Source organism: Falco biarmicus, chromosome 7, assembly GCF_023638135.1.
Source record: "Falco biarmicus isolate bFalBia1 chromosome 7, bFalBia1.pri, whole genome shotgun sequence".
Taxonomy (NCBI): domain Eukaryota; kingdom Metazoa; phylum Chordata; class Aves; order Falconiformes; family Falconidae; genus Falco; species Falco biarmicus.
The window spans coordinates 66126393-66350018 of NC_079294.1; the positions used below are offsets into that span (position 1 = coordinate 66126393).

At 40.6% G+C, this 223626-nt stretch overlaps 3 protein-coding genes and 2 long non-coding RNA genes across 20 annotated transcripts; 3 read left to right on the forward strand and 2 right to left on the reverse strand.

The window, feature by feature from the left end:
* The first annotated feature begins 264 nt into the window (after nt 1–264).
* LRRC28 (leucine rich repeat containing 28) lies at nt 265–54733 on the forward strand. 3 transcript variants are annotated; one of them, XM_056345889.1, is made up of 10 exons: nt 265–381; nt 3083–3311; nt 7854–7894; nt 10411–10448; nt 11206–11343; nt 34111–34317; nt 40717–40819; nt 44495–44670; nt 47292–47451; nt 50303–54733. In XM_056345889.1, the coding sequence occupies exons 2-10, from the start codon at nt 3144–3146 to the stop codon at nt 50373–50375; spliced, it is 1104 nt and encodes a 367-aa protein (XP_056201864.1). In that variant the 5' UTR covers nt 265–381; nt 3083–3143; the 3' UTR covers nt 50376–54733. The 3 variants fall into 3 exon arrangements, with proteins under 3 accessions (XP_056201864.1, XP_056201863.1, XP_056201862.1); XM_056345887.1 differs by lacking the exon at nt 50303–54733 and adding an exon at nt 49825–50002 and having other exon boundaries at nt 272–381; XM_056345888.1 differs by lacking the exons at nt 44495–44670; nt 50303–54733 and adding an exon at nt 49825–50293.
* A 13423-nt stretch (nt 54734–68156) lies between these two features.
* LOC130153035 (uncharacterized) lies at nt 68157–100286 on the forward strand. 2 transcript variants are annotated; one of them, XR_008823188.1, is made up of 6 exons: nt 68157–74302; nt 79707–79843; nt 83646–83735; nt 83816–83945; nt 87770–88128; nt 97492–100286. It is a non-coding gene; the product is annotated as an uncharacterized LOC130153035 (long non-coding RNA). The 2 variants fall into 2 exon arrangements; XR_008823189.1 differs by lacking the exon at nt 79707–79843.
* Nucleotides 100287–101605: 1319 nt separating this feature from the next.
* Nucleotides 101606–194501, forward strand: MEF2A (myocyte enhancer factor 2A). Of its 9 annotated transcripts, XM_056344908.1 has the most exons (12): nt 101606–102011; nt 138641–138839; nt 144502–144705; nt 165074–165205; nt 165271–165420; nt 168333–168552; nt 168758–168817; nt 178869–179059; nt 180780–180803; nt 184400–184526; nt 189794–189920; nt 190400–194501. In XM_056344908.1, exons 2-12 carry the CDS (start codon nt 138786–138788, stop codon nt 190761–190763), a joined length of 1653 nt encoding a protein of 550 aa, XP_056200883.1. In that variant the 5' UTR covers nt 101606–102011; nt 138641–138785; the 3' UTR covers nt 190764–194501. The 9 variants fall into 9 exon arrangements, with proteins under 9 accessions (XP_056200883.1, XP_056200875.1, XP_056200877.1 ...); XM_056344900.1 differs by lacking the exon at nt 165074–165205 and having other exon boundaries at nt 101607–102011; XM_056344902.1 differs by lacking the exon at nt 165074–165205 and having other exon boundaries at nt 101609–102011; nt 165271–165408.
* Nucleotides 194502–194589: 88 nt separating this feature from the next.
* Nucleotides 194590–203812, reverse strand: LYSMD4 (LysM domain containing 4). 4 transcript variants are annotated; one of them, XM_056344911.1, is made up of 4 exons: nt 203757–203812; nt 201893–202177; nt 197455–197803; nt 194590–195134 (listed from the first exon to the last, which is right to left on the reverse strand). In XM_056344911.1, the coding sequence occupies exons 2-4, from the start codon at nt 202160–202162 to the stop codon at nt 194923–194925; spliced, it is 831 nt and encodes a 276-aa protein (XP_056200886.1). In that variant the 5' UTR covers nt 202163–202177; nt 203757–203812; the 3' UTR covers nt 194590–194922. The 4 variants fall into 4 exon arrangements, with proteins under 4 accessions (XP_056200886.1, XP_056200887.1, XP_056200885.1 ...); XM_056344912.1 differs by having other exon boundaries at nt 203788–203811; XM_056344910.1 differs by lacking the exon at nt 203757–203812 and adding an exon at nt 202992–203684.
* A 5727-nt stretch (nt 203813–209539) lies between these two features.
* Nucleotides 209540–221699, reverse strand: LOC130153154 (uncharacterized). Of its 2 annotated transcripts, XR_008823242.1 has the most exons (6): nt 221368–221699; nt 221078–221188; nt 220471–220662; nt 219610–219867; nt 214970–219368; nt 209540–214018 (listed from the first exon to the last, which is right to left on the reverse strand). It is a non-coding gene; the product is annotated as an uncharacterized LOC130153154 (long non-coding RNA). The 2 variants fall into 2 exon arrangements; XR_008823241.1 differs by having other exon boundaries at nt 219610–220662.
* Between the last annotated feature and the right edge of the window lie 1927 nt (nt 221700–223626).

Genomic DNA, 223626 nt, shown 5'->3' on the forward strand with positions numbered 1-223626 from the left:
AAGATGAACCGCGCCTACGCGCCGCCCCAAGCCCGCCCGAGAAGGAAAGACCCGCCCGCCCCCAGAGCCGGTCAGGCCCTCACAGCCGGCCCCGGGCCGCAGCGGGAGGCAGGCGAGGCGCTGAGGTGGGGCGCCCTCCCATTGGCTGATAGAGTGCGATAGGTGAGGGAGGAACTTGTGATTGGGTGGTGGGCGGTGGGGTGCCTTGTGATTGGCTGAGAGGCGGGGGGGGGCGGTGTTGTGGCGGGGCGCGAGGAGGGGTGGTGTCTCGCGAGAGTCGTGTGGCGGCCGCGGTCTCGCGCGGCTGCGGCCCGCTCCGCCCCCGGGTGCTTGTGCTGGCGGCGGTGCCCAGCAGAGCCTCTCCCTGCTCCGGCGGCACCGGTGAGTGGCTCGTTCTGCGCCTGGGAGAGGGACAGCGACAGCCCGGGTCGGGTTCTGGGGTGGGTGGGCGTGGGTGCCTCCGCCGCTCTGCCCTCTGCGGGCACGGAGCCTTCCCGCCGCCGGGCCGAGGCGCTTTCCTCCTTGCCCCTCTCCGGCGCCCCGCAGCCCTGGGGGCGGCCTCCCGCCGCCTCCTCAGCCCTCACAGGCCACTGCCTGTGGCGGCCGCCCTCACACATCGGCACAGCCGGGGCAGGCCGGTTCCCCTGCACCCACTCGTGACAAACTGGTCTCCCCCAGTTCCCGGGCCCAAGGAGCACGGCCACGGCGGCCCCGTGCACCCCCCCGCAGCTTGGTTCTCTTGTGCCCTGCGGCTCCTCCAAAGTTTTCGTCCGGCTGCCTTCGCGCTTTCCCCCCGCTCGGCTGGCAGAGGCCCGCAGGTTCGGCGGGGTCTCCTCAGCCTCCCGCTGTCACCCCTTGGCCAGTCTGCCCATCGCCCCCGCTCCCTGTGTTGTGCTCAGCGCCGGCTTCTGTCTCCGCCATCCTCTGCGAAACGCCGGGGTCCTCCGAGTGCCCTGGCTCTTCACAGGCCATCATCACTGGGTGTTATCTGTCCTCATCCTCCCTTTCTGCCTTCCTTCAAGACCACGATTGTGTGTCTTCGTTTTTGGGAGTGCTGTGTCTTATCGCTGGAAAAAAAGATGATTTAGAGAGAAAAAGTTTGGCTGCTGGTGGAAGGGAGTGGGAGGTTTTTCCTTTGAAGTAAGAGCCAAAATAGAGTACGTTACGGAATTTGCATGTGTGGGCTTGCATGTCTGTGTATTCATGAATGCCATGGCTAAATGTGGTCCACTTGGTAAATGGAGGCACAACACTGAAGAGAAGTCCGCAAGTGCAGAGCACCTAAAAAGCACCTCTGGACAAATGGAAAGGCGATTGGATGTTTACGCATGTGTCTTGTGACTTTGTAGCTTTTCATTTGGAAAAAATACCTTAGGGAAAGATGAGCTTTCCTTTACTGTTTCTTACATTGCAGCAGTTAAAGCTCAAATACTCTCAGACTGTGCATGTTAAAAATTCTAATGCTTTTCCTTGAATTATTTTAATGTTATAGATGTGGAGTTTGTAATTGTAGGAGCTTAATTTCCTTTATCTGTTCAGCTAAAGTAGCTTTAATGTTGCTAGTGCCAAGGGTCAGTAGCATGTGCACCCTGTCTCCTTAAGATAGCTGATGAAGGCATCTGTTACAGCCACGGTTCTTCTCATACCAATACTGTTTGACCAAAGTTGGACTGATACTTAGTAATCTTATAAGGGATTCTCATAATCATTTGCTTACAGCACTGATCATACCATGGCTTGAATTGGGCATAACTCAAGACTAGAAAAGGTGTGCAGGGTATTATACCTAAGTGTGATTGGTAATGCTTATGGGACTCTCAAGAAAATAAATGCTGTATCCTTCAAGAAGGACATGGGTCACTGGTAAAAGCTGCTTATCTGCATATCAAGGGAATTACTGAAACTGATGAAGTCGCTTGATTTACATGTATAGTCCGATTGTCAGTCTTCAACTGGGTAAGGAGTTTTGTTTACGACTACCATATAGTCAGACAGGGTTCTTGACTGTAACTCAGTACCTTCACTTCCAATATCTGTTATGATTCAAATCTGTCCTTCAGTGAAGGAGTGAACTAAAATAGGAAAAGTTATTGGTGGAAAGCAGTTAACACCTTGTCTTTCATTAATGGCAGTAGATTTATACAGATAAATCTGAAGCAAAAACTGTTAGCTTCACATTATAAATGGTCTGGATTTATTGTGTTCTCCTGACTTCTGAGACAGTTGAGAAGATACAGCATTGCTGCTGTTATCTAAATCTAGACAACATAATAATGACTAGAATTTTGGCTAGACATAAAAACAAGCTAAATAAAGTCTTGTTTCAGGTATGAGTTAATTTTTATGTCTTCATATGTATGTTCAAAAGTATGCCTTCATACTTTTGGTTTTTTTTGAAATTATGACTTGAAGCTTGACATTTAGTTCTTTCTGGTATTTTTAGTAAAGAGTGCTGAAAATCTGCTGTCACATCTAGTGCTCTATAAATTACTGCAAGTTTCGGATTTCTCACATATTAATTTATTATTTTAAAATGGCCTTACTGACTGACCATCCCCAATAACTTTTCCAACTGATAAATTGTTCTGGTAGTCTTATATGGGAAAGCTTAACAGACTTTCGTTGCCTTTTGTCATTCAGGTTTAAAAGCTACATAAAGGCATTTTAGTCACCTGCGTTCTAAGTCCTCTAATAAATTGTGCATTTTTCTTATCTGTGGGTTCTTCTTTTTAGCGTACTTCACAGAATAGATGTAGGACGTAGGTAATGTTTTTTAGGGAGAGGTTTCTTCCTTCCGCCCTGCCACTTCTTGTGGTGGCAACTTTAACAAAATTATCTGAAAGGTCCTTTGAAGATGGATGAAGAAGAGCATTATACCTTAAAATCTTTGTATTGACAGTCCAATAACATGCTAAAACTTAATCCAGAAAATATTGTGTGGATGTTCTGGATACTTTATGTATTAACTGAAACAAGTGTCTTTAGGGAAATTATCAGATAATACGTAATAACTAATTCTGCAAAAGAATGCATGGCATACACCTTGATAATGGTGGGGTCTTTTTCTCTTTTTGTTTCTTAGAAATGGGTCTGCTTTCAGAAGACGCAATGCACTAGATGTGGTGCTTGGAACAGGATTAGTCATGGCGTCAGAACTATGTAAAACAATCTCTGAGGCAAAACTGGAAAAGCACAAGAACTTGTTCTTAAATTACCGAAATCTCCATCACTTCCCTTTGGAGTTACTGAAAGATGAGGGGCTGCAGTACTTGGAGAGACTTTATATGAAAAGAAATTCCCTGACCACATTGGTACGACAACCTCTTTATTGTAATGTTTACTGTCTGTATGTTTTAGGAATTCTGATATTTTGGAACAGAAAAACCAAGATAATTTTTAAAAAAGTAATGATAATCTTACAGCGAATCTGATCTTGAATGATGTCATCCTTTGTGAAATATGAGTATTTGCTTGTATTATGTTTGAACTTGCATAGGTAATGTAGAGAATAATAAATGAAACTTTGACATTTTATGGTTACCCTTTTGAAGCTCTGTGAAGATCTGCTGGGGGTTTTCTTGTGAAGTTTGTTGTTTTTTCGTTTATGTTTTTGGTTTTTTTTAACTGCCATAAATTTTGCTCATGTAAATCATCAGGCCTTTCTACTCTTAGGTGATGCTATTCAGTCTAGTCTACATTCCTTCATTAGGCTAAACAGCCTTTACTTTGGTGCGTGCCTGATTTGAAAGGCATCATCAGTCCTACTGATTTAATTAATCTTATTGGCTGTAATTTGAAGCTTACTGTTAAGGTGCCAATGAAAATTTATGTCTGTGGGCTGCTGCTGATAGAACAAACAGTCATGGTTGTGGGATTTTCTGTGGTGGTGTCTTCTTGTTTTGTTGTTTTTCCTTGAACTGAAGAAATTCTCACCCTGAATGAATGTTGTGACCTCAGAATTCAGTGTGGCATAGTTAAATAGCTGTGTAACACATCCTGAGCTGGTAAGACTATAGAGAGTCAAAACTTGCCACTGTCAACAGGCTCAAGTCTCCAAGTAATTCATGGGCTTTTTTGTTTGATTGTTCTTTGGGGGGTGTGTGTGTGGTTTTTTGTTTTTTTTTTTTTTTTTCCTTGGGCTCTTCCATGGCATGATTGGTAAAATAATAGCCAGGGCAGAAGTGCTGGAGGGCCTGACTAGTTAAAATTCACCAAAATTAGATGGTTTTCAGTGCTTCCTAGAAAGAGTCCAGTGTTCTAGTTTAAGGAAGAGTATCACTGTCAAACCTTTACACACATTGGAAATCTTCAATAAAGGTTTCACTTCATGGGCCAGAGCTGAAAGGATTCTGAAGATTTTATGCCTTTTCGTCATCTTGAATGGGTCACTTCAGTTTGCATGTACTGTAGAGAATTATTTTGGCACTCGCCATTTTCTGGGCAAGTCCTTTGCTTAATAATTTATAGGATTCATGGTTACAAATTAAAGCTGCCTTAATAATTAAACAAAGACTGTAAACAGTTTTGTTCTGACACATTGTGAAATTCAGTTATTATTGGGACTTGTAAGGTTCATGAACTGCACTGCTCAAAAGATGAAACAACAATAATGAGGAGAGTTTTGCATATCACTTTCTTTATGTATGTGTTAAGACCCTGGTTTTGTTTTCCTCAATGCAAAACAGAAACCAAAACAAAGTCTTGCAAGTAACGGTTTAGTTCCCTTTTCCTCTTAATGTCTGTTAATAGTACCAGCCAACAGATGTGTATAATGGCATAAGAGTAATTACCCATGGTTACTGTCAACAGAAGATCTAGCAAATATGGAAGGCAGCTCTTGCCCAATACTGTTAAGTACGGTAATTGAGGCCTGGGATAAAGGAACTGAAACAATACTTAAAATGTAGATCATACCTAGGCAAAGTGACTTGCAAATAGTGTGAAGTAGAGCATTAGGATTCGGAATGATCAGGATAACTTGCTCATAATAGACTTGGTGGAATATCATTCAAATGCATAGCACTGTGGCTAGGAACTAGGCAAACAAAACAGGTTCTCATTCACTGAGCAGCAGAATAGATGTTGGAAGTTGCAGTGGACCAAAACAGATGAAACATGTTATTAAGAAAGGCAGATGTCTTTGTGAAATTTTCTGTGTTCCAAAATCTCCGTTGAACGCAGAAGGAAATAATTATTGGATACTGTTAAAGCATAAGCTGGGGCAAGGAGTCTCGAGTTTCGTACCTGGGAACAACCTAGGTAAATTGGAAAGAACCTAGAAAGCAGCAACAAGGGATCTTTAGAGAACGTGCTGCAGGAGAGAAGGTTGAGAGATTTGGGTTAATTCCTCTTGCAAAAAGAGAAGATGGAGAGGGGAAAAAATAGGAGGAATGGAGGACAGCAGCGATTGTCAGTATTTCTACAAAGCAGTATTTTCATAATGAATTTTTTTTTACATTCATTGCTGGTAGGACAAGTAATACTCTCATTTTCAGTAAAGAAGTAATGTTACACTGTGGGAGGGGGAGAGCTTATCTTATCTGAACAGTTGAAAACAAATGGGTTATTGAAGGAAGAAGTTTCTTTTGGTCTTGTACTCTTGATTGATTGCAAGATGATGAGTATTAGCTCATCAGGAAATACTTTAAGCTGTGTATGCGTTATGAGCAATCATTGCAACTAAATCTGCACCATATTTTTTAAAATTTAGATGGTGTTTTTGTAGCATCAGTTCATCCTTCAGCGTTCTGAAAAATGTTTACTAAATCAGCTTTTGTTCTTTGCTCTACCAAAATGACTAGTCCTTGACAGATGGCTCCTGTGAAAACATCTGGAATAGTTATGCTGACAGAATTTACATATACTTTCCCTAAGAATAATTTCATTTTTGTCTTCATCGGCAAGATGGAAATGATAGAGGGCTATGACATAATGGATTGAAAAGCTTATATAGCACACCTGTATCCCAGCATCAAGTCTTCTAGCTTCTCATTTAATGTTTGACTGATAACATTAGCCCTCCAGTAATCCTATTTCCCCATTTATTAAATGGAAATATGAATTTGGCTTGATGGCTCTGTCAGAATCACGATCTACCCATATCAAAGAACAATTGTTCTTAATTTACTAACTCAGAATATGCAGTGCTGTCCTGTTCAAACTGATCAGGTTTACTTTTTGAATTATGTCCACTGGGTGTGAGGGCAAGACAGGCTTCACTAAACTGGTGGCAGAATGATGAATCCTTTATCATCCTTGTTTGTTGTCATGTTGGCAGTAGAGAACAGAGTTTGTTTAACCTCTCAATTGATGAATAATGCATAGCGTTTTCTAATCTTAATTTCATTGTGGGATGTTATATTGAACAATTTTTACTCAGACCCATTGTTTTTGTGGTACTCAAGAAGATAAGCAGGACTTCTAGTATAGAATTGCTAAACTGTAGTCTCATGAGTTTAGCTGGCTTACAGTAAGAAGCAGTTAAAACAAGAATAAAAGTATAACCTTCGTGTATAGTGTGAAAATAGTTTGCGATTCAGGTCAGCATCCTTATTCTAAAGGGTGTAGGATGAAAGTGCTTTTGTTTTTTCACATTCCCTCTTCATTTTTTTAAATTAAAACTTGAGCTTTTTTTCTGTGCTTGAGCGTGTTGCAGCCTTTGCGTATTTTCCCAGCCTAGGCGTTTCCCGTTGACCAAATAAAATTCTGTGCCGAGAAGATGACTGTCCTGTGACAAACCTGCCAGTAGGTGGCAACAACTGATTAGTTATAGCCTGTTTCTTGAGTCTTGACGTCAACGGTTTCATTTATTGAGCCATCGTTTGCTGCTCCATAGTTAAAAGCAGACTATTTTTTGTACTGAGATCTGGGATGTGGCATGTATGCTACAAAAGAATATTTTGATATTACTTTTTCAGGTTAGTGAATTCAGTCATAATAAATTTATACACACAAAGTATTTTAGATAATAATATACCTTAAGTTTACATGACAGTGAAAATTGCTAGGGTTTTTTTGGACAGGAAATTGACTATGTGATCAAGCTGCTCTTAAAATTTGTTTGGTTTTGCATATATGTGTGTTGTAAAAACTTTTTTCAATAAAACATATCTATGTTTAAAATAGATCTCTTAAGCAATAAAACTGTCTTAACTTTGAATAATTTTGAGTACATACAGTTCCCGACATGACATGTGAAACTTGTGAAGCTGATTTTGTGATACATGTTCATGGTTATTAATGCCATCAAGGAAAAGAATTGCAGGTAGGGATCACTCAGCAGTTAGAAAATTATATGCATGTTAATATGTAAATATGGAAATCTAGTTTGATGGATTCAGCACTTCTGGCTTGGTGATAATTGATTAAGCTACACAAAAGTTTGTAGGTCATTTACCATTTAGCAGCATTATGAAGTAAAACACATTGTGGTTAGACATCTTGCATAATTCTTTTTCTGCTTTAAGTCTGTAAAGGCTGCAGCTTCTTAGCAGTCTCTTGGCTTCACCGAACAGTTATTTGAATTATTTTCAAAAGTAAGGTTTTGGTAATCCATCTTTTTAGCCTCAGAATTCTGACTACTGTTTGATTGAGGACATGTTAATGTCACTTCTGGGCTGTAGTTCCATTTCAGTAGTAGAAATTGCTCACCCTTGATATATCCCAGATTGCACTGATGGAGAGTGTGCGGGGGTGTGGAAATAGGGTATTGTATGCAAACTCCTTGCTGCCCTTTTTTCTGTGATTGGCTGTTGACATGTTTTAGTATGGTTATTAAAATGAGTTGGGTACACAATATGTGTGTGTCTGTTTTTTGTTTTGAAACCTAAAAAAAATCTCTAACTCTTTTTCAGCCAGAAAACCTTGCACAGAAGCTTCCAAACCTCGTGGAATTGTGAGTTTCTGTAGGAGTTCTAATGTTTTTATTATGCTGATCCATCTTACCTAAAAAAAATTCTAGAATGTATTGCTTGCATATAACCTATCTCTTTAAGTGTGAAAGGTTTTCTTGGAGGGCAGGAAAGGGTTATTTTTTTGTTGTTTTTTTTTGTTTTGTTTTTTTAAGGCAGTATATCCAGATGTATTCCTTTGCGTGATAATATTTTGTATAATTTCTTGTTTATTTTATAACAAGAACTGTTACGCAAATGTCTGTGCTGCTGAGGGAAAAAACAATTAGCCCCCAACTCCTGTGTAGATTGTTGTCACCCTGATACAGCACTAGAACCTCCAGATTTAATGGTCAGATGGTTGTGACAGAGCCAGAGGAACAGGTTACTGCCTCCAGCCCAGCCCTAGTTGCTCATTTCCACCCCAGCTACCAGGGGTATTATGATTTCAGTTTTGGTGATTGCAGTAATAAGTTTTTTTGGAACCAAGTCACAGATTGTCAAATAGGAGCAGGAATGAGCAAGCAGGGGTAGTAACTATTGATGATTGCTGTAGGCAGAGTAGTTTATCCAATCTTGTCCAAAGAGTAGATGTCACATGAACTGTATAATTTTGGCAATTAATTTTAAGCTTTAAGCCCCTGAGTCAAGGTTTTCTTCCCTCCCCTTTTCTTGTAAGGTTATGATTTCCTTGTGTCGTAGCATGGGAGGGGGATGGGGAGGTGGGGTTGGTGGGTAAAAGGGACATCCTCTTTTTCCCTTTTAACTCATTTGACTCACTTTAAGTTGAGTAACTGATGAACCATTGATTCTGTTTATTTAATGAAAAGCTCCAAACAGGAGGAGGTGTGTATCTGAGTAGTTTTAATGTATTCAGCTGTCTGATCTTGTCATCTTAATTTGGCTCTTGAAACCACACCTTTCTGGTACACGCGACCGCAGTATAATTGAGCTGTTTTGTAGGTCACTGCAGTCTCCTACTTGCTTAAGAGACAGTCGTGTCTCATCATGCCTTGGTCTTGAGAGTAAGTTTATGCTCTGAAGCAGTAAAATAAACATTTCTGTATTTGATATACTCTAGTACGTAGTTATTTGCCATGGGGTATCAGGAAATCTCCTTGTTATCTGATGGTGCCTTTCGGAAAACCTGGATAAATTACAGCTTAAAAGAATCTCTTACAGACGCTGAATTGTAGGAGTCAAATCTGATTAATTGGTGTTCAGTAAGCTTAGTTGTACCACCATTATCCCACACATTCTGGTGGTCTAGGGAGGACTGTGGTAGGCCTGTAGTTTGTGTAGCTGTGATAATACGTCAGTTTTTAATCAGACGGTAAGAGATGTTTTGTTGACAGAGACCACAAAATACAAAGATTTATTTAAAGAATTATTTGTTACAGTAGCTTTACATTTTTAAAGACAAGCTTAACTAAGTTTCATTTTCCTGAAAGTTAACATTCTTGGTGATTTCACTTTTCAAAACTTTCACTGTTGTCTTTGTTTCTTTATATATCATGTCCCTCATGCTGGGAATACTAGATGTAGATCCTCATATTTATTTTTTCGTGCTTGAGTGAAACAGGTCACAAGTATTTATGTCTTTTTCCTTGTTCTGCCTGTATCTCCCCCAAAAGACAGGCTTCTGCTTTAGGAAGTGGTGTTTGAATATAGTGGAAAAAATAATGCTGTGCAAATAATTCCCATGTGTGTCTAAGCAATTGGACATTGAGTACGCAGTATTCCTTTACAATTAGAGATCAATATTTGAAAATTTTGCTACCGTTATTTTCTAAAAGACGCATTTGTTCATTTGAAGCAACATTGATTGAAAACTAAAATGTGTAAAATCTAAGAAGAGTTTTGATGTTACTGGTAGTACTAGAAGTGCTTCAGCAGAGGGTGCTGAATATTCTTAGTGAGAGATCTGGTCACCTTCAGTATCTACCTAAATGACCATGGGCAAGATCAGGTTTTTCTTTTGAAAAGTGTACTCTAGGTTTGAAAAACCCACTTGCAGTGAGTAGATCATGTGCTTGTTTCTTCAGTCAGTAGAGTTGTAACAGTTTATGTGTAGGGGAAAGTGTTTGTAATCTTATAACTTGTGTGGGTTTGGGTTTTTTTCATTTCTTGCCCAGCATTTAGTATGGAATAACCGGGTGATCAAATATGGTTCACTCTGGTTATTCCATCTGCTTTATTCTTTTTACTTTTTTTTTTTTTTCTCCCTCTTAGGACTCTCAAAACTAAAGCCCTTTATTACTATAACTGTGAATGCTTTGTTTTAAATAATTATATGTAATTCTCTTTTAATTTTGTATTAATCATTTAATAGTCTAAGTGAAGCTTAAGTACCTGTCCATTGCTGGTTTATACAGTTTCCACAGCTTTTGTGGTCATAGAGAGGAATGGCTTTTGAGGGTGCTCTTTCAGTCTGAAATTGGATATTTTGCAAACTGATTATGTAGCAGAAGTCCTTGAGGGTAACAGGTGGTGTCCTCTGCTTTTTTTCTCCTCCCCCCAGGTACCTTCATTCAAATAACATAGTTGTTGTACCTGAAGGTAAGTAATCTACCAGCTCACAATAAGTGGCAGGAATCATAAAATATTCATTTTTCTTCTTTGAAGAGGCCTATTTTTCCTTTATTTTCCCATAAAACAGAAAAGATTTTCATACAAAATATGCCAGTGTGGCCCTTTGTCAATAATATCCTTGTTTATACTATGTTAAATTATTTTAATGAATTCTCAAATGCACCTTAATGCTCTTTGCTTCAGTTATAATTGCAGAAAGTGAAAAAGCTAAATGGTACTCATTGACAGAAGCAAAAATGGGGAGTGTTTTCTGCTTTCAGCCAGTTACCACACAGAATACTCTGCTGGTTTAGCGCATGACAGATTAAAAACCTAAAGTATCAAGAACTTGTACTAGTTTCCCTTTCTTGTCTTAATTATAGAGTTATGTGCTCGAGTTCGGGGAAGTACTTCCGGCGCGCTCTGAATATATAAATTGGATAGGCTCAGAGCAAAGGAGTGGGAGAAGTGACTTCAGAGCAGAATCGTTTGAGGATAATCTAGAAATGAGAGTATTCTGTACATCACTTTTTTTCTTCCCTGTCTCACTGCCAGCAGTACTGTTTGTTAGATAGATAAGCATTTTCACAAATGATGTCAATCAGTTGTGAGACTGGCTTTAATATGTCAAAATCTCCTCAGATACAGTTGTTAGGTACTGTGGCTTTTTATCCTCTCATAGTCCTATTAAGATTTTAATGTTAATGTTGGGTCACATTCATGTTTTAATCTGTTCTCTCACAAGCCATTGGCTCCCTCGTTAAACTGCAGTTTCTGGATCTAAGTGATAATGCCCTTGAAATTGTGTGTCCAGAGATTGGCCGCCTGAGATCTTTACGTCATCTTCGCTTAGCTAACAACCAGCTGAAATATTTACCTGCAGGTGAGTACAAATGGGTGCGGGATTACAGTAATGACAAATTCCATTTGAACTTAATATGCATGGTGATCTGCTCTGTGTTTATTCGTATCTTACAGTTGAAGCATGGTAAAACTTATACTTAAAGACTAGGCATGGATTGCCATTATTTATGTATTGTATTAAATATACTCTGTAGTTAGAAAAAAGTCATGCTGTATGTACTTGAGGTAAAGTCCTGAAAAACGCTTCTCAAGTGGGGAAAAAATGTAACTGTTGAACAGTCTTTGTCGTTGTATCAAGAAAATATTGAACTGCCTTGAGAAGAACCAAAATGCCAGTGACAACTGTCATTACGATAAAATGACATGATATTTCTCCCAGTTTTCCGGACTATAAAGGATTCCAGGCCTTCCTTTCTTTCTATTTGCCCAACAGCACCGTTCTTGTATTTTCTATGAAGACACATGTCTAGTAGGTTTGCCTATGGCAGTTATATTTTACTATGACAGTAAATAACAAATGTTAGTCTTGCTAGTTTATTATAAAAAAGCAAAATTTCTTCAAATTAAATGTGATACAAGGCCAGAAAAAGTTGGCCATAGGCAGATTTTGAATAAATTTTTTTTGCTATTTAAATACTTTGATAAGCAGACATAACTTCTTCCATTGCCCTTATATCTTTCCAGATAAGGTGATGGTGATTTTAAAATATTTTAAAATTATATTATTTTTTAATCTTTCTCTGGCATATTTGCATTTTCTGATCTGCAGAGATGATAAAAATCCAAAGCCAGCTTTTAAAAAAACTTGTCTAACTTAACAGGATTATCTTTTGGCCCTAGTTTTAACTAACTTCTCAATGTGACCTTTGTATGTTTGTAAGTTCGTATTATTCTCAAGAAATGTATTGCAATTGCTCCTTGAAGTTTTGGGTACAGAAATCTAGCTGTCCTTTCCTTGTACTTTTCTAGGTATAATAAGCTTAAGAACATGTCAAAGGATGGTTATGATTAGAAAGAAGAAAATTTATATGACTATGTAAATGCTCTGGAATGAAATTAGATAAACCTGTTAAACATTATGACCCAAGGCCAATAAAATTTCCATCAATTCTCAGATGTCCTACATTCAAAAGGAAGGGGTGATTGGAGTGCTTTATGTTCCTGAAAGATAATTTACCTTATGGTGCTGTACCATGAAAGAAAGACTTGTTCAAAGAAAAAGTGACACATTTTCTGCAAAACTTCACACATAACTTAAAAAGGTTCCAAAAAAGACTTTCAAAAGGATAATTTACATTACTGAAGAGTTGATTTCGAGTCTACCACATTTGATTAGGAACTGGTATCAGCTGCATAGGCACGCTGCATTTAACTTCTCCTGAAGCTCACAAAATTTGGTATGGATCATTGTTGCTAAGTGCGTTTTAGTTTTGTGTGCATGGAAATTTCGCATGCTTAGTAATAATACTACTATTGCCTACTTTTGAATCGGAGAATCCAGTGGTGACTGGTTTTGCTTTTCTTGCTGGTAGTGTACCGTCAGTTTATATATATGCCATTACTGCTGTCTTTACTAATCCTGTCTTTCAAATGCTGTCGCTATCAACATGACTGGATGTCATACAGCTTGAGTGTTACCAGTCTGAGCAAGATTAGTCGTTCACTTATACTGGAGAGTTTGCCCACTGGAGAGTTTGCCCACTGGAGAGTTTGCCCACTGGAGAGTTTGCCCACTGGAGAGTTTGCCCACTGGAGAGTTTGCCCACTGGAGAGTTTGCCCACTGGAGAGTTTGCCCACTGGAGAGTTTGCCCACTGGAGAGTTTGCCCACTGGAGAGTTTGCCCACTGGAGAGTTAATCTGCTGCACTGAGAGTTTTCCGAAACACAACACTTCCTGAATAGGGCTTCCAAGCATATTTTCATAGTTTATTCTTTGTAAAATTGCGAAGATTTCAAAGGTGATTTTATAACAAAATCTTCTGAAAAGAACACTTACATTCAACAGCTGAAAAAATAGAGCAAAATAGTAAGTTTTGATGCATTTTTTTATCCTTAATTATATTGGTAACAGAATCTTCATAGTAGTGTTAAGTATCATTCTGTCAGAAAACCTAGGAAAGTTAATCAAATAAACTAGCATGGGACGTGATTTTACTGCAGTACATCATTTTACTGTGTGTTAACTGCTGTCTTTACAGCAGATACTGCATTGTAATGCATTGTTAAGGAAAGACAGCACTTAATTACTCTTTATAATGAGTAACCATTTAAGATATAATTTAGCTCCTACTAGTGCAGCTTGTGCAGAATTTAAACATCTGCATTAAAAAATAGCTTTCAGCTATAAGTGATGGTCATTTACAGAAGTAACTTTTCAAAACTTGTGGCCATCATTTTCTTCCAGACTTAGTTCTGCACTTATCACACAAATGGCAGTGAACGGTTTATCACAGCAGAGGACCCAGTTAAGGAAGGCTGATCAGTATTCACCTTGTATAACTACATAGGCCAACTTGCAGCATAATGATGTCATCGCATAAAAAGCTTACTTCAGAGTTGTTGCTGTCATTCCTCTTGTGTCTCTTTTCCCAGTGTCTGGTGTTCTAAGTACCCTCAGTTTTTGTTGAAACTACAATGGATATCTAGGAGGATCATCTTAGTAGTATCCTTAATTGTTAAAAAAATTATCTCCCTTAAAACTGCTGAACAGTGAGGTGGTAAATGTTTGCCATTAAGAGCCTGAACACCCATGCTTTTCTATTGCATTTTATATTTTAAGAATTTTTCTCTGTTGTGTTTTCCTCGCGAATAAGAACTGAAAGGAACAGTTCAATTAATAGTATATGTTGATTCATTATCCATTTTTAATGGTTTTGTTCCACAAATGTGCTCTTAATATTCATTTTTAGTATTTAAGATATGCCTAGCGTAACTCTAATTTTAAAACAACTGAAATGATATGCATAATGAAGGACTATAAAGATTTATGTCTTCAGTCTGATCGTAGACATTTTTCAGGCTCTAATAGAGGTTGAGCCCGTGGTGTGGTTTACCTTCAATGTGATGAGCAAGATTTCAGTCTCCAGGTATAAATTTTCATAAAACTTGTGAGAGTTTAGTAATGAAGGCCTCACTTCTTTTTTCAGGTTTGGTCATGATTGTCCAACTAGTTTTATAAAGTTACTTCTAAGGGAGGAGGTTGGGGAGAGTGATGAAAATATATGCATACAGCATGATTATGTAAGCCTTAGTTTGCTGAAGAAATTGGGCAATACAGGACTGATGAGGGGGAAAAAGGGCATTGGGTGAAGCATGGAAATTGTGTTCCTTGGAGATCAGAAAGCACATTCTATGCTGTGGCACTCTTGTAGTGCAAATAATAATCCTACCTTTGTGCTAAGCAAACACTAACAAATCCGTGTCACTCATGGATAAGATCATGTACTTCGGCCTCAAGGCACTTGGTTTAATTGTGCACTGCCACTGAAACAATGGGACTTCCATCATGCATCATTAAATTTTTGTGAGGATTTTTTGAAAGGTCCCTAAGCTAAACCTGATGAGAAGTAAAGGGAAAAATTTGGTCAGAATAACCATGTTGAAATGGAAATATAATATAAAATGGCTGGAAGAAAATGCTTTGAAACTCTTGAAGTCATGTTTTGAATATACTTTGGGTAAGGTTAATAATTGGACCTGCTTCTGCTAATGCAGTCATCAGTATCTAGGTTCTATTGTAATCAGAATCACTAAGAGACTCTGAGAGGAGAGCTGATCAGAAGGATTGCAGATAGGTAAGAAGATGAGATTTAATATTAAAAAGTTCATGGAGTACTTTCCGTTGTTGAATTGCGCAGCATTTTTTTGTTCTGCAAAATGAAAATCTTGTAGCTTCTGTCTAACAATTTCTTGGTTCTTTTATTTGGCTCTGGTATATGTAGTTTTTGAACACAAAATTTTCTGTTATTTAACTGTAGCACCAGTAATCTAAATTGTGATTTGGCCATCTGGAAATATGTAATCATGGATCTTGTTTGAAAAAATCTTAAAGAGTTGCAGCATGAAAAAAGGTGGTTATTATTTCATGTTATTATATTTATGTATAAGCTTGACTTAGTTTTGAGATTGTTTTCATAGTAACTTACCTTTTTTGTAGAGATTTCTTTTTATTCAAAGAATTGAGCTAATTTTAATTTAGAACTGTAGAATTAGTTCTATACAAATGTGCTGTCAGAAGTAAATTTTCTAATCTTCTCGCTTATGATTGAATAATTTGAAAGTTCCCCTTTGTTTCTGATGTTTGTAATGCATATGATAATTCAACTCCTGTTTTTTCTTTCTGTAAGAATTACTGCATTATTTGAGGGGAAAAAAAAACCCACAGTGAGCTGTACTGTAAAATTATATTTACAGCATCCCAAAGCCAAGGTCATCTCTCAGTTTTGCTTGCTGCCATTTATATTTGAGTTCACTTCAGCCTTGGAAACTTTTTTTGTGAAGTGATGGCTCTTCAGGTTTACATTTTGGTCTTGTAGTTGGTGAATGCATGTTTGGACAACAGATGACTTGAAAGAGGGTGGGTTGTACTCAAAGTTGGACTTCAGTTTCACATCTGACAAGGATTAGATTTTTTTATTGCACATTACTTAGGAGATACTTCTCCTTAGAAATGGCAAGTTGTATTATCTTGTTCTAAGATTTAATTAAAAATGAGGTTATGTTTACTCAGCACATGTTGGAGTTAATTATAGATTTACTAAAATGAAAAGGTTAATGTTTTGCCAAGTCAGGAGCAAAAGCTAAGTAACTGAACAAAGAATAGGGTATGGTTTATGATCCCAGCCCATCTTTTGGCAAAGTTCCCTTTAAGAAAGGGAGGAGGGAAAAAATAAAAATCGGCAGTTGTCTTTACATGGCCTAGACCAACTTTCCCTTTGTGTTTGTTTAACAGGAACTTTAAAAACCAAAAGTTGAGTATGTTGATCAGGCCAACCCCCCCAAAAAAAAGCAAAATGCCATTAAGTAATACCAAACTTCATGTAAACTCTGCAGTGCTATTTCTTCAATCCGTAAAGTGAAAGTGCAGGGAGCACCAGCGGCTGCTGTTGCTGAAGGGGGATATAGATCTCTGCAAGAGTCAAAGGCAGGGTTAGCAAATGCCTGTTCTTCCCCACATGAGGAAATGTGTGGCTTCCATTTCAAATTGACATTTCTGTGTTGTCTCTTGAGACTTCTGCATATTGCATCCACTTGTTGCTGTTTTGCTTCATTTAGGTAGAATCCGAAGGAAAATTTATTCATCTGCCTTTGGTGTTTTTTAAAGTACAAACTGCAACAATATTCAGGGAGGTTAATAGCACATATACTCTTCCTTTCATTTCTGTTCAAATCTTTTGCCTTTCTAAGGCAAATTGTTTTAGAAATATAGTCAGTTTAAGCCTCATTAAAATACATTTGTAGGCTTATAAAACTTCATCTTCAAAGCACTTGAGAAAGATCCTGTGAAGCTGATAAGGGAGTGTTATCCTCCCTCATTTTACAGAATGGAAAAAAGTGTTTTTAACAGAAGTGATTTGCTCCAGGCCACAGCAGGAGTCAGTGTTAGCCAGAAATAGAACTTGGGTGTTCCCATTCCATTTGTTAAGACCACACCTTTTTGAGGTTGATCATATTTAATATTGGGGAGGATTGAGTCTTTCCACCCATTATTAGGAAATTAATAATTATCTCTCCTTAATAAATAACCCTCTAAGTTAATAGGAAATTAATAGTGGTAAGGTCAGTGAGATTTTGTAATTGAAACAACTTGTACTTCTGGAAGACTCGAAGAGGTCATGCAGAGGAATTTTGAAAAATATAGCTTACAGATAAATATTAATTTTTTTTCCCCTTGTGTAGGTAACTTCAATGGTAGTGACAAGAAGGGTTCAGTCGTTATTAAAACTAGACATCAAACTATAATTGTTGATTACTGCTTTGTCTATTTATAAAGTAATCCTCCAAACGTTAACTGATTGTTGCCAAGCCTTTTGCTTAGGGATTTGCTTTGCAAATTGGGGGCAAGAGAAACCTTAAGACATGAAAACTGCATATTCATTTCTCTCACTTTTTTAAAGTTGTTATAAAGTACAATATCTGTATTTACTATTCATACTGGTATTTCACTGGTAAAGACTTCTTGAATACTCAACGTAGTGATTCTGAATAGAGCTTAATATAAGGTATTTCAGTAAGTCTTAATTAAAGGCATATAAACACAACTTCTTACTTAACCTCCTTTTCACAGTAGATTTCCACTGATCGTAGGTACAGCATGCCAGTTATTCTGTTCTGGCATTAAAATATGTAGTCCAAAGTAATTTTTTAAACTTGTTTACCGTATTTGCATTTAGAGCCTTCAAGGGGGGGTGGGGTGGGATATAAATTTGTCTCTTCCCCCCCCCCCCCCCCCCCAAGTATTTCCCTTTTGCTTTTATTACCGTCTCTGATTAGAGTAGATTGCTTTGATACTTAGGTTCAGTTTTTGTAGTAATGAGTGTGACTTTAAAAGTAGAGGCACAAACTGACGCAGACCCTGTTCTTTTTTCAGAGTTGGCATAACCTTAGTCCACTCTGCTTTCCTAACTTAGTAACATGTATAAAAATATGCACGACAGGACAGGTTTGGTACACCAGGCACCCATCCAGGAGTGTGGTGTTTTTAAGTAAATCGACTTGTGGGGATTTGAGAAAAACATTGACTAGGTTACATGAGCTTTGTACTTTATGAGTATGTGACTATTTAAAGGAGCATGGACTCCTAAATAAAAATATCTTTTAATTATTATCATGATACATTGTTTTCCTTGAGGTAGGTTGGTGTCTGATTATTAAAAATAGGTTTCTTTGCACAGATCTGAAAAATACATGCTCTGTTTTATAATTCATTTCTAGATTCAGTCTACTGTGTAAAACTGAGTCAGTGTCCTCAGGATTATGTTAGCTCTTAGGTTCAACAACAATAATATTTTTGTCTTCCCCCCCTTCCCCTTAAATCGATGCCTGTTAACTGCATTGTGTTTTTCACATCAGGATTAGTAAGGCTTTGGTAATTATGCTGTAGTAATGTAGAAGCACAATGATAATACCTGATAGTATCTTGAAGACATTCTTTGCATTTCCAGGAGGAAAAGATATTTTACATGTTTTGATCTTACGTAAATTTCAATAAGGAGTAAGGACTTTGAAATTATAGCAGTCATTTATTCAGAGCTAGGAAGAAAATGGCAATGTGGATGGTTACTGATTGTCATTGGACTTTGTGACCTAATGGGAGGTGACCCAAGCACAGGTAGTATATTGTACCAGTGGTATCCTTACAGATTAGCTTTCACGAATGTCCGAGCACAGTGGTACCTATTTAATTAAAGGATGTTGGTTGTGTGAGATTTTATAACAGTCTGCCTTGCTCAAACATTTGGTTTGGGTTAAATTGTCAGGAGGTCTACTAGTGCTTCTGAGAGCTTTAAACTTAGGTGGAGGGAAGTGAAGACAAAGAATAAAAAAAAAATCCATTAAATTCCTGGAAATTTTCACTAGCAGAAGTTTTTCCTTTATACTCTCACCTGTATAGTGTGTCAGACTGAGTCACCTGTGTATAGAGAGCTGCACACTATTCTGTGTTTGTCTGCTTGCCTGTTCTTACAGTTGTGTTGTGGGTTGTTTCCCCCCCTCCCCCATCGAGGGGCTTTTAAAAGCCTCTTTGTTCATATCATACAACTTTCTAGTATACCACAGAAGATTTGTAATGTCACTGGATGCTGGTAGCAAAAACCATATAAACATATAGTCAGAAAAATCCTAGAGCTATTTTTTAAGCTTAAAATGTTTTTCTAATGTATGCTTTTGTCCCAACACTTCTTGCAGATATGCTTCTATTGGGTGTACTGGAACTGAAATATTTCCCGTAACTGTAGCAGAAATGACGTTAAGAAACAAAAAAACCCAACAAAACTATCTCTTTCAACAATGGTTTGTGGTATTCCTCATTATGGTGTTGCACAGCAGGTTTTCAAAAATGCATGTGCTAAGTATGTATGTGTTGTAATTCATTAATCTGAAAACTAATAGGAAACAGTTGGAAGAAGCCATCAATGTCTTTCATTGTAACATTTAAATTATGTATTCAAATATTGCTTTGTGTACTAGGCTTATTGGACTAGAAAATTCCATCTTCAAATTTGCTATTCTAATTTAGTGCAATCACTGGAAAAATATTTGGAAATTAAGCTGTTTTAATGAGCATGGTTTTAGTTAAGAAATCATGATACAGCTCAGTGCATCATATTTCCAAGTACCTGCAGATTTAGAAAACACGGATCTTAAAACAGCTTCTGTGGTGATTACGTATCTAGAAAAGTGATCAGGGGCAAACTGAAACTGGCATTGAGGTTTCATGTCAATAAATTGAAAGCTAAAATCCTGTTGTAGCAAAAGGCAAATGACCAAGCTTTTGAGTTTTCTAATGTTAGTTCTTACAATATTGAAAAGTCGCTCGAAGTTGTAACATAACTACTGATTCCAGGTTTTTTCTTCTTACGTATTTCAGAAAGATAATGATTTTGGATCAATGACACTTTTTCTTAAGTCCATACTTTAGGTTTCGTGATGCCTTAACTTGGAAGAAACTGCCTGCTTGAGTTTTGACTGTATTTAAAACACAGTGTGCTCATGTAATTACTGAGCTCAAGAACAGATCCAAAAGTGTCCGAAAGCTGAGTGCTGTGCATCAGTGTTTCAGACCATGTTAATTTAATTTGAGTTCTTCATGTGATCTGGGCAGAGACTGACCTGTAAAGGTTCCCTTTTTATGTGGCAATTCTTACTGGCCACAGAATCTTAGTGAAAGTTATGGTGGCATCACGTGTCTGGAAAGAGACACCTCTTGGAATGACACCACGTGAGTTCTGATCACTAAAATACTTCTTTATTATATTAATGGATTTGATTTTAGAGGGTAAGACTATGTCAGTGCAAGGCTGCCGGTGATCTGCTGTTGCCCAGTTATTTATTTTCAGTCTTTTATTTCCTCTAAGCATCCAGATGCCTCTTTTCAGTGCTTTGATACTACTTTCGGAGAATGGGCCAATGTTGCTGTTTGTTCCTTACTAGTCCATGTGGTATCCTTGTGAAAGATACTATGCACCAAACTTGCAGCATCTGGCTCCACCAGCCCCATAATTACACCCCCAGCCTCTGCACTGTTCCTTTCCTTCTCTGAAAAGGAGTTAGTAAGAAACCTGGTGAAGTATAGGTAAAATAAGGATGGAGCAGAGAAGAGCCAACCTAATTATTTATTACCAGTGGTTCTCTCAAGCTTGTTGTGCTTCTGGCTTTGCAGTACTCGTGAAATGTAAAATCTTTGCAGGAACACATATTTTCTAAGCTCTGGGCCATGGGCTTTTCCCCTGGTAGCTGTCCCCCTCAAGGGCTTTTAGGTAGGAGATGAAGGAGTTGTGCCAATATAAAGGAGTTTGAGTGCTGCTTCTAATGGTGAGGTATTTGGATGATTTGTGCATTCCTGAGAGTATGGGAGCAGATTTAACTGGATTCTCTATTATGAGATTTGGTACTGCCTCTTGAATACTGGCTCATGCTTCTCTTCAGCAGTCCTTGATTTCTCAAGTCACTGTAAGTGTTGTTTCTCCAGAGGTTTTCCTTTTGTGTGGGAGAGGGGGTGGACAGGAATTTTGAAAATTTTTTTAGAGTCCTTTAAGTAATTGTGACAAGCATTCTATGGAGTGGTTGGAGATAGTACATGTAACTGTGGAAGCATGGTAGTTACGTCGCTTGTTCTTATGCCTTTTTATTAAATAGGGGGTCTTAAGCAGAACTCATTTCAACAGTTCATTAAACATAAAATTGCATAATGTTTTTCTAGTAAACTCAATTTGATATTTCTCAGTAAATTGTTAAAATACAGATTTTTAAAAAGTTTTGCATGTCCAAGTATCTTCACAACTTTGCTTTGAAAAGTCAGCCAGTCACATGGGATATGCAAAATAATTAATTGAAAGGAATTTATAATGAAGTACTGATTTCAGTACTAGAGTGAGAAAAGGTCTTTAGATGACAATAAAATCAGTAATAGGGTAACATGGAAATGCTGCTACCACATACAAATAGTTCATACAGTAATGTACAAAGTAATCTTTCAAACATCTGACAGAAGAAATTACAACCTGAAGTTTCTAGGGTATATGACAACAGAGCCCTGATGGAATTATCTACCCTGCTCTACTCTCCATTCCTGCAGTCATTAGAACTGCCACTTGGGAATGGAGGGCTTCTGAAAGAAAGTCTCTTGACCTTTGAATATACTCCCAATGACATGCTGAGCCGGAGGCCACAAGGCAAAAGTGGGAAGTTTATGCTTCAATATATAACTTTAAAGAACATTAAGTTGTCATTGCTGCTTTGATCAGTGATAGAGTATACTTTGATAAAACTCAGTTAAAGGGCTTCAGGCTGTAGCATCAAAACAATGCATTCTGTTCCTTTTAGTTTGAAAAATGTATTTCTACAGTCTGTTTTTAAAAAGTGGATTGTGCATGTGAGAACTGATTAAACCTGGCACAGAGACCCAAATAATGAAGGTCAAATAGAATTACTTGTTTTTTCATGTTGTGATTGTTTGAGATTTATGGAGAGGACTCATAGTGACACAGTTATATACCACAGAAAAAAATAATTCTGGAAGTGGCCACATTTGTGTTTGAATTCAGTAATTATTCCATTTGTGGTGTTTGTTTTATGTGAGTTTATTGACTGCATAGCAGAGGAGAGGAAGGAAAAGTGGACCATCTTTAGCTGCTTTTGTTCAGTCTTACTCCTGTGGGGTTGAATCTAGGATGTAGTAAAGCAGACTAGCAGGAATTTAATTTTGTAGGTATGTAGTTGTGCATTGTATTCTTGTTCTGAGTGCTTGAAGGTGTAAGTTACAGAAATGTATCTAAAAAATGAACATTCCTAGTTGCTTTAATTTTACGTATTACCTGTGTGGGCTCTAAAGCTCTACAGATTGATTCATAGCTATGGCAAATCTTTTCCTGCCCCTCAAATTCTTGGTTGCATCTCTATAATCTTCATAACTGAGAAAGTGTGATACTTCATTGCTTGTCCAGCTGATTTGCTGTACAGCTGTTTTCAGTACTGCTGAAAATGAATGCAGTCACTGTTGTGTTAATTGTAAGAGAAGGCTTGGATCTATGTTAAGATATGGGGGAGGAGGTGTTTGCTTTTGTGCGTAAAAAAAACCACCCTGAAACGGAATCTTTAGCATTTTTCAACTTTATCCTACATAAGAAAAAGCTACATTAAAATAAAATTCACACAAGTTACTGTAACTTTTTTTTAAGGTGTCAGTCCCCTCCTTTTGGAAGTTCCCTCAACATGCTGAATCTTCTACTGAGAGCACAGCAAAGCCTCTTCTTTGGAATTTGATACAAGGGGTTTTCCATGTTATGGCTGGGAACAGTCATGTTCTGAGTAACATACCTTGGGGCTGTCATGAGGTGGATTCTCCTTCTTGCACAACGCGTGTATTAGCCTGTCTTTACATTGTGCGAGGAAGAATGTGGGACTTCTAGTAAGTCTTTTCCCTTTGACTGTTCTTAAAAAAAGCATCGCTTATTGACAGTTAACGTATTTCAAGAAATTAACCTGAACTTGAGTGGTCATACAGAGGCTAATATCAGACTAGCTTCGTAAGTAAAGGAATTCCATTAAAAGTTGGTTTGTAACTCGTCTGCCAGCACTGAATTCTTCTGATGATGATTCTGATAGTAAAGATACGACTTTACTGATTGCCTGGTTCAGGACACGTGTGATATATATGAAGTTCACTTCTGAAGCTTCAGAACAGATGTTCTTTAAAATATTTCTAAGTGTCTTTGTTTTAGAACTGGTTCTGAACGTAAAACTGTACTTAGAGTTTTAAGATGCTCAGGGCCTCTCTCATAAACATTTTCCAATAGCTGTTCACATGGGTGAAGACAGATGTGTATTGACAGGGCTGAGACTAAACCACAGAGATGGAAAGTTGGATGTGTGCTGAGAAAGATGTGTTTCATATACAAATGGTGTTTGTGTTTTTGTATTATGAAAACTTCTTTAATACAGACAATCTGTTCAATAGTGTTTAGTCAGGCTTTCAAAGAACCTCAGCTTTGAACAGATATTAAACTCAAGGTCTTTTTTTCTCTGAAATTTTTCATCGGTTTGTAAATGTGTGAAAAAGGAAATGGCAGTAGTAACTGCTTTGCAAATGCCAGTTTACAGTAGAAATGCTTTACTGATTTCAGTCTGCTGTACTGCCAAAGGTCTCTAACTTTGTTTTGCTGCACTGACTTAATTCAGGAGGGTCCTAAGCAAAGGCAAAGTAAGCCATACAAGCAAAATCAGCTTTTCAAGAAGATTATGTCCATGCTTACTGCCTTTACCACCGTTGTTTTAAAGGCAAAAAAAAAAAACAAACCAGTGGTCAACAGCACAGTTCATTGTAGCTATCACCACTGTAACAAGGCTGGTAAAAGTTAAGAGTGTATATCCGCTATGGCAGCGCATGGTTGCAAACTTGATCATGAAATTCAGTAGATGTTAGTTGATAGAACATATTCAGCTATTTAGTTCTCAGAAGAAAATTATCTGTTAACTAAAATAATCGGCTACTAATTTTTTTCATGTAAAACCTCTTAATAATTTGAAGTTGTCAAGATTCTTTTCTGTTGCACCAAATTAACATTTGTGACAGAAAAAGTTAGCTCTTGAAGCTTAGTTTTTGTAGTTTTTAGGGTTGGGTGCTAAAAGTTAACTTGTTTTCCCCTTAAACTCTGAAGTCTTTATAAATAGTTATCTATGAATGTACTTTTGTCTCTTTGGTTCCCTTGTTTGATTGGGTTTTTTTTGTTCCCTAAGCTCTCTGTAACTTATGTGCAGTGATTAGGTATATTAACGGGTAGTTAATTTTACTTGTGCATTAAGCAAATGCAATTTACTAGTAGTACTTGAGTGTTCAGGGAAGATTGGAGAACAAAGTCATTCAGTCTTAGAAAGTGAACAAACACAGATTGTTAGTGCTGTGCAATAGAGGAATTTTATAATGTATTGATTTCCATTTTGACCTTGCTGGCCAAATACAATTTTCTTTTATACTTACTGTTGTGAGAATGTTAAAGTGCTACTTATCGACATCCTTGTTTTTACTCAGGTAGTCTATTAAATAAACTGAGGCAAAATAAAATGCGTCATTTACTGACACTAGATCTAAATGGAAAAAGCCTTTAAAGAGAATGTGTAGAACTGGAGGTGTTATGTGAGATTAACTTTCCTGTGGTTCATGTCACACACACAGAGTTTGATACCTGTATTTCAGTTATCTTAATTTTATTGCAGTAGTATTTAAAATAAAGACCTGTTTACACCTTAGTGTTGTCCAAATCAGCATTAAATTGTCATTCTTTGTGGAAGGCTTTGATACCAAGCAACTGCAAGTAGACTCCAGTTGGTAATTATTTGATGTTTGAGAGCTTTATGAACTAAGACTACTTATTGGTGTAGCTAAAGGTATGTAGTTCGTAATGACAGAGTGAGGGGTTTGGGGTATAATTGCAAGCCTTACTTGTCTACTTGGTGCTGATTTGAAACACTGAACAGCAGTATCTTCCACTGATTAAGATAAGGCTTGTAGTTCTCTCAGCTTTTTGAAAATCAGGACATTGCTGGTAGAGTTTGAAGTCAAATGTCATCTTTTTTGGTGATAATGTTAGTTAGAAGCTGTTAGTAGTTGGTACATATCATTTTCTCAGTAACCACATCATTATAGTAGTAGCTCCTGCCTACCCTTTTCAGCTGGTGAATTAGCTAGTTTGCTAGGTGACTGCAAAGACACTGCTCAGCACAAACAGTCTGGGCAAGTGAGGAGGAGCAAGAGAAGCTACTGCTGCTAGAAAAGGTCATTTGGATCCATAGTCCATATTTGAGAAGGATGCGCCTCTATTATAGTGGGCCTATTTGCTGTGAATGTTTAGTTAGTCCCTTCTCTGTAATTACTGTTGCAATTTGTAGTAACTTCCAGTGGCGTGGTAGAACGCTTTGTATTTTTTTAATAGGACTTTCAGTTAAGACAATCCCATCCATTAGTATTCCTTCGAAAAACAAATACGGTGGCTCCACTGCCATAGGTGTTGTTCCAAACTTAAGTTCTTGCTTTGAGTCTTTTCCTTTCCCTCACCCTACTCAAATTTGTAGCTGCTTTTTTTGTTGGGGTTTTTTTTGTTTTGTTTTTTGTTTTTTTTTTTTGTTATAGAGGCAGAGGTTACCTTCAGGGAAGAGGGTTCTTTGATATCTTCCAGTATTAAGATTGAGCATAACTTGGCTTGATATAGCATAATACTTCCACTGAAAGATGAAAGTCTAACCTGGGCCTATTGCTTTTGTTATGCATTTAGGTACTTCTTGGAGAGGAGGGGGGGGGGGGGGGGCGGGGAGAAGAACCTCACTAACCTCAAGAAAAGGAAAGAAAGATGTGCCTGTTTTGACTTGGTTGGAAACAATTGATATTAACAGTCACAACAGCTAGGTCTTTGCTTGGGTTATTTAGATACCAGTGTAGTAATGGGTTAGGAGCTACTAATCTGCGTTTGTCAGAGACCAGTCCATTGTGTTCATCTGAAGTTTTTCCTTTGAAGAAGAAGAAAGGAAAAAGCTGTCCTATAATTTATAGCCAGGACTGGCCCTGTCTCTGTGGCTTCCTGAGCTATCCTTAATCTCTCTTTAGTATGCTTATTTTGTTTGCCTTAGTTTTAAGTGATTACTGGTTTGTTGTACTTAATCAAAACAGGCACTTAAGTAGCCATCTCTAGCTGGCCAGCATCTTGAGTTCAAATCATTTATCTCTTTATTTTTATGCACAGAGTTTTTCTGGAGGGCTTTTTTCCCCTTTCTATACACTGATATTAGTGCATAGTGAATTGTAGACAATGTGCAGCAGTGAAGATGGCAAGACATAAACAAGAGAAACATAACAGGTCTCATGCTTTATTCATGTCACATTTGTTTATGTTCGTACCACCCAGGAGCACCTAGAAAAAGGAAAGCAGCTGCTCCTCAAAGGAAACACAAAAGCAAAAATACATCACTGCCTAAATAAGAGACTTTTCTGTAAGGTGTAAGCAGAATTTTTCATGCAATGTACTATTCTATCTCTTCACACTTCATTTTGACTCCTTTATAAAAAATTTGGGATATCAATTAGTAAAGCCATAGAATAATATTTATATATTAATTTCACATCTATTATTTATTTGCATAGCAATAGTACCTTGCGGTGGGGCAGTAAAGTGCTAGGCAGAGTACACTAGAACAAAACAAAAGGATAAGTTGTTGTCTTACAGGAAAAAAAAACCAACAAAAAACCAACCAAACCCTTAAACAAACAAAATCTAAAACCAAACAAAAAACCCAGCAAACCTGATGGTTTCATGGCCTTGAGTTACCTTTGTGCATAAACAATTTGTTCCCTCCCCTACCCCTCTTGCCCTTCCACCCACCTTTTCCACTTTTCTCATGCATGTTAATTTCTGGTATTTTTATCATCTGATTTGTTCTGAGTGTTCTCATTGAGACCATCAAATTATGGAAGAAAATGGAATTCCAAACCTGCACTGAGGGGAAATACAGAGCACAACCTAATAAGCACTCTGGATCTGTTCGGTGGTGCTTCAGTGCTGATGGGCTGATGTTGAGGAAAGCACAGACTGCTGGACCCGTAAAATACAGAAGGCTGCCAGTTTTGTTAATTGAAGTTTAATTGTGGTAAAAGATGGGGTACCACTGACCTTTGGAAGAGTTTGACTTAATGAGACCCTCATGCTTGTTGTCTGTTTTCAGCTGGTTTTAGCTGAACTAAAATTACTGATTTGATTTAGAGAGCCACTTCTCTCACCTTTGCCTGTGAATGATGGTACGAAATAAATAGGGCTTGGTACTGAATTTGCATGTGACATTTAGCAAGGCTGAGAAAAAAAAAAGATTCTGTTTGGGTGTGTTCAGAAGTATGTATCTTTCACTTGGGTTTTGTTTGCTGCTTTGGTGTTTTGGAGAAGAGACAATACAGTTTATGGTTGAAGTAGGTGGAACTGAGAATTGGGTTACATGGCTATGTTTATTCACAAGACAATCCTGCCCCAGAAAAATCTTTTGCCCTATTCTTTCCAGCTAGGATATTTATGTGAAGAGCAGCCATGAGTATTGCCTTAAAAGTAATAGATTAAAGTTTGATCAGCTGGGATAGAGGTACTTTTTTTTAATAGATTTATTTTATGGGTTTGAACTCATACTCAGGACCTTACTTAAAAACAGATTATTTGTAAAATAGTTGCTGCAGTATCACAACATCTCTTCCAGTTCCTCTTCTTTGTTAAAATATTGAGCAAATATTAGGCTACATGGGAAAAATACAAAAGAAAAAAAACATCTTCAGGTCTCTTAGGCTTGAGAAACAGAACAGAACAGAAACTCTCTCACTAACAATACAGTAAAAGATCTGCATACAGTAGTGTCAAAATGTAAATGTGATTCAGTTTGCCTCCCCCTTTCTTTGTCCTTAAATCTAATGATACCGGTTTTCAGTTACTGTCAAACTTCCTTGTTTGAGGATGGCACAAGTCTATCATAAGTGCCAATTTGTGCTAGAAAATTTAATTTTTATAGGCTATGAAATGTGAGCTGTGTGGTAGGACAGTAAATGTAATGTAATATATAATAGGCTATTTAATTTGTTTTAACCATCTTAAAATCTATTTAAGTCCTCCTGAGACTTCCCAGAACAGATCTGAAGGAGATCTTTTCCATCAAGCTCTTAGTGATTTAAACATGTATTTCCTGTCCATTACAGTCTTAAACTGATAATAGTATCACAATTCAAATTCACAGGCATGTACAGACTTGCGTTTTTTGTTTCTAATGGGACAGGTAATAAGCTTTGTAAGTATTAAAGACTTCTAACACCTTTTACTCACCATTGCATGGTTTTACAGGTCTAATAGGGAAGTGCAACTTGTACTTGGGTTCGTGGAAGTTGATTAATACATTATTTCAAGGGTGAAGTACAGTAGTCACTTTTAGCACTTCTTTTCCCAAAGCCACCAACTTTCTTCTTGGGTCCCAGGACAGGAAAGGATCACTGGTGCGTGAAGTCCAGTGCTTCACAATTGCAGCAGTCATTACAGTGCCTGATTCTGTAAGGGTGCGTAAGAGTACGTCCCTTCAGGTACCACAAGTGGGGAAAACATTACTCGGTGGTATACAGCAGAGATTTTTAGTATAGAGTGCTGCAGCCTTGGAATGGCGACATGCTGCTGGCGTTGCAGAGTGGATGGCAGGCAAGAGAGAGGATCACCCCCGTGTTAGAACCCTTTGGTAGCGGAGTGTTACATGTGAATGTTCGTATGATAACAGCAAAACTATCATTGTTGCCTTCAATACAAAGGTATATTAACATACTTCATTGCTCCTAATAAGATGCTGTCTATAAATAGAAATTCCTTATTTTCACTGGTGGCTTATTTCCATTCAATAGTGAACAGGTAAGCCCAGTCTCTGCCTTGATTGTTTCAGAGGCCTGACTTGAGGCACCTTCTTACCATGCTTAGTTTGTTATTCTTCATTCCATTTCAGTCACTTAAGTCTAAAAGTTCTTGCTCTTTTTCCTGTATGATACTTCAGTTCTCTACCACGTTACCCGTAATTTAAATGCTTGTGTTGACAGCAAACCAAAACCTAGTGGTTTTTTGTTTTTTTTTTTTTTTTTTACCAAGGTACAAAATGGAAATTATAAACAAAGTAGACCCTTGAGGAACAGCACCACGAGTAATTTTTTTCCATCTGAGTAATTTGCCATGAGATGTGATACTTAGGTGTTACCATTAACCAGGAAATTGTATCACAGAAAGATAAGCAAGTACAATATGATCTACACTCAGAAAGATCCAGGTTGCACTTACATTCTGCTTTCTATGTTCCAATCATTGGTTACTCTGGGTTGCTCTTTCCCCTTAGCACAGTTGTTATGCTGAAGAGTGCCAAGTTCAGGCTTCTTTGAACACAGGTTCTACATTTCTTCTCCAACCCTAGGCTGTCACCCCAGAAAATTCATTGAGAATCCTCATGCCTGAGTTTGCAATTTTGATATATAACCCATTTTTTTCAGTATTCTTGGATGAAAATTTTTAAGCAGCCTCATTTCATTTTCATAATGGATGTGGTAATTTCCAGTGCTTTGTCCTTGTTCCTGTGAGGTACTCTGTCTCTGTCCTCTTATGCAGCATTATTATTACAGGAAAAATGATGCAAAAAGCTGATTTAATATTTGGTCTGTCCTCCAAATTTCTACCCCTTATTGACACCAGTTCTTCATTCCTTGGTCTTTATTTCTTGTTGAGAAACCTTTTGTTTGTGAGTTCCCATTTTCTTGGCCTCCTGGCAGTTTTCATTAAATGCCTGCAGCCTGACCGCTAAGTGCCAGCTCCCTTTGCTGATCAGTCCCTTTTTCCATTCCTTGTAGGTTGTCTGCTTACTCTTAATATCCTGCTTTGAGGTGCATTCTCATGCAGGTAGGTCTGTAGCCCTTTCCTCTCCCCCTTTTTTCCTTTGCTTAGATGGAAAGACTTAGATACCATTTGATTTAAAGTAAATCTATGCCTTCCATGCACTCAAATCCAATTGTGTATGTGTTTCATATATCTTTGGATGAAATTTTGGGTTATGGCCCATCAGGGAAAGGTGGGATTGCTCTTGAAATGTGAAGAAAACTGTTAGTTATTTTTGAGTCATGCAGCTGGTGAGGCCTGTGCCCCCAGAAGGTTAAGGAAGTTTGAATTGCCTTTGGCAATTACTGTATGTTGCATAGGCTGCTTACTTCCAGATGTGTTTTTTTTCCTTCACATAAGCCCGTGAGAATTAATTTTAAAAAGTGGTGCCTAAACCCCCTGAATCAGAAATAGATTATTTTTTTTTTTCCCTGATGCGATGCTCGGTATGTTTATACAAATGCATTTAGTTTTGTTGGAAGGCCAATACTTTTGGAAATTTTCTGAAATTCGAGGTTTCACTTTATTTTGTTTTTTAAAGGCAATTTTTCTTTTTTCTTTGAGTTGAGAGACAGATCTATTTGGCAGTTATCTTTTGAAGACCCAAACACATAAGATGACAGTTCACTTGTCCCTTTCTCCAAGTGGTTGGGAAAGCTGTTACAATGAATGCAAAGGCTGCTTTTTGGAGCCACGGTAATTGGTTCTGAATGTTCATGTTACTGAGGATGAAAAAGATAGAATTAATTACGCAAGCACTGGCAGTTTTAGAATACAGCTTGAAGTATTTATATGTATGTCTGTGTCACTGAAACTACCTTCAGAAGGCTGTAGGAGGACTCTCACTATAAGCCTGTATTTAAGTTTCTATGAGGTAAGGTAGTGTGTGGATTTACAGTCTGTCAGCCACTTTGTGTGTACTACGCCATGAACACATTTGTACCATATGGCCAAGCCACAGAGTTGCCCAGCTATATGTGAAGGCAGTAATCCGTGCAGATGGACACAGCTGAAATAGTTGAGTCCAAGAACCAGCACAGGAATTTCACATTTGGACTCTGTGTGCCTCCACAAATCTGGATCACGCTGAGTTGGGGGTTTAGCAAAGCTACTGAGGACTTTTTTTTTTTTTTTTTTTTTTTTTTTTTTTTTCTGGGCTTCTGGTACCAAAATGGGGCTGAGTGCTCTGCCATGTTGATTTTGATAGTGTTAATCCTAGAGCTAATAGAAGTTTAAAATTACACATATATGAATTTCATTGAAATGTAATTGGAACTCCTCAGTGTGTTTTAATGGTGATGTATAATGATTGTCTCTTTCTTATCCTTTTGGGGTGGTGGTGGTGTAGGAATCTGAATAAAAGCCCCTTTGTCAGTTCTTTTTGTCTGGGAATAGCTGTTCTCTTTTCTGGGTATGTCTGAAACTTCCAAAGTCCACCTCTCATGTGTCTTGGTGCTTGATGAGGTGATAGCAGGAGAGGGATTTGTTAGTCTGTGTTTGTTAGCTAAGGCATTCTTCAGTGTTTATGTTGCAAGATTTTTAAAGCATGGATAATAGTATTTATTAACTAAAAGCTTGGAAAACTTATTAATGGGCTATTTAGATTTTGTGTTATTCCTCTTTATGGTTTTCCTTTGCTTTAATGAGATTGATATCAATCTATTTTCATTAGTGAATGTCTGAGCATGTTCTTCAAAATGAGCTTTCAACACCATGGTGGGGAGTCTGGGGGTTATATCTTTAATCTGATGGCACTTGAAGTTGTTCAGTTTACTTTTTAACTTCATTATGGGTCGGTGGGTGTTTCTGTAACATATGGTGCTGTATGTTGAAAGTAGATGTTTACATCTGGTACACATTGGAAGATTAAGGTAGAGAGGATGAAGTTTTGGGCAAGTATGTGTTTTTTGGATGAAGGATAAAGCGAGAATACTTTTATTTCCGCTTAGATTTGAAACATATCATTCTAGCAATGCCTTTGAAACTCTGCCAGCTTTGCCAACCATAACATTTATGGGCTTTTGGACCTAAACTGAACTAGAAAACTGTTTTTAGTGGCAGAGAAAAAGATTAGTGCATGAAAATAGCTAGGTCTATTATTGACTGCATGTGGTCAGTGGTTTGGCTGAATGTAGGTGGCTCTCTTCCTGTCACTGTTTTCAAGCATATGGCTTTGTGATGAATATAAAACTCTTTAAAAATGAGCTCTACTGCAGTTCTTTTGCACAGTAGTCTTTCGCTATTTAGTAGTGATTATTTTGTTTTGCCATTCATTTTCAAACTTGTAGTTAAAAACCCACACACAACAAACTTTTAAAATCTTATGATACCTCTGACATCAAAACTAAGGTTTGAACAATATGATTGTCTGTGTATAGCAGCTGCTTCTGTCAGTAATGTTTTATAAAAGGATGCGTATACTATGTTGATTCTTTGTTGTAGTTAATGCTGGGATTGTGGTGGGTAGAAACTCCTTTTAAAATGTGCACACACATTTTGTTTAATTAGTAGTTCGAAAATCTCTAATACTGAATTAAAACTTTCATTTTTTTCCTTTTTGTGTTTTCAGTCTTGAAAGTAAAGTTTATAGCTGCCTTTCCCAAGGTCAACTTCAGATCGGCCATTTCTTTTTCCTGTTGTGTAGAAGACAGCTTGCAGTGAACCTAGTGTTTTGTTTTCTTCTTTGGGTGTAGTATACAAGGTGCTACCTCAGAGCTCAGGGAATAGCAAATTTTCTAGCTCCTGCTGCAGAGAAAGCTTAAGGGCACAACAGGTTCTATTTAGTTTTAACTTGAACAGTGTTACCCTATTTATATCTTTTTTAAAAAATTCTGGATGATAGGTTGTAAATTGTGCAGATTGTCTGGTGTTTTCAGTGTACAACATTCTAGTGAGTCTTGTTTTAGTAGCTATCAGATGCAAGATGCAAGAACTGGTTTCATTCAGACAAGAGCCAAGTACGTTTGGCTCTGCGAGATGCTGAAAACTGTAGTAGGACTTGGGGGCACCAAGCACTTAATGAGTTGCTTCCATTGCTGTAGAATATTTAAAAAGAAAGCAAAACTGTTTACAGTTTCCCCATGTTTGGGGAAAATAATTTATAGAATTACCCGATTTTTAGAGGAACTGTTAAAGAATAACTAAATCCACTGAGAGTTTCATGTTCTGATCACCCCATGCCTACTTCCAAGAAGGCTTTTGGGGTTTTTGGTGGTGTTTTTTTTGGTGTGAAGGAGATAGCCTGTAAAGCTGCTTAATATATTTGTCAGTCAGTCCTTGAAGAAGTGCATCCTGGTCCCAACAGGCCAGACACAGGGAAAATCACTCTGTTGTACAAGTGAGGCTACTTGTGTAATCACATCTTGCAGACTTAAAAACTTGTTACCTACATAAAAAAACCCTATACAATACTACTTAAAATACAAAATCTACTTTTAAAATTCTCAAAATGTTAAAAAAGAAAATCTTTGTAAGCTGTAATTATTGCAACTATAGGTTAGAACTTACTGTAGTATCTTCCTACAAATATAACAATATAACTTACAGGTTATTAAGAATTCTTTTTCCTAATTTAAACTAGCCTTTTGAATTGTATTATGAATAGAGAGCTGTTGTTTCGAAGTGTGCTTGGGTGAAAGACTGTCACTAAGCAAGAAATACTATGCATGTGTTTGTAAGTCTCATTGCAAGAGAATCTTAAGTAAGATGGATATGAGCAGTGCATCCTCAAATGTTTTTTAAAAAAAATTAGAATTTGCATGAGTTTGGGGTCGTGCAAAACACCATCAATAACAGCAAGCTATGTATTATGTTTTGTTTCGGATTGTTTTTTCCAGTTCTGATTTAGGACCAGGAAATTGCTTGATATTTTTGACAGTAGTAATTGTCACAATTCAGGAATGCTCTGTCTTGAGAGATGTCATATTTAAACCTACAGCCTAACTGTTCTTTGTCAAAAAGATTTTAAATATGAAGATGATGGAGATAATTAGTTTCGGTTCTCAACAGGGATTGATAGAACAGTATCTTAAGAAAAAACCACAACAGCTAGGTGATGAACTTCTGATTTTGATCTATGTGAGTGTTGGTTTTTTTTTTGCAGTCATGTTTGTGAGAACAGTTACGTGAATAATTCTGAATGCCTTCTGTTTGGATTGTAGAGGTTGGAGACCTGAGGGAGCTGCAAACATTGGACATCTCGACCAACCGTTTGATAACATTACCTGAAAGGCTGCATATGTGCCTTTCGCTGCAGTACTTGACTGCAGACAGAAACCACCTGTGGTATGTTCCCCGCCACCTGTGCCAACTACCAAGCCTCAATGAGCTCTCCATGGCTGGAAACCGCCTTGCATTTTTGCCACTTGGTGAGTCACCACTGTTGCTGGGCTGGAGAGTGGGTTAGAGAAGAGACAGGAAAACAAACTTTCCATCACACCCCACACACTCCCCCCACCCCACCCCCCTCAAAAAAAAATAAAAAAAAAGGGGAGTACCAAGTGATTTTCTTCGGCAGTCTCTGCAAACTGTTTATGGAGTTGTCACAGTGATCATATTGTTGGAAAATATGTTAATTCAAAAAAAATTCAGGTTGAGGTTTCATGTCTGTTTTAAAGCAATAGGTCAGCAATCAAATTTGCTTTATTTTTAACTAACTGAGGGGAAAAAAGCTTAAACAATGTTGTGTTTAAATATAGTACTATGTAATCTGAATTGTACCACTTTGGGTAATGATCTGTTTCTGTTTGCTGGATCTGATGATTTAACTTAAGATTCTTCATCTCTAGTTTAAAACTTGTTGTGGAAGTCCAGTAATACCACATAAATTATTTTTCATCATTAGGAATGTCAGTAGTGAAAGTTTAGTTTGTGCTGTGTGTAGGCATCCATCAAAATTTCCATGGTAGTAGTGCAGGAGAGAATTTATCTGCCATTCCTCAATCCTTTCGAAGTTCGGAAGTGTTGAAGCAGGTCTTCATGAGTAGGAGGTGCAGTCAGTGTGTGGTGGTTTATTGTGGGAAATAGCTGTGTTGTCACTAAGTGTGGATTGTATATTCTGCTTGTGAAAAGCAAGTTCTCTTCAGTTTTTGTTACTTTTTAGCCCTGCCATGGGCTAATCTCTGCTGAAATATAGACATGCATACAGATCTGACATGTCGTTTGAATAGACATTAATAATTTTTCTGAGAATATAATCAGAGTTTGGTGTTAATTAGGTGCAGATGAAATTATGATAATGATGTTGAAAAGAAGCTGGAAATTGAGGTGGCTAAAACTGAGATAATTTCTAATTTAATTACATTGTGTGGGTTTAACTTAATTTTTTTAGTACTTGCAGTTTAGTCTTCAAAGAAGTCGATGAACTTCTTAATTTTTTTTTTAAAATGTTTTTTTAGCACCTTAGTTTATATTACTGGAGAGTAAGTGCAAATAATACCTCCAGACATTGTGTTTTAGTGATGTCCCAACATATATCATTCTATAAATGAGAAAACGAGTTCCAGGATGCATCATCCAGCTTCCACAGTACTAACTAAAACAACCGAAGTAACTTCTGCTATGTTGGCAAATATTTCTAGCTCCCTTTCATGAGACAGGAAGTTGAATCTTTTTAATTTTGCAAAAATGAGATGCTGTTCAGTAAGACGAGATATGAAATATTAAAGGGTAAAAGTTTTTGCTACTTCTGCTCTAGTAGCTTATCTGTGAGTGAGCTATGACCTGGATGAGCCATAGATCTGCTGAAGTGTTTTAAGTTCAAAAGGAGGAAATAAATCTCTAATATAATGACACACCTTCTTTTTTCTTTATTTTTAGACTCAAATTCAAAACATTCAAAAGGAACTTTTAAAATAACGGGAAACATCAAAGACTGTCAATTGACCTTGTTCAGTAGTTCTTAATAGTGACTCACTGGTGAACATTTGGAGATAATTTGCTATCTGTGGATATGAAACTGAATCATAAATCCTAGAGTTCAGAGGAAAAGCAGCACAGTATAAATGTAAATGTTTAATCCTTCCTCTGAAGAATCAGGCAGCTTCAGAGTGGTCAAGATGTGATGAAATAAAGTAGAAGAGAAAGTTAGTGCATTGAAAAGCAAAAAGATTAAATCTGTCTTCTGTTGTATGGGAAAATATTTTTCTTGGAGTATTACTGAAGTTAAGGCATAATTGTAGCATTTTTTCTGCTAGCTGCACATGTTGTTGAAGTTTTTTGTGTGTGTGTGTATTCTTACATCCAACTTCACTTTACTAGTTAATGACTGAGTAAGGACATAAAATAATAGTGAAGGATACTGTAGAAATATCTATGATATCTATAAGTGATATTCAAGCCAGGGTTGTCAATTTTTTTGATGAGGGAGTTGATTTCAGAAGCAGACATCTTATTCATCTGACAGAATATGGGTTTTTTTCTCTTTCTCATCTCCACGTTAGAAGAAATAAGTTTGTTACATACTGCTTAATGTTTCTTAAAGTGTGTTTTATTTCATATAGTGGTTGACGTCTAGTATGCCAAGGAATCCATTCTTCCTCATCTAAGTATGTCCCTTGTAGCTGCTAGTAGAACTTGTTAAGTGTAATGGAAATCTGTGTTTTCCTGTTCCTAGATTGATAGGTGTAAGATTTATTTCAGCAGTACACACTCACGGCACTGCGGGATAAGGTGCTCTTGTAGCATTTTGTCCTGTATGTTCTTCTAAGGTTGCAGGCACATGTGTCACAGGAAAAAAAACAACTGTAACACCATTAGCCAATTTTACAAAATACAATAAAAATACCTGATCCCATACTCTGACTTTCAGAACTGGTATAGAGACAAGGAGATGGGTAAACAATAATGAATTAGTGATTTATTCTGCAGAAAACACTTAATTCTTGGATATGCCAGTATTTTTTTAAAAAAAATATTATTTTTCTGCTGTTGACTATTCCACTCCAGTTTCAAAGAAACAAGACTGTGTGGATCTGAGCCTTTGGACCTTCCTAATAAATTTATTTTTTTTTAAAAAAGTAATTTCTATGTGTAAGTTGAACTGGAAACTGCATCCTGGACAATCCTGTTATTGTTAGGATAGCTTTCATGCTGCCCTAATATATGGTCTTAGGAATTCTGTTCTTGAATGGCAGATGGAACTCCTGGTTATTTTATATCGATCTACTTAAATTTCTGTCAAGGGATAATTTATATTTTAACTTTAAAATTTTACTGTTAGCAAATGCTTCAATGCCTGAAAACAAATTCCATTGCAAGCAGAAATGTGAATCTAATGACATTGCAGAAATAAAAATGATTTATGTAATAAAGTACAAATATAATTAAAATAGGCCATAAATTCTCAAGTGTACTGGCAGCACAGGGGATGTTATGACAGCAAATATTCAGTGTTATATCACTTTATTGAGGGTTTATGTGCACTTTTTGTTTAGAAAATGGGTCTAGTAATTATCAGTGCACAGTAAACAATGGTCTTATTCTACCTCAGTATATGCTGCTTTTGTGTCCTTGCCCTCACATTATGGTTAAAAGAGCATCAGTACAGACACACAAGAGCTTTTGTTCCATCTTCAGCCATGTGGAATGCATATGCCAGGCCCCCGAGGTTAAAAAAAAAAAAAAAAAAAAAAAAAAAGGAGAAAAAGAAAAAAAAATAGAATTGGGGTTTGTTCAGGACTCATGGCATTTGGTCATTTCTGGGAGAAAGGTCTTTGATCTGGGAGCCTGGAAGGAGGAAAGTGGAAATGTTTTAGACACAGTACAGTGCTTGCAAAAGCCACATGAAAACCTTCTTTGTAGCTTTAGCCTTTTCATAGATGGACAGCTTCCTTATTTTACCAAGTTCTTCAGAAGCGTGTTTCTTAGAGAACTTCTAACAATATTTGTTGACTGATACAAGACATAAAAATCAATGTGGATGTGATACAAAGAACTTCTTAAAAAGTGATTTATTTAAATTTCAACTTCATGGATAGTGTTTGAAACTGGAAAAAAATCTTTTGGGGACTGGAAGATGCTTGGTTATTTAATGCAAAGAAACTATATCAAAGGAACATTTATAGTTACAGGCTATTTGGCTTTGGGAATTGAATTTTTCCTACAGAGATATTTTGTCTAACATCCAAAAATTTGCTTTAATTACCTAGGAAATGCAGTCAGCTCAGAACTTAGAATAAAACTTAGCATAAGATAAAGACAGAGGGAAGAGATGAGATGCAGCCTAACTCCCCCCCTCAATGTATATGAAAAGAACAGCTTTAGGGCTTTTTTTGACTTGCCTGATTTTCAGCCCATTTGCATACATCTGTGTAGACATTAGCAAGATGAGCCTCTTTTAAAAATTTTCTTCCATTCTCTAAATTATTAAGTTAAACAGTAGCATATGCAAGCTACCCCAGCAACCCATAGTTTTCTGCTCCTTTTGGTGTAATTGGCTTCTGCAACATGAGGAAATATTCTCTTAAGTGTTAGGTGTGCCATGCACATGCTATCTGCTTCAGATTTTATTGCCTGACCCTTTTCCAGCCTTACAATGTTTTATGGTGTTATAGCACTTCAGTATTGCAATATTTCTATTCATTGTAGGATAACAATGATTTTGTTTCATCTAAAAATATCCCAGAACTTTACTAAACTATTTTCAGCCTGCAGCACTGAGCCAAAATAAATCATCTTTTTGAGGTGTTAGCTCATAATGATGCACAGCAGCATCTCACAGCAGCGCCCATCAGTCAGCAGAGATATTTGTACTTGTTGGGGCAGGACCGTTGATGGATGCAGCATGTTTTTGGGACAGGGTCAAAGAAGGATGTGATGGTTAAATGTGTCCCATGATGTCCAGTGAATCTGGTTGGAACAAAGCCCAGATTATGGTCCCTGAAACCTCCATAGATGGTTGCAGGGTAAGGGCCTGTATTAAAAGAAAACCCCCAAAACTCAGTTTTTCTATGTTAACATTTTTATTTCAGAAAAGGAATCTATTCGTTTTCTGTTGGTATCATCATTTGTTCTTTGTATCAAAGATTTGATAATGTGACACCCTCTGAAGCTCCTCCTCGGCGTGAGCTTTTAAGGTTTCTGGTGCTTATGGCTGCCATTCAAGTGAGTGACAGCTGAAGACATTCTGTATATTCTAAGATGGTCAAACGTTTTTTTGGGGGGGATCACTCAAAATATCATTTGCTTTATCTGAGCTAAGTGATTTCCAGAGCTTTTGTGTACAATAAAACTGTTCAATTATAAAGAAGGGATTGTATTACCTATTGTCATAGTAGGGAATGATAAGAGCTCATTATTCAGAATAGAATTTCTGAATAGAAATATCATGGAAATTGTTTTAATTTTTATTCTCTTCTTGGCCAAGATTACAAAAGGGACAGAACCTATGCTAATTTCTTTGTTTATCCTTAACTTTATGTCAACCAAGGTAATTGACAGTTGATAAAGATAGGAAGTCAGCATTAGTTGATATTAGTATTGTCTTGCAATGTGACTGATGCAGCCAAATGCTTGATTATCTTGCCTAGTTTCTATAGCATACTCATAAAAGTTTTCAGAAGTTGAGAGGCATACAGATTAATTTATACTTTTTTCATAATGCAGTTGGTCTGGCTTGCAGCTATCCCCTCCCAGGCAGAAGGCTTTCAAACGTTGTTCGCTTGATTTGTGCTTTGTATTAAACACGTATGTCTTTCCCTAATCCGGCATCTTGAACAGTGTAGGAGCTGCAGATGAAATGGCCTGCCCAGATGATTCTACATATCAGCTTTCTTGCCAGTTCAAAACTCTTTTAGACTATTCTTTTTAGTTCACAATTTGCTTTGGTTTTTTTTTTTTTTTTTAAATGTCTCGAGCATGTTTTTCACTACTTCTCGTAGCAGGCAGTTTTACCACTGACTAGATCTTGCTGATAAGCATCATTCTTATTTCTGAGAATTCTTCCTAAAAGCCTACATTTTCCCTTTTATTTTTTCTCCATTTCCCCACTTTAATTTTCTAAACAAAATAAAATTATTCCATACCTATATGCTCTATGTGGAGGTATTTTAATGTGTTTCTAGTCTATGAAGGTATTGCTTAAACATGCTGTACTTGCTGCTTTTGACTGCCAGCCATGAATATTTTAATAGAAATAATGTAAGAATCACACCTTCAGATGTATCGATTGTTTACTTGTACCAGAACTTGTAGTATAATATTCTGCACTTTATTGTATATATTCCTGTGTTTTGTAGTTTACTGCACACAGAGACTTGTTTCTGAGTGATATCTGGTTGGGTTTGGTTATGGCTAATTGAATTGAACAAGTATCTTTTCTTGGAGAGTGGTACAGGCTAGATTCTTGTTTGTGTCTTTACCACGTTAGCAAAGATAGTGAAGCTGCGATTTCATTGACATGAGGCCAGTTAATGAAAGCAGGTTTGACCTTATGAACTTGGAAGTATGCACTGTAGACTTGAAATCAGTTGTCCCTTTGCTTCTTCAGACTGACTTCAGAGTTTGTCACTGTTAAAATTTAATTATTTATAATGGGATTTTCAGGAATACTGAAAAGGGGTTTGGTTTTGTTTTAGTGGTATTTGCTAAACATCTTTTCAGCTCATCCATAATAAAACCACTGGCTGAAATTTTACAACTGAGAAGCACTAATTTGTTTGCTTACATTTAAGTCTGATTAGCTTATTTATAATTAAAGAGAATTGCTTTGCTTATAATTGTCACTGTCATCCCTTCTCGCCCTGACTTTTCTTGTTTTCTAAACCCAGATTTAGGTCGTTCTCGGGAGCTACAGTATGTTTATGTGGATAACAATATTCATCTGAAAGGCCTCCCATCTTATCTGTATAATAAAGTCATTGGTTGCAGTGGGTAGGTATGAATTAATTCAGATGTCTAGCATACCTGTTCCTTGTAAAATTTCTCATAAATATCTTCCTGTATGATACAACTGATTATTTTTGTGTGTGACTGATACAGAACTGATGTTACTTTGAGGGGATTACTGGAGCTCCTAGTTCTGTTTTATTTTTGTAATAAATCTTTTGTGTTAATTGCTGACATGGAATATTTTAGTATTAAGTTGTAACAGTCAGTGCAGTTATTCTGAGGGAATTTGTAATGATAATGTAAGGCCTAAAGCTGAATCCTAGCTGCATTTAAAGGTTCTCCAAAAACGTAGCCTTAATAGAATTTTCAGGACTAGAGAATTAAAAAAATGTGTTTTTTAATGTGTTGCAGCATCTGTCTAGTTCATAAGTTCTCAAGTTTCTGTAAGTGATGGGCCATATCTTGGAATGTCACATGCAGCTGCTTCACTCATTTTACATCCCAGTATCAGCTTCTTGTAGGTCTTGGTACCTACTAACTAAAATAAGTAACTTTTTTTAGGAGTTACGGATTGACAGGTATATTTTTACATGTGGATTTTAAAAATATCCTAGGCTGTCTCATGTTTGTGGTTAGGATGTGAGAAAAAAGTGGTCTGTCTAGGACACTGGCTTAATTCTTTTTCTACTGACACTAGCATAAATTAGGATCAGCACCACTGATGAATGGAGCCTTACTGATGTAAAACTGATCAGAAGAGGATTGTCCCCGTTACCATCTAATTATAAATTTCTGGTACGCTCACTCTCAGCAAATCTTGCATTAAATATAAATTCCCTCTCTACAGCCTGCACTCTACTGCAATATGCGAGATGCTGAGTCTTGGCATTTTAAGGTTTTGCTGATATTCCCATGTCAGCTGGTTGTGTGATATTTAAATACTTGCAGTTGGATTATAGTTCTGATGAACCGTGTGCAGTCAGTCTCAAGATTCTACTAATTTTATTTTTCAGAAAAGAAAATCTAGTCTTTGTTCCTTCAGAACTGATTGTAAATTGTAAGACAGATATTAAATTGACCCTAAAGGTAATAACTGTATTGATTGCGACCAAAAACATTAGTGACAAGGCAGGAAATGTTCCAACCATTTGGTCCAATTGTCCTGCCTATTTCAGGTGGTTTTAAACAACCATGTCTTATTTTTTTTTAATGTTTTAAGTCCTTATTTTATACTTGGTTGAAAAAAAATTTATCTTTGCACTGACCTTTTGAGAAGATGTTACCAGTTCTTTTTGCTGTGATTACACGTACGCTGCTGGTGAGGCTAGCTGCTAGTATCTCTGATGGAGAGTATTAAAAATCTAGTACAGAAGAAACCAAAAAAGTTGGAAGTGTTGCAATGAAACTGATTCTTGTAATGCTTCTGTGGTATAAAAAAATGATCATTTCTTTTCCTTAATAAAGTATATAAAAAAATCTGTTATTAGTAAGCGAAATAGTACTTGTGTTTGTCTACCAAGCAGGTATTTGTCTTTATGATGTGAAACCATCCTGAAACATCATAGATTATAAAGAAAATTTTCAACATAGGAAGGGCACTATTTAAGTTATTATGTTATTAAGAAACCAAAGGTTTTATTTTATAATGTGCTGAGTGATGTTACAATCGTGGACTAATGGTTATGTGAAGAATTTCTGTGTTCTTTCCAAGAAAGCATTAATAACCAATGCAAGGTTTTCGTGGGTCAGGCAAGAGTTGACAATCCAGCCTTCAGTGCTCTGTCTGGTCATCCACTGGAGAATAAAATCTGACATGCTGCTGTTACTAACATAAAGCTAGATTTCTGAAAATAGAATATAAATTGCATTGTGTAAGTAATGAATCTCTGTCTGGGAATCCTGCAGTCAGACGGACTGAAAAAGTCTTTTATGTAAGAGGTGATGATCTCAGCACTCAAAATAAATTTTGATCTTATTTTTTGCAGATTGGATTTCATAGTCTCCAGCTAGGTATCTGTCAGTCTTGTTGAAGGCAGCAAATAGGTGTCATGGATTTCCCCCACCCCACCCCCCGGTTACTTATTCACCAGAGTTCTTCTGCGGCTCCATTTTTTTCCAGCTAGTTAGACCATCCTCTATTCCACCCATTAACTTCAATGGATTTTTGAGTGGGTTTTCTTTTTAATTCTTTGCTCTTTTGCACCAAGTGTTACTTGTACGTTGAGATGCCTTCCCTAATCCATCCTGATTTAAGACGGTATATGTCTTGCATTATTCCTCTTGGTGGTGTGTTTTGCTCGTTTACTCTATTTTTCAGCCTTGTGATCTGGTGTTAGTAGCCTCACCCTTTACGTAAAATAGACCAAATGGCCCAGCTCTGAACTGCAGAAACTGTAGTGAGTTTATGGATGTGTCTTCTAGTTCGGTTGGTAAGGGGTTAATCAGCTTGAAAATACAACATTATAGATCTATTTGTTGATAGCTGATTCATTGGGAAGGGATTGTTGGAATATTGGATCTCTGAATTTCCAATTATATATTAAACTTGTTAATGGTTTGTAGGAAAGTATTAAGTATTTAAGAAGAGGCTTATTGACTTGCTGTTTGATGCAGCCCTTTTTTTGTTTTTCCAGGGAAAAACTCTAGGCTGTTTTTTCCTTTAATCAGAAGAGAAGAGATTGTTTGTTATCAGAGGAGTGCTATGAGATTTCTTTAATATCTGATAAGGTTGAGTGTAGTTACCTCAGTTTTAGGTCCAATATCTGGGAAGGCTGACAAATTTGGGTTTCTGTTCCAGTTATTAAGACTGGCCCTAACAAGTTGCTCTTGGCTTCAAATTTAAGTTGTCATAAACAATTCCGATTCCCCTGTTGACTTCCCCAACCTCTTAGTAGAATTTTCCTATGCGTGTCTCTTTGGTATGATAGCTTGCAACAGGGATCATCTAAAGAGTTGTTATTTTTACTACAAGCTAAGTTTCTCTTCTTGGATCCAAATAACCTTCCTTTTCCTTGTATGATTTGGAAAGGACAAGGCTAGTAGACTTATTAGAGTATTTTCTCACTACAGCTTAGTTTGTTGTTCTTATTTTCCCTTCACCCGTCCCCCTGCGCCCACCAAGGGGAGTCTGTGGATGGGGAAAGGTGTATTACAGAATCACCCAGTGGCACTTTAAATGATATTTTTTGGTGGTCGTATTTTGCCTCATGTATTACACTTGAGAAAACTTTTACCATTCTCAGCTGCTTGATCCAAGACACAAGAAGCTAACTGTTAGGTATGAAATGCTCCCCTATGTAAAAAATTTAGTAATAATGGTATTCAGAGGCTAAAAGAGATGAATATATTGGCAAAGCAAGGGACACATAGTGCACTTGGTTCACCTCCTTGAGATTGCGTCCTCATTTCTCCAGCTTTTGAATGTTGTTTGATAAGTAAAGATCTCCAGATGTCCCATGATTAACCTGTCACAGAAGATGGGAATCCATAGAAAATGTGTGTCAGCACAGAACTACAGAGCAGTTTGGGTTGGAAAGGACCTTTAAAGGTCATCTAGTCCAACCCCAGCACGTATTGCACTCTGCAAAGGCTCCCTGAATGGTGCTGCACTGAAAAACAGTATCAGGCTTAGTTTGGGTTGGTCATCTAGGTTCCCCTGTAAAGCTGCTTTTACTATTTTTTTTCTAACCACTTTCTAAATGTCTTGTGTCCTTCTAGTTGTGGTTCTCCAATTCAAGTTTCAGAGGTGAAACTGCTCTCTTTTTCATCAGGCCAGTTAACTGTGTTCCTGCCAGCAGAGGTGAAATCTATAGGGACAGAAACAGATCATGTGCTGCCTTTGCAAGAACTGGCCATGAGGACCCTCTATAACACCTACTACAGGATTTTAAAAGGTATGAAATTTATGCATTCTTCAGATTACAGAAGGAGTGGAAGTGATTTTCTGGCAGTGATAATAGGAACATTACAAATAGCCCTTCAAAGAGCTTGGCAAGGATTAGTATTTTAAAAGACTTATTTAATCAAATTGTTAGAAATGCTGTATTAGAACAAAAATGTCCAATATCAAAATACAGAGATCCAAAGACTATTTCTAAGGTCGAGTGGTGCTTACAGATGGTTTCTTCTTCAGGACTGTATAAAGAAGGATGTTTTTTGCAGGAGAAGCTCTTTAATAGAAATATGAGATGAGAAATACAGTTCCTGAGGCGAGATTAGATGCATTGGCCAACAAGGCAACTTCTTGCCAGGCAGCACGGCTCCCAAACTGGCAGACTTGTTACACATAAGGCAAAAAAAATGCTAGCAGCCCTTGGCCATTTCAGTACAGCGTGACAGCTGAGCTGTTTTAGTTCTGCCCCAGTTCAGACTCTTTGCTGTTAAGAGGCCCTTGGCTCATCTGGTTATGCATCATGCAGTCACGTGAGTTAGCAATACCTGATGATAACCTGCAGATTTGGATTTTGTCAGATTTAGTTGTGTTGTGACTCCCCCCTATTCACAGCACCTTGGGAATTCATCCGCTTTAGAGGTGGAAGTAGAAAGCAGAAGGGTGAAGAGTTACAATGGAAAGATTAGAGGGTTTGTGCTAAGGAGTGACTGGTGCCTTGGCTGCTAGAGTAAATCCTAACTGCTGAACCATTGCTTTGCCAGGAAAAGGTACAAGGAGCAAACATGCTGTAGGGAAGAAGCTTCATGTTGAGGGATGGGACAACCATACAAGGCTGTTTCCATAGGAAATGGCACTGCTTCATGGAGAATGTATTTGGTGACGTAGAGAACGTATTCATTGACCAGTTTGTGGTTGTGTAGTTTTTCTATTTCTGCACATGGTGAGGAGAGGGTTTTAGTTGTTTATTATCTGGATATCAGCTGCACCAAAATTACACGGTGCCAAATGCTGTTTTGTTTTGATTTGCAAAACTGTAGTCTTTGAAAAGGACTTTGAGAGCATCAGGTATGGAATCTTTTAAATGATCAGTAACTACTTTTCTCACCAGTTATAACTTGCACATTAATTTCTGGAATATGACTCTATGAATGTGGTTCCTGAAGATACTGATGAAGTTTGGCTTGGGAACAGCAAGATAGTATTGCAAGATCAGTTTAAGAAATGGTTTGTAGATGGTTTATACAAGGCTGTGAGGGTTATAACCAGTTGCAGCCAAGGTGCAGAACCTGAAAAAGATGGTGATTTTTTTTTTTTTAAATGTCTTGCCTATTTCTAGTTTGCTACGCTGGACTATGTAGTCTTTCTTTATATTTAGATATACATACACACACATACATATCTATATGTAGATCTTATTCTGAGTGACATTATTAAACACTATGTGCATGACCACTGGTGACGCCCACATTTCAGTGAGGCAGGAGTAATGCATAGTTCAGACAGGTGTAAGACAATGTTGTGCTGGGGAAGCAGGTGGCACATTTCATTACAGTAGCAGATTTGATCTATCACTGCCTAAATTTGCAGTTTGAAGGGTGCTGTTAAATACCTGGTGGCTACTAGGTATGACAGAAGTGACTGGACTACTTTTCCTCAGTCTTCGCTTGGTTATAGAATGTGACCTTTTCTTTCTGACGCAAATGTACTATTCATCATGCTTGTCATCTCAATTGAGGCTGTTGTGGTACATTGTGTATGGGGTTAAACCTTACAGTGTTTGAAAGCTGAAACTAGTGTGACATTGGAAAGCTGATTTATCAGGTACTGCATCTTGTCTTGATTACTCAGCACCTAAACTCATTCACCTGTCTTGGCTGTCTCAGTTTCTAGATGGAGATTAGCATGTTGGTTTTAATGTATAAAACACTATGTGGCTTGGGCCAAGCCTGAGAAAATGATTGCTCTTCCCCATGAAGTGACCCTGGAGTCTCTTTTGGTGAAAATGATGGCATCTTGTAAACTGTGGGGGCACACTTAAGAGATTATGAATGTATTGATCTTTTTAGAGTGGTCTCTTTGGACCTATGAGACTTATGCTGGGCTGGATTGTATTTCAAGTAATTTTAAGTATTTCCGATCCCTTTTTGCTGATGGTAGAGTTTGGGCTTTTTAGTGAGCTTAGCCAGCCTGCTGGATTGGGTGCTGAAAGATTTTAGTAAAATACTACTGATGGCCTTTTCAGATTATTGTATTGGTTTTAATTACTAAACACCTTTCTAGATCATCTTTGTGTCTAAAAATGCTTTATGATATATTGCTGGATTTTATTATTTGCTTGAGCTGCAATATTTTCACCTGGGTATTGGGGCTCAGTTCATCTTATGCCCACAGATGGTAAACTTACGCATTTAATTTTAACTTTTTTGAACTTAAGCATGGAAAGCACCATGTGGTTCACCCTAATTGTGGTAATTTGTATTACCTTGCTGTTTTTTTGACAAAGTCTTAAGAATGTAAGACAGCTGATTTTCTGAGTTGTTCATGGATCATACTTGTGCTTGACTTTATCATGCTATTGCAATTGTTCTGTTACAAGCCTTTTTTGTTTCTTTTCTTCTTTAGATTTGAACTTTTTGACTCCAGTCTCGCTACCCAAAAGCCTCTTGGAGTTGCTGCACTGTCCTTTGGGACACTGCCACCGTTGCAGCCAGCCTATGTTTACCATCGTCTACCCAAAGCTCTTTCCCTTGAGGGAAACTCCAATGGCAGGATTGCATCAAGGGTAATTATACAGGAAATTACACTGGGGTTTCATTTAGGAAGAAAAACACCTTATGATACAGAGCATATTCTTAAGTTGTTTTTTTTTTTTTAACTTAGCAGCCTTTCAGTTGTAAAGCCCCTGTCTTATGATTGCATGTAAAAGTCGACAAATCTTTTATTTTACAATACAACCAGAATACTGCTGTTAGATAACAAGGGCTACCACGCTTGCCTGTACTAGGCAGCTGTAAGATAGTGAAGGGTTTTGATATGATGGGACTGACTTGTTTGTGGTAGTGTAGCACCCTGACTTCAGGAGAATGTCACCACCAAACAAAAGTGCTGTAGGACTAAAGATGGAGGAAAGCTCTAAAGCCACAGCTTAGTTAAAATATTCTGCGGTAAAATTCTCTTGTTTTTCTTTCCACAGTAATTAACTTGAGATACACTGTGGAAGCCTTCTGCATTGTTACACACATTTTGTAGCAATACATCTTTCTAAAAGTGTCTGGGTTTGTGGTTGTAACAGTCGTGGATGTGTCTGCAGGATTCACAAGTCAAGTAGACAAGCCTACACAGGCTTCCTGACCTGCTGGACAGTAGTGTCATACAAGGGACTCAAAACTGGGATAGGGTTCAGGGACTATTGCCCTCATGTAGATAAAGATTTAAAATATCTTTAAGGTGAGCACTGATTGCTTTGCAGCTCTAACCCTTATTAGTCTGAGTTGATACTGTAGTGTGCCATGAGCCATAATAGCAATAAATCCATTTTCTGCAATGGAAAAGCATCAGCAGAGAAATTTCATCTGGCTCTACCTGGACAAAAGTACACTACTGTTAGAAACATAATAAGGTTTAAAGAAGAGTCAGTTGGAGTTAAGCAAGCACATGTGATGTGTAGGTTCTTTTTGGAGGATTCAAGTCAAGCCATTAGTTACGAAGCATAAGCCTAAAGGTGGGGAGCGTAAAAGAAAGGTGCTTAAAAAAGGAATGTTACTGAAATTACTTGTCAGTATATATAATGCACAGGAATTCCACTTAGTTCTTGTCCTGCTGAAATCTATTTATTTGATAGTTATCTTCCATAAAAATAAGAAACTGCTTTTCAAGAGGAAGATCTTTAAGAAAAAAGACGAGACTAATTGGTGTTTCAGGTTGATGGTGCCTATTTTTCACTGCTGTATCGCAGGTTATTTTGCTCTGAATTCATGGCATAAAGGGTATCTGATTTGTAAGCAATTCAGCTTTATGAAATGAGAACAACTTAGGTATGCCAGATCTGGACAGCAGCCAGAAGGCTGCATAAATGCTATTTTGGAAAAGTCATCTTTCTTAGAAAGATGTGATTGTAGAGATAGCATACTTCAACTTGCCATTCCGTTACACTTTAGTCTTACGTTGAAATGCAATGGATTATATGTTGAGTAAAATAAATTGCTTCCACATTACAGTCTTAATATTCAGAATGGCATAAGATGTTATAATCGTGCTGTAAAGAATTTCAAGCATTGGACAGTATAATTTTCTAAGAGAGTGATGGGAAACTACTTGCTGGTCATAAATCCTTATATTATCTCAAATAATCCAACAACAGGAGAGTCTGGACTAGAGAGTTCAACTTAATATTTGCTAAGCATTACTCATTGTAGAACCTAGTTACGAGATGATAGACATGTCTGTAGACAACTTTAAGAACTATTAAAGTTACGGCTCAGCAGAAACACACTTCAGGGCTATTTTGGAAGAGCACTATATTAATATTCTAAAATATATTAATTGAAAATACATATTTCTGCATGGTTTTCACTTATTTAAGTAATGGTTATCATTTCTTCCTTTAGGCAATAATGTACTGTTCTGCAAAATGCTTTAATGAATACAGTGTTAAGTAGCTGACATTTGATGCAAATCCACAAAAAATGAGATGTAAACAGGGTAGCCTGTCATCCTTATCTCTGTAGCTTGTGCACTTGACATGGTAAGATTATATGCAATTGTGGAGGTGTGATAGCTGGTTTAGAAAGACATGAAGGACGGGGTTTCTGTTCTAAAGAGCTTACAGTGACCATGAAAACACACACAGTAGGGATCCAGAACGTTTGAACAGCACTGATTAGCACATGCCACATCCATGCCAGTAACTTCTGTCTGGATTTCCATATCACACTCTGTATCCTCTTATAGGAAAGGATAGTTAAGTGTTGAAATGGATTTCTGTATCTGAAAAAGCACAGATGACATGAGCAATGGGTAAACTGCGCTTTCTGGGTTAGTAAAAAACAGATGTTAACTTTTTTAAAGCGGGTATCTAGGTCCCTGCCAGGATGGGGGCAGGAGGAGGGTCACAGGGAGCTAGTATCATGCTTTCATGTTGCCACCCCTGCTGCAGTACCTGGCACAATGCAACAGCGCTGCCCGTCGATCGTCCTTTCTGAAGATCTGGGCCCTGTTTGTTCACTTGGCTGTATCAAAGGAGGACACCGGACTTCAGTTATTTCATGCCTACAAGCAGTCATTTAAGAAACACATGAGCAAAGCTGAAGCAAAGAATTACCCAGCTATTTTCCTTTTAGCTGTTAAACCTACTGGCTGTAACACTCAGCCACACCCTCCACAGAAAGAAAAACCACATGCTGCTTCGTTAAACTGAATACAAGAAACCAGGAAGGTTTTTGAGAACCCCTGCAGCGTTTCCCTGCCTTTTTATCAGGCACTCATATAGAGCAAATGAACCTTCTTTTTCTGAAGTGGTGAGATCTGCTAATCCTGTACTTTACAAACCAGCATATTGTCTGCTGTGGAACGGGGCCAGGAGCTTTAATCTTTACTGACAACTGTTCCCCCCCCCCCCCTTTCTTTTTTTCTAGGAGGACAACTGTTAGTTTTGTGGCATACTGCTGCTCCACCCAGTGTCTGCAGACTTTTGACCTACTGAGTTGATAAACATTTAAAACTGCTCAGGAGTGCTGCCAGTGTAAAGCTGCATTAGATGTCGTATCCCATTGGTACTGGAATACTGTGTGTGTGCGCGTGTGTGCCAAAGCAGCAGAAGTGCCCAGTCGGGAACACTAAGAGGCACTTAAATCATGTCCTATCAAATTTGGATGAACTGCAGAAACTTTTTGGAAGTGTAAATACCAAGCTTTTAAAAGTATTAACTTCTCCTCTACGACAGCATACAAACCAAACAAATTCACAAGCTCTGACTTCAGGATTTCCAGTATTTTTCAAATGTGGCTGTCTTCAGGTTGACTTACGGCATCATTTGAGGCAGTTTTCATTCCTCTAACAGGAAAACAAAAAAAAAAGGGGGATTCAGATATGACAAAGGAGTTTTTGCTTACCTCCCCACCATCCTCTTCATCCTTTCAGCTGGATTCAGGTGTATAGATCTAAGCCTACAGAAATCTTTGGTGGATCCCAGTGACTTTTCCATAGAATTTAGCCTTATTTTTCTCTCTCTCATCTTCATACTTTCTCCAGCAGAGTTAATCCTAGTTGTATACCAAGTCTTTGACAGTTAAATGTAGTATTTAAATCCACATATTAAAAGCAAATCTATCTTTATGGTATCATTGGAAGCCGCACTGATTTATTTGGAGTAACAAGGATATGTCTGGAGACTAAAGATCCTGTTTCAGTGAGGAAGGCTGGAACTGATGCCTGCACCGAGTGGTCTTGCTCCAGCATGTTTGAGGGTGTGTTTTCTTTATTTTCATTGCCTGAGTTTTTTTTTTTTTAAAAACACTTCCCGTCTTGCTTCTTTGAGTTTTTCAGGAAGAAGATGACTTTGTGTCAATTTCACTTGAAAAGAATAGTAATATGGTAGTAAATGTTTATCTATATTTATTATATTTTTACAGTTGCAGGCTGTAGATCTGCAAAGAGTTGGTCATCTTTTTCTAAGTTCAGCATTTGGCTGACTTGAGGAGATCTTATCAGTGGAGCGTCTGCCTCAGAGAAGGCTGGCAATACCAGGGGAGGTATATATAGCTCCATGCATAGGTATAGATGCATACATAGATCTTCACAGAAGAGCTGTAACATACATTTTTGTATACGATTGGCAGATTTAGCGCAAATTTCCACTCACTGTCATATTTGTGGAAATACTTTTTTCTTAGATCTTGTTCATTTCAAATGAAGGACTAAGGATGGAAAAAAGGCCCAAAATGCCTGCATGACTTAAAATTTTAATTTTACAGTGAAACAGTTAATAGAAAATTAGCCTCTCTTGACTTGTTTTGGAATATATAACTATTTTCCTGTAATATAATGTGTTCTTTTTTTTACTTTCTATTTCTTAGCTATAAGCTACTTGTTTAGCACAGTGTGCTACTCTGCGCAGTAGGTAGTTACAAGCTGAAATAGATATGAATGAAACAGTTTGTTATAAAAATGGCAAGATAAAGAGACTTATTTGGTAGTATATTAGCATATGTTGTGGTGAGGTGTGCATAGTTTGAAGGGAGGAGGCATTAAAATGTTTTCCTTTTGCCAAAGAAGCATTTGTTCCCGCTGCAGGCTTCCTGGCATCTCTTCAATAAATAGAGTATCTTAAGAGCTTAGAAGAGTACCAAAAAGGCAGTTTTGAGGGTGGAATTTTTAGGTTGTGCATGTTACTTGTAAAAGCTCTGCTGGTTTTATTGGGTTGGTTTTAGAGAGTTGAATTAGCATTAAGAAATGTAGAACTTAATCCTTCAGGAATGCAAGTATCATCTGCTGTTTAAGAATTGTGAAACTTTCTAAAATAAATCCCATTTATTAGAACTGCTTTGCAGTAGGGGAAAGAGCCATGTCCAAGCAGGCTTTGTACTATTGGATTTCTGACTCTGTCATTTCACTAACTTGTTTCAATGTTGTATCCCCAACAGGCCTTCCCACCCAGCGGGGTTTACTGCTGAAGCAGCAAAATGAATCTTCAGCTTTTTTCTTTTCCTTCAGTAGCTTGCCCCTGTACAATTATGCCTATATCAGAAATGTACAAGTATAGTACAGAATCCATTTTTTCAAAATGGTTGATGAAAGAGCTGTGGTAGCGTTACAAACACTAGGTTTTGATAGAATACTCTGATCAGGAATTTTCAGTATTGTTTTTACTTCTTTGAAGGAGATGTTTTGGTGGCAGTTTATTTGTCCTCTTTTTATAGCAGTTTACAGACTTTAGAACAGTTTCTTGAATTCAGTCTGTAAATATTATTTTGGAGTTAAAACTTTTTATTACCTAAAAGGCATTAGCATTTGTTTTATTAGGAGTCAGATAGTAAGAGTTGAGCTTGATTATTTTTTATTTTTTATTTTCTTTATTCTTCCCATAATCATTATTTTTTATTGATTTCATATCAGTCTATTATTGTCTCAAGTGCAGTTCAGAAGAAATTCAGTCTGTTCTATAAGCAGGATGAATCTTAACGAACACTTTAATAGATGATATTTCAAGAATGGAATGTTCAATGAATAAATGACTTAAACATGCAGTTAAAGCTGAAATGTCATACCCTATTTTTATAAAACAAGGAAGAGGAAAGCAAATATATAGACTGGAAATGCAGCTTAAATTCATGTTTCTCTGATTTATTTTTTTTAATACAAACAGTGTTTGTATTCATCTGTATCTTTGGGTGATACTGTTCTAGATTAAAATAACTCCATTCTCACTTGTCCACATTTTTGTAAAGTTGTTCTACTATAAGAGTATTTCATAAACAGCTGACATGAAAGCGGGCTATGCAAGTTGCAGAGGGGAGATGGAGCTTGTTGCTGATGGAACTGCATCATTTTTTTTTCAATACAAGATGTCACAGTACTTGGACTTTTTTTAATGCATTTACTGCTAGGTAATTTTTGATTGCTTGCTCTTGTCAGGTTAGTTCACACTGAAATAAATCTTCCCTTATACTGCAAACAGGTTCAAGCCGTTGAAAAAAAATGACCATTTTTGAACGTTTTTTGCCATAAAAGTATGTCTTAACTGTTCGCTTGGGGTGATAGCAGGAGAAGTTTCTGGAGTTTTTTTCTAGGTGTTATAAAGAGGTGCAGATAGAAATGAGAGGGGAAAAAAGGTCTTTAACCCATTTATATTGGTATAAATTTTTCTGAGTAAAGATGAATGATGTGATTAGGGAGCATAGGCATAATTTTAATGTGATAACAAGTAACGTGTTCATAACATTGGGACCCTACTGCTTATAGAGATAACTTTTTGTTCTGCCACAAAGGAATCTGGAATCTCTGGCTTTGTTTAAAAAAACCTACTTGAGCAGTTTTACCATGAACACTGCTACATTTGGGAACCTTCCTGTTACTCCCCCAGAGGATCAGAAATACAAATGTCCTTTCCTGTGTGAAGAACAAGGTCTAATATCAAGATGTATTTTTCTGTTTTGGCGTGATGTTTCTCTTGGGCTTTTACTGAAGTTCATTACAAACCACCTATTTTCTTCGTTGCGGTGAGGTTAAGATCTTACACTGAGCAGAGTGGAGCTGTTGATTGCCAAGTTGGCTTCAATTGTTATATATCGAATTCTGCTGAATCCCGTTTTCTGGCATGAAGGGAGGATGAGACTGTTCCAACACCCGTGTGGTAACAGCGTGTCAGGTTTTACTGACATCAAAGCCAAACTGAAGCTTGGAGAGTGACAAACCTTGCACTAGGGGATGACTTTTTTTTTTTTTTTTAAGGCCATTGTGGCCTCATCAGAGTACCACTGATAACAGAAGTTTTGCCGGGATGTCAGTGGAGGATGGGTCAAGTTTTAATCGATGAGAGAGAAGAATATGGTTTACCATGTTTCTATTTCTTCAAAAAACTGGGACAATGACACTGAAGCCCATGCTGCTTGCTGCTAGGCAGCCTCTCGATCTGCAGCTGAACTTAAAGACGTAGCTATCTTTGCCTCTTGCCTCCCTGTTAATACAGCTCATGTTGCTGCAAAATGTTACAGTTAACTTGTGATGGAAGAGGCTGAGTAAATTGAATCCAGAGTTTTTATTACTTTTTGTATTACAGACCTATTTTGTAAGAGACCAAAGGTCTGGTGGAAAGAAATGGCAAGGTTCCTGTGAAGTCGTCTTTGCTTTTGCTTTTGTGTGCCCTTCTTTGGATTACAGCTTGAACTTGGATTGCAACTGAATTCATTCTGTGTCTGTTGAAAGCACGTATATATATTGCTTTTTTGCTCTGTATTAACCAAATGTCACTTAGTGTGAAGGTGAGCTTGCTAGATGTTTTCTTTAAAGTTAGTGGTGCAATTTATTGTATGTGTATGCTTGTTAATAAACTATATTTTTGGATAGAATTGCAGTCCATTAAGGTTAACTAAATTCTTGCTCCTGGAGCTATTAAGCTATGTTAGGATATAGTATTTAATTTACATTTTAGTTCATTTGCATAGTAATTAGCTTATAATAATCTCTTGTCCCAGGGCTGAAGAGGTGGGGTGGAGACACCTCTTAAAAGACTACCAAACCCAAGGCACTACTTTAATTCACTTAATCCCTTTGTCTCAGACAATGTAGTTCACCAGACCTTGCATAATAGGAACAAAACTCATATAGAAACATTACTTTAGACCCTTCTGTGGATTGCTGAAAAGAAAAATAACTTTCAATAGGCCTGTATGAAGTGCCACCCTGATAATCCATAGATGTGGCTGTGGTTCATCTATTATTGACTAAGCAGCATTCAGCAGCTTTTTTTCCCTCATCTAGCAGATATCATAGGAACAAGGCTGCCAAAAATAAGTAGAAATCAAGCATCTGGTTTTCCAGTTATTTCACTGCTTGTGGTGCAGCATTTTGCTTCAGTCGGAGCTGCTACTCTGTATGTGTTCTGATGAGTTCTTTTGAGTTGCATGCAGTCTGAATTGTTGTATGTGTATTGGGTGAACGCTAGCATAGTCATTCTTAAAGGATGCGTATGTTGGTCACGGTGACTCTGAACATCAGTTATAATGCATTATCTCGAAGGGTTTAGGTATCATTCAGACTCCTCTGATGCTTGTTTGCTACTGAATTTACAATGATTTGCCTTTTTAGTATTTTACGGATGGCAACGTAAATTCTCCTACCCCTGCAGTATCGGTAACCTCTGTTTGTGAGGCAGCAGGAGGAGGATGCAAGTCTGTTATTAAGCGAGATGGGGGGGAGAACAGCCCTTAACCTATAACTTTTACCAGCCACTGCTGTGTCCCTTATGAATTAGAAAGAAAAAAATGGGAGAGCTTAACATCCTTTTCCTTTGCAATTAAAAGTACTTGGCATAAATGCAAGCTAAGTGGAAACTTCAGTGGCTGAATAATGCCATTGTATGCAGGAAATGAGAGGAGCCGAGATCTCACTTGGAAAGGCACTGGATGTTTTGTGACTTCTAAGCCAAGATTCAGGGCTGTTCAGTGTGGTGACATTTTGGGAACTTGAGAGCTGAATTGAACGACTGCATCTGCATCCCCCAGCTTCAGTGATCACTGGCTACTACAGTAGAGCCCTCTCTCTTCTGCAGTGAAGAGCCCTACCGCTGTTCCCTGTAGCTGGCTCAGGAGCCTAGTAGTGGCCGTTTAGAACTATCAGATTTCTGTCTGCTTTTTCAGTAAGAAAGAGAGCAAGAGCTGACCAAATTCTTTCTTCATCTTTTGACGTTTTAAATAATAAAACCCTTATAGCATGCTTTTTCAGCACCCGTTATGCCCTTCAGACATCTCCCACTTCCAGGCAAAAGACCTTGACACATCTGTGAGAGTTCTTGAGTCTCAAGAATGAAAGCAGTTCTGTTGTTGGAGGTGCTGAAGTGATTTGACTTTCTGATGATGCCTTCCGAGTGGCAATCAAGGGCTAATTTCTCAAGTACCCTGATGCTCTTTTGTATGTTCATGAGGAATGTAAATATTGACTGGCGCTTTCTGTCAAATAAAGCTGTCAGTCATGGATGCCTGTTCTGTTGCTAAATATGACTACAACCGCAGTATGAGAACCAGTGCCTTGAAGGTGTTCTGCTGTCATTATCTGTGAACCTCATGAAGTTATGAGGTTTATGGTTGGGTTGTTTTGTTGGGTTGGTTTTTTTTCAGATGAGTTGAGAAAGCTTTCTTGTAATGAAAAATGCAATACTAAGTTTGTTTATTGATTGGTACTATGAATGGTCTCTAAGTGCACTATTGTAACAGCAAATCAAGCTATTCTAGTAAGAAAGCAAAAACCGCGTTGTTAAATTCCATTTTGGTGCAGGTAATGTCCACTGGCAAGCTAACATTTTAAGAATGATGAACAGCTGGGGCACATAATTCATGATAAAATAGAGATACAGTCTGGAGATGCTGATGACATTGCCTAGATCTTATGAAAACAAATGTTTCAAAAGATAACCAGTGTTCCTTTTAGGGGTAAGTATTAATTAATGGTGGTATCAGATATGCCCTATTCTGGTTTTGTTGATCCACCTTCTAGCTCCTATAATTCTGCACTTGTAGTTACTATATCAATCTTAGTAGGTTTCTTGTATACTTTAGAGTTCTAACCATTGATTTTTATTGTTAAAGCAATTAGAAAAATCAAGCTGAATATTGTTAAAGCAATTAGAAAAATCAAGCTGAATATTTTTGGGTCAGTTTGTGATAACTGTGATTGCTTGGCTGGCACTGAAGTTTTAGAACAGTCTGAGCAGGGACTTGAATTTGGCTGCCTTTGCTTTTGCCTTGTCTCTCTGTCGGTGCTCTGATTTCATTTTGCAAAAAGCCAGATCAATGTAGGTAATACATGAAGATTAGAATTACTAAGAAAAACAGCTTTAACTTTATTCAGAAGGCCTAGCTTGGAGGGCTGGCAGAGTCCCTGACATGAATTTGAGGTAAGTGCTCCTTTTAAAGTAGGATGAAAAACAGTGAGCTGTCTAGGCAGTAGAGAGCCCCATGTCTAAAAGTACAAGGATTAAATGTTTTGTGTATTCACACCTCACCGTTCTGTATCTTTTTGTCCTAAAAAAACCCTAACTGCCACAATAGGGAGTTAGTTTGTATCTTGTATCTTTGTAGAATTAAGGTTGACTTTATACTTCTGCTGATGCACTCATTACTCTTCCAGTGTAATACCTGTCTCTGTTTCTTTTCCTCTGTAGTTGCAAATAACAGCCCTTCTTTCTCAGTCTCCACTCCTGACTAGAAAATGATGCTCTGTTCTCTAGTCAGTACAAACTTTTGCTGTGGTCCCGTTTTCACTAACATTAAAACAGTGTGTTAACCTGCACAGTGACATGGGTTTGTTCTTCTTCAGGCAAAAGCACTTAATCACATTTCTGTAAAATTGCCTAGATCACAAATATGCATTCTATTCTGGCTGCAGATGAATAGAGGGTATCTAACTTAAATTAATGGATTCATTTATATTAAATCACTATTTCCTATCGTTTTTTTAGATCTAGCATTATCTAATCCTGGCTCTAAAGCCTGCATTATGAAACATGGGGGCCTGAATTTCTCTAGTAGCTCTGTCTAAACTGCAGCCAAACTCATTTCTGATTCCTGTAAGAATAGTTGGGAGAAGGTTTGAACTGAAACCCTCTATTTAATTACCTCCTTTCTCCCTCCTCCGTCAAGGAAGACAAGTGGTGCAGGAACCGATACCTACTAGCTAGAAGTTTCTTTCCAGGTCAGTGCTGAGCCAGTTCCCCTCCCTGCTGTGTCAGGTGGCACGCTGTCTGACATCGCTGCCCAACTTGCTGTTCTCTGGCCCCAAGCTGCAAAGATGAAAAACTCTGATTCCAGTCCATCTCATTGAAGTATTATCATGAGGTGTTCATAGATGTGCTGGGACTAGTTTTTTACTTACAGGAACATTTATCCAGGGGATCTAGTGTATTCCGTAGCAAGAAGCTGCAAGAGGGAGAATGATTTTAATGTTTTCATTTACAGTCAGTAGCCTGAGACTTTACTGTGGCTTTAGCTATTGTTGATTAATTTCATATGTGGATGCTCCTATTCCAGAATAGAAGTGCCTTGTTGCGAAAGAATTTAATTCCTTTAATTTCATTTGGGAATAAGCATATCCACACACCTGGTATTTAAGTCTGAGATAACTATTTCTTTATGAATTTACATGCTGCTCTGTTCTGGATCAGATCTCGTGTGTAGCTAAATCCTTGTATTCATTTTAACAGGACCTGATTTCTTGTTTAAAATACATTCTTCTGGGAAGTACCTGGTTACCTGGTTGGAAAATAAAAATTCTGCTTGCAAGGATAAGACTGGGAGCAGGGGAAAATATGAAAATTCTAAGAACAATTGGTTTGGAAGCACTGCACTGGAAAACATTGTTACATGTTAGATCTTATGTTACTGCTTCATTCTGAAACATCTGTCTTTTGACATTTCAAAAATATTTACTTCGATATATTTCAAATTGAGAAATACAGCTTTAAAACAGGGCTTGGAATATTTAAGTGTTCTGCCATGAAAATGTCTTTTATGTCTCCACCACCACATTTTCTGATGAAAACACAACTGGCAGGAAGGGTTTGGAGTGACTTTGCTCTGCCCAGATGGCAAGGTAAGAAGCTGCATTCAGAACGTGTTCTCTTATGCAGCCCGCCTTGCTGGATGTGGTTTGAGTTCCCTTGGCACAACCCAAGGCTGCTGCGGGGTCTCAGCAACTGCTGTTAGCTCTGTGTCCCTTGTGAGGTTGGTAAGGGAGGAACTGATCAGGGGATGTTTTCCTCCCTGACCTGCCTTCCTCCTCTGGCTCTGAGTAGCAGTGTCCTCAGGCCTGTTTGAGGAGCGTGGTGGTGCTGGTGATGTGTTTCCCTCTTGCCCAATGTGGCTTGCTGCGCTGGTGCAATGCTTTAGTTTAAAGCTTACTGCTTTTGAGCTGCATGGATCCGGTTCAGCTGCCGGAGGGGTCTTGCTGTCAGAGGAAGGATGTGCATTTCCATAGTGCAGCATGTGCACCGTGAATGCGTAAGCACAGGGGAGAGCTTTCCTGAAGATGTATTGCTAAGCTCTTTAAGATTTAATACTGTCTTGAAGTTCAAACCAGTGTAAGGGAAGGCTTAAGCAGCTTAATGGGTTAAAATGATCCATGACTGTGTCTTTCAGATAGTTTAAAGACCCTGCAGCAACCCAAGCGGGCCACCTGTTCCTCTCCCAGACAAACAGGTTACCCTCCTGACCTTTATTCTGCCACCCTTCAGTTTTGCCTGGCCTGGCTCCATGTGTGGAGTGATTGTTCTGAGGTTTGTCATTGTTTAAAATGCCACTTGCCAGAGTTTAATGTGCACAGCTGCAACCTGAGCCGTTGCCGTGTGTTAATAAGACTAAAACCATTGGGCTGACACCAAAAGATCTGCTTGCACTTGGCATGTCATAAATTAACATCATTCTTACCTGCCAGGGATGATTCAGTGCTGGCTCAAAGCGTATTTAAACTTTAGAGGATGCCAACAAACTGGGCGGTGGTTTGACCTGCCACGTGGCCCTAGACTGCTGCTTTTCTCTCTGCCTCCGCCTTCCCTCCCTTGCAGTGTGTTGGGAAACAGAAGCTCTTTATAGCATTATGAGAGCTTGTGTTTGTGTGCTGCCCTGGCCCTCCTGCCCCCATCTGCCAAAGGGCCGGCTGGTTTGTGGGAAGATCCTCACTGGCTTTCAAATCCTAACTGGATTGTTACCACTGGTTTTGGGAGTGGTCCTGGGGGTTAATGCTCGACTAGACTGTAGCCTGCTGTTGCAGCAGCTTCTGAAGGCTGTCTACCCACACATCCCGTCTACCCTAGGCAGGCAGGGTTGTGATGGCCGCTTAGCATCCCAGAAACTGCGTATAAATTTCATGTTAGAGGAGCACAGTTGACCAGCTAACAGCTCACAGCAGGTGGGTGAAGCTGGTGCCCAGGCTGGGTAGCTTAGGAGGCGGAAAGGGATGCCCCACGTGGAAACGGTGGAGATCGTATTGCAGGGTTATATGCCAGAGGTTGAACGTGCTCCTTGGAGCCCAGACTCCTGGGCTCCAGTGTCACGGTGACTGCCCAGCAGTGGGGTGCTGGTCTGTCCCGAGGGACTTGCTGAGAGCGGAGCGTTGCTGCTCACACGTTGATTCACTTGCTTCCCTCCGGCACCCAGGCAGCTGCAGTGCCGCCCTGGGAGCGGGAACAGGTCCCCTGGGATGTTGCAGGGCAGAGAGAAATAGGAGATACCAAAGGGACGGGAGACACATAAACAGGGTTTTGCCCTTCCTCACTGAAGTCCATGGCTTAGGGGAGGAGGTGGGTGTCTCTGGTGGACGCAGGAGGTATTTGTCTCCTAATAGAGACCAGGTCTTTTTACAATGAGATTTATCTCTTCACACTTCTCCCTCAGGGCTAATGTGTTCCTCATAAAATAATGTGAAGGCATAATGTGCTCCTTCAGTTAAAAGTGCTCCTTAGTTTTCCGATGGTGTCTGCATTGCCTATTTACCTTGTCTCATCCAAATCATTTGTTAAATACCAAGTTTGCATAAGCAGCCCTGTGTGGACTTTGGACCCTTGAAGTCTCGCAGTAGACATCAGGAGGGATAGAAACAGGCCTCGTATCTGTCTGAGATGTGTTTGAATCTGGAAATCTTAAGTGTTGTATGGAACAGGGTGTAACCGTGAGTTGGTTAGGGGTAATTATGGTAGGCAATGCCAACAGCAGCCTGCAGTCCTTCTCATGTTCCCCACCACAACTGCACACAGGCTGGCAATTTAACCCTGATGTAACTATTTCAATTATAGTCATCACTTCATCCACTACCTTTTGGGTTTTTTTCCAGCAGGAGAGGAAAAAAAAAAAATAAATCACAAATGGTCCACTATGTATAGGTAAGAAATGAAGAATCCTGGAAATGGGTCATCCTATTCAGCAGGATGGACTGGAGACCTGAGCCTGCAGCCCCAGCTGACCTAATGACACGATTCGGACTGCGGCGCGTTCACCTCCTGCATCAGCACAGCTGAAGCACACTCAGAGCAGGAGCAGAGGTTAGACAGTGTCTAGGACAAGGACTGCATCTCTCTGCTCAGCTTGCAGACACATGGTGTTTGTTGCCTTAGCTGCATAAAGGCTTATGCTGTCTATATTTTATTTTGTGTGTAGTGCGGGTTGTTGGGTTTTATTATTTTCTCTTTATGCAAGGCTAACATGGAGCGCAGAGCTGGTTGCTGGGCAGTGGGGATTGCAGTTGGTAATAAAGGTCTGTTTTCTCACTTCCTCTATTTTTGTCTCTGGGCAGGATGAGGCACATCAGGGGAAAATCTGACTTGAAACAGAAGCTCAATTTTAAGTTGGAGTTAGACAGTCCTGCTGGGAGAGGTTTTCTTACACCACAGCTGTCTGTCATCTCAGGACACACTGCTGTGACTACTCACGAAATGGTCACCCCTGGGGCTGGGTGCCACTTCTGTCCTGGACAAAAGGTCTAAAGTAGGATACAGTATTACAGCAAACCCTCATCCCCTCATTAGTGTGCGAAGGGGTGTTTTGACTCCTGGGTAAGGATGCCTGCCTGGTTGTCCCCCAGCTCCCGCAGGTCTTGTGAGCATGCTGGAAAGGTAACATATATCCTCCTGTAATGAGGGGGTGGTCTTTATCAGGCATTGGAGTCAGGGCTCCTGGGTTGTACACCTTTTCATCCTGTTTCAGGCATCTACAGAAATTCTGTGTATCCTGTCGGCACTGAGATGCCTCTCTGTCTGTGAGACCCTGCTGGTGGTCTGTTATTTGCAGAAGCATTTTTTGCTTGCAAGGAGAATTTTGCAACCACCAAGTGAAAACTGCTCGTGGGAAGAACTCTGGTTTTGGTACAAGCCTCTGAATCTCTTCAGGTGAGTCTGTTTTCAAAAAGGTCACTGGATATCCTCTCATCTGCTCAGATGAGGAGATGAGTAAATCCAGCTGAGCTGCGTTTTCACTGTGCCCTCTCTAAAATGAACTGCAGAGCTGATAAATTCTTTACCCCTCACCCCTGCCAGCTCTGCGAATTGCAGCTTCTTTCAAAGCTCAAGTGAAAAGTGCCAGACTGCTGCAGCACCATTGCAAGTGTCAGCTGAGAGACAGGCTGCAACAAGCCTAGACACATACTGGAGTCACAGCTGGGTCTGGGGGGGAGATGCCAGCCATGCTGCTCCATGGACAGCGCTGGGATGTTTTCTTGGAGCTTCAGTTTGAGGCAAGGGAGTGTCGGTGCCCAGCACTGGTGGAGGTGGAGAAAGGGCTTGACCCCTCTGAATTGCTGGTCAGTAGGTGTTGCAGCAAGAGTCTGGGGCTGATATTACTGGATTTTGGTTTTTTGCTGGTATAAAGAAGATCAGAATCTGGCCTAGGGTGAGGGTGTTTGTGCTTTGGCAGAGGGTGTGAAAGGAGAAACTCCAGAGGGTTGGGCGGCAACATGCTAGTTCTGTTCTCTTCCGTAGATGGCCTTCCGGAGACATGCTGGGTGAGTGGAAAATGTAATGAAATTCCCAGAGCCTCCTGGTGCAGTACCAAGGTATTCCTGCCAGCTTTCCAGCCCGAGATGTTGGTGCAGCTGTAGGGGCCCGCTCTGCAGATAGAGCTGATTGCAGATTAACCCCCCACCATAGCAGGAGGATTACTGGGAGAGAGGTTTTCCTCACCTGAGAAACAGCACACACTATAGCCATGGTTGCCTTTGGGGTAAAATGAGCTGTTTAAAGGGCTCACAGTAGATCGAGCTCTTTTCAAGCTGCCTTTCTTTTTTGAACGCTCGTTTGTTTGTTCTGGTTCACAAACTGAGCAGTACAAACAGCAGTAAAAATGTGATGCATCCCAAATTCTAGCTGTGAGGATGGGTTTCATGACCACTGCAGTCTGCACAAGGTCTTTTAGATCTAAACCATCTGTGGGGCTCAGACTGTGCAAACTATTCATGTTGTCTTAAAGATTTAGCAGCGAACAGGGCCTTAATGTGCCAGAATCTGTAAGAAAACAGAGACCTGCACCACTGACAGTGCTGAGGGTCTTGTTTTAAGCTTCTATTGAATAGATTGATCATTGTCCTGCAGCATTTAGTGATGGAGAAAAAAGCAGAAAGGGGGTTTAACAAGTGTCTCATATGGTTTGTGTTGCCTCCGCTATGCTGAACCTTTCTTTCTGCTCACACAGCAGGGTTTTTCTTTGCCTCTATTTCCTTTGTGCAGATGGTTGCAATAGGTTTCGTTCCCCCCCGGCCCCCCAGCTGTCAAATTAATGGCCTTGGCGAGCTTTCATTTGCTGGCTGGTTTTGGGTGGTGCTGGAGGATTGCTCCACTCAGTACATTTCCAAGACTGGCTTTTTAACCCAAGCTCTATGAAAACAAACTTGTTTGTTTGTTTGTTTGAGAGAAGGGACCTTGGGAAAGCAGATACGAAGTCTTCTCCGACTGTATTTTGTCTGCTGAAGGAGTTGGCTTTGAGCTGCATTAGAATAGCAGATTGGTTTGTTGCACAAATCTGCCACAAGCGATGGGCTGAATTGGGAAAAGCTGGTGGGCAGAGAGGTACTGGAAACAATCTTCTGCAGTGTTAAAGCACCCGCAGGAGAGGCTAATGAAAACTCCAGCCTGGTATCTCCAAACTCCACAGTAAAGCTTTCCAGTCCACAGTTGCACTGATCTGCTGTAAAATATTCAGATATTCATAAAATATCTTGAGCTTGTAAATTTGCAATGGGATTTTCTTTTCTTTCCCCCAGTCACAATCATCCAGTACGATATCAAAGAGCAATTGCAGAATGGCAGCCCCTCAGCGTTCTCCAGTGGTGCTAGCAGCAGTGTTTAGCTTGCAGAGAAATTAGTGGTCAGAACTGCTCCATTGATACACATGCTGATGCAAGTGGATCCTAACTAGGAACAGGTGAAGAATTTTTTGTTGTTTATAAATGTAACAACCTAACCCAAAGGAAGTCAGGGGAAGTAGGTTTCCTAAACCTTTATGGAAGGCCTATGGGAGCGACATAAACTAAGCTAAGTGCTCCCAAGTCCCTTGTGTCTTTACTATATATAAATAAATTGTGTGTCTGTGTATACTTATAGTATGCATGGTTTATATGCTAAGGAAATCTAGCACAAATCTAAAGTTCTTTTCATTGCCTGCCTGCGTGCCTTTCTGTCTTAAAAAGCTCTGCTCTTGGCATCTGTCTGTAGTACAGCAGCATGTGTGGGCACATCTATATTGGCAGCTTTGTGCATATTTGGTGCGTCTTCACCTTTTGGGGTTTACTTTGTGGCAGAGGCCTGTAACATGCCAGAGACTGCAGGACCCAGGCTTTTGGCTATCTCCTCTATCTTGAGGATGTACTTGGAAATATTCACTCATCAGGTGTTTCATTTAAACTTGGTTCTACTTGAAAAAGAACCTATATATCCAGCATACTGCCATGCCAGGAACAACAAAAGGTACAGAGCCACTGCTCAGCCTTGCATTTGTTCCTCACATGTGTTCCAGGACTGCTCTCCTCAAACCTCCTCACTGGTTGTTTTCATCTGTTGGTAGCGCCGTATGTCTCCAAAGGAAGGACCAGCTCTGCCATTTGAACAATCCTCCTCCATCTGCTGCTACTGCTCCTATTACTGTAGCTCTGTGTGAAGTGGCAACTCAGTGACACCAGGCTTGCAGACACTTCATCAGTCTATCTGTCATTGCTTGTGTGTTTCCAATAAACCGTGCTAGGTGAGGTCATCACAGACTTGTATTTTAGTGCTAAGCTTCAATGGTTTAAGTTTGTTCGGAATAAGACCCCTGCCATCGGCGATTAGGCTAGCTAGGATAAAAATTCACTGGGTGTTCAGACCTGCTGTTGTTGGGGAAACAGCAAAGTGCTGTTGCTGTGAGTTAGCTCCCAAGTGTGATCTTTATAAGCCTGTCCTCAGTGTGAGGCATAAGACCGTGGTCAAAAATTAGTCAGATCTATTCCATAGTTTGAGTTCTTTGTAGGCTAAACCTATGCTCTAGGTTTAATTCCCACCTTCAGCTAGACTTCTACGTCGGTGGAAATGGTCTGCACAGCTGGCCTCAGATTTCACGGGAGGGTATGTAAAAAGGAGTCAAAGATGCTTCTGAACATTTCTGTCCTTATCAATGTGCAATACTAAGAGTAAACCAAGGGATCTCTTAGAGCGTCAGAGAGGCCAGAAGGTCTCCTTTGCTCTGTGTGGGGTTTTATTGAGATGGATGTGGGCAGCGCAGCCTGGAATGCAAGTTGTTTTTAATTTACAAATTAAAAATAAAACTGTGTTTATTTGCATCAGTTGAGGGGTCTTTTTCTCACAGCTGCTTGAAAAGTGAGCTCTAGCTGCCAAGTAAAATAAGGTTTAATGTTACAGTGTGCGTTGGGAAGGGCAGAGCTGGTAATTACTCTGCAAGCAGCAGGCTATTAGTAGGTACAATATATAGGAATCCATGTGAAATGCAGAACTCTTGCTGTTGCTTGTGGCATACACGGGACTGAGGTGCAGGAAGGTGTTGTAAAATGGCAGCTTACCTACAGCGAGTAACCCCTGTGGCTGTGTAGGTGGGGAAGCTGCGTCCTTGGGGAGGCTCTTGGGAGCAGTTGTCTCTTGCCACACACTAGCTGCCAACCTGTGTCTGGCATTCCCGTTAGGAAAGCCAGTCGGGAGGGGACTGGAATCCCTGGTTTCCTTTTAGTCCTCTCTTGTCACGCTTTGTTCTCTGGCGAACGCTGGAAAACATGCCTGTTATGTTGGGCAGTGGCTTGCTCCTAAACATTGATGAGGAGAAAGCTCATCTTCCCAGGTCTGCTTTCTCCTTTTGCTGTGTGGACGTGTGCAGTCTCTGTGAGGTCTGCGTGGGCTTGGCGTTGGGGACATCGCTTTGCCTGCGAGATGCCCACAAGCCTGCAGGGAGGGCAGTTGTCAGACAGGGATCTGGGTTTTTTTCCATCTCTGTTCGATGCCGATGAAGCGGTTTGTGGGGCAGTGATGGCTGGTGTGGTCTCAGCTGTATTTCATCTGACTCATCTGGTACAGTGGAATAAATGACCAGGATCTAAATGTTGTTCTACTGTGGCTGAATCTGAAAGCCCGAATATCAGTACGCAGTGTGGTGCTAGGTACTGTATTTATTTACAGACAGAGACTTCCCCTGCCTTTAGGGGATAAATGCAGGAAAAAGGGAGTAGGCAAGTCAGACGTGGCCCAGAGAGGCTGGACTGCTTGACAGCTACATGTAGGAGGCAGAAGTTCAAGCCAGATCTTTTGACACCTACCAGGAACACTGTCGTTTCTCTTGTCAATGACAAGGAAACATGGAAGAGTCTGATGGATAGCCCAGAGTACATGGAGATGCTGTTCTCTCAAACTGGCCAGAGGGTCTCAGACTGGTTGTATTGACTGGACTGAATGAGGAGAGTTGTCTGCAGAGCAGCATACAGTTTTATTACCTGCATCTTGTAGCACAAGGCTTATGCCTGTTCTGTCTTGGTGCAGCCAAAACTCTTCTGTTGCTGGCTCTCCTCGGCTCTGGATTGCTTTGTGACCAGAATTTAGCAAGGCAGTTTACAGTGGCTTTGACACCATTTGGCTAGATGAAGCTGGCTCAAAATGCATCCACCCACTTGCTAAACAATGCCTCAGGCTCTGAATGCATTAACCTGTTGCTCTGCTGCCTACATGCAGCCTTCCAGGTGGAGTTTGGTTTTGATGTTATCCATCCCCCCGTGATGGCTTGTGAGCCGGCTAACTCTGACTCCACCTCCCATCTCTCCTGTCTGTAATTTGTATTAAAATTTTTGGGAGCTTCCTTGTTGTGAATTCTTGTGCAGACAAAGAACAGTCTTTGTTTCAGAAAATGTCTCCGTCCTTTCAACTGGTCAGTGAGTGAAAAACCAGGAGCCAAGACTAATAAAAAAACTAAAGGACGCTGTACGTATTTGTTAGAAAACCCTGTGCGTCTGGTTAAGCGCTCATCTCATAGGGATGCTAAGATGGCCAGCATTACTGCAAATTCTATCCCTATTTTGTTTAAGAATTGGTGACTTGGTGCTGGATTTGAGTTACTGGAATTGCAGAGACATGACATTTTGCAGAAACCTTGATTTAAGTTCGGTTTGATGTGACAGAGATTCCAATTCTGAGTAAAGCTTTTTTTTTTTTTAAAAAAAAAACAAAACACAAACAAACAACCCAACAATCATCCTACCAACAACTACTTTCTTTTTTTAACCAGAAGCATATAATCTTCCTTGGAACTTCTCTTAAGCACCAGAAGGATGAAGAGGTAGATATTGTGCGCTAGCAAAACTGGTGACAAGGATCATGCTTTTTTTAGACTTTACTAATGTAGATCAACGTGTATATATGTTGAAACTTACAGTGAATAAAGAACAAACAGCTGTCTGCCATATTGCCAGAGTTGGCTGGGAAATGGCCCAAACACAGAAAAGTGTTGGGTTTTTTTTTTTAAATAAAGAGAGAGAAAAGTAGCAGTCTTCAAGTATGTTTGAAATAAGGAAAAGAACTGATGTGCAAAGCGATTAAGAGATCTTTGAGGATCAAAAGCCTTGATTCAGTTTTGCCAATGGAACGAAACTTTTCATCTGTTCTTATGTGGACCTTAAAGTAGGGCAGAAGGGTTTAGTTTTTAAATTATTTCATTTCAAAATTTACTTTGGGCAGGGGGAAAGGGTTCTTTCTGTTTGTTCTTGCTCTTGTTATTCAGTGTCCTTAACACAAAAGGCCAGCCTGGCTCTGAAATGAAGAGCAGGGTCGTTCTATGAACTGGTGGTTCATTAGTCTCCTTTTGATATGTCAGAACAGTAAGGGACCCTTTTATTTTTTTCCCCTTTCTAGTAATGCCTGTGTTCTTAAATCAAGACATCTTCCCTCATCATGCTGCAGTGGCTGAATCTTTTTCAGAGCTTTCCTAAGTGGGTTGTAGCAATAACGCTAATCGTGTGCAGACAGACCATAGAGTCAAAAGTGGGATGCATAAGGAAGTCAAAACCAAAGGTTTTCAGTGCTCCGGGCAGTGAATCCTACTTCACAGCTTCATGTTTATTTGGAGCTGGCTGCCCCCCACCAGGTTAGCTCTTGTGTTTGTTTTCCCTAGTAGCTTCTTGCCAGCAGGACCATAGAGCAAGCATAGCCTTGGGAAGGCGCGATAAGGGAGGCTCAGAAGTGCAAATTGCTGGATTCTAGCACTTCGAGCTGATGAGCAATGTGTCCTTTCTTTGGGAAGGGGTGATGGAAGTAGCAACAAAAGAAGGTTGAGGGATGCGGGGCTGTGAGAGCAAAGACAAGAGATTGGGAAGGAGAGGACAAAACTCAGGAATGTCCTTGTCTTTGTGTTTCTGCAGGGGACAGTGGAAGAGCTCCCTCTTCCTGCTTCAGCCTGCTCTAACCGTTGCAGAAAAAGCCTTCCTTGCAGGCTGGAGTGTCTCAGTGGTCCCCGCATCCATGAGGCACTGTATTTCTTGCAGCATGGATTTGCATACTGAAGGATCCACAGGACAGTGTGGATTTGCTCTGTAGGTTCACCAGACCAGCTCTGCTGCATCACACACTGCCACCAAAGGGTTAGTTCTCAGCGCATTCGTGGCTGAACCCAACAAACCTGCAACTCGGTGACAGAAATCATCTTGATGGTGGAAGCTGTGCGTTGATCTTCTCTCCTTGCAAAAGAACTGGTGACAGCAGAGGGGTTATGTGGTTTTGTTTCCATTGCAGATACTTTATTAAGTGGGCATCTGGCGCCACAGCAGCACACGTGCTTCCTGAGACCTGGAGGTAATGTACTTCTGCTGCGTGGTTTCCTGATCTGTCCTAACTCGGGTCAGGCAGTAGGTGTGCTCTAACCTGTTCAGTGGGGCTTCTGTGATAAACTGGTTTAAAGCCTGTTCTCTCCTCTAAAACTTTCATTAATACAAGTCATATTTTGTTGCCACATGTGCAACAGAGATGGCAGCTCCCATTTAGGCTGCTACGGGAACCACATCCATATGCTACACAGACTCTGTCATGCTCTAGCGACATACCAATAGCAATAGGCGGAAACCTGAAGACAGCATCAGCAAAAGCTGAGAACTCTGTATTCCCATGGCAGAGCAACGTTGTCAGTTGCGGGCTGGAAATGTTTTGCTCATGAAAATTTCTAGCAAGGTGTGGAGTGCAGAATGAATTAACCTGCTTTCTTCTTTGACCTGTTTTTTAGACTGGCTCTTTCTGGCTGTTCCTAGTACTCCTATGCCCGTATCAGTGGCAGGAATGCAATGTCACCATTGATACAAGCCTGGTGTAAAAGTTTGTAATTACAAGCCATTTTGTGAGCAATATGATGGGTGAAAAAACGACCTCCAGTGGTCTGGTGATCCCCACCCTCTTGCACTTCAAAGCAGGCATATGTTAAATCGCTGCATACATAAATTTGCTGCGTAATTTTTGTACTGCTGTAACATCATTGGAAGCATGCGTCATTTCAGCATATTATCAATACTAGTACAGCTGTGAGCATCAAAAGAGAGTAAAGAGAGTCTTCGTGCCTGCCTTTGGGGTTGAGGGGTGGAGATTAGATTGTCCGTGTATTATGTTTTGACAGTAGCTTCTCTCCTGGTATTCACGTAAATAGTTATTTTTAGGAACATCATATATTTCCCTGTAATTGTTTTAAATGCATCAAAGAGCTCACTGATACAAAGCCTGTGATTTATGGGTTCCCGCTACTTTTTAATAGCTGAATTTAAATCCTGGATTCACTGAAGCCATTTGGAAAATTGGGATTATTCCAAGCTGGAGCAAAGGGAGGGAGACTGGTGTTTTGCCAAGATCAGCAGTGATTCATTCCTACATTCATGCTCAGCATCCAGTGAAGGGCAGAAGCTGGGAATGCTGTAAGGAGAGCTAGCAAGAGATTATCGTGTTGAAGGTGAATCTGCCCTACTCACTCCCTCTGCTGCTAGATAAGGTCTTTTGAATGAGAAGGACCAAATTCTGTCATGGTTTTTCTTTCATCCTCTCCAAAAGCTGATTTATTCATAGAAGCCCCAAGCCAACTAACTTGCCTCCTGTCTGTAAGGCAGAGACAGAACGGAGTGCTTGCTGTCCTGAAGAATGTCCCCATAGGGGTGAAGGACTGGAGGAGCACCTTAGGATAAAATATACTTTGGAAATCCCTCACAAAGAGATGTTTTAGTGACTGCTTGGAATGAAGCAATGCCCCTATCGGGTTAGCCCAGCAGTCTCTGGCAGTGTGAGCAGGAGCCCTGAGGGGACCTGTAAAGGGACAGGGTGGACCCAGGACTCACTGCTGGCACATTCTGTCACGCTCCAGTGATATTTGGCCCCTGGACACCCTGAGTGAGAGGCGATCAGAGAAGAAACTAGGTTGGTGATAGTATAATTAAAATTAGGGGGTAAATCTTGAAGTAATACAAAAAGTGGAAACTTGCTGTGGTGTAAGATTTACTAGGTTTTGTTTAGCCTGAGGATGTTTATGCTCTCAGTGCCTGCACCAGGGTTCAGATTCCATCTCCTAGGGCATACAGCTAGACAAATAGTCATTAATACATGGGTGTGAGGAATGAAAGGGGCTGTTGGTCCATCCAGGAGCCTGTCCTTGCTCTTTCCCTCCCTTGTCTGCGCAGCTTTCAGGGGCTGTGCTCCTGCTGCGTGTCCAGTAGCCATAGCTGTGCTTATGGGGAGAGCGAGGCTTTTACAGCAGCGCAGCTGAAATACTTCTCAGTTGTGAGCCCCTTGGGAACTGTCTTTCCTCAGAGAGATCTGTCCTCCTTGTCCTCAGGCCAGCTGACAGTGGAGTAAAATTTCTCATCGTGTTTTAGTTCTCCTAGCCCTGGGAGAGAAGCTCGGGGAGATGGTAGTGTTAATGGAGCCAAGTATCCCAGCATGGTTCAGTCCCAGCAAAAAGGAAAGGACTTCTTTTTTTTTCCCTCTCTTGCAGAGCAGGGGCACAGCCAAAAGAAGTGTTTTCTTCTTTTCCTGATGTGATCATCCCTGTTGTGTATGTTTGAAATACAGTAATTCTGAGAGCACTGCTGTCGTGATCAGGAGGCAAAAATAAGCACATTTATATTTGTGGATAAGAGGCAGTAATAAACCCCTGAATTTCCAAAGACATAAAGGAGCATTGACATCTAAATACCAGAAATTCTAAGCCCTTACCTTGCTAATTCATGTGGCATTTGGAGGGGCTGTGGATTTTTATTTCATCCTGGTATTTGAGGTATTTCCTGCTATTAGTATAGGAAAACCCTTGTGTGGTAAATGCTGGCTTTTTCCTCCGTTGGTAGCCACTGAGACTTGGGTTCATGAAAGGCAAACCATCCTTGTCAATACTGAAGGATCTCAGAGGTACCTGGGAAGGAGAAATCTCACTGGGGTTGAATAAGGGTGTTGGTACTGTGAGTGGCTGCTAGCTGAATGGCTGTGAGCAACATGAAATCTTGTCTCGAGGTCCAGGAGTCAGGGGCTTAAAGTTCGTTGAGTGGTTTCAAAAGCTATAGTTTGTAAAAACTGTTGATAGTCATTTTATCGCAGCCTCTTAAAAGTGATCTGCTTATAAAGGTTTCAGGTACAAGCGTTGGCCCGGGTCAGTAACCCAGGCCTTCAGAAATTGCTGGTTTTATTGCAGATTAAGCTGTAGATTGGGCCATTTAGATCTGTAATGGAAAAATATTAGCCAACGTACTTTCCTCCCCTCCACCCTCTATCATCAGGGCATATATCAAATTGCACTATCTGGCAGGGAGTTCCAAATGTTATTTGAGAAGAGAGAGGAATGCAAGCGATGTCAGCAGAAAACAGCTGAGTAGCGGTTAAATTTCTTTGGCCTGAACCTGCTCCACAGGGAAAAAGAAACGCAACAACTGGACCGGTTTCATTTCACCCCAGCACAAACCATCCTTTGGAAACAGATGATGTTTGTGAGCAACTTCTCTACAGAAGCTGGAGTTTTGGGATGCTGCTAGGTGGACAAATCCTGCTCTGCTGTGGACGTGGCAGGTTGAGCTCCACAGGGCCAGCACTGGCTACGGTCCCTCAGGGAAAGCACCGGCCCTTGCGGGGCACCGGCTATTACTGTTCCTTTGTCCAGCTGGAGCCTGTTACTTTAGAGGGGCAGCTTTAGGTTGCATCTCCATGGCCTGTTAAAACTTTTTATCTATGCTGGCTTCAAAGATAAAAGCTTTTAAGAGCTGGCTCAAGTGAACTTGCCCGATGCTGCGAAAGAGCAGTGGAGGTGCGTGCAAGGAGACTGTTAGCTGAGAAGTTGGACTGAGTTAAATGGTACCCTTAATCCCCTCGATACTGGCAGAGTCAAGTTAAAAGGTCTTCCCCACTTGGGGTGAAGGCTTTGCACGTGTAGGTGCTGGTTCACTTCAGGGCAACGCTGTCTCCACGGTGGAAGAGCCCTCTACCCTGCTGGCATTTGCTTTACTGCTGAGGGGAGAAGTCCCTTCCGCAGTGTCTCGTGTCAAAGGCTGGGGATGTGTGTTGAATTTTTGGTCCGTGGAAGCTTTTTAAATAAACAACAATGGAGCCAGCAAATGGCTAGAAGCAGAATAGCTGAACAGGAGGAGAAAACAAAAGTAAATACAGCCCTTGGTTCTTTTCTACCAGTCAGTCTACAGTGTTATCTGACTTCTTTGTCTTGCACTCCCTGTTTTAGCTGGATTCTGCCTGGTTAGTCACATAGCAAAGATCCACATTTTTCTTCTGATGCTCACAGCTGTTGCAAGCAACAGGAGGTTGCAGTCCCCTGACATGGTCCTTCTGGGGATCTTTCTTGTCTGACTGGCGTTTAGGGTCCCTTCCCTTGCTGTCTTCTTCAGTTTGCCCCATTTCCTGCCTCTGGATGCTCTGATGGAACAGCGTGGTGGTCTCTAGGATGAAAACCCAGGTGAGCAAGGGAACAGGAGACGGCTTTTCTCCGATTCCTTCCCAGCTCTGTTACAGCTCCCAGAGAGAGATTTTCAGCAACAGCTACCCAGCAGTCCTACTTAGATACCAGAGTCTGTTGTTTTGGTTTTTTTAAACTTGTTCCTGATCTTTAGGGTTGTCTCTAGTGTAAACCTGTGTCTGTGCTTCACAAATGTTTCCTACTGAAATATTTTCCAGGTGTGGTGCCCAAAATGCATCAGGTACCTTGGCCTAATTCCCATTGACTTCAGTAGGAGTTAGGCAGCTGTCATTGCAGAAAGTGTGGACAGGTGTTAAGGGCAGGTTTGGGAGATTTTGTAACTCGATGCAAGAGGAGCAAAACAGACCGAAGGAAGCCATGGTTTCTGTGATTCTAATTCTATTGCAGTCAGAGGAAGTTCCTCCATTAATTTTAATAAAAAGAGAAATAAAGTACAAATTGGGAAATCAGAGGGAAGTCAGAGAATTTGCCAACGAGTTTACTTTTCTTAAGGGTATGGAATAATTTTCATAAACCAAGGGAATATTCCTGATTGTTGAGATCTTCATTCTACATTAGAAATAGTGTGGCTAAGTATTTTTGTATGTGAAATTAAATTCTTCAAAAAAACCTGTTTGAATAATTTTTCACAAGCAACTGCAGGAATAATACTGACATACTGGAATGATATAGTCAAGATCCTAAACTAAATCCTACTTAGTACTCTGAATCTTTTGTGTTTGAATGTATTTTCTCTCTTCCTCAACCCCGTTGCTGGTGCACCGGTTATATTGCCTAGTATGGCCTTCTGAAACAGACACATTTTTATTTGCATGCAAATTGGTAGGAGGCAGCTTGCCTCTAAATACTGTGCTAATCATTACAGGTTCCTTGGTTCATCAGGACTCTGATGCCTAATTGGCTGCAGGATTGCCTGTAACTCTCGACAGCCTGATTCCGAGCAATAGGAATTGTTGAATCTACATAATAAAGCAAGTGTGATGAAAGGTGAGTGCACACCTACTTTTTATGTGCGTTATCATTCTCGTCAAGGTCAAATAATTTTTTTCATTCCAGATATACATATTCATAGAGCCTGTGCACAACTAATGAGTTGGAAGATTAAATGGTTGTGGATTAAGAACAAACCCTACTGTTCTCCTAATTAGACTAAAAGTTACTTAGTTCATCTGATTAGAATTCGGAATTCAAACCAGCTAACGCACCAGCACAGTGCACCAGCACAGTGCTCCTCGGCTCCTTGCAAAACCTGAGTGTAGGAGTCACTGGAGCAGATGAACAGTCGATTTCATCCAGTGCCCCCACATGTCAGAGAGCCCAGTGCCACCTCTGAAGGATCACTGGAATCCCCCCCAAATTTCTACAGGAGAAAATTGACCCGGGGCAGAGGGGCCGTGCTGACAGCGTTAGCTGACACACAAGATCTCCAGCCAGGATCAATTTCATGTCAGGCTTTGATATTGTAGCAGGGACATTACTTCTTCTAGTTCCTGGTAATGGACATATTACCCAAGATACCAAGATAAGTCCTTGCTCTTGCTACTGCCATACATTAAAATGTGTCTTTTCGATACGTACTAAGTTATATAATTACCAACTGTCATTCCAAGGAGTCCTTGCCCTAAGCTTTAAGTGTCACACTTTTCCCCTAAGCTTGGAAGCAGTTGTACTGGTCCCAGGGCTGGGAAGGGGCATCCTCGGGCTTAGAAAACCTTGGGAGACAAATAGCCAGGTCTAACAATAGGCGTGAGTCAGTCATTTTGCAGCTAGGTGATTTGATTTCCTGTTGCTCTGCATGTTTTGGGGAACAAAGCTTTATTAATGCTTTATCTGCAACATCCTCACTTCCACCAAAAGGATCCCTCTGTGCATTATTTTCCTGACGTGTGCCGTGTATCACTTCCTCCCGCTCCCCAGCCGCGCAGCTGCTCCTGCTCCAGCTGCCTGCGCAAGGAGTTTTGGCAGAGCTCCTTAATGAATGCGGCTCCAAGATGCTTGGCTCAACTTCATGGCACCCATGGACATTTGTCCTTTGCCTCTAATCTTCTGAACTGCAGGAGTGTTCAGTTTTTGGGCTTCAGATGCTTCCTGGTTTTATTCAGGTGTAGGAAAGGGGAGAAGGGAGGGTAATAGAGGGTCTGTTTAAATGTAAAGGAAAAAGATAATGGTTTGGGGCTAGGTTGTCCTAGTTCTTTCTTTTTTTTTTTTTTTTTTTTTTTTTTTTTTTTTTTTTATCTCGTGTGTGTGTGCGCATGCATTTATTTCAACTTCTCTGTTTGAAGGGGGGAGCAGACCACAGGGTCTGACCTGTGTATTTAACGAAAGGAGAGCACTGAATGAGAGAATTTCAAGAAGTTTTCACAGGTGTATTAAAATAGCATAAGCTTTGTGTTTCCTTAATGAAAATGGGAGCAATGTGTGTCTTTCCACAACAGATATGAAACAAAGAGAACTAAGAAATGTGTTGGCATTCACAAGAGCAGGAAAGTAACGCTGTTCCTGTCGCTGTTAGAAGGTTAAAATCCTGCCTGGCAGCCTATAAACTATTTAAACGATCCTACAGAAATTTCACTTACTGAATCATCTTTGGGATTTATAGCTAAATCCTTCACCCCAATTGAAGACCCAATGTACTCACAGTCCTGCCGGAAAATGCACCTTAATGAGGGGAAATTGTAACACTGGACTGAAGAAAAAAAAAAAAAAAAAAAAAAAAAAAAAAAGCCCTCTTCAGCAGAGGTCCTTGCTGCAGTCCTCACTTCACATGGCCATTGAGATGATGGCAGCTGTGCTGCTGTGATCATATGTGACCTAGATTTTCCTCACAGTAGTCCTGTGCTCTCCCTGATCTTGTGTAGACCTGAATGAATTGAATAGAAACATTTCTGGATGCTTTCAGAGAGCAATGATCTCTTTTTCTTCTTCTCTCTCTCTTTGTCTTCAAACCACAGCATCTGTTCCCCTTGTGGTTTTGTCTCTTTGCTCTCACGCGGTGGTGGTGAAAGAGGACAGGGCTGGCGGAGCTTTAATTTGGGTAATGGTGGATGGGGAAATCGGGGCAGGTGCAATTCCTCCTCAGTGTATGGCGGTAAGACTCGAGCCTGTGGATTTTAGCACGGAATGTGTACAGAGGAGGATAGGAGGGCTGTTGGGAAGGTATCTTGGAGGGGTGAGACTTACAGCGTGAGGAAGCCCTGAGTTTCTGCACTGACCGTGGGGCTGAGCCTGGTCAGGAGTGCTTTTGGATGCTATTCATAAACTCTCCTGCCCAGACTCAGAGATTACCCTGATTCTCTGTGGGAGAAAGCCTGGAGAGGCTCAGCTCCTCGCTCATGGCCAGGCTCTTGTTTGTGCTGTTTGGCTGGATGAGGCGTGGGCAGGAATAAGCTGTTGCGTTACAGCTCCCAGCAGAGAGTCCGAGGCCATCCCCGGCTGGTGGTACGGGGGCTGCTGGTCCTCAGACCCGTGGTTCTCCTGAACATAGCTTTTTGACTCCTCACTCCCCAGCTCAGACACCAGTACCATCTGTGTACGTGAACAGAAATCACTCCATTTGGCGGGGCAAGGGGGGTCTTGGTTAAGGTACTTGGAGGAAACGAGACAGATCTGGTTTGATTTCCCTAGGGGGGACAACAAGGCCTTGCAGCAAAAAAGGCTGCAGCAATCTGTAGGGCAGACTGCTAGTATTTCCTTCCTTCCTTCCTTCCATGCAGATCCTGCTGAGTCTGTTGAAATTTCAAGTTTCTAGGATTGGATGCAAGTTTTTTTTAAACTTAAATCAAGCAACTAGCACTTAACAGTCAGAGTCCGGTGGAGACTTTTAGACAGCATTCTGATAGGAACAAAAATAAACACTTCTTCTCTGCTTGGGCTCATATGTAAAATAAATTGTAATGATCCCATCATTTGCTTTGCAGAGAGCTGTGAGGACGACTTCTCTTTAGTGCTGTCTTCAGTTACAGAGCTGTTCTGACAGTGGCGAGTCAGTGTTACAGGTGGTGGGTGGGGGTTCCTTCCGAAATTTTATATAACTCCAATATTATCTGTTTCTGTGATTGACTTGACACATGAATTCAAAACAGTTGGAGCTTCTCTCCCACTCTGGTGTAGCAAACTGGATGTGAAAATGACACTTCCCCCTGGGAGCTGATAGTTTGCCATGCGGTGCATGGTGTTGGGTTCCTTTGTTCGCTGAATGTGGCACTTGGCAAGTGTTTTTTGCCACTTCAGGATTGTCAGTTCTGTCTGCTGAAGGCCAAGATAAAGCTTCGCAAAAAGCCTTTCTCTCCAAACAAATCTTCTCCGTAATGTACTGACTCAATGACAAAGGAACCAGGGGCTTAGAGGTGGTTTGGATATATTTCCACCTCAAAGTGTGCACTCTTCCCTTGTCATGCTTTTATTTTAATGTGGTATTTCCTACCCTGCTGTAAACACCAGGGTGGTGTTTTTTGTCTTGTGACTCGGCAGCGTTTTGCCATGACATTCCTTTCATAACGTGTTGCTGATAGCACTAGATGTGCTGCTGGCTGCTTCCAAGGCTTATCAGAGGGTTTGTACCGAGAGCACTTAGATAATCCCATGGGGGGATGCATTAGCAATAAGAAACCTGTATGAAGCACTGTTGTGATACATTTGCGACAGAGGGGTATAAAATAGATGGGAACAAATCTGTGGTCCTCTAGAAAGTTGTGATTTCAATACAGCATGGTGAAGCAACCTGCATAAAGTGTCTTGGTCCGTAATGGTGCTGGTTCATCTCTAAAGTGACCTCGGTTACTTACTGACAGCGTAGTGCCAGGGGTGTAAGGCTGGGCAGCAGCATCTGTTCTTCGGAAGCCCAGTGTGAAAGGCACGTTGGTCATTATAAATGTAAGTAACAGAAATGTGAGAAGTATTCTTACCAATGAAACTTGCTCGGCTCTTGGTTTTGGTCGAAGAAAACAGATCAGATTTGTCGTAGGGTTCACAAAGGTGTCTGAATACTTCAGTGATCCTCAGCAGCTGTGACTTGATCCACCTTAGTGGAATTTTTCACCTCAGCAGCTTTGCCTGTTGAGGTGAAGCCTCACCATTTTTTCATTGGGTTTTATTCTGTTGTATTATTCCTTACGCATCAACAGCTTGAGGCATCAGACATGCATTCAGAATTACTGTGCTTTCAAATCATATGCAAATGTTCCAACCGAAGTCATAAATTGGTGTTTTGGCTTGGTTTTACTGGCTCCTATAACACAGAATACAAATCACAAGCCACCCGAAGATACTGAATCCTATTTTGTGCACCATGTTTTTCCCTGCAATTTGGAATTTGTATGCTCAGCTCCTAATGGGGGAGCGAGGGTGATATGTGTATAGGGACAAGGCAAAAGCCATAATTCATGGTCAAACAGGAGTGAAAGGAAACACTTGTACTGAAGGGGACCTCTCCTGTGTGTCGTCAGGACTGCCACAACCTCCAGCTGCCAGAACAACCTCTAGGGCAGTGGGATAAATGTCTAAATGTAGGAAGACTGCAGCAGTGGGCAACAAATCTGCAAAAGTGGAGGTAAAATACATGCAGTCCAACTGCAGATCCAATTATAATCAATGTAGGTTGTTTTAGGGACTTTGCAGAAACCAGGATTTGACTTCACAAGATAAAATGAGAAATTTAACAGGGATGAAGAAAGGCGTTACCACGCTATTCATAACACTCCTTGTTAGAAGCTGCCAGCTTCTTCCTGCATAAAATGAAGGAAGCTACAGGTGATGGAAAAATAAATTGGTCCCTGTGGGCACAGTGCTTTTGACTATACATGTGTATTAGGGATGAGGTTGGTGTGCTCCGAACTGCAGGTGAAATGGCAGCAGTGGTGCATGGAAACCTGGTGTGCCTCAGTGATGCTGGAGAGCTGCTCAGAAATGGTCAGGGTAATGCCACATTTTATTCAGGCTGAGGCTAAAATAAACCTTTCCAAGAACACAGAAGTTGCTTGTTGCCAGAGTAAGTGGCAGATTGTGTGAATGCTGCTGAATTTTCTGCTCCCTTCTCACAGTTGTGCCTTGCAGTGTGGGGCTTGCCGAAGCTGTAGGAGAACATTGTGGTACAATGAGGAATTGGATGTAGCTTCCCGTGGGTCAACCCAGCTCCTCATTGCTGGCTCATCTCCTTGGGTGCACTTTTGAAGCACTGAGTTGTACATGCTGCTGAAAAATGTCTGCAGCTTTTAATACACGCACACACACACCCCATACAGCTTTGGCTTCAGTGTGAGGCACAGTTACGTGGGCAGGGAGAAAATGTTCTCTGAATTAATCCATCATAAACATAGCGCCTGTCCTGTAATAGTTGGGATTGGAGAATAACAAACTAATAAACCAAAGTCTTCCATTTCATCCCTTCTTGTAGATCGCATGCTGAAGGCTTCTGAAAAGTGCCTCTGTCTCAGCCACAAGCTAGTAGCAGAGACGACCTTACAGCTTGCATTAGTCAGATGTGCTGAAGAAGAAATATTTGCTGGCTTTGCCTGGAAGCTCGCAGCTGGGGTAGGTTTTAAATTTAATTGTGCTGGGCCAAAGTTTTACAGTAGCTTTCTCTTGTCTAGAACAGCAATATTTAGAGCAGGACGCTTCTGATCACCCCACTGAGGCTCTCTAGTCTCATGAAGGCTTTCTGGCCTGTAGTTATCCCTGGATATTTCACGCTGTGTAATACCACGGAGCTACTGCCATGCTCCTGTGGCCATACAGAGCAGCTGTAACTGGGCTATGGGTACTGGACTGGCGTGGTTTTGTCTGGACTGGTATGAGGTGAGCGAATGGTGACAGAAAGGGAGCAGGCTTGTCTGGAGGACCTGGATTTGCTTTCCAAGATGTTGAAGTCCCAGCAAAATGTGAGATATTTGAAAGCTGCTTTCATGTCTGTCTGTGCTGCCCAGAAAGAGCTGAGTGTGGCCAGATCTCGTCCGCACTGCAGGTTTCCCAGTGAGCTGAAGGTGAAAAATAGCTTTCCTTAATCCTGTTCCACCAGGAGTGTGTGTGATAAGCCCAGTCCTGGAAAACACAAATGCTTGGCTGGTTATATGTGTGAAATATATATATATACACATGCATGCATGCACACACATGTGTGTGTGTGTATATATCAATATATAATGGTCCTGCTATCTAAGAGAACTTAGCACCTCTGTTCTCTACCCTTTCAGATGGTGTCTTTTTATCTTTCCTGTGGCCAGTTTTGAGTTGACAGCTTTTTTTTTTTTTTTTTTTTTTGGTCCATGGAGTCTTGTGAAGCTTCTCTCAGCTGTGTTACAAACATGAAGGTTCTCTCATACGATTCAGGTGCACAAAGCTAATAACTAAATGGCAGAGGAGAACTGGCCTTAGGGGTTAATTTAGTGCCTTCTTTCAAGCTACAGCTGTGATACTCTTCTTTAGTAACAGGGCTCTAAGCTCACCTAGGGTAGTCTGTGGGCCTTCTGATGATAGTCTGTAGGCTTAAACCAGTTTAAGGAGTACAATGTCCCCTTCCGAGGGAGCTCAACATATATAGGCGGTGCTCGAAATCATCTGGATGCCAAAGCAGTGCTTGTATTATAACAAGAAAGACTGGAAATTTTAATCTGGGTATCCAGGTTCATATCAAATTCAAACAGGTTCTACTTCAGCTATGGAAAATAAGACTTTCCATGGCAGCCTGAAGGCCAATGAAATCACAAGAATTACTGTCCTTTTCTCCAGGATGATTTCATATTGTGGTTTATTGCATTAATCATGTGCTCTGCACCCCAAATCAATGGGAAATTGACTTTGCAGTGAATTGCTGTTCATTCACAAGATAAGATCCGTGGTTGTGTTGGCTTTTGGCAGTACCAGTCTCCTCTTCTGTGGCCTCTGAACTCCTGCCTGGCTTGTCCCAGTTTTTTATAAAATCATCCACTTGTCCTGTTGGCCACATCCATCAGCTTATTCAATCCCTAAGGAGCTGATACATTCCCTTCAAGTTCCACAGCTCTCCCATCTGTTCTATTGTCCTTCTGTTTTCTTCCTCACTATCTTTCCTCTGCAAAAATTGTACCCAGAATGGGGCAGTAGATTTTGCATAGAGGAGAAATCACACAGGGTGTATCTACCAAGTTGTTGCTTCTCCCTCAAGTTATTTCTTTCACTGTCACTTTTCACCCCAAGCTCTTGCTGGCCTCCATAGACTAAGGACAGAGATATCAGGAAAATGCAGCCTCAGATGAGTTTTTTCTCTCCAGTCCTCCTCCTGTATCTCCACGTTTTCTCTGTCTGGTTTCTTGCATGTGGGGACAAAAATTTTTTGATTCTGTGTGGATAATATGATGGTGAAATACAACATTTGCTAAGTGGACCACCTGTAATCTTGTCTTCACAGCTCCTCTTCTTATGCTTACATCTTGAATGTGAGATGCAGATTTGTACTTTTTCCTTCCCCTGCAGCAGAGCCACCCTGGAACAAAGCACTGGCTTTATTGTATGTAACAGGTCCTAGAAAGTTGCTTAGATCTTTATTTCTGAGCTTGGCACAAATAATGTGGCGTGAGCATTTTCAATGGTGTTCTCATTATGAAGGTAGAACTTTTCCCTGGAACTGTACAATCATTTTTAGAAAAGAATTGGGAGCAATAAAATGAGGATGGAAGCTCTTCCCTCAAACCTTTTCTGTTAACTGACAAGAAAGGATGCCATTTGCTTCCTTTGCAAATAAAATGGATAAAATGGTACTAGTGATACCTGAAAATATCACATAAAATGTGGTAATAAAAGGCAGCCTTGGTATCTGTTGAGAATGGGCATTGTTCTTATTCAGTCTCAGTTGTGATGAGAAACTTGTCTTCCAGACCTGACTGCATAACAGGCTATTTTGAGGAGATTGTCTCTTTACATTGCTTGACTGTGTTTTTACAGGCTTTTAAAAATATATATTTAAAGCAGGCAAAAGGATTATGTTACAAAAAATTGCACATGGAAATGAAAGCTCCTTCAATCTTTGAAAAATCTTTCTTAATATTATATAATAAGAAATACATAACTGTGCCTATTTTTGCCATAATTTGCTTTCATTTGATGATATTCAGTAGTAAGATTTATTGTTACCCGCATGGAAAATATCTTGCCTGGGGGTGGTTGAAATAGATCCTGCAGACAAGTCATCAATCAGCTCGTGTTTATCTCTTCAGAGATCAGTGATATCAGTGACAGGAACAATTTCAGCCAATCCAAGAGTATTTACTGATAATAAAAGGAAATGTTCATGTGGATTTATACTGCATCTCTCACCAGAGGTCACACAACATTTTTGCAGGAGGGCCAATTTATTGAGCTTCATTTAACGATAAGGCATGGGGGGCTTGGAGGTGCCCGAGCCCCCTGCTCAGGCAGGGGCAGCAGCCCTTACCCCGACACGTGCTCTGGCCGTTGCTCTCTTCCTGGGAGAGGGTCTGACTTTGCCTGTGGAGGGTGGCATGCAGAGAGCTTTAGTGGTAGCACTGGTCTCCCTGTCCCTATCGCTAACGAGTTCAAAGGATTTAAGACTAAGGCAGACAAAAAGATCTTTTACGTCAGATGAATAGCATGCAAAATGGTTGCCTTACATTTTGATGAAGTGAATTGTAGCTTCGAACTTAACTCTGCTATAATTTTAAAGCACAAGGTCTTATATTTGTGTCCCTGATAGAGAGGGTTTTCAAAATTTTATGACAACATGCAGAATATTTATAGGTATTGACTGCAGGGTTCAGGACAAAGATCTGTTGTCCTTGAGGCAAAATAACAACCCTGACTTTACCTACTATTTGCCTCGCAGTGTAATCAGCCTGGAACTAAGACTGCAGTTGTTATTTAACCTGTGTATGACAGAAGTTTTCTTTCTCTCACTTCTGCTTTATTTCTTTGTAAAAATCAGTATTTATACTTACTGAAACAAAGAGCACTTTGAATCACAACATGAAGTGTGTGTTCTTTAAAAAGTTATAAAGGAGTCTTTTTTGTTTGATTTTTGTGTTACTGGAACATTCATTTCTGTTTGAGAGGAAACTTGCTCGATGTGGACAATAGAGATGTTAAGATCAGGATGAATGTCTGAGAGATAATAATAGTGAATAAAAAAAATGCAGCAGTTCGGGACTCATATTTTCCAGGGACTGCAAGAACTCAGTTCTGGGCTGTGTTTTAAATCTAAGCCCCATTGTTCCTGACTGGGTTCTGAGTCTGTCCGAAAGACGACTTCTTTGTTGCTTTGAGCAGCTTCAATCTGAAGCACTTGAACTGGTTTCATATTGTAAGCAAAAAATTTTAAGATGTATGTGTATTTTCATTCTTCCAGCTACAGGATGTAAAGCAAAGCATCTTTTCACTGTTTCCTGTTGAACATGAGCGGAGTACGCTGACACCGGCAAAAGTAATTTGACCTACGGTGAGCCTGTGTGTGGGGTGGCCAGCAGTTATCAATGGTACGTGATATGTGCCATTAATATATTGCTCCTCTTATGCCAGGGAACATGCCTTGTGAGGCAACACAGCGCTAGCGAAAACTTCACCTCAGGCATCCCGACAGCCTGGCTTATGTGTTGTGGCGATGCTGGCTGTACAAGCTGACAGGATTTGTTCTCCCGAGAGATACGAGGTAGGCGAGAACATTTTTTTTTTTTCCTCTTGACTGTGTTGCACTTGGTAGCAATAATCATACACTTGCAGTGTCAGGACCAGAATTTAGTTGTGCCCTTTTACAGGTGAATACCCTAGGCTGGCAGTACAGGGTTGTTTTTCTTCTTTTCTTTCTCAGTCAGTATGATTGTGTTTGGGGTTTTTTTACAAAGCAAATGGTACTTCAGCTGTGAAACACTGAGCGTGACCCACCCTTGGATGCTTTGCCATTCACCCTGGCTGTGTGCAGGACCCTGGGAAGCTGCTTCCCGTTCACGGACGGGATTTGTTAGTGGGTAAAGTTATTCTCCTTGTAAGAAGTTATTTGGAAATGCTGTCACCCACCCTTTTAACACTCACCAGTTAAACTTCTTCCCTTTCAAAATGCCCCCACAACATTTCCTGGCCCAGCCCAGCACCTCCCTTTTGCTTCTGTGTCTGTGCCTGTCTCCAGTGTCACATCATGTGTGAAACAGCCTTTCATACCAAGAACTACGAGAGTCCCAGATTCCTGTGTCACACTGCATTTGTAAGCCTAACTCTGCTATTGACAGATTGCTGGTCTGTGAGACGGCTGTGACAATACAACCTGGCAAATATTAGCCTGGAAGATACTCGGGGGGGCTTGTTGCCATCAGCAAACCTGGGGTCCCTAAGAGGTCATTGTCACCATCAGCAGGGGTGAAGCCATCCGGTAGGATCGTGTTAGTGCTAGCACAGAGCATGAACTTCTGAGAGGGGACTTGGCACTGGCTGATGCTCAAGGGCAACTGTTGGAGCAGCTTGTGAACAGGCAGCTTGCCAGCTAGACGGGCATAGCTGTGGACAGCTAATAGACCGTGTGTGTGTGGGGAAGGCAAGATGCACAGCTGGGAAATGGGGAAGAGATTTCTGTAAACTTCTGCTCTGAGGGGTAAGAGTACGTTCAGGCGATGCCAATCCATGGAGGAGTAAAGAAATGATTTCTGGCAGCTAAGACAGGTTCTTGGTCCGGCTGAGTCTGACAGAATGCTGTGGGGGAGAACTGGAGATGTCATGGTTAATGAGTATGGAGATTATATCAGTAGCTTGGCCATCTAGGTTTTAAATGTTGTCAATCTATAACATACAGTACTTCAGTCTAACATTTTCTGGCTGCCTAGTTTAAGGCATAAAAGCAGGCAGCCTCTCTGTAATGAGTCAGTATCTATAGACAGCAAGCTGTTGCTAGCAAAGCAGAAATCTTGGCTTGTCATCTCAACATGTTTAAATTAATCAGAAAAGATGGGGGGGGGGCAGGAGAGGAAGAGGGGTGGGTTTCTTTTGTTTTCAAGTCTTTGACTCACCTGACAAACTGAATTCCCCATGATTTTTATGTCTCCCTGCTAGGCCCGCAGGAGTGTTATCTTAATTCCTCTCTTCTCAGCTGTGTGCACTCCAGCTCATGAGCTATTCGGTGACCCTCTTGCCCAGGTCATCTTTACATTCTGGAGTGGTTTTAGAATCTGTGCCACCAATGCTGGGATAAGGCAAAACCCATTTACTGTAAACACATTGCCACCCAGCATTTCGGTCCTGCAAAGGATAATTACCGAAACTCCAAGGCAAAGGTGTTGTGTATTTTTTCAACTGGTGTATGGAAAGGATCCTCTTCGAGTCTAATGAGTCTGTGGCTCTTGCAGACATCCAAGTGAGCCTTGCTGTCTCCAGAAGAGACAGAAAGTGACTCTGGGAAGGCAGAGTGTGGAATCTGACACTACTGTGTAATTGAGGAAAAAGAGGCCGTATGCATTATTTATGAGCCTAAGGCTGGGCTTAATGTTAACAAGTGAGAAGAAAGCGGCTTCAAAACACTGGCTTTCTGCTCTTCCCTGTAAGAAAGGCTTCTGTTTTAAATGGCTTGCATTTTAGAGCAGGAGGGAGACAGAGCTGTTATTTATACCGTGCCTTATTTCATGTGCGTGGTGGTGTACAGGATTGAGGGAGAGGCAAGGATTGCCCCAAGGAGCGCACTCTGTTCGCTCATGCTGTGGCAAAGATGTGTCACACATGCTGCCCTATAACTAGCTAATCCCAATCAGCTCCAGGCAAAAGATTTCACTGCAAGAGAGAAGCAGGCAGAGTTGCTACCCATTTGGCATTTCCATTGGGCCGGGACAGTTTTAAAAAGCTGAGGCATTTTCTCTGAATCACTCTATCCACCAGATGCCCTCTCCTTGCAATCACTGTCCAACTTTGGAGTTAGATGAGCTGGTCTTGTGGCTTTTGTTCTCTTATGGATCCCCTGTCAGCAGGGTCTATCCTGTCTGGTGTTAGGGTACAGGCTGGAAATGGCATGAGCAGTCCAGCTCAGGCTTTTGCGAAGTCTCACTGCAAAATTCCGCAGATGTGCTGGGGGTTTGGGTTTTTTAGCTGTTGTTTTCTAGAGAAACCAGGCCTGGCTGGCTAATGTGAAGTTTTGCTATCAGTGATGGCAATGTGTGATTATGGGCAGCAAAAGGTATTAGGTACTAAAGAGCATGGGATGCTGAGCTGCCTCTTTTCCTGGGAAAACACGGTGCGGGCAGAGGTGTAGGGCAAGTGTCTCCCTGTGGAGAGTTCACCTTCCTTACTGAGCAAGTGTTGCAGTCGCTGTCTGCATGGCAGTTGCACCTGGAGGCCCCAAGCAGAGCTTGAACTCTTGCTGGACTTCTTTCCAGGTAAGCATATCCATTAAAGACCTCACCACAGCAGGGTGAAGCTCTTCTCTCAGTCCCACCCGGCAGATGTAAGTGACACTGCCTGTTGGTACCCACTGGATGTAGCCCTGCTTGGGTTGGAGCCTGTGGTTGGCATGTTTCTGTTGCAGATCTGACACCCAGCACTAATCCATGGGCTTGTATTTCCAAAAGTTGTATCCTGGTATTTTCTGCAGGCCCTAAAAGGTAAAAATACCCACCAAAACAACCCACTTTCTGCTCTTTGTAAAGGCCACGGGCTTATCTTGTCGCCATTGCTGCATTACAGCCAGCTGTCCTTTCTATGGTACAAAATTTAGGTGCTTTTTTGCTTCCTGGTGTGATCCTGAGCAGCTGGTGCTTTGTTTCTAGGAGGAAAATTAGCCCGGTGGGGTAAGTTGAGAATAACTAGGTTTCTGTAAAAGTCAGGAAGCAAAAAGTGAACACCATTGCGCTGGAACTGATGGGGGGAAAGTACTCTGTGCCTTGATTTCTAATACTGGCTCATTGATTCTTCTCTTGGTTCAATCAGCAGTTACTGCTTCTCCTTAATCCAGGTTTATAACTACTTGGTGGAGTGGGTTCTTAACAGAGATACCCCTGAGAAATCCGAACAGCGGGGTGGCGGGGAAGCTGAAGAACACTGGGATCTCACCTGCGGCCCAGAACCAATGTATTAGGGCAGGGAATTGGTGTTTCTAATGGGCTCCACTTGAAAGCCACTTTGCAGGCAGCTTTGTGGCTGCACAGCTTGCATGATGTCCAGAGGGACCAGAAGGCACACACCTGAGTGGGGAAAACCAATAGCACTTTTTTTCTAATATGAAAACAGGAGTAGTGTGAAGTTTTCCCTGCCCCCGAGCTTATTACAGCAAAGAAGGTAATGGCAGGAAGGACTAAAGAATAAGGATGATTTTTGTAAAGGTGGGGTTGGAATAGGAGAGGCTGGAGGTGAGGCACGGTGGGGGAGGAGGCAGCCTGTGTGGGGACTAGTGAGTCACGCATCCTCCAGCAAGCAGCACTGACTCACTGGGAAGATGATCGTGCTGCTGTTCCCTTTCTGCTGAGGCTGAGGAACAGTCAATTGATTCTCAACTTTACTTTGCAGGCTCCCCAGTTAGAGAGCGAGATGTAAAAGGGAAGAAGCTGGAGATAATGGAAAACTAAAGCGAGAAGCAAAGGTGAAGCCAAGGCAAGTGCAGCCTGAGCGGCTGGCGTTTCTGCAGGGGATCCCTGCCGCAGGGGGAGGGGAGAATCCCCTGGTGCATGGGCTGGATGCCGAACAGTGGTTCAGCTCCTGCAGCCAGGCTATACACCAGGTCTCCAATGCCCGTTTGTGTTCTCTGTGCTGCAGGGTCCAGGCTCGGGTGCTTTCAGCACTGCTGCTCCCAGCAAGGTACTCCTCGGAGCCAGACTTCGTAGCATGCCACCTGGGAGAGGTGCCACCCACCTCCGCTGCAGATTACAGTTAAGTGCGATCAGTGAGGGTGTAATTCTGGTGTTTGTTTTCTCCTGTCCAGCTTGTAATGCTTAATAGCTAAGGAGAGCCATCACTTAATCTGCAGTATCTGCAGATTTCTAGAAGAAAATGTATCTTTTTATTACTTGGGTACACAGGAGACTAATTCTGCGTGGCTGAGGAAGGGGACCAGAAGACCATGTGGTTTCTTCCTCCTCTGCGAAAGGAGGAAAGAAAATGTCTAAAAAGAATCCAAAACGATCCTAAAAGCTGGCTCACACTCAGCTTGTTACAGCTTGAGAGAGATTTCTTATGACCACAGTGTGAAGAGCCCTAATACACAATGTGGTGGTGTAATTATTTTCAAAGCAGCGAATGACTCTGGGTGTGTTTGTGCAGCGAGTGTTGAGGGCAGGGGCTGTAACTGCCCAGTACAGCCAGTCCCCAGCTCTGGGATCAGAAAAAGTGATAGCAATTGCAAGTCGGTGCTGCAATTTTCTTTCGCTTTACAAGTTTTATGTGGGTAATGTGAAGTAATTAATGAAGCAGAGCAGTGCTGCAGAGGGGGAATAATTTTAACGCTCTTTTTAAAGACACTACTAAATCAATGGGGCAGTTTAAAAAGGAATGATAGCCTGGAGATTAGGGAACGTAATACAAGAAATTAGGCAGGGTTTCGAGAGCGATCAGATCTCAAGTAGGCCAGTGCGTTGTGATCTGCCGTGTGGACATTTGTATGTTTGGCACACACCAGCAAAGGCAGAACTTGCTGACTTTTAGGCCTAACTAGTCAGACTTAGTCAGAAGTAAAGATCCCCAGGACTTCGAAAAGGCACTGAGAGATTGCAGAGCACAAGCTACACTCCGGCTTTCTACTGTGCAGGAGCAGTATTTTTCCACTCCTGTCGTAGGTCTTCTGACTACCAGCTACAGAAGCGATGTCTACATGGTCTTTTGAAGGCAGATACGAGCTTACTCTGGCTGCTGTCCAAGAGAACCAGAAGCCATGTAGCTGCAGCTAATGTGCTACATGCCCAAATTATTGTGGCCTGCTGAGAGGCAGGATATTAGCTTGAGCTCAGGTCTCTGGCCGACGCAGACCATGAGTAAAGCAAGTTTTCACGTGCATGCGGAAAAGCATGTAGACAAGGATAGGCAACTTGCATAGGGTTTGGAAAGCCATTTTTATTATCAGTGAGGGCGGGTTAGCTGACCCTGTGAAGATCAGGCAAGCACAGCTCGCTGTGCATCCTGCCCTGAGCACAAAGAGCAACACCATGTGGCTGGCCTCGGAGCCAGCCAGCTTCTCAGGGGCCAAAGAAAACTCCTGCGTGCGCCTGGTCCAAATTCTGTGGGCCTCCAGTTGGCTATCCCTGTTGTAGGCATACCCAGAGTTTCTCTTCTGTTTTGGATAGCAGTGACTCGTTACGGACAGGGAGGGTTTGAATTCAGTCCTCACTGGCTCTGTGAGTTTCTGCAGGAGCTGTATAATGTGGCACCTGATTGTCCGCGTTGAATTCTGAACGGTGAAGGTGTACGTGCGCGTATAATGTGTTTGTGCAGTCCAGCTCTTAGGAAAGACTATCTCCGTTTTGGATGGATGTCTTTGCTGGTTTTTTTCTTCCTAAAATTTTTGATTTTGTTAATTTTGAAGACTGCTTTGCTTAGGAAAGTTCACCATGTATTATTATTTAATGTTAATGAAGGAAGCACTGTGTGCGTACGTATATGTGCGTATGCACACATGTATAATACAAGAAAGCAGGTATGTCTGTGTGTAAGTATGTACGTAAAATTGAGGTTTGCCTATCTTAGAGCGATACATAAAGATATTAAGGATCCACATCAAAAACTAGGAAAGCATTGTACTGTGTACTAGGCAGTGCCATGGTACGGTGAATCAGGGACCTTTTTTACCTTTCACTCAAAACGTGTAGCCCTCATCTCTTGCTCTTACATTTCCCCATCTGCAGCATTTCTGGAAAGCCAGAGCATTTGAAAAGCAGGAATTTGTCTCGGTTAGTGAGGACAGAACCACAATTTGAACAGGAATAATGTTTAATAAAAACAGAGCCATCAGGTGAAATCCTGGACCTATTGGGGTCAAGGGCACAACTCTCATTGTTCCTCCACAGACTCAGGATTTTGCTCATGTCTTGTTAACATTTGCCTTTTCTGAATTTGAGGCATTAGTCCTATAATGGAATAGATAAGCTAAAAATAGAAAACAGTCTGACCTAAAATAGTTTGACATCCATATCATAGTACTTATTGTCTGAGAATACATCTAAATGACATGTTGATTAATCCTGAACCGAGGAAAATGTGATTCATTGGAAAGAACTAGGATTGTACCAATAATTCACTACCAGAAGCTACACAGCCATCGACTCAGTGTGCGCTGTTTCCAGTAAAACTTTTTATTTGCAAGCTGTCAGATTCATCTGCCATTTTCCCAGCTACTTTGGTTCACTTCTGAGTGGCCTGGACAAAATACTCCAATCCAGTTCATGTGGGCTATCAGCTACTTTAGTAAAGCAACTTTTCCCCCTGCCTTTTATTGAAAACAAAACAGTCACATCAAGTCAGGTTGCTGTGAGCAGCTTTTAAGAGAGACGTTGGTTGCACTTAGTGCACAGCTGGGGCCAAAGTGAAGCTGTGTAAGTGCCTGAGCTATTCAGCTGGAAATTACATCTTGTGCAGGAACCGAAATGTCAAGTTCCCCAGTCCCCCTCACAGCCAGAACTCTGACAACTCCCCTTTTCCCATGACTCTTCCTCACTTTCTTACAGATGTAACTGTGCTTTCCTTCAGATACAATAAATCATATATGGGAATGCCACAATCTAAAGCAAAGCGAGCTGTCACCCAGGACTTCGGATGACAGCCACATTAACGAGTAAACAGAGCCCACAGGAAAGATGCCTTTTGAAATGCACTGTTTGTGTCAGCAGCGCTAGAACTAAGAAACCAAGAAAACAATGAGGGGGCAAAAAGGGAATCATCAGATGCACCTAAAGCTATGAGCTATAAAGTCAGATCGGTCAAGAAAAGCTCAAACATGAGCAAATCATTGGGACAACACATAAATTATATTTTCCATAAGCAGTAAGACAGCGTTGTGATGAGAGGAAAGCACTAAAAGAAAGACTAAATGTAACCATGTGAAGAGAAGGGAGCAGGAATGAATGTGTTTCTTATTTTGGAACCTTCTCATGGCAAACAAGCAAGACTTGAGCCAAAAATCTTCAGGACACAGAAGGAAGTTGGAACCGTTACACTGCCGCATGGCTCACGAGCAAGCTGGCATGAAGAAAGGGATCAGCTATACATTGTTTAGAAGGAGCCACGCAGAGCATGCAGTATTACATGCATCCCCAGGGCATTTGGAGGCAATGACTATCAACAGTTAGTGGAACTGGTCCAAATTTATAGCAGTGTAACTGAATGATAATTTCATTCTTGATGGAGAAGCAAAAATGTGCACCAGAACAAAAGAAACAACTGGTGGTAGGGTATAGAAATGGTGCTGGGGAAATGGCTTGGCTTTACTTGCTATTGCAAGTTCCCTCAATTCTGACTCCTGTAGCATATGCTCTGAAACTAGTTACTCTTCCATTGAACCAGTCCTTGAATAATAATTCTCTGAAGGAGCCTTTCAGATCAACATGATGAGAGGCAAACAGTATTAGCTGCAGTTCTCGTATTTGTGGTTACTTCATGTTGATACAAACAAAAGTGCTTGGTCTTGGATTAACAATAGCTGTGGTTTAGGTTTTATTCTTTCAGTGATCCCCAAATTATGCTTGCGTGCATAATTTGGTACTAGAGGCTGAATAAACATCAACTGTAATAGCTGAATTTTTAAGGTTAATATTAAGGCTAAGTACATAACATTCATCTTCTGCTGAAGAAAGCACGTATACTCTGGTTGAGGGGGAACATGAAAACCATGTCTGAGAGAGCAATGGCTGATGGCTTAGTTCTGCATGATAAAATAAATAACTTCGATTAACTTCAAGCTCCAGTACCTCAGATGTTTGTTGTCACAGAGCAGCAGCTTGGCTGATTTGCAGCTCTGGTTTAGTCGACATGTGTTAACAGAAATTGCTCAATTTACATGGAGTACTTCAATCTGCTGTTTTAGAAGTTTGTCTCACATAGGCTAGCATTTCAGCTTTTGAATAAATGGAGGACTTGTAAGGGTCATTACAGAAATTGCTAAAGCTTCTGCAAATGTTATAGGCCAGATTGCTGGCTGAGATGCATAGCATGCACATGTCCCTGCAGATACTTCCCAGGTAATGGTACTGATTGAGATTTTAATCTGGACAAAGTGCTGGAGGCAACTTTCTTTCCGACACTCTATTATCCTGATAATAATATGCTTAATTTTTTCCTGTTCAGAATGTGTGGTCTGCTGCAACTGTGCAGTGTGCACACAGTGCTGTTTGGAGCAGGGGGAGGAACAGCAAACAAAATTCACGCTGCAGCAAAGGGCACTTACAGCACAAGTCCCATCGCATGGAGGACAATGTATTTTTACCTTGGATGGATAAGCCAAGTAACCACCACGGGAAAGGGCTGCGTTTCTTCCCACAGGCTGCAGGGCGACTCCTTGCTGGTTCTCAACAGCCACATAGGAATACATTTGAAGCACAGCCTGCTGCTGGGACTATGTAGTGTGTTGTAAGGGCATATCATTTTATTGTGCATATGCATCTTGCATCCTCCCTAGTGAGATGCTGATCCATAACAGAGTCTTCTAAAATCTCACACTACACAAAGAATTCAGACTAGTTTCCCACGACATTCTCCATAAAAAAATTTCTTAGAAAAGATAACTCAGTCAGGAAGTGGGAACTAGGGGGCTAAATTCCTTCATTCAAGTCAGTCTCCCATTGGTAAAGGATTTAAAAAACTGTCCCTATATGACTACTCCCAACTATGCTTCCCTAACTTCAGTAACAGTTTCTAGAGATGGAGGGTGAAGCTATTTGAGAAAATCAAGCTTTATTTGCTTTTTATTCATTAGAGATTTTTCTGCTAGATTGAATTACTAATAACACTTCATTATTAAAATTTATGAAACCTAGATTTACTTTTCTGTATCTGTATCATCTTCTGATCCTTAGTACTTTTCATCAAGCTCAAGGAATGAAAACAAACTCAGCTGTCCCATGTTTGTTCGCAATTACTTTGACCAGGATCATGTTAGCATTGTTACATACTTGTTATTAAATGATGGCAGAGTGCACGTTTCTGGGACAATGCAGAAAACCCGTTCTTACCTTCAGCAGTTTACAGCTGAAAATGGTGGAGTGTACCAAATCTGCTGGAAGAGCCAGAGAAGGTATTGCTGCTTTTACAGCTACTTCTGTACCTCTCTCTACATTGTCTGCAGAGATAGCTGTGAATTTGGCAAACTTTCTTTCTTTATGTGTCCAGTTGTATCTGTTGCTTGAAGTGAATGCACATACCCTAGGCAATGCACATAAGATTTCTGGGTTTTTTATGGCTAGTTGAAAGTCTTTCAATTTAAGTTAGATTAAGCTGTATTGGATTTAGTTAAGCTAGCGCTGGGTAGCCAGTTCTATTCTGGACTAAGAGTGATTTGTGTCAATTTACCTTAAATCCGTTCCTAATTGACTTGCGCTGAACTGAACTAACACCTGATTTATGCCCTCAATTATCCCATTTTAACCAACAGCTCAGGCACGCTGTCCGGTTCCAGCAGCCTAACGAGTTACCGCACATCGGTTGAGGCATGGTAGCTGCAGCATGCCTTTCTTTAGCCTGCAGCAAACGTGAGGCTCAGTGTGTCAGCTTAACCTCAGGGCCAAGAAAAAGAGAAGTCTAAACTGGTTTCTTCCATCTGAGATCGCCACAGGCTAAGAGCAAACACACATGGTCAATTACTGTGGCTCGGTTGGTGCATGGTAAGTTGTCAAGCATGTCAGTACGTGAATGAGATCACTCATTCATGTATTCAGACTCTGAAAGTATCTTTTTAAACTGGTGTTACATAAACAAGTGTAACTATGGACATGGACACATGGACAAATTAGTGTGGGGATAACAAGTCTTTATGTGTCAGCTTTTTCCATATGCATACCTGCATGAGATGCAGGGTCACTTGAGGTAGCCTCATCCTCTTTTACCCAGGGGGAAGGTATAGCTAAGGCATGGTAAATTCAGAGCCTGGCGTCCATTGCAGTAATGGTTTTAATCTAGTCTAGAACAGTTCAGCTTGGTTAAAGTGTAATAAGACAGATTTAAACCACTTCTACACCAATTAAACTATACCTATTGTGTATTTTACTCTCTGCTTAGGTGGCACAGTTCTGCAGGTCTAATCTCTGAATTAATAGGAGACTTTCCATTGATTTTACAGAGCAGTTTGAAGACCCTTCATTTTAGAGTCTAATTTAAAGATGAACTTGCATCTTTTTTTAAAAACCATTGAAAAAACAAGCTCCAAGGCGAACAAAAGAAACCCAACAATCCCAAACTTTCAGCTTTCCTCCCAGATAACACTAGTTTTCTTACTCCACCCTGTGGGAGAGCTAAGAAGAAATTCGCTTTTTTTCCAGAGGAACACAACAGGATGTGTTAAACTGAAATTAAAGATGCAAAAGTACCAAACCCAGGATGAGTCTGGACCCTTTCAAACTAGGACCGGGGCCAATGAAACACAGGATCAAACAGCAAAATTTTGGATACTTTTCCTTTTTATTCAATAACTTGAACACAATCTCAGTTATCTCTCTCTGCTTTGGTATAATGAAAGATGATTGATTAGGTTGTATGAGATCAGGGGACTGATCCAACACATGGCTGCAGGAGCAGGCATTAATATCTTGGCTAACTTGGACACATTTTAAATGCTGCTTCTCACTCTGCTATCAGCCACCACCACCTCTGCAGTAATGTGACAGCAAGAGAAAAAGGATGGGAAGGCGATAAAGTTTGCCCACGCAAGTAGAAAAGAACTTTCTGTCTAAAGCCAGCTGGCTTGGCTTGGAAATGAAATGGCATTTTAGCACGAGGTGACCTGTTTACATGTGTATTGGAGCTTTGTCTCAAAACACTTGTCCTAGATGCAACAACAGGGTCTGTGAAGTAGTTTATCATCAAGTAACCACAGAAAACAGGTGAGCTGCCTCAGTGCCAGTTTGTCTTCTAAACTGTTTGACAGATAAGAAACCCTCCCCAGAGACTGCAACAAATGTGCTGCCGCATTTCATGGTTAGAACTGAGCATATTTTTAGTAAAGGGTTGAGAAAGTATGCAATATTCCTAAATCACAGCCAAGAAAACCATAAACCCCTTAACAAATGCCTGTTCAGATACAGCACTCAGAAACGCGCACCAGTTGATCCATGTTAATGCTTTGGTTACATCTTTAAGGCTTGTTTTCCAGACCTCCAGCAGAGGATGAATGGCATTTTTGCCTTTTACCTGAAAGGGCCAGAGGGAGCAGGGCAGCTGATGTCTGTTATTTATCCTGCGGGACACAGACCAAACAGCCTATGTGTACCCCCAGAGAAATCAGTGGGAAATACACAAACGACATATTTGTACTGAGGAGTCTGGACACCATTATAAAAGACCCAAAATCCAAAACTGCCCCAATTTCGTAAGTTAGCTGCTTTAAAAGTTTATTTGTTATGCCTTGTATGTTGTAACAGATCATGGAGAGCCATTGTAGGCTCTGTATATGAAGCTTACGAGATCAGGGCAATAAAATATGCCTTTTCATATGTGCAGTTTGGTCAGTGGAGTTTACAGTGAAGCAGATAAAAAAAACCCGAACACTTAAACTTGCATTTTAAGAGCAGCACTAGCTGGTTGCTGTGGGAGAGCTGAGGGCGCTCTGCACAAGTCAGGAGCAACCTATCTGGCTTTTAAGAGTTCCACAAGTCTTTTGTCACTTGAAGAGGCCCCATCATCTTCAAATCTACTTTAAAAAGTAGTTCAAAGGCTTTTCAGGTATTATGGTCTCCTGCATCTATTTCTGTCCCTTTTGTTTCCTAACAGCATGGGATACTGACCACACATACTGCTGTCAAATATAGAAATTAAACTTAGAGGACAAAAGGAGACATTTTCTCTTTAATCTCTGGGAAAATTTTCCAGAATAAAGCAAAGTTCTTAAATTGATAATATCCCTTTAAGAATTTATTTGCCAGGTAATGTTAGAAGAAAAAAGACTTTAAGGTCAGTTTGAACATTAAAAAGACCCCCTTTTAAATCAATTTCTAATCTATATTAGAGATAATGGCAAGCAGTGTTTGAACAGGTCTCCAAATGAAAAAATATATTCTACGCCTTAAAAATGCAAATAACTTTAAAATCCTTTAAAGTGATTTCTAGCTCTTTGGCAAAAAGGCAAGATCTATCCTAAGAAATATTTTGTTGTGTAAAAATAGTTTGGTGTTACAATATATGACAGTCATAATATGTGTTAAGCTACAAAATTGCTAACAGATGAAGGCCTGCAGTTTTTGAATAATGTGGTAAATATGATTGGTTTTTTTAGAGGGATGAAATAATATGATACCATCAAAAGAGAAAAGTACATTTTAATAATGAAAATATTGAACATAACTATTTTTCTTTAGATCTGCTAAGCAATCTGTGTGTTCTCTATAAGATGTCAAACTATACTGTGCATATGTACACTTTGCTCTCTCTATAAATATACATGTGCATGACACATTTCTAAAAGCAGTAAATGAGTGCTGGGGAAATACAGAAACAATGAAGTTCCTAAGAGAGGAGGCTTATTTTTTCAAGTTATTAAAAGAAGGTGGCAAGCATTCATGAGGATATGAAAATTTAAAGCTGTCTGCAGGAAACTCTGAAAACCTCTGGTTAAGGCTGCTGCCAAAAAATCTCAGCTATGTTATGTCAGAATGGTTAATTGCAAGCTGCAATTTTAATGAATGGAAAGATATGGCAAAAGCAGGAAGTTTCTGAGGCAACAAAGAGCAACCATGAAAATAAAATACCAAAGGTTGTAATCTTGAATGCTGTTGGATGCAGGAATTTCCATCCCTGCTCTGACTCCTTTTCCTACTGTGCAGTTTGCCAGCTGTCTGGCTAAGGGAAGAGGTAAGCTGTTCTGGATATCATCTCCTGGGCTCAAGGCAGCACTTGTTATGTCTGCGTGAAGAAGTCAACTTTTTTGCGTTTGTCATCATGGGTGTTTACAGAAATGCAGCTTAGGAATAAGGGGAGGAAAGGCAAATGTCAGAGTGCATTAAATAATGTATTTTCTTTACTTTCCAAGAAGCTTGCTCGCAGCACGATGTTACTATTTATATCAGAACTCTTAAACCCAGCTGTTGGTTCATGTTAACATGCAGGATGGTGAGAAAATCCCAGCAGAAGAGCGTGAATCCCTGAGAGACTTGTGTTCTGTCGTTGTGAGGACCTATAAAATACCACAAGTTTTGCTGAGGTATGGATCAAGCGTGCAGTCGGTGATACATGCAGTGCAAATATTTCCCGTGTTGATCCTCCAGTATTAGAAGGCCAACAGCAAAGGAAAACAAGAAGTGCCAAATGCTGCAGCAGACAACTTCAGATAACTGAGCTTGAACCGGCTGGAAAAGTTTGAAAGAGAACTTTTACCTGTATCTAAAAATGAGCAAATATACTGTACACCCACATTACAGCATTCTTAGACAAGCTGTGTCTGATCTAATCTTATGTACCTTGGCCACAAGTTTTGGAAAAACAAATATTCCCAAGGCAATCAGATTACTGAATGTACTGTATAACGATGTGGAAATATTAGTGGTTTACAGAGAGCAGTTTATGAAATGGATTGAGTGAATTTAATTCATGCATTGTCAGGCAATTTCGACTTAACTAAAATAAGAAAATCCTTATTTGATTGTATCTGTCTTGAGTGGAACATCAGAGCCAAACAGTAGTGTAACAGCAGTGCTCCGAAGCCCAGACAGGGAGGTCAGGGGAGTTTGTTCCAGGCCAGCTTTCTGAGCGCGAGAAGTCTGTGTCTGTACTGAAGTGGTCATTCTGGGGTTAACAGCGTTACCCAAAGCCTTAATGGAAAGAAACCATTATCTGTTCCTCTCTGATTTCCTGCTCCCTAGGTGGGAGTCCCCCCTGCTCCTATCCTTTGTTTCTAACACAAGTTCCCATCCTGAAATGCTGTGAGTACAATTTGGTTTTGTTGCAATAAGTAGTGCTTTACAAAATCTTCATTCATAAGAGTATTTCCACCATTGTAAGTGAAACAATGTTAGGAATTAATCTGGCCTATGATTTTAAGAAACCTTGTTCTTAGACCCTCCTTCCCTGTGAAGGATAACTTAATTATTAGGTAAATACACAAAAGCAAAGTGACATTCCCTATTCCTCTTACCTATAATTTTAAAAGTCCTGCATTTTGTTTTTATACAAAGTTCACCTTTAGAAGCTTGAGGCCAAGAATTTTTCTCCAGGGCATAAGATGAAAAAGCTGATTTCTAGACTATGAGGAACATTTGAAAGGAGGCCTGAGGAACAGCCATGGTACATCTCTGGAGCGTTTTGTAAGAAGGTCCTAAAATGTAAGCTAAAAGTTAGTGGAGATAATGATTTTGGTGGTAGTGCCTCCAAAGTACCTTGAATGAGTGGGTGGAAATGCACTGGAATAGAGATGCAAGGGAAAGCTTTATTGCCATAACAACTGCTGGATGATGCTTCTGACTGTGAGGCTATTTAGTTACAATTAAGAATACTGGTGTCTCTTTCCCCCCCTATATTTTTCTTCATATTTCTGTTGCATATTTCTCCTTGCATATCATGGAAGTCACAGTGTCTATTATTTGGTGGAGGGAAGAGATGTCAGGTGGTTCTTCTTTGTCTCTGGGTTGTACATACGATGGGCAGGAATGTGTTCAGCAGTTATTCTTTTATATCTCAAGAGTGATCCTAGCAGATGCTTGTGATAATTTTTACTCGTCATATTGAAACTCAAGTGTGATGTTCTCTGGGGTTTTGTTATGTTCTAAGGTCTTATAAAGATCGTAACTTTTTTCTCTGTAGTCTGGATTTTTTTCCTAATCCAAGAAGCTTTGGATTATCCAGGTGCGTTTGGCCTTTGCAGTTGTCCTGGAAATCAAACCTACTGCAGAATGTGGCCACCAAGCCATGCAGTGATTTTAGTCATTTCGATACCTAATTTCTTCTACAGTTTTATTTGTGTCACCCTAAGGGGTGGTATTTTTCATTTATGCTGTTGTGACATGTGAGAACATCTGTGACCTCCCCGCCACCCGTTCTTTTTCGCTAGCAGTCCCAAGAGGGGTCTGCAGAAGCAGATGTAGCAGCACATCATCGCATATGGAAAACAACATCTGTACTTTCAATTGGATACCGTATTTTGCACTTCCTTTTCTCAATTGTTACATAGAACAGTGTTTCAATTGAGGGAGGAATGCATTTCAGTGGGAAGGACACTGCTGTGTACCCCTTAACTATTGTTTGCAAGGCGTATATGGAAATCCCTTGAGCAACACATGCTACGCTTATTCTTGTAGTGCCACTGAAAAGGATAGGTTAGAACCAATTATTTATCTCTTTGCTTTCCTCCTTTTTTTTTTTTTTTTTTTTTTGACATCTTAGAATAATGTGGTTATGTACTGAAAATAATTAATGAGTATATCCAGAAGCCCTTGTTCGGGCCTTGCTTCAGTGTCTTGCTCAGTCTCCCACTGACTTTTATAATTTAATTAAAGAGTTCAGGATTTCATCTAACATCTTTTCAGCATATTGCTGTCCGGGAAGATTTCATAGTATTAATTATTAGATTCTAGTAGTGGACCTTACAGATATTATGGATGATAGGTATAGTGATGAAGAAGAGAATAAGCCATATTCATATAAAAATCAATGACATCTGGACTGTTCATGTTGAGAATTGTAAGAAAACTGTATGTATTAAAATATCTTCCTGATTATTATACTTTAGTAACAATCGGCTCGAAAAGAGGATAGTAGATGGCAATATTTGTATTTGATTTTTTCTTTGTCTTCCACACCTCTTACTACCTTTTTCCCAGATCCACAGTGAGAAGTGCATAGATCTACATTTTGCCTTTCAATCGTGTGGCTGTCACACTGCATGTTGGGTGTTCTTGTCATCATTTTTTGCATCCTGTTTTCTAACCATTTGTGGAGCTACTTTTTTTTTTTTTTTTTTTTGTACTCAGTTAATGATAACAGTCTTCCAAATATAAAAAAAAAAAACACACCCTCTGTTTTCAGTTTTCCAGAGAAAGCCCCTTTGGTTCTGATGCCCTGAGGCAGAGACGTGCAGGTGCCACCAGTGATGCAGTGCGCTGCAATGGCTCCCACTGTTTCACTCCGAGACTGCGGGTATCTTTCAGGATAAATCCAGAGAAGCTGTAGAGTGCAGATGATTTTTGGCAAGTATCTTTTGATCATCCGAATTTTATTTTTGGGTCATTCTTCAGCTGCTCCCTTCTGTGAAGGAGAAAGATGCCAGTTTTATGTCTTTTATTATGTATTCCCGACTAGTCTTTTCTACTTAAAGCAAAAATTAACAGGACTTCTAACAAAAGATAATGTGAGCTGGAGATGGATGGAGGAGGAACTAAGGTGGGCCGCCACCATTGCCTGAAAGTGAAGACAAAGCTCATGTGCTTATAAAGCAGTGATTTCCACACGCAGCCCGTCCGCCAAAAAAAAAAAAAAAAAATAAAAAAGAAGAAAATTATAGTGGGGGTGGTGGGTTCTGTGAGGGTGATAGAGGTTGTGGGTGGCAACTGGTGTTGGAGGATGTAGCCAGAGACCTAGTGATCAGGCCTTGGAAGAGGAGCGGGTACCGCTTACTGAGATAGTTTTAATTAACTTTAGGCCGGGCTTTGGCCCCCGGGTGCAAAGCTTTGCCTCGCTGACAGCAGGGGAATCCGCCTTCCCCCTTCAGGCCGCCCCTCCGGGGGGGCCGCGGCCCCCGACGTGTCGGCGGGCGCCGGCCGAGCCTCGGCCCGGCCGCTGCCGTTGCCCCCGGCAACCCCTCAGCACGTCGCTGCGGGGCCCGGCCCGGCCCGGCCCTGCCCTGGGCGGGCGCCTTGGCGCATGCGCCGCTCCCCGCTAGGGCGGGCCTGGCCGCGTGCGTCACTGGCGGCGAGGCGAGGGACGGAGCGGCGCGGAGCGCGGCGGCACCCTTGCACGCATGCGCCGTGCCAAGGTTGGGCAGGAGGGGGCACGGCCAAGGGCTTCCTCGGCGGTAGGCCCGCACACGCTCGGCTTTGATTGGCTGCTGCGTCCCTCTCCGCCTTTCTGGTTGAGCGCTCTGCCGTCACTCAAAGCCCCCACGTTTGGCTGCGCCCCGCCCACCAACTGCTCTCGGGTTGGCCGGCCCCCTTCATTTGCTGGCACCGCGATTGGCGCCTTCGCCCCGTCACTCCGGCGCGCTGCCCTATCGGCTCGCGGCGCCGCGGGATTGGGTCGGCGGTGAAGAATGTAGACCCGGCCGCTCCCCATGGTAAAACAAAATAATCCGGCGATGTTGGGTGTCCAACCCGGGGCGTTGCCAGCCCCGCCGCCGGGCGCAGCCTCCCGCCCCGCTTCCCTACGCTGCTCTCTTCTTCCCGCCCCTGCCTGGCTCGGCTGAGCTCCCGCGGCGACGTACGAGCCGCCCGGAGAAAAGAGCGGAAGGATATTGTTGGGAGACGGCTGCGCCTGAGGAGAGAGTGTGACAGAGGAAGTAGTTCCGGCCCCGATTGGGCCTTGTTTCCCAAAAATAGCGCCCAGCGGGTATCCGTGCGCCGGTGTCAGTGTCTCCTGAGGAGCCTCAGCGGGGAGGAGGCAGGAGCGGCGGCGGCGGCGGGGAGCGAGGGGACGCGGGCGGGTGAGTGAGCGAGGGGGGTCCCTGCTTTTGGGGGCGACCGTGAGGGCGTTCTCCGCGCCCGGCGCCTTGGGCTGGTGGCGAGGAGCGGCGGCGAGCGAGCGAGCGGGGTCGGGGGCTGGGGCAGCGGGTGACGGGCGGGGGCAGTCGCCTCGGGGGGCGGCCCGGGGTTGCGGGGGTGGGGAAGGAGGGTCCCCCCAGCGCCCGTTCCCGCCGAGCCGAGCGGGGCGGGGGGCGCCGGCGGGGAAGTTGGTGCGGGGGGCGGGCGGGGGAGGGGCGCGGGCCGGCGGCGCGGGGGCGGCGGGCGCGGGGTCCCGCGGGTGGGCAGGTTCCCCGCGGCCGGGGCCGCGCCACAGGGTCCTGCAGCGCTGCCGGGGGCAGAGGATGGACATTTATGGGCCAGGCGAGCGGAGCCTGCCTGGGGGCTGGGGCTCCGGGACCGGAGGGTGGGGTGCGGGGCCCTGGCGTGCGGGGAGCACCCAGGCACGATCGCCTTCGCCTGGGTGGCCAACTTCTCCGCGCGGGGTGTGCGTGGCTGCAGAGGCGGGGAGGAAAAGTACCTTTTGTCCTGCTTTTCGGCAGCCACGTTGGGAAAGCGATATCACGTTGAAAAACAAACAAACAAACAAACAAATCCTTCTCCGAGTCGTTCATGTTGTACGCTAGCGATCGGGGGGGAGGGGGGCGGGAGGTGAAGGTAGGGACTGTTAAAGTAGTTGTGCACCGCATAAAGGTGTGCGGCGGATGGGAGGAGAAACTGTTCGCTAATGGATAAACTAGAGGGTGTTTTGTCCAGAGGAAGAAGACTGAAGGTCCAGCAGTGTTGTACTGCAAGTAGGTTTTTGTGTTCGGCAGCTCTGTGCAGAAGTCATGAGGGTAAGAAAAGCAGCTGCTGGGTTTCTGGCTGTAAAGACAGTGCATTTTACGACTTTATGGAGCTGTTTTTTCCAATAAATTTTTACCTGCTTTTGAGATGCTAGGTGGTGAGGAGGGTGGAATTGCTTAGAAAAACTAAGCCGCGGTGACTTGTTTGACAGGTGATTAATTTCAGTGTTGAGAACCTGGAGCTCTACAGGGGAAAAAAGACAATTTAAGAAGGATTTTTTTTGTGCTTAGCATAAAGCTGTTGTGTCCCATAGTCATACAAAGATCAGATTTATTACGAACAGTGGGGGAAGGAGGTTTTGGGAAGTACAAAGGAGTTACAAAAAAGAATAATTTGTAAACAGTAGTAAGGAAAAGAAAAAAAAATGGGTTTGTATGGAAATGGTAATATACACAGTGTTTATATTAAACCTTTTTCAGAGTCTGGTAGATTTTTAGGTAACATACGGGAAGCTCTAAGCTTTCAGACTTCATTATGTTAGCTGTCTACACATGATTATACAAGTCTTTTTTTCATTTTTAGGAGCTAGGTATCTATATTTTGGTAGATATTTATGTTGTCCTGTTACTGCTAGGTAGTGTTCAAACAACGTGTGCAAAAGGTGTCAGAGCAATATTCCTATAATCTATTCTGGTGGTTTTTTTTTTTAAATTATTTAAAATGTTTGGCTCTTACAGTTCAGAGTGTGACATCTGGGTTTTTTTTTGTTTGTGACTTATATTCGGGGGAGAAGCGTGATGTTCCTCTCTTAAACTATGTTTTTTTCATTTAGGTGCTAGAGTATGTGCAAAATGACATGTCTTTCAGTTATGTAATTTGGAAGAATTGCAATAAAGGGTGTAATGTTAACACTTTTGGTCACTAAAAGGCGTAATTATAAAACGGTATTTTAAAATTCTGTACTTGTTTAGCTAGCAAAACCAAAACAAGAGCATGAAACAATTTGCATTGATAGTAGGGGATTATAGTAGTGCTGGACAGATGAAGATGAGCCGTTTTTTGATTGAGGGCATTCAGTTTGGAATTTAGGAAGGAAAATAACCCAGTGCCCTGGTTAGTTATTTTTCTCCTCCACAGTTCTTTTCTGAATCTGTAGTTGACGTAGTCCACCAGTAGTAGTAGAGGAGTATCATCAGTAAATGAGAAGAATCCTTCAATGAGAGGGACAGGATCTACTTCAGAACAATTATAGCATAGATGGCAGTCTCTCTTTCTGCCAGTGCAGCTCGTCTAAACCAGTTTTAGTATTATAGCATTTCTAATTTCTGAGATGTTTGCAGATTGTAAACTACGGTAGAAATATATTAGCCTTTAGTTTTTACATTTGCTTTTTTTGTTCCGTTTTTGAAGTGTGAATTTAAACTCGGGTGGTTACAGCTCATCTCTACGAATGGCCCATAGAATGCTTTGCTTATGTGTAGATACCTAGATTTAGATTCCTGCGATTTCACATAACTTCAGTTTCTTTGTGAAACAAGGGATGAAGAAATGAGTGAACACTGACTTTTATGAAGCTAGGTGAATTGAGTCATGTTGGACTAGTAAGATGAGAAAGATATGGTTGAATTAAAACTCGAAATAATTCTGGACAATAAAATGACTTATTATGGTAGAAGACCTGTCTTATTTAGATACCTTATTTGAGCTGAAGTGTGTGCGGTTTACCTTAGACTGGTTAATGTGGCAGCAGAGCTTTTACGGGGTTTATTTTAGAATGTTAGCCAAGTTTCTCAGATAACTTGTTGATGTCATTCTAAGTATTCTGGGCCGAAGTGCTGCTTCAGAGAGAGTAGAAGCACCATGCAAGTCTGTGAACAATGCCATGCTACCTTGCCTGCGCTCAGTCATGGCATGCGTAATGGAATATAGCCGATTAATTCTCTAACATTAATAAAAGTAGTGTCGTATGACTAATGCTGTGTAGTGTGCGTATCTGTATTAGCTTGGGAACTAAGTTTCTTGCCTAAATAAGAAATATCTTGAGTTAGTAATAGCTGTAGTTTGCTATGCCTTGCATGAGAGATGTCTGTGTATTTCAGCTCACTTTTTAAAAAATGTTTTTTTAAAAATAGTATGAGCATGTTTTATTCACCTCACCAAATTCTTCATTTTTATTTTTAAAGACCACAGGATTAAATACTCTGCATTAAAACTTAGGCTTTGGGCCTATTCAGTCATGCCAGCAGTCTGATCATGTATGCAAAACACTGGGATGTACTTTTCCTTATCATTAAAATGAAACTTATTTTGAATTAATTGGAATATCGTGTGGTAACGTATATGCTGGGACGTTAATGCACAAAGTCACTGTATTTAAGTTTTCACATTTCTTGTATTTGAAATATTATTTCATGTGTGTAATAATGTGTTCTTCAATTGATCAAATGGAACAAAAGTCAAAATGTCTGTCTGTGATAATACAGGTGAATTTTGGTGCCTCTTGTCGTGTGTTCAGATTTGATTCCTTCAGCTCTGGTAAACTAACCAGGGAAAATAAATGCACCATTCCACTTTCTCTCTTGTATGCTTTGCTGCTAGCACTGAAAGGCTAATGCAATAATTATTTGAATGGACTTGCCACTGTGTTACTGAAGTGGTGCTGAATGTGGGCTTAGTTTAACTCTTTCTCCTCTCACGTGGAATGAATAGTGTCTCTAAAGGTGCAGTCAGATCCTGAAATAACGGAGTGAAGCTGGCTTTTCCTCTGAATGTTTACAATTACAAAACAAGGTGGTTTTGACGTCTTACGAAGTTTGTGAGGTTACAGCAAGGCAGCCTTTTGTGCTTTTTCCCCAAGTTAATTTTGTTGACCTTCCTTCTAGTCAAAGACTTCAGGAACTTTTTTGGGCAGCTAATCAAAGTATTTTTTAGGTCATTGATACAGTGTCTAGTGAATGAACAAAATAGTATGATTAAGAGTTAAAACCAGATTTCAACTGTGTAATATGACAGTTACCCTCCCCTCCCCCAGCATGTGTTCTGTGATAGAGTACCAGTTAATAAATAATGCTGTGGACGGTTAAGTTTGCAGCCTGCAATAGTGTATTTTGCTTTGTTTATTTTGAAGTAAGCATCTGATCTAGATTTCTCCCTCTTACCAGCCCCCTCATATGGTGCATTCTTATTTTAACACTTGATCTTTCAAGTTACTGCTTATGAAGTTGAAGGGATTTTTTTTCTTCCATATTAAGGGACTCCTTATTTTTCTTTATCAACTGTATTGTTTCGTCTTCTCTTCAGTGGGTTCTGAGAGATTTTTTTATACATTATTTTTAACTCCTATCTTTTCCTTTAGGAATGTAAACCCTGGTACTGTATGCTGTTATTTCCATTTGACACAAAAGAGGAATTAAGATCTTGCAAGACAACTTTTCCTGAGATATCAGTTCCTCCTCACCAGAACAGTCACTGAGTTGTTGGAATATTTTAAATGGTATATATGGTAATATTCCTTTCTCCTTTTATCCTTAATCTGAGGCTGTAGTGAAGAATTAGGCAGGAATCACTGTTGGGTGAGGACAGCTAAATTTTGTGGCTAGTCCTTTTTCAAAATCTTGATGCAGGGGGAATACAGAACCTTTCCTACAGAAAGCACTATGCTTTTTGTTCCCCATGTGTTATAACAGTGCAAGCATGCCTATGTGGTGAGAAGAAGATAGAGCCTTCCTAATAAGAGTGTGATTAATTGAATTATTTTTCAGGGAATTAACTACTTTATATTCAAAATGTTAGTGATGCTTAATTAGGTAGGTCTCCCAGTTATATTTGCCTCTGTCCCTGAAGGGCTTTCGAATTCTGCCAAAGTCCTTATTGGCCAACCTAGAGACTTACAAGTGCATTCTGTATTGCTTTGTGCTCAGCTGGATTTCACTGGTAGTTACTTAGTATTGTTGCATGCTTATTTTAAGTATACCAAGATAAAAAGTAAGTGTTAGGAAATACTAGCCAAGCATAGTTGTGGAAAGGTGCTTGCTTTAAGTACCTGTGTACCAGACATTGATGACAAAGCATCTTTTACTGTCGTTTATTACTTTTTTTTTTTTTCCAAAAAAAAATTAAGTAAAGAGCTAAATAACTGGGAGAAAAATGTATTTGTCTTCATTGTGGTGGTTGGAGATCACCTAAAAGTGAGGTGTAGAACGGGTGGGATTGTGCCCATGATCCTTTTACGATGATAATAGAGGGGAAGAATGACTTCTTCCATTTACTTTAGATCCTTTCAAGTGTTTTTGAAACTTACCTTCATTTGAAAATCAGATTGCTTCCAACACTGTAATTTAGGATTTTGTGGGTTAGACTAATGTTATTTTTATTGTTTGAAAGCTAACCATAGATGTGTGAGACTATGTAAAGCGGATATACCATACCTGCAGTAATACTTGGCAAGTTGTGGTCAGTGTCAGCATGGAGTGCTGCACCAATGTACACAAGCCTGATCTTGTACTTTTCTGTGATCACTTAAAGTGTATGGAAGGTCGAGGGGGATAATTTATTAAACCTTTAGCTATGTAATTATATAAACACATCTATAACTGAGCTGTGCTGTAACTTTGCTGTTAAACATTTCTTTCTTGAAGATATTGGCATATGGGGTTGAGAGAAAGAATTCAGAGGAGATCATTTTAATATCCCTTAAGATGTATATGGAGATACTGTACGTGTAAAAAGATGGGATATGGAAGCATTACAAACAGTTGTACAAGAGAGTAAGCAAGTAGTTGAACCTTGAGAGACTCAACAGTTGTACACATGCATGCAAATAGATGAGGGGTCTTAAAAGGCAGAACAGACTTGCCTTGGCAGTGTCTGTGAAGGAAACTGTTGAAGGATGTCAAGACACCTTATACCAGCCCCCCGCTGCTGTATCATGCAAAATCTGCAATGCTTTTGAGTTGTATTTAATTGACCATCTCACTGTTGTGGAAAACTTGGATAGCATAGCTGAGAACACATTGTGTGAGGTTATCAACATTAAGGACAACTTCTTTTTGGTATCATCCTTTCACAGCAACTGCCCTCTTCCTGATATGACTGCATGCATCCTGTTTTAAAAACTGTAAGCTGACAAGAATGACTGCTAATAAGTTGGTGTATATAGCAATTAAAAAATGTTGCTTTTTCCAGTGTGAGCTTTCAAAGCACAGAGTCTTCTGAGAATATTTGAGAAAACGGGATGTTCCATCATCACTGTGCTTGTATTACATTGTCATCCAGTGAGGGTAACAAACTAAATTTTTCAGTAACTAAATATTTTTATTTTTCCTTGAAGCTGTTAAAATTGGTGTGTAATGACATGATACGCAATTCAGGTGTCATAAGCTTATGCTCAGAAGCCCCTTGGTTTCAGGGTAAAAGAGGAGAAAGTAAAAGGTACAACAAGAGATAAACTGTTCTACTTGATGTGTACAGAAAGGGAAAGTGCCTTCTGCTAAAATTTTTGAGCCTATAGGCTGTCAAATTATGTTTGTTAGCCTGAGTTTGATAATACACACATTAACTTGCTAGTTGGCTTTTGGGATTTGAAGTTTTTGAATGCGGAAGAAGGATTTCCTCTGAGAGACTTCCTTAATATCCTCCCATGTTTCTTTTGGAGCATTAGGGGTTTTGTGGTTTGTGTGTTGTTGATTTGTTTTGTTTTGTCCTTTTCTTGTTCTCCTTACCTTTGTTTGTAGCATTGCAGATGGTGGTGTCTTAACTTTTTATCACTGAAACATACATGAAGATCTTTGCTTTGAGAGATGTTGGGCTAGACTATGAAAAAAATGCCAGCAGTAGAAGTATTAATCGTTTCCATTAGAAAGCACTGAATTAGAAAGGAAAGGAGGCAAAATTGTGGGTGGCTGAAGAGAGGTGTGGTCAGTAGGTGGAGGCAGGTATTCACTGGATATTGGAGATAGGGATATGGGTATATTTGCAGAATTTCTAGTTATTAACACAAATACTCTGAGAATTCACGAGGATTGTGTAAAACATGTAATAGCATTGTAGAATATCAAAGAATAATACTGAGTTTTATGTAGCTGCTTGTTGTTTTCTTGGTCACAAATGTGCTAACCTGGATAACTGTCCAAAAAAGTAATGGGAAACTATTGACTGAATTAACTGAAATTTACAAAACCATTGTATTTCACCAAATCTGTGTTACAAAATCAGACAGAAATACAAAACACTTGTTCTCAGTGAAAGACACACAAATTCAAGAACTTCCCCAGACTTTGTCATGGGTTTCATACAAATTGAAATTTGAGGGGAGGGAGGAGAAACCAAAAGTTATAATAAGATAATTGTCAAATGATTTTTTTGTTTTTTTAAAAAAAGCTATTGGTCAGTGTTTCTGTTCACCACTGTTAATTCAGTAGCTTCAAGGAACTGGTAAAATGCGATGTTCAAATGATTGAAAGTTCTGAGTTTTAAAACATAAGTTATTAATGCTTCTGAATACTGGAGTCATTTAGATGCATTATGCAAAATAGGAGCTAAGTACTTTATAAGACTAATGAGTTGTTCAGGAGCTGAAATAGGGTTATAGGAGAGTTGACAATTTCAACTGCTATTACTGTCTTAGCATTCTGAAGGATGCTTCTGGTGAATCCTAGTTGAATTGTTCTTTACAGGCTTATCTACCCAGGAGATTTGGATTCACAGTAAGATGAAATGTAACCTGATAGCCCACAGTTACCCCACTAGCTACTTTTCAGTAAATATTTCTGTGGATACTTCTAGCATGCCCTATATAGGAGACTTCTCTAGTTCAGTGGGTTGCAGCATTTTTTTTCTCTATTTGTAGATTCTCCATATGTTTTTGCTGAGGAGATGGTCTTCTGTACTTGCTGAGGAGATGGTCTTCTGTACTGTCAAGTTAAGCCTAGAGGTGACATGCTTGTTTTTATAGTTGTCTTTTGAGGGTGCCCTAGAATTAGTCCATGAACACTGTTGTTGTCAAGTACGTGCATATTTACAATGAGTAGTGTGTTAGCACAAGATGCTTGTATAAAATTTGCACCAGATTCTATCAGAAAATAAGTCATTCTCTTCAGAAGAGGTGATTGGAGAGGAGATCAAAATGTTATGACTACTAAAAGACCAAAGTAAAAACCTCTTTTTTAAACTAAAACTGAGAAGAGCACTTGCCCCATATTAGAAAGTTGTGATCCAAGCCCCAATCTACTTTGTAGTCACGTTCTGAGCCCCTGCAGCACCCTCTGGTGATCCAAACGTGCTTGTGCAGCAGTTGGGGTCCTGGGTGAGCTTCTGAATGACTGTAACCATTAGGTCTTGCTACAGGGCTGAAGAAATACTTCAGAACAAGCCTAGGCTACAACCAATTTGATCTTACTGATGGGTGATGTTTGGTTTTGCTGCCCTTTTTTTCTTTTTTTTTCTTTCCACCTTCTAATTTTTGTCTAAGCGGAGATGGAAGTCATTGAAGGATCTGTAGACTGTTAATATTGGCTCTATTCAAGCATAACCAGGGTGATTGCATGAGATAAAAGGATTCCAGCTTTATGGCTGGGTTTCTGAGGAGCAAATGAAGCATGGTATGGGGAAGAGGGAAGAACAAAGACAATGTGTGTACAAATTCTTTTTTTCCTGTTTACTATAGCCCATTTTATTTACAGTATTAAAGTACGGCTTGGTGGAGTGGTGGAAATAAATTTAAAGATAGTAAAGTAGTGGTTTTGCAAGTAATAAAACATCTGTAACTTCCATTTCCCTTATTTTTTTACTCTTCTGTTATTCCCTGATCTTTCAGAGCATCCACTCTGTACAGTGTATTTCTCTTACGTTCTTTAAGTATCTTAAATGGCCTGCTAGCTGTGGCCAGCGTGCGTGCAGGTGCCTGCTGACTGCCTGAGTGATCCAACAGAATCTGCTGCCTCTCTGGTCACTGCAGAGCAGTGCTTTGCTTGGGGGCTGTGTGCAACCACCAAGTCAAAAATTCTGCAGCACTTCTCATAAAGTCTTAAAAATAATTGATACTTTTGTTGTTGCACTTGGTTGTAACTGGGCGATTAAATCAGAAGCTCTTAAAGAGGGACAATAGACTGTGATCGTGTAAACCTCATTTTATTAGAAAAGTAGGTTTAGAAAGCTGTGGGTAATAGACAGTTCTGTCTTCAGTATTTTAGTGCCATCATTGGTAATGCCCTAATCTTATATCAGTAAACACTGTTATTTTCTTAAGTGTTTTCATTTAATTTTATGAAAATAAACTTAAAGGTAGGATGATCTAAAACTCTTCATTCAGTTTCCTAATTTGCTTTGCTTTTAATGTATTTGATTTGATCTAAATGGCCTATTAGGCTGTGATTCATTCAGTCAGCAGAATAAAGTTAAATAGATCTTCATTTTGATGATACCTCTTTGTAAGTGTATGGAAAGATAGTTTTGTAGACCACTTGTGATTTCTTCCTACCTCCTACCCAGAGAGTCTGGTTGGGATGGTGTTTGCAAAATTCTGTAATGGTTTGGGGATTTTGTGCAGGAAATTAACTATGCAGCATTTGTACTTGGGATTTGATTCTTGTGGTCTAGAATAGAAGCTCAGTAGGTTGTTACTGCAGTGATCTGTCCTCTGCTTTTCCCCTGCCAGACTTTGGACCGTAACAGTATATGGTTTTGGACAGCAGTTTGCTTCTTTTATGCATATGTACTAGAGGTTGGGGAGCAGGAGCTTATTTGCATCAGAGTAAGTCAGAAGACCTGTTTGTCTAGAAACCATTTAGATGTTTCCATTTGAACACCTTGTCCCCTGCACTCCACCCTCTCTCCCCCTGCAAAAAAAAGAACAGAGGAGTGGAGGGAATACCTTGTTTTGTTCTTAAGGTACTAATAATTTCTTTAAAATCCCTCTCCCCACCCCTCTGTGCAAGGCTTCATTGAAGTTTTAGGATACAGGATCCTGTTTTTTTAAACTTGGTATTTTTAAGGCTGAATTGTTCAGTGATAAAACCAACCACAATATTCTGAAGATATAGGCTGACTAGTTTGCAGAAGAAGTTTCAACCTGCTTTTCCATCATGCATTCCTTTAATGAAATGTTAATGAGGAGATGATGTGATAAAATTCTTGAAAACTTTCTGTACAACAAACTCACTTATAATCTGAGGATTTTTCTTCAGATCTATTTCTTTTAAGGCATCTGTGTTTCAGTAGCTGTCTGCCTTGCATGCATGTAGATAATGCCAGCAAACAAGCTGCAAAGTATTGTTCTTCTAAGGCTTGAATGCCTAATTTTTGAAGGTGTAAGGAACAACAGCCCTTCATGTGAAGTTTCTTTTGTGCTTGTTAAAACTGTTAGAAGCAGGAAAAAGTACACACTAAAATTGGGAGTTACAATCTTGATGAGGAATCTCCAGGCTTCTTCTTGTGAATAGTTCAGATCACAATTCTTGCTTCTGTCTTATCTGTACTTCACTGCTTCTAATTCTTCATGGGCTCTTCTGCCTAATCTTAATGGCTTGTAAGATACTTCACTGGCATAATTAGCTTATCTTAAAATAGTCTGATCTGTTAGCAATATTGGAACAGTGAAGGGACAGCCATCCCAATCACTGGGTTTCATGTAGTGCACCCACAGAGATGTGTCAGTGTTTGGGCCACAGGGGAGGAACGAAGGAGTAGATGGGAATTTTTTGAAAATATAACTGGATCTTGAACATGAATGCTTCAGCCCACCTGTGTGAGGATTTACAGATGTTTTCCTTCAGGATTTTGACAATAACCAGTTAAAATGACTAGAAAGCAGCTTGTGTTCTGTTTCAACCATGTTACAAGTGGAATGAAGATAGAAAATTGAGTTCCAGGGGTGTTCCTTTGCTAATGTTGTTTTCTGTATTTGCAGCTTGAGTTATGGCTGGCTTTGTTTGTCAGCTTTTCTGGTTGAGAACGAGTGATCCTCATCTTTCCTGAAACTTAGGAATATATCTGGTCTCATACCTTTAAACTTTGAAGTCATTGTTGTATTACTTACAATGTCCTGTCATTGTTGTATTGCTTACTTGAGACTTTGTATCTGAGTTTGACTACTTTCTGTAATTGTCTTGTCCTCTTTTTCCATTTCCATCTCCTTAGACAAATACAAATTTGGGCAAGGAAACAACTGCATATATTAATGAAAAAGATTGTAGTAGGTGTATTGATTCTGAAGGGTAAGCTCCATGTCTAAAATACATATTGTTGGAAGAGCTTGTGCTACAATTGTCAATATCATAGCAACTACAATAACTAGTAGAATACTACTTGTTTCTTGTTACTATACAGGAGAAATAACATGATACACAGTGCGTTCTGGATGCTGCTCGTGATGTGATTTATTCCATATTTTCTGGAAGATGTCTTTTTTGTTTGGATTTCTGTAGAAAAGTACTTTCTCTGAAGTTCATAAAACCCCAAAATTCTGTGCCAAGTTGCCATGCTCTTTGTAGATTAAAAATGGATTTCAGCATTCAGTGTGATATAACTGGCCATTTGGTGAAATATTCAGATCCTCAGTAGCTGATGCTAGGTGTACAAATACTGGCTGCTCTTGACTTTAACCAGAAAATGTAGTTTTGTTATTTCAGTGTGTAAAATGCTTTTTAGGGAAAGTTTGTTCTGTGTTTGGATTGTTAACTCTGTTCGTTCTGGAGTCTAATAAAACTTCTATTTTGACATTTTTAGGTCCTGTATTTTGATCCCTCAAATCCTGCAAAAAAACCCTTATAAGAAATGCTTTTATTATGTAGTGTTTGACTTTACAGACCATCATTGAAAGACTTAACTTGGACTCTGTAAGATGCAGTTAAAAACAAATTCTCCTGATAATGTTTGAGTTGTATTTCCAAGTAGATTTTATATACTGACTCCATGCAGGAAGTGAGAAAAGTAGTTTTAACTGTACGTTAATGTCTTGCGTGGGCTGTAAGACTTCTTGAGCTTTCCTGTAAATGGCAGGAACTTGGCAGGTCCTATGTGTAGAATAGGTGTTTAATGTTTAAACTAACCGTAGTTTTATTTTGCTGGTATTGCTGGTGATCTTATGTATACAGATAGAATTGCAATATAACTGAAGACTGGGAAGTGGAACTTGCTTTTCTTCCTGTTAGAGCTATGCATCCCAAAAGCTTGGTATAGGTGTCGTTTTAGTATTGTTCAGTTTCCTACAACAAAATGCATCTGGTGTAAACTTCTAGATCAGGTTAGATGAAGTCAGCTTTCAACTGATTTTGGTACATTTCTTGTAATGCTTGGGCTTTTTGTGTTCTCTGTGTGTGTGACTCCCCCTGCCCCCCTTGTTTCTTGTTTCTCCCACACTCATTAACTGTGCTTACAATGAGTTTTCAGTGAATTAGTTTCAGTGTTGGAGCTAAATCCTTGGCTGTAGTGATGGCTAGTAGTGGAGATCCGATTCTGGTATTCTTTCACCACGTTTCCTTGTGTCTGTTCGACCTATTTAGATGAAAATGCTGTAAGCTGACAACATTGCCTGTGTGCTGGTTCCCCATTATAGTATTAACTTTTATGTCTTATTAGTAGAGGAAGTCCAGTGCAGAAAAGCTTCCTGTACACCACTTGAAATAGTGGTGAATTCTAATGGGGTTCCCATGGTAGTGAATGTGTTTTAACACACAATAGTTAGGTCGTGCTCTTGTCTATAATACAGCATGTTGGCTGTATTACAGTCAGTACGCAAGCTGCCTTAGCGAAACGTTCTGAAACACTGACCCCCCCCCCCCCCCCCCCCAAAAAAAAATGTAAACCCATGTTTGGCCAAAACCACTAATGGTTCCTGAGTGTGTAGGGAACTGTCTTTTCTCTCTTTTTGGCATTTACCTAGGCTTTTTAATCCAAGTCTTAGTCTCTTTCTCCTCTGCTGTATTCCTGTACTAAATTAAATTATTTAACTTTTATTTTAGCAATAGAAGATAATTTGAGCGTAATTAAAGTAATGTAGCTGTCTAAATGAGTGATACCTAATTGGATTATCATTGTTTAGAGAACAGATCTGTAATCATTCATTGCGAAACTGTACCTTTGTGTTTGAGAGCTACAATAAATACCGAAGTCTCACTGTTCAATCTAATAAATGTAGCTTTAGATCTGCACTTTCATTACCACTTTTAATTTCCAGAATATGCTAGTGAGTCGAGGTGCTGTCCTGGAATTCCAGGACTTTGGTGAAGAGAGCTCTGGCTGGAGTTTAGTGGCAGAGAGAGGCACACACCATTTGCCCACTCAACCCTGTCAGCACATGGCCAGCCCTTCTCTCCTACTTTGTCTGCTGTACCTGTTACAGGAGGTTTCAACCCTTCTGCTGCCCAGGGTTCATACTCTGCCTGCAGGAAGATGCGCTGCACCCAGAGATGCTTAGAGTCATTTGGATAATGAGGGAAGACAACATCCATACTATTGCCATAATTTTTCTTTAAAAGGTGTTTCTGGGTTATAGTGCTCTCTTTGCTTGTCCTAGGCAATTTATATAAGAAATCTCTCCTAAACCCAGGAGATTCTTCACTCAGACCTTAGACCTGTGCATCTGATAGGTCTGTGCAGTGTGGTTAGATAAGTTACAAGCTTATAGACCTTGCCAATTTTTCCTATATGGCAGCTTCCTTGGCTTATCTTAATAATGCTGTCATTAGAAAGACTGGCTAAGGTACTATACTAAACAATGTATGATGGGAAAATGTTACTAAGTAGATCTGTCTTCTAGATTAGAGACCAAATTCAGGAAGATAGTCTCTGGGTCTGTTTAGCTGCATTTCCTGAGTTCCCCTCAAGTCAAGGGGAAAGCTGTGTTGTGATAGATATGTGTAGGTAGATGTATGCAGGCTACCTTTAAATTAATTTAATGTAGCTGTGTAAGTCAATAGCATGGTACAATACCCACACAGAGAAGGCTTTTATTTTTTATCCCTACCACTTCAAAATCCATGGTGTCACAAAATGCTCTTTAACTGTAGTGCCTAAAATGGGGCAAACCTGTTTCCTAATGGAGAACACACCTTAGGAGTAATATTTGATACCTCTTAAGTCTGTGGGAAACTGGGTTAATATGTTCAGTTATGACTATTCACTAGCAAGATGTGGATGGCAATGCACCTGCATTTTGAGGTGGGTATGTCTTGTCACGTGGTCTGATGTGGTTTGTAGCTGTGAATTCCTGTTTCAGCTTTTCTTCATATCTTTAGGAGAAGAGTACTGAAACTATTTTGATATGTTCCAGTAACACAAGTGACAGTCAGCACCCACCGACTTCTATTCTTTCTCCATTTGTTTCGTTATTCAATGTGGTTTGGTCATTTTTTTATATATTGCAAGAACATATTAAGGGTTTTTGATTTAACAGGCCTTGCTGCATTAAATGCCTTCAAAAGTAGGCTTGAAATTCTTTGTAATTATTGTGTGACAAACTTAAATCAGTCATCCTTAAAAAAGAAAAAATACTGGATCTGTGTATGTATTTCATTTAGATGATTAGACTACAATGAAGTTTGTGGCTTTCAGTAAAAACTGTTGTTCCCAAATTTGTCTGTGGTCTAGATTGATGCCTCTATTCTAAGAAGAAAGTTGTGGCCTTTAATAAATCGGGAAAACTGGGAAGGCAGAAAATTTTGTTTCATTTTGATCTGTATGTATGACAGGCTTCTAAACTGTCCCGTGTACAGGACTTGTGCTGTTGGTAATGGTTGGATGATGATGGTGGTAGTTTCTACTGTTGTGATTTGACCTGACCAATTGGATGCCTGGCTCTGAGAAGTCTTAGATTTAACTACGGACTTTATTCTGCCCAGTGTAACTTCTGTTAGCTCTTGCTATTTACAAATATGAAAGATAAAAAATAAGAATCTTCTAGTGAGAGTGCTGCATTTTTGTGTTTGATTTCAGTTTTCCAGTTGATACCTGTAGGTTAAATTAAAAGTTCAAATTGTGACCTGGAGGACTTCTGTGCCTCAAAGCTTATCTCCTAATCTATTGCTGTAGTAGCAAATGTTACTTTTATTGGCAAACCTTGCCTTCTTTTGAGTGTTTTGCTGACGAGGAAATTTAAGTTCGGTGTCTTGCCTTGCCTTTGAAGTTGGTTGATTGCTTTCTGACCCTGGTGCAAATGCCTTAATCGTCGTCTCCCTGCCTAGGTGCAATTTAGCAATGTCTTGTCCTGTTTTTTGTCAGTGTGACAGGGCAGAACAGTATTTTGAAGAGGAAGTATGGCATGCTGGGTCACTTGGCAGAAATGAAGCGGTGTGAACAATTAAAGCTATGTTGCATATGATTTTTGGTGTGAGGATCTGGGAAGAGTGAATATGTCAGATTTCAGCTGTTTATAATTTGTTGGGGTTTTTTGGAGAGAGTTGCAAGGAAACCAGAAGTATTTCTGCCACCCCCCACCCCTTCTATCTCTCTGCTATTTTTTTGGAGCTTTCATTCTCAGTGGGTAGATTAATAGATAGATCTGACAGAAAACTCATAAAGTGCTAGTGGTTTTTCTCCTGAGGAAGAAAGAGCGTATCTTGCATATTCTACTCTCAGTAAGTATCTATTTTTTTATTTAATATCTTCCCTTCCATTTTTGGTTTGTCTTCTAATGCTGTCATGAATAAAGTTCCAGATCAGTCAGCCAGGTGTGTTGCACGAAGAGATTTTTGTTCCTTATTTCCACTTGGGGTCTTGAAAAGTACATCCTCCAGAACTGACCAATTGTATACCAACACTTTTGGAAAAACGAAACAGTTACTATCTGATCTTAAAAACAGAGCATCTGCATAGTTTTACATTATAGGAGCTATGCTTTTATTATCATGTTAGGTAGGTTTTGATTTCTGTTGTTGTGCTTTTGTTTGCTTCTGAAATAAGAGTAACTTGTAACCCATCAAACAGTTGCAGATAGCCCTCACCAAGGTTATTTACTGTTCTTAGTCAAAACATGTTTCATGTGATCTGTTAAGACCGTAATTTTTCTCTGTAGGACCCTAATATTTGATTGCAGTAGAAACACTGTTTCTTTAGTTTTTACTATATTAGTGAAATTTGGAAGCTGTATTTTTAATGGTACAGTCAGAAACCTGTTAATTAGGTCAAACCCATGTGTTTTTGCAGACAAGTTTTATTTGTTGATCCCATTTTCTAGTTTTGTCTTCATGTCGTAGTTTACTGGTTTAGTTATGTCGTTACTTTTCTGTACATTTATCTGTAGCTCTTGGTTTTAGTCATGAGTTTGTTTTCTTTGTGAAAGGAATCCAATAAAAGACTGCTCTAAATGTGTTAACTTTTGTATACTTCTAATGTGCTGGTACTTTTTTTTTTGGTGTGTGTTCTTTAATGCTGTGACTCTGCTAATAGCAGGCCAGAATAGTATGTAACTCTTAAGTCATCAAGATGGAAATAAATTCTAGATAAGATGTAATGAAAAAATGCATTTAGATCTGATGCAGGTAAGGAAGTGACAGCTTAAATGTTTCAGCAGTTACAAGTCAAATTGTTGTGGTTTAACCACGCAGCTGCTTGCTCACTCCTTACCCGTGGCAGTGGGATGGGGAGGAGAATCTGGAAGAAGGTAAAACTCATGGCTTGAGATAAGAACAATTTAATAATTGAAATAAGTTTAAATGTTATAATAGTAGTAATGAAAAGGAGAGAGAGGGAGAGAGGGGGGAATAACCCCCCCCCCAAAAAAAAAAAAAAAAAAAAAAAGTGATGCACAATACAACTTCTCGCCGCCTGCTGACTGATGCCCAGCTAGTCCCTGAGCAGTGATCAGCAAGGCCCTGGCCAGCCCTCCCCCGGTTACTGAGCGTGAAGTTCCATGGTATGGAATATCCCTTTGGCTTGTTCGGGTCAGCCATCCTAGCTCTGCTCCCTCCCGGCTTCTTGTGCACCTGCTCACTGGCAGAGCATGGAAAACTGAAAAGTCCTTGACTTAAGAGTAAGCACTACTTAGCAACAACTAAAACATCAGTGTGTTATCAACATTATTTTCATACTAAATCCAAAACACAGCACTATGTCAGCTACTAAGAAGGAAATTAACACTATCCCAGGCAAAACCAGGACACAAATGCAAATTTTAGCAGAAGTAAACAGTTGGAACATGATAATTCAGCTAGGCTCACGTTTTGACAGTCATGCAGAGGTGGAGCATGGTTCTTGAGGAAGTGTGTGGCATGTGGTTCTTTTTTTTTTTTTTTTTTCTTTGCAGTGACAGCTTCTATGCTCCCATGGGTTGGGGGGTGGGGAATTCTTACCAGCAGCTGCACAGAAACCTGTAAGTGCAAAGATGGCCCAGATTTCATGTTAAAGCTCTCAGGCAGAGTACTGCTGTATATTAGCACTTAGTCAATACTACAGTATTTGACCAGATAAAGTATCTCAATTGTGCTTCTGTGTGACACTACGTGAATACATATTCTGCGTGCAGCTAGTATAAATGTTTCTCCTGGTTCATTAAAAAAAATCTCTTCTATATTAGAGATGATTTGGTGCCTCCAATGCAGTCCCATAGTGCAGAAGTTGTAATGTCAAAATGAAACCTGGTCAATGTATCAGGACCATACTGTAGACTTCAGATAGTTGGGTGCTTAACCTCTGAGTGACTAAAAGTGCAAGTGTTATAATACATGTCTTCTGTAAAAATGTGGTCTTCTGTATCTTTCTGTCTGTATTATTTGATAAATGCTGGTGTTCTCTGCAGACTAATTAAGGAATGACTCTGAGTAATGAGCTAGTTTAAAGTATCATCTACTCAAAATCCAACCATTTATTACAGCATACTTGTACCTTTGGCTCTTTGTTCTCTTGATATGCCCATAGCATATCTTTATTGCGGATAACTCCGTTAACTGTTGATAGTTCTGTCTGGTTTTCAGGTGGCCCCCAGCCAGTGGGAGGGGAGGATCAGTCGTATATGAACAATCTTGCAAAGTTTCTACTTAAGAACAGCAGCGTCAGGATGTGCATATAGCAGCAAACATTCAGTTGCAGCTTAAGTAGGTATATGAGATAACTTTAAACTAGCCACTGTGGATATGGTTTCACTAGAGGAGCAACAGCCTGAGATTGTGGGCTAGCCAGCTGCCTAAATACTGACCAAAGGTCTGTATGATTCCCCCTGCCTTCAACTTCAGTGCCGAGGCTTACTGTGATTATACTCTTACTGATAAGTACTTGAGTTAGACTTTCCTCTATGCTTATGATGAAAAGGATTAATGTGTGTTCTTCCAGCAGAATACAGATACTCTTCTAAACCAATCGTGATCTCTGTGATCAGGTCTATCCCCTTTTATTTTAGCATTCTCCAAGGCAGCAGTCTGAAGCTATGAAACACATCGTCTGAGATGTCCCTCTATGTTAGTTTTATAGGCAGCTTTCAGAAGAGATTGCCTTCCTTTCCCCATTAGGTTGGCATTCTCTGTAGCGGTATCCTGGTTTGTAGTATGACATAGGAAAGCATTGTGACAGAGGTTGATAAAATATTTCTAGTGTGCGCTCCATTAATTTTGACAACTCATATTTGTTTGTACTTTTTATATGCCAGTGTGTATATTTCTGTATATGTCAATATATGTAGAGACAATGTGTGGGTTTTTTTGTATGTCAGTATCTTTTATAGAGAACATCTGCTATGAAATTTTTAGCACAATATGCAATGATACTTATTTAAAATGTGTTCTCGTACTTACTGTGTACCCAGTTGGTTTAATAAACCAGCAAAATATTTCAAATGTAGCTGAATATCCTACCTAGTTAATAACATGTACTGTTTTGAATTTCATCAGTCTTACATGTCACGTATTAGACTATAGTCTTGTGACCTTTTCCTTAAATTTTCATAGCAAGAGAGTAAGACAAACCAGTTAGCTTTGGAGTTTTGAATCTTAAAAATTCATAATGTAGATAACATAAATGTAAGGCTTACATGTGTGTTTTAAAATAGTAAATGGGTTAAAGTAGCACTGGCATACTTAGTGCTCTGTTGGCATACCTTTTCCCTTCAGATGGTTGTTTGGAATGCAAGGCCTCTTCCTGTATTTGCAGTAGCAAAGCTAAATTCTAATGTCACTTATAGGAGAAATTTAATACAAGCAGCTTGTACAGAACTGACCTGCTGCCATGATAGCATGCAGTATATTTAGCATGCATGTGTCTAGTAACCATGTGATCTTATGCAGGTTAATAAAACAGTGAGACTCTCAAAAGTTGTAATTTCTCTGAATGTTTTCAGAGTTCTGTTAATTAAATAAAATGTTATCAAATTATTTGAAGAGGCTTAGTTTGTAACTGAGGTGTAACCAACTGTAGAATTTGGAATGCTGCAGCATTGTTTCTGCATATCAGAGTTAGAGAGGACCGAGAATTCAAAAGTAGTTGGATTTCTTAATCCACCATGATTTTTGGAGTATTTTGGTTTTTAGACTGTTAAGCTTTAAAGATTAATTTGTAAATGAAATCTGAAAATAGCAGTCTGAGCCTCAGGTGCTTAATCTTTAAGAAAAGCTACAAATGTAAATTCTGGCAATGCTGTGATATTGTCAGAATTTCTTGGTATCACCTGTGCTTAAAAGCTAATGTGTCACATGCCTTCTGCAGATTTAACAAGTCATCATTTGGGAGATGATATGAAGGGAAGAGTGGCATGCATAAGTCCCCTGTCAGGATAATGTTACAAGGTGAATAATCTCTTTAATGGAATATAATCTCTCTTATGCAAAATCCTGATAAAGTTGAATAACATTTTCTCTGCTGGTTTGTTGCAGAAAGAATGATATTGATGTTGTTTTACCATTTCAAGTTTCTTCACATCTTGTGCTGAGCAGAAAGAGTGACATGGCTTGCTCACCGTCTCCTGCTTGTTGCACAATACCATTTAGCATGCGGTAGCAGGATTCTTCTTGGACTGCATCTGTGGGCCCAAATGAATAAAATGTCCTAGGTGGGATCAAAGCACCAGAGTGCAGCTTAAATACTGAATTATGGGACAGTGTCTCTCTAACAACCCATTGCTAAGGGATTTCCTTAGTCTCAGACTTGCACGATTGCATTCCTTAAGTTTGAAAGATGCAAGTGGGTTCTGAATGCTTTGGGAGTTCTTTTCTTCTTCGGGTCCACTGGTCACATGTCATGCCAATGAGGCTTGGCTAAAAGCAGAGGAACAAAGGCTTCTATCTCCCCCAGCTGTGACTTAACTTGTAGGTCTTCCAGATGGTAGCTTTTTCCACCTCTTCCAGTTGAGGAGACTCCGTAGGCACGTTCTTCCAGATAATGGGTTGTTGGATTTTGGTTTCTGATAGTGTATTTCTAGAAACACCGTCATTATGGACTAGAAAGCACCTTCAAAAATTGATGATACTTTCTGCCAAATTCTCTGGGTTTGGTAGATGCTGCATTTGCAGAAAAATTACATGGAAGCTCAGTGGATTTTCTTTTGAGTTCTTTAAGGGCACACATAGTAAAGCAGCATTACATTGTCTTAAACATAATAGAGAACCAAAATTATTCCATAAAGCATAATGTTACTGTGCACGCAGAGTTACATACCTTAGCATACATACTGTTTCTTAGCCCTGCAGAGTGTTATTGTGTTGGAAGCTGTTGTTGGTCTATTTAAGTGTTCCAAAATATCCATAATTCTCTTGCCCAAGCTTCTGAGTTAATAGCGTATGAAAACAACAAGGTCCCTTTAGAGTTCCCATTTTGTTTTCCCTTAGCAGCCTGGATCCTGGATCTGACACATTGCAGAACCACTAGTGGAAACTCAGATCTCTCGCAAAAGCTGTGACTTTTTTGTTGTGGGTTTGTCAGTGCTGTTGACAAATACTTATTAATTTCAGTTTCACGATTTAGCTTGGTTTTTCTCATGTCTCTTCTAAATTTTTATTGCAAGAACTGAGTCTTGTGCTTAATTGATTTTGCTTTTAGAAGGCCAAAGAATACCATGTGTATCCTTGAAAGACCTTCCCTTAAGGTGAAATCCTTAAAAGTGAATGAGAACCAGTTTCTTTTTAATGTCTCTTTCAATCTATTGAATTTAAAAAGCCATGTTCGTGTCTTTGTTCTACACTTCATGGCATCAAATTGGATAAAAAGGCAGACATAAAACTCCCTACAGATAAACCTATTGTTAACTCTTTCTCTATCATGGTTTTTCCTCTGCTTTTGGGGATTTCCCCTTCTCTTTAATGCCTTTCTTCCAGCTCTATGGGGTGAGCATCTTCAGTGAAGTGGACTTGGACTCATTCTGTAAAAGAACAGTGAGACTTAAGAGCCATCTCACCTCTATATGGGAAGATTGTAGGGAATATTACCATGCTGTTCAGGAATATTTTGGCTTCAGTTCCACCTACTGAAATAATTAGGCAAGAACAACAATTTGAATAAAATGAGATTTTTGCGTCTGAGGATTTGCTAGCTAGACCAAGTACTGCTTTTCCATGGCCAAAATGAGATCTTGGAAATAATGTAAATGGACTGACTTGGTAGCCTTAAAGTGAAACAGCAGAAATCTTAATTTACTGTGTTTAAACCAAAGCTCAGTGCCTTGCTGCTTTCTAGATGCCCCATACCTATGCAATAAACCTAGCTCAGGCATGCTTATCTATTACCGAACTGTGCGTTCATGGAAGTTTTAAGATTTTATGTGGTAATTTTTCTGATGTGGAATATTAAATGGTCTGCATTTTTTTTTAGTGATGCATAGAAGGGGGAGTGCCTGCCATCTGTAAAGCCATTGCTGATGTTGTTACTCAGATATTACCATCAAAATTAAATAGATTCAGTGGTAGACAAAGAGGAAGGAAAGAGCTACAAGAAGTTAGAAGGAAGAATCTCTACAAATACTGGTTGACATAACATGTTACGAGTAGTGGCTGCTAGAAGTACAGGGTAAGCTTGTTTTGATTCCTATCTTCCTTTTGAAAGCAGGCAAATGTTTGTAGTGTGGAGGATGTCTCCACCCCTCCCCTTAGTGGAGATGTGTGCGGGAGAAAATGATGACACTGTATGTTGGTGAATTCTTACAAATCTAAACATAGACCATAATCACAGGTGTGTCTGTGTAGGTGCAGAAATCTGTTGGCTTCAGATGAAATCATAAGCTGAAGTTTTGAGAACTAGGTCTGACTCGGTGGTCAACATTTTCGGTTATACTGAGAAGTCTTTGTTTCAAATCTGACTTTTAAGAATCTGTTGGCTTTGCAGCTGGGGGAAGTCTGCTAAAGAGCAATTATCAGTCTGCAGTTTATCAGAACTGCAGAGTAAATTGCTGGAAAGATACCATTCTTCCAGTGGGAAGGGGGATAGAATTTTGTAGTCATAGAATCATTGTGTTTTGTTTTGGGTTTGATTTTCTTTGCTTTAAGTCTGAATGCATTTCCTTAGAGCTTCTGTAATCCTGCCTGAAAGCAGAGGGTATGAGATAAGAACTGAGAGAAAAGTAGAGCTCAGTCACCAATACAATTGCTTAATTAAAATCTGTTTTACTAATTCTTTCTTCCATTTGTTATGTGCTGTCAGGAGTATCTCATATTTTGGCATGCAGCTTTTCCTCTGTTTGCTGTGAGTTGGCTAGTTTTTGTTAAGCAATGTGTGGCCTCCTATGCAAAACTTGCAAAGCATCAGTTACGGGAGAAGGAGCTAAGCTATGCAAGAGCATGAAAGGCTGGGACAGGATGCTGGAATTTTCTTGCAATATGATTTGTGGCCAGAGTTAGAGCTTTGTTACTGTGTATCTGTGTGTTGCAATGAGAATTAATAGATAATCAAAGGTTTTGGCATGGTATACCAAAGCAGGTGTGCTCAAAGGTACACCAGTCTTATTGAGGGGAAAATAAGCTTTTAACCCGGGCAAAAGCAGCAGTAATGCAGATCAACATTAGGCCCTGGTTACACTGTCCCTTCTAGGCTCTGTCTTTGCTGATGCAGGTGAAATTGGAGACTACAAGCGCTGGTATCTCTACTGTTTGCCAGCTAGCTGTCAATATTTATTGCTTCAGCTGCTGCAAGGCTTCCAGTCAACATGTAAAAAGAAGATGGTTTTAATGTCCTGAAGGCCAAGAGTACTCAACAATAACTTTTTAAAAAGAGAAGTTAAGATTTCTTGCAGGTGCAAGAATACTTCCAAGCAGGTTCTTGAAAGCTGTGTATAAACTGCTTGCCAGTTCACTGTGGTTCACTTTTTCATTCATACAAGTCCTTGCAGTTATGTTCAGAGATTATTTACTTAGAATTAATAAAATGAGGTGTTGTAAAATAATTAAGATAGCATCTGAATCCAGTATACAGAATCCACTTTCATGAATATAGTTAATATGTGAGAATTTTTTGCTTAGGGAAATTTGTATATAGGGTTTGTCATGAAGAGAAAATGCTTTATTGTCATACCAGAAAAGAATGTAAAAGATTGCAGAGTCTTCCTCAAGTGCTCTAGCTGATACTGTTAGAATAAAAAAAAAAATAAATAATTTCTGTGTCTAAGTAAGCCTGTCACTTCACATGAAGGAATTTAACAGGAGCTTTAACCACTCATTCAACTGATGTGTCTGAACTTGCACATTGCATTTTCATCTACCAGGACTACAGGCAGTATCAAAGTTTTATAGTGGGATGCAACTGCTCTTACCAAAATAAGATGTTGCTGTTAACATTAAGTGCAGCAAGTAGAAGTAATACCTTCAAGGAGAAGACATTCATGTCTGACTGCTGCATCTTTGCTTTACAACTGAAATACAGTTTGTAGGTCTCTTAGCTAGGTTTTTGTCAGAGGTGAATGAAAAGATAGTGTGGATGGAAGGATTCCAGCATTTGTTTTCTGTAATTTTCCTAGTGGGTTTAAAAAATTGATGCAATAATTAAATGCCGAGATGTCCACTTTGACCATCTAATAGTGCAAGAGGCAGAGGCTGGTAGTGCAGTCTTCCCTTCTGAAGTGGTTTCAGAGCTGCTTCTTGGCTCTTCTGGCAGTTTCTTTGATAGTGACGATAACTATTTTCTCCTTTTCTGAAATCAGGATAGTAAGCTGTGCGTGACTGGGGGTTTTGTTTGTTTGTTTTTGTTTTTTTAAAAGTTTTTAATAATAATGGCAGGTCTGGATGGTCATCTCTGGTTCCTGACTGATCCTGCTTATTGTCAGGCAGTCGTGCATCAGATAGTGCTTGGCTGACTAAGTAGGAAAGACAGAGATGTCTACCTTAGAGTTTCAAAAAGCTTGCATTTGCATCTGGTGTTTCATGTCAAAGTTAAATGAATATACTTGTTTAAATGGAAGAGGTTTTCAGTGAGGGAAGTCTACGATAATTTGAGCCTGTCTGGGCTTCTGCTTCAGATTCCTGGCTACTTAATGCAATTGAAAATAGGCCAGCTGCCTTTCAAATACATTAAGATCCAGCTTTTGCGATACCTTGTTTTTCTCAGTGTTCCTTGCTCTTGCATAACTCTTCAGTGATGTAGTAGTTTATCAGAAGGGCTTTGTATATTTACATATGGATCACTTAATTGATTCTTGCTTGGTGCCTCAATTAAATTTTTCTGGGCCTTCACTTAAACTTGTCAGCTGTATCTTCTCATAAAGACTTTTTTGGTGGCTCTGTTCATGTAAGATGTGTGTCAGGGTTTGTTGACAGAAACAGAAATTGAGGTCTTTTTGAAGTTTTGCAGATTTCTGTTTTTGATACAATAATGGGAACAAATGCATCAGACCGCTCTCTTGTTTATAATCATGGAGTATTTCGTTCCAGAAGCTATTGAAACAGATACTTTAATACATTTTGCTGTCCACCACTTGAATCATGTAGCTTCACTATGAAGCAGTAATGTTAGTTAGGGTCAAATGACTTAAGTTTTCTATGTGCAGCAATCTGCAAGAAAGATGAAATAAATAGATTTTATCATTTGCTCTGCCTTGCAGGTATGGCAAGTAACAGTTACTGTAGCATCGTGAATTTTCACTTGTCAACTAAACCTCATTAACTGCCTGTACGCTGGTTTGTTGCCATTGCTAAGGAAAAAATAGGTTCAAAGTTAGTTTTAGAATTAGGTTTCTATTTAGAGAACAGTTTATATTCAGAAACAGTTCTTATCTGAAGATGCAGTGTACTGTAATCTGTGTAGCTTAGGTAACGCTTTTGCAAGTGAATCAAAGTGGCTAGTTAATGTTAATGACATGAATGTCCAGACTACCAGACATCATCTGCCAATAAAGGAAAAAATGTATATGCAGGAGCAGAAAATGTTCTAAATAATATTGTCACCTCTTTTTGTAGTAAAAACTGAGTTTACTACAGTATGTTTAGGTGTTCTGGTATGTATCGTAATGTAGTTAATTTTGTTTTTAGTGGCCTACCCCATGCTTGATTGGGACAGTCTTACATGTGATTGCTTTAAACAATATAGACATCAAAATGGAGGGCAGTAACACCAGCCTTGGAGGTAGGGTGGGGGGAAGAAAGAGGGTTGTGAAGGACTTGGATCAGTGACATGTTTTAGGTTGTAAGGAATTTCATTCCAGGCTGCTTTTAAAAGTGGCTGTTGAAATTAGAGAGTTCGTGGGAATTGGACTGTGTCTTGGTCATGGGTGCCTAGTGCCATCTTCCTGAGTTCACTGATGTTATTTAATCACCTGTATTTAATCTTTTTCCAATATATCACTCCTGTGATGTGGCTGAGTGAATCCTTCTCACTTGTATGTTATTTTAGTTAGTTGTCACTTGCCTGGCTCAGATTCTGACATCTTTAGATTATAAAGCAGCAGTCTCCATGCATGTCTGGAAAGCACCTGCCCTGTGATCTGCTGTAGCACCACCCCCTACCCCCCGACAGTAATGGTGTTTTATTTTACTTAATTATAAAATGACTGTTTGTTTAAAAGGATGCAGGGAAGGGAATAATTCAATGACATTTGCTTGTGATATCTCTGAAGCACAGTGTGGTGATGATGATGGTAATTATTATTATTTTTGTTTAGAACTTTGAACTGGTGTATCTGAATATTAAGAGATAGAGTTTTGAACAAAGGCTGTGGCAGCCACAGAAAAAGAATCTTGCCGCTAATCTTTGTTAGAAATGTGTAGGCGTCTTCATGGTTTATTGAATGTCTTACTGAGGCATGCAGGCTGTTTGAAGCATTATGTTGTCGTGTCTGTCTGGTTTATAATTGCACTTCAACAATATGACTGCATGCTGTCGTTTAATCAGACATCGAATAAATTATCAAGAAAGCTTTCTGGATAATTGTTGAGTGATTTAAAGCTTCTTATGGATTCTTTGGTGTGTGATATTTCTTCTATTTGTTCTTGGTTTTCCTGTCCTGTTACCTTTAAAAGGGAGGGTGTGCCTGTATCATGTGGAATCTTCTGGAAGACTGGAAATGTGTATTTGGTAAGAGAGTATGCTGGGGAGGGAAATAGTTATGGAGACTACCTGTCATAGCAGGTAAACAAAAACAGAAAACCCACCAAAAACCCCACCACAAATGGGGGTTGAGCAAGAAGCTTGGCGCCTGCAGCTTGTGCAGAGCATGAGGAAAAGCCGATATGTAGGATTGGCAAGAAGCAGTTGGTTAACAATGAGCTAAACCTCAGGAAGAAGTTTCCCAAGTACGAAATGGGAACGTATGGTGCTCGGTGTCACAGAGCCACTGTTGGCTGAAGCCAAACTGGGAAATGAAGACCTGTCTTGCAAGAACACAATGTGCAAGGAAGAATCATGTTTATAATCCTTCTATATTTCTATTCCGTCATCTACTCACATTTCTCCCTTGCTAACAACTTCAGTAAAATCTGGCATTTTTAAGTTTGAAATCTGGTTTGAGGAAGCTCTGTATAGGACAAGGTGTAAGCAGAACCATGTGAAAGCTATGGCTCGCCTTGTATCCCATTACATTCCTGAAGTCAGCTGTAAATGTTTTTGATTGCTGTAATGTTTGTTCAGTAACATGTGTTGAAGTTGCTGTCATGTGGCTGTTTGTTGCATTACCTCAACAGTTTGTGCTTTGTAAGCGGAGTGGATAAGTTTCCTCATAGTGAAATGTAACAATGAATTACTAGAAGTTTAGTCATTGCTGAGTGTTCAGAATTTCACTGAGTTTTGGAAGTCTTGCTGCAAATCACAAGGTCAGTGTGCTGGAGTACCAAGCTTGTACAGTTTTCAATATTAGCTAAATGCAGTGTTAAATAAGACTACCTCATAATTTACGTTCTTTGTTTCTTCCAGTAGAAGAATCTAAAGAACAGGGACAATCAAATGCTTTTTATATACATACTTCCAAAAGAAATACCTGCCTTGGTTTCTACTCTTGCCTTGGGAAACTGTGCCAGTAATACACCAGTCAGTTTTAACATACTGAGAACAGACACTTTTACTTAACCAGAGAATTGCTTATTTGGCGTTTGCTACAAGGAAACTTACGTGCAGCCTGCAAAATTTGAATACAATTTTAAAGAGTAGTTGAAAGATTAGAGTAATAAATCTCATAACATTGCCCTACAGTATGTGCTGCATTTTGAATATGTTTTCTACCTGTCTTCATTTCTATAAATTTTAAATCTTATGTCAGAATGCTGTTAGAGATAGCTCAGTTGGCACCTTGTTTAATTTTGTTTACTGTGTGTGAGTGTAGTACTTTTCTGATGTTGCTTTCAGGTGTTTATTTTATTGATGAAGAATCTAGCTGTGAGATGTGGTTGTGGTGCTTCAGAACTTATATATAGAGATATTTTTGTCTAGTTTTTGGTTTGTGAATGTTCAGGTTTTTACGTGTAGGTTATTTGTTGAGGTCCTAAATGACGGTACAATTAGCCTCCCTCAGAAGGCACTTACTAAAAACTTTGGTGGTACTTGGAAAGGATAATCTATATAAATCATGTAGTTCTCAGAGCCAGAAAGAAGGACAGTACTCCTTACAGAAAAGGATGTCCAAATAGAAATGCCAGGGACCTGAATTTTTAAGGTTATTTTGATATGTTGTTGCTTATGTTTAAAGTGCTGCTGCCACTGAATTCTGCCTGGCATGGCCATGTTAAAATCAGAACAAAGCTTTCAATTTAATTATCTAGAAAATGATAAAAACAGTGAGTGACCACATATATGAAAAAAATAGGTGGTGGAACTTGTCTAGAATGTCACAGAAATCTGACCAAAACAATTTAGTGCTTTAGAGCAGTATTCAGCTGTGGCAACTGAAAACATCTTCTGTCCACTTGCAGTCCCCAGTCTTACTCACTGTATGTACTCAGATTTGCTCTACTGATTTCCGTAGAGATAAATATAGATGTGACAAGTGGGGCAGAGATACTGTGGGAGTTCAGAGATAGTGAGCTATACCTTTGCCAGATGCATGTTGTTATGCAAAGTAAGATTATCTGTATTCTCCTATCTATTGATAAACTGAAGTTGAGATGGGAAAAGTAATGAGCCAAGATAGCAGTAATTAAAGCTGGAGTGTCACTGCGGTAACTGATGAAATATGAAGACTTCTGGAAATAGATTTCCCAATGATAATACTTTTTCTTAAAGCCATGACTTAACTTAGCAGTATGTAACATGTTTTAAGTGTTATCTAAAGATGCAATAATGAGCCTGAAGAAGATTGATCAAGTTTTAACATGTTGGAAAACCAGAAGAAAGCTCCTTTCTGGTTGGTAAGTGTATTAATTGGAAACTGAACAGTCCTGTGTGTGTATATTTTATTTTCTCTTATTGTAAGAGGAAGAAAACCACTAAAAGTGAACCTTTCAGTTTTCCACACTGTTAGGTGTGTGTTGTTCAGTTAATTACCAGTGAAGGTACTTGTGAAGGTGTCTTTTCAGCTGATTCTTGCTGAGTCATTAGGCTGGCTTTAAAGAAGGGAAATTATTTTCCCAGCTGAGAATAGCAGCATGGTTTTTGGTGATTTCCAGCCTGCTTCCACCCTGCCCCCCGCCCCCCACAATGTAAAAAGGTTGTTTCACAGGGTTCTGTTTTGTCTTCTGTAACAGAGGAGAGCTCTTTCGTAGCAGCTTTTTGTTGCGTGTGAAATGGTGTATAATTTAAAGCTATGTCTAGTAGACATGGTCCTGTCCGCGTTTTGAAAGGTACATCCTGGTGGCTCCCTTCTTCGGAGGCAGAAAGGAGTTTTGATAAGAAGACGTGTGTGGCTGTGTGCCACATGGTAGTTAAGTTCCACAGCCATTACGGATTCATAATAACCTTGAGGCAGATGTTTTTGATCTTCAAAAACGTTTAATATATTTTATATCTATATTTAACTTCAGGAAAGAAAGCCTGCCTTCTGTGGGTTTAAAACCTGTGCTTAAATGCTTTTAGTTGCACTAAAACTTTTTAGTTGCTTTTAGTTTAGCTTGTCATTGAAAATTATGAAACATGTAATGAGTTTTAAAATAACTAAATACCCGCCAGTACTCTTCTATTTTGTTATGGAGCAATCATACCTAAACTTAAATTTTAGATTTTTGCATCTAATTCATTAATTTTCCAAGATCTGTAAATGGCAAAAAAGGGAGGATTATCCTGCCAAAAGATCAAAAATTGTGATCAAACTGATGCAGTTGTTGTAAAAGCTGTGCTTCATTCACTAGGAAGTTAGTCTTTCTAGCCATAGCTTTTAAATATTGGGGTTTTTTTTGTTAACAGTGTCCAGAATCATCTTTGTGGCTATTTTTGTGTAACATGGAAAAGTCCTATCTTTCAACAAATTATGATAAATAAAGAACAAGTTTCTTCAGAAACACTCTGGAGCATGTTTTCCAGACTGCTATTCAGTAATGTAGTTATTTTCTTGATCTGTTTGTAGAAGTCTGGCAACAGAATTCTTGTGATGACTTAATATTTTAAGTTCTGCTTCTATCTAAATTTGGATTTTAATCCAGTATTGAAAGTTCAGTTCTCTTTTTGTGGTCTTCTTTCTCCACTGTTAGCTCATCAGTTTCTAGATCCTATTTTCCAACTGCATTCTAACATGTATTTGAGAATGCAAAGATAAATCATTTTAGAAAATATCAAGATTTAGAAAATATCAAAATATCAAATTTATGGATGGGAATGATAAAATAGAATTTAATACCACTTGAAAATATGTGGTTAAGATGTACGCTTTTAGAGATAGCATAATGGCTGTTTTGCTTCTAGAGAGGGTATAAATGCTCGGAATAGGACAATTTGGACTTAAACAGTAGTCCAAGAACAAAGTTTATTGCAATACAACAGTGTGAAAAATAGTTGGGTGTTGAGTTTAACAGAAATGTGAACCAACTGAATTTGAAATAATTAGCTAGAGCAGAATTTGTGGTTGTGCCTGATCCTGCACAAAGCCACATTTGTCATATTATCTAGGAGTGCAGGTACTGTCATAGCTGGCGCTGATAGTCTGTCAGCTTGGGAAAATCCATCTTTTCTTAAAAAAGTGCATTCTAGGAGTAATAAAACTTGTTTTAAAAATAGACATCTGAATCTTAGTTCATTTTTCATACAGCTTAGATTTCTGTAGTTCTGTTCGCAAGAAAATACAGTTATTCAGCATTATCTTAGGACTTACTGCATGGAAAAGAACGGCAGAAAAGGCCATTTTGAGCAACAGTATATTTAAATAGCATTTGGAAGTTGCAGTTCTTCAGTAAGAACATATTTTTTGAAAGTACTTTGAGGTCTTTTTTCTAATATGCCTTCAAAACTTAATTTGAAAAGCTGTATAACTTAAAAAAAATTGAAGAAAAAAATAGATTTGATTTTAATGTGGAAAATGAGTACACGTTCAGTTGCAAAACTCCACAAATCCATCCTTAGAAGTACAATTTACTTAAATGATCTAGTATCAAAGATACTTGTTGTTCTTCCCAGCTGAAAGAAACAAGTGTTTTGTGATGCATAAAAAAAGAATATCAATAAAGAATTGTTTATGGCTTCCTGCTTTTTATGTTGTACCACTTTTTAAAGAAAGTTATTTTGGCTAAGGGTTGTATTATTGTTTTGTAACAATGCTTGTGTATCACTTGCTAGCTGAGGACCTTGGAGCTCTGAGGCCAGTGTCATATACTGTAATACTCTTCTTGGATGCAGAAGAATGGCTTCTAAACTGAGGATGGAAAATAAGATTTATTTCCTAATATTGTGATACAGCAAAAAGTGTGAGATAAATGACAACATGTAGCCTTGTTCCGAAGGGGCAGGCCATGCTATTTGCATTACTTACAGCAATGTATGATGACAGGTCTATAGAAATGTGGCTGCAGGAGACATTTTTGTTACTGTTTTTGCACACCTCTGCAAAATCCCCAGCAAGAATCTGACAGAGTGATCTCTGTTAAAGTGCAAACATATAGGTAGGTGGTGCCTTTGCTTGAAATCTTGATTTTAAAATCTAGCTTCGAAGTGGTAGCAATGAATTTTGGAGCAGGGGTGGTAGAATAGAGCGCGGTAATAACATCCCATGGCTGTTGACGTGGTTCAGTGCAGATTTTAAGTCTGAGTGAATATGTTCTGTATAATTAGTGGGGGATTTAGGAAAAAGAAAAGGTGTCTGGAGTTGTATACTTACTTTACATGGGTTTGCATTCTTTTTGAGGTTATGAAGAAGGAAATGTTCTTATCTTTCACTTCTGGACAGTGAAATGGAATCTGAGAATCATGTTTGACCCAGCTCCGTACAGCCTTTTGATTAATTATTTTGATGAAGACATTATTTGACTCTTAATTATATTTTTTCCTAAATATTTCCGCTTAGTGCTACAGTGCAGGGAGGAAGGACACTTACGTGTTTGTAGGTACTATGGAATAATGAGATATTCTGTGTTATCTGCCTTGTTAACATAGAACAGTCGACATGTGGTGGTGGGCCTCATCTCCATCTTGATACATATGGGAATATTTTTATCCTGGTCACATCCATGGTAAGCATGTGAAGTGTTAGAATTAGCAGTGGGTATGCAGTTTGGCCATGATTTGGTTGTGCAGTCTATGCCCATCATTTCGCGCTTAGGGACCAAATCTACAGAAATACCTGCACAGGCTCCTTTTAAGACTAGAAAAAGACTTACTGACTTTGATTTGGTAAAAACTACTGTCTGCTATTTAGTGAGCCTTACCTAAAAGCTTACCAGTGTAAGATGCATCTATACAGATCTGTGTTTTCATGCAGCTGTGGCTTTTGAGAGTTATCACGCAAATTATCTGACGTCATGACACTCATTTCTTTGTGTGCATTGCAGTAAATGAGCTGTGATGAGACTCTTGCTGTCAAGTGTAACCTGCAACCGTGATGGTGAAATGGAAGCTCAAGGAAACAGAGGCAGAGGGAAATTAAGGGAAAATAAGTGGAAGGAGTCTAATTCTGACACAGTTTTTCCTAACCTGTTCTGCCAGAAGGCTTCCAGACCTTGTGGAGTTCTGCACAGACATAATGTGTTTCCACTGAACCCTTGAAATAATCTTTTTAAATAGGTCAAATATAGTTTTCTTGCTTTAAAGTTACATATCTCTCACTATTTATGAAACCATAAGCAACCTTGACAACAAACGAACTGATCTGAGTTCCTGAAAATATGCAGTCATGTAGGTATATTTTTGCATATGGTTCTGTTGTCTTTCAGTACTTAGTATTGTGTTTTCACGTGTTGGGACAGGGAGTGAATCCAGAAAACTTGGAATAAATTTTACTTTTATACAATAGTAGAGATCTTTACTTGGACAGTTAGAAATATAATTTTTCTTGCTATTATTGCAAGCTGCCATTATTTTATGTTTGAAGCTGATAATGAAACTCATAGGTTTTTTCCTTTTTCTCTGCTTATTGTTTTTTTAATAAATGCCTGGAAGTAATCTTAAAAAGAAAAAAATTCCTTCTGTGTGTCCATGCAAGTAGTGCAAAGCAGTTTTGGTGGCTGTAGTAGGATTCTGTCACTTAAGGAAGTAGAACTTTACCTTTGTCAGGGTTACTTCAGATGAGTTTCATGTTTACTTTCAGAAATAAATACGCATTCAGCTTCACATATGTCTGCTAGATTTCTTTTATTTGGGCACAAGTTTGTTGATGGTCTAGATGAAATGGCTTTAATTTATGAATTCTACTTAAGTATGTTTGCAATACAACTAGGGCTTAGCAGAATTAAAACTTTGCTAGTTACACCTTTTAGGTAACCATGCAATGGACATAGCCTTATATCTTACCTTGCATAGTTTTATTGCTAGTCAGAATGGAAAATAAAACAGCAACTCTGACATAATCAAGGATTAGAAAAAGGAAAAGTCATTGCTCCCATGAGAAGTGTAATGTGGGTTTGTCATTGGTGGTAACTTCCCATTTGGATGTTCTGAGCACACAAGAAAACTGGCTTTTTCTGGCCAATTTACTCCGATTTTGCAGTTACTGTCAAGAACCTTTCTACCGTAAGCTCATACCAAACTTATGTTTCAGCTCTTAGCTTTGAAATTGTCTCGTATGTGACTTCAAACTGAAAGAGATGCTGTATCTCAGAGCTAGGTTGCCTTTGGCAAATGTGTTTTGAAGCCAGGTTTCTGGTGTCCATAGCAACCTGTGGGAGAGGAGGAGAGGCTGGACGAAGATGGGGACAGACATGCAAATAGGAATTTGCTGAGTGAGAAAAACGCTTGAGGTTGAAGAAGGTAGCAGACCTGAGAGGCAGCAGTGGACCGATTAAAGAGGGCAAAGCAGAGGTTGTAAATGGGAAATGGGTTGAAGCATTTATACCTAACGGAGCATACTAATTTAAAAAGACCTGAAATAACACCCCAAAACTTTAACAATGTTGGTGAAAATTAACTGTCAGTTTTCCCATTACCCTTTGTGTGATGGTACATGGAGCAGATAAGTGTTCCCCTGCTGTTGTTTCTTCCATTAGCTCGTGGAAAACATTTGTGCATCTCTTATTTGGTATCCTTAAATATGATGTGAAATTATGCAATATATATATACTTCTTTTTCTCTCTACCCTGTTCTCCCATGAGCCTCTTTATTCACTGCATAGACTTGCTTTTGAAATAGGTATTGCAGAAGAGCTGAGTTAATGAGAAAGACTGTATGAAGAAAGTGTGTGGTCCCACACAGGTCTGTTTCCTTAGGTAGATTTTAAGAACTGTAAGTTTACCTGGGTGTAAGTCTAGTGTAGTGGAACATAACGTATTGTTATGCTGCTGCACAAATTTGTGGTAGTTTATGATAAAATTTTATATAACTTTTATACTTTACAGCGTAGATGTCCTTCTGTTTCAGAAAGAACAGTGTGTAACTGGAAAGGGTAGAGAGGAGGACAGGATGGCTGGCCAGAGAATGGCTTTTGTGTAGAACTGGTTGATTGGACTAGGGTTCTTTAGTTTTGAGTAAAGAAGGAAGGAAGATAAAACGCAGGCATCAAAATCAGGACTGACATGAAAGGTGAAGATGACAGTTTACTGCCTTGTATAATGAAAAATCTGTGGATACCAAATACAGTTAGTAGGATGTGGCTTAAATGAAAGGATGTATCTTGTACTCTGATGCATAACTAAGCTGTGGAACTCCTTGCTTCTAGGTGCTAAAACATTATACAGATTCAAAAAGATCTATTGAAAAGCTTTAAATACAAGATTTGATATATGACTCTAGAAGTTCCGATTCAAAAATCACTGAATGTCTGGAGAAAATGGCTTATAAATATTGCTTTTAAATGGTACATGTTTATTCTATTCCTGTGTCCCTCCTTTACCATCCTAGTGATATTTGCTAATAACCACAGATAAAATGCTGGACAAGATGGACCTTTGGTCTCACATGTGATGGTTATTGGTAGCTACTAGCTATGATGATGAGTGCTTTTAAAAAGCAGAGAAAGGAATGTGGTAATTCTGTATTCAGAGAACTGTTTCAATAATGTATGGTATATGTGAAAAAGGAAGCCATACATGAAGGAGATGACAGATTTTAAGAGCTCCTTATAGAGACCCTCATATTTGGTATGTTCAAGGAATGCAACCAGATTTTTGTGGAACTAAATGTAATGTATGATCATAGCATGAGCTGAGATTTTTTTTTTTATTATTATTTTAATAGTGTAGGGCAGCTGACTTAAGACTAAACGTTTTATGAATTGAAGCTTAGTGTCCAGTGGATATTCTTAGAGCATGGCCGTTTTTTTGTTGGTTTTTTGTTTGTTTGTTTGTTTAACAAAAAAAGGTATGAATTCATATGCCAGTGTTGCTTTCCATGTTCATCTTGGAGGCTCATTCATCTGGACATAGCTACCTGTTAATACCTTTTTAGGAGTACATTGGAAGTAATTTTTTTTTCTTGAAGAAAATAAAAGGAATATGACGCTGATGTATGCTTGTAAGTGTTTTACCGTATAAACAAGATGCATATTCTTTTGATCAGTGGACATCATATAATCTTGGTGTTGATTTGATCTTAAACTCCATGGCTAATCTTAAACTCTATGGAACAGTATTTCTAAACACTGTTGGGCATTTTATGATGTTTTACTAAAGCAGTCCTTTGTTGATATCAGGTAAATGTAAAATGACATTCCTTCATTTTGTCATGTTCTTCCACCTCTTTTTTTTTTTTTTTTTTTCTTTTTTTTTCTCCCAAGCTGCATCAGAATGTCATAGTTGTTTCCTTAGTGTAAATTGAATGTATTGTGAAGTGTAGCCTGTGACTAATCACCTCTTGCTGTCTCTACTTATTAACTCTCTGATGGTGATGTGGTTGCACTGCTTTCTACACATGGCCTCAAGGATATGGCATTGTGACACCCATATTAAAATATGCAAGGCTTGATTTCACAAGACATTTTGGGTTGGAAAGTTAAGAGAGGTTATAAGCTAATATTGTGGCTGGTTTTACTCCTTTTATTTTAATGAATATTATGTGGTAATAGAATAAGGTGTATCTATTTCATGTTTATACATTCTAGTATACAACTGATGTTTTAGAGGCTATTTATTTTCAATTGTTCTCCAGTTTTTTTGAATTAATGTTATCCTACAGTCTAAGCAGTATGTTTGGAATATGGTTTAACAATTTTTTTTAACCAAAAATTACTTTAAAGTTTTCTAAATATCAGTGTTTTACAAGTCACTTTGGTGCATTAGTACCAGATTAAAAAACAAAGACGGCACATTGGCTTTTCAAGTTGCATGCACCTTTATCTTTCTAAACAATATAATAAATTAAAACAAGTGCTGGACTGGTAATTGGGTATTGGCAAATGTGGAACTTACTAGTTCTTGTAGAGAGTGTAACTGTGTGAATGTGTTTATTATTCATTGGTCTTGGTAGCTGTGAAATAGTTCTGTCGTGAAGATATTTCTGTGGTCTTCATCCTTTTTAAGTAAAGATATTCCCTCTTTTTTCTCCCTGCTGCTTCCCAGTGTCTTACCAAATGAGATGTAATTTAGTTTAGGAACAGAAACTCCATATTCTTGTGGCTTTGTTTTGTTATTGTGATGATAATTTTACAAAAGGAACAGGAAACACAAAGTGGTTTCTCTATAAGGTTTCCTAAAATAATGGAGTTTACCAGAACCTTGTGGGTAAATTTTTGAAACCTCAGATAACTCAAGGCCTAAAGTGCAGAGTGGTGAGCACCACCCCCTCTTAAAATGGTAAATTTTTAAAGCATCTGTTTGGAAGTGTATGAAATTATTGGTCATTTTAAACCTGTAATGTGTAGATTGAATCTGGCAAACTAATTGGAGTCTGTTTAATTGGAACAAAATACGTAGTATAATATTTTACCAATGAAAATACTTGGTTCTTCACTGAAATTATTTATTTCAAAATTTTATTTTTTAGGTGCTAATAAGAAGAAATAGGAACCTTTTCTCAAGCTGAAGACAAAGTAAAAGAAAACTATATCATGTGTTAGAATACTGAAGAGTGATATTTCTTGGATTAGTGTATTTCTGGATTGCAAAACAAAAGAAAGAAGAGGCTGAAAATGGGGAGAAAGAAAATACAGATTACAAGAATAATGGATGAACGGAACAGACAGGTGAGAAAGGAGGAGCCTGCATGAACAAGTTAATCAGTAATCCTGAAAATGAATGCAAACTTTGACTATCTTCATCTTAATTCACTCTTCTAAAGCCAAGCTTTGTCTTCCTGTATCTACAGATGGCATTACCAGAATACAAATAAGAAATAACATCTCAATGGTTGTACTACTGTTTGAGGGAAAACTGTTAATTAAAATAATATCAATTACTACTTTAAATCAAATTAACTGTAAAACTACTATTCTTATTTAAATGGTACACTAATCTACTTCCAGTAGACTGGAGGATTGTGTTGAAAGAGACACCTTACTTGATCTGATCCCTACTAGGAAAATTTAGTCATAAAGATAGAGAAAGGATGAGAAATTCAGAAAGGATGTAATAAAAGTATTTGCCTGCAGCCTCTTTGAGAGAGACATTTGACATAGCTTTGGACAGTGATCTACAGTGCTTTAGGTACAGTAATGAATTTTGTTAACATGATTCTCTTTTAAAAGCATTGATTTATATTCCTTGTAAGAGCTGTTTTCTACAAGTCTTTAAAAATGGTCAGCCAAAAGGGCAGAGTACTCAGAATTGCAGTGTTTTGGGGAAAGCTGCTTACTTGGCTGCTCTTTGCCCTATTAAAGAGGTGTCCTATGAACTAGAAAAATACAAAATCAAGGACACTGTGGAAGTAGTGTTTCCTCTCAACTTCAAAATTGCTACATGAGATAGGAAATAACATTTTAATAGGTTATTGAAATGTAGAGTGGGGTCTCTGGAAGCTACCATTTTTGAGGAATAGTGTTGTAGATAACTTAGGATCTTTAAGAACAGTCATAGTGGGTCAGACCAAAGATGCTGCTAGGCCAGTATCTTTTGTCCAATGATGGTCATAAGCAAGTAAGTGTAGGATGGAGATACACATGTTACACTACTCCTGTAATCCTCTTCCAGCTTCTAACTATTCTTAGCTCAGGGATTTCCTGAGCTGGATGTGGTTTCCGTATATTTAGTAACCATTAATGGATTTTTTTTTTTGCTTTGTTTTGTTTCCCCATCCCCTGCCAGTGAACTTGTTCAGTTATCCTTTGAGCCCTTATAAAGTTGCAGCATTTACAACATCTTTTGTGTAGGATTTCCTATAGGTCTATTATCTGTTGTTTCAAGAAACACAGTTTCATTTACACTTTGTCATGATTCTGCTGCTTGTTTAGCCCCTGGATGGAAGAGGCAGCAGTCACTTCCTATCCAGTCTGTTCATCTTGTTTGTTATTCTATGGAACTCTGCCATTTTTTCTCACTTTCTCTTCAAGTAACTTTGTCCCCCTGAAGCACCCTTGCTTACTTAGCTGCTTTAATACAGAGTTTATTCCACACCTTTGAACATTCTTGCTACTTTTTACTAAACCTTCTTGACTGTTGCTACATTGGTTTTGGTGGCAAAGGGACCCAGAACTGCAGTGCTCAAGATGCATGCAAAACGGGGACTTGCAGAATGGTATACTGATGTTTGTTCTCCGTTCCCCTCCTAGTATTTGATTTGCTTTTTTTAATTTCTCCTGAGTACCAGCTTGATGTTGGTGTAGTGTCAGAATTCCATGGGACTGTCTTGCTGCTGACACATCAGCTCAGAGCCCATTGTTTTGTTTGTGAAATCAGGATTGTTTTTGTCCCTGTATCACTTCAAAGCAGTGTAAACTTGGAGAAGACTATATATAGCAAGAAAAGTATTATTGGAGTTTGGGAGAAAGCCAAGTATTGTGTTTGAACAGCTTTAATCACACAGTGACTGTATGTTTGATGTAGATAAATGTCTTAAGTACAAGTAGTAAAAGCAGATGAATTAATAAATTAAGTTCTTTCACTCTTGCTCTAGGACTTCGGGCACATTGAAGAGGTGGAAAATGACCCACCTCCCACCTTTTTTTAACTTGTTTGGAGTAAGTTGGACAGCCTTGGTTTTGTTCCACTTGAAATACAAATATTGTTATACTGTAATGGTGGTGTTAGGTTTTTTCCAAGGGAATTTTTATCAAATTTTAGCCCACTTGTACCATTGCTGTGACTGAAGTAAAATATGGGGATTAAATTCTAAGTTTTGTTTCTGGCTGTCCTTTGGCTAACATTTTTTTTTGAGGGGGGGAGTTAGTGACTAGGAAGAGGCTTTAAACTTTTAACTTAAAAGTGGAATTAGGCTTGCCCTACCTTTTTTCTGTAGAAACTTAGAGATGATAACATACTGCATCTTGTTTTTAAAAGGTCTTAAAGAGATTAAATAGCTTTTGTTAGTGGAGCCAAATTTTTTTTTTGTCTGTGTAGAGGTGCTGGTTATGTTCTTTAACCCCACTGGTGTCCTGTGGTTTTGGTAGCTAGTATATAGAGGTTTAACCTATGAAAACGTACTGGTGCATTGAGTATTTGTTAGGTATTAATCTACTTGTGAGAGTTTTTATCATTGACCCAGAAGAAGGGCATTTAGTTATGGTGGGGTTTTTTTATGCAAAATGGGAAGTATAGTTCAGTTGTGTTTCGTCAGTTTTTCTGTGGCATACGTAGCTGGTCAGTAGGTCATTCATGAACATGCATATGATGCCCTGTTTAGATGTTTAGTATAAAGGTTAGGGTTTTTTGTTTGAAAATGTGAGTAGAATGTGTAGAGCTTTTCCTGCAGAGCAAGTTCATATAACTTATGTGGGAAGAAGAGCTATTGTTTTATCAGAAGCATCTTATTTTTGATGGGATTATATGTGAGCTCAAAACAGAATATATAGATCGTTACTCTGGGGGATTACAATTGTCATGAGACTGTCATTGTATTATTAATTAATCTGCTTGAATGAGCAGTAGGACTTTTGTCTTCATTAAGCTGAAAAGAATAAAGTACAGTAAATTAGATATCAAAGGAGCTCAGTCTTGCTGCTTTTCTCTCTCCTCCTCACCCATTTTTTGAGAAGCAGTATCAGAATAGTTCTGAGGATGCCATTGGCCCACAGTAAAGAGATATATTTTTTATTTTAGTGTGGTCCTAAATGGCACACTAAATGGCAAGGGGAAAAAAAAAAGAAATTTGCAGAACTAATTCTGCTTTCTGAGTTTATAATAATCTATGTGCGTTAAAGTAAGGCTTGGGTCTCCAGTGGTAGTGGGGTTTGTGCTAAGCACTGTCCAAACACAAAGTGAGAAACTGATGCTAGCTGAGAATCTCAAAAGTAAAACAGCCTTACAAGAGGCAAGAAAGATAACGTTTCAGTAGAGTAGTTAAGATCTCTTGTCCAGGATCATATGGTCCTCAGTGGAACTAAGCCTTCAGTCTTCTCGTTTAACGACTTCTGAAAGTAATGTAGTGCACGCACACATTTTGTTTATGATGCCTTTTTCCTGATAAAACCTAAACAGTAGTACCAGTCTATACCTGCTCATACTCAGGTAATAATTTCTTAAGTGTCTTCTAATTAAAGTGTCAAAAGAACAACAGCTATTTAGGAAAAAAACACCACATTTTCTCCAAATCCACAGAGGAATCCAGACAAAAAGTAATTCTTTATGTTCCCATCCAAGACAGGATAAATAAATACCAAGTGTTCTGAAAGAAGGCATGTGTAAAGTGACAGAACTGCTAGGAGACTTATGCAAGACTTTTTTTTTTTTAAAAAAAAAGCAGCTGTATTGTATTATATGTGGATTGTAAAATTTCCACCTGCATTAGGGGAAAGTACATCCCAGTAAAACCTACATTTGTACTTGGTCAACTTGTTGAATTGATAACTGAAAATACTGACAGAAGATGCATTGGGGTAAAGTCTCAGATTTTTTTGGCATTTTGTCTCACTAATGTACTGTAAGTGTTAAACAATAAGTAGGTGAAAAGATCTGCTTACCCTAGTTTAACTTTGAATGTCTTACAGCAGTCTTACATAAAATTGTTTCAGAGGTAGTGCTGTATCTTAATGGAGCTTCTCACCAAATGTGCCTCAAAAAGGTTGAATAAAAAAAGTAATGGTAAGTACTCACTTTTCGTCTGAACACAGATTATTCATGCCTCACAAAGGGCTCTGTGATTAGTGGTCTTCAAACCCTGTGAAGTTTGAAAGTTGAAACACTGCACAGGAACTGAGTGGAACTATAGTTATCATAATATGCCCGACATTCCATGTCTCATCTTTCTAGGTCTTCTGCTCCATTCTTACTGTGGCTAAGTTTTAACAATCCAGGTTTTCAAAAATCATAGGCACGGTGCATTTTTGGCGGGAGGGGCACATGTTAAAACAGTTTTGTGTTGTGTTTTTTTTGGTTTTATGGTTTATTGTTTTAGACATGGATACTGTTTCATAGCTGAAGAGGTATCTCAGGTTCACAGGGCACTTTGCAAAGTGCATATACTGGTTTAATAATACAGTTATAGTCAGCATGCTGAGTACACAATGGTGTTAGTATATGTGTCTCTATCCCTCCGATGCTGTATCGTGGGAAGGGTAGTATGTGTTTTGTATTATGGATAGTATTAAAAAAGTTAATAGGCATGAGATACTCATCTCTGGAAAAATGCCTTGAGGTGTGTATACTCAGAATTTTCCCACCTATCGTCCAAAAACTTGATGTACACCTAAGTAATTAACATGTTAAACTATAAACCCCAATAAAACAGGTTTGATTGTTTCTTGTCTTTTACTTCATTCCTATCTTGCAAAAGTGTACTGATTATTGTCTGTTAAACATATAGAGCATGTAGGGCCCTCCCTTGTCACAGAGGCATATACTTTGAATTGTAATATGGGGGTGTGAATATGGCCATAGGCAGGGGTGTTCCATTTTATGCTGAACTTCGGATTGAAATGATAGATCCGAAAAGAGCATCTTTATTTAAAAGGTGTCAGAACATTAACTTTGTAGTAGTAGATTAAGTGCCTTTTTGAGACACTTAAGAGGATGTTTAGTAAAAATACAGTCCTTTAGAAGTTGACCTTAGCATCAAACCTGTGTTTGATGCAACTTGATGTTGAATACATTGATATTTTATATCCTTAACTAACCGAAATCTTGTGAAAGGAATAATTTTTTTAAAACTATTTTTTCATAATTGATGGTGATTTTTAGAACTAAGTGTCTTTCCTCCTTCCCTGATGGGCACATGTTCCTCAGTGATGGTCTGTAATGGGTTTATTTCCCCACAGTGGTTTTGACTGGACAGAATAATCGTTTCGTGATCTTCCCAAGTGGCAGGAAAACAACTCAACATTAGAAATGAATCTAATTAGATGGGGTTTTTGAGTTTATTAGATTTAAGGTTGTAACCTGTAAACTAGTTACAGAATAACCAGTTGTCACAAAAGAAAATAATGTAATACCTGGAAAGACAGTGTTGGTTGAACAGAAGGTAATATGGTTAGAGGATCCTACAAACGTTAATTCTCCTTGATAGCTATACCAGTGGAATAGTTGGGAGGGTGTAGTTGTTTAACTTAGTCTTACATAGAGTATTAGCCCTAAAAGTGACACTCAAATATGATGGCCAGTTAGATAGTATGTTAGGCTTATACATGTTTGTGTTACTTATTAGTAGGAATAAATAGTGTAGGCTCAACTGGTATATTCCTTGAATGCTGGATTATAGTCCTTCAAATGGCGGTCGTGTTTTTTTAAAAAAAAATTAAATCATTATTCTTTCTTCTCCAGGTCACCTTTACAAAGAGGAAGTTTGGATTAATGAAGAAGGCATATGAGTTGAGTGTACTCTGTGACTGTGAAATAGCACTCATCATTTTTAACAGCTCTAACAAACTTTTTCAGTATGCCAGCACTGATATGGACAAAGTTCTACTTAAATACACAGAATACAACGAGCCCCATGAAAGCAGAACCAACTCAGATATCGTTGAGGTAACAATTTGAAAAGATGTGTCAGTTTTCTTATCTCCTTAATAGTTAAATTATAGAGCAATATAGAGTATTGTAAGACACTTTAATCAAACGTGTTTTAATAACTTGAAAACGTTGTCATAAAATGTAAACTACTGCTTTTAGCCTGGTTTCTCTAAGGCAATGTCATCTTTACAGCCATGTTTTTTCCCATCTGCCCTCCACCCCCCTGCCGGTTTCTGGGAATCATGTTTGATTTCAGCCAGACTTGGCAGTGGAAATAGAGGTGTGGAAGATAGTTGTTTTTCCAGGGGAGGGAGGGGGTGAAGTGTTCAAGGTTTTCATGGAAATAATTGATTGGATGGAGAATGAGGTAAGAAGAGTGCCCTCCACCTGACAGTTACAGTTGGCCCCTTTTCTGAGGTAGTAGCCGCTTCATGGGTCAAACGCTGCACACAGATCAAATCAGTCACAGCCTCTGCTGCCCCTTGCTCAGCCACCCCCCCTGCCCCTGGCCCTTTCCCCCCCGGCCCAAAAAGTGAACGTGTGGAGCAAGCGAACTTAATTAAATTTGTTGCCCCGTCGCTCTGTATGTCAGTTACAACATAGCAGTAGAACTACTTCAGTTTCTGCAGTAATAGAATAGCATGAATATATTTACTTGAAGGTATTGGTTTCATCTGCTTTTATTGTGCTTTAAATAGAAACTCTTTACAGTACATAACTTCTAAATTAGATGCAGTAGAAATCAAGGATTTTCTTGGCAGTTGGAGCCTTTATATACTGTAACTGCGTTTCAGATAAGTCATGTCTCCAGTAGTCCTGTAAATAGACCAAAACAGGTGGCTGACTTAAGTGTTTCATTTAAATTCTGAAGTTGTCTTCTGAACAAATGCCTTGCTTTTTAGGAATGATTTAGAAATAGTGATTAACCTTGTATAGCTGAATAGTTTATTGCCGAGGGGACCACAGAGTATACAGGGAGGATACTAGCTGATCTTGTAAATAAATTTTCAAGCAAAAGTCAGATTGACAAAACGGAGAAACAGACAAAAGCCGTATTTCTTCCTGAGAAGATTCTCTGCTCATTTGTCAGCTGCGTTTTATGATCAGAAAGAATACTTGCCCAACTCGTGTCTTCAGCATTGAGTACTAGTGAGAGGGTTAATAGACACTGTGAAGAGTTGAAGCAGTATTACTTCATCACTGGCTTAGTATAAAGGATAGCTACTGTAGAGGAAGGGAAAACCTCATTCTTTCAAGGTGAGCTTTTGATTGTGACAGATGTGAATTTGAGATAGGGATGCAGGTAAGACAGCCAGGCTGATTTTTGTTCTGTATCTAAGGCCTCTTTGTGTTAAGACTTGTGGTAATAGTGCTTCCTCATGTCACGAGATTAAGAACTTCTTCCAAAATAATTTCTATGCAAGGCTGCCTTGTAGCTTTTCTTGGAATTTTTTGTTGGTGGGCTTTTTTACCAGTGTCAAGCATTTGATTCCTGGAAACTACATAAAAAAGTGCCGTTCATATGCAAGTGCTCATCTGGTTTCTGTTCTGGGGGAACATGCAAGGACTTATCTGCAGATTCTTTCTAATTTTCCTCTGTAGGTTTACTGTATTACACAAGTGTGGGAGTTGGAACTCTACTCTCAGTTTTCAAACATAGTACAATTAAGGAGTGCATCTTCGAGTCTCTCCATATTAGCTCTGTGCACTCCTCAGTCTGAAATGTTTTTGTTTCTGTTCTTTCTTCTTGGGAAGAAGTTACTTAGCCCGAAAGGGGGAGTGTATACCTTTTTGTAGGAAAATACGGTCTTTAAACTTACGGCTATGTTGTGAATAGAGTTAAATTGGTAGGATGAAATATTTACAAGCTCGTTATATGTAAGGTAGCGTGATGTTTTCTCTCTGTTGGATTGCAGGAAAAAAAAGGATGTGTGCAGTATTTCAGAGAGATACTCTGCAATTTCATTTTTTGCAACTGATTGCACTTCAGATTTGCTCCACCTGTGTGGTAACTGTGTAGTATATTAGCTATTGTTCTTCAGGCAATTAAGAGGTATCATTCGTGGTTGGGATTGGATGGTTTGCTTTCCATTATAAGTAAACTATGTCTTTAATTTAGAAAAACATACTCAGTGGAAAACTATCTACTACTTTGCTTTACAACAGAGCTGAATAGGTTCAGTGGAGAATATGCTGTGCTTTGGAGCAGCTGCAGTGGCAGGTACAGCGTAGGTAGGGAGGAACATGGGAGACGAGATGGGGAGAGCAAGGCTCCTGTATTGAAGCAGTAGCAAGCTGCCAAAAGCTCACTGTTTCATGTAATGTCACCGTTGATGGATGCTTGTGGTGTGACAGAGGTAAGGTTACAGCACCAGCCTTTTGGAAATGTTCTGAAAGAACAGCATGAAATGGCTTCTCTTTATTGTGCCTATGTAGAAATATGGTTTTAACAAACATTAAAAAAAAACCCACCACCTGAAAATCTGTCAAACTTATTCTAAATTGATTTAGTATATGTAATTGTATTTTATGGAGTTATAGCTGATGTATATATCTTAATAATTCACTTGCCTCCTTGAATATGACAAATGGTATTGTGATGTAGGCTCACCATGAGACTAGTCTTGATCCACTGTAGTCCTGATATGTTCGACAGCAGGGTTGTGGGGGTTTTTTGTTGTTGTGTGCGTTGTTCTGTACTAGAAGGAAAGCTAATTCTACACAGTTCAGAAGCTGTATAAGAGAAGAAACAAATCTACTGATAACTCATTTTCAGTACTGGATAGATGGCAATGTTGTAACTGATTAAGTGAAATCGATGAGACATCTTCCCCTTATAGTTGCCTCCTGTTCAATTTTGGCATAGGAATTGCTTTTATATGCCCAGAGCTTGGTATCTTCTGTTGCTGCTGGAACGTTTGTGTGAAAACATAGTAGGAGGGAGAGCACTGACATCTTAAATGAATACTAGGAATTTTTTTGATACTTACCCTTATGTCTTTCACTGTACATGTTATTGTAATGTGAATGCTCTGTTGCTGTCCTGTACCTATTATTTTCTAATTTCTTTTGTCTCTTCTATGTGTTTTTGGTGGTCCCTTTTTCTTTTCAATTTCTGTTAATATTTCCTTGTACCCCCACTTCTTTTTTTTTTTTTCCCCCCTCCATTCAGTTTCTAAACAGGTTACCTATCAAATCGTTGGCTTCTGTACCTATTTCTTGCTATGGGTATTTCTCATAACATTTTTTTTTTCTTTCATAGCTGTTTGGTAACTAGTAACTGATAGGGGTGTAAGGAATATGGTTTTTCGGCCATCTTGGCAGAATCATAGACTTTTGAATAGCTGGAATTGGAAGTTACAGAATTTCATTTTAACGTAAGTTTTTAGTTTTCTAACTATCAGTAGTATACTTGGAGACAGTCCATTCCCTGAAATTTGGTACTTTTAAGGGAGAAGATCTTGCAATAGCTGGCCTGCAAGCAGTTTTAAAGGATAATTTGTGTGGCATTTTTGCACTGGTGCTTAACCTCTGTGATGTGTGACTTTTTTTGCTGTCTGAATATGTTTTACAGCATTGGGAAAGAAGAGGTAAATAGGGTAAAACATGATTGTGTGAAATGCTTAAAAATCTTCAGAAATACATAAGTCTGTGAAAAAACTTCCTTGCTGATCAGGACCAGGCACAACTGGTCTAATGGGGTTTTTTTTTTAGATTAATTTCGGCATCCCTTTGAAATATGAAAGGTGAAAACAGGTGATGTTGGTGAGGACAGTGAAATTTTGCTTATGATGGCTGATCTCCTGACCTTTTAGTAAAAGACATTTACTCAAGATGTAATATTTCCTTTAAGCCTCATGAAAGGGAAAAAGAATTCCAAAATAACCTCTTAATACAATTTCAGAAATATAAATTATAATTCAAAACGATTCTTTTATGTTTTTTCCTCTTGGATAATATGGTCCTTTTCACGTCAGATGAGAGAGGTTTTGTTCTGTTGCAGAGTCAGGTTTAAATCGTCTTGTTTTTTTTATAGTTGAGTTGAAAGCTAGTGGTCTTGCATAGGTTAGATGGGCCATGTAGGGATATTGAATAAAGTGTAACTCTCATTCAGTGTGTGCTTTGAATTCTTGAAATATTAGGATCATGTATTCAGTTCTACAAAGCCATAATGGCACAGTTGAAGGTTGTTACACTGAAGCACTGTCTATGATTTGAAGGACTTGCCGTAGGTGTTACAGAATTTTATGCTTTAATATTCATGGACTTTTTTCTGTAACACATTATTCTTGGCAAGTAATTATTTTTCCTGAGGAAAGAAGTAGAGTACTTCTGCAGAGTAAAGTGGGAAGAATTTCAGGTTTTAGCAGGATTCTGTATCCATATGGTCAACAAAATGTTTTAATGTGTAGAAGGCAGTTTGAGACATTGAGTGTTCATTCTTTTTTGATTGAAAGGAAAAGAAGGAAATGAACATGCAGTCACACTCAATCTTCTTTAGTGTAGGGTGTGTTAAGATTATTACAGATTATCTGCAAGGTCACACTTCAATGTTGGGTCCTTCTGTCCCTCAAGAGGGCCTCAGAAAGCAGCAGTTGTTTAGTTGTTCCCTCTCTTCCAGCCTCGCCTTTTCTGGGAGTCAACAGCTGAAGACAGGCTCTTCTTGCCTGTGTAGCTCAGATATTTTTTTTTATTGTTGTTGTTTTTTTTTTTAATCTCTTTTTTGCGGTTTGGTGTTCCTTGAGTGAGTACAGCAAAACAGGGTTTATTTTACCTACACTTGGCCGTGGGCGGGTTGTGCATGTTCCATTATATCACCTCATCAAACTGAAGTGATTTCATTTTTTTAGGAGCCTGTCTAAAATGTGACCTACTTTGCCAGTTGGCATCTGTGCCCATGAGAATTTCAGAGGTGTCAGTTAATGAGCCTCTTTGTGCTGTATAGTTTAATGCTGTTTTCAGTGTAGTGTAATGTGCCATATAATGCTTAGGTTATATCCCAGATATTGACAGCTGTCCTTGAAATTTGCTATAATCTGTAATAAAAATCGTAACTAAAAAGTATATATATAAGTATTTTCTCCTAAACTGTATCGTGTAATTACTGTAAACGTACTCGTTCTTGTAAAAAGACTGGTGCATTGGAATAACCGTAATTGTTTCTTCATGTAAGTTACAGCAAGTGATTTAGATGTTTGTGTTAAATCTCTTTAACATGGGAAGTGCTGACTCTGATAGGAAGTAACGTTTGTGATGGCTTGGTGTGATGGTGGTCATGTCATAGTTTTGACAGAAACAAGACAGAAAGAAGGTAAATGTACCTGCTACTGTTTACAGTAGTGTAAATAAGTAAGTTTAGTCTTAGAGAAGCTGTATTCAGTGCATCATCTGGCATTAAAATACCAAATGGGCACTCTATTTCTCTGCCTTTTCACAAAATTTTAATGAAGAGCTGTTACAGGAGCAATATGTGTTCTTTAGTCATAGACATATATATAGCATCAGAGATGCGATTGTCAGATCATAGCTTTGAGTAAGCATGTAGAGCTCATCAGCACATGTAGAGCCTGTAGCATAAAGAATCAGATGCATCTCCACAGCCAGATGGAGCATACGCCAAGAGAAAAGTGTAACAGTGTGGGGAACATAAACAGAAAAGTTGGTGTTGAAACACTATGTTTATAAACCAAAAGCTTTTGGGTTTTGTTTTTTATCCAGTTTTGTCCACCTCCCCAGCATTCCTGCTTTTCCAGGCTATGGATTACCAACGTGTATTTTGAACTGTTATTTATATGTCATACAGTACAGTAGTTTGTTAACCATGGATGTTACGGTATTTTGGTAGCATTTGAATTGGTTCATAGTTTCTTTTTTTTGAATTTGAGTGAACTTCATATGAAATTGGAGATCTGGGAATTGTGTCTCTGTACATGGATGTACACAGATGAGGAAGACATTCAGTTGATTGATCCTGTTCCCTTCCTTGGTGGATACCTGGTGTAGCCGATCTAGATACGCATTTGGCAAGCAATTTGGGCTTCCATATGTTACTGTTGAAAGTTAAAAAGTAAGATGGTGGAAACCGGATCACATCCTTCAGAAATACATTTCTTTGAAATGTTCTGTAAGAGAAGTTATATGGTAAGTTTTTAAACATATTTTTAAAAAGGAAGAGAATGCTCTACAACCAGCTTCAGTTGAAAATGAAAACCGATGCTTAATGTAGGTGACTAAAATCTCCAAATTTACATGAAATATCAACACAGCTTTATAGAACTGAGTTAGTACTGAGAGGCGGTACCATGCATATTGATGGTTAGACACACACTAGAGACTGTAGGAAGGTTGACAATGCCAGTTAGTTACTGTTGTGTTGCCTTCGTATTTGATAGGTGGAGAATTGCCAGTTGTGGGCTAGGGGGGGTGGGGGTGGGGGTGGGGGGAGAGAGAAAAAAAAGCAAAAAGCTTTGAGCTGATAAAAGAATATGTGTGAGTACTATGAATAGCATTGTCATGTGGTTTTGTTGTTTGGACCAGTTGCGCTGGTCTCCAAATAGCATGGACCACACTGGAAATCAGCGGTATACATTTAAAAGAAGGAAGAAGCTTAAAAATGGTTTCAGTGAAGTAAGGAAATGACTTTGTAATCTGCAATCTGCTCATGATGCTGAGAAAATGTAGGCATTATTGGACTTGATTTGCTAAATGATTATGTAAATGTAATTATACTGCATATAACGTTTCAAATAATTTGAGACGGCACACAAATGCCTTTGAGATATTTTAAGGAGGTGATTGAGGAGGATTTATGTATGGTTAAGGACTAAAACCTCACTTTTAGCTTACCTTAAAAAGAGAGAAAATGCATAAAAACTCTAATGGTCTGGAATATGTTTAATCAGAAACTTGGATATCTAAAAATGTATGTGTGTGTATATACATGCACAGTAGCTTTAATCTATTTTTTTCTAGTAAAGTATGTACTATAAACAGGGCTTCTAAGCAGGTTATGCTTTTTCCCACTCAGGGTTCAGGAAGAAATGGCTTCCTTGAAAAGTTCAAAATGTGGTCAAGGTACCAGATATTTATTTAGAATATAGTGACAGAAGACACCTGTGTATTTTGTGCTGTGCAGAACAGTTACCAGTCACAGCGGTGTCTGGCTCTGCCTCTTCCCCTTCTCCCTGCCTTTTTTGTTAAAAAATTTGTCAGATGAAGTCTAGCACTTTATCCCCGAAGTTGTTTTATTTGAGCTGTTCACTGTTACCATTAATTTTTCCGTATCTTGCATTTGGTAATATTGTTCTACTTTAGCATACTCTTGTAATTATTTGGCTGTGCTGCAGTTGCTTTGGGCAAACTGGTGACTAATGTTGATATGTCTTTTTTTTTTTTTTTTTAATGACAGATTGTTGGGTGACTTGAAGAAAGCTGACAGTGCTAGAAAAAAGTTTTTCTTCCTAGTTACTGTCATTTTGTGTTCCTTTATTTCTGATACATGTAAAGAACTGCCAGAAGTAGAATAGGCTTTTTTTCTAAACAGCTTTGTCTTGCCTGCAAATAATATAAAGCTACACTTTCCTCATCTAAACCAGTGATTAAATTTAGTGTTTGACAAGGGTTAAGAATGCTAGATTTCTTCTACCTCTTAAAACAATGCTGATGTTTCAAATTTACTGTGCTATACTGGTATTCTGAATTTTTGAATTCCAGCTTTAGTAGCTAATTAAAGTGCATATATATATGCATGCATATGCTTCATTTGAAGTTTGTCTAGAATGCATCTTTTATATACAAAGTTTCAGAAGTCTCTTGCTATTAATGGTTGTGCTTAGCTTTGTATTACTACTGTAATTTTATGTAGCTCCAGTTCAGATTGCTCTGTGTCCTATGACAGTTACATTAGTGAGATTATCTTAAAGGTGTGAAATCAAATTTGCTGTGATGTTCTAATTTTTTTAATAAACTAACAGAAAAAGCTCATCAACTTAACTTATGAATGACAGCTTACTTGGCTGTACATCAGTAGAATCTCAAATCACATCAGATGGCTCTCCAGGAGGCTGTGCTGCTGAGAGGACCAGAATCTTAAATCTGTGTCAAAAACTTGTAGAGGGCCTTTGTACAGTACTTGTCTACCAAAAAACTCTGCAGAAGCAACCCTGCAATAGGTGACATGGATGTACTTTAGGAGCCAGGATAACTACGTGTTTCATCTAGAAGAGACAGCAAGAGTTGGAGGTGGTCGTAACAGCACGCTTTTCTCTTCAAGAATTCCCCCCCCCCCCCCCCCCCCCCCCATTTATGTTAATCTCTCTTCAGAGGGGAATGAATGATGTAGGTCCAAATATCATTAGTAAAAAGAAAATAGCTGCATCTTTCTAGGCCTCATTACAAGCTGTCAGTGGTTTGACCTGGTTGTCTTAATTAAATGGTTAATTGTCCTGTGAGCTAGATATTTGGCCAGTGTTTTAAATTCTGTTCATGGATGGGAGATCATTTCTTCCCCTCTTTTCCGCCAGCTTCTTAGAGTTACCTGATGAGAAAACGTAACTAATATACTAAACTTTCTCCCTTCTCCTCCTACTTGCTTCCATCAAATGCTGTTAACTTTTTTTTCTGAATTTGACATGAAACTCAACATAACAATAAATAGGTGTAGCTATTAGTAAGTGAATTGTTACAAGTCATAGTCTGGAAGAAGTAAGTTCTAAGCAGAGCTGGAGTGGTGCTTTTTGGGGCATTTAGGAAGCAATATTTCTGAGCACAGATAACTATTTTCTTTAGAACAGTTTAAAGCATCGCTTGATACAGTTCCCGTCGCTACCTGTGTGTGCAGCTACAGAGTACTCCTAACCAGTAAAGTTCCCAGGGATGTGCTTTAGTTCTTGGAACAGTTCTGAATGTGACAGACATGACTGTTCAGTGTCCTGCCCTGCCAGTCCGTGGTATAAGCCTGTCATTGTAACCCTGAAGTGTAGGCTACATCTAGCCAGCAAGCAGTACTATTGAAAGCTGCTTTCCTCAGTTTCTAGCGGTAACATGGGCTGTCAGTATTTCAGTTTGGATGATGTAAAATTTTCTGTCTCGTTGAACTCCAGACATATTAACCATTAAAGATGGACATAGCTAACAGTGCTAATGAATATAATGAATATTTTGGATTCAAGTTACTTAACTGCTTTTAGTTTGTGTGATTTTTGTGCTTTCCTTTGCAGTGTGCAGTATCTAGATGTAATTAGAATAAATCAAATTATCTGGCAGCCTGAAGCAATATGAGCAAAACTTGTTTTCATTGCACCTGTTTAAGTTACTAGGATGAGGTTTGAATAAAGAAAACTTTCGCTTTTGCTCATTTCATTGTAGGAAACTTAGGCTGTTGTGCTTTTGAATGAGGTCTTACAATGTAAAACTTTGTTATGTGGAATCTGTGTCATTTTTTTAGGTTACGGCTATTGTAAGTATTTCTCATGTGTTTCCTATGAAAACTACCCTTGACTTTGGTTTACATTCCAAATTAGCTGATAATAGTAGTATATTTACTCCATTTTTCCTCACAAATCTTTATTAAAATATAAATTTTGAACTGTAGAAGCTAGAATGTGTCAAACGTTCTAGACATTTGTAAAATAAAGATCCACTTGAAAGTGGAGGAACTATGAGTGTTTTGAGAAGTTCTTCAAGGATCCATCTTGCACTCTGGCTCATGAGGGTTTGTTGGAGTGATTCCTATATCCTATACCTCTTACTTGCCAACCTCTTTAGAAGCAAAGGGCGATTAAGGCTCCATGTTTATATATTTGTCTTTAGTACAGACTTGGGTAACACATTCCAAAGAATCAAAACTTAATGAAGGAAGCTTTTTTTCTAATATTGCATATAGCTTGTATTCTTGGTGAATAACACATACTTCTCATTTTCTTTGGAGTCTGTTTTTAGTGATAGGTGCTGTCAGTCAACTACATAAAACCAGTGATTCTCCTCTGTTACAAAACCCTGTATTTGTTTCTCAGCGGTGCGAGTGATGTTTTTCCAACTGATTCTGCAGTGTGGTTGGAGAATTTTTTTTATTTTTGAAATACATAGGGCAGACATACAAAGTCCAGTTCTCACACCCACTGCTTGCGAAATGCATGTCAAAGATCCAGTTTTGGATTTAGCTGTTGTGGAGATGTTCTGTTAAGTAGAACTGAAAATCGACTGCAAGAAAATCTGTAACAGCTCACTGCTTGTTAATGCTGGAGTTCATGCAGGCAGTCACACAAAGACATAATTATTTACTCGTATTAACAAGTTCTTCAAGCTGTGCTGGTCTCACATATTCTGAAGCCCTTGTGTTGCTGCAGAATTCGATGCTTTTGAAATTCTGCACTGACAGTTAGAAGAGTGTATTTTTACTTCACAATTTCAAAGCGAGGACCGTGGCATCTGTTAACCAAGAGTGAGTGACTTTACCCAAGCTGTGCATGGAGGAATAGACCCCAGAACAATGTGTCTCCTGGAACTACAGTAAGATGAATAACTGTTCTTTCTGATGATACTCTTGATTTCAGTGAAGAGTTAATGTAACCCAGCTCTTGACTTTCAAGCTTATGGGTTTGGTAGGTTCAACTGTCAGCCCTGCCAATCTTGCAGAAGGGACTGCAGAAGTGCTAGCTTCTTGATCATTGCTGTTCACCAGCCAGTGTTTTAGCATAAACTTAAAAAGGAGGGAGAGTGTAATCTATAGTATGCTTCACTCTTGCTTGCCTTTTGGACCTCAGCGTGTTTACATGCTGTGTCTCTGTTGAGAAGGTTTTAAATACTTTGCTTTTGAATAATCTTCTTGTTTGGGCCTTAAACTGATGGTGCTTCAGCAGAAAAGGTCTGGGGGAGTCTCTAGCCTCCAAGAAAAAATGGTCTAGATCCTCATAATACTTCCCAGTCATGTAACCAAGATGTGGGTGTGATGAGATGCTTCTGATCATAAAATGGAGATTGTGGTTTGTTCGTTGCCAGTGTTCTACTGCAAGTAGTGTGGCCCATCTAGGCAGTAACATTCTCAACAGTCACCTGAACAAAAGACTTCATGTTGATCCTTTCACCTGGTATGTTTTGGCATAGTAACTGTTTTATCACCTGACTGAAGAAAGCATTTATGGTGATAGTTCTTGTGGTACAGACCTATGAATCTCCTAACAGTCGTTATAATATCACATCATTCTTGTTCTTCATAATATTTATAAATCAATACCCATATAGCATTAATGTCTTTTTGTGAGTTACCAGTGATAGTTATTAGATCTTGTTAATGTCATATCAGTGATGTAATATTTCATGTGGGAGCTTCTGTAATTCGTAGTGTAGCTATGGAATGCTAGTTAACTTAGTTAAATTAACAGTAGTGTGAATATTAATATTTAAATGCTGTTTTACTGGAATTATTTATCTGTTACTTTCAGTAGGAAGTGAATAATATATTTTTAATTAAAACCTCCCAGATTCATTGGGAATATTGTAAAGATTTTTTTTCTAGATCAAAGCTCTTACACGTTGTCCTACTGGAAGCTCTTCTAACTGTAACAAACTAATGCCATTTAAAGCCCTGCTTGTTTTTGCATTAACTTACTGTTCAGTACTTGCTGAGCGTAGTGACTTGTTAGAAAGAAAAAAATCAAGCATGCCAGACCCAGCCTTTGTCCAATGTTGACATGAATTACACATGATAAGACTAAAGCTTACTCATATTTCACTGTCCCTGATTCCCATATAGTCTTTCTAACTCTCTAGATCCCACCTTTGATTTCCCACCCCCTTTTCAGGTTAGGTAAGGACAGTCTTCAAAGAAGTGCTTTGGCTTTAGAATGACTTGCTCTTAAGTGAGGGTTATGCAAGGAAAACCATATTAAGTGTATTCCTTCAACACCTAACTGAGAAGTTCAGTATTCAAAACATGGGTTGTGACATACTTATTACTGCTTTGTGTCTTGAAGTTCTACATTCTAATTATTTTAGTTCAGTAAAAATAGTGATGTGTCTGCTTGTACCCTACTTTTTATTTCTGGAGGGGCTCACTGCCTCCCGTTGTACATACCTCAGCTGGTGTTTCAAGTTATCTTGAATACCAAGACTTTTGAAATAGTTTCTGTTATCCTTTCTAATTTTCAGTCTGTAAGGAGAAATTCAGGATGAGAAATGTCTGAAATAGCGATACTGTATATGCAGGTAGACCAAAAGAAACCCATTCTTTTTATATCATTGAATGGTAATTGGAGTTTAGAATTTTTTTCTTGCCAAACTATGAGTAGGAGATAATATTTTTACTACAGAAGTTCTAAACGATTATGAAGGATATTATGCAGATGGGTTGCTATGCTTGGAAACTTTTCGTGTTCCATATGGCTTATCTGCAGTATACTGTTGCTGAAAGGAGGCATTCAGTTGACTACTGCTGTTGCTGATTTATATTTTTAACTATTGCAAGTATGTGAAGAGATATATATGGGAGGATGTGTATGTACATATGTGTGTTGTCACTTGAGTAAGGATTGAAAAAAGTATTTACGTACCATAAAATATGGTTTTGAACATTTTAACATAGAACTGTTTTGCTTGGTTTTACCATTAAATTTGTTTGTTGCAGACTGCTTTTCCTGAAAGGACTATAAAATATATAATATTTGATGTTAAGGAATAGTTTCTTCTTCTTGAAGATGAACACTGATCTACTTTGTCTTTTGTTTTTAATAAAAAGATTAAGATCAACTTAGACTAGCAATTCAGTACTCTCTCTGGAAAAATCTAGTTGATGGTACTTTCTGTAAAACATGTAAAATGAAAACCTGCTCAGCGATAGAAAATTTAATGATCTAGTAAGTTGTATAGAAAGTAAAACAAAAATCAATGCATCAAATATCATATTTTGAGAGCTTGACTTAGCTTTCACTGTAGAAACAGTAGTATCAGTGCTCACGGATTAGTAATAATTTTAAGTCTCAAGAAGTTCATTTAGGAATGAGCAATCCAGCTTGTTGGTAGGTCAGCAACTACATTGTAAAGTCTACAGTTTACAGATAGTGTTTCTCTAAAATTACAAGTAAATTCCCTGCCTATACCTTCTAGTCCGGTGCATTGTGTAATATTCAGGGGGTAAAAAGAGGAGTGGATTTTATAGCCCATAAAACTGTTATTCTTTAGTAATTGCTTGTGGTTTACCTATTTAAAATAATGTTTCACAGCAAAGATGGTTCAAGCTAGGATTTAAGCTTCATACCATATCATGTCTAAAAACCTTTTGTATGTGTTATTTTATATAAACGAGAGTTTGAATCCTGAGTGCCATCTTTATCATATCTTGGAGGAATTTGACAGCTAGCTTTCATGCAAGCCAGGGATACATGTTAAAATTTGCCAGATACTGGAAGTGCTCCAACATTTGCAACAAGACTGTCTTTTCTTAGAGTGGTATATAACAGGGACACTGATAAAACTTCAGATCATGAACATTTTTCATCTGTAAATGATGAATACTTTTGCCTAAAACTGAACATGGCAGAGCATTACTTGGAAGGGCTCTTCCTTTTATTTTATGGGCTAATGCTAGGCAGGCCTACAGTTTTTTTGTTTGTAAAACCCTTTGGCCAAAAAATCTTGTCATTGTAGCAAACTTCTGTTACTGTACTTTGGTTTACTGTAGGGTTTTTGATGTCTAGATATTTTTGCATAATTTCAGTTGCTTACTTTTGAAATGCCACTACTAATAGAGCACAAGAATGGAAAATACTATTGAAGTAAGCTAAAAGTAGAGTATGTGAATTTTTCAGATTTGACTTAGTACACATTATTTTGGTTGGGGAGCCTATCAGAAAGATTGGTGAAGTCTTGTTTGTAAGGAGGTTAGCTCTCCAAATTGCTTAGCTCGTGGAAATGTCTGTCATAATCTAATTTGACCTCCTGTGCATTTCAACTGAAGTTTTGAAAGCTGGGCACCACTATGCTTTGGGCTGTTTTGGGATGTATGTATTTGTGGCTATATTTAGAACGTGAAATTCTAACTGATAGCATAGCAAAATATAATTGAAAGTGTGTCAGGGGTACTGAAAGGATTAGTATTAGGGCTAAACTTAAGTAACTTCCTAACTTAAAGGAAAGGAAAACAGCTTCATAATGAAATTTGCAGATGCTTCAGTGGTTGAAGTTGAGAATATTAATAGAGCCTAAGGAAAATTTGTAAACATTACATAGATTAATCCAGTACATCTAACTATGGAAAAAGAAATTGAAGCCTACAGAAATGATATTGATGAGCTTCAGACACAAACCACTGTTACTGAATTGAATTATACGTTTTTTCTTTGGCTGTTCCCTTTTGATGTCTATGCTGCACGTAGGATTCAGTCCTGCTTGTATTTTAGACAGTGCTAAAATTTGTATATCGAGCAGTGCAGAGTCGAGGTCTGACTTTGCAGAACTATGTTGCTACTTTAGAGAAAAGAAATTACGTGCTTCAGAAGCCAAACTGACCTGCAGGAAGCGCAGAAACTATACACAACTTTCAGTGACTAAGAATACTCCTTGGATACTTGAATATGTTTTATATATAATAGCGGAGAAATTACTGTATGTAAAGGATGGTACACCATAGTATTGTTCAGGGTGATCAAAGTGAAGTATATTGTGTTATAAAAGAAGAAAAATCCAGTCTGATTTTGGGCTCAACTTCTTGGCAATAGTATAACAGGAAGCAAATAATAAAGCAGTTGTCATGCTTTCAGCATGACTTTTTGCTGTATGTAAAGTCTGTAGTGATCCATGCAGTTCTTGCCAGCTGAACTCTTTTCTCCACTGTGGGAGGGGAGCTGAACTGCATTAAAGGAATATGCCGTGTTTTCTCTCACTGATGTTTCACGTTATAAGAATGAAAAAACTGGGTGGGAGTCCAGTGCTGTGACTACTGTATTTGTCCTTTGGTTTGTGACTATCTCAGAAAACAGGTGTGACTTTTAAAGTAGGATGTGATTATCAGTGGTGGCTGAGGCAATGGTTTGCTGCTGTCAGAAAGGACCAGACCATTCCTTCTGCCTACTTCGTATCTGCCTATGGTGCTCAGCCTATAGATTGGAAAACCATGTTATTCCTGCTACAACTGAAAACAAACCCAGCAAAAATAAGTTAAATAAAGAATGGTCAAGGAGAATTTTCTGTCATTTTAGTGAAAAGAAAAATTACTTATTTCAGGCTGGAGCAAACATCAGAGTTGGCGTAGGGATGGTCTCTAGGATCCTGCACTTTCTGTGGCAGTAAGTTGTTACTGTCAGTCAGCTTGTCAAACTGCTCCCACAGAGATTTCAGCCGTTCCCTTAAAGCATGGAGAAATAACCTTAAAGCACAGATCTCTCTAATCATCTACAGAGATGGAATGTGAGACTGATCCTGAAGGCTGTGGGTACCACTAAATAGCTCGTGGTTATCCTGGGATCTCTATTTTAGGAGTTCGTTTTCTTTGTTCCTGAACACTGATAGGAAAGGCACTGTTGCAGCCTGGGCTAATGCTACTGGCTTTTGCATTTTATTGGTGTGACTGCAACTTCACAATCTTTTGCCTCAGTGATCTTATCGCTGTTCCCATCGCAGACAACCATGTGATGCTTAGTCCTGTCCTGCACAGAGCTGCGTGAGTGCTTGGCAGCTGTGTTTGTGGGTGAGGAGCCTTTGGAATTTGATGCAAGTGGCACTGGAGTCCTCTCAGGGTCCGCTATTGCATGGCAGCTCTCTCCAGCATCAGGAACAGTTTAATGGGTTATCCTTTTGATAACCATGCTGTACGTGCCTACTGGAGAAACAGTAATATTTGGCAGTACTGGTGCAGCCTTTCCATTACTTCAAGCCTGAGGAATACTTACACTTAATGAAATCACAATTTTTTAGAAAGTATTTACTCCAAATTTGGGCTGCTTCACAGCTTTTCTGTGCTCTGACTGCAACAGCAGAAACAGCAGAACTAGACACAGGTTTTAAGTCAAAGGTTTGTTTTTCCAAGGGAAATCACTTTTCATTTCAATCTTAGTCAAATTTTGGAAATGTTTTTCCTGGTGATTTGGGGTGAAACACACAACAAAAGTCCTGTTTGGCCGGCTCCAATAGTAAGTGCAAAAAATAGAGCTGTTAACATGATACATAGTAGCATTGATAGCAACAACCATTTCCTTTTTGTGTAATATTACAAGAAACCTAACACTGAAAATGTTATAAATGAACTGACACTTTTTTTGCACTACATAATACTTCATGTATGAGATCATCCTACTTTTTTGTTTTAAGGCAGAAAAATATTATTTCCTGAGGTGGCGATGAATATAATCAAGGTCTCTATGGTTTTGCCAAAGCTGGCAAGGAGCTCAGATCACTAATATCAGAAGTCTTGGCTTTTTAACCACACTCACTCAATCGGAGCACAAAACATGCCGATTGTGCTGTTTTAACCATTAGCAACATGTCCTTTCAGAGTTGGATATAAACCCCAGGGTCTTTCATGGGGAGGAGGACAGTTGGGGGTTGTCACTTAACTTCATCTCTGGTAGCAGTAATCTGTGTTTATTAGTTCAGAGTTTCTGGTTTCCAGAACTGCTGCTGACCGGTCGAATGAGCCAGTTTAAGTTTTTGTGTGAGAGAAGCTGTGTGCAGCTGGGCTGGAAGGAGCCATGGAGAAGGTGGTGACTTGATTTCATGCTGTGGAGACTCAGCAGGCTTAAAGCTCCTGCATTTCATGTTTCTCCGTTGGATTTTGTGGAAGGAAGCTTATGCTAAGATAATTACACTGTGGTGGTTGAATATCGTCTTTGTTTCCTTATGGATCATACAATAAATAACTTTATTGTATTTTTATACTCTTTGGTATCTGTATTATTGGTTTCAGTAAAATTTTATGTTGAACTGTAGCGAGAAGCTAATTTTTTTGTTATTTTCCAAGCAGCCCTTCTTCTGTTTCTTAGATGCTTCCTGCCAACGCATGATTCTTTTCTTAAATTAGCAAAATGCAGTGCAATTCAAAAAGTAGTTTGCAGATGTGTGGGCGAGTTCAGAAAAATATTGGGGCTCTTTCACCATGTGCTTGAATTTAATACTTAAACCTGTCATAGTTAGTCCAGCTGTTTTCTAAACTCTGCCATTTAATTTTTTAAAAATAAAATAATATTTATCTAATAGTTTTAATATTTGCATATTTCAGTTTTATACCATGGAACAAAAGCAGTTTAAAACTTCTGGGTCGTTCTGCAATATCAAGATGACCACAGCTGTCTGAAACACTTGTAATAGTAACTCTGTGTATCACAGAACTATATTGTTGTGTTTGCTTCATTCTTTAAAAAAAAACAAAAAAAATCATACCTATCTAGGTTCCTCATTTTTTTCCTTTGCATTATTTTCTGACAAAAATCAGTACTTTTCCCTCATCGGTGAGTTAATCCAGTCTTAATATCAAAGTGACACAATCTCAGTTACTGAAGGCACAATACAGTGCGTTGGCAAACATATTGGAACAATTTCCAGTGATTTTGGCCAAGTCTTAGAGGAAGTGGAAAGTAATACAGTTTAACTCAAAAGGCTGCACATTTCCTTAAATGATCTGGCTTTTTTTTTCTGTTAACGCTCCCCCCACAACCCCCACTCCAGTCTTCAGAGTTAATAAAATTGCAGTCTCCGTGATATCTTGGAAATAGCTCAAAGTGGCAAGTTATTTACGTTAATCAGAGAAATAACAAATTTTAGTTATAGAGAATGTCGAAGGCGGAGTCAGCACTTGTTTATGGAGTCTGGCTTTCCTGCATCCCCACAGAGTGATTCCCAGCAGTCATGGCCTTCCTTGTTTTCCCGTGAGCAAGAGCCTGTTATCATGTCTTGCTCTGTAGCCTGTGAGAAAGCTGAGGCTGGGCTGTTTCGCGTAGGCTTCGCCTGGCTGTGTGAACAGATTACAGCATTCCCTTGTTAGTACGAGCCATGGAGCAGAAATGTTTTACTATTATGTTACTGGGCAATGATAAAGTTGGCAGTCTTTTTATGGTTAGGTCCTCAAAGTGACAGTTCATGTTTTAGTGATAAGGAGACAGAGCTTTGGATATCAGACCCAGACTTATTATCTGTAGCAGTGAACCGTGGCTTAAATCCTTCCACAATGACAGGAACCCCATCTGGAGTGAAGGTTTCCAGAATCTGAAACAGGAGATACTGAGGCATTTTCCTTCCTCATGAGTCAAAGCAGAGTTAACCCCATTGTTAGCAAAACCAAACAAAAAATACCAGTTGCCAAGAGGAAGGATGCATTTTTGTTTAACTAAATCTCTTCCTTTATATTAGAACTTTGGAGTCTAATTTTCAGAGAGATCCGGGAGGATGAATCGGCAGCATTATGCTTAAAAGCTTTCATTTGATCGTTTTAGAATGTTGAAAGGAGGAGCGCTAATGAAACTCTCACGCTGCAATAAAAATTGCTCTAATGTGTTTATCAAAGGAGGTGAACTAGGCAGTATGTGTATTTCTTGCAAGATATTTCTTTATAGTATCTAAATGCAGTGTCTAATTACGTCTTGGGCACTGCGCGTGCTTGTTGACACTGGGCACCATATAAAGACATATTTGGATTCTATTTCCAGAATTCCGTGGGTTGCAGGGGTTAAGTGTAATCCAGATTATACAGTGTTAACATTTTTCCTACTGATATCAAAGTGTAGAAGACTGGCAGGCTGACTTGTTGGGAAGGGCTGGGAGAGGGATAACAGGCTCCGACCTTGAGAGGCCGAGCAGCCGGCCCTTGTATGGCCAAGTCCATATACGTGTCCAGCTGATTGGTTCGAGGAGCAGGATCAGTGCCGTGACAGGTGTTAGAGGGAGCTACACCTGTTTTCCCCATATGCTGATTTAGTGATTACATTTTTGTGGGAGTTCCAGATACTGTGTGGGATCCACGGAGCAAGCCAAGAAACTTGAGAAGGAATTATAGCTTATGGTGATCTGTGATATTGAAGAATTTCAGATGGCGTAATTGAATTTGCAAAGTACTGCTTTAAAACTGAAGTAGAAGCAGGCAGTATTTTTCATGTATATGAATAGTGGGAAAGTCTTGTGTACTTTTTATTGTGCTGAAAATTAGTAGACAGCACTTTAAGAAAAAATGCCGAATACTATAAACTAAAATGTTTGGGTTTTTTAATCAGAAATTCAGTGTGTTATGGAAATGTAGTTTCTGTAGAACAAATGAAATTTCTTGATGGTGCAGAAAAGTCATCTTGCAGATTTCAGATCTCTAGGGGTTTTAGTGTAAAAATTACAGAATGTAGATAATTCCTCACAAAAAAAACCAAAACACACAACCCCTCTCATGCCTGTATAGTCCTGCTGCTGCCTTATGTACTGCTAATGTGTACCTGTTTAAAAATTTATATTGCTTTCGTTTTGAAACTTTTGAAACACTGAAGATTTTTCCATGGGTAATATTTTTAATCTTGTTCTGTTATAAATGAGAACTTGCAAAGAAAGATTTTGGATTGTGTAACAGGATGAAAAAGGGAAACCAACAAGGAATACAAATATCCTTTTAAATCTGGTCCCGAGACCTGCAGTTTCATATCCTGTCTTTCAGTAGCTTATGGGTAATGCCTAGGTTGTAGACAAGGTTGAGGTTTTTTTTTCCAGGGGATGTTGATGTGAGTTCTCTATCAGAAAACAGGAACTCCAATAAAGCAGTTGCCTCAAGTTAGTCTGAAGGAGTCTGAAAAAAACTTATATTTAGCAAACTAAGGCATTTTAGAGAGGGATTATGTAATTCCTTTTTATACGTTTTTGCAGTTCTTGTTATCATACAGGATGACAGAAGCGCAGGAAAATCCTGCCTTTACAAACTACTGAGACCGTGTTACATATATTAATGTACTGCAGTTATTGGAGTTGATCTAAAATTTTAGCTACTGTGTTTCTCAGAGTTTAACTGTGTTCTTTAAAACCTGAACATTATTGGATCTTTAATAAATTGATTTTTTAAATTGGCCTTTAATTACCAGTGATGACATTAACTCCTTTGCCATAGGCTTTAATGTTCCTTGTGTATCAGGTGACTTTACTCCATCAGCCAGTGTCTGAAAATGGTTTTGCATGGGACACTGGAGAGATGAAGTAGTTGTAGGTTAAAGTTACCCATGAGATGGCACCTGGGAGAGTCTGTGCCTCTGAATGAACCGTTTCTCTTTGTGTACTATGCCACTATTTTGAAAGACTAAGCCTGTCTGTTGAACAGTGAGTTTTGTCTGTGAAAGTTTCATGTAGTTTCAGTGGCTCTGAATGATTCAGTAGTATACAGAACTTCTTGGCAAGTTAGTATGATTTGTATGTGAATTTTCCAATTGTATTTCAGACCTTAAGAAAGAAAGGCCTTAATGGTTGTGAGAGCCCTGATGCTGACGATTACTTTGAGCACAGTCCACTATCGGAGGACAGATTCAGCAAACTAAATGAAGATAGTGATTTTATTTTCAAGCGAGGCCCTGTAAGTACTTTTATTTTATCTCTACTTTTTATTTGTTGATCCTTTTTATTAACTTCATTATTTAGGCTCTGAACAAGAAGGAACACAGAGGGTGCGACAGCCCGGACCCTGACACTTCATATGTGCTCACGCCACATACAGAAGAAAAATATAAAAAAATTAATGAAGAGTTTGATAATATGATGCGGAATCATAAAATCGCAGTGAGTACTAAAGTATGGTTTGTGCTTCTATTACATGCATGAGAATTTTCATGGTGTTTGCTTACCACTGAAAACCACTGAAAAAACTAGAGGATGTGACGGTTTGAGAAGGGAATATGGAGTTTTGAGGGAAAACGAGATGCTGATACTTGATCTTGTTAAAATACATTTTATCTTAAAGAATAAGAAGATTTATCTCTAGCTTCTGGTTTGCACTCACAGTTGTTCATAACTTGTGAACATGAGGTAACGTTTCTGAATTTCAGGAGCCTAACTGCATTGCCTAATCCTACCTGATATATTTTTATAAAGACAGATTTTTGTTGTGGGATGTAGGATAGTTTATTTAAATCTTGTAGCTCTTTATCTGTCTGTGATCAACATAAGTTTTACAGTACATTACAAGCAGGCAGATAGAATTGGATTAATTTTGTCAACAAATCAATGGAATTTATTTTGCTGAAGGCTGGATTTAGAAAGCTATTTAGATATTTAAAGATAAAGACTGGTGCACAATGGGAGCCTGAAAAGATTGGTGTCTTACTCCTGTTGAAATTCTAACAGATACTTCCTTGGACACTGAAATACCTTTGAAAAGATCCCAAGTGCCTAACCCATTTGCAGCCATTAAGTCACTTGGCTCCAGAACCCAAGAAGTTTGGGGCTAACAGCAGAGCAGATTTTGCATGGTTTTCACAGAGGTGTACATGATGACATTTAATTCCCATCTACAAAACCCAATTAGTGTTGAGTATTGCAGGGGAAGTATTTTCAAAGAAAACTAATACAGGTCTCTGCCACAGCCTTTGAATTTTTAACACTGCAAATCTTGTAGCAATTAAAGTAAATGGACTGGCTAGGTTAATCGGCACAGACCCTGGGGCAATCGAGTACTGCGTCCCCGAATGACTTGCTTATGCTAGAAATTATGTCATTGTTCAGAGCAGTAAGGCCATCTCCGGGGATTTAACAGCGAATGACACCCAGCATCACTTGTTTTAGCAAGTTCTTTATGCTTGAATGAAGCCAATATCTTTTGTTCTTGCTTTGCTTTGAAGCTTTTGATACCCAACATTTCTGTGTTGAGACATCTTCAGGCTTCATCTCTCAGTAGTTACAGCTGAATTGCTCTACCTTGATTTTCTGTGGACTTCATGAACAGCCTAAATTGTCTGTGCCAGCATCAGTGTAAATAAGAGAGACCACACATAATTTTTTTTGCTTTTTCGTTCTGTAATTATAGCTTAAATTGGACCTGTTATGGTTATATTTCCAGTACTTCTGGGTCTGTATATGAACATAGTTTCTTTTGCGCTAGTGCACTCGTTACTGTCAAAGGATAGGAATGAGGCAAAGCGTGAGGAATTCAGTCATAACCAAATGAGTACCATAGATGGGCAGAGGCAGCATTTATTGTAAGGTGTGGGGGGAAGCTGTCATTTATTAGTTCTATATTGAGAAACCTACAGAAAAAATGTTCCAACTGTTAGCTTCTGGCATTGTTTTAAAGCATACTGCAGGTATTTCCAGTTTAGTTTGAATTACTTGACAGCATGCTGTTTAAAAACCTTTTTTTTTTTTGTAGATATTTAATAGCTTCTTGAAGTAGTTTCCCGTGAAAACAAATACCAGTACAACTTGTCATTAGATAGATACTGTGAATGATTTGCTAGCATTATGTTGCTATGCTTCATTACTTTTTCCTTCTGCCTGTGCCAAAAATTGGTAATTATTCTTAGAATGCTTCAGTAGGGACACTGTTGTTGGCTCTCACCAGTAAGAGATTTTGTTTCTTGTAGAAAATGTATTCTGCTCTTTTAATTAGCACAGTTATTGTTATGTTTCTAATATTAATCAAAATTGTTGTCCACAAGTATCATTCTAAGTAAATATTAAGCTGCATGTGACAAAAGTGCCTCTTTTTATGTATACTTGCAAGGTCGTGAATGTTTGTCATATGCATTTGACCTCTAAATCAAAGCTATTATCTCTGTCTTCTGTCAACAAATACTACTGAATTTTTACCCTTAAATTGTACCTGTCATTGTTTTGTTTTCAGTAATTACGAGAGTTGTGAAACAAAATAGTCCCTTTTGTTTCAGAAATTCATCACTGTCAAAGGATAGGAATGAGACAAAGGCCAAAGAAGTTAGTCATAACCAAATGAGTACCATAGATGGGCAGGCAGCTAAGCTTTTGATTCAAACAGCTGTTCAATAACAAACGTATATACTTCAGAAAAATACTTGCCTTTTAAATAATGTTGTAAAAATTAGAATTTAAAAAAAATAATGAAATTTGCAGAAAAGAAAGATGGTTATACATAGCTCAGAATAATGACAACTGAAATGTTTAAATTCAATTACTGAACTTAATTTTCTAAAGATCTGTTTACCTTTTTTAGTCTGTTGAAAAAGATTAGCAGCAATATTTTGGCAAGGTTAATAGAAAATGTTATACTAACTTTCTTTTTTGTGTAATAACTGACTATTTTATATATGTGCATGTTCATGCTTACATTTTGAGGGTGCAACAGTTCATTGATTTGTAGACATGTTTAGCTTGTCATTGCTTTGTAATAATCCAAATTAACTGGTAAAACTGTATTTCTGAGCTTGTGAATTCATGTGAATATCTTCAAATTTTTGTATTTGAACTTACAGTATTTTAGGAGTTCATGACTAATTCTATTGAAACTGTATTTATATGATGTGTAAGAGTTAAACACGATACTCTGCAACAAATTGATGTTTTACAATTGTATGCTTAATAGAGTTTAAAAACTAACATAATTAACTTTTTTTTTTTAACCTGAGTAATTCTTGGCAAACTTTAATATGTATTTTTATAATGTGCTGCTACTGCAAACATAGTTGATGCTAATGTTGTTGTCTTGTGTGTGTTCCTCATCTTCTTTTCTCCAGCCTGGCTTGCCTGCTCAGAACTTCTCGATGTCGGTTACAGTTCCGGTGTCCAATCCCAACACTCTAACCTACAGTAACCCAGGGAGTTCCCTCGTATCCCCATCACTGGCAGCCAGTTCATCATTAACGGACACGACCATGCTCTCCCCACCTCAGACCACCCTGCATCGGAACGTATCACCTGGGGCCCCTCAGAGACCACCAAGTACTGGCAATGCAGGTAAGATTTCAGTACTGTTATGCTTTCTTTTTATATTCTCTTTTTTTTTTTTAATTAAAAACCCCACAAACAAAAAAACCCCAAGTAACAAGTTCTTAATGGTATCAGTGCATTTTCTGTTTTTTAATGGCTTAAGTACAAAATGATAATGATCCTGTAAGGGGGGAGAGCAAGTTAGTTTAATGCTGTGGCTTGCTTTTATTAGGTGGAATGCTGGGGACAACTGACCTCACAGTGCCAAATGGAGCTGGTACCAGTCCAGTTGGTAAGTGCAGTATCATGCCTTTGTTGAAAAATAGTATTCTGGTTTTAGTTTCACAGTTATTCAAAAACAATTTTGTATTTTGACTCCTTTTTCAAAAGTGGTTCTGGAAGAGCAAAGGTTGTAATTTTCTTAGTTGCTTTCTAATTGTCAAGTCGTGTAAATTCTTACCAGGCATTTAACTTTTTTTCTGCCATGCCCTTTAGACTTCAGTTATATTTGCATTTTTTTATTTTAGTGGTTTTCAGTAGTAGCTTGCTGCTCTTGCTTTTGTATTTCTCTACAGCTATAATTACAGTGCTCTAAAGAGATCTTATGTTCGCCAAATTTCTTACTTTTGAATTAAATTCACTGTGCTAACTAAACTATTACACTAAAGACAACCCGGCTGTGTTCTCAACCTTAGTATTCCAAGACCTGGATGTTTGATACTGGTTGTGGTGCCAATCAAAATGAAGAAAACACAGACTGTATTGTTTGTATTGCCATGTGTATCTTGCTAATGGTTTTCTAGCAGTTATACAAAGAAAGCAATAAATCTTGGAAGCTGATAGTCTTAATTTTGGAGGATGATCAGAATTTCTTTCAAAAACAAAAGAGAGATATTGCCAAAAATCAAATTCACAGTATCTTTTGGTGTTTGGTAAAAAGATGTGATAGCACTTTTTCATTTAAATAGTATTTTTGTCTGCCCTAAAAATTTAGTGCTATGATAGAAGGCAAGCAGCCATTGAAATTTATCACACCACAGAAGGACAAAACAAATGACAGTTCACACACTTCCTTCATGTTCTGTCCATGCCTGGGTGACTGAAGTTTGCACATACACATAACTCTCATTGGTATGTGTTCATAGCAAGGAATTAGAGAAGCAACTGTTGACCTTTAAGTATTTGCCCACTGGCTACTTACTGTGGCAACTGGGGAAAAAGTTCTTCTAAAATAGTCAGGCAATTGAATTTATGAATAAAAAATGCTGCAACTACAAGGCTGAAAGCACAGGATTGACTTTCCGCTCTTTATCCATTCTTTGGCTATGTGCAGCAAAGATATGAAATATTAAAGTGTGGTTTCCATCAGGTAAGCAAGATTCTAAATGGAGGAAACTTCCTCAGCTGAAAAAAAGGTGGCTATTTTTAGAAACTCTGGAGGTCAGATGTTGATTTCCATAGTATTTCTCAAGTCAAACTAAATAAGTTTATTATCACGCCGTTTCAGGCCTCTTCCAAAATCAGGCTTTAGTAACAGCAGCCTCAGATTTAAGACTCCTCCTTTCGATAGGCAAATAAAACAGTTGTTTACAGCACTTGCTATAGAGTAGTAAACTGTCAAAATACCCAGTTACAGTAGCTTGGTGAACATATTTAATGCAGTAAAATGTTCTTCTTCTTGCATTTATTAATAGTTTATGTGAAAAGTCAAAATCCATCACTTATCTCTTCACTTTCCAGAACATCGCACCCAAAATGTTATACCCACTCATTTCTAGAAAGATTTTTCAGACAAGTAAGAGTTGTGGCTATACAAGAACAGTGGAACATGGATAAGAAGTACCTCTAGCAAAACTCAGATACCTAATTAATGCCAGAATGCTAAGCCACAGAGCACCCCAAGTTGTGAGAGCTCCTCTTTCTACTAGGATATTGTATGGCTGCTTCTGAATACTGTCAGGTGCACAGTAACCTTCTCAATTGCAGCCAGAATCACAAAACCATATATAACCAGATTGAGTAAATCTGCTAACTTGTCAATTTGAGCTTGACAGCTGCCATTGAAGTGTGTATATCAAGTTAATTATGTCTGCAGACAGCAATGGTTTTAGTTTCTTGCTACATGTGTTATAGAATTCACTTTAAAAAAAAATTCTTCTTCTAGCTTTCAGTCTTTTAAACTTCTCAGAAATGGAGAATTCTGCTCTGGCTATAGTTGTGAAAGGTCATGTGTCAAATTTCCAGCTCACAATTTATAGGAGAGATGTCAAAGGTGGAGTACTGTCATACCCATATTCCCAGATATTTTCTCATAGACAAAGGAAAAACCCAAATCTTACTAGAGATTATGGAGTTTGGAGCATTGGAGATTTTGTTCTCGTTTCATTGAAAGGTACATCTTTATCTCCTAGGTAAAAAGCAAGTAAAGGTTATCTTGCATAGTTGGGACCCAGTTCAAAGCAAGATGTTGCATAAAATGGCTCGTATTTAGTTCACATGAGTCTTTTTCTCAAGTCCTGTGTAACTTGATTGGAATAGGTAATGATTTGCTTTAGCAGTCAATCTGCCAGCTTAACAGTTTTTCTGTGGAAAATAACTTTGAGTAAAAATATCTGTGTGTTGTAGCAAAGATTGGTAGGTGGTTTTTTATGTCTATAAAATGATCGCAAAATTTTCTGTTCTAATACTGAGAGCTTACTTCACATGCAGCTGTCATAACTCTGAAAAAGCATTTTTATTTTGTAATATTTTTAACATTATACCCACCATAGAAAAAACATCACTGAAAATCTTTACTTGCCAAGTATATCAGGGTTTTTTTTTTTTTGGGGTGGAGGAGGGAGAAGTACAGTGTTACAACAGTGTTTGCTTTTGAGCTAATTTTTTTACCCCCCTGTTAATTAGAGCAAATGTTTTGGAGCTAGAATTGTCATGATACTGTTGCCCCTGGTCGGTGTTAAACCTTGGTCAGTTTGTGGTGGGTATCTAATATGCTTCAAGAATCTCGTATCACCAGGATGCATCCAACTTGCTATCTGTTGTCAGCGTCATCATGGCTTGAACACGTGCTGCGTGTCTGCGTTACTCCTTTCAAAGGGCCGTGCATTCTGATCAGGCAAAGTATAGCCTCGCTTCCTGAGTACCCAAATGTGGGGGAGAGCTTCTTTGAACTGAAGGGACTTGATGGAGGGATCACTTCCGAATTTGTCACGAGGAGGGCTGCTTCACTGCATTCCAGGCGATTTCAGCATTACACCTTGAATCATCCAGAGGCTGCCAATGAAGTTGCACTTCCCGTGAAGGAAGTTGTCGCGTCCTTGGGGACTTCTGAGAATCAGAAGGGCTCAAAAGAAGTACCACTGTTACCCAATCTGTACTTTTTCTTCCATACCTTTCACATACGGCTTTGAGCTAAAACCATGCAAAGGACCTGAGCTGGCTTTCATTGCCAAGGCTGCATGAAAACCATCAACCCTGAGACCTTTAGTGTTAGATGAGTTCCCCAAGTTCTCCCCAGTCCTAGGTGATTCTGAAGTTGTTGGAAAAGGAAGAGGAGGCTCTTAGGATCTCAGAAAGACACAATGTTACTGTCTGTGCATGTCCTTGTCAGTGAAGTAGCCCTTCTGGTCAGTAATGCAGATTATGGATACATTTAATCTTCTGGGAAATTATCTTTACTTTTACAGTTTTATCATCCAGAGAATGGATAAGAAAGATCTAGACTTCTTGAGTACTGAATTACTCCTCTTTGTTCTAGAGCTGTATTTTCTCTAATATTCTTGCTAATCTTCAGATTCTGAGAATGCAAAGTAACTTTAGGAATACTGAATTTCTTTGGAATAGAGCTGAAGGATATACCTGCTTGAAAAACTGTTTTGTGAGCTATTGGATCTCTATTAAGACCCAGTCTAGATCACGTGTGATCTTTTATCCTGGCCTCAGGAAGGATTATGCAGAGGTACAACTGACAGCTTGCATGCATCTGTAAACTGCTTGTATGTTTCCAGAAAGGGATCAAGACAAAGAACTGTGAAAGGCCACACCTGTAAATGGTTCCTTTTTGTCTTGAGGGCTTGGCTGGTTGGGAGAGCCTTTTTCTGCATGTCTAAGGATAAAAGAACCTTTCAGCTTGGTCTTTCACAAGTCTTGAGTCAAGTGGCTAGTACGCTGCAATACACCAGAAGGCTTCAATAACAAAACAGCTTTCTGTGCATACCTTTTTATTCATGTTGTTTTCTTTATTAAATGAGAGACAACCCAATGAGAAGTATCCAACTACACTCTGGAAAAACATACCTCTTGCAGGAATTTTTCTTGAAACTGGGTTGGTGCTATCAGCCTCTTCCTTAAGAAGACAGACTTTCTTCTCCTTCCACCCCCACTCTCAGATTCCCCAGCCTGTGAGTTTTGAGCATCAGCTCAAAGAATGTATGTTCAACTGATGCTAAATATAGTGAACAAAGGATCTTCCTCTGTAATGTCAGTAGTGTTGGCATAATGTATTGCCTTGTTTTGACCTTTAAGATTATGCAGGTAAATACAACAGTCAGTGTTTCACCCTTCTCCAGGGAAGAAGTTGAAGGATCCTTGAAGAACACTGAGAGCAGTCTATTTACTCTTACAACTTCCAAGCTCTTCTCAAGGAAAGGAGTACTGAAAGCGCACTGCAGACCAGCAGTTTCACAGGGTGCAAGCTGAATCCTTTTCCTTTGCCAGACATTGTCAGCACATAACAAAGTTTGATCCATCAATCATATTCTGATTAGATCAGCTCACAAGAAGTGGCTGGCTGAAATCAGCATGAAAAATACGGTGGTGGAGGAAAGCATTTGAGTTTGTTTTTTTGTGTTTGGGGTTTTTTGTTTGTTTTAAACTGTAGCAATTTCTCATCGGAAACCACCCATTCAGATGTACTCAGTTCAGCCCCTGAACTACCCATAGGTTTTAGTTGAAGTTTGATATATCGTTATGTGTGTTCATTATCTCACCATAGTTCCTGATCTGTTAAGAGGTAGAAGGCAATTCCAGTTAGAATTTGCCACTTTTGTAACAAACCATTCATCTCCTAGCTGGATTAAAGTATTGCAGCATATCTGTTTGTGTGAAGTCTCAACATTTATATAATGTCACCTTGGCAGGATATACCATCGCACATCCTCAGATATTCTAAACATATCCCTGCTGTCATCCGTTCTTCACCGTTCTTTACATTGGCTTTGTATAGTTACACAGAAATCAACAAGTTCAGAAAGCAGAACTCCGATTTCATTAACTGTAAAACTGTTCAGTTGACAAAAGACCTAAAAGGCAGCCAAGTGCTACTGCTAATGTTTCACAAGAAGTTGAATAACATTTAGATGCAATAGCAGTTATGTCTTGGTTTGTTGCTGCGTTCTGAATAATAATCCTGGTTTTTAAGAAAGCCCATTTAAATTCTAAATATCCTTGAAAATTGTTTCTCCTTTTATGTAGCTTTAGGCAAAAAAAATTAAAAAATAGTCAAGCAACCTGGGAAATGAGGGGTTTTTTTATATTTTGTAGCATGAGTAAGCATTCCCTTGACACTTAGTCATGTGTATTTCTTTTTGCTGCATTTTGATATCTAAAATACTGGCTTAGAAGTATAAATCTTACACATTAGACATGGTTCAAAATCTTATATTACTGTCAGAGGTATATTTTAAGTCTAATCATAGTACTATCTGAAGCACTGATTTGTAAAGATCAGTGGAAATACACTTAACTTTAGCTTCCACAAGATGTCACAGTAAATTCTTTCCAAAGCTAGCAGAGAATTTAGGCTTTTTGAAATGATGGCAATATCAGCAGTGATTTCTGTGCAAAGCTGAAAATTATATGAATGGCATATGCAGTTTTGTGTGTGGTGTTTTTGCTTTTTTTTAAATCTCCACTTAAAGCTGTCCTATAAAAAAAATAAGTAGAGCAACTAATACACATAGAAGTGCTATTGTTGTATTTACTTGCAGTATGGTGTGTGTATAAGAGTGTGTGTCTGTCCCAGGGTCCTGCATGTAAATGTTTTTCTTCAATAGATTTTGTCTGGTTGTCTAGATGCATAGTGAATCAATGGCTTGTTGCAAACACAATTTTCAGTGAAACTTCTTGGGTTGTATGATGTCATTTGAGGCATAAATATTTATTTAATGCCATTCTTATTTTTGCTTAATCTTACATTGCTTAGCTGCTTGACCACAATTTTTTTCCAAAACTGTATGACTGATCAGTTTCTTGAAAGGTGAACCACAAAAAAAGATTAATGGCATCAATGACTATAACTTATTCCCTGAGTAGTAAAAAGTACATGGAGTACTTTCCAGCCACATGTGTTCATTGTTTCAGCTGATGTGATTTATATAGTGAAATATGAGTCTGGCTCACGTAATTTAATGCTACGTCTTGGGCTGCAGGACAGTAAATGAGATTAAGCTGTATGACGTTTCTGAAGGCAGAACACACAGTTGTTAGAATTGGTGGGGTTTAACATTTAGCTTCAGAGAAGAAGTTACTTCAAAAGCAAACGTATTCTGACTAACAAAGAAGTAGGCTAATGTACGTTGGCAGTGTTTGTTATCATAAAATCTAATGAAATTATGATTCATAATTGAGAGCCTGTTATCTTTGCATTTGTGTCTGTTTTCCAAAGAAGTGTTTCGAACATGCTTTAATAGTCTGCTTTAAAGAATTAGAGTTAAATAAAACTCTTCCGATGGAAGTAAAAACAGTAGTCTTATTTTACACTTGCATAAGATTTTGTATTCTGTTTCCATTTCTCAGTTTGATGGTATTTTTAAACATAAAGCAATTGTCTTTGGGGAAGATCTGTAGTGGGTGGGGTAGATACAATTTCTGTATTACACAAAATAGTAAGTAGTATTTATGGGGTTATTAAAGCCTCAGCTTGGCAAACTGCTGTATAGTTGCATCATCCTGTAAGCATTATCTTTTTCTGGCTCCTGACCTTACTCTAAGAAATACTGTGCTTTTAGTTATCCTTTCACTCCTAACTTATAATTTGATTCTCTTATTAGATTATTAACAGGAAAAAAGGCTTTACGTTTCATATTAAAAATGAATATTCTACAGTCTTATTGCAACCCCAGCATATGATTCTTCAAATAATCGATATAGATACTCCAGTGTTTGCTAAATGTTCAGTTCTTGCTGTTTATAACAAAGGGCTGCTACTGGATTAATACCCATGGTATTACACTTGTGACATTTTTCGTTTCTCCCATTCGTAATGTATTTTTTCTAAACCCTCATTTTAAGAAGTGCTCAGGCTTTTGTCAGAGCAAATGCTTTGACTCTGCCCTGATGCCACATGATATTGTGCAGAGAGAAGGCAGTGGCAAGGACTTTGTTGTTTTTGACAGCACCACTGAAAGCATGAAATGTTTCTGAAGGATTGGCAGAGCCTTGTAATAAGGGCTGCAGGAAATGACTGTATTGGGTGTGGAAGAAAGACACTGTCCAGATTTAACACATGAGCTACTGAAACACTTGAAAACAGAGGACAGGAAATGGTATCATAGGATAGACTAAAACGCTGTACAGAACTCCATTGTTTATACAGGGTGTTATTGTTCTGAAGTTTAAATTCAACTGAGAACACTGCAGCTTTGGCATATAAAAGGTAACGCTGACAGCCTAGTGAGTAATAAAATGCTGTTTGTTATTAAATTAAAGCCCAGACTTCACTTTTTTTATAACAGTAAGTTCTTGAAATGTTCTGGCATTTTTGCTGAAAATGGAAGATACCGTAACAATTTTAAGATAGAATTTGGTGAAAATTGTGCTATTTTCTAATGTTTTTTTCCTTTACATCTCTTTCCAAATCCACTTAATGTTTGCACCTGTCCATTGTGCAAGATTTCTCGTGCAATCTGGTGCTATGTAGGCCGTCTTTAACTAATGTTTACAGTCATTTATAATGGATAGGTATTGACCTATAACTGTATTTAACAAAACCATGTTTCTATGAAAACTGTCTCACAGTTTCATGAACTGTAGGGGTAGTACAGAACTTAATTTCTCTTAGTTAAAGAGTTAAAGGCTGGTTAGTTTTGCTGTGTCGCCTAGCTGTGGCTAGTTTTTCCTTAGCAGTCAAGAGTATATTTAGCTCTAGTATATATTCTCAGCTCCAGCCCAACTTTTCAGCCACTTTACATTTTATCACCAACCTAGAAGGATCCAATAAATTCTGCTGTTTTCTGCTGAGGAATGTAGATGCTTTAATCACGAAATGAGGTTTTTCTGTGGTTTTTAATACAGAAGGAAGAATGCTGACATAAAAAGCTGTTTCTTCTTTCTACTGTCTGTGTTCCTTTTTTCCCCCCTAACTTCTGAATTAAATGATAGAATTCTCAGAAAACGTATTCCCATACCTCCCATACAAATGCTTCAGGAAAGTACTAAATTAGAATAACTCCTCCTCGCTCTGTTAACCTTGAAAACCTTGAAAAACTCAAGGGACATACCAGATCATTCGTATATGGTCAGGCTTTTGACATAGTAGGAAATCCACAAAGACAGTAAATCCAGAATTTGAAATCCTGGCTTTAAAGTTGTGAATTTACTGTAATGTGAAATAACATACTCATCCATATGAGAACAAGAATACTGTGGTTGCAAAGTCCAGTAAGTTTTACCTACTTCAAATTATTTTCTTTTAAAATATTTAGCAGTAACTTTCTTTCCAAAAGACCTTAATAAAACTCGCTAGAATATCTTCAGATCAGCACAAGAGCTTTGTTACAGTTTTCACATTAATCTTTGCTTTTTCCATTTCTAACTTGATAAAACGGTATGCCGGGTGCCGTTTATGGTGGATGGGGAAAAGGTGAGGATTGCATTTGGCAGTTCCCCCACCCCATCACACTGGCATTCCGGTGAATTCACACCCAGCAGTACCAGTCCCCTTCATGAAGTGTTGTGCGGTTACCGATACATGTTACTGTTCTTCGTTCTTCCTGAGATTTTAAAAGGCATTAACATTCTTGCTAAAGAAGCTAGAATGTGACGCTGACAACTTTCTTATTTTAATTGCTTTTAGATTAATATGTACTTAATGTAATAAAATTGGATTGGGCATAGGGGCCTATTCAAATCAGAATAATAATACAAATTCATACCGGCATGGCGCTACAGGCTATTAGAAGAGATATTCCCACACAGTGAACTTTGTGTAATGGACTTTTTCCCTGAATTGTGACTATAAAGGCTGCTTTCAGAACTGCAATGTTAGTGTAAACATAATCTTGCTATGAATTGTATTTATTTATCCACACACACAAGTTCTGTAGTGTGAACTGTAGGGTTCCCTGTTGCAAAATTCCCCTTGCTTAACAACCTTTCTTCATTTGCAGCTGAATAAGGTGTTTGTATTTTGGGAATTGTTGCTATAAATATGCTAAAATCGTTGGAATGTGGCTTTAAATTTTTTTCTGAGAAATACATTTTGGGTAACATGATTGGTGCTGTTGTCTGTACAGGAAGGCAGAATACTAGGCGCTTAACTGTTTGACTGTCTTGTTACTTTTTTCCGGTCTGTGTTGAGTGTAAACTAAGGCCCGTATCGGGAACGTGTTCTGCTTTTTGGAGATTTCAGTGCTGCAGCCAGTGCCTGTAGGTTTTGGCTTTCTAGTTCTACTTAGAATGAGCATCGGGAGTAAGGTAGAGAAAGACCTGTGTAACATAAATCGATGGGCATAAATGGCACGTGTATCTGTGTCCAGAGCTTGGAATGAATTTGAAGGGAAAGGATTTGTTCCTCCTGGTTGCTGAATATAATAATTGGACAGTATATATTTTTGAGATGGAAATTAATTTTATTAGAGGCTAGGTACAAGAGCCCTGCAGATCTTGGAGATATTTGAAGAATACATTTTAGAAACAGAGACTTTAAGAGCTGATTTTTTTGATTTTCACAGGCAACAATACAGTATGATTGATGTTCTGTGGGGGTGGGGATGAAGTGAGGTTGTGCAAAAGTGCACACTTTTTTGCAAGCTCAGCCTGGAGGAACTTCGAAGGGCAAAATTAAAAAAACACAACAGATGTTATTAGAAGTGGTTCTTCGGCAATACGCTCTTCTCAGCGTTTAAGCTGCCACAGTGTGCCCTTGAGGTGATATTACCTTTACGTATTGATCTTCTGGTGAAAGTGGCTTTTGTTTGTTCAATTATTCAATAGTGCATGTCTTGCGAGGAGTTTGTTACTGGAAGTTTAAAAAAAAAAAAAGTCTGTAATTTGTACACGTGCACCAAAATTTTGTATTGCTCCTTCTCTTTAGTCTTAAGGTACGTTTGGTTTTCCTCTTTCAGGAAATGGGTTTGTGAATTCTCGAGCTTCACCAAGTCTGCTCGGAACTACTGGTGGTGGGAATGGTTTAGGCAAAGTCATGCCTACAAAGTCTCCACCTCCACCTGGAGGAGGTAGTCTTGGAATGAACAATCGCAAACCTGACCTCCGTGTTGTCATCCCACCCTCCAGCAAGGGTATGATGCCACCATTGGTAAGTTAAAGCATTGGTTCTCTGGTTGGCTTTGTAAAAATGAACTGTGCTGTCCACATACAGGAGAAACTATCTCGTCTGTTTACCATAGGTTACAGTAATAGAAGTCTGTATTCTGAAATATGACTAACAAACATCTAACTTAGAAGTTGTTGCCTGGGGAGAAGTTAAATTTGTAAGGAATTTTCTTTCTAAAAAAAAGTGTAAAATAGCAGTCTGACCCAAATGCTGTTTGAGTGCAATCCTAGAGGCATAGAGTAGGATTTTGTTGTTTTGATTTGATATCTCACTGACTCACTACCGAGAACTTTGTTGCTTTGGAGGATGTGGCTTTTAAAAAGGGTTATGCATTATTCTGTGGAGGAATGGCTGATCTTATTGGTGATGTGAACTGTATTAATGTGCCCTAAAGCACACTTTGTACCTGTTTTTCCTGGGTCGTAATGGTTGTGGGATGTGAAATGTAGCTTCAGTGGTAATGATGGTCTGAGAGAAACGCTTGTTTGATGTGGTGTGCTGGAGTGCAACCTTGTGTGTCCTGTGGTAGATGTCATGTCTTCAATGAAGGCATAAAAGAGTAATGAGGATTGGGCTCAGTCCCTGTTTGTGTACTTTTCAGTACTACTGTGCAGTTTGGCGTGTGGGTAGTGATGTTTGTTCAGCCTGAATTTGGAATAGCACACAAGTTTCGTGTCAGGCATGAGGCAACCCACAACACTGAGACCAGAACAGGTCTTACAGGAAGAGTTACTCTGTTCCTCCTTTAATTTGGTTGGCCAGATCCTTTGGTCTTGGTCTTTCACTGTCACGTAGAAATTTTAAAACATCAATGTGTATTTTCTGGTTTCTGTGTATGGAAGAACAAACCGTAACCAAGAGGAGCAGGATATAAACAATAACAAGTACTCTCTGTATAATTCTTACTACTTTTTAAGATGCCACAAGTGCTTACATTCGTTACTGGTATTCATGGTGAATAATATGAAATTAGTCCGAGCAACAAAAGCTGTAATTATCCTTAGAGGGATGATTCTTGAAGTTTCAGGTTTTTCTAAGACTACTGAAGTGTAGAAGACCTAGGAAATACACTGGTTTATTGTTAAAGTGAAAGTTAAACTTTTAAATTAATTGGAAATAGATACAAGAAGAGGATCTCAACGCAGTGGTTCTAATGTTAGTAGTGTACAGTAGCTATTTACTGTTGTGGTGTTAAAAACCCAATTAAATACTCAGTTTAGGTTTTGTCTATCTTTTTGAGAAAATTGGAAAGAGATTTTTGGCATAGAAATGCTGGTATGGTAGGATGGTTGTATGTGAAAAAGTATCATTTTCATGATATATTTTTGTATGTGAAAAATGTATGTGAAAAAAAATACGTTTTTTACAGAGCTGGACGTTTACTGGATTGGTCCAGCCAGAAACTGCTGTGCTCCATATCTACGTGTGTCATCAGTGTGTAGCAGTGTCCTTGTTTTTTCAGACCTCTTCCTGCACTAATTTTGCCAAAGTGTGTGTGCTTTCAGTATGGTATTTTTTAATTGACCTGAATTACATGAAGTATTTTACTTCCTAGTAGTATTATTTACAGAATCAGGTGGCAAATTCACATTATTAATTAAAATAAATAGAAATCCTGATCACAAACATGACTTTCTCTTTCATTTTTGAAAGCAATGCTATTTTTAGTAACTGTGTTATCCCTCTTGTTTGCTGAGTACAGTCGGAGGAGGATGAATTGGAGTTGGTGAGTTTGGGCTACTGTTTGATGAGAGAGTGCAAGATGCTGAAAATGTCTTTTACTACAGCTTTTTAACTGTAGTTTCATTACATATTTTAAATAATTCCAGTGTTCCCTTGGTAGCAGACAAAAATACATTTCTTTTATCAAACTCAAAACCCAACCAATTCAAGTTTAAAACACATCCAAAGTCTAGTGCTTTCCATTTGTAAACTTCTGGGTTTTTTTCCTGAAAATATTTCTGTTTTTCTTGGAGGGAACATTGGAAAAGAGCCTTACAGAGTAACTGTCCATGTGTATAGGATATTTACTGCCTTTTATGTAAAATAGAAATAACCACTTATGTTCTAAATTATTGGAATATTTTTAGAAAGTGGCTTCACTCATGAAGTTCTTCAGATTGTAATACAAGCCCTGTATTACTTCTCTTATTTTCAAAGAGATTACATCATTGCTGGTGAGGTCACCTTTTTGGAGTCTAGAATTATTTCATCCTGTGTGAGATTATCAAACCACAGGGGTGTTCCCTGTTTACCAAAAGGAATAGAGAATTGCAAATGAATATTTCTGCCTTTTTCCAGTGGAAAGGTACTCTGCTTTTGAAAGGAAGCTCTTGGGATTCGTGTCTTCTCTATTTTTTCCAAAAGGTTTTAATGTTTGGCATTCTGTCTGGAAAATTAACGTAAGGCTAAAATAATTCGTAACTTATTTTTAGAGCAATTTGCAAATTGCTTAGCTGCTGTAGCACAAACCATGCAGAAGATGCAGCATCAGAGCGCAACCGTAAAGATACACAAAGAAGTCTGCTTATTTACATACCTTGATTCACTTTCGAACATGGACCTGTTGCTAATATGAGGCTCTAATTGCATGAAAGCATGGAAAATATAGTGATGTAGATAAATCTGTTGTTGAATGCATGCTGTGGGTTGTTTTTTATTTTAAACGTGAGCAATAGATTTACGGAAGTAAGGGGAAGTGATTTCTGGAAGTCAGTAGTGAAGTTTTGAAGGTTTATTGGAATGACTTGCTAGTTGAGCAGCTGAACAGCTGTCATGCATGCTCTTCTCACCTTAATAGAGAAGTGTCTGGTTTCCAGTGCAAGAAATAAAGCACTAATTGAGCGTAAAAACACTTAAGTATCATTGCAACCGGAATTAATGCTAAAGCCCTTGAATGAAGGTGGCCGTACCTGCTAGAGATGGCAGTGCTGGCCGCCGCGGTGATGGGTCCCGTGTGGAGGTGGGACATCTAGTGGCGGCGGGGCCCGGCCTGGCAGGGCAGGGAGCGCGCACAAGCGCAGCAGTGGCTTCCTCGGAGGCGGCGAAGCAGGTACACCTGCAGGGTTCCGTCGCTCGCTGTGCTGATTCCAGCGGCAGCAAGCAGCTCCAGGCGAGGGCTGCGAACGCTGATTCCGCACGGTTGGAGCTGAGGACTGAATAGGGAAAAAAGATACGAAAAGTAGCATAGCATGAAATACAGATGCTGAATAATTCCTGTTACTGCTATCATTAGTACCAGTTTTTTTTTAAAAAAAAATGTTCTGAAATTTGTCATGAATCTTTGGCTGAATCTCCACGTACAATGAATATTGGACACGTCTAAATATTTCTTACTGACACTGTGGCCGAGTGTTTGGGAATTATATTCACAAATAAATGACCTCAGAAAACCACCTTTATTAGTTACTTAAAAAAAAAAAGGGGGGGGGGGGGGGGGGGGGATAAAAATCCCATGGGGAAATCCTTTGGTCTGGATTGTTTCCCAGTATACTCCTCTTAACTTTTCCATTATACCGTAATCCCAACTTTATAGGCTGCCATCCAAGAAAGCTTTGGAAAAAGGTCAATTCCTGACAGACACAAAAATCTGCTCTAATAACATATCTTTATGCCAGATAAACTTGGTCTAGCAGAGATTTTCAGAGGTACGTAAGTGATTTAAAGGGATAAATTACACAGAAAATCGGTGGGACTTTCTCTGTGACTTGATCTGCTGAACAAATGCCAAAGAGCCTCCAAATTCCTGCAAAGCTCAAAGGTGGGCTTTCGACAGCAGCCAGACAAAAGAGGGATCAGAAGCTGGTAGCCTGTGGAAGGTTGTCGTTAATTTTATTATGGTAGCTGTGGTATACTTTTTTCTTTAAATTGGAAAGATAGAAGCCAAAGATTGATAACCTTCAATTCATCTTCACAGGTTTAAGCTTAAGATTGATTACAGGCCTGTTTCTGTACCTGCTCATCCCATTATTATAAAGGGAATCATGCATTTTTAATAGTGCTCGCTCTCTCAAGATCAGAGTGGAGAAAAAGAATTAAGTGCTGCAGATACTGAAATACTTATATACCTGTCCAAAATACGGAAAAAGTGGTAGTAGCGTCAGTCTTTTAAAGCTAGGAAATGGAACTCTACCAAAGAGATGAAAACCTGCTACTTTTGTAGCAAATATTTTTTTTTTTTCAGAGAGAGAGGCTTGCTTTAAAAACCTATTTTCAGCAGTTTGAAATCCAGCTCCCTTAATCAGAATGGTTCTGTAGGAATGTAGAAATGCAGGGTGTAGAGTGTTCTACACCTCTAGAATTTTTGAGACTTCTACAGGTAAAACTAAGTATCTGTTGTTTAAAACTGAAAAATGTGGCGTTTCCTGTTCTTGACAGTATCTGGCATGGCTAAATGGCGTTGAACTACATATTTTGAAGAGAGATTTCAGTTGCCTTCATGAAGAGCAGTACATTCTGTGACAGAGCAGCTTTGCTGTCTGGTGGTACTCACCACGGCATTTAATACAAGGTTTTCCAAACATCAAATTTGGGTAAAGTGCTTAATGTGAGTGATAGGTTTGCTACAGATGTTCGTCCTGGTGTATGGGAAAGAAAGACTGTTGCTTAAAAAGCCACATTGTGCCTACAGTCGGATAATCTGAGACAATCTAGTTTAGCAATTTTTCTTGTAAAAAAGCACAGTTGCTCTGTGTGAGCTCAAATGTCATTTGCTTTGAAACGTATCTGCATTATAACAAGTACTCTCTCGGTTTCTCAGGAACCATGGGAACAGCAAGATTATTTTATCACTGAAGTCTTATCAACACAAATTTAGAAGATCTCTGTGTTCCTTTCAGGACAGGTGTAGTCAGCACAGTGTCAAAACTGGCAGCTAAAATTTTGAAAACTGGATGAACAACAGGGAAGTGGGAGACTCTTTTCTGGTGGAACTGTACCTCACCATCTGCACTAAAACCCCTTTAAAAATTAAGGCTAAAAACTCTTAAATCACTTAAGAACTTCTGAGAATTGTAGTGTATATCCCTAAGAAACTGCATTTATTTTTATGTCCTACGACTCTAACCCCGTTGAAATCTGCATGCACAGGAAGTGGATCAGTGAGTCTTAATTAAATTTTCGTTTCAGTTTGCCAGGATCATTTTGGTTGTCTTGAAATGTTTTGGCTTGTTTAGAAAATCTATCCTGACAAAAAGAATGTATTCGTAACTAAAGCAAAGAAACACATGTTAATTGAATGCTATTTTAATATTAGCACTTGATTATTTTTTTTTTCATTATTTTAACTGATATAACAAGACATGTTATTTTTAATCATTTTAGAATACCCAAAGGATAAGTAGTTCTCAGTCTACACAGCCTCTTGCTACCCCTGTGGTGTCTGTGACAACTCCAAGCTTGCCTCCGCAGGGACTGGTGTATTCGGCCATGCCTACTGCCTACAACACTGGTAAGCGTTGTTTTTAATAAGTGGCTTGATTTGTCAGGTGTACAAGGCTTTTGTGATTCGTAAGCCCAGAAAATTAGCATTTCTGTGACACTTCACTTTATTTTCCTATTCAGTTCAAATGAAGGCTCTTATTCATCAAAAATGAGCCTTTGACTTGTAAAATGTGTAAATGTTGAGACTTACATCAGGGAGAAGCTTTCAGTCAGTCAGGTTGCACGCAGCAGAATGCAGAGGCACAGAGAAAGGCATCGCTTACAGCAGTAGTGTTCAAGCTCTCCGTCTGAGAACTGGCACGCCTCACATTTAAGCCGTAGTTGGTACTCCAGAGCATGCTGTCCCTTTCGATCCGCCCCGCTCAGCTCCGGCGGCAGGAGGGAATTGGATTCTGCTGGCACTTCCGATGTACGGAAAAGCGCAGGTAGGGCTTCCCGTCAGTAGCTGCCTCGAGAGCGAGGTGGGGACTCCAAGGAAGGCGCTGCCAGCGTTCCGCCATTGTGAGCCTGTTACCTGAAGGACCTTACGACTGTTATCTTATCCAAGATGGGTATGATGCGAGGAATTTGGTAATATAAGCGATAATTAATTTGCTGGTTTGGAAAGTAGTTCATGATGTGGTGCCTCCTACTTTTATCTCCCTAACAATAAGGATAATTTTGACTTCAATCTCAAGGTTCTTCATTTGTTGCAGACCCCGTATGTAATCAGTGAAGGAATTTTTGTAATCATTTCATCGAAAGGCTGCCACCTTGATGGCGTCAGCTTGATTACCATTGATCTGTGATGCATAGTTTAATTTTCAAATGCACCTGCAGAGAAACTACATGGCAGATAAGTGTCAATAAATTTTCTAAGTCAGATGAAATAGCGATTAGTTAAAACTGAAAAGGGAAACAATGGTAGTAATTCCCCAGTTTGCTGTTCTTTTTAGATGAAGTCCAGTTAAAACGTTGAAATATAAGTGCTGTAATTTGTTAAAACAGGAATTTCTGAATTGGGGACCACTGCTGGCAATGTTCAAGTCTTATTCTTAGGCTTTCAGATCCTTTAAAAAACCCATGTATCTTGTTGCTCCCTTCTGCAGTGATCGCTCTCGGGAACGGAGCTACACTAGCGAGCTTCCGTGTGTAGCTGGTCAGCCCTGGCCAGGCAGGAGGGCCTGGGGCAGTGTGCTCTCCTTTCTGTGGCGCTTAGGAAGACCCGTGCCTCCTTCCAGTAGAGGAGGTTCCCCAGGAGCATCTCTTCCCTCAGCCTGTACAGTCTTCCGCGGGTCGCTGGCAGGCACAAGGTGCTCAAGACCCTGCAAGGCAGTGGAGGGCATACTGGGGGGGGATAAAATGCTTTTCCTTAAGGAGCCATTGCGTTGGGGTAAGGTGGCAAGGTTTTGGTGGCGGGGTGGACACACAGGCGTGCTGCAGGGGTGGCTTCTCTAAGATGGGATCAGGAGCAGTGTCAGCGCGCGTTTCAGCCAGCCTCAAGCTGCATCTGCTGCTGCTGCCCGAAGCTGAGCCCGTCAGCGATGCTGGTGGCATCTCTGTGATAACGTGTTAAAGAAAGGGTCAAAAACGCTGCGCTGGTCTCTTGTCAGTGACCTAATGTTCTTACTGTTGTGCAAAGGTCAGGACAAATTAAAAACCTTCAAGGTTTGTAGAAAATGGCCAAAACCGAGTGATACAGAGGTTTTGTAATCTTCATTTTCTGCAGGGCAGGACACCATCAGGTGTCTGTAATGTTGGCAGATGGAACAGATAGAGCAGCCATCCATCCGTCATAATTTCCTCCCCAAAAAAAGATGGGCTTTTATACATTTCTTCACTTTTTTTAGCTTTGAAAGTCTTCACTACAGTTTTTAATTTAGACTTGTAGCCGTCTTCTAGCCAGAAAACTCACCTCTTTTTGTATTTGCATCTTTTTGTATTAATGTGCCGCTCAGCTGCCCTTTACTGCCCCTCAGCCGCGTTCTGGGTTGGCTTGCCTGGGAGGCGCTGCCCCGGGCAGTACGGCAGGCGTGGGGTTCGCACTTCGGGAGGGACAATTTAGTCATCAGCAACAGTAAATATTTATACTGTGGTAGCGCCCAACTGAATTGCTGAACACTTCTGCAAATAATCACTGCCCTGAGGGGGGTTAAAGTCTAAAGAAATGAATGAGGGAGAAGATGGGGTTGCAGTAACAGGAACACAAGTGGAGTGAAGAATTGAGCTTGGTGACTTGGATTGTAAGTTTAAATATGAATTTTCTGGGCACAGGGATGTTGGTTTGATACTTGCCACAAAGATGGTTTATATATTGCGTGTAATGGCTGTTACAGGTAGTTCTGGGCCCTGCTTAGAGGACTCAACGTTGCGTTTTGCCTGTCACCTAACAAATCCCTTCAGCCTTTCATGCAGTCTGACGTTTCAGGAAGCAGTGTTGCCTGTGTCCCACATCCAGAAAATAACCTCCAAGGTGACGGCTAAAACAAGCTTAAAACATCAAAAAGATGAGTGGCTGCAACTCAGATCTCAGGAAGCAGCAAAGACAGTTGAAACTGGTGTCCTATGCAATGGACAAGTGCTGTTATCGTTGCGATATTATTTTAAAAACCAGCCTATTTCCTTGTGATAATGCAGTAACTTGTGAAAAGCTTTTAGCCTTTAATATTTTTCAGACACTTTAAAATCGTTTCTATTAGATTGAGCCTTTCAGGGTGGTTGCAAAAAGAAATTTGACGTTGAAGCCAATTGTCATCTGGGTGTTCTCAGGGTAGTCACCACTTACGTAGCAATTTCAGTTGTGCAGTTCAAGGACTAAGATAAAATTTAGATACCTAAATTGCTTTTCTGGATTGATAGGGTTGTTTTTCAGGGCTAGAGGGGATAGATTCAGCTCTTAGATCCTTAATTAAAATGTTGGCTACCGGTTTTGCAGAACTATGTTATTATCTAGGTTGTTTTGCTGGAGAAGTATTCTTTCTGCAGATTACTGGAGGAAGGGCCAGAACAAACAGTTACTCGTTCTAAAACAGGCTAGGCATTTTTATAAAATACTGAAAAAACCCCACAAGAGATCAGTTAAATATTAACTTGCATTTCAGCAGAGCGTATGTAGCCATAAATTTTATTGCTGGCTTTAGGTCAGTTATTTTGCAAAGGCGCAAACTTCAAAGGTACCCCGTTGCCAGGGTCCCGGCAGTAACGGCTTCCATCGTGTGGAAGCTGCTCTTCCGTCCGTACGGCTTTTCCATCTCGCATCCGGTCACTCACGTACAGAAATCGGTGTCCTGCTTTTACTGCCCGCGGTATGGGATTATTTAGGGGGACGATAATGCAGCTAATCGTGTGGTGGCATGCGCGTTCTTTGGAAAAGTATCTCCTCACCCCCCTGGCATCAGACGTGTTCTGTCTAAAGAAGTTAATTGTCTGTTATCATAAAAGCTGTAATTGCAAAGAAAAAAATACATGGAAACTGCACTCCTGTAAGTGTTTTCTTCAGGTCAGCTCTTCCAGAGATCCGCTTGGCACAACAGCACGTCCATCGCGTGCGTTTGCATGTACCGCACTTGCAGGCTGCCCTGCGTCTGGCTGCTTTGAAGGCTGAGCGGTGGCCGGGTCAGGGGAGGGCTGTATGTTTTTGGGGTTGTTTTAGTCTTGTAAAAAGGGCTTTGGATCCATCAGCTTAGGAGAAATCTTTCGGAATCTGTTCAGGAATACTTGTGAGGGTATTCTAGAGTTCCAGTAGGTGTCAGCGGAGAAGGAATGAAAGAGCACGCCAAGGGCAGCTGAAGTAGCTTCACCTGCTGGGTGAGCTGGGGTTCCCCAGGCCTGGGGGAAGGCTCTGGCAGCGGTGCGGGTGGGGGGCTGGCTGCTGCTGGCACCGGCTCTCCTGACCTTGCAGGCTGTTGAAAGGGAAGCCTGGGAGTGATCCACAGCAAACAAGCTGGTGGATGGGAATGGGGAAATTGTTCAAGAAAGTTTGATCTCAAGAGTGATAAATCATAACGGTGGTGTCATTTTAGGACAATGCTAAAAAAACCCCGCTGAACACACCCCCCCCCACCACACACCCACCCCTCCCCAAAGGGAGAAGATCAAACCCCAACCAAACACAAACCCTCTTAAGCAGTTTTTGGTTCACCTGCTGGCAGTATGAGATGAGTTTGGCTGCTAGCATTATGTTGCATTCTCAAGAGACTAGAAATTATTTTAAGCAAGCTGTACTACAGGATAATCAAAAGCAGAGAAGTGTCTGTGGCTTTGTTTTAAAACGTGAAAGAGAAGCATGAGTGATAATGATAAAGTGAAAATAACTGCACCTCTGTGAATGATGTGAGAACTGCCTAAGCTTTACAGCAGAGCCAAATAACAGCCAGTCGCTGACTGTTGATTAGGAATATATTGTGTCTTCCATTATCCATGTAAGTTGTATTTCTAAATAATTATACTTTTTGCCTTAAACAAAGAGGTTTCTTTTGTTTATTTGATACAGAGATGACATTTTTTAATCAGATACAAAATAAGGAGTGAAACTATTGTGGGGAGAGGGAAAATGCGGAGCGTGACAGTAGGACTGCACAAACGAGTGGACAGAGGGGTCGCTGGGGCTGCCAGCTGCAGTGACTTGGCTCGCACGGTGCCGTAGGCAGCCCCTGCCCCACGGGCTGGCTCCCCACAGAGGCCGTGGGGCTGTGAGCTGCCTCGTACCGTGAGCCAGCAAGGTGGTACCTGCGCCTTGTCCCACCGGCCGCTGCTCCCACGCGGGGACTGAACCAGAGCCGGGACAGCGGCATAAACTCTGTGCGAGAAACACCAGTCCCTTCAGTGACTTGCGTGCATTCTTCCCTTTTTCTTTCGTTTTGGGATTTCCATACAGACAAAAATCTTTGCAAATACTTGTCTTACTGTAAGATGCATGTATTATTTATATATATATAAAAATTATATACACACACAAATGCATCAGTGGGTTTGCACAATGCATAAATGGGTTTCGAGGAAGCTATACGAGATGGCACCGTGTAGGAATTGAAAGCAGAAAGTGCCAAACGAGAAAGGACGTTAATCATTTGGGGGCTTAAGTCCTGTTACGCTCCTTGTGAAGTTAGGAGGACTGCACCCAGGCTTCATAGTTTACACATCTGGACTCCTTTGGGTCACTTGCCCTTACTGGTTTTGGGCAGAAGGCCTTTACATTTGCGTGTGTGTGCGCATGTATCGCATACATCTTCATGTGTTTATACATACATACAAATCTATAAACTGCTTTCTCGCTTACTTGTTTTTCCCTCTTAGATTACTCCTTGACTAGTGCAGACCTGTCTGCCTTGCAGGGATTTAACTCCCCCGGCATGCTGTCCTTGGGGCAGGTATCCGCCTGGCAACAGCACCATCTCGGCCCAGCAGCCCTCAGCTCTCTCGTGTAAGTACAGCCAGCAGCGCTGCAGTGCTGCACCGCGCGGGAGCTTCTGCCGCTTCAGGCTGCGCGGTCGGCACCAGGGAACGTGTAGCACGGGACCATTTTAATTTCTGTGTGCTGGAGACAGCGCGTTGCCTTTCAGGTTTGCTCCTCGGTTGCGGAAGCGTTTGTGTTTAGTGTTGTGCGTCCCTTCTGTCGGTTCAGTGCTCAAGCGGTGTCCCTGCCCGCCCAGCTGCTTACAGAGGAAGCACCTGAAATGTTTGGGAATGGGAAATGTTTCTGTTTGTTCTTAACGTCTAAATGCAGTTCAGGCCTTTTAATTAATGCTTTTTTCAACTTTGTTTCTATACCTCAGTAAGTTGCATTTATTTACATACTCATTTTGAGGGTGTCAAACCACGAGACCACAAAAATGTGAATTGTCACTTGCTTTTCCTTTTGTGTGTTTTCTTATTTCTGCCTTTTGGTTTTCTTTTTCCCAGTACTGGCAGCCAGCTATCTCAGGGTTCAAATTTATCCATTAATACCAACCAAAACATCAACATAAAATCTGAACCAATTTCACCTCCCCGGGACCGTGTAACTCCCTCTGGGTTCCCGCAGCAGCAGCCGCAGCCGCAGCCACAGCCACCGCAGCAGCAGCAGCAGCAGCAGCAGTCGCGGCAGGAGATGGGTCGCTCTCCTGTTGACAGCCTCAGCAGCTCCAGCAGCTCCTATGATGGCAGCGACCGGGAAGACCCGCGGAGCGATTTCCATTCACCTGTCGTGCTGGGAAGGCCGCCGAATGCAGAAGATAGAGAGAGTCCGTCGGTAAAACGAATGAGGATGGACACGTGGGTGACATAAACTCGCAGTGTTGCCTCTCCAGTTTTGTGTTCTCAAAATGAACTGTCCTGACATATCTAAATTTATAAATAAGGACATAAGTATATTTATATGTATATACATACGTGCATATATATATCTTCACATGCATATATATGTGCTAGTGTGTGTAGCATACACAAAATCATCAGGCACTTATGACAAACTTCTTGTATAGCTGCAGATGTCCCATGGTAAAACGTAACAGAACAATCCTATAGGTATTGATCTAGTCTGGCACTTACCTGGACTTGTTGTTTTAATAATATAACCTGTTTTGCAAAGAAACGTTGTACCCGCATTATAATCCTACCACACTAGATTGCAGAAACCAAGAGGGCTCGCCTGTAGTAATGTCCCTGTGTGTTTTATTCAAGCTGTATGGTTACTTGTAGTTAAGAAATAATGCTTTGTAGCAGCAGAGCAGTAGAAAAGCAGGAAGAAGAAAGCAATACTGTACATAAAATGACCTTTATATTACCCAACCTGGCATGGGTCTCTATTGCAGAGGGTGCATGGAGAAGGGCTGATGCTATAAGAAATAAATAAAATAAAAAACCACAAAAACAAAAACCCTGTTTTGCACGTGCAAAAAAAAATAGTGTATTGGGTCAAAGAAGTGATTTTTTTAACGAGTGAAAGAGAGACATAGAGAACTCGCATGAAATATTCAGAAAATATTAGCCTAGAAAATAGAACGTTAACAAAATAAAATTAATATATTAAGTTATAATTGGAATATGTTTGACAAATTTGTTTTTACGTTCATACCTTTGAAAAATATAGAAACGGATTTTAGCTCATGTATATTTTATATTAAAGAAAACAATACCCTAATGAATTGAAGACTATATATAAAGTTATATACAGTACTTTTGAACACATTCTGCTATGAATTATTTATATAAGCCAAAGCTGTATGTTGTAGCTTTTTTGTAGAGTATAGTTTTATCTTATTTTGACTTTCTAGTTTTTGCTTTCAAAGATGAAAAGGAAAAACTTGCAGGCGGAACCTTGGGGGAAAAATAAGCCATGAACACTTATATGTAAATTTAAATTTGAGCCAAACTCTTTGTGTATATAGCATCCTAAATATATTATCACCTTTGGTGTAAGTACCTATGTATTGTACGTTCACCAGATTAAAAAGTATATTTTTGTGGATTGACGCCAACTTGAAAAAAGGCGAGGTCCTTATTAAGTAGAGTATTCACTGTTTAATATTTACTATTTTGTTAAATATACTGTACTTTCTTTGGATTTTAATTATTATTAATATTATTATCCAGATTTTTCAGAGGGTGTATAAAGGGGTCGTCCCCCTCACTGGTGGTGAATGTGTGCCGTTAAATTGTAATCTCTGTGCTGTATGGTTAAGCTTCATTATACATTTTATATATATGTATATAAATAGCAAAGTGGCAAAAAAAAAAAATCCGGTGTTAAGTTCATCCTGCATAAATATAAAAAATCTGTTACAACACATTTTAAGGCATCATTTTAAAGCTGCCTCTTCTGAGGAGGAAAAAAAAAAAAAAAGTGGAAAAACTTGACCTAATTTCTCATGATAGGGAACCAACACATATCAGATGAGCACGGGAGGTTTTTTAAGTTGGTAAGTGGTTTGGGATAAAAGCCTGAGCCTCGGCCCTGCGTTTGCCGCTTCCGTCACAGGCAGCGAGGAACGCGGAGCCCCTTTGTGCTGCCCGAGCAGGCTGGGGGACGGTTTGATTGTGGACGCGGTTGGGTGGGTGATGTCCCTTGCGCAGTCTGGCTGTGTCCCAGCGAGGAGGAGGAGGAGGAGGAGGAAGGCAGTGGGGCAGCACCAGCTCCCCCCGTCGCTCCTAGGCCTGGCCCACGCCAGCCCCGTGCTGGGGCAGAAGGCGGGTGTGAGCAGCGGTGTCAGAGCCAGACGCGGAGCCGGCTCAGGCCAGCCCGGCGCGGTGGCCGGGGGCGCGGAGGGAGCGCTCTGGCCTGATCAGACTCCAGGCCCTTGCCCTGCCCTCTGCTCGCCCCACACACCGGCGGCGGGCGTTTGTGCTGGGGACTAAATTAACAGAGATGACTACAGCTGACTGCTGGTTCTGGTTCTGGGGGAAGAAACTACACTGCTCTTGTATTATCCAAAGTCCTTTAAAGTTATCCCTGGTATTTATTAAATTTTTGCTTGGGCTTTAATTTTTTTTTTAATTTAAAAATAACTATCACTTGATACTGTAACCAAGAAGTGTGAGAATTGGAAAGCCAAGGGGGGACGGCCCTCTGCTCAGCCCCTTGCTGCAGTCCGTACCGCCAGCCCAGCCCCCTCGCCTGCTGTCACGGCGCCTTTACAAGACACGCAGGTCCCGTTCCAGCCTCGCCCTCCATCTCCTGGGGGCAGTTCCTGGGTCACAGCCGCAGAGGGAAGGGCGACTCCTCCTCATGGCAACTATTCCCGCAGCGACCGAATTCACTTACCACCTCAGAGAACCTGTTCATGCTCTGAAAAGCTATGTGATTTTTTCATTATTTATGCACATATATGAACTTTGCTGTACATCTGAGTGGGAGTTCTGCATTCACATTTACTGTCTATTTTCTTGTGTGCCTTATAAGATGGCTTTGCTGACTGTATCTCAATAGTCTTTATTTCTATGCAGGTTTTTAAACAGTACTATTACTGTTTTCTTAAAGAAAAAAGCTACGTAAGGGTTAGAGTTTGTATTGAAATTGCACCGATGAGCTAAAAAAAACCGACCAACAAATAAATGATGGGTTCTTAAGAACTGCTCACGGGACTGTTCACGTTGCCCCAGACCCTCCAGCGGACTCGGCAGAACAAGCCTTTCCACAGCCCTGCGGCATCGGGGCCAGACTCATGCCGTTGAATAAATGGGAATCCTGATTTTTAATAACAAGCACCTAACTTTGGAACATACTTTTTTAGGAATTGTAAAAATGTTTTATAAAAATGAAATAATGACATAGCACAGGTATTTCAACAGGTAAAAAGATACTTTTTTAAATTAACAATACTGAATGAAGTTGCAAGTGGATCCAATCCTAGTCTGAACCCATTCAGGTCTGAATGATTTAAGATTTTTATCTCTGTTGTGACAAATCACCTCTCCATCTTCGAGCTCTCACTATAGTATTTAAAAATACACGTTATCAGGGATTCGTCAGAGACAAATGCTTTAGCCTTTCCTTTCACTTAAAGGACACTAATGCATCAGAAACTTGCGAATTACTGTGCGCACAAGAAATACATAGTAAATAAGGAACAAAATAACTCCTAACAATTGATCATGGGAAGAAGTTAAATTAGAATGTGAAAGAAAGACTTAACAAATGTAAACATTTAAATCTTAGTAGAAACTTTCTTCACTTTGCTGTGCAAGAGAACACTGCTTTGCTATATTTAAAATGGCTTTTTTAAAAGAGATTTATGTATTTGGTAAATGTTTGTAGTCAACAGTTCACAAAGAAGCTGTTCACGGTTTAATGATGATAAGCCGTTTGGCGGCACAAGCTGGACTTTGTTGCCATCCTTGAGACGAATCTTTTAAGAAAAAAATAAGTTAATCTCAATTTTTTTCCCTGAATGTGTTGTTTTTTCTTCAATATACAATAAATATTCTAGTGAACTTTTTATCAAATGGTTAAGAAAATGCTAGAGGTTGTTGTAAAATATTTGTATCCTGCATTCACTAAAGTAAAGATACTGGCTTTTACTGTGTACTCCAGCCTCTCTCGTATTTGCACGGCCCGTGTTCCTGTTGCGTTCGCCCATCTTTTGCCCCCTCGCCAGGTACCTGAAACACTCGTTGAGTTCCCTTGTGCAGTACCAGCTTTACGGTTCTTCTAACCAACACGGATTTTGGGGGCTCCATACACTGGCTCCGTTCCCGTTCTGAACCAACGCTCTGTAAGAACCTTACTACAGAACACTTCCAGGCATCTGCAGAACGCCCCGGGTAAATCCAGCGGGTCAGCTGAAGGCCAGACCTTCTCTGCCTGCCCCGCTCCACTGCCTTTGCTGCCGCGGCTTCTGGTGCTTGCCGCAAGCGCTGCAGCAGGCCAGGCAGCGGGATGAGTGCAGGGACGCGGTGAGGTGGCTGAGGGCCCAGCGGCAGGGCCCCGCTCCCAGTGCCACTCTGCCTCAGAGGCCACAGCTCTGCACTTTGAAACCGGCCACACTGAACCGGCGCTGCCCCCACGCGTACTGTGGGGCGCCGGAGCATCTTTCACCTGAGAAAAGTCCCTGCAGAGAAAGGTGTTCCCAGCTTCCGCTCCGTCTGGTGTGGGGTGGGCGTGCGGCAAGGCGCTCGGCTTTCCAGGGGAAGTGCTCAGCTGCGCGACAGCGGAGTCTCCCTGTGGTAACAAAAAAGCACAAGCCGGGGGTAGGTGGTGCTCCTAGTGCTTTTATTTAATTTTGCTTTATTTAAAAATGTAATAATGCCCCCCCCACCCCAAACAAAGATACATTTCCTTCATAGAAGAAAAATAGAAATTTTTGTTCAGTACAAGATACTTTAGAGACCTCGTTTACAAAATTAGGTTCCCCCAGGCTTTCCTGAGTACTATTTTTGATGGGTGCAGAAAACACAGGGTGTCATTACACCATCGCCTGGCTCTGGCTCCGCCTGCTTGGCCAGCTGTGCCTCACGGCCCTGGAGCCACCTCAGTCCCTTTTTCCCTGTCCCATGCGGGTGCTCGTCCGCAGGCCAGGAGGTGGGCGCAGCTGTACGACAGGAGCTTGTGCCACAGCTCTCGCCCTGCGCCACCTTCGCTCACAAAGCCACAAGCAACAAGACCCCCCAGAAACCAAACCAGCCCCTCCCAAATCCCGAGGCAGCACTGCCCTGGCCTCGCAAAAGGCGGCTCTGGCCAGGCTGCGGCCCCGCTGGTGGGGCAGGCCGGCTGCGTGGGGCAGGGCCCTGTGCTTTCTGTAGGCAGCGGGGACGCCAGTGTGTGGGGCAGAAGGGCCACTGCAGTGCGAGCGAGCGATGGCTTCAGCCACCTGCCCACGCGCTCTACCCTCAGCCTGGGGCGGATGGCAGCTGCCGGCTGAGCGGCAGCAGAGCCCCAGGCGCCCAGGAACGGGCCGGGGCCCTCACCACAATGGCACGCCGCTCTCAGCTGGCTGCTGTCGCCATTGGGCCTCACCCCGTCCCTGGCCGAGTTTCACACCACCACGCTCCCAAACGCCTTGGCAGGTGGCTCTAGGACAGCCATTACCTCTGCCCGCAGTCCCTGAATTAAATTTCAGAGGCAAATTCTTCTCTGCAGCAAAGCTCCCTCCCCCAGGCCTCAGCTTCTGCTCACTTCTAGCACGTAGCGTTGATTGACTCAGCCCAAACCACATGGGCCTCAGGCTGACCGACATCCCAGGACACCTCGAGCCACTGACGCATCACTGGACTTCCCTACGCAAACGTCAGCAGTTCACCAAAACGTTTAACGCTCTGCAGCCTCCCAGCCCCACCCTCTGAAGGATTCCTTCCTGGACCTTGCAATTAAACGCCATTTGGCAACACTCTCAGGTGAAGACAACAAACAAGGAAACTCAAGTCCATGACTGGAACCGAGTGTTTGAGATGCACCATTATGGATTATTATTACTTTTAAAAAAACCTTAACACCAGCTAGACCTCCCCCCAGCAAACGAGCCTTTCAGAGGCGCATACCACAGGCCGAACCCTACTCTCACCTCCTCCTCCAGTGCTCTCTGGCCACCCGTGGTCGCACTGACGTATTGGCCCTGGACAAGCAGCACCCTGGCGAAAGCACGATTCTGCACTGAGCTCTGCCTGCAGAGACACTGGATTTCAAGAGAAGTCTCTGAAGACTGCATCGAGGGGAAGAGGTCTGGGCTCACCCTTCACAGCGGTGGGCTTGAAGCACCCTAATAAACACAGCTTAAACACCTGCCCAAAAGGACGAAAAGGTGAGGTGCTGCCAGCATCCTCCTGCCGTGGCACACTTAGTGTGACACACTAGAAGTCACCGCCATCTTAGGCTTAAGTATGCCAAAACTGCCACAGTCTGAAAAAGATAAAAATGACAGTTTGGAGAAAAAGAAGAATCCCCGCTTCTACTCTAAGCATGAAGCATTTTCTCAAACCACCACCAGCCCCCAGCTTTCCCATCACATTAATACTGCACTCTTCATCTCAGCAGCAAAGGATCTGCTTCAGACAAGCCATAAATACCTGAAGCAATCAAGATGAGTGAATTGCTACAAAATACTTTCCCTCAACAAGAGTTCATGAATGTTAAGCCACCTGCCTGATGATATTTACAAGCAACAAAGCATCCTTATTTTTCTGTAAAAATCACCTCACCTCACTTTCAGTCAAGTTTGGGATTACAACATCAGCTACTTATAAAAATACTCTGTATTGTTATGCCCCTGAATGCACTCGAGTCAGTCACTGACGTACGGGCTTCAGTGCTGGGAGGACAGGCTGTTTGGCTGCTGCTCCCCTTTAGGATTTTTTTTCTACAGCTGAGCTTTGTGGTAATTTCCCTTCCAATCCATCTGTTGAAATATCTGAGGTTAGCATAGTGTTGGAGGTATGGGCCACCAGGCCTTGTGTTTTAAAATAGATGATATAAAATACTGGCAGGACAATTCCTATCAGGAGCATAATAAAAACTGCGTTCCACCACTGGATTCCACAGTCCGCACCATTACTGGTCTCCTGCTTCCCCAACTCAGGCGGCGGCCTCTCCAGCGCTTCCATGCAGTACTCTGTGTTTAGCTGGACCTCCGCCTGCACTGCGTCCTGAATGTTCTTGTCAATCCCCCTGAAGTAGTCGCTCAGGTGCCTGCCGTCAGCAGAGCTGCTCACACCGTCATCAGGCTCTGGCAAGTCCAAAACCGTCAGGCCGGTCTGGGAGGGCGCAGTTGGGAGCGGCTTTAGCTCTCTGCCGTTCTCCGTTAACAGCCCATGGGGCTTCACGGGGATCTTGATGGACTTCAGTGCATACAAGTCCTGCTCCCGGATGAAGTTGTTGACGCGTTTGATATCTGCAACCTACAGAACCCAAAAAGGACACGAGTATTAGTGTAGGGCAACCCACTACCGAAGCAGGAAGGAGCTACAGAACTAGTGTTGCAAGCAGCCGTCAGGAAACAGAAGCAAGCCCTGGCTGCAAGTGGTTTAGTGTTTTGCAGAGACGTCCCGGCTGTTGCGGGGACCTTCCAGGTCCTGCAGGATAGAGACAGTCCCCTATTAAACCCGTGTATAACCTGCTCTAGCGCTCCCGTCTCTCTCATACGCTGTATTTTGCTTAGCACTGTTTTTCTTCCCTTTTGCTTTCTTTACCGTTCGCTCACCTACTTTCTAATCCAAGTTAAGGCAAGAAAAGCCTTCAGAACATGTTCCTTTTTAAAACAGTTTTCATACCTTGAATAACACTCAAGTGTTTAAGGTGAGAGGACAACACCAGTACAAGCAAGCAAAACCCTCCCCCGTGCTCAGAAAGTGATTTTGGAATGAACAGAGCTCTGTCTTCAGAGCACACTGCAGCCTGCAAAGCAAGATCACAGCCTGGAAGAGAGCAGGCGAGCATCTCTCCCACACAGGCATGAGCATCCCTCGCTCTTGTTCCCAAGCACCACCCCTCTCCTGCATGACAGCAGCTCCCCACAGCTCATTTCTCCACAGTTGGTACAGGCTCCTGCTGAAGGTAGCTTCAGGCAATAATCTCCGTGCATCTGTGATCATCTTTGGTGGTTCGTGTGGAGGGCTCCCATCTGTGACCGGTATTCCCACCCAGCTTGGGGATGCCAATAGCAGTAAGAGCAAGAAAGAACACACCATATGTACAGCATAAGTCACAAGGACAGCTGGTATTAAAGAAGAGACAGAGACAAGGCAGAGTTTCTCTGTTTAATGTTAAATGAAGAGAAGACAGCTTAATACAGTGTCCACTCACAACCACCTAATAAGTAAGTACATGAACTTCTCAGTTGCCCTGAATCCTCTGTCAAATAAAATGGACTGTCAGCATGTGCAAGGAGCTCTCCAAAGCATCCAAAGAGACATGGAAGAACCTCGAAGGAAAGGCTGGAGGACACAAACCAAAGAGAACAGCAAGACCCCAAACCAAAGAGAAAGGCAACATGAACAGGTTAACCACCTCTGACAGATCATACACAAGAGAGACAGAACGAGGACTGCACTTTTGCAGAAAGTTTTAATTTGTTCTTTTAGAAATCTAGTAAATTACTGTACAAACTGCATTCACTGCACACTCACAAGCCTCAGGCTACCAATGAAACAGGGGAACTAAAAATAAGAAACCAAGAAAGCACTTCCTAAGCAAGCGTGTAAGTGCCATCAGCGCTAACACCACTGATAGTTCAGGGCAAAGATCTCCTTTTAAAGGACAACACATGAATACACCAGAAGGGAGCCTGAACATCTCCCTCCCCATTGCCAACACGTGTTCAGGACTACTTGCAGGCTGCGCTGCTGCCAGGAGCAGGGCGGGGTGCCACCCCCCAGCAGCACAGAGGTGTCAAGGGAACAGCCATCCCTGCTGCCCTGCAGGGACTTCCTAGGGGAGAGAGGAGCTGCCTCTGGCATCAGATCTTCCAGCCCATACACGCTGACAGGGAACCACACATCGAGCTCATCTACCGTGCAGTCCCTGAAAGGTGGCAAGTCTGCCACATGGCAGCCAGAAAGCCAGACTCTGCTGAAAGGTAGAGATGAATGCCTGAATCTCACGCTTACTCTGCAAAGCTTGAGAAATCTGAAAATGGGACCTTTAACCAAGTTCCTAATCTGGTGCCCCTGAGGCAAAAGGAATCCTCAGTTGCCGGTTCAGACTCCTCACAGCTTGTCCCAGTGTAACGTCAGGACTTACACCCTGCAAAATAATTTAGTTATGAAATAACAATCTCACCCAAAGCCTCCTAACTGAGGTGGTGCTTCAATTTTTGGTTTTGTTCCAATGGAAACAAATTATCGGGATAGTAAATATCCCCTGCAGTGTCTCCAATGAAACATGGTAATGTTGTGCTAAGGCTCTAGAAACAGAAAGTGGAGCAGCACTCACGCAGAAACAACAAACAAAGCTGATGGGAAGCATGCAAGCTGCACAAGCCATTTAGGCTTATTTTCTGTACTAATTTTTTTGGCTGCAGTGAGCTCCTCTTGTCCCAGCTAAGAACAATGCCAAAAGCAGGCCAGGACTATAAATGGTCAAGAGTAAAAATGATAATTTTGAAGTGCTTTGCATCTCTGCCAATTTATCTGTAGCGCACACAAAGCTGTTTGTTGCACTGTCTCAATACTCCCACCCTCAAGTCGACCCTGACCATTCCAAAACGAACAGCAAGTTCTTACTGATTTCAAGAAGCTCTTCCTGGATTTTTTTTAAACACAGTTGCATGTATTTGTGGCTACGAATCTTGTGCAAGCAAAATAACAATACATGAAAATTGATCAGTGCCAGTCTGTAAACAGACAAATACATGAATCTCCAATAAGGACTTCTGTACCCCTTCAATTTAACCAGAGCAGGTCAGAAATACCCCTTCTGGGAGAGAGGGAGGCAGCAGGACAGTTTTTTTCCTGTGGGAGGAGAACACTGACTACCTAGTCCTTCCCCATTAGTTTGCTTTCCCCACCAGACAAGGCCAGCTGCCTTGGGCAGGCCAGCTGCCTTGGGCAGGCCAGGCAGAGTAAATCCACCTGTACCTGCGAGGGCTGAAAGGCTCCAGGAGCCAGGCAGCAGAGAAGGCAGCTGAACAGCCACGGCTGGGACAGGCCCGAGTCCTCCTGAGTTACTGTACAGGGGGAACAGCAGGATTTTTCATGCCATAAACCAAAGGAGTTGTTTAGAATCTTCCTCCTTGGAGTTCACTGAACTGCTGGGATTCTGCATAAGTGGCAAGAACAACACAATTGCTGCAGCTTAGAGATGTGCATACAGTCACAACTATGAAGTCAACCGCTGCAGCCGAGTTCTCAGGCTTTGCTGGTGCCAATCAAGGCCTATTCAAGACCTACCAGACTTGCTTCTTCACACGCATCAGGCTTGTCAGCAGAACCTAGAAGGATTTCTTTTTTGTTTTGTTTTTGTTTCTAAGGGAATGGGAGGGGAGGAGAGGAATTGTCGCAATTCCTTTAAGCCCTCTTGCTTCAGCTGCACCACACAGCTGTTGTGTTGTTAAGCAAGACAGACTGCAATAGTATTGCAGCGGTTGAGCCAGTACTGTATCATTATCCCCATTCAGGTCACTGTCCAATTGTTTGCATCACGGAACTTTTTAATCACAGTCTAGCTTGCAGATAAAGGAGGCTCTAAAAATACAGCTTTAACTGCTAAACGACGGGGTACTTCTAATATTCAGATCAGGTAATTAAACTTTTCAACAGTTTTTCTATCAAGCACTCTGCTTTGGAACAAAGGGAACATATTTTGTACTATGTTCCAGCTCCAGAGAAAATTCACCGTGCACATGCGCTCCCTTCTGCCTGCAGACGGCTGAACCACACATGCTTCTGGGTAGGACAGCAACAATGAAAACCCATACGCACGGACAGCACCTGGAGTCTGGGACCTGAACTTCAGCACCTCTTCTTCTCCAAGTCCACCCGTTAAGACTCGGGCCTTCCTTGCAATATGTAAACTCATACCTTTTGAGAAATAAATGAAAACAAACCAAAACCAAACCAGACCACACCAGAGTGACACTTCTTTGTATTGTTCAGCTTGTTTCAAAAACTGCATGCTCCTTGAGAGCAGGGCTCTGACCCTCACTTCTGTACTCAGCTTCTTAGTTTTTGCCCGCGCTTAAATAACCAAGTAGAAATCACAACTGCTACGCTGCACTTAGTCACTCAAATTAAGCAGGAAAGCAGGTCACACAGGGTGTGAGGTTGACAACACCTTCCTAAGCTGTCAGCTGAAGAAATCTTTTTGGGTTTTTTTTTTTTTATACCTTTCTCCAGCTCAGTTTTACCCAGATATTGACCATTCACGAAATACGTAGAGCAAACACTTGTCCGTGCCAAAAGTATTAGGAAACAGTGTGCCTTCCTTCTGGAAGCTAAGCTACACAGAAAACACCTCTGAAGTAATAAAACCCAACCAGAGACAGCTCTTACTTTACAACCATACTGCAAGGCTAGCTTGTTAAGATTATCATCCTCTGTAATCTCTCGTTCCAGAAGTACCACATCTCCAGCTCTGTCCTGAGAAGTGCTGCATCGCTGCTGCTCCTTGCCTCTTGGTCGCAATTCCATAACATTGAGTTCCTCCTCTGACTCTTCCGAATCAGACTGGCCATTGGGAAACACATACACCTGCCTGCCTGGGTAATTATGGATGGTGACAGGAGCCTGGAAGGATCTTGTCCGGCTCTCATTCAGCCTCATCTTTTATACCAGCACCTGGAAAAAAATCAGAAAACAAAACCCAAAAAATTTTGAATTTCCTTAATACCAGTGTTTATTTCTTAGCATGTAAGATTTGGGAGAATGGGCAAAAGCACAGTAGTTGCATGTGTGCGCACACACACAAAACTCTCCTTCTACCCAGACCTTCTCAGGGACATATCCAAAAGATGCCATTCTAACAGCAATGACAGAAATATTAAAAGGTTATGTACACAAACTTCAACAATGGGTATATTATTTTCAAACCTTTTTTTGTCTACCTGTGGACAAACCACTACATAACACTACTTTGCTATATATCTTAAATGTTACTTTCTGTAATTTCATAAAAAAAGGCAGCAGAGTCACTTGAGCAAAGTATCTTTAATTAGGGTAAAAAAAAATCCATGGGACCGTATCAGCTCTCCTACCAATATGCATTAAAAACTGACCAAAATTGTCCTTTATATCATGATCCTTTCCAGAAGTACTTAATTTTCTACACTTTGAATCCACATTTTAATTTCAGGGAAATGTGGTTTTTTTTAAAAAAAAAAGAAAAGGACAGGTGAACCTACACTTAACTTCCACCTGAACAACTAGTCCACCTGAATGACTCTTGTACAAATGAGACCAGAACCTGCCCGAGCACTTTGTTCTAATTACTGCTAGACCTACAGCTGCAACTCATTTGGAATTTACTTCCCCCCCCCCGCCCTCCCCCAGCCCCTTCAATCCTCAATTCCACAATCTGTTGTCAGGGTCAGGTATAGGTAAAAAACCACCACGTTGTCAGGGAACTCCATTGACCCTAGTATTCTCAACTTACCCATACAGGATTCTCATGGTGAAACCACTACCATTTTATGGCATCTCATTAGTACTGAGCACATCATCCCCACACCGCAGGCTCACAGCTGTGCTAGAAGAGCTTAAAATTTAAGACTAGTTTCTCCCTGGGCAGTCCGGTGGGACACCTCTGCCTTTGAAGCTGTAAGCCAGGCGGCCTCCTCAGAAGGTGCTCCCCTGACACACTGCCTGCTTCTCCCCAGGGAGGGCCACTTTTCTCCAGCCCGGCTCTGGCCACCCCTACCCTAGCACCCTGGGGTCAGCCAGGCGGGGTGAGGGCCTGGCTCCTGCCCCGCACCGAACCGGGTGCCAGCAACCACAGGGCGGCCCGGGCCCGACCCCCCCCCCCCCCGCTTCGGCAGGGCAGAGGGGCACCCCGGCTGCGGGCTCGGGGGCCTCCTCAGGCCGCGGCCCGCCCGGAGCCTCACTCGGCCTCCGGGGGTCGGCCCGTCGCTCGCATCAACCCCGTGCCAGGGCGCCGCTCCCCCCAGCGCCTCACGCACCCGCCGCCCCCCTCAGCGCCTCAGGCACCCGGCGTCCAGCTCCCCTCAGCGCCTCAGGGGGGACCCCGCTCCCCTCAGCGCCTCAGGCACCCGGGGACCCCGCTCCCCTCAGCGTCCCAGGAACACGGGACCCGGTCCACGGTGAGTGGGCCCTGCCCCTCGCCCCTCAGACCCCGCGCCCCCAGGAGCGGCCGAGGCCTGTCCCCCGTGGCGGGCCCCGTCCCCAGCCCCCCTGCACTGACCCGCCGCTCGCCGGCCATCGGCCACACGCACCAACCTAACCCCGACTCTCCCCCAGCTCTCCTCCCATTGGCTAGAAGTGGCGAAAGGCGGGATCCTCAGCGCCGTCTGACCAATGGGCGGCGGCCAAGAGCGGTGGAGCGAGGTTGGTTGAGAGGTCAGCGCTGGAAGGCGTCGCGGGAGGGCGGGCCCCACTTAAAGGGCCCGCGCCCCCGGCCCGGGCGAGGCCTGTGCCCGGAGCACGCGCAGGGGCGGGCTGGCGGCGTGCACCCGGTAACATTCGTTGTACTCACCGTGACAACGTACATTGTACTGACTATAGGTACAGTTACAACAGAACTTCAGTTACTGCATTGCCAATATACCGATCACACACAGACGTAGATCCCTTCTCCCGCAACCCTGGCCCCGTTCCGGAGGAGCGAGCGCTGCCGGGGGGCTGCGGGGTCGCTGTGGGCCCCGGCCTGCACCCCTGGGCAGCGCAGGCCCCGCGCTGGCCGCTCCCCATGAAGGGCACTCCCCACTGGTATGTTTTCCATGGCCCATGCTGACTCATGGCTTATGTTTAAAGATCAAGCACGGGGCGATGTCTAACGAGTTCCGCATGCGAAGCTGCACGGGCTGGGGGCGGAGGGGAGAGATCGCCCATCGCCGGCTGCAGGCGTTAGCCAGACACCGCTGCCCAAGGGCTGGCGTGACGGTCTCGTGCGAGGGACGGCCCTGGGTTCGGTCGGAGGCATGAAGGGCTCTTGGCTCTGAAGGAGATGGACAAACCTACTTTTCAGTTAAATTAAAGCCAAGTGCCGTTTCCAGCTACGCCTTTGCCTTCCCTTGCGCAGCACAGGTGCTGCCGACAGGGAAGGCAAGAGGAGACAGTATTTCCCTCCAGCTCTTGCCACTGCTAGGTTAGATGCAACATCAGTTGACACGTCACATGTCAAGAGGAAGGAAGGCTCCCCAAGCATCGACATTATATTTTTTCAGCAACAGCCATTACTTCCTCACGGCTCACTTGCCCACACATCTTTGTGGGGCTGAGTGGTTTCGGCCGGGCTGGAAGGGTGGTGGGAGAGTGGCCAGGCAGGACTGCAGCTGAGCCCGGCTCCTCCGAGCAGCGAGCCAGCACCCCATCTCCCAGCAGGTATTGGAATTTCCTTCCCTCCATCCCTGGGCCAGCTTGTCTCATGAGCAGATGATTTTGAAGCTCAGCCAGCTTACATCCTTTTCTGACCCAATGGATGATGGATTCTGTGTGCTGGAGAGGGCTCTGCAAGTGTGGGGACTAGATGAGATGTGCCAAAATGCAGCCAACTGCTACATTCATCTGGAAACATGGGGGAAAAAACCAGACTTTGCTGACAAAGCTAACTCCAGGTTGGCTTACTTGTCCTTAACTTGCCATTTACTGCTTCTTGTTTTCCTAACTTTTAAAATATCAGGAAGAACTATTCATTGATCTCGTGGAAAAACAGCAGGAAATGTAGATGGGAAATTGCTTCATCCTCCAACTGAAAGATCCTTACAGATTCCCTATGAAAAAGTGGGTTTCTCCCAACTGTTGGGATGAAACAGCTGTTAAGAAAATCAAGCAAAAAAGCTTTTAAGAATCAGACTCAAAATCACTTCCCTTTTTGGATTTGTCTACACAAGTCATAAACATGGAAACACAGAAGTATTCAACTGGTGTCAATTGACTGCAAATAATTCAAGCTCATTCGTGCATTGGTACAGGCTGAGCTGGACATTTGCTTGTGGTCCTGTCCTGGAAGAAATGTGTGCAGTGTCCAGACTACGGAGCACAACATAACAGGTTATCTATCACCGAGATCTAAACATCCCACACAGACCAATCTGCAGGTTTCCTACTGTCTCTGATACATACTGACCCCTTTTCTGTCTGTCCAGAAAGTCTTCCAGCAGTCCTAATGGAGAAAGAATTAAAGCCTTAGAACAAAACACACCAATTTAGAGTCTTTCAGGCCTTCATCATCAAGTGGAAAGGACAGAAGAAAGGCCTATTTCAGTTCTTTGTTTGCCTTCGTAGGCACTTACATTGCCAGTTTGCTTCCTGTCTTTTATGGGAAATCAAAACAGTTCAGGATTTCTTTTCTAACCCTCTATGGAAGATTCTGCAGGGACCAACTCCGCACTAGTTCATGGAAAGGTCCTTCATCTTGCTTACTTCAAGGAACCTGACAAACAACTCTAGTGGTATCTACATAGGATTTGGATGGATCTTGACAAATTCATTTTAAGCAGGACTTGGTCCCAGTCCGTTCTCTGGTGGTTTCTTGACTTAAGGCATCCCACAGACATAAACCACCTCAGCAGTGTGGCAGCACTGTTTGCCGGCATGAGCAGGACCCCAGGTACCTGCTGCTGCTGTGGTCCCAGGTAATGACACTGCTTTCCCTCCCAGCAGTCTGTCTGCAATAAACTGATGCTGCAAAAGGATCATGGCCCCTGTGTGAATTACTGCTTTAAATGTGCAGCGTTCTTGAGCTAGAGGGCTTTACAAGATTCCTTTCATTGTGGCCTAAAATTCAAATGACAGATATGATGGGTTTTACCAGGCCTGAATAGGGAAATGGCAGAGAATTAGTGTCCGTTTTGAGCGCAGCCCTGCCGCTTCTACCCTCTGAGACACTCAACTATCGTATTTTACCTTGAAATACTATACTTGTTCTCACTTCAGCAAGAAATCTGCCTCTAGCAGAGTGGGATAATTTCACTATTAGGTAATTAATGCAACAAGGTTTTATTACACCGAAAAACGCACCACGACTGGAGGCTTTTCAGAATGTTTTAGATACCTATCTGCTTTTTCCAGGCTTTTTCAGGGTGAGCAGATACATCATTTCAGACTCCGCCTAGTGAACTGAGGGATGCGCCTGCTGAGCAGCTTTGTTACTGCAAATGTTACTGCTTCCCAGTGGCCTCGCCATGCTGCAGCTCAGCTGATGCAAACTGTGGTCAGTATGAAGAATATGTTAATGCTTAACAAGAAATAACTGTCTCTTTTGTAGGAGTGCTGATGTTGGCTCTGGGCCAACTGTGTGGATGATGTCACCATTCCAAATAATTGGAATATTTTTGTTGTTAGCAGATAGATTGTGAGAGCTGCAAAGCCACAAACAAGTGACATCTGTCTGAGAGCTGAATGGTTCAGTCGTCATACACATACAACCAACATAAGGGTCATACATCCCCTGAATTTCAGGAGGAAATCCTCCTACCCCTGACACGTCAATGCAGAGGGCAACAGAACCGAGAAAGTCTTTCACTTAATCCAAAGTAGCAATGCATCCGTGATGCTGGGCAACAGCCCGCATTCACATCAATGCAAGCTCCTTCCCGGGGGGTGTCAGAGGCAATCAGTTTGCGATAGAGAATCAAAACTTGAATGAAGGCCTTGGCTGGGGCTTTCCAAAGAGAGCATAACCCAGAAGAGGGCTCTCCTCTTCTGTCCCTGTGACTGCTGTAAGCTCTTGCTTGGATCCTGAATTGCTGTTCTCTTCATCACTTTGGTTTTCTTCCTCTTTTTTCAGGCTCACTTCAGAAGCATCAGAACTGTCAGACACATATCCCTTGTGTCTGTCTCTGCTTCTCTTTAAGCAGCCTTCTAAGCTCTGCAATAAAATCTATTCTTTGGATTTCAGATCTCTCAGTGATAGTCTGTTTTCCACCACTGGGAAACTAATAACTTAACGTGCAACTCGCAGAAAGCAGCTCCAGTATCTCTTGCGCTGGTATTCAATTAACTCGCCTGCCCAGAGATGGGCCGTTTCACACATCCATGCACATGTTGCTCACCGGTGCTAACTGATGCTCAGGCTACACAGCTGCTCAGGCTGGCATCTGATGGTTTCCAACTAGCAGAAGTAAAAATTGCAATTTATAAATCACCAGGGCCATCATTGTGACTTGATCCATAATTTGGAATTAATAAAAGCAAGTCAGAGTGAAATCATTCACCTGTTTCTTTCACCGTATGGGCTATTAACAATAAAAATGTAGAATGTACAGTCAATAAAAGATGAAGGCGGGGACCCTCACAAGTAGTGAAGTACCATCCTGACACTAAGTACAGCACAAGTTAAAGACATACCTCTTGAGCGTTTGCATCTTAACATCGACCAATTATTCCTGTTTAGCATATACAGGGGAAGGCTCCTATACAGCATTGTGAGGCAAAAGAATCTTTTGTAATTTCTGATATCGCTGAATTATAAAAACAAAACAACCCCCTGCCCCCCCCCCCCCCCAAAAAAAAAAGAGGGTATTCCTATTTTTATTTCATTGTTTACTAGTGGGAGACTGGGAAGGCAGCTGTAGCAAATCACATCCATCTTCAGGACGTGGCACTACAGAAATTATCATGCTTCTATTGCAAATAATTTATAAATGCTGGGCTTTGCTCTGGTTTTGGACTAATGTAGCATAACTGATTTCAGTGAAGTTACCCCCTCTGTTAAGCCAGAAGTATGAGCCAAATACAACAAAATAATACTCTCCCTGGTGTCTGCAGTGACTAAGTATATGTGGGTACTGTACATACATTTGATTTAATTATATACACAACAATAAGTTTGAGAGGTTGATACAGTAGGCATACAACACAGGGAAGAAAACCTCAGTTAAATTAAATTAATTATAGGTATATACATAATATAGTTAATTGAGCTATGGAGGTTACTCTGAGTGCATGTCTGGTAGCATTGGGTTACATCTTGCCTCTGTTAATGGTTTCTCCTGTTGGAAGCGCTTGTCTAGCTCAGCAGGTTCCCAGCTTAGCCATGGGCAACTCCACATAGGAGCGCTACTCCTGTCGTTGACCGCCCTGGAAGCATCTTGGGCTGAAATTCACTCTCAGGAACAAGCTGATGGTTTAGGTGGCTGCATCTGGAAAGAAGCACAAAGCCTGCGCCTGTGCTGCTGTGCAGGAGCAGCCCCGAGACCTGGCTGCCAGCCAGCTTCACACCTTAACTGCAGGGACATCCCTGGCTCAGGGGTGACCCAGCCTGGATACAGCCTACACCTTCCTTATGCAAGGGTACACCCAGTAGCAGTGTGACACCCAGCCCAGCAGCATGCGGACAGTGGCCTGTGGCCCTCCCCAGGTAGGACCCTGCTGTTGCTGGCAATGAGATGAGGGATTTGTCACCCCTCTGAGTCAGGGTGTGAGGTGCTGGGCACCCTGTAGCTCTGACTTCTTCCAGGGCAGCAGCACAGCTCTCGCCTCCACCCTCACAAGCTTTTTCTCCTGTTTGGAACGTAGCAGGTGTTATAATAAAGACCCAGCTTCATCATTCAGCTCCAGCTCAGACATCAAATTACTCCCACCTACGAGGACCATATTTGCAACTCTCTCATGTATGCTTTGACTCTTAGGAATGAGACTTTTATCTTGGGAACCAGAATGCAGATCTAAATAGCACTGCCGTCTCCTGGAGGAGATAACGCGTCTTTGCTCAGAGACCTAGTTCTGTGTTTGCCTTCTATCACACAGCACCATTTGGCAGGGGCTGCCTGGTTTGTGTGATAGCAGACACTGAATTACTTCAGAAAAACACGGGATTATTTTTTATATTTAAAAAAATGACTAATTAAAAGTGGTTTTAATTTTGCAGTTCATATTTTCTTGGGATTGTGCCAGATTCTGGAGTCCATACGCCACACCCTGTCCTTCTGGAGGAATTTGGCTAGGGAAAGCACTGTAAGATTTGTTCCCTTTCCCCTCCCTTACTCTTAAAATCCCTCCCCCTCCCTTTTCCCTTCCCGCAACTGGTAAATTGTGAAGAGCAGGAATGTTCCTGGGAAGAAACCCAGGCAGAATCACATTCAGAACAAGTCAAAGATTTCTTGCATAGCTGAAGCATGTGTTTGCAATTCCCAATTGCTGGAGCACATAAGCCCTGCCAGCGCATGTTGTTCCCTTCAGATGTTCTCAGGGAGCTCTAGGCAGTGTCCAGGGTAGTCTGTAGACAATGTTTAGCTGAGGCATTGCTCCTTGGCCCATCTGTTAATGGTGCCAGGGCCAAAAAGGCTCTTGGTGAAAGGACGGCAAACAGCCAACCCTACCTTTCCAAGAAGCTGTGTTAGTGGTGGCCAGAACCATTGGGCTGCGTGACCCCCTTGAGCCACAAACTGGCTTGATTTGGGCCAGTGAAAGTTTGGCTGCTGCTACCAAACTATCACCCCAGGCTTCAGGCAGCGTGTGGGACTGATGCTGTCTAGAATAATTAGCGTGTGCAGCCCCAACAAAGTACTGCTCAACAGACAAGGACAAAACCATGAGATCACTAATGAATGTGCAAAAAGTAAATTATAACTGTTGGGAAGAAGCAGATAGATAGCCAGTAACTACAGCCTGTTCTCCCTTCTGCTTGAGAGATGCCACTGATCCAAAGGGAATGCAACTCTTCCAAGAGGTTCAAAACTGGAACCTAACGAGGCCAAGAAGGATGGGAGCTGGAGGCTGAGACAGGTTGGAAAAGCACAGCTTCAATGTATTTGTGAGGAAGCTTTTGTCCTTGGCACTATGCGGAGCACAGTGTATTACACAAAGTGAGTCCTTGCTCAAGCTGGTGCTGATACTGGGGAAAGGCAGGCTGCTGAAAGCATCACTTGTCTTTCCAATGACCTTATCATGTGAGCTCAGCCTGCCAAGAGCTGTCTCTCGCTCTGTGCTCCTTGTGGTCTGAGCCAACAAGCCTGAACACGCTGTGCTGGTATCTAATATGGTTCGGCATTGCATGGCAGTCTCCGAATGTAGCGTGTGCATCCTTTCAGAACAGGATGATGCCACCTCTGTGCTTGGCTGCCTATCGCATGCCTCCATGCTGTCTCCAGCTCGTCTTACTTCCAAACATGTCCAATCTGACTTTGCAATTTTTTCGAATATAAGGTGCCCATGGGAAGGCCCTGAGCTTGTAGGAGGAATGGAAGAGTCTTCCAAAGCAAAATCTTTCACCTCGGTGGCTGAGAGGCCGTGCTGTGCTTAGCCCGGCTCCCCTTCATGCTTGCCAATAGGATTCCCACGTCTTTACTGGAGCATGGCAACAATAATGAGCAGTAACACATGGGGGCAGCAGCCGCCTCTGCTTTCTCGTCAGTCTGGGAGTCTGTGGTTGCAGCAGCCTTGCAAGGGCCTTGCAGAACTGAGGTGCTCCAAGATTTGAGGGTCACTGTGCTGGGCACAAGCCCAGAGTGACAGCTACAGCTGCTGAAGCTATGGGAAAAGCATGTCGTGGGACAGAGGGGCTTTGTGGCCTTATGGGACAGGATGTCAGCGCTGCAACCTGTGGGTTTGTCATTGTATCTGGTCCTTCTCCAGCTCCTGCAGTCCCAGCCTAAGCAGTTCTGCACTCACGTTACAAAGCGCATTAAACCGGTGGACAGTTACCACATTGCTGCATGGCAAATATGGCTGGAGTCAGAATCCCAGGCCTCAGTTCAGATGCCACTGCATCCCACTGGACAACCCTTGCTGAGATAGTTGCACTGCAGGCAGGATGGAGCCCAGCACGTTTCTTTCAGTGAGGCGAAAGGAAAAAAAGATGCTCTTGCCTGACTGCACCATGAAGAAAGATGCTGGGTTCATGCTATACCATTTATTCTCTCAGAGACTGAATGTTCAGGTAATGAGGAAAAGCCTTGATCTTGCCGGTGAAGGTCATAAAAGCCAAGTTCTCAGAGTAGGAGCATTTCAGTTCAGGCTCTGGGATTTTCTGGCAGGGCTATTTCCAGGGTTTCTTTTTTCCTGTTCTGAGTGAGCAGAACTTCAGGAGTTACTTGTGCACCTGATATTTGCCTGATTGCTTGTATCAGTGCTTCCCATCATGTGAGTAATGTGGTGTCTGAGTGGTATTGGCCCATGCTGATGCTGGAAATGGCAAGAAATAAAAAGCCAGCAAAAGCCAGCCCTGTCGCCAGAAGTGATAATGGATTAATTATAATAAGGGATGGGAAACAAAACATCCCTGTGCTCCATAAGTAATTAAAAAAAATAAATCAGATAAATTCCCAGATAGGAAAAGCATTTTCTGTAACTGAGGCTACTACTTTAATTGGAAAGTGCTGTTAACACAACTGTCTGACTGAGGTGAGTGCAATAGCACAGCAGGGCTGTTGCAGATCTGCAAGTAAACAGCTGAATCGCATCTCTCAGCTTCAATCTGCAAATTTCTGAAGCCAAAAGAACAGCTTTAAATTTAAAACTTCTGTTGGAGCACATGCTTCAATTGGGCTGAGTGCCAGGACATGCAAAGACTTAGGGCACTTAGAGTCTTATGTAGATGAAAAGACAGTGGGGAGTCATTTGAGTTGGCTAGTAATGTACTAAGCTATAGCAGGATCTGCCTTCATTCCCTTTAAACCAACTTGCAGGGAGGAAAATCGGGAAAACTGAGACTTTATCATTGTAATTGTTACAGCAAAAGCTAAGGCTAAGCATGGCCCTCACACAGCTCCTCCTGTCTTGCACATAGCCCAATAGAGGGGTCCCAGCCCCAAGCCAGCTCTGCCCTTTCAGTAACTGGGCTGTGAAGTAGCCCCTGAAAATGCCCAGCCCCCAAACTGACCACCATTAAGGACATATGAGCTGCTCTGTTGGCTGTTGTTTTCTATTCGTTTCAAACCATAATCTCAGCCAACCTTTAACCACAGTAACAGGAGAGGTTTGCACTTACCCTTCTTCTTCCCAGGAGCTCAAAGTGCTTTATAAAGCCGCAGCCAAGCAATGCTACAGTGGTCCCTCTGCTATTGCACAGTGGTTCCCTGAGTTACAGGGAAGTGAACTGATTCACCCAAGGCTGCACAACACGTTGGCATGTCAGCGCAGCCTAGATCCCAGCTCTCTGGGAAGCTGGGGCCAGCATGCATTAAGCAATGAGAAAACGTGTCTGGCTGTCCATAAAGACTTAGAAAAGCTGCAACTGCAAACTGTGAACAGTAGCAAAGTGACACAAACACTAGCAGCATGATCACCAGGTACCAAACAGAGCACAACTAGTCAAATCAGTTTCTTGCAAGGAAAAGGAAGAAGAGCAGAACAATGTCTTTTACTATGTGGGCTGTGACCCTGCTGGTTAATGCTGCAGCTCCCTGCACAGGCAGGCCTTAGGTGGACAGGCTAATTAAAATTACCAGGAGTCTATACAATCCTTTGCTGCAACTCTTCACTGCCAGAAGCTGCTTCATAATATTTCCAGCCATTTCCCTAAGTATCCAGCAGATTGGACAAAATTAAAGAAACCTGGGTCTTGGGCTTCAAGGCCACTGAGAAGTCACTAATCAGGCTCCCAGCTGAGCCGAATGCAAGGAAACATTGTTAGCAATAAACACAGACAAATCTTCTCTAACTGGAGCCATGGAATGAGTATATGTTTCTAGGGAAATCTTCACCTTGTCTCTGGACCACTTTCACCACAAGGAGAGTAGCCCCAATGGACAGTGCGGGCTTTTACTGTAGTGCCAGGGACCTTCTCAGATGATAAGAGAAAAAAAAGACACAACAAAAGCTTCACAAGCAGAAAAACCCACCCATAGCCCTTGTTCTGGCATAGCGTTCTCGTCCAAAGCGGGGGGGAAGGGGCAGTGTTTCCACTTGTTCTGAGGCTAGTTCTAGGAGTGTCTTACTAAAAGCCAAGGGTCAAATGCTGATCTTTCTCTTAAAGAAACAGTTCCAGGGAATGGGTCAAAGTCAAAGCAGTTGCCAGCTGCAAGCACAGCTCACATCCCACATATGACAGAAAGGCCCCGTCCTGCAGTACGTGCCTGTGTGTACCCCACTCTGCGCAAGCGAGCAGCCCTCTGCAGAGAGCTGAGCTGTGTGCTGTCCTGCAGCCAGCCTCCGGCCCAGGCACAATGCTCCGGCAGCCAGCAGGCTGGGACAAAGGGCTCGGGGACAGAGCTGACCCTTTGTGGCTGCAGGAGCCCTCGCCCTTTGCACGCCCACACAGGTGGTGGGCAGGCAGCCTGGGGAGCTGCCAGGGTGGGGGCCAGGGTCACGTCTCACCAGGCAGACACCAGCCGTGCAGGCAAGACTTTGTAGGTCCAAGGCCTGGATGCCAGAAGGGAATTTCACCACGGCCCCCTCCATGAGGAGTTGGTTCCGGGGTCGTGCCCATGAGGAGACAGTCAGCGTGGCATGTGGGTGCATGGGAGCATGTTGCCCATGATGCTTGGCTTTAAATCTGCAGGGATCCTGGGGAAGCTGTGCCAGGACCCTTTGATGCCTCTTGGAGTGCTAAACTCAGAGCAACTACAAGAAGGAAAAAAGAAAGGGGAAGAGGAACTATTAGGAGAATCGAAGTGACAAATGAGCAGATGAAAGGTACAAAGTGTCATCTTTCTTTTGTGCTCCCAGGTAGGACTTTACCAACATCAGAATGAATACCACACAGAACCAGGCAACAGTGGATCAGGTAACACACCCCCAACCCCAACCCCTTCCTTAAAATTCAAAACACACAAATGCTGCGGTCTTGGTAAAAGCAAATCACTGACCCCTCATCTCATCATCATTACGTGTAACCCAAAGCCTGTGGATAGCAGCTACAGTAAATTAACATGTGCAAAAGTACCTGGATTTGATCTGCTAATGGAGAAAAAAATTTACAGGCACGTTGTTAAGAAAGAATGAGGACTAATTCTCTCCGTTATTCATTTTGTTTGATTGTGCTTGCCCTAGGAAACATGAGAGCTAGCAGGGATCATATTAGCAAGGAAAACAGAAGAGCAACAAGTTGATAGTTTAGAGTTCATGCAAACATTATGTCAGTCACTGAACCAGAAAAAATAGCTGGCTCAGAGGCAGTAACTACTATTGATAAGACAGTCTCAGGGAGCAATCTCAGAAAGATGTGAAAGATAGATGGGAAATTGTGCTGCAGAGCCAGGCTAAGCAATCAGGAGAGAACAGTGCATCATCTGGGTTTTTTTTCTTTGGTTTCCTCCCCATTCTCCCCATTTAATACTAGAAGAAAGATATCGTTGCCTGTAAAAATCGTTATGCCTGAAGAGGTAACACTGGGGTGCGCTCCTGCACCAGTGCTGAACTGCTGGGTAGCTTTGCTTCAACTTGCTGGAGAAAAGCATAGTAAAACTATTAGCTATGGATCGCTATATGATCACATTACCTCAGCTTTAAGTATGTACACTTACAAAATCCTTGCTTGTGGGGAAAAAATATACTGCAATGGTTTCAACTTACCAGAAAGCTGCTCCCACCAGTTACTCTTTGTGGAAATGTCAAAGGAATGACATCAAGTCCCAGGTGGCCAGAGAACACAAGCTATGGCTAGCCAGGAGGAGAAGATGCTGTCAAATGTGGCATCTGGAGAGGTGAGGAAAGCCAGGGCAGCTTCTTGGTCCAGAAGATAAACCTTCATGCCTTTTTTAATCGATATGATGCATTTACAGATGTTTCCAGAAAGGGGCGGTAGAGACCTAACTCATACAATGAATAGAAAGAGATGTCCTGATCAGGAAGAAATATAAAGAGCAAGAATTATTTGCAATGTTTCTTTTCCTTGGCATACAGAGGTTCCTCCATGTGTCCATGCAAATAAAAACAACGGGACCAAAGTGGGACTGCTTGGTATAACACAATAATTTCAGTCCACTCTGAGATCACTCTCTTCACCTGCTTTTCGGAGGATGGCACTAACTGCACAAAGGTGGATGCTGTGTGGGTTGCAAGAGCTGGCACAAGGGTGTGCAATGCATCGGGGAGCACTATACAATGCACTGCTTAACACACGTCACCACAGCAGCGTGGCAACCTCTGAGTTGGCTTACTAGCAGGGGAAACAATAACAATTCGGAAAGGTTTACTATCAGGCTTATGAGTATCATGGCTCGCCTCTAACACAATTTGGCTTCCACCTAACCTTGAAAGAGAGGAGATGAGAAAAAGGTGTGCTTATAATATCAAGATTCCCAACAATTCATGTTGGTGTGAAGGTGTGAAGCAGAGAAGCCCAATGATGAACCACCTTTACAATCTTCTTAGGCTCTCTTGAACCACTCAGAGTTAATTCCAGAGCCGATTCAAGCTGCTGCCTGAAGGAAATGGCACAGTTATTTTTACCTTGAGCAAATCCCACGTTTTCCTGTGTTTAAGCCACTTACCCCATCCCTATGCTATTGTTTTATGCCATTTGCTTGCACTGTCCGTAATCCACAATGGAGGGGGTAATTTTGTGGGTGGGGATGTCTCGGAGCTCCAGTCATGGAACAATGCAACAGGCATAAACCATGCAACCAGTCTCTTCCTCGAAGAGTTTCTGGCTGAAGTACAAGATTTGAAAACATGAAAGCGAGCAGGGGTCAATGTGAGGTGAGAAACCAGCTATCTGCAGCAGAGGTAGCAACAGCTTTATCAGGAAACCAAGAACCCTTCTGGGTCTTGCTCTCAGCATAGCTCAACACACCAGCAAACCTGGCTGCAGACTGAAATCTTGGCTTCCCCTGAAGCCAATGGCAAATATCCCACTGGCTTCAATGGGAGCAGGACTTCATGCCAGATCTCGTGCTTCCCATTCCTTTGCCGTAGCCATGAGAGCAAGCTTCCCTTCCAAGGCTGTGTCTGCAGCTAAGGCCTTCAGGAGCAGAAGAATGGCTTTCCTTGCAACCTGAGAAGTATCAATGGGAAATGAAAGACTTCTTTTTAACAGAAATGGTGATTGCCCTAGAGAACAACTTGCTTAGAGCTAAGGGGCACTCTGGAGCCCCCTTTCTTTCTCTCTGATTTTTTTCCCTTAGGCTTTAACTGCCCAAAGGGCGCACGGCAGCTCAAGCACACAGCTTTTGGCTGTGATGAAATCACTGGTGGGAGAATGAGCTGGGTCATGCAGCTAGAAACACTCACCTCTCCCAGTCCTAACATCCCTCATTCCATACCTGCTCACATAGCTGTACCTATATGTAGTGTGACTTACAGCAACACAGCAAACAGGCAGGAGAAGATTAAGTTGGTCCATTTCTGCTTTTATCACAACAGAGTTGATGCCTATTAGAGGTGGTAAAGAAAGGGATGCTGGATGAGCTGTGCGCTGTCCACACAGGACTCTATGTATGCTCTGGCACAAGCATCTCTCTGCTGAGATGAGCATCTTGAGAACTCCAAGCTATTTGTGAGGTGGCAAGGTCACGGCTCTCATTTCCTGCAAATCTTTGCTTTCCTTGGCAAAAATCAAGAATTTTGTTAGGGAAATCTTGGTGGGTGTTTTGTGATCAGTCAAGCACAGCAGATTACGTTACTGGAGGGTGTATACAGGACCTCCCATCTTCTAGGCATAGTAAAATGAGTCTGTCTGCTCCAGAAATTCTGGAGTCACCAGCATGGTGCTGACCACCTGTATTATTTCTTAGGTCATGCAGCATGTCTACTGGATAGATTGATGTCTGTACAGCTGACTGTTTGCATATCAGTTGTGGAGGCAAAGGAAATTCTTCAAATCCCAGAGCACAAATGTTCACTGCTAGAGAAAAGCAGGTGGAGATGTGCCAAGTTACAGCTTCTCAGTTGCTACCCCTGTAAAGAATGCCCTGCAAGGAAAACTAGAAAATATTTCATGAAAGAGCAAAGATAACACAAGACTATCTAGCAAAGGGCAGAATTTAATATTAATGGCTTTCCTTTAGTCGCTCTATTTCCTGTTCCTAACTTAACCCTCTAAAATCAGCAATGGTCAGAGAAGGGCTATAAACTTTTGCACATCTAAAAGGTCTTCCACTGAAAGACCTCAGAGCACTTTGCAAATATTAGGGACTCCCGAGGGATGGCTGTGCCCTGAGGAGGCTTGCCCTGAGGAGGCTGCTCATGTAGGCAATGGGCAGATACTGCTTTGGCTGCAGAGGCCAAACACTGAAATTTGACTTCTGGCCTGCTCTGCAACAACATCTTCCTTCTTTGTCTCCCAGTTCATAACAGGAACCCAGGAAATGAGAGGAGCTGGATTACCCTTGAATTCACGCTCCAGATTCAATGTGAAAACCCCCTCCTCACGGACAGATGGGTAATAGACATACAGCAGTGATGTGACTGGTGTCGTTTCAGCCCATCAGCCACTTTGGGATCTTGTCCCTGCAGGCCCTTGGGGTTACATGGTGTACTGTGCATGGCTCAGCTGCTGGTGTATCTAAACATTTCAGTTAACAGCACCACACCAAAGCTTGCCTTGAAAGTAAGCTGGAGTATCCCCATCTCCCCACCCTTCCCTGCCAACTGGTGCTTGCCTGGAGGGGTCCAACTATTTGTCAAGGCAGACAAGAGATGCACAACAGGGCTCCTCTGAGGAGTCCCATGGTCCTTTGGTCAGAGAAGATCCTTCTGTGCCACCCACATCTTCCTTTAACCTGGCAAAGTACCTGAATTACTAAGCTGGCTTGCCAAGAGAGGTTTAAGCTGGAGACACCTCTAGAAAGATGGCTCTCATTAGGGGCTGAGGCCTGCAAAAGAGCACAGTGCTGGCTGGGGCACGGAGCTAGGGAGAGAAGCATTAGTCATCGCCTGCCTCATGTTCGGACCTTCAGACAGTCTCCTCTCTTGGAGGATGCACTGTTTTGCCTGTATGACTGTTGGCAGAAGCTAATGAGCCGAGCTGGTTGAGAATTTTCCATCAAAACAATATTTCTGTTTTGCCAGAAGACAGTTTAAAAATTAAGTGGAAAAATTACAGAAAAGAGTCTGGGTTTTGGCTGACATTGTTGGTCAAAAAAATCCCAAACTTGAGATTTTTTAGCCAAAAAGAGAAGTATTTGGGGTAAGGCAGAGGAGGAAAGGGGAGGTGCCTGGCAAGTCTTAGCGATACTCTGAAAAACATCTAAGAAAATCTGAGAAAAATGAGGATGTTTTTGTCAATTTTTTTCCACAGTGAAAGCTACTTCTGCTTTCAGAACCATTCTATGGGGAGGCTGGAAAACAAACAAGCAAATATACTTTTTCTTTCTTACACATATGGCTATAAATACTCATAGCTTCTAGTATAAGCATAGGCAGCAATTGCTACAGAGAGATACGTAAGAAAGACGAGATCTCTCCTAAGAGCTGCCCAAGAGCCTGCTACTCAAAACCTGTAATTCTCAGAAAGGGACACACAGACAGAGCTGATTCTGCTGTGAGTTTGTACAGCTGATAGAAAGCCTTGATAACCTCACAGTTGCCTTGTGTACAAATAAATTGAGCCATGAGGACAGCTAAGGAAAAGGCATTGCTTGCGAAGGAAGGTAGTGTGCACACAGCTATTGCAAAACCATCCATACTTAATAGTCAGCCAGCCACAGGCAATGTTGTTGCTAATAACGTTCCAGAGAGAATGGCACATAAATACCTGGGAACCCGCAGAAAGCTGTTTTCCATCTTGCTTACACAATAATGTGGTTTTTCTTTTTCCCCTTTAAAATTATTTCTTCAGCAAAACATAGCTGGGAAAAAAACCCAGCAGGAATCTTCCTTACCCTCTGGGAAATGTGACTTGACAGCATTTCTTGTGCACAGTGTCACAGAAGCCACAAGGAAGAGCGGCTGGCAGCTCTGGGGGCCTGCCGATGCCTGAAGAGAGCAGCAGTCCGGTAGTTCAGCAGGGCCCTCCTTCCTTGGCACAAACCTGGGCATAAAGCAGAGGTGATGGTGCTGAAGCCAGCGCAGCACAAGTGGCACAGAAGGTGAATCAGCTCTGTGAGAAAACTGAGATATGACATGTTGTTATTAGGTAGTGGGGAATAGGGGAGGTTCAATTTATAGTGATTTCCTAAGGAATTAGACCATGATTCTGGACAGGATTTATATTTCAAACAACACTTAATTTTTTTTTAAGGACTAATTCAATGTAGATGTGGATTTCATACCTTTTCCTTAATGACAGCAGCACCGGGGGAAGCACGCTCAGAAGTACTGACGTGTCCTGGCAGGGGCTCCGACTGCTGCAACTCGCTTTGCTGACAGCCTGAGCTTGACTCTCGTCCCACGACAGCCCGGGGTTACAGTCCCGGCAACTTCCACCACAAGCAGCTCTGGCTCAGAGCCGCTGAAGTGATAAAAGACTTCTTGTGCGAACATCTCAGGAGGAAAGTTTGGTGCCAAACAAAGCTGCAGTCTGGTTGGGTCTTTTTGCCATTAGAGACAAAATCAAGGGGAAAAATACAGAGCTGGGGAAATAAATGGAAGCTGCAAAATGTTCAAATAACATCTTTTCCAAGAAAATGAAAAAAAAACCAAGAATGGCTTGTCTGGCTTTGCTGGCCAGGCTGTGGTTGCACTGATCTTGGTGCAACCTGAAGATCCTGTTAGAGGATATCCCTTTTTCACCAATTCATCGACAGTCTGAATAGTTTCACTGCCTGTCTCCAGGATGGCTGCACAATGATGTTGTAGTATGCAGTGACCTTACAGAAAACTGTCAGTGATCTTTCAACAGCTGATGCTTTTTGGGGTAGTGAAGCCAGCCATACAGCCTGGCGTGCTACCAGCACTCTCCTCCTGCTGAACAAATGAGCATTTCCCTCTCTGCCAGCCCACATTTTGAGCAGTATCCAGGCTTGGGGCTGGAACTTGCAGCCCAATTTCTCTAAGGGGCATCTCTGAAGAGATGTGAATCTTACCCTTCACTATTTCCAATACCAAAAAATGTGTCTGAGGGTACAAAACCGGTGGGGAATATCCCTTTCCCTCCCCTGCCAGTGTGGTAACCACAGTACAGGCTCCCTCACTTGAGTCAGAAGCTGCCTATGCTCATCTCGATGCCTTTTCAGGTTGTTGCTGCCAATAATCCCAGCTAGCTGCTTTCGGAATCTGCCTTTTCCCCAGGACCACCTGTGGTCTGCAAGCTCTTGAGAGAAGGACCTCTTCTTTGGGCATAGCCTTCCAGCATCCACATGTCTGGGTGTAGATTCTAAGTGCTGCTGCACAAAGAACATTGAATCATTATAAAACTCCTCAGAACAAAAGTCATCCAGAAAGCAACAGCAAGGGGAGTCATAAGGCTACTACAGGAGTACGATGAGAAAAACAGTTTTCTTCAAAGGACTGAGGGAGCAGATTAAATACACTTGGGCAGATGAGGGAAGGTGTTTGGTATAGATTGCAAAGCTGGCAAAGTTTCTGGTGGGTGCAAAGCAAGTTTGTGGGGGATAGAGCATTTGCTGGCAGAGCAGAAGGGGAAAGGGACAATGATCATGCAGGGAGGGCGAGGCCATGAAGTGTGCCTGGGAAACAGAGGAGGAAGGACAAGGCAAACACCTCTGGAGCTACACCGAGACTGCAGTGAGACCCTGAGGCTTAGGAGAGGCTGGAGACGCTGAGGATACAAGGGCTTACCTGGAGACTGAGTTGTGCCAGGAGGTGGCCCCACACGCTGATGTCCTGTGGGCTCCCCCGTGGTGAGCGTGCAGAGTCACTCTCCCCCGAGGTCGAGGAGGATGCCAAGGCCTGTGACATGACCCAGACAAGTCACACTGGAGGCTCCAGCTCCACCCAGGCCACAGAGGGATGAAAGGATGAAACACCCGAACAGGAGCCTTTCACAGCCAAACAAGAGGAGCCAAGGGAAACCACACCTTTCAAGAAAGCCCAGCTGCTTCTCCCCAGCAGCCGAGGCAGATACCTACCCCAGGCCATGTGGGCCCAGCCAGCATCTCGGCTGTGGTAACACACAGGGAACACATATGCAAGCCCCAGACATCAGCTGCAGGACTCTGCTAATTGCTAAAGTCTGTCTGAGTGTCTGGCCACCATTTGGCAGACACGGCAGCTCTGACAAAATAATAAATGTGGTACAGTGCAGCCTCCAGGCGTTCTTCGTGGGGTCTGTCACATGAAAGTGGCATGAAAGGAGACGAGGCAATGCAAGACACATGGAGGTCAGCTTTGGAGACTCTCAGATTACCTTCTGGGTAGTTACTGCTAAGGGGAGTTTGTAGTCCCTCTCTGCTTATATACTCTCTTGTTTACATTCTCCTTTTATAAAAAGACAGTTCTTCCCATCCAAAGTGAAGACGCCTCAGTTCTGCTTGTCCAAGACAGTCATGCTGTTGGAAAGTCCCTCTTGAGGAAGACCAGCCCATTTCTAGAGTGTGAAGAGAAGCCAGAGACATGATAAAAGGACCAAAAAAAAACCGCACACAGAAAATATAACTGGTCTTTGTGCACTAGCAGCGTTTGAGGAACTCCTGTCTTCCTCCTGACCTGCCTCCAAATCACGACGAACAGAAGGATGCTGAAGTGCAAGTGGTATGGAGAAGTATTATCAAACATGTTCAGCACAGGCCCAAGTACTCAAAGAAGAAATGCTGTTCAGGAGCAGGTCCCACAGCCTTCCTGTTTCTGGGTGTGCTATGTTCATACTGCAGCAGGACAAGTGAGGCAAGTAACTTGCCAGCAAGTAGGTTACCAGGGCTTCTTTTTTCACACCGTTGGAAGTGTGAGTGAATTGAATGTGAGTGCATCTGGCACAGTTCTTCTCTGCCTGGAACTCCACAGCACATTGGTGTTTGTGCTGACACTCTTCAAGAAGAAGAAAACACCTTTCCCAATGGACCATGTACTGCTGGGGAAAGCACAAAGGAACATGCAGTTTTCACTCTATGAACAGAGCAAGGTCCTCCAGCAGTAGTCCACTTGGTGATGCACGGGGATGATGTCAGGGTAAGGTGATCCATATTGAGCTTCTGGGAAAGAAATTTCCTTCCAGAGAAAGCAGGGTCCCACCAGCTTGCTGCAAGGGACCAAGAGACAGCTAAGGCTGCCGTGTACACTAGGATTTACAAGAGAGTGAAGGAAGCAGGTGGAGTTGGTGGAGGCAGAGCTGAGCTCCAAGCAGCTGAGGAGAGATTATACTTTTCTTCTGGTACTTTAATGCCAGAGTACCAGAGCCATCTGACCCCACCTGCCTTTAAATGATCTTGGCAGAGGCATCTTAAATAAAAAGACAACTGAGATCACAGGGAAGGACAATGGCTTCAAACCGTCTGGTTTCTTGGTTAGAAGATGGGGATTAGGAATAAGAGAAAAACAGCAAACTGCTACATGCAAAATAGGCAAACTAAGTATATAAGCCTACTGGATTTATAGAAGAGATATTGGCATGTACCAAGAAAATTTCAAGCCAAATGTATGACAGCATTCCTTACACCCCTCCCACCCATTGCCATATCCCAGCTTAATGTAAAGCCTTTTGGCTTCCAAAGGCTTATAGCTATGTTTTATTGTTTAAACAGGTCAACAATTGCAATCATATGTTGACTCCAGGCAACACACAAACACAATGATGTGTTAATATACAGCAACACTTGGATGGAGTTTCTACAGTTTTGCTGCTGTTAACAGTCATATGTATGATGGCAGCTGGGCTGGTATCTCCTAAGGCTACCTCTGAAAACTAGGAAGCCTGTCAGTGTTGTGCCATTACCAAGAAGCCAGCGTGAGATCAGTCAGTGAGCTCTATTTTTAATATCAGTATAAACTCCATTTCTGGAAATCATTTTGGGATACATCAACAGTACTTGGGTTTGTTTTTAAGGCTGCTTTAGAAAGGTGCTGCTGCCATATCCAAGACACGTCCTTTTAACAAGAGTTGAGCTGGAATGGGATACGGATGATAGCATCTTTGTAAGACAGGATGGGAGAGGATCCTACTGGCACATCTGTGTGCAGCTGTCTGCAAAAAACATCTTCACCATGCTGAGGAGGGAGTTAAATAGTACAGAGGTTCTGGCTAGTGCCTACAACAAAGACATCCAAAACACTTGGCACTGAAGTAATTCTGTTTATTTCACACCAGGGAAGTGTGCAGCTAGGTTATGTAGATACCTTTCCAATGGATGGGATAGTTTTGCTCCAATATAAATTTCCATATGCTCAGCAGTTTC

What these genes read in the sequence shown, in the direction of transcription:
- LRRC28 (XM_056345888.1), top strand. Translation starts at nt 3,144, where the DNA reads ATGGCGTCAGAACTATGTAAAACAATCTCTGAGGCAAAACTGGAAAAG. An exon ending in GCTGAAATATTTACCTGCAG is followed by an intron (nt 11,344 to 34,110) that starts GTGAGTACAAAT and finishes TTTGGATTGTAG; the next exon opens with AGGTTGGAGACCTGAGGGAG. An exon ending in CCTTGCATTTTTGCCACTTG is followed by an intron (nt 34,318 to 40,716) that starts GTGAGTCACCAC and finishes TTCTAAACCCAG; the next exon opens with ATTTAGGTCGTTCTCGGGAG.
- MEF2A (XM_056344908.1), top strand. Translation starts at nt 138,786, where the DNA reads ATGGGGAGAAAGAAAATACAGATTACAAGAATAATGGATGAACGGAAC. An exon ending in AGGGTATGATGCCACCATTG is followed by an intron (nt 179,060 to 180,779) that starts GTAAGTTAAAGC and finishes TGCTGAGTACAG; the next exon opens with TCGGAGGAGGATGAATTGGA. An exon ending in GCAGCCCTCAGCTCTCTCGT is followed by an intron (nt 189,921 to 190,399) that starts GTAAGTACAGCC and finishes TCTTTTTCCCAG; the next exon opens with TACTGGCAGCCAGCTATCTC.
- LYSMD4 (XM_056344911.1), bottom strand. Translation starts at nt 202,162, where the DNA reads ATGAGGCTGAATGAGAGCCGGACAAGATCCTTCCAGGCTCCTGTCACC. An exon ending in CCTTGCAGTATGGTTGTAAA is followed by an intron (nt 197,804 to 201,892) that starts GTAAGAGCTGTC and finishes TGGGTTCTGTAG; the next exon opens with GTTGCAGATATCAAACGCGT. An exon ending in GAAGCAGGAGACCAGTAATG is followed by an intron (nt 195,135 to 197,454) that starts GTGCGGACTGTG and finishes TTGTTACCACAG; the next exon opens with GGAGACTCCGCTGTCGCGCA.